Source organism: Aythya ferina (assembly GCF_964211825.1).
Source record: "Aythya ferina genome assembly, chromosome: Z".
In the NCBI taxonomy this organism is placed as follows: Eukaryota; Metazoa; Chordata; class Aves; order Anseriformes; family Anatidae; genus Aythya; species Aythya ferina.
In genome coordinates this window covers 56,835,896-57,124,253 of record NC_140299.1, presented here as the reverse complement: position 1 = coordinate 57,124,253, position 288,358 = coordinate 56,835,896, and the positions used below count along the sequence as shown (strand labels likewise).

General features: G+C 39.1%; 1 long non-coding RNA gene across 1 annotated transcript; it reads left to right on the top strand.

Annotated features, from left to right (window-relative positions):
• The first annotated feature begins 125,379 nt into the window (after positions 1–125,379).
• On the top strand, positions 125,380–130,914 carry LOC311427696. Its single transcript, XR_014687498.1, has 3 exons — positions 125,380–125,512; positions 129,265–129,378; positions 129,856–130,914. It is a non-coding gene; the product is annotated as an uncharacterized lncRNA (long non-coding RNA).
• Positions 130,915–288,358: the final 157,444 nt, after the last annotated feature.

Here is a 288,358-nt window from a genome sequence, read left to right as displayed (position 1 = left end):
AGTAATAGCTCACAGTCTTCTTACTACTAAGTTGTGCACCCAAGTCACCAAAATCGTAGTAATAATCAAAATCCCTTTGCATTTTCTTGCTTATTACGATGAAGCTCTGCACTCCAGGCTGATTTAAATTTCCATAAAATTGTAATGAATCTGCAGTTTATATTAAAGTGTTCACAAGATGACAAGTTATGATCAGAGTCTCTTCATATGAAATAGGCTATAGAGGTCTCAAATTTATTAATGCTAGCAGGGGGGCATGTTATCCTACTGCTTCATTAACTTTTTTGCTTCAGATATATTGCAGCTTTTAATTTAACTAGGCAAAAGTCTTTTTTACTTGCCACTCAGTATGTGGCCTACTGGCATATGATGCCATATCCAGAAATTTCAGGACTATTTTCCACATGCAAAATGAGTAGAGTCTGGTCCCCGGGAGAAGGGAGATGTGATGCCCAAAATCTGTAGAGATTTTGGTACCCACCTTGCCTGTGAATTCAGCTGTGTGGTGTTACTTTCCTTTCTCCTTTATGATACGTAACTCAATTGTAGCCTGAAAATGTTTGGTTTTCAGACTAATAAACCCAATTTTATCACTTTTGAATATATGATTATGCTGAAGGTTTCTCTATTTTATTCAAACAAAATCTGATATCTACTTTTTCTACTTTCAACAGTGATTTGTTAGAAGGAGGATTTGCAGGATTCTTTTGCAGAATTGATTACCTTCCACATTCTTCTCTCTCACACACACTATCCAGTTCCACTCCTTACTTAAGAATAAGAAAGAAAAGTACTTTTTTCTGTCTGTTACTTTGTGCATGGAGGGCAGGAAAAATACCCTACATAATAAGCATGATGCCTAGCTAGGCTGATACCACATGGTTGAGAAAATGACTTGTTTTTTACATAGCCATTTGTAATAGGAAAACTGTTTATCTATTTATTTCAGCCCCACAAAATCTTTTTCTTCAACAATGCCAAACAAAGAAGAAAAAAAGATATCAGGAGCTAGGATAAAACCAAGGAACATCAGTGTGAAAATCCAGGGAAGGGAGAAACCCTCATGAGAAAGCTAATAAGCAAAGATGTTTGAAAGCAGGAAGACATTAAGGAGAAGAAAGTAGTAACAGTGAGGAAAAGGAGAGGAAAAAAGAAGGGAAGTGCACACTCTGTAGGTGGATCATTGTGAAAAACTTCCAGAAGTGACAGAACAATGCAAAGGTTCAGTAAAATGTATTAGATTAGGAGTTTAACATTTGGTACTGCAGGATTAAGAGTGAAGATTTTCTGAAGCCACTTGCTTACAAATACATATATATATATACCTCTGTACTAATCTTGGAATCAGCTTATCTTGGAATGTATATACAAATTTTTTAAGGTTCAATAATAAAGAGAATGTTGTAATTAGAATAAAGCTGGTTACAACCTTGTTAAAGTCTTATATTAGCTATGCTTATAGAATTGCAGATATGTAATGATATAGAAATAAAAACCTGATATTAAAATCCAATTAGTTGTATTTTAAAATAAATATATGGTTTAGGCTTTTATAGCTTAACAATATCTAAAATCCCCAGTCCAGTAAGACTAGAATTGGGTGTGTTAAGTGGTCTCTTCCAGTGTTTACTGGGCCCAAACTCACAACTGTGGTTATGAGTTACATGAATAGACCTGCGTGATGGCTATCTGAATCTGTGTTTCTACTTCTTCACACATACAAGGATATAGAGGCTTCCTTCCACTGAACCTCTGTAAGGTGTAAGGTGGTGCTGTCTGTCTTCTCTCCTTTGCTGCTGGAGGCAATCAAAAGAGAAGTACTAGTCCATGCCTCTCATAATATATAACATATATACATGTATTATGTTATATAATATATAATATAATAATATTATGTTATTATATCATTATAATATTATATATCATTATCATTATATCACATATATATTTTTATATTTTTATATTTTTTATATTTATTATATTACATATATATTTATCCTCAAGAAACTGGCTGCTCTTGACTTGGACTGGCGCATGCGTCGTTGGGTTAGAAACTGGCTGGATAGCCGGGCCCAAAGAGTCATGGTAAATGGAGTCAAGTCCAGTTGGAGGCCAGTCACTAGTGGTGTTCCCCAGGACTCGGTGCTGGGGCCAGTCCTCTTTAAGATCTTAATCAATGATCTGGACGAGGGCATTGAGTGCACCCTCAGTAAGTTTGCAGATGACACCAAGCTAGGTGCATGTGTCGATCTGCTTGAGGGTAGGAAAGCTCTGCAGGAGGATCTGGATAGGCTGCAGTGATGGGCTGAGGTCAACTGCATGAAGTTCAACAAGGCCAAGTGCCGGGTCCTCCACCTGGGATGCAATAACCCCAAGCAGAGCTACAGGCTGGGAGAGGAGTGGTTGGAGAGCTGCCAGGCAGAGAAGGACCTGGGAGTGATGGTTGATAGTCGGCTGAATATGAGCCAGCAGTGTGCTCAGGTGGCCAAGAAGGCCAACAGCATCCTGGCTTGTATAAGAAACAGTGTGGCCAGCAGAGCTAGGGAGGTGATCGTCCCCCTGTTCTCGGCTCTGGTGAGGCTGCACCTCGAGTACTGTGTTCAGTTTTGGGCCCCTCGCTACAAGAAGGACATCGAGGTGCTTGAGCGGGTGCAGAGAAGGGCGACGAAGCTGGTGAGGGGCCTGGAGAACAAGTCCTATGAGGAGTGGCTGAGGGAGCTGGGCTTGTTCAGCCTGGAGAAAAGGAGGCTCAGGGGTGACCTTATTGCTCTCTACAAGTACCTTAAAGGAGGCTGTAGCGAGGTGGGGGTTGGTCTATTCTCCCACATGCCTGGTGACAGGACGAGGGGGAATGGGCTAAAGTTGTGCCAGGGGAGTTTTAGGTTGGATCTGAGGAAGAACTTCTTTACTGAGAGGGTTGTTAGACATTGGAACAGGTTGCCCAGGGAAGTGGTGGAGTCACCATCCCTGGAAGTCTTTAAAAGATGTTTAGATGTAGAGCTTAGTGTTATGGTTTAGTGGGGAGTGTTAGTATTAGGTCAGAGGTTGGACTCGATGATCCTGAGGACTCTTCCAACCTAGAAATTCTGTGATTCTGTGATACATTATATATATATATAATATATAATATATATTATATATGCATTATATATAATATATATATTATATATATTATATATAATATATATATTATATATTATATAATATAATTATACATATTATATATTATATAATATTATATATTATATAATATAATTATATAATATATATATTATATTACAATATAATATATAACATATATAATATATAACATAGTAGATATGTTATATATTATGAGAAGCATGGACTAGTACTTCTAGTATATATATAATGTATATTTATATATATACATGCATACTATTTATTTATTTATTTATTTATTTGGGGAAATTTATTGTGGTTAAGCCAGTGCAGAGAATTGCACTGTTCAAGCTAAGCCTTGGATTGGCCATAATTACCTTTGAAAATCATTCAGTATGAATTATATAATGCATCAGTATGTGTACTATTCGTGCAAGACCGTTTATATCTTGTTTAGCAGGGCCACTTGTTGCAGCTTACTTCTATAGGTTAGCTGTTCTACTCACAGAATTATAGACTGAATGAATAGCTCACATTGGAAGAGTCCTCTGGAGGTCATCTTGTCCAACACAGCTGCTCAAGGATGGCCACCTAAGTTGCCTTTCTTGCCTGTGGGTTGCCCAGGACCCTGTCCAGATGGCTTTTAAACATCTTCAGTGAGGGAGACTCTCCATCCTCTGTAGGCTACCTGTTCCAGTGCTGTGGCGCCTGCACAATAAAGTGCTTCGTGATGTTTAGACAGAACCTTGTGTTCCAGTTTCTTCCCATAGCCTCTGTTTTCAATTTACTGCTCTGTTCAAAATATATTTCAGATTTCTGATAAAGCAGAATTAATATGCAACCTTAAAAAAAATATAATAATTTTCAGTAAGCTCAGTAGAAAGCCAGATTAGAAGGACACCTGGTTTCTAACAGTGGATTTGTACTCACTAGTTCTGTAGTTTTTGTTAGACTTATATATTTTTTAAATATAATTTATTTATTTTAAATACTTTTTTTTATTTTAAATATTTAAATATAATTTTATTTCTGCCATGTTTAAAATGGGATTATTAATATTTAATGCTCTGGCAGTGTTAGTCTATCTCATAAGTTCAACTACAGTGCAACTATTGTGTCATATGTTTAATGCACATAAATTTTGTATGTTCGACTTTTGTAAATATGAACTAAACAAGGGTAACTATATATTCCTTTGGTAAATTAAAATATGTATTATTACCTATTCATAGGTCACTACTGAGCACATTGGTGAGAGATAACACTTCAACTGATGACACGAAGCAATGTTACAAATATTAATGTGAAATTGGAACTGAAAACCTTATTTGAACAATAAATCAACTAGAAAAAAGCTCTTGAGCTTTGATGTTTTGAAGTATTTGTTCATCTATTTTAAAATGTTCAGATAAAATGCAGTATTTCAAATGTTATGTGCAACAACATGGATGATAATTAAACAGCAAATGTTTTCATTCGGCAGTTCAATCACAAATGTATGTACGTGCAATTATGTCTAATTATACAGACTGGGAAGAAAATGGAGACATACAGCAATTGCAACATCATTATAACAGACACTTATTTAACATGTACAGTTTTCAGCCTCTGTTATGAATGTTTTTTCAGGAGAAGAATTAACAGATTTTTGTTGTTTTTCTTTTTCTTTTTCTTTTTCTTTTTCTTTTTTTTTTTTTTTTCTTCTACCTAATGAAATGTATTCAGTAACTTGTTTTGGAGGTAACGAAGAGCTTGAAACTGCATCAAACATGCAACTGTATATTATTTTTCATTTTTAATTGTTGAGTGACGTCTATGACACTTTATTTTCTACTTTAACCATTTACAAACACATTTATGACTCTTAGATATCTGCTGATGAGCTCAAGGTTACCTGGCATGATGTGCAATTAAACCTATCCTGAAGGTCTGAACACACAAAATACTCATTGTTGTACCATTTAACTAGAAGGTAGCATTCTGTCATGGTTTTGACTGGCACACAGTTAATTTCATTCACAGAGGCTCACACAATACTGCGTTTTGGATTTTTGATGAAAATAGTGGTGATAACACACTTATATTTCAGTAGTTGCAGAGCTGTACTTGCACAGAGCCAAGGACTTTTCAGCTTCTTGTGCTGTCCTTACAGTGAGGAATCTGGGGATACACAAGGAGCTGGGAGGGGACACAGCCAGGACAGCTGGCCCAGACTGACCAAAGGGAAGTCCCATGCCATACGGCGTCATGCCCAGTAATAAAAGCTGGGGTAAGATGCGTGTGTGTGTGGGGGGGGGGCGGGGGGAGAGGGGTAGGGTGGGGATTTCAGAGTCATGGTGTTTATCTACACAAGAAACCTTCATGTGTAATGAGCTCTGCTTTCCTGGGAGTGGCTGAACACCCACCTGCTGATGGGAAGCAGCCAATGGATTCCTTGTTTTGCTTTGCTTTCATGTGCAGCTTTTGCTTTGCCTAGTAAACTGTCTTTATCTCAAGCATCTGTGAGGTACTTGGCTGCCTGCTGGAGCTAAATCACAGCACATTCTTATGCTATTAAGATCTGATGCAGCTTTACAGACTTCCAATGCAAATCATTCAAAAGACTAGCAAGAAGCATATTCATGAGCAAGCTTAAATTGGAACAACTGGCAAGTGAAGTGCAGATAAAGTAGGCCTGTTGTTCTGAAGCAAGTTGCTGCATACAATATCCTGTTGGCATAGATCTGCACAGTCATTTGGAGTGAGGAGCTTTTTTACAATGTCACCATCAACACAAAGAAATAGAAAGCCTAAATCTATACTGGTTAGGGCATTTCTTCAGGGCATATGATGAGGTTCAGGTAAGTCCATATCTACAGCCTGTCCAAGTTCCTCTAAATGGCGATCCTACTCACTGCTCACCCCAATTCGTTGTCATCTATAAACTGTCTGGGTGTACACTCCATCCCATCTTCCAGGTCATTGACGAAGACAGTAAATCACAGTCACTAGCAAGCAAAAGACCTCCCAAGACATCAGGTGGGGTTGTCAGAGTGATGTCTCCAGCCCCTGTGGGGGGAAGTCCCTTATATTAGTCCCATGACCCTTCTCCTTCTTGCAGATATTAAGTTCAGGTTCTGATGAATTCCCCGGCAGTTGCTATCTGTCTCTGCCAGTGACTAGGGTACTAGGCCTATACTGAAGCTGTAGGTGGATCAGGACCTGTACACCTGTTGATGGAAGTCACAGGCTTCTAGCTCTCCCTGCTTTGATGGCCACCCTTTGCCACTCACACTGGCATGGCCTCCCGCTGTCCTTGCTGCATGCAGCTCCAAGCCTGGTCACTCCAAACACTGTGCTATGATGCTATCAGTCCCCTTCTTGTCCTCCCTAGTGGCAACCCCCATTAAACAACATCTTGAGGCTCCCTTCCCAGTGGCCCAGCGCCCTGTGCAGCACTGCCTGCAGTGGCAATGGCTGGGCCAATGGCTGTACCACCAATGCCTGGGCCAACAGCTGGGCCACTTTCTCTCCCCAGGCCAGAGATGGCATCTGAAGGTGTCATCAAACAGAGTGCCCAGAAGGACCGGGAGCAGAGCCCAGGGCTGCTGCATGCTGAAAATGCCACTATCCACAGGGGCCCGCTGCCTTGATACCATCAGCCAAGCCCATGAGCAACCACCACAAGGACAGGACAATGCCAGGGCCCTGCCAGGACCACCACCAGATGGACCCATGTTCTTGCTTCTTCTGCAGCACATTTCACAAGAACAAAGCATGTCTTGATTTTGCTACTTGTGAGAGTCATAAATACAGTGTCTATACAAGTACTCTCTCTGGTGTGAGTTTTTATTGCGGCTGCTGTCTCTTAGCAGCATGGTGCACACTATTTCCTCATGCTGCCCAGGCGAGAAACATTTTTTTCCAAGGAGTGTGAGGCAATGAATAGCTTGTGTTGAATTCACAGCTAGCAGCTGTAAACAAGTTCCTGTTGTTGCTCAGGCAGGGGCAATATGACAGCTGGCAGTGTCATCATGATAACCAAATCTTCTGTTCTTTTATAATCAGGGGCAATGGCAAATCTCAGATGCTGATTTGCAGAAGTCTGTAAAAACCTTGTAAATATAAATAGCCTTTTTTTTTTTTTTTTTTTTTTTTTTTTCACTTTCTTTCTGGCTGATATAAGAAATATATGACAAAATAACAATTTTGGTAAGGCCAAGGCTTTACTACTGAAGACATGAATATGGTGTTTATGGTATAATAGGGTGCAAAGAAGATGCAAGGGAAGTTGAAGTCCCCCACGAGAACAAGCGCCGATGATTTTGCAACTTCTGTCATCTGCCTGTAGAACTCTTCATCCATCTCCTCATCCTGCTTCGGCGGTCTATAACAGACCCCGACCAGGACGCTAGCCTTGTTAGCCTTCCCGCTGATCCTAACCCAAAGGGACTTGACCTTGTCATTCCCAGCCTCGAGTTCTACAACATCGAAAGATTCTCTAATATAGAGAGCCACACCACCACCCCTTCTGTGCTGCCTGTCCCTTCTGAAGAGCTTATAGCCAGGCATTGCAGCACTCCAGTCATGAGAGTGGTCCCACCACGTTCAATATCACCTTATATTGAAAATCTTTTTCTATTGTCCTGGTTTCAGTTAGCACAGAATTAATTTTCTTCCTAGTAGCTGGTGGAATGCTGTGTTTTGGCTTAGAATGAGAAGAGTGCTGATAACACCCCGATGCTTTAATTGTTGCAGAGCAGTGCTTATACTAAGCCAAGGACATCTCAGCCTTTGCTCTGTCCTGCCAACGGGCAGGCTGGGGGGGTGCAGTAAGAGCTGGGAGGGGACAGACCCAGGACAGGTGACCCAAACTAGCCAAAGGGGTATTCCATACCATCTGACGTCATGCTAAACAATATATAGGGGTGGCTAGCCGGGGGGAGGGGGCCGGACTGCTCGGGGTTAAGCTGGGCATCGGTCAGCGGGTGGTGAGCAATTGCATTGTGCATCACTTGTTTGTACATATTATTATTAGTAGTACTATTATCATCATTGTATTATTATTATTATTATTATTATTATTATTATTTTCCTGTCTTATTAAACTGTCTTCATCTCAACTCACGAGCTTCACTTTCCATTTCTCTCCCCCGTCCCAGAGAGGGAGGGGGGAGGGTGAGCGAACGGCTGCGTGGTGTTTAGCTGCCAGCCGGGTTAAACCACGACATCTATTCATATCACTTAGACTATGCAGAAAAAAAATAATAATAATAAAAGAAATGCTTGACCATAGGTTGGAGAGCTGGGCGATCACCAACCACATGAAGTTCAATAAGAGCAAGTGCCGGGTTCTGCACCTGGGACGCGGAAACCCTGGCTGCACGTACAGACTGGGCGATGAGACGCTGGAGAGAAGCCTAGAAGACAGGCATCTGGGGGTCGTAGTAGACAGCAAGTTGAATATGAGCCAGCAGTGTGCCCTGGCAGCCAGGAGGGCCAACCGTGTCCTGGGGTGCATCAAGCACGGCATCGCTAGTAGGTCAAGGGAGGCGATTGTCCCGCTCTACTCTGCATTGGTGCGGCCTCACCTCGAGTACTGTGTGCAGTTCTGGGCACCACAGTATAAAAAGGACATGAAACTGTTGGAAAGTGTCCAGAGGAGGGCTACGAAGATGGTGAAAGGCCTGGAGGGGAAGACGTACGAGGAATGGCTGAGGTCACTGGGCCTGTTCAGCCTGGAGAAGAGGAGGCTGAGGGGAGACCTCATCACAGTCTACAACTTCCTCGTAAGGGGGTGTCGAGAGGCAGGAGACCTTTTCTCCATTAACACTAGTGACAGGACCCGCGGGAACGGGGTTAAGCTGAGGCAGGGGAAATTTAGGCTGGACGTCAGGAGGGGGTTCTTCACAGAGAGGGTGGTTGCACACTGGAACAGGCTCCCCAGGGAAGTGGTCACTGCACCGAGCCTCTCTGAATTTAAGAAGAGATTGGACTGTGCACTTAGTCACATGGTCTGAACTTTTGGGTAGACCTGTGCGGTGTCAAGAGTTGGACTTGATGATCCTTAAGGGTCCCTTCCAACTCAGGATATTCTATGATTCTATGATTCTATGGTGATTTTTTTTTTTTTTTTTTTTTTTTTTTTTTTTTTTCCCAAAGAAGTATATGAGAGTAAGAAAGTCTCCACTGAGAAAATTATTGAGAGTCAGCTCAGATTTGCAATACTACTATTATTTGAATGATTTTTTTTTTTTTTCTATTTAGATTATAATGGAATGATGGGAGAATTGAACTTCTTAAATGATGATTAGAAAATAAATGTACTGCCGGGTACACCTGGATATTTCCTGCTGAGATAGCTAACATATTTCTTCAAATTCACTTAACATGGAAAAGGGGGTGATGTTTCATCTTTCACTTTGATTAATAATAAGGATGACATAGAAGGATTGGCTCAGGAAAGTATTCTAGTTGCAGTAACTGAAAACGTTCAGTATAATGAAGAATGTCTAGTACAGATGCTGCAGAATAACAAACACTCAGAAATTAGAGGTCAACTTTGTGTATCCAGGTGAATTTCATGAGTTTACATACATTGAAAAGCAGTTAGATAAAAAAATTCAAAATAGATTTTTTATCTGAAACAAAGGAGAAAACCTTAAGTACTTGCTGCAGCAAAGTTAGGTGTTAGTACAAGCAGGTTAATTTAAGATTAACAGACGTAAGAGAAGATTTTCTCAGCTTTCTCACTTTACTTACTCTTAGAGATAAGGAAAGTTAGGAGTGAATTAAGAATTGCTGAAAACAGAACCTGACTTTGGAAAACCAGTAAAACAAAATGCTCAATATTGTTCAACTTTACCAATAAAAAGAATAAGGAAAATAAGCAAGTTTGTTATACCATGAACGCAGAAGTTCAGAGTAGTCTAGACAAATCCCTAAAATCAGGTGGAACTTTTGCATCAATTTTCATCTAGGACAATAATGCTGAAAAAGAAGAGCTAATGGACACAGGTGGAAAGGGAAAAGCTAAAGTACATGTATTGCTTCTTCTAGTGTGGAAATAAAACTCAACTAAATGTTCTCAAAACAGGCCATCAAGCCTTCCCTCTTGGCTACTGAAAGAATTGTCATATATTTTTTACCTGTGAGGCAAGCTTCATTGTAAGTGTTAGTATTAGTGTTATAACATTGTAAGTGTAAGTATTTCAGGAGAAGATCACATATTTGGAAACATTTTCAGCATTTTTCTTTTCCATAGGAAAGTCAAAACTTCCAGGTAGTTTTATAGCTTTCATTAAGTAAAATTCAACAACTACTATACATTACAGGAAGAGTGATAAATGCGTTATTCTGTTCTTAGCTATAATATGAGTTTACCGGAACCTCTTAAGGGAAAAGAAAATACTGACATAAATACTGAGCAATAAATAAATTACCTCACAAACTAACCAAAGGTAACACATTTGAAAATAATCCAAAACATTTATTTGTAGAAAGATAGATTAAAAATGCAGTAAGTCTGAAGTATTTGACCTTTGAAATTTTTTCTGTAGTGCCATATTGGAGAGTATAAGTTAAAATGGTGATTTCTAAAACAAAACAAGAAACAAAAACAAACAAACATACAGACAAAAACCACCAAAATACTTTAATGTGGTTAAAGAGGAAATTACATTGGCTTGGTCCAAAAAGGAATTTATCAAGTTGGAGGAAAGTTACAGTTAGAGATGTTCAAGGATCAGTCCTGGGACCAGTATCATTTAATATTTTTATTGCAGTCCTTGGCAGAAGAGTGCTAATGAGGCTTGCTGATGAAACAAAGTTAGTCAGCATCATCAAAAAGAGTGTTGGAAATCTGGGTCACCTTGAGGAACAGCCTGCAAGGTATGAGATTAAATTTAATAGTGCAACTGCTTACTCATATCCTTAGGGAGTAGTAATAAGAAGCTTCATTATTAACTGAAAGCTGTTTAGTTGAAAATGACAAAAAAATGGGAGAAACCTAATAGAACAACTGATCACACTTATGAGCCAAAAGTCACAAAAAGAAAAAGAACAATGAGATCCCAGGATTCTTTGTGGGTATGCTCTATTCTTTTCAAGTTTAAGTTTGTTTCTTAAACATTTTTTTTTTTATTTTTAATTTTTAAATTGTTTTATATAGGTGTATGTGAAAAAGCAGCCTCTTATGAGAAAAGATCAAAGATTTTGACACTGTCCGCCATGATATCCTTGCCTAAATTGGAGAGATATTGTTTTGATGAATGTACATCTTGTTAGGTAAGTAGTTGGCTGGGTGATCACACACACAGACAGCTGCAGTCAATGGCATGATGTCCCAGTTGAGACCAGTGAAAAGTGGTGTTTATCAGGGGTCAGTATTGGGACCAGCACTGCTTATCATCTTTGATGATGACGTGGACAATGAGTTCAAGTGCACTCTCAGTAAATTTGCTGATGACACCAAGCTGTGTGCTGTGGTTGACACTAGAGGGAAGGGAGGACCTGGACAGGCTTGAGTGGTGGGCCTGTGGCAACCTTTTGAGGTTCAACAAGAACAAGTGCAAGGTGCTGCACCTGGGTCAGGACAATTCAAAACACAAATACGGGCTGTGTAGAGAATGGATTTAGAGCAGTCCTGAGGAGAAAGATCTGGGGGTGTTGGTTGACCAGAAGCTCAATATGAGCCTTTAATGTGCACTTGCAGCCCATAAAGCCAACCGTATCCTGGGCTGCATCAAAAGCTGTGTGGCCATCAGAGTGAGGGAGGTGCTTCTCCCCCTCTGCTCTGCTCTCGTAAGACACCACCTGAAGCTCTGTGTTCAGTTCTGCAGCCCCCAGCACAAGAGGAACATCAAAGTATTAGTAAGAGTCCAGAAGAGGGCTGTCAGGATCATCAAGGGGCTGGAGCACCTCTCCTGTGAAGACAGGCTGAGGGAGTTGGGGCTGTTCAGACTGGAAAAGAGAACACTCCAAAGAGAACCATGTAGTGGCCTTCCAGTGCCTAATAGGAGCCTTCAAGAAAGACGGAAAAGGATCCCTTATGAACTGTAATACTAGGACAAGGAGTAATGTCTTTAAAGTAAAAGATGTTACTTTTAGGAAGTACCTCTCGATTTTAGGAAGAAATTTTTTACTCAAGGGGTGGTGAGGCCCTGGAACAGGTTTGCCCACAGAAGCTGTGAATGCTCTATCCCTGGAAGTGCTCAAGCTCAGGTTGGATGGAGCTTTGAGCAATCTGGTCTAGTGGGAGGTGTCCATATCCATGGCAGGGAGGTTGGAATGAGATGATCTTTAAGGTCCTTTCCAGCCTAACCTATTCTGTGATTCTATGATTTTATGAAATGAACTATGGGTTGATTGGCCTAGCAAAGAGAAGGCATGACCTCTAGAAAGAAAACGAAGTAATTTAGCTATATAACATTATTGGTAAATAATCATATAAAGTGTTAGCTCTATATAACATCATTGGTAAATAATCAAATAAAGTGACCACAAATAGATTTAATAGATTTTGAAAATCTTGAAAAACTTTTTCAAGATTTTGAAAATCTTGAAAAATATCCTTACCAACTTTTTTTCTTTCTCCCCCTCCACCTCCCTCTCCCCTCAAATCTCCAGAACATCCAGGGCCTTCTGATAGCCTTGCCATCAAGCAGAAGGAGCAATAGACTTTCTAAATATTATGTAGCACTATAAGGATTTCTTTCATGTTTTACATTGACTAGCTAGTTTGAGTTTTGTTGAAGACAAATGCTTTCGTTAGAGTTTCACTATAGTTGTCAGATTATTTATAATGTTTTTCATATATTTTCAGCAATGGTCATTTGCTAGCTGCTTTTGAAATTACCCGTATATTTTTATATCTGTCCCTAGAGACTGAAGAGAAAAAGCTGACAATGCAAATCAATGGACATTGTGTTAAACTTTAGATATCAGGATAACTTCTGTTTAATTCCTTTTTATTTTTATTTTTTTATTTATTTTATTTTTTTTTTCCTCCCCCTCTATTTCCCTCCTTTTCACTAAGACTTGTCTCCATTTTTCTTCCAGACATCTAGTTGGCATATAAATAACTTTACAGTTCCTCTTTGTTCCTCTGCCTCTTTGTTCTAAAACTCTTTGCTGGTTTCTTTCGTTCTTTTCTTTCCTTTTTTTTTTTTTTTCTTCTTTCTTTCTTTGTTTCTGATTCTCAATCCAAGGATAAAATGAGATCTTTGAGATCTTTTAATATTCAGCAGCATACTATTTTATTTTATTTTATTTTATTTTATTTTAATTTTTTGAGAGAGACAGAGATAGAATTGCATTGATTTCCAATAATTATGTTTGGGCATTATTCTCTGCACCTTGAATGCTGAACTAAGAAAAAAAAATGTGGAAGTAGAGATTAAAAGGAGATAAATGGTGCATGCCAATTCAGAGAGCACTAAGGACTTATGCTGGCCACCACCAACAATTTCTTGTGGAAGATGGCATGTAATTCTTATTCATATATTCTAAAATATCTCAGAAAATCCCAGTTTTTCTCAGCATGATCATGGAAGCAATAAACATGCTGACAGAGCTGCTGAGGCTTGTTGCTGAAGGCAGTGATTTAGAGAAACAGTCAGCATTTAGAAAGACAAAATTAGAAAATAAAATAACTCTTGTTGCCCCATAATTTTATTTTATGATATGCTATTGTAGCTCTGATATGGACATGATCTCATTTAAATTTGTGTTTTTAGAATATTGTTTATGCCTTAGCAATATAATTTTTCTTTATTTTTTTTTTCTCTCTCTCCCCCCCCCTGAAAAGGACTTAAATGTTTTTTGCCTTTTCCATAAGCACTTCTCCCAGAAATTTTAGTAATAAAACACCATCTTAAAGGTTATATGAGTGACTATAAATCTTTGCTAACTCACCCTCTGAAATTCTGTAAATCCATGGCTCCTAGGCAATTAATTTGTTAGTAAGAGTAATGCTGAATGACTGCACAGGCTAGTGTCATTCAGAATTTTGAATCAGGTTATTATGTTGATACATGCTTGGTAGTGTTGAATAATTCAGTATTCTGGTTCTATATGCCATTAACTCTGGTGTTCTGAAATTATAGTTCCCAGGAATCTCACTTTCTGACCTGCAATGTCTCAGAAGAAACCAAACAAACACTTCCTTCAGACTGAAATTTGCAAGGCTTCCTTTTGCTCCACGTCAGTCTGTAAGGACTTCATCTCTGATTCTCATTGGAAATTAATGGGAACTTTATTATTGGTTTGAACTGGACAAAATCTGGAGCACAGGAAAGAAAATGCTCTAAAAATATATCGTCCTGGTGTTGTCCATCATCACACTAGTCTTTGATCAATAGGAAGCAGCTTTTCCAGAGCTCAACCACTGGAAACAGGTCTTCTGTAAATGGCAAGAACTAAACATAGTTTTCTTTTGTGCTTGTAGAATTGCACTGAGCCTTAGAGTAGTACTGACTAACTCAATAGTGTCTTCGAATAAAATTTTGCATGAAGGAAAGTTAATGGGGATCTTTCATTTTTTTTTTTTAATAATGCAGATGGTTAAAAAGCATTGTATTGCATATTTTCTAACTGTTTATGATGATGTAGTGATAACTAAGTAGTTATTTAGTAAAAACAAAAACAAAAACAAAAACAAAAACACATATTTTTCTAAAAAATATATTCCAACTATTTTTTGACACCAATAGAAGTAAGTCTTTGTGTTTCATAAAGGTAGAAATAAATTCTTTGTTTTGTTTGGAATTTGCTCTCCTCCTCAGTCACGATTCATAAAATAGTTGAAAACATTATTAAAATTATTCAAATAGCAAAAACAATCACTCTCAAGGTAAACATTCTTTACTGTGTTTCCTTCTTGTTTGCCTCTAAACTAAGTCTTGATGTGCTAGTTTCTAAAGAGAACAGACAAGACCTGTTTTTCACTTTTTTTTTTTTTTTTTTTTTTTTTTTTTTTTTTTTTTTCCCCAAGGCTATTGACAGCTATTGGAAAGGGAGGTTACACTTTTTTAGACTGATTGATAGCTTGAAATTCTATCTTCTAGAACTTCATAAAACACTTCAAATATAAGAACTGGTAGTGCTTTCTGCAGTGGTTCAAATGAAGACAAATTACTCAGGATTACTATTATTAGTACTTAGTTCTTAGAAAATGTACTCACAAAAATGGACCTAAAGCAATTAGTGAAGAAAGAAACAGACAACAAATATTTCAACCTCACGAGCTGGACTTCAAGTCTAATAGGTGCATTTGGACAAGGAAGAGGCACAGGTTTGCTGATTCTGGTTCTGTTTTTTTTAGATTGCATAGAAGTCTTAACTTCTTTGTTGTCTAGCATTCATGAATATTAATTTTAGAATTAATTAAGGGGAAGAAATAAGAATAACAGCAACAAATACTTGCATTTGTTTGGAGTCTCCTTACTCAAGTAGAAGTAATTGAATAATGATGGCAGGTAGTGTGGCTCCAGAGACTGAATGTCTGTTTTTACTGGTTTCTTATCTTTCAGTAGAGACTGAAGATATACTTAGAAATAAATACAGCTTTCAACTTATCAGTTTTATTCTCAGTGCTCCTCCCATCTTGATCCAAATGGAAAAGTATTGTTAGACACTGACTGAAATTTTGTAATATAAATGCCCACATTTGTATTGATTTTACATTGCCTTGTTTGGTGATGGTATTAGAGAAGATCCTTATAAATGGTAAGCATTATTTTTCCTTAAATACTTTGGTTCCTATGAGATAAAGAAATAAAGTGAAGTTTATGACTGACTTGAACTTTTACATTCATGTTCTGTGAGGAATTCAGTATATTTACTTCCCACTGCAGTGGTGTTTTGGTGTCCTTTACCTATCCATAGTTTTCTGAAGTAAAATACTTGTTCCTCCAGTCTTTAATCAGGCCATGCAGCCACTGATTTTTTTTTTTTTTTTTTTTTTTTTTTACTTCTCCCTGTACTCTTTAGGACGTCACAGTAAATCAAGCATAGGGACTAACTTCTATATACTTCTGGTATATAATTCAAGAACAAATGAGTAATACTTGTTTCTGTAGAGCCCTTGGGGTTTTGAACAAATAGTTAACACAGCATATAATAAGGAATTTTTAAAAACAAATGATGAAGAGTTCAACTTTTTGAACATAAGAAAGGCATTACAGTTTTAAGCTGAATGGCATCCTGTTTATAAAGTCAGTAGCCAATAAAAACACATTTTAATGGAAATATCAGAATGTCTGTATATCAGGAAATGTGCAGTGTATTAGTGTCTCTACATGTTCTAAAAGCCAATTCTTAGCGAGGTTTGTCAACATTCAGTTTGATAGCACTATTCACAGAAATAAATCTCTAAAAGACTTTTTGAAACAAAACTGATAAAACTATATGCTTCTTCCTTACTAGGTCACATAAGAGACAAATATTTTCTTCATGTCCTTTTTCCATTCTGGAAAGCTGATGTGAAAGAAGGTATTGGGATATCTCATCTGATACCCATATTTCCATGACAACTGTATTTCTGCTGCAGGAAAAGGAATAATACTCAGCATTACATACCTGCATCTACTCAGCCATAGTAATAACCTGTGGAATCAAATTCTGTCATTTTCAGTATCAGTCCATGCAGGAAGAAAATCACCAAACTGTTGGTAGCTGAGAAGAGCATGGGAAACTGGAAAAAACTAATAAACAAACAAATAGCAAGGTATTATGTACAAAAACTTTATTTAAAACTTCCTAAATAATAAAGGAGCATTTATATAAATTCACAGCTGAGTTTCTAATTTAACCTGAGAAAATTCAGCGAGGACATCTTTAATGTAGATGTTCTTTAAATAATTTTGTGGATGCAAATTGAGACATGACTGGATTTCAAGTTTTAGTGAAGAGTAAAGTCTTTCACAAGCACTTTAGTTGCACACTTTAAGTTGCACTCTAAGCATACAAAATAAATTCCATGCTGTTAATCCAGTGGAACTGCCTTTACAGGACTTAATTCTTCCGTCAGCTATCACTTATATAAGTGATTTGGTTTAATTTCCAAAATGTGATACATGCTTAGTTATTTTGAGAAAACTTATTCTCTAGATCATAAAGTTCTGATATGTCATTGTGTCCTTACTTCATTTTTCTTTTTGTAAAAATTCAAATTGGTTAGTTGTGGAAAAATTGAAGTCTACTGGAGGAGTAAGGTACTCTCTAACTGTATTATCTTGATAATCAGAGGTCCAAGAGTTACCCGTTAATGTGAAAATGCCTGGTGATAATCTTGTTCATGATATTGGGGAAAAAAAATCTTAAGTTCAGGAAAAAGAAAGAAAGGAAGGAAGGAAGGAAGCAAGGAAGGAAGGAAGGAAGGAAGGAAGGAAGAAAAAGAACAAACGAACGAACGAACGAACACATCTTGTTCAGCAGCTCTTTTACCCACATGAATAGAGGGAATTTGTATTCAACTGTAAAATTAGATTTTGATAGAAGAACATGAGAGTATAGCATTTTGAGAGTGTCAGTAGATAGCAGTTCCACATCAGGCACTATAAAGGAATATGAGGTTAACAGAACATGGAGCTATCAGGACAAATGTTCTTTCATAATTAGGATGGTTCATACTCTTCATTCAGTCAGTTCAGGTTTTTGACTGGCACTGACTGCAATGCACAGACTACACATTTACTTTCTATGTTACTGTACTGGGTGTAGCTGGGATGGAGTTAGCTTTCCTAACAGCAGCTCATATATTGCTGTGCTTTCAGCTGGAACAGCATTGGTATCACACCAATATTTTATCTAATGCTGAGCAGTGCTGGCACAACACCAAGACTCTCTCCAGCCCCCTAAAGCCTGTAGGTGGGACAGGGGCAAGAGATGAGAAGGTAACATCACCAGAACAGCTGACCTAAACTGACAAAAGGGATAGAGTCATAGAATCATTAAGGGTGGAAAAGACCTTCAAGATCATCTGGTCCAGCTGTCCCGCTATCACCAATATTACCCACTAAGCCATGTCCCTAAAAACTATGTCCAACTTTTCCTTGAAACCCCCCAGGGACACTGATGCCACCAACTCCCTGAGCAACCTGTCCCAGTGCCTGACTGCTCTTTCTGAGAAGAAATGTCTCCTCATTTCCAACCTCCCCTGGCGCAACTTGAAGCCACTCCCTCTAGTCCTATCACTAGTTATCTGTGAGAAGAGGCTGACCTCTGAGAAGAGGCTCCACACACCTTCCTTTCAGGTAGTTGTAGGGAGCAATAAGGTCTCCCCCAGGCCTCTTCTTGTCCAGACTAAATAACCCCAGTTCCCTCAGCTGCTCCTCACAGGACTTGTGTTTCAGGCCCTTCACCAGCTTTATAGCCCTTCTCTGGACATGCTCCAGGGCCTCAGTTCTATTACAAGGTCCTTCTTGTATTGAGGAGCCCAAAACTGAACACAGTACTCTAGGTGCAGCCCACCAAAGCAGAGTACAGGGGGACGATCACCTCCCTTGTTCTGGTGGATACACTATTCCTGATACGACAGGATGCTGTTGGCCTTCTTGGACACCTGGGCACACTGCCAGCTTAGGTTCAGGTGAGCATTGACCAACACCTCCAGATCATTTTCCTCTGTACAGTTTTCTAGCCTCTCTGCCCCAAACCTGTGGCATTGCATGGAGTGCAGGATCTGGCACTTAGTCCTTTTGAACCTTATCCCATTGGAATCTGCCCATTGATCTAACCTATCCAGGTCGCTTTGAAGGACCTTCCTACCCTCTGTCAGACCAACAGTTCCCCACAACTTGGTGTTGTCTGCAGACTTACTGAGGGTGCACTTAATTTCCTCATCCAAAGCACTGATAAAGATATTAAAGAGGATGGGCCCTGACACCAACCCCTAGAGAATACCACTTGTGACTGGTTGCCAAATGGATTTAACTCTGTTCACCACCATTCTCTGGGCCCAGCCATCTAGACAGTTTTCAACCCAGCAAAGAATGTACCTGTCCAAGCCATGGGCTGCCAGATTTTCAAGGAGAATACTATGAGAGACTGTGTCAAAGCAGTTGCTGAAGTCTAGGTAGACTACATCAACAGACTTACCCTCATTCACCAGGCCATGTTCCATGCCATATGAGATCACAATGAACAATAAAATGTGGGGAAGGGAGATAAGAAGGGGTGGCTCTCATTATGAAGATGTCTGTCCTCCCAGATAACTGCTATGTGTATTGAGGCCCTGCTTTCCAAGACATGGCTGAACATTGCTTGCTGATGGAAAGTAGAGAATAATTGTCTTCTCTGTCTTTGCTTCTGCATGGATTTTATTTTTCTCTCTCTTTCTTATTTTCTCTCCCTTTAATTAAATTGTCGTTATCTCAACCCATGAGCATTTTTTTTTTCTGCATTATATTTTCTCCTTCTCTTCCTTTGAGGAGGAGGACTGAGAGAGTGGTGTGGTGTGGTTTAGTTGGCCATTGATGTGAAACCACCATATCTATCTATCATGTAATATTTTCACAAAAGATAAGATGTGTCATTCATCCCAAATTCAGGGGTTATCATATTCAACACTGTAACCAAGGCATTCATTTTTCATTTCTCAATGAACAGAATTCATCAGTCTCTGATTATATTATGTAGCAGCTGGGACACAAAGTGAGCCTGACTGGTTATTCAACATTTGCCAGCAATTGTTAAGTTTCAGCATGGAACATTTTAACCACAATTGACAGTTTATGTTGTCAAAGCATTTATTTAAGTAATTTCTGTGTGATTGGAATGAATAAAAAAAGGCCATGGAGTCACACATCCTTTTGGACTGGCTTGTCATGCCAAATAGCTTATGGCTGCTAAGTATGCCTTATTCCTTCAATTAGAAAATCTACATCTACTGGGGAACCAGCCTCCTGATTCCTGACAGTTTAATAACCAGCATAATTATTAATAATTAGTCTTTGAGGTTTCCTTTGTTGATTGGCAGGAAAGATGCTCCCTATATTGTCCAGTTCTATGTTGCTTTGCTCTAGAAATAGAGATGCAGTGAAATTACAAATTGAAATGCAATCTGATAGACAGAAACTACAGAGGAAACAGCTATTCACTCCTGTTACATGGTTGCTCAATGAAAATGCTTTTGTGGTTCCATAGGAAGTTGTTAATAATTAAGGATATTTTGAAAGATTTTCATCTTGTTGTTGTTTTTTTTTTTTGTTTTTATTCTTCATAGTTTACTATGGCTACCTGAAAATGAAACTCTTTTATCTTGTTCCAGAACCCTACTATTACTGTAACTGATTCTTTTTTTTCTTTCTTCTGTTTGGCAGAGCGTCTTCATATAAAAACAAACACAAAAAAAAAACAAACAAAAATCCCCCCAAAAAGTAATTCTTATCTGATGCATGACAGTTGTACATAAGTTATGTATCATCAGATTATGCTCTATGTCCTCAAGGAATGTAATTCACATCACAGTGCAAATGTAAGACCTATGTATCACTTACCTCACACTTACACTCTATTCTTCATGGTTTATAAACATTGTGCTGACTTGCTGCACATTTCATTATATTTGAGAAAAGGAACTGTGTGCTGGAGAATTACTTTTGTGATAGATAAGCAAACCGCTTCTTTGTCAGCTCTTGGTCTCAAACCTTTGATAACAAGAAGCTTACTATGTGCCTTGTATGTCCTCCCACCATGCATTTCAAAGCCAGTTCAAGACTTCAGCTCTGTGTTTGCCCTTCTGTCTTGAGCAATGTGACTTCAGAGATCTTCTTTTAAACAAGAAGCTGTTTTCAGCCCAGAAGACTACAAGAAAAAAACTGGAAGACACAGCCAAAGGTAGGGAAAGCAGTGTCATCTATTACAGTCCCCGAAGGACATGCTGTAGTAATGCTGAGAGATGTAGCTGGCTCATTCCTCTGCCTTACAGGAGGCCTTAACACCTTCCTAATAAAGCTACATGCCTCAAGGAGAAGGAAGTAAAGAGAGAGGGAAGGAACATTTTTTTCACTATTGCAGCTGTCAATATACTGTAACAAGACCTGTACTATGGAGATGATATAACCAATGCCAATTTAACTTCTCAAAATTTTCTTATTCAAGCACTGGTAGTCCTGTCCAATGGTGGACCCAGAACCTTCTTACTTTCAACCTTTTTGTGATCCTATTATAGAAGATGCTTGGATCTATACTGTTGACAAACAGTCATGACTGAAAATGTTTCTCTGGCAGTGATATCAATGAAACTATTTCATGGCTCCTGCAGATTTGAAGTATAGTTAAGAGAAAAAAGTAGGACAACTTTTAGCTTTGTCATCTTTGAAGGATGTGACTGGACATCTAGCATTTAGGAAGAGAAGAAACTTGGCTCATTTAACAAGGCTCCTATAGCCAGACTTGAAGCATGAACTCAGATAATAAGTTACATTACTATCAGGAGGCCATACCTTTTTTTCCAAAACAGATAAATATTTAATTCACATGGAGTTGTTGTAATGAGATAGTCAGTGATTTTGAGGCAATGCTTTCATGTATTCTGATTTAAAGGCACATTATGTCTCAACAAATAGCTTCCAGCTTAAATATCTAAGAAGGTAAAGGTATCTACTGGTAAAACTTCTTAAATTTTTCGCACTGCATTGTTTAACCAGAAATTACCATGGTAACCATTTGGAAAGCTAATACTGTAAAACATGTTATTTACTATAGTAAATTGCTTTCAGAATGCTTCCTTCCTTTCTCTAGGTCAATATTTGTAAAGGTGGCTCTCAGATCTGGAGATGCCCGATGGACATCTGAGCATCACTGAAAGTCTAACTGTCTTGCGTATCCACAAAGGACAACTTTATGCTATAAAGAGTGACACACTCATCTTGAAATTACCATTATTTATTTGTTATCATTTTTTCTTATGACGAATAACAGACAGGATAAAGAATTTGGGGGGTGGGGTGGGAACATCTTATTTGGAAGTTAAAAGACATCTCAGGAATAAGATCTCAGCACTGTAAAAAGATCCCACATTGTGGTTGGTTAGAAATATTAAATCAGTTGCACACAAGGCTAAAAAAAACCCACAGTAATTGTCAGATCAGTTTCTGTTTGTATCAAGAAAACGAAAAGCTATTCCTGTTAGGGTTATTTCTAAAAATAATCTGAAATAGCTGTAAAGTGATGAAGTTAAAGCTGTGAAAAGCTTCAGCTGTGAGGAGGTTATCAATGGCTTTCTGAACACATTATTTTTATGTTCTGTTGTGAGTCTGCATTTAAGTATTATGAAAAAGATTGAGCTCCACTGCTGTTCAGGGTTTTCCAAAGAAATGTGTATTCCTCAAATCTAAATCTTCCTGTAAGAAACAGATTGGTTTCACATTTTCTTTTTATTTATTTATTTTTTTTTCAGATGGGAAATGAACACATAAACAAGTCTTAATAATGGTATTTACTTTTGACATTTTAAAAATAACATTTTATTTCCTCAAAAAAAAAAAAGTATACTCAAATTGATAAAAATTGAATATCAATGATTTCAAATAGAAATTTAAGAATTTAAAATCTCTTTTTTATTCTTATTAAAACTTTAAATCAAACCTAATCAGATCTAATGAGTTGTCTTCTATTCCCTTCTGATGTTAAAATACGGGCAGTGATACATAATTCTCAAAACATTGTGTCTTTTGAATTCCTATGAATCCTATGCATTTCTTATCATTGCAAAAGGGATGTGGAATGAAAAGCCTGAGATCTCAGTCTTAAAAAGTGAGCTTTTAAAATTAATATGATAGACTGTACTGTTTGCATGTCTTTCATATTCATATAACTTCATTATGTAGGCAGTTACTTTTAAACTATAGTTTCAACCTATTATTTTGATTAAATCTGTCTGTTTAATGTATTCACTGGTCCTTTTATATATGGATATGGCATAGCTTTGTAACTCAGGCACAAATACATCATTATAGTTCAGACTAGATAGAATTAATATTCTACATTAAGAGCTGAGTGGCTGGCAGTGTGAGGGAAATGATTCCTGCTGTGCTCTAGTGAGACCCCACCTGGAGCACCGCATTCAGCTCTGGGGCCCCCAGCATAAGAAGGATGTGGAACTGTTAGAGCCAGTCCAGGGAAGGTTACAAAGATGATCAGAGGGCTGGAGCATCTCTCCTATAAAGACAGGCTGAGGGAGCTGGGGTTGTTCAGCCTGGAAAAGAGAAGGCTCAGGGCAGACCTTACAGCGGTCTTCCAGTACCTAAAGGGGGCCTACAGGAAAGCTGGGGATGGACTCTTTGTCAGGGAATGTAGTGACAGGAAAAGGAGTAATGGTTTTGAACTAAAAGAGGGAGGGTTTAGATTAGATATCGGGAAGAAATTCTTCACTCAGAGGGTAGTGGGGCCCTGGAACAGGCTGTCCAGAGAAGCTGTGGATATTTCCGTTGTGACTTATGCCATGACTGTTGATGCTGCCAGCAGAAGTCAGTTTCCAACCCTTCAAAAGTTCCTCCTCAAACTAACAATCAAGTTTCCTTGCTTTGACTCAGTACCTTCCCTAGCAGTCCCCAGCTTAGATTTAATTCCATACACACCATCCATGTGTGAATCACTAGAAAAACTATAATTTGTGATTTTATTTTTTTGGCCAGAGCTCTTCATATAGATACACTATCACAGTTTAAGGAAAAATCCACTTCCCTCCCTGGCAAGTAACCCTGATAGAACTCTCTGTTTGTGCCATTTCTTTCTTGTGTTAGCCACTTTGATGTTCTCAAATTCTGCAGCACATCCGTTTCCAGTTATTGAACCCATCCACAGCTGACAGGCAGCAGCATCTCAAAGTGCTGAGAAGGTCTGTCCTTTTGTCTGCCGGGGAGAGCTGCATGATGCCAAATCATCACTGCCCTGATGGGTGCTATGATTTCTGTATCAGGGAGGGATTACAGAGAGGGTGCTGACTGTAAATGGAGTTCTTTCTTTTGGCAGTACAGACTTTCTCCACTTTCTGTGACAGGAGGAAGACCTGCTCTTGATGTTGCTCTGTGAGGGGATTTGCCACAGGATCCCCCTCAGCTCTGCTCTTCTGTGTAGCATCATCAAGGAGCCATTTCTGCACTGTGCATTTAGAGTATGTGTCATACTCATGGTGAATGATTTACAGAAGAAAACCTGCCCATAGCCTTTCAGGAAATTGAAAGGCTATTCAGGCTATATCCTATTCAGGATATTCAGTTCTAAAATATATATAAGGGACTGGAAATTGAGAGTGAAGAGATTTGGAATTTATTCCAGAACTATCTGTTATTGACTCAGACAATTGATAGTGGGAAGCAGACTTGGTCAAAACATTTTCTTGTTTGTATATTAAACCAGAATGAAATGTGAAATCTTGACTTCTAGTTACTAGTTATGAAATTAAATTTCTGAAATATGTCACTTCAGAAGTATCAGACTTTCAACGTATATTGTCTGGACAAGTATGGAGTTCATTTCACATTTTTGCAATACAGTCAGTGATATGTAATTCAATATGTAATGTCATATAAGTTAATATGCATAGTACATGAGATCATAAAAGGGAAAACCAGGTAAGACAGGATCTTGCCAGCCAGTGCTTGGCCATATCTGGATGGCATTAATGCATTTATTAATGGGTTTTCAGGTACATCTCATTTCCAGGTCTGCCATGTCAAGTCTAAAGAATAAGCATTTATGTTTTTTGGAAAATTGGATTACTTTCCAAGCAAAAAAAAAAAATAGCCCAAAAAATATTTTCTTGCTTCATTTGTAGGGCCTCCATATTAGAGCAGGTGTTTTGCAAAATGTTTAGAATCTCTTCAAAAAGATTTTTTTTTTTTTTCATAGAAAAGGCAGTTAATATACTTCACGTGCAATAATTTTGACAATTTTATGCAGTTTCATCAAAGCTTGGAAAGCACATGCAAGCTATTTAGGTAGTTTGAAAATGAGGATTGTTTATTAACGGTATAATTCCATGCTTCGTAAAATGTTTATGCCCAGACTTCAACTGAAATGTTACAATAACCAGCAGTGATTTCAGAATCAACCTTCATGTAGTAAAGCAGAGTAGGAATCAGTAGATAACCTTTGCATTCAAAAATCAAAGTATATATATATAAAAAAAATATATGTAATATATGTATAAATATATAGCACAAAGCAAAGAAAAAAGATGAATATATTATTAAGATATTCTTGATTTGCTGGGTGCTGCTACTGACTGTTTCCACTTAACAGTTCTTACAGGAAAGTCACACATTCTGAGATCAGTGAAAAAGAAACAATTAAGTGAATTTTGTGATACATAGTGAGACAAAGCAGTAATCAGTGTCTGCTGGACAGCAGCCTGGAATTCATTTTCATTGAAGTGACTGACAAGTAAAGCTTTATAATGTTGGAAAGTTTTATTTTATTTTATTTTATTTTATTTTATTTTATTTTATTTTATTTTATTTTATTTTATTTTATTTTATTTTATTTTATTTTATTTTATTTCTTTATTCTGTTTCCCCTTTTCAGGCAGGTAAGGAATTGACTTTTCAAATGCAATTATTTGAAAAGTCAACCCAGAAGCTCTGAGAATTTGCAAGGTACGATTTTTAACATGTGCGGGAGGTTCTGCATGTCATCATGATGTCCAGGCAGCTGTGCTCACCATGGGAGCTGAACAGGACTATAGGACTTAAGATACTTTTGTATTTCCCTACTCTCTGAAGCCATAAATTTCATAAATTATCTTCAATATATGAACAGCCGAGCAGTTGGCTGCTTTTCTGCAAGAGCTCTCTGTGTCAGTGAAACAAGCAAGGATTGCAGGGCTATCTGTATTTGCTATATCTTTGCCTCAGTACTGTCAAAATATCTCCTGCTGTCCTCCCTATCCTTTCAAACAGCAATTTGTTGATACTAGAGAAGGTCATGGATTTTAGATCAGCTTTTAGGATCTCTGAGCTGTAAATGTTCTTCTCCTCTATGAGCATGCTGCTAACATGCTGCATCTCAACTGGTTCCAGCTCAGTTATTTGTAGATCCAGAAGTACCTCAGTTGTGTTAGTGGTTTTCTGCTCTAAAGATGATTCCCTCAGTAGAGGATCCAGGTTAACTGTGAGGTGCTAGCTCTGCCACACTGCATTGCCTCATGTAGCCATGTCAAGGGATGAGTGTTATTGGTGTTAAAAAAAGGAGAAAAAAAAATATTGCATTACTGAATGAGACTAAGACGTGTTTTCTGTTCTATCATCACAGTGTTTAGGATAAAATTGCCATCACACATCACATGAATTTTATTGACACTCTTGTTGGAAGCTGCAATACCAGGGGATTTGAGTAGCTCACCAGCCTCTGGTCTGCTGCATTTTCCTCCTGTAATTGATTCTCACCTGTGTGGTTTTGTTAAGAGTGTGTAACTGCTGCTTGATGCTGCTGCAGTTCTACCCTGTGTGTCCTCCTCTCGCCTACCGGTTTTCTTCTGCAAAGACAGGGAGACATTGGTTGGGGGTTGCTAGCTGATCCATGCATGGTCACTGATATATTCCTTCCCCAGTGCTAATTTCTTGGTCAAGCCTGTAGAAGGGAAAAACTTAAATAAATATTGGTGTGCTTTATTATTTTACTAACAAAACATATTTAACTGTTAGTGAATGGTACATTCAGGATCAGTATCAGAAATACAACAGATAATTTGCAATACTTAATTATTACAAATTTTAATTGTTCTTTTACATTTTTCTAAAGTCTTTCTGAAATCCCTTAGTTGCTGTATAATCCAGTTGATGATAATCTTCCTCTTTAATGCAACCAGTTAACATACTCAGTTTTTGGCATGTGACATTTCAGGCAGTTTACATATATTTGGTCCACATGTGTTATTTATACTCACATTCCTAACTTAAGAGCTGTTTCAGTCCAGCTAAGGGTGGGCAAAGCAAATACTTCCATAAAACTTATTAATAGAAAGAACAATGGGAACTGGCTTTAAACAAGCATTTCTGATGGGATTTGGTCTAGGACTGGAAGCAACAAAAATAGCAGTAGTTACTGAAGTAGTTAAGGATGAATATTTAGTTGAGAAGTGTCTGCACACAAGAGAAGGCACAACAGAAGGACTCCAGCAAGTGGGCTCACACTAATGTTAAAAAAGCTGCGTATAACTTGTGTGTTGCATACCACCAGAGTTGTAAATGAGTCACCAGGTGCTGCTCAGGTCTGTCTTACTCTGTGCTAGGGACTTCAGGGCAAACAGAAGCAGATCAGAAGAGTGGCAGCAGCATCCCCAGCACTCACCATGTGCAGCACTGATGCAGTTCACATCTGTGGAATCACAAAGGAATTGCCTTGACAATCTGACAGCAGTTTCTTCCTACTGAGAGCCTGCACTTGGCTCCTCTCGTTTTCTACTCACCCTCAGCAGCTTTATGCTTCTCCTTCCTCTCCAGGCTCTGTGACAGCTTGTTCCAGATGACCTGACACATCAGTAAAACTCTCCCATTTTGACATTGTGAGCAGCAGTGGCCGTCTGTCTGTAGACCACCTCTAAGAACTCCCTCCTAATTTTGTAAATTAGACACACGTTTTTTGGCAACTGGCATCTGAGATCTGCAGCTAAATTGTTTTCCAGGAGGTTATCACTGCTGAGGAAGCTGTTATAATGCCTAGGGCCAGACCCAACATTCAGGTTGACCCTTGTTAAAGGTGCCTTTTTTGGAAAAATGCCTCCTTGTTTTGAGAATGGAAAATCACTCCTGCTGCTCCTGCTGACTAGTTTCATTTCTGAAGTCTGTGTCTGATGTCAGGCCACAGCAGAGCTGTCATCTTTCTAAGGCACTGTTTCCTTTCTAAAACTGCATGTAGAATAATCATAATCTTGCACTTAATGCCTGCAGTTCCAGGTATGAGGAAAGAAAGCTTTTTCCAGGTATACTAAAATAGGGGTAAAGAGTTCTGTTCATAGTCTTAACAGTTATTATCTAAAATTTTAAGCACAGCAAAAACAACATGCCCTTGGCTTAATTTTTATGAATATCAGCATATGTCAGAGAAACAATTGAAGAAATACTAAGGAAATAGCAAAATCAGATCCCAAACCTTTATCTGATTGGCTTGGCATATGCACGAAAGAAAAACATCCTCAGGAGTGGAAATCATCTCCTCTCAGAAATGTGATTTCTGCTAACTTGGTGGCAAGGGGAATACCGTGAATGAAGAAATCAAAGATACAGCATGTATATCAGATCATTTGACTTGCTCAAATGGCCAGACAACTTCAAATTTAACTTTCATTGTCTTGTAACATTTTGTTTCCCTGAACATTTAATATTTTGAATTCCAAAACTCAAGCTCTTTGCATGGAAGAATCTGTACTTAACAGTGTAAAAAAACAAAACAAAACAAAACAAAAAAAACCCAAACATTTAGATTAATTTGCAGTGATGTGTCCTGGTTTCAGTTAGGACAGAGTTAATTTTCTTCCTAGTAGCTGGTAGGGTGCTATGTTTTAGCTTAGGATGAGAAGAGTGCTGATAACATGCTGATGTTTTAATTGTTGCAGAGCAGTAATTACACCAAGCAAAGGACGTTTCAGCTTCTCACTCTGTCCTGGCAGAGGGCAGGGTGGGGGCGAAGCAAGAGCTGGGAGGGGACAGACCCACAACAGCTGACCCAACCTAGCCAAAGGGGTATTCCATACCATCTGACATCATGCTAAACAATACATAGGGGTGGCTAGCCGGGATGGGGGGGCCGGAGTGCTTGGGGTTAGGCTGGGTATTGGTCAGTGAGTGGTGAGCAATTGCATTGTGCATCACTTGTTTCATACACATTATTAGTAGTAGTACTATTACCGTCATTATTGTAATTGTTGTTATTATTATTATTGTTATTGTTATTTTCCTGTCTTAATAAACTATATCTCAGCTCACAGGCGTCACTTTCCTATTTTTCTCCCCCATCTCAGAGAGGGAGGTGGGAGGGTGAGCAAATGGCTGTGTGGTGTTTAGCTGCCAGCTGGGTTAAACCACAACATGATGTTAGAGAACTGAAATTTCATGTCTGTTGACAACTGTAAAGCAGTCTTACAGAGAAAAAACAGGGAAGTCTTTCAGTTCGAATGATGCTAAAAAATATTGTGATAAATATCACTGGAAATGGAGTATAGTGAATACTTACTGCTATATAATGGAGTAAGCATATAGATGGGTGTAAATATTGTGAGAAAGCTATGCAAAATGTCTTTATTAATATAACTTTATTATTTTTATTTATTTATTATTTGCTTTAAGTACGAGAATATTCCAAATTATGGGGAAAATAAGAGTGCAAACAGATATTATTTTTATTTATTTATTATTTTGATTTAAGTACAAGAATATTCCAAATTATGTGGAAAATAAGAGTGCAAACTGATAGAAACTAGAACTGAAGGACAAGGTTTCTGCAAACTGTTACAAATGTTTTAGTTCCCATGGAAAAAATTCAGTGACAGGGTTTGGGCATCACTTTTATCAACAGTCCCTTATCTGGTGGGTAAGTCTGTGTCCCCATGTTTACTTGCATAGATCTGTGCTCTGATCTCTTATTTCTTGTTCTTGCAACAACAAAAAAACAAAATTAGAAGGATCAAGCCTGCGAAGACAAAATTGTGATGTGTAGGTTGACTATGAAACAATATATAGGTTTCACAAGCTGAATTACGTTAGCAATGATATAAATCACTTTATAAGACATGCCTTGTTCTGCATATATACATGGAACAATAATTTCATTACAGTGATCTGTATGACATGATGGCTTATGTGATCTCTGCATGTTCTAGTTCACAGAAATCTCTGTAGGTTCCATATAACAGTAACAAGAGACCGATGTTGACCATTCCATCTAAAGCTTTTGCATTAGCTTTTCCATTCTACTTTTAAACATTCCAGAACTTCCTGGGTAGAAATTAATTTTCTGTCTTGCTTTTGATCAATATCTAAGGACAAGCTAGAAAATAAGTGCCTGTCACAGAATGCAATATTGTCAAAGCTATCATAGCTTTCATTGTAGCAAATACAGCTACTGTACTGTGTCCTTCACTTCTTTCTCATCAGTTGAACTGCAATTACCATAACCTCATGAAAATGCTAAAAGGTATGCTTGCAGTACTACCAATTATTAAAGGTTATGTCATAGATTAAATTTCATCGGTTGTTCTGACACAATTCTTCTGTTCTCTATCAAATAAAAATCAGATTAGTTATATACATCTATAAATCTCTTTTGCATTGATATCTCTGTAGTGAACTTCAAATGGAGATTTTTTCAACTGTATTTAATGTGTTTTATAATTTTAAATTATTATACTAACAGGAAGAAATACAAATTTTTATTTTTCTCTTTCTCCCTAACACAGGAAAAATATTGTTTCTATAGAGTGTGATTCTCCAAATACTCTGTGAGAAAGAAACCTAAGGCTGTGAAAGGGAAACTGCAATTGTATGTTTCAGTACATGTAGAGGTGACAAAGAAAGAAATTATCAGAATTTGATATGTGCCAAAGATGTGACTAATCACAGCCTTTTTGCACAATCATGGCAATATCCTTGGAATAATAATGAGAGCTCAAAAATCAATAGGAAGGAGGATCTTGAAAAATCTGTATGTGATCAGATGGGGGAAAATTAAATTGTTGCTAGGAGGGGTATGTGCGTGAGGAAGTTTACTATTCTACATAATAGAATGTCTTCCTAAACCAGACCAGTTCTATGTCTGTGAATACCAAAATATTGCTCAAGCTCAGGAAGTGTCAGATCAATAGAATATTTGCTCTTTGTAACATGCATTTCTCTCAGTGTTTTATTTAGAGTTCCTTTGGTAAACTAACTCCATTTACTATTGTTTTTGGAGCACTGTTTCCACCAGGCAACATTTTATTCTAACTCCTTCTTTATCATGTTTGCATCCAGATTCCAAGTAGTTATGTGAAGAGCCTTGACTGAGTTTGAAATCATGTAAGGAAATCATAATATGCTTAAAATTTCACAGCCAGAAAGGTATTGAATAGCTTGCACAGAAAAGCATCTTAATTCATGTCATAATGTTAGAAAGCTTCTATTCGCAATAAACCATCACTATAATAAAAACATTCTGTGGTGCTTATCATAAATTTCATGCTGGAAAGGTAGAAATATTTTTATATTATATTTTTGTAGTAAAACTAGGTAAAAAATACCTGCAGATGCTAATGCGGTGTTATTTTTTCAAATAGTCTGTGTTCTCAACATATTGCCAATTAATTTCATTTTAGCCTAAAGAAGATGACAGACTTGCAAGGCATTCAGATGCATATTTTGTAAGGGTTAGAGTTGCAGATAACATATCTAGTTTTAGATGAATACCCTAAGTATTCACTGCAATCCATGCTTGGCTTAGGTACCTTAGGACATAGTAACACGTAACTGACAAACCCAATGTCAGTGCTGTTCTATGGGAGCCTCCCATCTGAGGCTGAGTCTTACTGGGGAATCTATGTAGTGTGTTTTCATGACCAATACAAACATTTCCTTTGTTGTCTCAAGAACAGTGTTATGAAAGTTAGCCTCACTGAACAGCTAGACTAGCCCAGAGTATTCCTGAAGTGCATCTTGAGCTCCGTGCTCCTTACCTTTCTTTGTATAGACTTCTGGGAGCAGTTCACCTGACTAGGATTTCTGGCTTTGATCAGCCTCCTGGATCTGCCATCTGCCATGGCTCTGTGTCACACAACTGTCTGTCTGAGATTCTGGGATCCCAGACTGATTTTGGCATGACAAAAGGAAGAGCTGCAGGTGAATAGGAGAGGCTGACTGGTGAAAGACAGGTAATTAACAGCCAGAGGTGAGATCTCAGTTTTGGACTGAACTGTTATAAGATGGTACCTAGGTACCAAGTCCTGTTATGAAACCAACTCTGTTATTGAAGTAGATCATGAGACTGAACAATTTAGTGGATTGTTATATAATATGTAAGAGCTTATTTGCATGAAGTGTGGTAAGAAGTCCACTTTAAGAGGAACATGTCCTCAGTTAATTCTTGAAAATCTGTGCTCAGAGATACAGTGCAATGTGTTCCTTTCGAGGACAAAAGGTAGCGAATGGTCCAAAAAGGTATGTGGTATACTTAAATGCTTGAACTTGTGGTGGGCTGCTAAGTTCTACCACATCTACTCTCTCACTCCTCCTCCTCAAAGGGAAAAGGGGAGAAAATACAATGAAAAGGGCTCAAGAGTTGATATAAGGACAGGGATATCACTCAACAATCATCACAGGCAAATCAGAGTCAGAATGGGGAGACTAACAAAATTTACTGCTTATTACTAAGAAGCTAGAGCAGTGACAAAGAAAGGAAAGAAAGAAAAGGAAGGAAGGAAGGAAGGAAGGAAGGAAGGAAGGAAGGAAGGAAGGAAGGAAGGAAGGAAGGAAGGAAGGAAGGAAGGAAGGAAGGAAGGAAGAAAAAGAAAGAAAAGAAAAGAAAAGAAAAGAAAAGAAAAGAAAAGAAAAGAAAAGAAAAGAAAAGAAAAGAAGAGAAGAGAAGAGAAGAGAAGAGAAGAGAAGAGAAGAGAAGAGAAGAGAAGAGAAGAGAAGAGAAGAGAAGAGAAGAGAAGAGAAGAGAAGAGAAGAGAAGAGAAGAGAAGAGAAGAGAAGAGAAGAGAAGAGAAGAGAAGAGAAGAGAAGAGAAGAGAAGAGAAGAGAAGAGAAGAGAAGAGAAGAGAAGAGAAGAGAAGAGAAGAGAAGAGAAGAGAAGAGAAAAGAAAAGAAAAGAAAGAAAGAAAAAGAAAAGAAAGAAAGAAAGAAAAGAAAAAGAAAGAAAGAAGCAAACAAACAAACTAAAAACACCTTTTCCCCCAACCCGTCCTCTTTCAACTCCTACCCCCGAGCAGGTCAATGGATTGGGCAATGGGGGCTGTGGTCAGTCCCTGATACTTCGTCTCTGCTGCTCCTTCACACTCACTCCCTGTCCCTGGTCCACATGGGGTCCCTCCCCCAGGATGCCGACCTTCCCGAACTAAGCCTGCGGGGGCTGCCCACAGGCAACAGCTCTTCAAGCACTGCTCCCACACGGCTCCGTCCCACGGGGTCCATCCATCCCCCAGGAGCAAACTGCTCCAGCACGGGTCCCTATGGGTGGGTGGCAGCTCCCCCCAGACCCCCTGCTCCTGCAGGGGCTCTCCATGGGCCGCAGCCTCCTCCAGGACACATCCACCTGCTCCACCGGGGGCTTCTCCACCCATGGGGCGGCTGCAGCGTGGAGATCTGCTCCATGTGGGACCCATGGGCTGCAGGGGGACAGCCTGCTCCACCAGGGGCCTCTCCCTGCACAGGCCTCAGGGGAACTGCTGCTGCCTGCCCGCAGCACCTCCTGCCTTCCTTCTGCACTCACCTGCGGGGGCTGCAGGACTGCCTCCCACTCCTCACTTGCTCTTCCTAGCTGCTTTTGAGCAGCAGTATTTTATCCCTTCCTTAAATCTGATCTCCCAGAGGCCCATGCAGTGTCACTCCCTGGCTCAGCTTTGGCCAGCAGTGGGTCCCTTTTGGAGCTGGCTGGTGCTGACTCTGCTCTGACATGGGGCAGCTGCTGGGCTCTGCTCACAGAGACCACTTCAGCAGCCTCCCTGCTACCAAAATTTTGCCATTGCAAGATGTGTAAGCCCAATGCAGCCTTGCTTGTTTTGGCTTTCCAAACTTGGAGGTAACTTCTGTAGATCAGAGTAGCAGAGGATACCCATCTTTTTGGTAATGATGGTCACACCTTAATGTTTGGTGATTATGAATCATAATTGTTGTCTCCTTGGCTTTTCCTGTATTAAGCCTATATGCAAAGTGTTTAAAAAGGGAGAAGCAGAAGGAGAGTTTGGAAGCAATAGTGTCTGAAGAGCTCAGATCCTCTTTCCGTTCAGGTAAATGGTGGATCAGGAAGTGAGTGTGTCTCCACTGGTGACAAACCAAGGCCATGGAGCCATCAATATCTTAAAAAGCTAGTGGAAATTCATGAACTGGAGAGGTGAGACCTTAAATTATTCAAGTTTATGCTGCTTGTGTAACGTGCATGTCTAGAGCACAGTTCCTTCAAGTAAATGCCATCCAGTAGGATAATCCTGTAATTATTCCTTAATTAGGAGAGTGTTTTCCTTGGCTCCTTTTTTTTTTTTTTTTTTTTTTTTTTTGTGTGTGTGTGTGTGTGTGTGTGTGAATAGTAAACTACAGCAAGGAGTTCAGAGATCAAATCTGTGTATCGAGGAAGAGGAAATAAACCTTTACAGTGATCTCAATGCTCTTAGCATGCTTGTTCAACCAATTTTCAACATACTTCATGGTAAATTAAGATGAAAAAAAATAAAGAATAAAGACAAACCAATCAAAACACCAGTCCAACCCAACAGTCTTTGTAACATCTGGGGCAAAGTGCCACAGGTCCTGTGGGGCAGATGGTCCATGGTAATGCCACTGAGTGAAGGGCTGTGACCCCACAACCCTCGCTGCTTATCTTGGGGAACCAGCAGAGGCCACGTCAGCCTGGCTTGTTCCTGGATTCTAGACGAGCATGTGTGCGAGGCATGGAGCATCAAGCAAGGGTTTGGTGGAGCTGTGCTGTAGGGATGCTGGCAGTTGCTCTTAGTGTCCATCCCTGCAGCCATTCCCATGTTTCCCCAGCCCTGCCTGGCTCAGGCAGCTGGGGCCCCATGCGGTGTGCTTGCAGCAGCAGAGATGAGCTGTGCAGGGACACAGGCCCCGGGGTGGTGGGTGGGGGGCATGGGAGAGCCCAGTTGCAGGGCCAGGGGGTTTTCTGCTGAGAGGCTGGGGCATTGTTGCACAACGACTGACTCTGACCTCTGTCCATTGTGCAGTTTGGAACACCCTTTGGCAGCTGCAGTGCTGGGGCAGGGGAGCAGCTCCTTGACCTCAGCTCTCCCCAGCTCACGGAAGAGCCCAGTGGTCATGGACGTGCCATCGGACTGGACCTGCCCCGCCTGTGGGGACATTGGTGTTCACCACTGCTGGCCCTTCCCTGCTTGTCGACGTGCCACCACCTTCCCAGAGTTTTCTTCTAGGCAGCCTGGGCACAGTCACTGTTGCCCTGGCAATGACCACTCCCCATCAGTTTCCCTCAAGAGCTGGTGGATGTGGACTGGTTTTGCTGCTGTCCTGGGCCACCCCTGGTGAAGCAAGGGCCAGAGATCACCCTGTACTCATGGTTGGGTGCTGCAGCTGCAGTTGTGATGGCTCCAAGTTGGCTGACCTTGACTCAATCCCTTGACCTCCCTCAGTGGAGGTCCCTTCCAATCCAGACCATTCTGTGCTTCCATGATTCTTTGATTCCATGATGTGTGCTCCGTGGTCTTCATCATCATGGGCTGGAGGAGAATCTTTGCTCTGGCACCTGGAGCACTACCTCCCCCTCCTACACTCCTCTGAGCAAGCAGTTCCTCAGCCATGGGCTACGCAGCAGCAGGCTGAGGGGAGCTGAGGATGTGGAGCTGCTGCGTCAGCACCCCACCCCTCCTGGAAAAGGACTGCACGGATGTACCACCCTCCCAACAGAGGGGCCCCATTGACCCCAGGCTGTAGCACAAACCTTGGGCAGCATAGCCCAGAAGAGTCATGGAATCATGCCACCAGGCCTTCTGGCTCCTGATGGGGAGCACCTTTCTCAGAGGGAGAAGTTTTTTTTGTTGCCCAGGACTTGCGTTTTTTTTTTGTTTTGTTTTGTTTTGTTTTGTTTTGTTTTTTTTCTTATGTTTTTGACCTGGATCATGTTTATTTAAAATCTTTCTTTTTTTTTTTTTTTTTTTTTTTTCTTTCTTTTTTTTTTTCTTTTTATTCCATAATATTAATATTAGTAGCAGTATATATCTTATCATGTCTTTTTGTGTCAATGAAATTGCTAATAAGCTAGTAATAGAAATGACAGAATTCTAGTTACCATGAAAACAACAGACTTCCCCACACACCATGATTATAAGACTGATATGATGGTAGGTTCTTTCTCCATCCTGTTCTCTTTCATTTCGCTACTAATTCCTTCTGATGTAATGCAGCTGAAATATAGATTTGCTTTTTATTAATCAAAAATGTTTATTTTTTCTCCTTTATCATGGTCTTAGTATCAATTTTTAACACTAGACTTTGTGACTAACATGTGCATTAGTAGCATATATATTACCAATGGTTTTGTGTGAATTATCCTATTTGGGCATTCAAACCAGAAGAGGGCAATGTTAATCTTATTACTAAAACTTAAAGTTTTAAATTCATGTGAATCTCCATTTTCTTACCTTTCAATGTTATGTGAATTATGTGCCTTTGGGCCCAGTTCTGCTTTTTTGTAAATCTGTGACTGATCTACTGAAGTGATTGGATTTATACATCCAAGCAAGAGCTATTTTACTCATGCAATGGTAGGAATGGCTTTAACTGTGAAACACAGATTTGGATTGCAACAGAATTACAACAATTTTAATATTAAAGCATGTAACTTTCAATTCATACAGGCTCAAGATAAATGAAACACCATTCCTTACAAGGCACAAAAAGTGAAATGTGCATACATACCTAGAATATGATGCATTTGAATTTGCGGGTGAAATCGTAGCCTCATTTAATGAAAAAATAACATTAACCACTGATTTTGCTTGGATGAGGATTTTACCTAAGTTTTATTTTAGAAATGAGACTTTTAGTGGCATTAATTCTCCTTATAACTGCCTAGACTACATGCATAGAAATGTAGAAGCACACAGTAATCCATGACTTTCTGAACATTTGGAAAACCATTCAGAGCTTTTATGTAACATGGAAAGGTAGACTCCAGTTGGTACTTGTGTGAATTCTTTATTACCTTATTAGTTAAAATATCTGAAATTTGAAACAAAACAAAACAAATCAAAAAAACTCACAAAACATTATTTGGTATTAAAATAGTATTCTTGCAGGTCACTTGCATAGTCCTAGAACACATGAATAGTCCTGGAACACATAGTCCAGGAATATTTAGAGCTGTTAGGGTTTCTCTTCTCCCCGGCTGATTGCTGTAGACTTGTCTATACAGTATTATGTCTGTCTTTTTTTCTCATTCTGACACAAAGAATGTAAAATAGTGCCTGAAAAATATGGCAATTACAACAATAGGGCCTTACTCACTTTTCCAGGCTGCCGATTTCTATAGCTGAGTGAATGTAAAGTACAAGATCAAGTGCATGCCAGCACCTTCATGCTTGTGGGTTGGAAGTTGCCCAGGTCTACATGGGAGGACAGTGTCAGCAGTCAGTAGCTGTTCTTGTGACTATCTTTTCTTCAGACCTCATTATAAAGGAAGAAAAGAACCCTATCCAATCTAAGGGAATTTCTGCTCTTGTGTGGAGGCAAAAACCATAAAGGATATGAAAGGGAGAAAAAGGAAGACTCCTCTAGTAGATAAAATCTACAACTGACACTGACAAGTGCTACTGAGCTGCAGTCTTCAAGTTCACAGCTTTGTTTTTAGAAAAGTAGCTGCAAACTCAGAGTCGCTCTGCATATAAAGTACTTTTGGACTTACTCCATTGATGGACCATAAAGTTGATGCTGGAGCAGTCTTTGACCAAGAAGCTCTTTGTACAGCAGTTACATGATTAAGGGTATTCCAGATGCAGCAGACATTTTTCTTGCCTTCACTCTAATGAAGAGAAGTTGTATGTTTGGATCTGACTGATAGAGATGACCTGTATGAGAATGAATCAAGTCAGTATTTGCCATGTCTGACACAGTCTAGAATGTGCTGAAAATAAGAGTTCTTTACATTCTTCAAAACTGCAGATGGATTACTGAATGTGCAATTGATTCAGCTGTCTGTTTATAATGGCTGTTTCATCTTGCTTACTTGTATTTTAATCCTCCATTACTGTAAGCATTCTAATTGCACTAATAGATCTATCTGGAAGCAGTGAGTATATTTCTGATCCAGTGCTTACTTTTAGAATGTCAGGTTTAATGCATTTATACCAGACACACCACAAAGGATGTGCAGTTGCAACAGAAAAAAATGTTCTACACGTCTGCACAGCATGCAGACAAGGCTGTCAGAGTGATTTTAAATACCACACCCAGCAAGATCCTTACAAATGATAGAGTAATCCCTTTCAAAAGCATACAAACATATGAAGCAAAAATAGAAGCTGATGTTTTGTTGAAGAAAACAGGAAATTTTGGTAAAGAACTCAGTATGCTCAAAAATTCTTCCTGTGCCTTGTGAGCTGTCTGAAACAGTCTTTTTTATTTTATTTTATTTTTATTATTATTTTTTTTCCTACTAGATTTAGGTCCTCATTAAATAAACAAATAAATAAACCCATACAATGTGAAGGCTACCATATATTAATCTTCTATTTCACGCTGTCATACTTGGCCATTTCTGGTCATGCATTTTTGTCATTTCAGGTCACTGCTACAACATACTACCTTAATCCTTGCATGCATGTTGTCACTCTGCTGGGACAGACTTGCCACCAAGAACTTTAAACCTTGAGAACACATGATGTTAGAGACCCAAACCCCACTATGCAATCACATAATGTATTAAAATCTTGTAACTGAAATAGGAATTCAGCTAAGTGAAAATTCAGCTTCAGATAAGTGAAACCTGGTGGTATGAATCCTGTGGCTGGTGTGCTGCAATGGTTACAGATTCTTCAGAGGGGACAGGCAGGGTAGGCGAGGTGGTGATGTATGTGAAGCATGGGCTGGATGGTGTGGAACTTAAAGTTGGCAATGGCAAAGTTGAGAGCCTTTGGGTAAGGATTAAGGGACAAACAAATAAATGGGATGTTGTAGTGGGAGTCTATTACAGACTACCCAGCCAGGACAACAAAGCCAATGTATTATTCTTTGCAGAACTATGAGATGCCTCGAGACCAACTCCTCTTGTCTTTATGAGGGATTTCAACTTGCCAGACATGGGGTCACCATATGGCTCACATGAGCAAGTCCAGGAGGTTAATGAAGCACCTAAATGATAACTTCTTGGTGCAGGTGCTAAGGGAGCCAACTAGGAAAGGTGCCCTCCTAGATCTGTTGCTGGAGAAAAGAGAGGGTCTTGTCGGAGACATGGCAATTGGTGGCCATCTTGGCCATAGTGACCATGAAGTGGTTGAGTTCAGAATTTATGGTGACAGAAGGAAAACTGCCACCAGAACTTCAGCCTTGGATATGGGGAAAGCAGACTTCAGGCTGCTCAGGGAACTAGTCATCAAGGTTCCCTGGGAAACTGCTTTTGAAGGCAATGGTGTCCATCAGTGCTGGTCAATCTTTAAACACTGCCTCCTAAAGGCACAAGATCAGGCAATTCCAAAATATTGAAAGTGAGGCAGGTGGGGCAGAAGGCTGGCCTGGCTGACCAGGGATCTTATACTGGAGTTTAGGCAAAAAAAGAAAGTGTATGGCTGCTGGAATGAGGGTCAGGCAACGAGGAAGGAATACAGGGATGCTGTTCGTATTTGTAGGGAGAAACTTCGTGGGGCCAAAGCCCAACTACAGTTGAAGCTGGCCAAGTCTGTGAGAGACAATAAAAAAGGTTTTTTTTAGATATGTGAACAGAAAAAGGAGGACCAAAGAAAACATAGGTCTGCTACTTGATTGGGAAGGTTTCTGCACAGACAATGACATAGGCAAAGCAGAGACATTTAATGCCTTCTTTGCCTCTGTCTTCAACACTGATGATTCGATTTGGGACCCAGGGTGCCCTGTGCTGGAGGACCATGATGGTGGGAATGACAAACTCCCAACTGACTCTGAACGTGTGCGGGATTTGCTGCTCTGCCTGGATCCATACAAGTACATGGGTCCGGATGGGATTCATCCCAGCATGCTTAAAGAGCTGGCTCACGTCATTGCGGGACCTCTCTCAAATATTTTTCAATGCTCTTGGGAATCATTGGTTCCAGCCAACATGGGTTCATGAGGGGTAGGTCCTGCCTAACAAATTTGATTTCCTTTTATGATAAGATCACCCATCTAGTCGACCAAGGGAAACCAGCTGATGTGATCTTTTTGGACTTCAGCAAGGCTTTTGCCATGGTTTCCCATAGGATCCTACTGGACAAAATGTCCAGCATACAACTTCACAAAAACATGATACGATGGGGGAGCAGTTGGCTGATGGGCATGGCTCAAAGGGTTGTGGAAAATGAGGCCACATCTGGCTGGCAGATGGTCACTAGTGGAGTCCCTCAAGGCTCCATTTTAGGGCCTGTCCTCTTCAATGTTTTTAAAAATGGTTTGGATGTATGACTAGAAGGTGTTCTGACCAAATTTGCCAATGAAACCAATCTTGGAGGAGCTGTGGACTCGGATGAGGGTGGAAAGGTCTTGCAGAGAGACTTGGACAGATTGGAGAGCTGGGTGATCACCACCGACATGAAGTTTAACAAAAGCAAGTGCCGGGTCCTGCACCTGGGGTAGGGCAACCCTGTCTTTATGTACAGACTGGGCGACGAGACACTGGACAGCAGCCTTGCAGAGAGGAATCTGGTGGTTGTGCTTGACAGCAAGTTGAATATGAGACAGAAGTGTGCTCTGGTAGCCAAACATATCCTGGAGTGCATCAAGCATGGAATTGCTAGTTGGTTGAGGGAGCTGATTGTCCCACTCTGCTTTGTGCTGGTGCAGCCTCACTTTGAGTACTGTGTGCAGTTCTGGGCACTACAGTACCAAAAGGACATTAAACTGTTGGAGAGTGTCCAGAGGAGGGCAACGAAGAAGGTGAAGAGGGGGAGAGGCTGAGGTCACTGGGCCTGTTCAGCCTGGAGAAGAGGAGGCAGAGGGGGGACCTCATCGTGGTCCAGAACTTCCTCGCAAGGGGGAGTGGAGAGGCAGGTGACCTGTTGTCTGTAAACACCAGTGATAGGACCGGTGGGAATGGTGTCAAGCTGAGGCAGGGGAAGTTTAGGCTTGACATCAGGAAGAACTTCTTCACTGAGAGGGTGGTTGCACACTGGAACATGCTCCACAGTGAAGGAGTCACCAAGTGAAGTAGTCACCAAGTAAAGTAGTCACCAAGCCTGTCTGAATTTAAAAAGTGGTTGGACTGTGCACTTAGTCACATGGTCTAAACTTTTGGGCAGAGCTGTGTGGTGCCAGGAGTTGGACTTAATGATCCTTATGGGTCCCTTCCAACTCAGGATATTCTATGATTCTAAGTGGTATATGAAACTTTAATAAGGTGTGTTAAGCAAGCAAAAGCTATTTTCAGGTGCATATAGTGGAGTGGAAACAATCTTTGATAAAGCATGAATATGATACACAATTATTATACAAATTCTATAATTAACTGTTTCTAAAGAAGCTTGTCGCGCGTAATTTCTACAAATTTTCTCCTGCAAGACCTGTTTATGTAATTATACGGACGTATGAAAGTGTAACTGATCGATATAAAGACTCATCTTTTTTTTTTTTTTCTTTTTTTTTTTTCTTTTTTTTTTTCTTTTTTTCTTAGAATATACACTATTTGGTGTCTTAAAGAACCTGTAGAAACAGACCATTGGCTTAGAATGATTTAATCTTTCATCTTCCACTCATTTTTTGCTGATCAGTGGCTCCATAATTGATTTACAACTTAACTGGCATGAAAATGGGAATCTTACTTCAGCAAAATAGTTGGATTGTTTATTTATAGTCCTGAGCAGCTGTAATAGGTTATTAACAAGTTCTTCATTCATTTCTGAGCATCATGAAATAGGAATTCAAAGAGTCAGGGAGAATTTCCCATCAGTTCCAGTACCGGCTCCACTACTTTAGTTGCAGCTTCAATGTTTGATGCTCTTAGAGGCAACAGGACCCTGTAGTTGGGTTAGTTTGGAAATCAAAATTAAGCCTCGAAATTATGCCAGCTCTTCTTACTCTTTCCAAGCTACTGCACTTTTGTGTGTGTGTGTGTGTGTGTGTGTGTGTGTGTGAGTGGTCTTGTGAATGCTGAATATTTCCTTTCTTTTGTTCCTTTTTATTGGTAGGGGTCAGCACAAGTAACATTTATTTTATTTTATTTTATTTTATTTTTTTTGTGAGGATATTTCTAAACATATATAGACACAAATATTTTTACTAAAATAAATCTAGTATACATGCAAACAAAACTCAGAGAAAAATAATGAAATAAGCGCAGTGAAGTAGTACATCTTATTAGACATTTTTATGATCATTCTGTGGATTGATACCTTGAGAAAAGATGAAACATTGAAGCACAGCCTTCCTTGCAGGTATGTACACTTTGGAAAAACTTTCACTAGAAATACTTAGGATGAATTTTTTCATCAAACTAAAGAGAAGTGGGTGCTACAAAAGAAGTCATAGTTTAGTGGTCTGTGCAGTCAGCAGGAATAGAAGACCTGCTTTAAGTCTTTGTTCTGTCTGATTCAGAGCAAGGATTTATTCCTGCTGATATTGTTATTCCAAGTGAGAACTTTGGCCATGGGACTGTAACTTCACTTGTGGTGAATATCCCTTTGTGTTTCCACAGATTTTCAAACATGCTGCTTTTGTTTCTGTAATAAGCACAAGTATTTTTGACCTGATAAATATATTCTCCTGATGAAAAGATATATATATATATATATTACTCTGTTTTAAAGTACACATGTGTATCAAAGCCATTGCCATGGAGAGGAATGAATCAAAAAATTGGTTAAATGCAACTTCATTGATATGAACATGCATATACAGTGGTGTCAGATATGTTGTGATAATTCAGCTTTATAACATTCAATTCATTTATATTGCACTTGTTCCTATGATCATTTTCATGAAGGCTTTTTATACAGTGGATGTGTAGACAGAAACATTGAAGATATTTCAGAGGTCTCAGGAAGAGCCATGGAATGGGAAAAGGACTTTGGCATTTCCTTGAGACAATATGCCTGGGTGAACAGCCATTTTTGCAAAGATGTTCAGTACTGATATGAGACTGAATTATTGTATTCGATAAGGAAGACAGAGAAAAAAAAAAAAACATGCCTAAGTACTTTTTGAGGGATGAAGTTGTGCAGGTCTTCCCAGGAAAGATTACAGAGAGCTGAATGTTAGAAATGCAAGGGTATCCTTGTCCTTGTGAGGAAATTGTGAAGCCACTGTAATAGGTAAATTGGACCTAGATTATATTTGGATCTTTCAGTTCAATTTATTTGGCCTCCTCTCTCCCATGTGCTCATTGGTCACCTACTTGATTTACCAGTTCACCTAATTTAATCTGCTGGGATTCCTCTTCTGTCTTTTGAACCCTCCTCCATGAACTCAACATTTGAATTGGTTCCTGACCTCATAAGCTTACTCTGGTATCCTGCATTAAGATTCACAAACAGCAAATATGCCTCACATATTTCCTGTGCAGCTTGAAAGAGATGCCAGAGAGCATGCAGAGGTAGCTGTACATTATAACATAATCATATATGAAGGTGTTTTGTTGCCTCAAGACAGACCAGTAGCAAGACCTGAAAGTGCCCAAATGTATGTCTGTACATCTGTACAGTGCAATCCCATATGAAAGGAGTCAGTCTCCTTCTGCAGAAGAAGCAATGAATGTACTTCACCAAGATTCAGGTCTTATTCAAGTTAGGGCACAGATTTATATTTAGCTTTTTTTTTTTTTTTTTTTTTTTTTTTTTTTTTTTTTCTTCTTGGAAATGACCTAGATATACAGTTTGCCTTGGGATTTTCAATGGGTTCAATTAAATATGTGGGAGTTCAAAAAGCAATAATATATATTATTTTGTGCAAACAGGTTTGAAAAAATATTATGATTATTGCTTAGCAACTAATGTACTAGCAAGATTTTCCTTGTGTATGTTGTCTTCATATCAACGTCTGCTCCTGAACATTTCTTTTCCCATATTTCAGTTAGAGAGCTCATGCTAATGTCTAATATGACTAAGATAGTGTTGTTCTGGGCCTGATAGATAAAACTGCTATGCTCCCTATTTATTAGACACTTTGCAATGAACTGCTATGGCTTAATCAAAATGAAAATGTTCAGCTTACTACCAGAAATCTCATACATTAAATCTAAAGACTGTTTTCCTCTCCAAAAGAAGTTGGAAATTTCTCTTGTGCTGCATATAGAAATTAAACAATTTTGACTGTGGCACAAACAAAAAAAAAAAACGAATCAATTGTCAAGGTGTCTGGTTGTTAAATTAGGTTGCTTAATCAAAGCAGGCATGAAGCAGTGAGAAGCAAGCCTAACATAATATGTATGAATTTTTCTTATACAATGATTGCAGTTAAAATTTCTTCAATTCACACCTGTAATATGAACAAGCAACTACAGTAATAGTGGTAGGGTAATTAGGCTTTCATTCTGGAAGACACTGTCTCAAGTTTTTACCGTTCGAAGCTAGAAGCTAATGATCCATACACATATGAAATCTCCTCTCTCTCGCCACCCTTCTCTCTCTCCCCCTGCCTTCCCCCCCATGTTTTTTTCCTGAGGAGATACATGCTAACAAAGAGGCTTAAACATATTTTATCATCATAAATCATGTAAATGGCAACTGAGAAATATTAGAACTTTACCACATCAGAAAATTTGATATTGCAGAGTAGAGATCTCTTTGTCTACAACTTCCTCACGAGGGGGAGTGGAGAGGCAGGTGACCTATTGTCTGTAAACACCAGTGATAGGACCGGTGGGAATGGTGTCAAGCTGAGGCAGGAGAAGTTTAGGCTGGACATCAGGAAGAGGTTCTTCACTGAGAGGGTGGTTGCACACTGGAACAGGCTCCCCAGGGACACAGTCACTGCACCAAGCCTGTCTGAATTTAAGAAGCGATTGGACTGTGCACTTAGTCACATGGTCTAAACTTTTGGGCAGAGCTGTGTGGTGCCAGGAGTTGGACTCAATGATCCTTACGGATCCCTTCCAACTTGGGATATTCTATGATTCTATGATTCTTAGAAGGGCAGACCAATTCTGCACAGACCAGATAAAAATCTGGGATAGGAGTCAGACATTTTTTTCTAAAAGAAGAGAACAGTATGAGTACCTGTCTCTCCAGTGACCAGCAGAGGCATATTAAATAAGGCCAAGGCTATAGTGTTCTCCTTTTGTACAGAGAACTGTCAATTTCTAACCCTGACTTACATTTTAGAACTTTAATATCTGTTATATAAAATCATTTTCAGTAAGTTATGCAAAGGAGGCACTGACAGATATTCATTAGCATATGGTGTCATTGTCATAGTGAAATCAGAAAGCATATTCTTTCTTTCTGTCAGATTATTTGTAAAGTTCTTCAGAATGATTATTGTTCTTATGGAAAAATAAAATTATTTTTTTTTTTTCCTTACTGTATGCAGTAGCCAAGCCAAGACATTTCCATGCATTTTCTATTTTCTTCCATGCTCTTACATCAAACACTTTCACATTTTAGGTGTAGAATGTTTTTAGTAAGTGTTAATTTTACATGTTGGGCTGAAGTGAATGAAAAGATCTTTTTTTTTTTTTTTTTTTTTTTTTTTATGTTAGAACTATAGAACCATAGAATATCCCGAGTTGGAAGGTACCCACATGGATTATCAAGTCCAACTCCTGGCACCACAAAGGAACACCCAAAAATTCAGGCCATATGACTTAGAGCATAGTCCAAACGCTTCTTTAACTCCGCTCTGCCTGGTGCCTTGGGAGACTGTTCCAGTACAAGACCACCCTCTCAGTATAGAACCTCTTCCTGATATACAACCCGAACCTCCACTGTTGCAGCTTGACTCCATTCCCTTGGGTCCTATCAGTGGTCACTAAAGAGAATAGATCTATGCCTGCCCCTCCACTCCCCCTGGGAGGAAGCTGTAGGCCACGATGAGGTCTCCCCTCAGCGTCCTCTTCTCCAGGACAAACAGGGCAAGTGACCTCCGCCGCTTCTTGTGTGTCTACCCCTCTAGGCCCTGAATTCACCACCTTTGTTGCCCTTCTCTGGACATTCTCCAACAGCTTCACATCCTTTTTGTACTGTGGTGCCCAGAACTGCACACAGTACTAAAAGTGAGGCCACACCAGTGCAGAGTAGATTGGGACAATCACCTCCCTCGACTGACTAGCCATGCTGTGCTTGATGCACCCCAGGATATGCTTGGCCCTCCTGGCTACCAGGGCACACTGCTGGCTCATATTCAGCTTGCTGTCAACCACAACCCCCCCAGATCCCTCTCTGAGGGGCTGCTCTCCAGCATCTCGTCCCCTAGTATAGCCAAGGTTGCCCCAGCCCAGATCACAGAATCACAGAATTTTCTAGGTTGGAAGAGACCTCAAGGTCATCGAGTCCAACCTCTGACCTAACGCTAACAGCCCTCCACTAAACCATATCCCTAAGCTCTACATCTAAACATCTTTTGAAGACTTCCAGGGATGGTGACTCCACCACTTCCCTGGGCAGCCTGTTCCAGTGCCTCACAACCCTTTCAGTGAAGAAGTTCTTCCTAACACCTAACCTAAAACTCCCCTGGCTCAACTTAAGCCCATTCCCCCTCGTCCTGTCACCAGGCACGTGGGAGAACAGGCCAACCCCCACCTCGCTACAGCCTCCCTTGAGGTACCTAAAAAGAGCGATAAGGTCACCCCTGAGCCTCCTCTTCTCCAGGCTGAACAAGCCCAGCTCCCTCAGCCGCTCCTCGTAGGACTTGTTCTCCAGACCCCTCACCAGCTTCGTCGCCCTTCTCTGCACCCGCTGAGAAGGGAGATGTAGGACCCAGCACTTGCTCTTGTTAAACTTCATATGATTGGTGATTGCCCAGCTCTCCAATCTGTCCCGGTCTCTCTGCAAGGCCTTTCCACCCTCAATAGAGTCCACAACTCCTTCCAGTTTAGTATCATCAGCAAATTTACTCAAAAAACCTTCTAGTCCTACATTGTTTATGGAAATATTAAAAAGAACTGACCCTAAAATGCAGCCTTGGGGGACCCCATTGGTGACTGGCCACCAGCCTGATGTAACCCTGTTTGCCATAACCCTTTGAGTCCTACCCATCAAGCAATTGTCCACACATCATATGATGTTTTTATCTAGCTATATGCTGGACATTTTGTCCAGTAGGGTCCTATGGGAAACTGTGTCAAAAGCTTTATTGAAGTCCAAAATATCACATCAGCTGGATTCCTTTGATCAACTAGATGGGTGATCTTATCATAAAAGGAAATAAAATTTGTTAGGCAGGACCTACCCCTCATGAGCCCATGTTGGCTGTGATGTGTGACTGCATTGTGCCCCACGTGCACTTCAGTAATTCCCAGGATAATTTTCTCCATAAATTTACTAGTCACTGACATGATACTGACAGAATGCCTGCCATTACAATTGCAAATAAAATAGTTTCCCAAAAGATTCTGTCTGAAAAAAAATAATTGTGATTTTTCTCACAAGCAGGCACAAAAGGAATGAGTGTTCTACGGTGCCAGGCACCTCTCCTTCCTCAAACCATCATCCCCATTCAGAAAGGTCTCCCCTGAAGCACTGCGCTCTCACGCTGGCGCAGCAGGCACACAGACCCGGCCAGGGAGGGGCCCCACTCCACCACTGGCATGGACACCAGCACCCAGACACCACTGCCACAGGGGCACTGAGAGTACACCCATGTCCACAGGCACCAAGGCCAGTGCCAAGGGAGCTGATCTGGCTCACTGCGTGGCACACGAAGAGCACAGCATCCACAGGCTACATCACCCAAATTCCTTTCTGCAGACGGCCCTGGGAGCTCCTGCAGGCAATGCAAATGGATCCTGGGGAGCTCCGTCTGGCCATGTGCCTCTGCCCTTGGGTGATGCCAGAGCCTGGGCTGCCCAGGGCAGATGGGAGTCCCTGCACCACGGTGGAGGCTGATGGCAGGGCCAGGGGCACAGGTGACACAACAGAGGATGATTCCCAATGGGGAGGGGGAGAGGAGGGGGCTGTTTCTAGGGCTAGCAGCAGGCAACACTGCTGCAGTTTGGCCTGAGCCATCGGTAAGTGCAGCAGTGGAAGAAGACTGAGCTGGGCCAGGGCCAGGCTGCAAATGCTGGCCCCCTGAGGGGTTGCTAAGCCTGTAGCGAGGGCCCAGCCACTCAGGGCAGGTCTTGCGGCTGTCACCGCCAGCTCTGGCCACAGTGCCTGCTGCCGCCCACCTACCTCACCCCCTCTCCTACCTGACCCCAGGGGTCTGTGGCTCCTGCCCTGGCTCTCTCAGCCGCCAGCCAGCTTACACCCAACCCCACTGACACCCTTGTCTCTCAACTCTTTCAGACCATGGTTTCAGCAATTTTTTTTCGTGACAAATTTGATGCATTCAGGCATGAGCACATACAGCAACGTGCAGAGGAGCTGCAAGAGCGCTTGATGCAGCTCCTCTTGGAAATAGAGTAGAGGAACGAGGAGAACAGCTGGGAGCATGTGGGAGCCCTGCTTTTATCTGCATTGCAGCACTGGCAGTTCTGGGCCTTGATGGGAGAGCTCGTCTTGTTCTTTGTGATATGCTGCATGCTCAGGAAATTGTGCCATGAACTGGGCAGCAGGAATGAGAAGGGCATCTGCAGAAGCAAGGAGGATGACGACAATGAGGAAGAACCCAGTGGCATTTTGGATGCACGCAGATTTGTCAATGGGTACCCGCAGTGGCCTGTGAAGAATGTCGAAGAAACATGCAAGTTTGTGGAGGAACTGCTGGACAAGCTTCTCTGTGTCTATCAGACACTTCCCAGTAATAAGTTCATGCCACGGCTGCAGCCACCCATTGGGGTGGGCAGCACTTTCAGTGCCACTGAGAATGACACCGTATATCGCCTGCTTGTGCCCCTGAACTCATCCCCTGGGCACATCTTCCCCTTGGAGCTGGGTACCAAAGGGCAGACACCAGCGAGGAACTCCTGCCTCCACGTGGAGCTGCAGTGCATGTGCGCAAGGGAGCATCTGGTGGGGGACATATTGTGCTTCCTTCACCATCCTAAGGATGAGCTGAGACATCAGGACTCCAGCCTCCTAGACACCCTCTGCAGCAGCTCCTACTTGGATGTGCAGAAAACGGCAAAGTGGTTCCAGGAGCTGGTGACAGAAGCCTGGGTGGCTATGCCTCAGTCATCCAAACTCCAGATAATGGTGCTGCCCTCCACCTGCTTCTGCAAGTTCAGGCTGACCAATATCCTCAAGAAAAGCCTCTCCATCGAGTTGATGCTTGGGGTGCAGCAAGACAACTTGGACACCTTCCTGAGCTTTGAGTAGGCAGAGGCCATTGTTAGCAGCAGCATGAGGTGGCCACAGAGCTGCTCTGTGCCAAAGATGCAGTTTTTCAAAGTTCTGCCAACTTTGCCACCCATGACTTGAAGACAGCTGTCAATCACCTCCTGACCACCATCCCCTTAGCAACGTGCACAGGAGGGATTTCCAGCCCCACAGCCAGTGCTGATTACGGTGGCTACAAAGATGACTGACAGACACCCTGCTTGCCACATGCCCCAGAGCTCAGCACACTGGACATGGAGAAAATGCTGCTCTGTCGGCAGTAGGAATTGCACCTCCATGTTCTCTCCACAGCGAAACCACTCTTGGGGGAGGCACACACCATGCAGCTGAAGAGGCTGCTGCAGAGAGGCTTGAAACAAAGACTCCTCTTTCCAGCTGGGCAGTGACCACCTGGTCTCCTGGGGAGTGTCCATTCACTCTGGGAGCTTTGACCTCTGCAAAAATGTTGATATATTTCTTACTTGAACAAATGCTTTGTCTGTGAGTGTCTCTACCACACTTGGTGAGGAAATCTGGGCATGAGGTGTTGACAGCTTGGCTGCCACAGCATCAGGGAACATTTTGCTGAGGAGCTGATTCTGTGGGCTCCAACTACACTCATTCTGGAGCTAAAGCTTTGCTGCCTCTCCTTGCTCCTCCAGCGGGGCAATGAGAATAGCTCAGCACCCTCCACAATGCCACATGTTGCCGGTGTGCTTTATGGAGTGTAAAGGGGGCAGTTGTGCAACCCAAGGCAAAACATGCCCTGGGAGTCCAATTGCATTGCTCAGGATGACTGTGGGGAGGCAGATGTCACACTCTCCATGTGGGCAGCCCTCTGCACAGGGGTGAGTGCCATAAGGAAACACTGGAGCTCTGCCTGTGCTGCCTGCTGGACCAGCACAAGCCTCAGGCAGAAGCCAATGCAGGGCAGTGGCTAGAGGTGTGGCTAAGGCATGTGAGAAGCAAAGTTGTGTTCTTGCAGTGGAAGGTGTTTTTGCAGTGGAAAATTCCACTAACCCTGCATATTCAAAAATGATTGTGCAGCTATAACAGTGGCATAGCAGTGAGGAGTTTGTTAAGCAGAGAAGGGGAAGGTCACACTGTCCCAAAATAAGGAAGATAGCTAAGAAAAACAGGATGAGCAGTGCAAAATCATTAAAAACAAAAAATCTTGGGCCCTATAGTCATGAGAGAAGGAAAAAACTACTAGACTACTGCTTTTGGACAGTTTTTTGAGTTCACAAAATTAAATTTCTTTGTATGTTTTCTATGTCAGTTTTAAAACTGTAGACTTGTTCAGCATTGTGGTGTGTGATGAAATGAATATCAGTAAATATTAGTTTCCGGAAGGAGCTCTGGAGAAGATGTGAAAGATAAAATTTCAAAGTTTAACTGTTCAGGGCAATATTAACTTATATAATTGTTTCCCTGTTCTCATGAAAAATAATACCTAACATGGGAGGGATGAAAGATTACTCCAAAATCCTGATTTGTTTGCCTGTTGATTGAAAGAAAATCGGTCATTAAGCACTCAGTTGTCCATTGGAAATGTTCCTAACAATGAGGAATCTGTAGGCAAAATCATAGGGTAGAAAGAATAATTGTTTTAAATACTCACAGCTCACAGTCTCAAAGAATGTTAGGCCATTTGGGATTATTAAATCCCTTTGTGGGCTAGCAGTCCTGCTGTGCATAAGTGCTTATTTTTAAAAATAGGCACTTGTGTGAAACAGCTGGACGTTAAGAGGAAAAAGACTTTCAAGTCCTAAAGAACCTAAAATTTCTTCCCTGCAATTTTGTGAGTATTTATTTTTGTGTGTGATGGATTTTACGTGATTTCTGATGTAGCTCCATCACTTGAAAAACTGCAACACGAATGGGCTTTATATAACTTGATATTATTTTCTCCACTTACTGAAGCTAGAAGTATTTTATAGAAGGAGAACTATTGCAGCTGATTAAAATACATTAGCAATCATAATAAAGAGGATAGAAAATACATATTTTCTATTGATTTCTAGATATTTCCCTGATTTTATTCTGTGAAGGATAAATAATATTTAGCATATGGATGATGAATTCAGTGCTTTGTATGAAGCTTGTCACTGTGCCACAGGAATTGATGGACTATGCCTTTGAGACTAATGTAAGGTATTGGTGCACTACTTTTTTGTTCACCAAGTACGGATGCTATTCTGAGAAGGAGGCATTGATTTCATTATCTTTCGGTTTTCATTGTTTTAGTGAAAATACTCTTTTAGTGTGAGGGAGTTAAGTTTCTAATAACAGCAAATGCATGTGAATTGTTAGTCCCTAGAATACAGTATATAATATATTTAGATTTACATAAAAAAAAACAAGCTTATACATGTTCCAATATTGGCAGCTATTTGCTATTTTCATCACCATTCTTGCAGTGAAAAGTTTATTCTAATTTTTATCTTATTTCTGGTGAATCTCAGCACTTCATGTGCATGTGTTTGTGAACTTCACTATTCGTACATTCTCAGTGCTGTGGCTGTTAAAAGTGACTTTCTGGCATTGACCATCCTTAACAGTTCAGACATGTAATGAAACATTGTTTCTTGTTTCTTGTGTCACTGCCCAGCATATGTCATATGTCACCATGCCAAAAATGTCAGCTAAAGCAGTCCTATTAAGGCACAAGTGCATCTTGTAAGAATATGAACTGTATTATACGTGTCTATTAAAAAAAAAAAAATAAAAGCAGAATATACTCCCATATTCCTACATATTCCTACATAACCCCTCTATGCTTTGCTAGCCATTTTCTCTTCTCTATGGCAAAAATACAGAATATTGCTCAGTTTTCACCTCCTCTGGATGTCTCTGATATCAGAGATGGAGATAGTAGAACATTTTAATAATTAGAACAGGATTATGTGTCTAATTATTTCTTTGTTGTGACATTTCCATCAGTAATGAATAAATCTGAAATAATTATATTTGTTATAATGTTTGATGCCAATACTGATTATATTATATCCTTAGGCTTGCAACCCCTAACATCTGCCTCTGTTCTCTCACGCAGACCCTCCCCATTAGATGTTGTACCTGATAGGTTTCCCTATGATTTCTTGTGAAATCATTTTTCCACTTGCCACTCCTGTCCCTGATCAGTCCTGTTCAGCCTACGTACCTTGGAAGACATAATGTTCAACAGGTTTCTGTGCAGGCATCTGCAAATATGTGTTACATTTCTTCTGTCCTTTGACTTTGACCCCCTTCCATTAAACAGTCTTTCTCTCTCCTCAGTCAATAGTTGCTTTACTTTTGCTCCAAGTATGTGTGGATCTGTGGCCCAAATTCATAGGCTTATGCTGTTTCTCTGTCATCTGCTCCTTAAGATTCAACTCTCAGATATGGGCTTTCTGGCAAGTACCAATATAAAAATGACTTCTTTTGAGAATTCTTAATCAGTCATTGAACAAGTATCAGTAGAGGATTACTCACTTCAACCCTGATAAATATGACTTTGATACGGTTATATAAGCAAAAATTTGGGGTCAACAAACAAGGGATGAGAAACTGCGGACTAACCATCATAGAGTAAGAGTGATAGTTTTTGATGTAGAAAAAAAAAAAAAAAAAAGTTGTTTGGGAAAAAATCTTCCTTGCTAGAGGAACAGTTACATGAGTTGGAAGGATATTTCTAGAAGATATAAATGTTGAAATTTCTTAGAAATTTCCTAGAAATGCTGGAAGGATGTAACTGAAAAATAAAGCTAGTGTTATCTGGAGAGTTTGGGGAATAAAATACTGGTTCATCCTGTAGGGACAGCTGATCAGAGACTTGGAAGTCTTTCTAGCCTGAGTTAGGAAAGCTTCCAGCTTCATAGAGCCACAGAAATCGTAAATGGAAAATGACTCTTAAGACATTTAGTTGCCACCTGCAGATAGCTCCCGTATGTATGCCTGATCTTGACTGCTTTCTCACATCTACTTGGAAAAGATTCAAGTGACAGAACTCTCACTGCTTCCCTTGGGGTGAGGGAGTTTAATTGATCTCATGGTGAGAAAATTACTTCTTAGGGTGCAGGAAGTGGTTCTTAAGAACATGGCCTGGTTACTGCTAGAGATTTGCATAAAATCTCATTGACAAGGCAAAGCTGCTTAATGTACATGTACTTTTCGCAAATTCTGCAGTCAACGTTACCTCTTTTCTGCTTATTCACCAGGAGCTGAAAGCTTGCAGGTGAACTGAACTGGCTCTGTTACCTTTTGTGGTCTCTAATACACGCCATCTTACTTGGCAATCGTAACATTCACTTTTGCAGTAGGGCATAGGCGCCATGTTTACAAGGTGCAGAGGTGTATATCCTTCCATTTAGATTTCTGTCAGGGAGAAGACAGCCACATGCTGCTAGATTTAGAATTTAACTAGTCTCATGTAAGGTTTTATGAATAAAAAAAGTGTATCACACTGTAAAACAGATTCAATACTTCATATAAAACTCCTATAGAATTCAACAGGGATGAAGCTGTGGTGGGCAAAAACTACCTGAACTTGGAGAATTTTTACTGATTGCTAAGTATTGTTGTTTATTACCATAAACTTCAATAATTGATTCAGACATTGAGAAAAAGAACAACAAAAAAGAAACAAAATGATTAAAGAAACATTCAGGGAGACATCTTTTCTCCTTCTTTCCCAGACTCAACTTCAAAGCCTTCCCTCTACCCTCCATAGTCTCTCCTTTCCTTGTTTTCACAGAATGTTAACATCCCATCCTTGTCCCTGTTATGTTTGCAGCTCCTCACTTCCTGTTCGTTTTCCTCTGCTGCAGCGAGGGTCACCCATGGGTGCAACCCCTCTGGAGCTGTCTATTCTCTGGCAGGGGTTTTCCATGGACTGTTGTCCCTCAGGAATTTTCCTGCTTCAGCGTGGGTTTCCCACGGGCTCTGGTCCCTCAGAGTTATACCTCTGCTGCCCTGGAGTGCCTCCTTCCACGAGTGCATCTCCAGCCATGTTCCCTGCAATGTCTCCTCCTCTTGCAGCTGTGACTCTATTAAACACATGTGAGTCAAGATGTGAAGGGCTCCCCTGGCTGTCTGGCTGCAGAGGAGTTTGGACAGGCAGTGCCATCTGGAAATGTCTGTGACTGGCACTGGGCAGCTCCTGGCCTCCTCCCAGGCAAGGCATTTTGCACTCCTTGCTTGTGGTGATTTTACCTTGCTGGCAACTGAACACCACTACAACTGCTCTCTCACTCTCCCTCCTTAGAAGAAGAAGGAAAGAAGAAAGTATGCTGGAAAGAACAAAACAAAACAAAACAAAAACAACTCATGGGTTAAGATAAGTCTAACTTAATTAAAGGGGAAAGAAAGAGGAAAACAAACAAACAAAAACAACAAAAAACAAGCAAAGGCCGCACGGAAGCAGAGAGAGAAAAATAATTGCTCTCTTCTTCCCATCAATGAGTGATGTTTGGACACTTCCCAGGAAGTAGGGCCTTGATATGCTTTGTGGTTGTTTGGGATGACAGATGTTTTCATAACAAGAGCCTTCGCCCTCCCCCCTCCCCCCTTTCCTACTTTTTATTTCTGAGTGTGACACCGTATGGTATGTAATATCCCTTTGGTTGGTTTAGGTCAGCTGCACTGCCCACCCCTCGGCTGCTGGCTCTTGAAGAAGTGTTGGAGGGAGTACAGATGCTGTGCCAGCACTGCTCAGCAGTAGACACAACACTGGTGTGATACCTATGCTGTTCTATCTACAAGTACAGAGCACAGCACTGTATGGGCTGCTGCAGGGAAAGTTAAATCCATCCCTGCCAGACCCAGTGCATTGCTCCTGCACCTTGCCTGTGGTACCCATGTGGTAGACAACAGGATCCTGTAGAAATGACAACAAGGTTAGTGTTAGAGTCTTCTGTGGAGCTTGTAGTACCACAGACCAGTTGGAAAATTATGCTGAAAAAGTCTTTTCTGTTAAAAATCCCGGTCATCTATTGACTGCCCACACATGCCTTTGGGCACATGGGAAGACCCATGCCCATGTATAAAGAGGCTGAGAGAACTCAGCTAACATTGCTTCTATTTTTCCTCCACTCCCTTTGCATATTAATGCCTTGGCCTAAGGAAAAATACTTTGATTCAAGCATGGAGCAAAATATTGGCATTCCCATGGCAATTGCTTCCACTTTAGACCAGTACAGGCTCTGGGCACTCATTGCTATCTGAAGAAATACATAAAGGCACAGACACTGAGAACTTCCTAAATATAGTATACATAAATTTGGTAAGCACTCCTGTTTCACTGGAGGTGCATGATATGTATATGGAAACAATAAGTTACATATACACCCTCCTGCACCTTTATTAAGAATACCACAAGGACTTAATGAAGAACCCATTTCACTGAAGTTAAACTACTGTATATTACATACTTCTAGTGTTCAGAGACATGAAATTCTAGTTCATATTTGTAGCTGAAGTGCTTGCAGATAGCCAAAGTTTGGTACTGATAAATTCATTTAGTCTAATTAGACTATTACATGAGTCACCTTTGAAGCCTGATCACTCCCTAGGTTTCACGTATTCGTCCTGCCTCTTTTGACTGGTGCAGAAACTAACATGGTACTTCAAAGATTATGCAGTTGAAGAGGGAGTTTTTCTCTTAAACTGGCATCTGTGGCAACAGGACTCCTAAAATTGCACTTTCCCTCCATTTTTTAGAGGCTAGATCACACCTTATGATTTATCTCTCTTTAGCGGAACTCAGTCTGCTGGTTGAAGAATGGTCACTATGATTTTCCTTTTTTTTTTTTTTTTTTAATGGCATTAAGAACAATTTTGATTAAAAGAAAAATTTCCTTTCTAATAAAAGTAATGGCCGTGATTTTGCAGCTGAAATACAATAAAATTTATAACCTATCTCTCCCAAGCCTCACTGTTCCTTTTGTTAAGCACCACACTGAACGTTATAGACATCTGAAAAGGTTAGCAAGAAGCAGTTTATATGCACTTTAGATACCTACAGCACAGCAGACATTGTGGATAATTGCTACAATTCCAATGAGATGATAAAAAAGCTGTATTACCCTCCCAGCCAGCTGATAACCAGCTAATTTGCATTGTTGAGATGCTTGTAGGATTTGGTACCACATAATCTGTTTTCCTTTGGGAAATGTGTATAACACAGTGCGATACCAGATATGTATGAGTGACTGTGACTGACTCAAAATAATGGCGAAGATCAAGAGCTGCAGAATATTCATAGCAGGAAAACATGTGAACCCAGTGAATCTTTACAGATTTCAGTAGAGGATTGGTCACTTTTTTATGATTTTCAAAAGCAGACAAAGGAACCTTTTTGTTAACTACATTTCTATGCATTTTGTTTAGACGGCTTATTTTAAAATAACAGTTGTGTTGTTGTGCAATACCATGCTTTGAATATAAATACCTGCTGAGGTATATTCATTAGATGGGATCTGCCTATGCCTGTCAACAGTTCATTGTGATAAGACTCTGTACAAAGGTGGTATTGTGATCAGTAGGTTGATCTAACATCATCACAAAGCTGATCTGACATTTCAACCATAACCTTGGGCCTTCTGTAACTGATATCAGCTGCAAATACTAGTGTGCCTTACTAGGGACCATGCTTCAGTTTCAAGACACAACTGTGGCCAGTGTTATTTACTGGATGAAATCCCAACCCTACAGAATGCTAACACTTTTTGATTTCCTTTTCTAAGCAGTGACATTCCTGTTGCCTGTTTCTGTGTGGTAGAGCTTGATAGATGCTGTGCACCAAATTTGGTTAGCCCCTTGAGAAATTTACTCGTAAGCTAAGATAGTCACTGGATTTTTGTCATGGTGTCAGCTGCTAGGTCTTCTTAGTGCATCTCAACACAATGAACAGCCAGAGCAAAACATCTAACACATGAGGGAAAATACAAGCTATACATATGATCATATGAATGATGCTTATTCTAAGGATCCTACAGGCAAGTTTATAAGTTGAAGTATTTTCTTTAAACTGTTCTTGTTTTACTTAGGATGACATTGGTGCAGTTTTAAAGCTCCAATGTGTGGGATAACTGAAGAATATCAGATAAAGGTGTGTTTTTGACTTTCTGGAAAACTGTTTCATAAGCATTGTTCAGTGCCTAAAATATTGCAGTGCTAGACAGAGATTTTTACTACTCATCAGGGAATTCTCAGATGTGTAATGAAGTATGTGTTTGTAAAAACAGTATACAAGTAGCTGGACTTAGTCTTCCAATTTTCCTGTAAACCTTCCTCAGCTTTCTTGAACCCTAGCATGATTCATTTGATGCAGTAAGCCCCATCTCTTCTGCTGGGTCATTGACCTTCTGACTGTTATTTAATTGAGTGGTAATACAGATACCATTTGGGTTCACTCACTCTTTTACAATAGTAGCTACCACCACTGGCATCATATCAAAGGAAGTCTTTTTTTTGAAGCAGTCATGAATGAACTCGCTATGACAGGTGATGAAATGGCTTGCAATTTGAGGAGAACTTAGCACCTGTTACCATTTTATACTGATTCTATTAAGAATAAGTAGTCATTCCATATAATTTGTATCTGACTCTACTCCAGAATTTCTCTATGTCTGATCTAGTTTTGTGTTGCAGGTTAAGCCTGACAGGCAGCTGAGCCCCACACAGTCACTTGCTCACTGGCCCCAGTGGGATGGGGAAGAGAATCAAAAGATAAAAATAAGAAAAGACATAGGCTCAGATAAAGATAGTTCATTAGGTAAAGCCAAAGCTGTGCGTGCAAGCAAAGCAAAGGAAGGCATTCATTCACTGCTTTCTATCAGCAGGCAGGTGTTCAGCCATTTCCAGGAGAGTAGAGCCCAAGCACAATGATTTCTTGGGAAAACAAATGTCATCTCTGTGAACATCCCCCCTTCCTCTTTCTGCCCCAATCCCCCAGCTCTTATTGCTGAGCATGATTTCACATGGCACAGGACATCTGTTTGGACACATCTGTTTGGTCAGCTGTCCTGGCCATGTCCCCTCTCCCAGCTCCTGGTGCACACTGTGGTGTTTTTACCCAGCTGGGCAGCTGAGCTTCACCACAACCACTATCTCACTCCCCCTCCCCAAAGGGAAGGAGGGAGAAAATATGATGGGGTTGAGATAAGGACAGGGAGATAATAATTATGGTCACAGGCAAAACAGACACAGTATAGAGAGATTAGAGAAATTTATTACCTGTTACTCACAAGCTAGAGAAGAGAGAAACTAATAAAACAAACAAACAAACAAACAAACAAAACCTGAAAACACTTTCCCCCCATCAATCCTCTTCCACCTCCTCCTCCCAGGTGGCACAGAGAATGGGGAATGTGGGCTCAGCTCCATCCCTGATGCTTGGTCTCCACCGCTCCCTCACAGTCCCTCTCTGGCCCTGCTCCATGTGGGGTTCCTCCCACGGGATGCCGTCCTTCCCGATCTAAGCCTGCGGGGGCTGCCCACAGGCAACAGCTCTTCAAGCACTGCTCCCACACGGCTTCGTCCCACGGGGTCCATCTATCCCCCAGGAGCAAACTGCTCCAGCACAGGTCCCCCACGGGTTCGCAGCAGCTCCCCCCAGACCCCCTGCTCCTGCGGGGACTCTCCATGGGCTGCAGCTCCAGGCCACATCCACCTGCTCCACCGGGGGCTCCTCCACCCATGGGGGGACTGCAGCGTGGAGATCTGCTCCATGTGGGACCCATGGGCTGCAGGGGGACAGCCTGCTCCACCAGGGGCCTCTCCCTGCAGAGGCCACAGGGGAACTGCTGCTGCCTGCCTGCAGCACCTCCCGCCCTCCTGCTGCGCGCATCTGGGGGCCTGCAGGGCTGGTTCTCACCCCTCACTCTCCCAGCTGCTGTTGCATAGAGATTTTGTACTTTTTTTTTTTTTTTTTTTCTTTCTCTGTCCTTTCTTAAATCTTCTTTCACATAGGGACAAGCAACACTGCTTATTGTCTCGGCTTTAGCCAGTGATGGGTCCCTTTTGAAGTCATCTGAAACTGGCCCTTATCTAACATGGGGCACCTTCTGGACTCTTCTCACAGAGGTCTCTTCTCACTCCTGCTACTAAAACTTTGCTTTGTAAATCCAGTACACACCCTTAGACTCCTCAATGGCAGGGCAGCACCAGAAGCTCTGTGCAGATACCACTCAGCAACAACTAAAACATTGGTGTGTTGTCAATACTGTTTTCCTCATAGATTCACTCACAGTACCATAGCAGCTAATGTGAAGAAATTGTACTCTATCCCAGCCCAAACATTTTGTTGTGTTAAAAGCAAAATGTGTTTTTAAAGTTTTCAGTTAAGAAGACATGTTAAATCTTTTCTGGTTTTGTTCAGACCTCCAAGAAATAGATAAAGACTAACTTTCAGCGTTTTCTGAAACTTTTGTACGTTCAGACATCTGGTAAGATACTGGATGTCTCAAAAGTTCGTTGTTTTCAGTCTTAATTTTTTAATAAATCTTGTTTTGTTGTTCTAGGTTAATATTAAAAAAAGAAAAAAAAAAGAAAAAAACAAAAGGGAAAAAAGAATAATAATAAAAAACTAATCTTCAATAGTTTTTTCCACAGTTCTTCAGACTATTTCCTTTTCCCACTATTCTTGCTAAAAAAAAATTAAATTGGAGAGGAAATCTGGGCTGTAAGAAGGAATGGTAGAAATAGATCTATCCAGAAAAAAACAGGTGGAGAAGTGAAAGACCAAAAATCTGCAATACCTGAAAAATGAATAGGTACCCATAACAGAGAATTCATCTTAAGCCAGAGCATTTAATTTCTCATTTCCTTTTGATAGTTTTGTCACTGTCCGCAGTTGGGAGCCTTTGACTGTACCGTCACAGAGCAGGATGAGACTACATTGTTCCTGTCAATGCAATGAATTTATTTACCAGAATAAGCATGGGATATGGATAATAAAGACTTCAGTCTCCCAGGTGATTTATTTATAGTTCTGTCGACCTACCTGTCTGTCCTTCAGTAGTTTGTAATTAGGAAATTTTCTTGAATCCCCTTTCTTGCAACAATTTAAGAAAAGCTATTAGTTTGTGTTTACCTTGGCACCTGTATGTTTTAGCTTGATGCATGCTCTGTTATGTATTCCTTTAACTGCTGTCTTGATGATCTGTCAGACTGGTGAATTTATGAAACACATCACTTCTCAAATGCTGCAACAACCTAACCAAGGATTCTAAACTGATAAAACCTCCATTTCCTTATTTCATATGAAAAGGGGATAAAAATACCTTGTACCATGTCCTCATTATATATATATGTGTGGAGAGTTTTGTAAGATTTCCAAAAGAATAGGAATCTCCTCTGGCTGCTGCAGCAATTTTTAAAGTTTAACTTATCATTTACTGCAGAAGAAAAACAGGTCACACTGCTTGTGTTCACATTTCATTAAAAAATACAATGCAGTCAGATGAAGTAATTTCCAGTAAGTAGCTAGAACTATGTAAGGAGCTGGGTGGCAGGTCCCATGGGATCATATTCAGCTGGTGCAAGGTAGAATAACCCTCAAAGCGGTTCTGAGAGAATCTGCATTGTAACTGATCATGAGGATGAAAAGCGTGAGAAGAAACTTCTACCAAACATCATATTGGAAATGTCTGCAATGCCAGATCAGGCTTCTTATTCCCACAAAAATAAAAATATAGACTAGGTGAGACATAGAAGGAATCAGTTAAAGAATCAGGGTTTCAGAAATGATTGCTTACGATACGTTTGCTCTTTTTGAGTTTGAGTAAGGACAACATTTTTCTCCTTTCGTTTTGAATGCTTGAAATGAAAAAGAAAATCCTCACTGTCAATGAATATCAGGAAGAAGGTGTAGTTCTACTGGAAAGTCTTTTACTTAGTAATGGTTAAATGAAACATGTTTAAACCATAAGAATGTCCTTTCTTGGCGATAACGTCAGTAATTGTGCAGGTGCAACTGTTAGTGATGCTTCACTGGCATGATTTGGATAAAAAGTAATCTTTTTTTTTTTTCTTTTTTTTTTTTTTTCTCCTTTTTGTCTGTGCTTTACAGTACATATACATATACATATACATATACATATACATATACATATACATATACATATACATATACATATACACACATATATATATTTTTTTTTCACAGATAATTGCAATGACACAGTTGAATACATCATTTTACAGCCCAAGTCTGGGATTGGTGAACTGAAGCCCTGGTGAATAGGGAGGAAATTTCTTAAACTGGCTTTGCTGTTAAAACCAGCATCCCATGAAAATATGGTCTCCTTGGCTCCTTCAGCCCTTTCAAGGCATGTCCTGGGTGGCCATCTGCTACAGCCTTGACCCAGGACTCCCTCCTGCCCAGCACAGGACCCTGTCCCCAAGGGGCACATCAGCATTCCCTCCTGCCATGGGGCTGGCAGAGCCAGAAGGCCCTGGTGCAGTCCCCAGGACACTAGCAGAGTGCTGTGCCCAAGACACCAGCACGCACATATCCGCCTCCCTCAGTCCTGGCTTGGCCCCTCTGCCTGCACATCACCCCTGCCTGCACTCTGACTTCTTGCCCACCCATGAGGCCTCAGCTTGCTCGCTGCTCCCTCATGGGGCTGGCTGCATGCACCAGCACCTATGCACTCAACCCCCAGGAACCCATGACTCACCCAACAGCTGCTGTCTGACTCCAGTAGCTAGCACCCAGACCAGCCACCCCAGTCGACAGGAGCTGAGACTGAGATCACACAGAGAGGTTGCTGAGAAAGAATTTAATGGGAAGACAGGAGAGGTTGTAGCAATCAGGTGCAGGGCTCAGTCAGACAAACACGTTGACCAGCTACTGTTGACACTTGAACAGCCCCTTTCCTACCCTATCTGTCTGTTCCCTATTTTATTGCCCCTTGGGCTTTTCCCCTGCACAATGCCCCATCACCTGGCACAGCTCCTCCTCAGATATCCCAAATCCTCCTGTTCATTTTGTTATTACTTACATTAGCCATTGTGAAAAACATGAGACCCTCTCCAAAGCTGTTCCATGAAGTTTCTTATTTGCCTGTCAATTACTTACTGGAGTGTTCCCTATTCTCCCCTCCCTTTCCCTCCCCTCCCCTTCTCCTTTTTTCTTTCTCTTTTTTCTTTTCTCTTTTCTCCTTTTTTTTTTCTCGTTTCTTTTTTTCTTTTTTTTTTTTTTTTTTTTTCTCCTTTTATATTTTTCTATTTATTTTTTTCTCTTTTCTTCTTTTCTCTTTTCTTCTTTTCTTTTTTCTTTCTTCTTTTATTTTCTCTTTTCTTTTTTTTCTTCTTTTCTTCTTTTTCTCTTTTTTCTCTTTTCTCTCTCTCTCTCTCTCTCTTTTTTTTTTTTTTTTTTTTTTTTTTTTTTCCTGTGTGTGGCATCCCATGCCTACCATGTATGGTTTCTCCCTTGACTCATACCCTTTTGCACTGAAAAGGTCATTGATCAGGTAACCATAATGAAGCAGACAATTTTCACACACTCTTTGCCCTATGTAACAAAAGTCTTTTCATTTCTGCGTTTTATCTTGATGAGACAGAGTAAGATCAGCAGCAAGGCAGCTTTGTTGCTCACATTTGAATCTTTTGGAGGACAAACTCGTAGGCTTGATGCATCACTGCATCACTGCATTGAGTAACAACAGGATTAACACAGTGAAGGTACAATACCAGTCTTATTACAGTCATACTTCAAGGAGCTTGAACCCTTGTGTGACCTAGAATATAGATCCACAGGCTTATATAGGGAAAGTTTCCTTGTGTTGTGAATTTTCTAACAGAGATGGGAACCATGAGCAGTCCGCTTGACACTGATTGTAGTGTATTTTGGTCATCAAATAAACTTTCTTACACATATTCTGGCCTAAAAGATCAGCTTTTGAAAATATGCTACATATTTTGCCAACAGTGCAAGGTATCTGCAAGCTACATACAGGTAAATAGCATTGCTGTACATGCATAGTGCAAACACGGGTCTCATTCTGAAGGATGACTGGGGTCCAGTTACAAAATTATTAAGGATTCAAAATACCTACAAATCTGCCACTAGCAATTCAAAGAAAATTATAAGCTTATTTTAGACCAGTTCTTTAGACTGCTCAATCGAAAACCTAACATGCTTACATTCTTTTTGTAGTAACTTCCACAAGTTTTGAGTAAAATTCATGGTTAATATAAGTGAAGAATATCTCTAAGGTAAGATATTGGAGAATATCTTAGACCACAGTCAAAATTTTTCCTTTGACAGGAAACAAGCAGCAGTACTTCCTTATTTTATTTTATTTTATTTTATTTTATTTTATTTTATTTTATTTTATTTTATTTTATTTTATTTTATTTATTTTATTTTATTTTATTTATTTAGGAAATGCTTTAATGTATTAAGCCATCTTTCCTTGGTTTAATAAATTATTATTGTGGCTAAGAAATAGTCTAAATTTCTTTTCTTGCACTGTTACATTACATGTGTAATAGGAGTTCAGATTTAGAGGTAAGTGAAATGGGTATAGAGAAGTGAGAAACAAAGGAAAGAAACTGAAAACATCTTCTCCCCACCCATCAGTCCTCTTCCACCTCCTCTGCCAGAGAAAGCAATGCAGGGGAACAGGGAATGGGGGCTGCAGTCAGTCCTTGACGCTTAATCTCTGCTGCTCCTTCACAGTCCCTCTCTGCCCTTGCTCCACATGGGGTCCCTCCCACCGGATGCCGTCCTTCCCGAACTGAGCCTGCAGGGGCTGCCCACAGGCAGCAGCTCTTCAAGCACTGCTCCCACACGGCTCCATCCCATGGGGTCCATCCATCCATCCCGCAGGAGCAAACTGCTCCAGCACGGGTCCCCCACGGGTGGGCAGCAGCTCCCCCCAGACCCCCTGCTCCTGCGTGGGCTCCTCTCCACGGGCTGCAGCTCCGGCCCGGGGCCTGCTCCTGCGGGGGCTCTCCATGGGCCGCAGCCTCCTCCAGGCCACATCCACCTGCTCCACCGGGGGCTCCTCCACCCATGGGGGGGCTGCAGCGTGGAGATCTGCTCCATGTGGGACCCATGGGCTGCAGGGGGACAGCCTGCTCCACCAGGGGCCTCTCCCTGCAGAGGCCACAGGGGAACTGCTGCTGCCTGCCTGCAGCACCTCCTGCCCTCCTGCTGCACTCACCTGGGCTGAGGTGCAGGGCTCCTTCCCCGTCTTCATTCACTCTCCCAGCTGCTGTGCCCCAAGAGTGTTTATTATTATTTATTCATTTATAATTTATTTATTATTCCCTGATTTAAATTTGCTCTCACAGAGGCATAAACAACATAGTTTATTGGCTTTGCTCTGTCCAGCAGCAGGACCCTTATGTAACATGGGGCAGCTTCTGGATTCTTCACACAGAAGCTACCTCTATGGCCCCCCTGCTACCAAAACCTTCCTGTGTAAACCCTCTACACCTGTCTTAATCATTTCTTCAATGTTTGGGTCTGGAACTTTTTTTACTCTCTGAGTAGGATCATATAGTTTGTAGATATCTGTATATGTTTTCCACTTTTTATTTCCTCCCCTCTCATGTTTAACTTTTTTTTTTTTTTTTTTTTTTTTTTTTTTTTTTTATGGTGTCCATTTAGAGCCCATAAGTACCTGGGTATCCCATGAAATATTTTCTACTTTATGCAGCCAGCGTTTAAATCCAGGCTTCTGTGCCATTTCTTTTGGAGAGGTTGAGGGATATCAGGGAGTGTGAGCAGGAGATAGACTTGTGGAGTAACTCCCTGCAGGGCCTCAAGGAGAGGTATCGAGGTGAGACACCCCAAATGGGGGTGGATCCCCTGCCCTTTCGCCGTCGGGCAGAGGGAGGGGATCTGGGAGTTGAGGAGGAATGGAAACAGGTCCCTGCTCAACATTGCAGACGATGTCCTCCCCTTCTGGCCCCACTTTCCCAGGTGCCCTTATGCAACAGGTTTGAGGCCCTGGAGCTCGACAGACCGGTGGGTGTGGAAGAGGTATCAAGTGTTCCCAGGAGGATGCCTGGGGCGAGGAGGTCTACTTCACACCTCAGGACTGCCTCCATCAAGAAAGACAGAAGGGTTATTGTTGTGGGAGACTCTCTTCTTAGGGGAACAGAGGGCCCTATTTGTCGGCCTGACCCTACCTGTAGGGAAGTCTGCTGCCTCCCTGCAGCCAGGGTCAGGGACGTTGCCAGGAAGCTTCCCAACCTGGTACACCTCTCTGACTATTATCCTCTTTTGATAGTCCAGGCAGGTAGTGACGACATTGAAGAGAGAAGCCTGAAGGCTATCAAACGAGACTTTAGGGGGCTGGGACGGTTAGTGGATGGAGCGGGAGTGTAGGTGGTGTTTTCATCCATCCCTACAGTGGCAGGGAGGGGTACAGAGAGGACACGGAAAGCCCACCTGTTAAACACGTGGTTCAGGGGCTGGTGCCAATGCAGAAATCTTGGGTTTTTCAACCATGGGGCACTTTACTCAGCACCCGGCCTGATGGCCACAGAGGGGTCCCTATCTTTTAGGGGAAAAAGGATCCTGGGCCAGGAGCTGGCAGGGCTCATTGAGAGGGCTTTAAACTAGGTAAGAAGGGGGATGGGGCTGAAGCAAGGATCGTTGGAGCTGTGCCAGGGGGAACAATAGCAAGGCCGGGGGATAAGGTAATGGCCCAGCTGAAGTGCATCTACACCAATGCACGCAGCATGAGTAACAAACAGGAGGAGCTGGAAGCCATCGTGCAGCAGGCAGGCTACGACTTGGTTGCCATCAGGGAGACGTGGTGGGACCAGTCTCATGACTGGAGTGCTGCAATGCCTGGCTATAAGCTCTTCAGAAGGGATAGGCAGCACAGAAGGGGTGGTGGTGTGGCTCTCTATATTAGAGAGTCATTCGATGTTGTAGAACTCGAGGCTGGGAATGACAAGGTCGAGTCCCTTTGGGTTAGGATCGGCAGGGACAACAAGGCTAGTGTCCTGGTCGGGGTCTGCTATAGACCGCCGAAGCAGGATGAGGAGATGGATGAAGAGTTCTACAGGCAGCTGACAGAAGTTGCGAAATCTTCAGCGCTTGTACTCGTGGGGGACTTCAACTTCCCTGACATATCCTGGAAGCACAACACAGCCCAAAGAAAGCAGTCTAGGAGGTTTCTGGAGAGCGTGGAAGATAGCTTCCTGATGCAGCTGGTTAGTGAGCCTACCAGGGGTGGCACCCCGCTAGACTTTCTCTTCACAAACAGAGAAGGACTGGTGGGAGATGTGGTGGTCAGAAGATGTCTTGGGCAGAGTGACCACAAAATGGTGGAGTTCACTATTCTTGGCGAGGCCAGGAAGGGGACCAGTAAAACCGCTGTATTGGACTTTCGGAGGGCTAACTTTGTGCTGCTGAGAACACTGGTTGGTAGAGTCCTTTGGGAGGCGCTTCTGAAGGGCAGAGGAGTCCAGGAAGGCTGGGTGCTCTTCAGGAGGGAAATCTTAATGGCGCAGGAGTGGTCTGTCCCCACGTGCCCAAAGACGAGCTGGCGGGGAAGAAGACCAGCCTGGTTGAACAGAGAATTGTGGCTTGATCTTAGGAGAAAAAAGAGGGTTTATAATCTTTGGAAAAGTGGACAGGGCCTCTAGGGAAGACTATAAGGATGTTGCGAGGCTGTGCAGGGACAAAATTAGGAAGGCCAAAGCTCATCTGGAGCTCAATCTGGCTACTGCAGCTAAAGATAACAAAAAATGTTTTTATAAATACATCAACACAAAAAGGAGGACTAAGGAGAATCTCCATCCTTTACTGGATGCGAGGGGAAACTTAGTTACAAGAGATGAGGAAAAGGTGGAGGTGCTTAATGCCTTCTTCGCCTCAGTCTTTAGCGGCAATACCGATTGTTCTCTGGATACCCAGTACCCCAAGCTGGTGGAAGGGGATGGGGAGCAGGATGTGGCCCTTACTAACCACGAAGAACTGGTTGGTGACCTGCTACGGCACTTGGATGTGTACAAGTCGATGGGGCCGGATGGGATCAACCTGAGGGTACTGAGAGAACTGGCAGAGGAGCTGGCCAAGCCGCTTACCATCATTTATCAACAGTCCTGGCTATCGGGGGAGGTCCCAGTTGACTGGCGGCTAGCAAACGTGATGCCCATCTACAAGAAGAGCTGGAGGGCAGACCCGGGAAACTACAGTCCTGTCAGTTTGACCTCAGTACCGGGGAAGCTCATGGAGCAGATCCTTCTGAGAGTCATCATGCAGCACTTGCAGGGCAAGCAGGCGATCAGGCCCAGTCAGCATGGGTTTATGAAAGGCAGGTCCTGCTTGACGAACCTGATCTCCTTCTATGACAAAGTGACGCGCTGGGTGGATGAGGGAAAAGCTGTGGATGTGGTCTACCTTGACTTCAGCAAGGCTTTTGACACCATCTCCCACAGCATTCTCCTCAAGAAACTGGCTGCTCTTGGCTTGGACTGGCGCACGCTTCGTTGGGTTAGAAACTGGCTGGATAGCCGGGCCCAAAGAGTCGTGGTGAATGGAGTCAAGTCCAGTTGGAGGCCAGTCACTAGTGGTGTTTCCCAGGGCTCGGTGCTGGGGCCGGTCCTCTTTAATATCTTCATCGATGATCTGGACGAGGGCATTGAGTGCACCCTCAGTAAGTTTGCAGATGACACCAAGCTAGGCGCGTGTGTCGATCTGCTTGAGGGTAGGAAAGCTCTGCAGGAGGATCTGGATAGGCTGCACCGATGGGCTGAGGTCAACTGCATGAAGTTCAACATGGCCAAGTGCCGGGTCCTCCACCTGGGGCGCAATAACCCCAAGCAGAGCAACAGGCTGGGAGATGAGTGGTTGGAGAGCTGCCAGGCAGAGAAGGACGTGGGAGTGATGGTTGATAGTCGGCTGAATATGAGCCAGCAGTGTGTGCAGGTGTCCAAGAAGGCCAACAGCATCCTGGCTTGCATAAGAAACAGTGTGGCCAGCAGGGCTAGGGAGGTGATCGTCCCCCTGTTCTCGGCTCTGGTGAGGCCGCACCTCGAGTACTGTGTTCAGTTTTGGGCCCCTCGCTACAAGAAGGACATGGAGGTGCTTGAGCGGGTGCAGAGAAGGGCAACGAAGCTGGTGAGGGGCCTGGAGAACAAGTCCTATGAGGAGTGGCTGAGGGAGCTGGGCTTGTTCAGCCTGGAGAAAAGGAGGCTCAGGGGCAACCTTATTGCTCTCTACAGATACCTTAAAGGAGGCTGTAGCGAGGTGGGGGTTGGCCTGTTCTCCCACGTGCCTGGTGACAGGACGAGGGGGAATGGGCTTAAGTTGTGCCAGGGGAGTTTTAGGTTGGATCTTAGGAAGAACTTCTTTACTGAGAGGGTTGTTAGACATTGGAACGGGCTGCCCAGGGAAGTCACCATCCCTGGAAGTCTTTAAAAGACATTTAGATGTAGAGCTTAGGGATGTGGTTTAGTGGGGACTGTTAGTGTTAGGTCAGAGGTTGGAGTCGATGATCTTGAGGTCTCTTCCAACCTAGAAATTCTGTGATTCTGTGATTCTGTGATTCTTCCTAGCTGTCATGTCTCATGCAAACTGTCAAGCCCTTGTGCCCTATCTGCAGTCTGCACATACTCACCAGTGAAGTGAACCTAGCTGGCTCATAGTCAAAGACCTTAGGAAATATACTTTATGAAACTCCTGCCTTTAGGCTCATAGATAGTATACTGAGTTTTCTTTATTTTTTACTGAGTTATAATAACATATAGTTTGAATCAATACCAAGCGCTTAAGAAACAGAAATTAAAAAAAAAAAAAAAAAATTTAGAAAGTGTTTTAAATATTCCTGACTAGTGATATCAAAAACTCTATGGAGCTTGCTTCTTCTTTTTTAATGTTATTATTATTGTTAAATATAACAAATGGACACAACAATTTGGTTTATCTCCTTAAATGAAAACTGGGGTATTCTAAGGATCTTTAGAGGAAGCTAATATGTACACCCCTTTTGATAACCTATATCCCAATGTCAGAAAGGAAAGCAAGTTAATATTAAAGGTGCATATCTCCACTGGTCACAATGAAAGTAAATGGTGGCAGGAGGCTTAGTGTCTACAGAACAGCTGTCTCTGTTGATCCCATACTTTGATATGACACTATTAACCACTTTATTCTGGATACCTTGGACAGAAATGTAGGTGTAGAACTTCCTTCTAACTATGGAAGTAAAATAGGATAAAATGAACATTTTAGGTGCTAGAGACAAAATTCAACCTAGATATCCAAATCAAAACATCTCAGCAGAATAATTTCCCACAGCAAGTAATATTAGACAGCTTTGAAAAGAAGACAGATGAGCTTTCTCTTTCCTACCCAATTTTGTTCTGTGTGTAAAGCATCAGAAAGGAGGAGAGGAATTATTTCTCTACTGAACATATTCTGTATCTGACATTCACATTTATTTTTTCCAACTTTGAAGATTCAAATTATTAAATATAAGTAAAATGTGTGTTGCTAGTCCTGATAAGTAGATGCCTGCAGTCATGCAGAATATGAATAAATAAAAATTTCAGGGTTTAGATATACAATTCAAATAATTCTTATTTACTCATTTATTGGCAGAACCAAGATGAATGTATATTAATTCCTCTATAAAATACTCCCATAATGTGTGGTGTTGACTGTGTGCTGTTGCCAAAGTAAATGATGTCTGAGTTTTCAGCTGAGGAGGCTTACAGAGAATTTTGCTGTTTTTTAGAGGGCACTGATTTGCCACCTTAAAAGAAAGATGAAACCCACCTATGCATGTCTTCTACAATTGTGTAGATGCTACACAGCTCTAAAGTGTGTAGCAGAAAGTAAGTGAACAGGATGGAAAAAAAGAAGCAAATTGCTTATGTCTGCTTCTCTTACATTTTAGGCATGTTTCAAAGCTTAAGTAAATGGCAAGCATCTTGTTGATGTCAGTGAAATTTGGAGCTATATTAATATATATATCCGAATGGCCATATTCCAGATGTTACATGATGTTGTGGAAAGTCAGGGCTAGCCGTTTCACTGAAGTCTGTTTCATGGTCTATTAAGGACAAATTGAAAGTGGAATGTTAAATCCCCGTAGAACAGATTAAGCCTCGTGGTGGTGGTTATGCTAATATGTAGGAAGATTGACAAGTTAAATTTGTTAATTACTAACTCTGTTATAAATAGATTATTTATTTATGTATGTATTTATTAACTTATTATGTATTTATTTATTTATTAAGAACAGACAATATACAAAGAAATTGAAGATAATGAATACAGCAAATATGTTTTCTGGAACAGTGAACTTTAAATAAAACTTTTAAATGACACATGGTCAAATACTAAGGCAAAGTAGGTGTTTCCAACATTTTTTTACCTTCAAAAATAAAATTAAAAAGTTTGCATGCTGTGAAATGCAGCACAAGAACCGCATGTTGGAATGAAATAACAAAACTAATGACCAAAATAAATATTTCAGTGTTCAGATGTACTGAAAATGAAGTGAATGAGAGGGTATATTTAAAGTCAGTTAAAATAGCACCTCTGAGTATAGAAACTATCTTGCATGTGTGAGCCCTGAGTTCTCAGGGGAAAGAAAAAAAAAAAAAAAAAAAAAAGGCATATGAGAATGAGAATCTTGCTTTAGAAAACCTGAACTCAACCTTCAATGGCTGCTCTCCAGTTCTCTGTTTTAAGGTGCATTTATTATTTATTTTTAGCATAAGTAATTTGTGGAATCTCTGTCCTCCCTGCCTGTCCAGGACTGTCCTCCCTGATATCCAGAACAGCTCCTCTGCATCTATAATTTGGGGTCAGAACACACAACCAGTTTGTGATGTGTTAAAGACTTCTGCCAGTGGACTCCAGCATTTCCATATAAGTGAGTATTACCCAGACATTTTTTGAAGCTAAAGTAGTAGAACCAATATACAGATGTCTTCATTTTCTTTTTATTTTTTTTTTTCTTTTATTTTTTTTCCCTACATTTATTTTCAGTCCTTAGCACGTATGTTATGTAAAAGAAGTTGATATTTTCTGTCCTTATCCCTGTCTTTCAGAAGACTAATGCAAAACAGAAGTAGGATACGTAAAGAGAAAAGAGCAATAATTCATTACATTTTACCTGAAGGTAATTTCCAATATTGCTGAAGTAACTTCTGCTTTTAAGATCCTGCAGGTACATAGTCAGTGCTGGAAAGTATCTGTCTACAATCAACTATATTTATCTATGGCTAAATATAAGATTTATAACTGGGAATGTGGATTTATGTAATCATCCTAGTGGTCTTTCCATAAGCCATTGCAAGTTTTTTGCTGAACAGATGTTCATTTCCTCCATTTGTATTCCATGTTACAAATTGCCACAAAATGAGTGCCTGAAACTTCAAAGGATAAGAACTTCTTAGTAGGCATGTAGTAAAATAGGAAATTTGGTTGCCTTTGTCATCTGGACTTCAGTACTTCAGTACCTCTGGACTTCAGAATGAGAGGGATATGCTCTCTTTCTTCCCCTTCCCCTTCCCCTTCCCCTTCCCCTTCCCCTTCCCCTTCCCCTTCCCCTTCCCCTTCCCCTTCCCCTTCCCCTTCCCCTTCCCCTTCCCCTTCCCCTTCCCCTTCCCCTTCCCCTTCCCCTTCCCCTTCCCCTTCCCCTTCCCCTTCCCCTTCCCCTTCCCCTTCCCCTTCCCCTTCCCCTTCCCCTTCCCCTTCCCCTTCCCCTTCTCTTCTCCTTTCCCCTTCTTCTTCTTTCCTCTGAAATGCAATGCATGTGCTGAAAATCAGGGTTTAGGCATCTGTATAACAGATTAGCCAGAAAGTGACAATAGAGCTGGGAGGATCAGAAAGTTTTTTTTCCTCTCCTCTCCTCTCCTCTCCTCTCCTCTCCTCTCCTCTCCTCTCCTCTCCTCTCCTCTCCTCTCCTCTCCTCTCCTCTCCTCTCCTCTCCTCTCCTCTCCTCTCCTCTCCTCTCCTCTCCTCTCCTCTCCTCTCCTCTCCTCTCCTCTCCTCTCCTCTCCTCTCCTCTCCTCTCCTCTCCTCTCCTCTCCTCTCCTCTCCTCTCCTCTCCTCTCCTCTCCTCTCCTCTCCTCTCCTCTCCTCTCCTCTCCTCTCCTCTCCTCTCCTCTCCTCTCCTCTCCTCTCCTCTCCTCTCCTCTCCTCTCCTCTCCTCTCCTCTCCTCTCCTCTCCTCTCCTCTCCTGCACTGGCTGATTCACTTCTTAATTTTCTTAACTGTTGTACTCAGAAAAGAAAAAAATCTGAAGAGAAGAAACTCTGAAGAGAAGATAAATGATTATAAGGGAAAAGCAGAGTAAAGGATCCAATATCTGCATATTATCTGTTTTGCTCTCTCTTCCTTTAAATATTTAATTTTGGCAACTAATTAAAGTCTAATTTCTCAAAATGCTCTCTTTCCTCTATCCAGCTTTTTACACTGGAGAGACTGTTCTCTGTAGAGGCAGACACTCCCCAGAAATAAGGCCTGGTTTGCATGTATGGCAGGATAACTGAGGGTAACATCATGGCCATTATACAAGCAAAACTCTTTGTCACTGTATCTGTCATCTTTATTAGGAATGTCTCCAGTTGTTTGACCTGAAATCCCTATTGACAGCTAAAGAACCCTCTAGAGGTTATTAGCTTTGCAAAATCCAGAACAGTAAGTATTTCCTATGTATGTGATTTGTGGAATACTCTAAATATGCTGGAACAGTTCAGCAAAATCCTTTTGAACAAGAAAGCCATGCCTTGTCACTGATATATTTGTGTTTGAATCACAGTATCAGCACAGGGAATATCACAGGGAAGAATGACTTGACAGTACCTCAGAGAGGCCAACACTAAGACAATGCTAAGAGAAGCAAGGTCTTGGAAGTGTTCCTTGCCAAGCTGTTAAGGATCACTGAGTGAGATTCTATTAGCTGTTACTGAGTATTAGGGCAGAATTTCTACCCAACAAGAGCAAAACAGCAGCCCTCCTTTAAAGAAGCAGATGCCTGAGAGGAAAGTTACAGTGATGCTGATGTTTCACACTCACCAAAGCATCATGACTTAGTAAGGAGAAAGACTTGTGGTAACAGAGTATTGAACAAGGCAAACACACATGTAGAACAAATCAAGGTTTTCAAGTTTCACATGACTATGTTTTAAGACAGTTTAGGGACAAAGCAGCATACTGTACTCAGTATTTAAGTTAGTGTGAAACCATTCTAAATGTCAGTTTGAGAATATTAATATCTACCATGTTGAAGAAAAGAATAGGCACTAATATCACAAAATCCCGGAATCATAGAATCACTACCTGGAAGGGATCCGCAAGGATCAGAGTCCAACTCCTGGCTCCACACAGCATCACCCAAAACTCAGCCCATGAGTCTGAAAGTGTTGTCCAAATGCTTCTTGAACTCCAGCAGCTTGGTGTTGTGACCACTGTCCCTTGGGAGCCTGTCCCAGTGCCTGACCACCCTCTGGGTGCAGAACCTTTCCCTAAAACCCATCCTGACCCTTCCCCCTCCCAGCTTCACGCTGTTCCCTCGGGTCCTCTCACTGTCCCCATAGAGTAGATCTCAGTGCCTGCCCCTCTGCTCCAGTCAGGTCTCTGTAATACCAATGAGGTCATAGTCCTGCAGCTGTGCATATACCTTTAACTCCTGTTGTTGGTTCCCCATGTTATGTGCATAGAGACATTTACGTAGGGCCCATGATGAAGCTGACTCACTGGCTGGAATGGCTGGCCTTCCATTGTGCTGTTCTCCTGCTGACCCAAGACCATTTTCCAGGCTCTGGACATCTATCACTGACACTGGCATCAATCTGTGGGGAGTGGTATGGATTCCCCTCCCCTGAAAACTCCAGTTCAAAGTCCTCTTCACAGGCAAGCCTATGGCAAGCCTATTACCTGTCCTGGTTTCAGTTAGGACAGAGTTAATTTTCTTCCTAGTAGCTGGTAGAATGCTGTGTTTTGGCTTAGGATGAGAAGAGTGCTGATAACATGCTGGTGTTTAAATTGTTGCAGAGCAGTGCTTACACCAAGCCAAGGATGTTTCAGCTTCTCACTCTGTCCTGGCAGAGGGCAGGCTGAGGGTGCAGCAAGAGCTGGGAGGGGACAGACCCACAACAGCTGACCCAACCTAGCCAAAGGGGTATTCCATACCATCTGATGTCATGCTAAACAATACATAGGGGTGGCTAGCCTGGGGGAGAAGGGCCAGAGTGCTTGGGGTTAGGCTGGGCATCGGTCAGCGGGTGGTGAGCAATTGCATTGTGCATCACTTGTTTTGTACGCATTATTATTAGTAGTACTATTATCACCATTACTGTTATTATTATTTTTGTTATTATTGTTTTTCCGTCTTAATAAACTGTCTTTATCTCAACTCATAGGCTTCACTTCCCGTTTCTCTCCCCCATCCCAGAGAGGGAGGTGGGAGGGTGAGTGAACAACTGTGTGGTGTTTAGCTGCTAGCTGGGTTAAACCACAACATGACCAAAGATGATCTTCCCCTTCTCTGACACTGGACCCAATCAGCCCCCAGCACATCATGTTTCTCAAAGTGACTCCCATTGTCAAACCAGCTGAACTCCCATCTGTGGCACCAGTCCTGCAACCATCTGTTGATTTGCCAGATTCAACTGGCCATTTCACTGTCCTTTCACTGACAGGACTGATGAAAAAACTACCTGTGCTCCTTTACTGTCACTCCCAGTAATCCTCGCTACTCTCTGATGCTCCTCAAAGTGCTCCTGGCTGTATCACTGATGCTCACACGAAACAGCAGCAGCAGGTAATAGTCCTTAGACTGTGTGATGCTTGGCAGTCTCTTGGTGACATGCCTGATACAAGCTTCTGGTAAGCAGCAGACTTCTCTCAAGAGTGGTTCAGGTCAGCAAATGAGTGCCTCAGTACCTCACAGAAGAGAGTTGACTACTACTTATCACCAGTCACCTTTTCTTAGTTGCACTGGTTGTTATGAGCTCTTCCCTAGGCTGAAGACATCCAAAGACTAGAAAATATTGAAAACAATAGCTGTTTCATAGAAGAAAAATGTTATAAACAGCAAAAAGCCTCCCAAAAGGCTTTAAAGTTCAAATGAAAAATAAAACAAAACAAAACTGAGCTATACATAGATAAACCATACAACAGCCATATGCAGGCTGCATAATGTCTTCAAAATCTAAGTTGTGATACTCTACTAGGGAAATTCCCTTTTGCTGGATTTCCTTCACTTTTGCATATGATACTTTGAAATAAATTTCTATGAATAATTTTCTATCTACTCACTGCATTTACTTTACTTAGGAGTTCCCCTTGCACTTCTAGCCAAAGCCTTTAGAGATCTCTCTCCCCTGAATTGCCCTGTTGATTAGACTACTGAGCTTTTACGAAGGGGAATAAGATGAAGTGTTCCCAGTATTAGTGACTGTTAGGTGAATTCTTAATTTAAAAAACAAATGACTGATATAAAATCAAATAAGATATGTTTACATATCATGCTAACAGCTTATGTTGATTTACATTTGTAGCATGTATACTGCAGAATAACAAGGCTTTAGAATTATTACAATGGTATAAGTAATGCCCCTTGTCCATAAAGTGGAAAATAGTTGGTAATTCCTCTACATTCCTCTACAAGACTAGAAAAGTCATGCATGTTGTTACCCAGTAAATCTCTACCTCCAGATGTAATGAAAATTTAAGAAGCATTTCTGCCTTCATTGTATTAACAAAGTTAAGGAGTAACAGTGTTCTTTTAAGTAGGTAATTCACGTAAGGTACAGAAAACAGGGAAATTTCTTTGTAAATATAAATATACAATCATCAGTATAACAAATATACCATCATCATCAAAATATAGATGATGGTATATTTGAAGATAAAGACAGAAAAAAGTCTGTTTGAACACTGAGTAATTTGAACATGATTTTTTCACTTCATTTCAGTTATTCCTCCAAGTCTGATCTGCAAATAATGATTTGATTTATGAAAGTCAAAGAGTAACATTTAATAGAGTGGGAAACACATATTGAAACTTTTATCTTAAGCACTTTTTCTTTTGCAAAGGGCAGCATCTGTCTGCATATGTTCATGTCTGCATTGCAAATTGTACTTTAGGGACATCTTCATCGGAATTAATCATTCCAGGCACAGGGGTAAACATCCGTACGGGGCTTTGGGATTTTCATGCTCAAACCTCATTAACATTAAAAATGACATCTTTAGCTTCTCACAGTTTTCTTTGAAATGCATCTATGTCACCTTATGTCGTTGACTTCACACAATCTGACATATCAACAGTTTCAGACAGGAATTGTAAAGATAGAGGTAGAAGAAGGAAGTATTTTGGTACATTTGTTCATTGCCAAATTCTCGAAATATTTTCAAGACATTTAACTATCTTAAATCTAGTGAAAGATGAGCTCAATGAAGGTGAAATCATTCTAAACAGACAAGAGAACAGAACTATGGCACAGGAGAACTGGTTATATGTACTTCGCAAAATCTGTGAAAGGAAACAAACATATTTTTGAAGAGATCTTTTCCTTGTGTAATAACACATACAAAATTTATGCAGCTTCCTAATGGGTCAATTTGTAGTAGTGGTTGACTATTAGATGATGTCTAGGCATCAAAAACCCTTCTGGTTTCCTCTTGCCACTGCCTGTCTCCAGTATTCACCAAATCCAGATGTCTGTAACATTCATTAGGAAGTCTCTACAGCACAAGATAATGCTTTGTTTCTTGATGTTTTGTTTTCTGATCTTTTGTTTGATGATCTGTTTCCTGGTCTTGATATTTTGTATATCCTGGAAAGAGATCGTTTATTTTCTTATATCTGAAAAGCTACTTTTAGACATGTGGCTTGGGAGGGACAAATTCTACTAATATTGATCTTTCATTCCTTTTGATGTTATCCTCTGAAATTCCTGCTCCCCTTTGTATTTGAGAAAAGGTGTTTTGCTTTTAAGACTGAATTGAAGTGGTGATAGAGCTTCAAAGCAAACAATGCAACAGTTCCTCTCCCTCCTGGCATCTGTGTTTGTGTGCTAGTCATGAAGAAACTCCTCACTGAAGACATGTCTACAGTGAGTTAATTTCACTGAAATCACAGCCAAACCTCTGAATGAAGTATATGGTTACTAGCAAATATGTCTTTTTCAAGAACTAGATCCCCAGATGCAAATTAAAGATGTTGTGATTGAAAGATGCCTTTTAAAATAGAAGCTAAAATTTACTGGTTCATGTATACAAACCAGTTCTTTCAAAAGGCACCAGCTTGATGCTTTTTTTATGCACTTGTTGTGGCTTGTCCAGGATTCTCAGTTCCTGTTTAGCGGTACTAAGGAGAAGAGCAAACTTCTTTATCATGCTGAAGAAAAAACACCATGTTTCCTTGGTTGTGCCAGACAGTTCTAGTGCACTTATTGTTTAGTAATGACTGTTGATAACTGCTCTGTAGAGATAAATGGCAAATACTTGCAAATACACAGTAGTATTTTCCTTGTGACTGTGTAGATTATGGTGCAGAGGTGGAGAGTTATGACACAATAATCCATCCCAGACATATACAGAGTGGAAATGAAGCAACTTGGGAATTTCTGAAAAGAATACTCTAACGTGAATATTATACTACTTAATGTTGTTATGGGCAAAGTCAGTTTCATACCTGTACAAAAGTGAACTTCTGATTGCCTTTCTCTCAGCCTGGAATTTCAGTTTCAAAATTGTGCAAAACACTCCCTAGTCTCTGTCTGTGGTTATCTAGAGCAGGGCAGAAGCTATGGACAGGAATACATGGAAGCTGTGGGGAAAGATTTAAGAACCCTTAAAAAACACTCTTTTGTAGATAAGGTAAGGGCTATACTTTGAAAACTCAAAATAATTTATTGTTATTTAAGTAAAACAAAGCCTGCTGTACTGTCATAGCTTCCTGTACTGAAGTGTTCAAGGAGAAAAGAGGTTTTATGCTGGTGCTCACTCACATTTATTTTTTTTTTTTACATAAATCCAAAACAATTTAAAACAAACAAACAAACAACAACAACAACAACAACAACAACAAAACAGATTGTTTTGTTTTGTACCCTCCATGACCTGTCTTTGCAACGCTAAATTTGCAATGCTTTTGCAAAACAGTGGGACCACTGCTTCAGATTGTGGTATTGAGGGTACTACTATCATGTAAATCAACAGTAACGATGGAGCTGGAAAACGTTTGGTGGAAAGTAAAAGAAATTAGCAAATGCAGTCAATAAAACTGTCACTGTGTCAATCCATTTCATACAAGTTTATATTTTGCAAATAGTACAGTTGTAAAAAAAATAAATAAAAACAACAACAAAACAAAACACAGAGGAATGTTAATGTGCAGATAAGAGATATCTAAAATTAGTTTTTGCACAAACCTAGCAGCAATATGTTCATTGCTGTGGGGAGCAAGTGACTAACGTAATCACTTCTGGTAGTAACAGTTACACAAAATATAACTTAGGTAAAAACTCTGTAATACCTGCAGCTTCATTATATTCCTTCCTAATTAGATGACTAATGAGACTAATTTACTTTTCATTTTAGTGTCCCTGCCAGCAGCAATTTGTATTAGCTAAAGTATAAAAATATTCCCAAATACAGGATCATGCAGTTCTATAACTAATCTTTCTATTTACCCTTCTGTGTTCCACTGTGTTTCAGTCAAGTTTATCTTCCAAACAAGAGATGAAGGTGTTAATAATGTCTTTGAAAGTCAAGAAAATTAACTGAGTATATTTTGGTAAGGATCAGCACAGAATCACAGAATCACAGAATTTCTAGGTTGGAAGAGACCTCAAGATCATCGAGTCCAACCTCTGACCTAACACTAACAAGCACATGACAGATGGCTGTCTTCACAAAGAAGAATTTGGGCTTCAGGAGCACATGGCAAAGAAAAAATAATTTTATCTGCTTGTTGCTTGGGCTTGTGGTTCAGAGTTGTGAGATTAGAGAGCCTCACATCAGAGCTTGGAAGTGTGAGCTTCGCCCTGAACACCAGTAACGTTTCTGTGGTTGCTCATTGTAAAACCTACTTACAACAGGAAGTTAGCACTACAGCAGTAGATAGCATGTAGGAACTGAACCCTCCTGAGTTGCACAAAACTTTCTGTTTGTGCTATGACTGTTGAAGCAGAACTACAGAAGCAACTCTAGCAAATTTAATGAAGGCTTTATGCCATGTAGAGTGTGAGGACAGCATGCTAAGAAAAGTGATTATGCTAGAAGTAGCTTAAGAAAAACTGACCTAAGGATGCCTATGCAATTTCATAAATGCATTTTAAATGTGGCTGAAAAGAATTTTTTATTTATTTATTTTTAAATAAAAATATTTTCCAGTCTGGTATATGGACCATGCTGGAAATATGCTTTACAAAATCAGGTCCTTCTACAGGGAAAGAGGTTGCTCTGAAACAGACACAACATGAATTAATTTAGGGTTAATGAAAACTCTCTGCCTAACTTGCACAGGTATCTGTGCTGTAGATGTTTCAGGGAGATTGAAAGACATCGTATGCTGCTGAGTGATGAAAAAAAAACACAACATATCCCAACAAAACAACATCCTATACTGAATTTAAGACATAGTAATCAGCGAAAAGATAGATAATTAGTTCAGCTGTTTTTACACTCCATAAAGTGTTCCTATGCTCTGACTTCTGTGAAAAAGATAGTCTTGTAGTAGACTAAAATAAGCATTTTTATTTATGAAATCTGAACTTTATTTTGGATATAAAAGGTTAATGCAGTGATCTTTTTAAACTGATCTTTTATTCATTAAAGAATTTTCAGGAAACAGTTTAAAAATGAACAGAAGGTGGAAACAATTTCCTCTCCCAAATTCCTCAATACTTAAAAATTTACAACTCTTTCAGTTAAATCTTTTAGCATGAAACACTATAAAATAATGTAGTCAATGAGACATACTACTAATTAAAGGAATAATGAAACAGAGAAACTAATTCCTATGATATCTCAATAATCTCAAGTGATTTTTATCACACAGACTCTAAGAAACCATAACAGTTTCAATCAGCTGCATCAGTTGCTGTTCTGGAGAAAGAACAACAATAACCCTGACCTTTTTTTACTTCTTGCCCCCATCATAAATGGTTTCATCAGCATGGTGAGATAAGTTACAGCCAGCCCACAGCTAAACAGGGATGAACCACAACTCTCATAAGTCTGTGTACTCTTCCTGTACATGAGTAAATCCATCTCCTTGTTACTCTGTATATGTAACAAGATCTTCCAGGTGGAATAGCTTCTGACTATAACCCATCAGTGTCTATTGGGTCTTTTTTTTCATAATGAAAAGATGAGATGATGGTGGATGATTCTAAAATTCTTAAAAAGAATAATTTACTTTGTAGCTAACTCCTGCTGTAGTTGCCATGGCTGGCAATATTTTTACATAGGTTTTCTCAAAAAAAAAAAAAATCAAACCTGCATTTTCTTCCCAGTATAAACTATTTAGATTTCTGTGCTTTGCAGAAAAAGAAGGATTGAAGTGAGAGTACCATGACAAATGTTTTCCTGAAGCAAATTTCTTCCTCCTTGAGATTAATCACTAATTATTTTCTGTTATCTCACATGAGGACCAGTGTCAGGTATTCTATAAAGTCATGTCTTCTACTAAATGAAGTGCTTCCTCTAGGGTGGTTTGCTATCTGGTTAAATATATGGAAGAACTGTTTGGCTAGTCCTTCCATATATTTAAAACTTTCCATTATTACTACGCTTACCATCTCTGTCTCTCTCTCTGTCTCTCTCTCTCTGTTCTCCCATCCTCACCCCCCATCTCTGAGCTAATTTCAGACCTATAGAAGTATTAGGATAATTTATCTATGTGTGGGTGAAAAATATATGAGATGATGGCAACTGTCACTTTGCAGGGATGAGAAGAAGTAATGAGAATTGTTACCAATTTCTATGGAATACTTATACTGGGGTTGTGCAGAATTAAGCTAATTAGCAATAAAAGGGCTCCTTCGATATAATGTGAACATGCAAGACAAAGAGGTGATCTGAGACAGCCAGCACAGCTTCACCAAGAGTTAATCATGCCTGACCAGTCTGGTGACTTTATACGATGAAGTGCATGCATCAGTTGACAAAGGAAGACTGATTGATGTCATCTACCTGGATTTCTGCAACGCATTTGACTCAGTTCCACATGACATTCTGATTTCCAAATTGGAGAGCTATGGATTTGATGGGTGGACCATTCAGTGGATAAGGAGTTGGCTTGAAGTTTGCACCCAGAGAGTGGTGGTCAGTGGCTCTGTGTCCAGATGGAGGCAGGTGACAAGTGGTGTCTCTCAGAGGTCTGTCCTGGGACCAGTACAGTTTAACGTCTTTATCAGTGATATATACAGTGGGATTGAGTTCACCCTCAGTAAGTTTGCAGATGGCACCAAGCTGGGTGGTGCAGTTGATACAACAGAAGGAAAAGATGCCATCCAAAGGGACCTGAACAAACTTGAGAAGTGGACCAATGTGAACCTAATAATGTCCAACATGTCCAAATGTAAGGTGTTGCACCTGGACTGGGGCAATCCCAGACAAGAGGACAGACTGGGAGAAGAACTCAATGAGAACAACCCTGCAGAGAAGGACTTGGGGGTTCTGGTGGATCAAAAGCTTGACATGAGCCAGCAGTGAGCACTTGCAGCCCAGAAGAACAACTGCATCCTGGGCTGCATCAACAGAGGAGTGGCCAGCAGGTCAAGAGAAGTGATTGTTCCCTTCTGTTCTGCCCTTGAGAGGCCCCACTTGGAGAGCTTCATCCAGGTCTGGGTCCCCCAGCAGAAGGATGTGGATCTGTTAGAGCAGGTCCAGGAGGAGGGCCACAAAGATGATCAGAGGGCTGGAGCACCTCTCCTACAAAGAAAGGCTGAGAGAGCTGGGGTTGTTCAGCCTACAGAAGAGGAGGCTCTGGGGTGACCTCACTGCAACATTTCAGTAGTTGAAGAGGACTTATAAAAAAAGATGGGGAGCAATTCTTTGCACAAACAGATATTTACAGGATGAAGTGGAATGATTCTAAATTAAAAGAGGGGAGATTTAGATTAGAGGTTAGGAGGAAATTATTTACTGAGAGAGTGGTGAGGCACTGGCACAGGTTGCTCAGAGAGGCTGTGGATGCCCCATCCCTGGAGGTGTTCAAGACCAAGTTAGCTGAGGCCCTGAGGCCCTGATCTAATAAGTGGCATCCTTGCTTATTGCAGTTGGAACTAGGTGATCCAAGCCATTTTATGATTACATGATTCATTCTATGATTCATCTCATACTAGTTTTAGAGCTTCTCCAAGTCACAGTATAGGTACTAGCCTGTTGCGATATCATTATATCATTTTTCATCCCAAAGAAAAATGATTAAAGCCAAATTCAACATATAAAGTAGAATTTCTAAAAAGAGACACACACACACACACACAAAATTGTGAAAGTGAGTGGGCAGAATGACACGTTTAAACATGTTTAAATACAAAAATTTAAACAAATCTGAATGTAGTAGGAACTAAATAATTGTTTGCATGAATGCTCTTAGAAATATTTTGCTCCATCTCTTTTTCTGCCTATTTCAGGAATATGTGCTCTCCTGTATGTGTACACATGGATTTTCTTGGAGAAATTTGCACCCAGCTCTTAGAAGAAGATTTCAGTTTAGACTTTGTCAGATTTAGCGTGTGTGTGTGGAGGGTGTACCTATTTTGTGTTCCCTCAATAAGTGGAAAACATTTCAAACTGTTTTTATAGTTAACTCAGAACTTAGATCTTTAAGGAAGCAGGTGATGGAAGGGAGAAATCATATTATATAAATGCTAGATAGAAGCTATCAGGTGTAAATGTCTTTAAAAACTATAGACATTATTTTCACAGATTGTGAAACATGGGTTTATACAAATCTTCCCCTTGTTATTTCTGCTATTGTGTCTTGGGACTATACTTCCTAACCTCCTAAAATCTCATTCTTATGAACACAAACCAGGAAAAAGAATGTACTGCTGTGCACCTTTTTCAGCTCTTGAACCAGACCACTCCTCAGCTAGCCGCTGATATCTGTAGTATCTTCAGCTGCTTCAAACACTGAAGGATGGCCACTTTCTGTTCACACTTTCCGCATTTATAATTCAGAGATGGAAATCTGATTCAGAAGGCTCCAGCCCTGTTTAAAACCTATACTAATCTGGCCAGGATGCTCTATGCTATAATTGACTCATTACTTTCTTGCATTAAATACTTAATTGTTTAAAAGCAGTCAGTCAATAGGAAATACCAGGGTTAAAGCTGCTGGTTTAGTCTTATGGTATTGTCATTTTTGTGCTGCAGTCTTTTAACTACATACTGTTTTCTTTTAGATGGTAACTTTATTTGAAGCATAGAAAAGACAAAATAACAATGTGAACAAACAGATTAATACTGATTTAGTGTCACTGCTGAAATGTGTGATGCCATATTTTCTTTTATACTTTCTGTTTCTCTTTAAACTCTGAGTTTAAACAATGTGTACTGCTAACTTTTCAATGGGCTTTTCAACATAACAATGGGATTCAGAGACATTTGTTTTCTATTAGACTTATATATACATATATATATAAAGTTGTTACCCTTCCCAATTACAAGATTAGAAATGGAGGCAGAGAAATTAAGATCATCAGCATCTGCTAAATAAGGTTGTGTCAGTTTAAGCATCACCATGTCCTTCCCTTTGTATCATAGTCCATTCTGTTTTCTTAATCTCAGCACTTCAGAAATTCAGATTACAGCATCCCAGATCAGCCATTCAGAAAAAGTTACCTGAAACTACAGACAACCTGAGCAGAATTTCATAGATGTGATTTGCTTAAACTGACCATTTTTCAACCCTTGAGAACTTCTGTCTTATTCACTGCATATATTTCAATTTCCTCAACAAATGAAGTATGATTTAATATACATGTTGGATCATTTTTCAAAGCAAGATTGTCTTGTGTGGACTAAATGAGTTGGAATCTTGTTCTGGAAGATTGTCTTGTGTCCTGAAGGAGTTAGAATCCTGGAAACCTTATATACTATGATATAGCCTATAATGCAATTATAGTACCAGTGTACCTCTTGTTCAGCTGCAAACAGCAAATTGAAAAGCCAGCTGACCATTTTGCACATAAAAAATTAATGATCCTTTGCAGATGAATATTTTTATTGCTGGTCTTATGAGAATCAAATAAGCAAACCTCTACCAGGGATGTCTTATGAAGGCAGATTTCTGACTGATGAATGCAATGTTTTGATGCAATGATGCCCACCTTTATGATTCTAGTGTAGACAAATGCTGAGCATGGACTTATTTTCATTGTATTGTAGCGGTGAATTTCAAGCAAGCTTCAATATCTTTCATTATCATACTGTCATATTTGGGGATGAACTTCAGACCTAATGAAAAAAGATGGCTAATACAAATTATTCTGTATATTAAAGATTTTTATAACATTAATATCAACTGATCCCATTCCTGCAGAACCTCTGGATTGTTCCTTAAAGGAAACAGAGTATCGTTCAATTTTCTCCGTAGCTCCTAGACATACTGTTAGTATTTGCATGGGCATAGCATAACATATTCTCAGTTTTCCATTTCTGAAATTTTGTTTCAAGAGGTATATGATTTTATTTATTTGTTTATGTATTTATTTGTTTATTTGTATGCTTTCTGAATCATACCTGTAACCTGCAAAGGAGAAGGCACTTTGCTGATATATAGAAAAGAGAAAGAAGTTAGATTAAAAATACAGACTGGGTTTAAAGGCTGAGATACTGTGGGGCTTCCCAACAGATAAAAAATTACTGCCCTGAGAAGAAGGACCTAAGCAAAGGGAGAAATTGAGCAGGTAACCTTGGAGCATTTCACTTCCATCTGATGCTAGAAACGGTTAGAAAAATGCTGCTGGTGGTGATAGAGGATAGACGTAATAACAAAACAGCAACAGGGCTTAAAGCAAAGTGTGATGCCAACGTAGTTTATTACCCTCCTGCAGTCTACTCCTGTAGTTAGAGTCTAGCTCCACCTCTATGTGAGATGGTGTTTCCAAAACAGTAAACAGACCTCAAGTACTCTAGTACGAATTTGCATAAATCAGTGATTACTGAGCTGGGTTTTTTAATTTGCTCAATGACTTATTCACCTGTCTGCTTGCCTTCAGGAAGCTAACTGCTCTTTGTTGGCATGAACGTATGTATATGTGCTTGTGCACATTCTAAATGAACATTCAGGCAATCATGATTAATAGTTCAAAATATTTATTTTGTTCTGCGAGGACCTCTTTAACACCTAATGATTGCATATTCTGTCTAGTCTGTAGATACAATATATTCATCTAAAAATATTAAATGAAATTTTGTAGCTTTTAAAGTAAAATCCCAGACTTCATATTTGAATCCTGGTTTGAACCCCACTACTTTCAGATTAGTGAATACTTCCCTTATAGGAATCCACTTGAATATACAGATAATGATAATGGCATTCCAAAATCAAGTATCCTTTATGTAATGCTCTGCCTCTTACTGATGATACATTTGTAGTACATGCCACATACTGATTCACTTACAATAAGTTGGAAAAAAAGCTACAGGATTAGCCACTAAAGAAAAGAAGGCTATAGCCCAGCTAAGCAAAGCTCTTCCTCTCTCCATGCCCTACCACCAACCCCCCGTCTCCTAAAACTTTGCCCTTACCTCTCTTTTATTCTTATAATATGGACTTTACCAACTGCTGTTGACTGAATATGTATCCAAATTGCAAGTGGTATAACCAACTTGGAAGCTGATAATTGGTTTTGAATATAAGGTGTCAGTTGATGGGTCAGATATAACTGATTCTTCTGTGTGTAATTGGTAGTAGCTGTGGAGGGATCTAGATTAAACCTTTGGTATTTTACTGAGATCATTGAGGGTGAATCTTCTGTCAGAAAGAAAAGAAAAAACAAAACAAAACACATGACATAAAACATTTCTCTGAAACAGAGGAAGCAGATGGTAGATAAAATTGGAAAGGTATATTTGATAAATAGCCAGTGACAAATATTCTGTAACCTTTATCAAATGACATTATCAGGTAAGGAAGCTATTCACTAATTCCAATATATAAAAATAAATGCATTTTCCAGAAAGCATTAATTTTCCAAATGTAGATAAGTTCTCTATGAATGCAACATTTTTATGCTTTTATGAACTTTACATTAGCTACTTTATTTCTGAGAAGTGAAGACTTTAAAAGTTATATGTATTCAAATGTTTCATGTCCATTCCTCATTTACCCTCTGTAGACCCTCTAGCTAAGACCTCTCTTTTTAGTGTGTTCAAAATCTTATGAGGAACATTTACTTTTCTATCCATAAGTTAATTAGCCTCCTGGATGATTTAAATTGTGAATCTGATAGGTGACTAACAAGGAGATATACCTGAAAGTATTAGAAAAGTTGTTCTTTACATAAGGATGGGTCTTAAAATATTCAGATCACACCTGACATTACTCACCTATTTATACTCCTAATATTGAACTCATTTAGACTCACAATTGGAAAATTGGTACTGCAAAAACAACTGGATCAAACTTGGCAAGTAAGTGACAGGACTTTCTGATATATCTGGATGGATGAGTAACGAGTCGATAAGATGAAAACTCTCATACATCACAGAAACAAAGTAACTTTACCCAATCTTCCTTGTGGACTTAATGACAGGTAACAGTTGATCATAAAAGCAATATCTTTTATGAAATGAAAACCTGAGCTTTCAAAATTTTATAATGAAAATTTCTGAGAAAGTAATACTTTTTAAAAATATATACGTTATTCCATCACTTAAGATAAAACATGGAAAAAAAAACAGCGTGATGAAGCTCTCTATCAGTATATTATGTGAGCTGCCTGGTAAAGATTCTCCTCCCTAAGCAGCAGTAGCTAATCATTCAATGTGAGCCACAAGTCAATATTTTTGGGCAACAAAACTTGTACTGTTTTACAATTAACTCCTGCCACTGAAGAATTAAAATGCATCAGCATTGATCTGTTAGTCTGTCATTAGCAAAGAACACAGTACACTCAGGGAGCTTAGTTTAGAAGTGACAAATAGTGCTACTGTATCTTTGCGACAGGTTATGTGACTTGAACTCTTGTCTGCCCAATATTTTGCCTGCTACTTTTTCGTAATAGATTAAATTAACAATAATTCTATGACACCAAGACAGTATGTGTAAGTTTACTTCTCCATCCCTGAATCTGTACTGGAAACCATCTGAGCTTCATATGGATTTATATCCAGATGCTTGCATTTATTCCCCTAATCTTATTATCACTGCGTGGATTGATATCCCCAATACGCATACAATTATCTTCTTTACTGGTCGGGTTCAGCTAAAGTGATACATTGTGGTACTGCCTGATTTAGCTATTCTGTAAATTCACAGCTTAGTAAAATGTGGTAGGCAAAAGTTATTGTCTGGTGTTAAGCTCTTGACTTTTAACATTTTGATAACAAGATTGATTTTTCTTGCATCAGAAAATGCCAAAATTAATTCTCCAATCCTTCCCTCCTGAGAAGAATGCATTCTTACACAAACATTCAGATGGAGAACAGAGCCCCATAGTTCTGGTAATGAAAAATATCTCAGCAATCTTGCTGTAATGCTGGGGAATATGGAAAACTACAATACTAGATGGAGTAATGGGTAGGAGGTGCTCCAGGCATGGAGCACTCCAATTACCCTGCGACCTGTGGAGCAGGCTGTCCCCTGCAGCCCATGGATCCCACATGGAGCAGATCTCCACGCTGCAGCCCCCCCATGGGTGGAGGAGCCCCCGGTGGAGCAGGTGGATGTGGGCTGGAGGAGGCTGTGGCCCATGGAGAGCCCCCGCTGGAGCAGGCCCCGGGCCGGAGCTGCAGCCCGTAGAGCACATGCAGTAGCAAGGGGTCTGGGGGGAGCTGCTGCCCACTCGTGGGGGACCCGTGCTGGAGCAGTTTGCTCCTGGGGGATGGATGGATGGACCCCGTGGGACGGAGCCATGTGTGAGCAGTGCTTGAAGAGCTGCTGCCTGTGGGCAGCCCCCCCAGTCTCAGCTGGGGAAGGATGGCATCCTGTGGGAGGGACCCCATGTGGAGCAGGGGCAGAGAGGGACTGTGAGGGAGCAGCGGAGTTGAAGGGTCAGGGGCTGACCGCAGTCCCCATTCCCTGTTCCCCTGTGCTGTTTGAGGGGGAGGAGATGGAAGAGGGTGGATGGGGGGGAAAGTGTTTTCAGTTTGCTTTTAGTTTCTCAGTGTTCTAGCCTCCTAGTGATTGACAATAAATTTTATTAATCACTCTTATGCTGAGTCTGTTTTACCGGTGACAATAATTGTTGACTGGTCTTCCTGTCCTTATATCACTCTTGAGCCCTTTTCATGGTATTTTCTCCCCTTTTCCTGTTGAGGAGGGGAGTGAAAGAGTGGTTGTGATGGAGTTCAGCTGCCCAACTGGTAAAACCACCACAAGGCCCAGCACAAGTGACAAACCTATGAGCATTAAAGGCTCTAGTAGGCTCAAAGAAGCTGAGGTATGCCTGCTCACCAGTTTTATTAGCTCTCTGGATAACACAGAAAGGGCAGCCATAAACATAATATAAACATTGTCTTCTTTGAGCAGAGAACTGCATAACCCTGACATCATCCACTCCCCCTGTACTCAGCTCTGGTGAGGCCGCACCTCGAGTACTGTGTTCAGTTTTGGGCCCCTCGCTACAAGAAGGACATGGAGGTGCTTGAGCGGGTGCAGAGAAGGGCGACAAAGCTGGTGAGGGGCCTGGAGAACAAGTCCTACGAGGAGCGGCTGAGGGAGCTGGGCTTGTTCAGCCTGGAGAAGAGGAGGCTCAGGGGTGACCTTATCGCTCTTTTTAGGTACCTCAAGGGAGGCTGTAGCGAGGTGGGGGTTGGTCTGTTCTCCCACGTGCCTGGTGACAGGACGAGGGGGAATGGGCTTAAGTTGAGCCAGGGGAGTTTTAGGTTAGATGTTAGGAAGAACTTCTTCACTGAAAGGGTTGTTAGGCATTGGAACAGGCTGCCCAGGGAAGTGGTGGAGTCACCATCCCTGGAAGTCCTCAAAAGACGCTTAGATGTAGAGCTTAGGGATATGGTTTAGTGGAGGGCTGTTAGCGTTAGGTTGGAGGTTGGACTCGATGACCTTGAGGTCTCTTCCAACCTAGAAAATTCTGTGATTCTGTGATTCATCCCCAGTGCACCAAGCTTACTAGGATCCTCAGGAGAGAGCCTCTGTACAAAAGCTGGATTAGCTGGGTGGTCACAAAGACGAAAATCATACTGTGTGTTGAACATGATCTGTTGTGTGGAATAGTGAACACTGTTATTAAAGGCAAATTTTGCCAGGAGGGACAGGGAGACCCAGTCATCCTGACAGTAACCAGTACAACAATTCAGATCCTGCTCCATTATCTGGTTCATCCTCTCCCTTTGGCCATCTGACTGCAGGTGATATGGGATGGAAAAAAAGGGTTGCACCTGTTTTTACTGCAGGCAGTAAAATGGGTCCTTCGATCTGTCACCATGCTGCCCTGCAGGCCCTGGCAGTTAGTCACACACTGAAGCAAAAACATGCCATTTGAGAGGCTGTGGGCAGCTTCTTCAGTGGAATAAAACTAGCCACCTTTGTAAACAATTCCTCTACCACGAGCCATGCTGCAAGTGATGCAGCACCCATACCTTTCCTACAGGAAGGTTACCCCAGATTGAGCTGGGCTAACCAAGACATGCCTGTGAGGACTGTATAAATGACTGAAAAAGAAATAAACTCCCCAAATCCTTGCTTGACAGAGTGTTGTGGACGTTGAATCTGCATCATCAGAAGACCCTGGCAGGTCTTCAGTGGCAGCAGGGGCTGATGTCTGGGCAGAAATGGACAACAGCAGGGCCTGCTTTGCTAAGGAGGCATGGCTAATGGTAGCCTGCAGACCTGCGCACAGCCCAAGTTGCTTCTTAGTGGACATGGCCAGCTGGGCTTTGAATGTGGAGGAGTGACAAAGAGACATCCCACTTCAGCCCTGGCAATGCACACAGGAAACCCACAGAATGCTCTGTCACATGCAGGCCCCTCTGGAACAGTCTGAGCAGAGGGATAAAAAGTGTGGCTGATGCATGAGGTCCCCCAGGGACAGCTCCAACCTCACAAACAAGGACATGCAGTCATCCTAAAGCCTGACTTCTCTTGGACACTGGGACTGACCTTCATCAAGGCCTTCATTGCTAGCCAGGACAAAAGAAAGCTGATTTCACATGACCACTGGGAAAACTAGTACCCAAGTCCTCCAAGAAAACTTGCTTGAGTCTCCACACGATGCCAGAGCTGCTCTGCTGAGGTTCAAGTCCTCTTGTGTCTCACACCTCTCCTGCAGCTTGAATTGCAGTGCTCTAAGTCTACAGAACTGAAAGATTAACAAAGTAAACATGAACTGCAAGAAATTTTATGAAGCATGATATACCAGTAATTGCTAAATCTGAAAAGGTTTTGTGTTTGCATTTGGTCAGTTGCTCATGAGTTGTGCAGGAACAAGTATTTTGCGTCAGGTAGCTCTGGAGGCCTGGGAAAGGCTGTGAAGAAGCATGTAGCAGCAGTATTTCCCTTTCATGCTTCCTGTGTCTTCAGTCAAGAGCTTTGTAAGCAAAGTTTGTATGTATGGTAGTAACACTGCAGGTCTCCTCCCTGAAGTTGGCTTTATATTCCTTGAACTAATTTTTGTTTTGCTGTAGCAGATCCATGGCTTGCCAACACTGCCATGTCAGAAAATGGCATCTGAGGGGGCTTGGGAAACAGATACCTTCACCCAGTGTTCCTGGAAAGTCTCGTCAAGTTATGAGGGCAAGCCCAAAACAGATAAAAAGACATAGGGTTTGAAGGCCCTAACAGGCAAGATGTTGAAGGGTTTGAAGTCTGACTGTTCAGTTTTATCATTCCTGATAACACAACAAAGGGAACAAAACACTGTCTTTTCTGAGCCTGTAACCACTGACAGAAAGCATGGACAAAATAGGAAGACATCAAAGAAGTTCAAGAGTAAGAAGAAATACTTCTGAGTCTAGCAAGTACTATTCACAATGTTATTAAATACATAGATCTAACAGTTCTTTCAGTCTCTTCAAACCAATGGAAAAAAAAAAAAACAAAAACAAACAAACAAAAAACAAAAAAACAAACAAAAAAAAAAAAAACAAACAAAAAACAAAACAAACAAACAAAAAAAACCAAAACACATTGTAATAAATGTTTGGACAGCTAGCCTGAAATCTCTTCAAGATGGATTTGACATCTTATTGATACAGATTTCCTTTTGTGACCTTCAGTGAGTTGTTCAATAGTAGCTTCACTTACTTCATTTCTCACAAATTTAGATCAACTACAACTCATAGTATATATATATATGTATATATTTAACACTATTTATTTATTTATTTGTTTGTTTGTTTGTTTGTTTATTTTGGCCAGTGGCAGGACTCACTTGAAATCAGATGTAGATTTAAGTGTCTTTTCCATTTAGGGTTTTTCTTGGGCTGGAGGATTGGGAAGGACAAAGGCAATTGACAGTTTACTCTGAAGATGTCCTTAACCAGTTGGCTATTATTCACTGTACAAGTCTTACTATTTATTATTATTATTATTATTATTATTATTATTATTATTATTATTATTATTATTATTAGTTGGAGCTTCTCTGCTTTCAAAATGATTTCTTAGAGTGTTGGACATGATCTTTCCAAGCTTAAGCCTGAAACATCCCTATATGCTACGGAATCAATATATTTCTGTATCACTCTCTGTCATGACAAAAGTCTTCACCAATTTTAGATGTCTGGAAGGAAAGATGGGGAGAGAAGATGCTTTCCTCTACAGTTGTCACCAGCACTACATGCTGCCCACTGTGTGCTGATAATACCATTCTGTAAGCATAGGATAGGTATTGTGTAAAGAATCAAATGCCACTGTCATTCTCATGTATTTCTGTATGCTGAAGAATGATTGTATGTGGAACCACAGAAGAAACTTAATGTCTAAAGACAAGTCCCTTTGGGGCCTCTACTCCCCATAAATAAGGTGGCTTTTCCTTACCTTATAGTATAAGTAATGGCACATGTGATCAGTACATATCTACATGTAAATGTACATGTGTTCAGAAACTGATGGAAAATCTGTGATATGATGTTTTCAGAATAAGTTCCTAAAATAGAACTAATGTAGAGCTGTTCTAGTAGTATTGAGATATTGAATAATACTTACAGCGATTATTGTTAGACTTCTTACAATAGGACCCAGCATCTCTATTTACCTGAGGGAGAGAGCTGGAAAAAGCCTGCTGAGAGAAATGTCAGGAGTTGGAACAAATCTAGCATAATCATCCGCTTTCACAGCAGTTTGGCAGAGAGCTGACTGTCACACAAAACACCATTGTAAAGGAATCTAACCCCATGAGTTCGTTGACTGTCAGAGGAATTAAGAATGACTAACTTACATATTTGGCAGTATAAAACCGGGGGTTCAAGGTAACTCAAGAATAAGGTAATGGGGTGTTCTGACACTGTAATCATGTAGACCCACTGAATACTTTTTTTTTTTTTTTTTTTTTTTTGGAAGGCATTTCTTACATTTTCTAACTGTGAGAAAGAGAATTCAAAATAATTTTGGAACTGATATTGCTAGAGATAGAAGCAGAAAGAGAAATTGCTAATTGTGATGTGTGTGTTGTATTCACTTGCAGAATATAAATCCCTTCCAACTGAGGAATATCCTCATAAATTATTTAATGTAATACAAAACTGTATTAATCAACAGATAGATAAAAACAGATCATTTCATTAGGATTTGGTAGGAATTTGCATATCTCAGTCTAAATATTTAGATTGGGATTTATGATCTCACTTGCTTTCCATGGCTAACAGTGAATGAAGTTCATCATAAATCATATATTGCAATTAAAATGTATACTGTATCTGCTAAACCTCTGTATTAATGAAGACCTCTATGCATGAAAAGGGAATGTAGTTATGGAGCATGCATCTTAAGAATCAATATCAGTCCTCATTGTACTGCAGTGTGAATTCTAGTGACTAGTGATAACGATGGGCACCCTAAACAGCAGCAGTGCTTGAATTATTATACAGAATCACAGAATCACAGAATTTCTAGGTTGGAAGAGACCTCAAGATCATTGACTCCAACCTCTGACCTAACACTAACAGTCCCCACTAAACCATATCCCTAAGCTCTACATCTAAACATCTTTTAAAGACTTCAAGGGATGGTGACTCCACCACTTCCCTGGGCAGCCCTTTCTAATGTCTAACAACCCTCTCAGTAAAGAAGTTCTTCCTAAGATCCAACCTAAAACTCCCCTGGCTCAACTTAAGCCCATTCCCCCTCGTCCTGTCACCAGGCACGTGGGAGAATAGACCAACCCCCACCTCGCTACAGCCTCCCTTGAGGTACCTATAGAGAGCAATAAGGTTGCCCCTGAGCCTCCTTTTCTCCAGGCTGAACAAGCCCAGCTCCCTCAGCTGCTCCTTGTAGGACTTGTTCTTCAGGCCCCTCACCAGCTTCGTTGCCCTTCTCTGCACCCGCTCAAGCACCTCCATGTCCTTCTTGTAGCGAGGGGCCCAAAACTGAACACAGTACTCGAGGTGCGGCCTCACCAGAGCCGAGAACAGGGGGACGATCACCTCCCTAGCCCTGCTGGCCACACTGTTTCTTATACAAGCCAGGATGCTGTTGGCCTTCTTGGACACCTGAGCACACTGCTGGCTCATATTCAGCCGACTATCAACCATCACTCCCAGGTCCTTCTCTGCCAGGCAGCTATCCAACCACTCCTCTCCCAGTCTGTAGCTCTGCTTGGGGTTTTTGAGCCCCAGGTGCAGGCCCGGCACTTGACCTTGTTGAACTTCATGCAGTTGACCTCAGCCCATCGGTGCAGCCTATCCAGATCCTCCTGCAGAGCCTTCCTACCCTCAAGTAGATCAACACACGCACCTAGCTTGGTGTCATCTGCAAACTTACTGAGGGTGCACTCAATGCCCTCGTCCAGATCATCGATGAAGATATTAAAGAGGACTGGCCCCAGCACCGAGCCCTGGGAAACACCACTAGTGACCGGCCTCCAACTGGATTTGACTTCATTCACCACAACTCTTAGGGCCTGGCTATCCAGTTTCTAACCCAACGAAGCGTGTGCCAGTCCAAGTCAAGAGCAGCCAGTTTCTTGAGGAGAATGCTGTGGGAGATGGTGTCAAAAGCCTTGCTGAAGTCAAGGTATACCACCAAGGACATTTTGTGCTCCCCTCAAGGAACAAAAATCTGCCCTGGAAAGCAAATAGAGTTCAAGACAAGGAAACAGAGTTCAGTTATACAGATGTTCTAAGTGATGAAAGCATTACAGTATTTTTCTTGGACAAGAACACCAATTTAACAACCTATGGAATTCCAAATTAACCAAAAAATAATTCAATAACAGTGAAATCTTTAAGTACACCTTTACATTATTAATATAAACCACCAGTGTTAGCCAAAATAAGTTTCCAACTAGCTAGAAGTAACTCTTAGTAACTGAGATATGTCTGAAATGTTTTTCCTCCAACTTAGCTCTTTTGCTTCTTAAAATAAATTATTATTGTATAGGCAAAACACAAAGATATAAATGGAAATAATCATTAATATAAATTGCAAAATAAAACATGATCCAATATTACCTACCTGAGTTGTACTACAATGTGGTATCTTTTGGTGTTAAAAAATGTATTGATTATTTCAACAACAGAAAGCTTTATTGTTTTCTGATGTAACAGGAAAATATTAAAAGTTATAAATGAACTTTAGTCATCATGTATAAGAAGAAGGAGTTAAGAGTTCTTCAGTTATAGGAGAATATAGGTACCAGCAGAAGCCAAACCTCTTCTTGACCAGTGTTAATATGTACATTTGAGGAAGGAAAAAAAAAATGCTAGAACAAGAAAAAGGTAAGAAAAAAGTAGAATGTTTCAGTGTCCTTGGTGTGATTCTTAAGGGTGATTTTGGCTTTGATGGTAAAAGAAAGGCTCAGTGTGATTGAGCTCTGTGTGAACTACTGAATTCAGGAATCCTGGCTGTGAAATAATCGGTTCAGAACTGAACTTGTAGTTTTTCTTTTAACTAGTAATTTAGACTGGTAAACCTGTATGCTATACTAGTAGGAACAGTGAAACAGTGAAAGCACAAATTTTCAACTCACAACAGGAAAAATGTTTTAAAAGCATTCCCAGCTTGTCAGAAATTGTTTTTTTTTTTTTTTTTCTATGTTTTATTTTTAGGATTTTTGCTTAGAGTTCTTGTAGCTACTGCACACATTGTAATTATAACCTATTTAAACATGAAATATGGGAATAGGAGTTAGGATTTTACATAGATTATATGCTGATTTAAACAGAAAGACCATGTTATTATATAATTTGAGATCTCTCTTCCCTATAGAAAGAGAATGCCCGATGTCTTTTGCATTAGTTTGCAAAAATAATTCCTATATTATAATTCCTATAAATTTGAAAACAAAGGAATGACAAATATAATGGCTTATATTATATTATATCATATTTTAAATTAGGGGGAAAACAGGTTAAAACTCTGTATGGAGCCATTGAAAACTGAAAAGTCAAGTCCCAGTTGTAAAATACTTTTTAGTTTTCTTAGGCTCTTATGAGTCTGTAGAATATTTGGTCATATAAGGATTTCAGGACCATGCCCACAGTGTGCATCAAAGAAGAATAATGAGGCATACTAGATTAATGAATATATGTCAGTGGGAAGGTTTTCAAATGTGCAATGTTTGTCAGTATGGTACTGTCTCCATATTTTGCATTTATAAAGGATTTGGACTATTCCTGCTAACCATACTTAAATTATGGCACAAGACATTTCAAGTAAAACAGTCACGTGTGCATCTGAGCTTTTTGTGGGTTGCATTATTATTGTTGAAAGCAGAGTTTTTCCAGCAGAAGAAATATTTCTGTTTATCTTAAAATGCTTTGTGAGCTTTGAATGTTACTCAGTAGCCAGCCAAGTGTAAACCAAACAGTCAGTTTGGTACATGCACTCACTACCTTTCTCTAGAAAATTATAGCATATAGCTTATAACATGAGAAACAGAAGTCACTCGATCAAGAATGACACTGTAATTACAACCAATACCTTATCAGGAAGCCTCAATTAATTCTTATCCATAAGGTCCATTCTCTCCACAGTCTCATTTGTCAAACTGGCAACTGTGAAGTACTTTCACGGATTTTGAGATTCAGCCTGTGCTAAATGAATAGAATCCTGATTCCATTCTCACTGAAAACAGCAATGTAGTTTTGCAGTCTGAGAAGTTGAATCCACTGGGTACTGAGTTCCCTGGCTCTGAGTCAGCAAAGGACTTAGCTGTACATAGCTGTACTTGTTTAGAGGGTGCATGGCTAAGTCCTGTGCACATGGTTATTCCCTGAAATTCATGTCTGCAAACAAAGCAAGCACTTTAATATGTATGTTAACATGGTGCTGAGGACAGACTCATATGCTTGGCTGTGTGCTAGGCATACTAGTTAAAGGGGAGTTTTGGACAAACAGCAGCTCTCTGCATCATCTGTCAAGAGTAAATGAGAGAGCTGAGGAACTTGACAAAGAGATAATATTTTTATTTTAAACATTTATTACACTCCTAACTTGTATATGGAAGTACTCTTGAGAGAGAAGGCAAAGAGAAAATCAAGTTGGCATGTTGGAAATATGGTAAACAAAGTAATAATAAAACCCATGGCTATATTTACAGCTCCGATGGTATAGAGCACTTGACTGTGCTCTATGCTCCCACTCCACTGATTATCCATGCTATGTGAGTCCTAGGATAGCTCTGGCTCAATTGATTTAAGAGTCAGAGTTTGTTCCCTGAGCTGATGCACAAACCCTGTACAGTCATGGATGTTACTTGTCAAGGTTCATGTCTGGGACACAGATTTTAGCCCTTACTCTGCTGCAAATTGGTGATGCTGGATAAGCTGCTTGTTTACTCTCTTGCAGCAAGCATATGTCTTTGTGTGTGTAAGTCCTTATATTACCTATGCTTGGTTAGAAGATCTAGGCAGTGTTGTGGTTTATGGTTTATCATTACTAAGTAAGTCGATCTTTATTTAAAGTGCTGATATATGTTGGCCTGCTATTCATAGTTGGAAAGGCTAATGCACATATTTGGCACACCTGACAAAAACAACGAATGTTTATCACGTTCCTCAACACTAATAGAAGAATGAAATATTTTATTCTTTAAACAATGAGTCTTTACTCAAAGGATATATTGTAAAATTAGAATAAATAAATGTACTATATGTTTTAATGAAACAGCTACCTCTGCAAGGTGACTAAGTGCAAAATGTCTTTAATACATACAAGATTTACAGGCTTGTATGGTAGATCTCACATACAACATAAATGCTTAAGCACTTCCTTTTGCCTATTGGTCTGAAGTCTCAATGGAGCGGCCATACAGATGAAACAATCATTATGACTTGAGAAACCCATTCTGCTAACATACATTAATCGAATCACACAATCTAATATACTCTGGCGTATGAGGAATCTTGTCTCCTGTGTGTTTTCAGAAGCAAACAGTCCCATTTTGATTTATTTTGTGAAGGAATGGTGATGGAAGTGGGCCTGTAGCCACCACACCTCTACATTGTCCTGGAACAGGTGCTTGAAGGAAGAATAAGCACTAGAGAGCAAGACCGCAGGTTTCAAAAGGGAAGAAGTAAAACTTCTTTCCTGCTCTGCAGATAGAAAATACTGTTACAGATGTTTATATATGCATCCAGCTACCTCAAGAGGGATAAGAATAAAGATCAAAAATAGAAATGAGTAGTTGCATCCTAAAGTTTCCTGCAATTTTCGTAGAGCTGTGAGCCCAATAAATGGTTTGCCCTGTGTTCTTGAGTTTTATAACATATATGCTACAGAGATCAACACTGCAAGGAAACCTGCACAGATATGTTTTATTTTAAAGTATGCTGATGACCTTCCAACTGAGGCCACTTTCTTTGACCAAAGAGTGCATTTATGTTTAACAGCCCCAGGACATTTCACACAAGTGTTAGAGCCAGTGTTATTCCACCTTGTATTAAGTGTTAACCTTGGCTAAACTCATGGTTGAGCCATAATTTTCAATCTATTAAATTTTCCGAAGTTTAATTGTATATTATATGCTGAGTCATTGGGGTACAGTATCATGATATTGTCACTCCTGAGGTGAAAAACTTTAGAACCCCCAAGAGTCAATGAAAACTATGGTAGTTACTCCAAGGTAGTTACTAAGGTAGTTAGACAGAAATTACCCTGAGTAGGACTGTGATGTTTGAAATTGCAGAAATAATTCTGTATATTAAATAATTGCTTTGTTTCAGTTGATGGAATATTGTATTTTAATTGTGAATGATCAAAGTGTCCCGTGTATTTGAAAGAAGTGTGTAAATGGAATAATAACCTTTGAGACTGAAGGCATGATATAAGAAAATATTTAATTAGTTCTCCAAATGTAGGATGAAGTTACCCTTTGACTTTATTAGTCAGCAAATTGTGCATGAATTACTTGGCCTGTTGTAATAAAAATCCTGAGCATATTGATTGTTCAGAAACAGTACTGTCAGCCTAACAGGAAAACTGACATTCAGACATTCTGTCAACTGAAAGCATTGCTAATTTGCAAGCAGTAGGGCTTCTGTAGTTGAGCTTCAGCCTGACTTCTGTTTTTCAATTGCTTGAGAAAATACTGCACCTGAATGAAAAAAATAGGTTTTTCAGAGTTTTGTCTCTTTTTATTTTATTTTATTTTATTTTATTTTATTTTATTTTATTTTATTTTATTTTATTTTATTTTATTTTATTTTATTTTATTTTATTTTATTTTATTTTATTTTATTATTATTATTATTATTTTTTATGGGTTGATTCAGTAAGTGTGGTAAAATTAAAAAGAATGAAGTCAGTAGTAGTATCATCCACTAGACAGTAGTAACCCCCACCTCCGCTCATCATTGTCAAAGAGACTTCTCTTCATAGAATATGACATCATTCCAAGAGGATAAAATCTGGTTATAAAAATGTTTATGCACTTAGCTACAGACTGTGAGTTGCTATCAGTCACGGAGGTAGACTTAACTCTTTGGATTCCATGATGTATATGTTTACTCGAAGCTGAATCACAAATCTTTTAAATAAATACTTTTTTTCTCACTGAATTCTGACAATATTCCACGGATTCAAGCTCATATGTCACTATTGGGCTCATTCAACTGTTTTGTGCTGTTAAATCATCCTACTTTTATTTGGAAATTAAAAAGAGAAAAGTGCTAGTAAGAGAATCTAATTTTTGTGTGTGTAACTTCAGCATCTGAGACATCTGTCAGATGAGGTGCGGGGTGCAGCTTCCTGAAATCTGCAAGATTTTGCTAGGTTTATCTTTTTCATAAGAAAAGTGTCTGCTTATCCTTGCTTCTAAAACCTCACTTCTAAAACCTGGCACACTGTTTTGAAGCATAGCGAGATACCAAATGCATTTAACTCTTGAAGTCTTTTGGAGTATATCCTGAGAGATTATACTAGCTCTGATATTTTTAGCTGACAAATTGGCTGAAATGATAACTGTAATTTGGTCTTTGCAGAAATTCTCATTTTAGTTATATCCTGTTACACAATGATCTTAATGGAGTTTTATTTTTATCTGCTAGAGAATCTGCTGTGTATCTGTTGCAGAATACCTTTATTGTGGCATAAAGGGTGAAGAAGGCAGCAAATATTCATATGAACATACAATTCTTTTTGCTAAGGTAGCTAACGATATATGCCATCATATAGATATATGCATATATATAACCAGTGAACTTGGAGCAATAAGTTAGTCACTAATTGCTAGAATTATTTTATTTTTAACAAGAAAAACAAACAAAAAAAAAAAGGTTTCTTTTTTGTGTGGTTTGCTTGACACAAAAATTTATTTCAGTATGCATACTCTGTGCTTAATGGTTGGAGAATTTTTGAATACAACTCATTCTGATGTTATTTGTAAGTTAACCACTCAGGTCAGTTAGTTTGGCAGAAAACACCAGATCTACCAGAATGGAACAACAAAGGCTTGAAAAGAAATTCATTACCACGTAATGCATTTTCATTAAATTATTTTATTTAATAACTTGGACAATATTTGCTGTTTTGTAGTCTATTGATATTCTATCTTTTTGCCACTGCAAAAACATTATCTGCTTTGCTGGCTGATACTGCCTGAGACAGTACACAGTGCCTTTACTGCTTCTCCAGGACTTACTGCCTCCTGTGTCCAATATATCCTAAAGTGTTTTGTTGTCATATAGTAGTTCCTTTCTCAGAGGTATTATCCTAATATCTACATCCAGTTCATTATGCTGAGACCTTTGGATAAGTGCATTTTAAAATATTAAAATACTTATCTGGATGCTTTTTTATTAATGCTTTTTTATTAATTTTTATTAACTCGTTGAAGTTCTTTGATCATTCTTTGAAAATTTGATTTATTATTATCATTATTTCTACTGAATTTGTTAAAGGAGGATTTCTATTATGTGTATTTTACTTCAGCACAAAATTTTTCTTAAGAGTGTTGTGAGGCAGTTTAACCCTTCACATTATATCAAGGATAAGCTTGCTCACACAGTTGCATCAGATTCTGCCCTAATAGCTCTGATATATAACCAATGATAACCAATGGACATTTGTATGACTGAGAGTCCAGTCATTTTCAGGGATGCAATAGAATCATATAATATCCCAAGTTGGAAGGAACCCACAAGGATCATCAAATCCAACTCCTGGCACCACATAGGACTACCCAAAAATCAGACCATACATCTGAGAACATTGTCCAAACACTTCTTGATCTCCAGCAGGCTCAGTGCCAAGACCACTTCCTTGGGGAGCCTCTTCCAGTGACCAACCACCCTCTCAGTGAAGAACTTTTTTTCTAATATCCAGCCTGAACCTCCCCTGTCACACCTTCATGCTTGGGTGCTATTGCTGATCACTAGAGAGAAGAAGGAGATCAGTGCCTGTCCCTTCACTGCCCCTCATGAAGAATCTGTAGGCTGCAATGAACTGTAGACCTCAGACTTCTCTAGGCTGAACAAACCAGGTGACCTCAGCCACTCCTACTATGTCTTCCACCCTAGACCCTTCACCATGTTTGTAGCCATCTTTCATAAAAGGAAATCAAGGTAGTTAAACAGGACTAACAGCCACTATCCATCATTTATCAGCAGTCCTGGCTATAGGGGGAGGTCCCAGTTGACTGGCAGCTAGCAAATGTGACGCCCATCTACAAGAAGGGCCGGAGGGCAGACCCAGGAAACTACAGTCCTGTCAGTTTGACCTCAGTACCGGGGAAGCTCATGGAGCAGATCCTCTTGAGAGTCATCACGCAGTACTTGCAGGGCAAGCAGGCGATCAGGCCCAGTCAGCATGGGTTTATGAAAGGAAGGTCCTGCTTGACGAACCTGATCTCCTTCTATGACAAAGTGACGTGCTGGGTGGATGAGGAAAAGGCTGTGGATGTGGTCTACCTTGACTTCAGCAAGGCTTTTGACACCATCTCCCACAGCATTCTCCTCAAGAAACTGGCTGCTCTTGGCTTGGACTGGCGCACGCTTCGTTGGGTTAGAAACTGGCTGGATAGCCGGGCCCAAAGAGTCGTGGTGAATGGAGTCAAGTCCAGTTGGAGGCCAGTCACTAGTGGTGTTCCCCAGGGCTCGGTGCTGCGGCCAGTCCTCTTTAATATCTTCATCGATGATCTGGACGAGGGCATTGAGTGCACCCTCAGTAAGTTTGCAGATGACACCAAGCTAGGTGCATGTGTCGATCTACTTGAGGGTAGGAAGGCTCTGCAGGAGGATCTGGATAGGCTGCACTGATGGGCTGAGGTCAACCGCATGAATTTTAACAAGACTAAGTGCCAGGTCCTCCACCTGGGGTGCAATAACCCCAAGCAGAGCTACAGGCTGGGAGAGGAGTGGTTGGATAGCTGCCTGGCAGAGAAGGACCTGGGAGTGATGGTTGATAGTCGGCTGAATATGAGCCAGCAGTGTGCTCAGGTGTCCAAGAAGGCCAACAGCATCCTGGCTTGTATAAGAAACAGTGTGGCCAGCAGGGCTAGGGAGGTGATCGTCCCCCTGTTCTCGGCTCTGGTGAGGCCGCACCTCGAGTACTGTGTTCAGTTTTGGGCCCCTCGCTACAAGAAGGACATGGAGGTGCTTGAGCGGGTGCAGAGAAGGGCAACGAAGCTGGTGAGGGGCCTGGAGAACAAGTCCTATGAGGAGTGGCTGAGGGAGCTGGGCTTGTTCAGCCTGGAGAAAAGGAGGCTCAGGGGTGACCTTATTGCTCTCTACAAGTACCTTAAAGGAGGCTGTAGCGAGGTGGGGGTTGGTCTATTCTCCCACGTGCCTGGTGACAGGACGAGGGGGAATGGGCTTAAGTTGCACCAGGGGAGTTTTAGGTTGGATCTTAGGAAGAACTTCTTTACTGAGAGGGTTGTTAGACATTAGAAAGGGCTGCCCAGGGAAGTGGTGGAGTCACCATCCCTTGAAGTCTTTAAAAGACGTTTAGATGTAGAGCTTAGGGATATGGTTTAGTGGGGACTGTTAGTGTTAGGTCAGAGGTTGGAGTTGATGATCTTGAGGTCTCTTCCAACCTAGAAATTCTGTGATTCTGTGACTTTCTTCTTGTGATCCTGTGTTAGCTATGAACAGTGACTGTGTTGTCTTTCAAGTGCTTTTCCACAACTCTCAGAGTAATATTCTCCATAATTCTACCAGACACTGAAGTGAGACTGACAAGCCTGCAATTACCAGGGTCTTCTTTCTTGTCCTTCTTGAAAATTGGAACAACATAGTCTTGCTTCCATTTGACTGGGACCTCCCCAGATTTCCATGAGCACAGAAAAACAATTGAGAGAGGTCTCACAGTTACATCAACCATCTCTTTCATCTCTAGTACTGTGGATCCCATAGACCACAGTTCATCCAACTGGAACAGCAAATCCCACACAAATTCAGAGTTGGCTGGGAGCTTATTGTTCCTGCAGTCACAGTCCTCCAGATGAGGGCTCTGGGGGTCTCAAGACCCACCATCAATGTTAAAGACAGAGGCGAAGAATGCATTCTCTCAAACGTCTCTGCTTTGCCTATTTGTGAGGTGACCTCATGAAGTAACAGACCAGTGTTATCTCTGGCCCTCCTTTTGCTGTCAACATACTTAAAGAAGCCCTTCTGTTGTCCCCCACAGTACTAGCCAACTTTAACTCTAATTTATTTTGACAGCATGAATTTTCTCCCTGCAATGGCAAACAGCATCTCTGTAGTTCTCTTGTGTTACCTGACCTGACTTACAGTAGCCATACACTTTCCTTTTCTGCCTAAGTACTAGAAGAATATCCATGCTTAGCCAGTTGGCTTTCTGCCATGCCTCCTTGACTCATGACACTGTGGTATTGCCTGCTCCTGTGCTTTTCAGTGATTTCAGAAGTGACGAGCGATGTTTAAGATTAGGGAAGGTTAGCTTCTGTTTAAAGTGATATATTCTCTGTAGTAAAGCTGTGAAATCCAGGGCAGTAATGCCACTTCATTTTCTGTGGAATGCAGTGACACAATGCTATCTAAATGTAATAAAACACTGGAAAATGAACAGAACAGCTCATAGGTTTTGTTACTTTTATCAGTTCAACACACAACTGGAGGTACCAATTTCATGTTTTTACTGAACACATTTTACTGAATGGTGGCTAAGTGAGCTACTTTTATCAGTCTGTCCCACCCTATCAAAATACTGCTTACTGCAGTATTTATAATTTTTATAGGACATTTTTATCAGGAAACTTCCTATTTCAATATTTTGTTTGGGGTATATATGCTTTTTCAAGCACTGTGTTTATAAAATGTCTTCCAGGATGCCAATAATTAATATATTTAACTACACTTAGAAGGAAGGATTCTTCTTTGAAAACTACATATTTTAATGCTACTCATATTTTATGTCATTAGCTATATAAAAAATATATTTCTATTATTTTTAGATATTGGGCTTTTTTACAATTTCAGATTTTTCTGTTTTCCACAATAAATTTACCCAGGTCTGAAAGAATCCATATACGAATAGCACAGATATTATATGTGTGAGTAGAATGCTCTAAATGTTTACACTATTACCATATGGTTGATATTTCTGCATCCAATATTTCTTTTCTGCAATGGGAAAAATCTAAACCTTTAGACTGTGGTATTTAGCTTTTCTCCCAGTGGATCTCCTGGTTAGGTTTTGAACTTTACTTTTAAAGGTTTGTCCTTTGCTTTCACATGTTCATGTGAAATTCTGATGGCAATAAGTGTTACAAGTGATTATGCCTTCTACTGTAGTAAAAACCTTCACTGAGGATTTCAAGAAAGTTTGTGATGTTAGACTGAAAGAAAACAGAAAGAAATTAAGCATAACATTATGGAATTAAGTTTAATGTTAGCTCAACAAATAGAAACTTCTGATGACTTTGCGGAAATATATTTTATTTCATATGAAATATGAAATAAACAGGAAGCAATATAGGATTATGTTACAATAAGTGATAACACATACTCATAAAGTTAAATTAAACTTAAGGATATGGATAGTACCAGGTAACTGGGAAGTATTTTTATGCCCTACCTAAAGTCTTTTTTACTGTCTATAACCTGCATGTTCAGAGAAAGGGCGAAAGTCAATCATAAAAAAAAATGTGGGTAAAGTACCTGATGCAAAACCAAAGAGTAGTTGTGTTGTTTTATCTGACAAATACCAAGTTTAAGTATAACTCCCATATTATTACTTTCCATTTAGTTGACCTTGAGAAAAAAAAAAAAAAAAAGTGTTGAATCACTAATGCTAGGACAAAGTTGCTTTTTTATTGTTGTTTTATTTAGATTTTTACCTAGATACATTGGTGCTTAGCATTTAAAGAAAACAAAACAATAAAACAACAACACAAAACAAAACAAAAGAAAACAAAACAAAAAAAAAAAAAAAAGAAGAAAAATGTTTACCCCAAATGATTTAGAACTTGGGGAAATCTTGTAACAGTTGTAATGGGTTCCTTGGGCATGTGTCTGGCAGGTATAAGAAACTAGCAGCCACCGAACATTCTCTACACTTGACATCATCTGTTAATGGTAACCTTCTGAAGCTTAGCAGCCAAAATACCATCCACTTCAAGAAACATGAAATGCAGTAATTCCTGATGGAATCTTAAATGAAGCCTTTAATAATGAAGCTTGACTTAGTTCAGTTATTATTGAATATTGTATTGACTGTGATAAAACTTAATTTTCTGATTTAGTCCTGTTACTATGGGTAGCTGGTTTCTCAAAAGGGATTTAGTGCTTGTGGAGAATTCTGACTGGACAACCTGGAATCCAAAAGGGTAAAGCCTGTGTGGCATCAGCAGTGCCATTACTAGACTGGTTTTAGCCTTTGTGTTTTGTTTAACCACACTCTTTCCCTTGCACACCTCATTGTGTGTGTTTGGCACTTAAGACACCTGAACATGTTATTAAATCTTTATGAATGTTTTATTGCAAAGGTTTTCAAATAAAGATCTGTCCTAACAATATATCTTACTCTTCACATATCCGGCACTAACAGTGTGACTGCACAGCCTACTGTACTCCTGATGTATTAATTTGACTTTGGTACACAGTGAATGGGATTAAGTTACATTTTCTGATGATTGTATGGGTGAAAAGCCAAGATGGAGAATGGAGACAAGTTGTAACCTCATGGTCTTCTGTTGGTGAAGTCTGGTTTCTTCAAGACAACTGGGAATGTATGGTAGTGTTCTGGGGACAGTTTTGGAATGAAATTTGAATTTATGTTTCCCATTATCTTCTAAAATCAAAGCAGAAGGAAAGCCTGAGCTTGTTTCACACCTATTTGTGTAGAGTGAGGGAATTTATTAGGACCTAAATCTCATATCAGTAGTATTTATTTATTTATTTATTTATTTATTTTTGTAGAGGGAAGGGGGAGTTCTTGGACTTGATGATGGTCTGTGTGTTATGCATGATCTTATAGGAACCAAAGGGTTTGATTAATGGCCTCATAAGGTCTGAAGATCTCCCTATGTATGTAATCCAGGGTGGAATACACTCCACACTGGACCTGCAAAGATTCTCTGTGACAGTTCATCTTTTGTGTTTGGTAGAGCAGAGAAATCCTAAAGTAAATATTTAAATAAATAAAAGAATAAAAAATTGTCAGTTTAACTACTGAAATTAAAAACTGTGAAGCTAGATAAATGATATTTTTAACAGGTAGACATATTTTAATTGTTGTTTTGTCTATTTATTTAAGATGTTTTCTATTCTTTAACAGTCCTCAAATCTTACCAAACATTAGTATCTCTAACTGATTTTTATTCTTATGCAGAATATCACAGGGTTTCAGCTGCTTAGCAGGAGGGAACTGAATACTCACTAAGTATGGGATGAATTTTGAAATTATTTAATGAAATGGAAAGATAGTGACATTACCTTAATTATATTAACCATTAGTTGAAACACTTTTCAAACTACAACTACTTCAAAAGCAGTTACAAAAATTAGAGACAAATACTTGTGGGTAGTAGAAAGTATCAAAGAAAAATGGCCACAATTTATGGCTTAAACTTTAGGAAAAAAAGTAACTGAGAGGACAGGCAGTGCTTACTATTCAGGATTCATGAACCTTTTGCTTGATCTCTGTTAAAATCTGCATGGTTGAAATCTGTGGTTAAAATATTTAAATTACCCACACTGTGTCAGATAGGTATTTCTGAAATGACAAAGGAGATCCAATAATTCACAGATTATCCTCTCTGTAAACCATTCCTTCTCTTCTGAACTTTCCACATTACTAGTAAACAACAGATTTGTCCATAGTAGAGAGACATGGAAGTACCGGAGCAAGTCCTGAGGAGGACTACTAAGATGATTAGAGGACTGGAGCACCTGCTGTGTGAGGACAGGCTGGGAGAACTGGGCATGTTTAGCCTGGAAAAGGCTGAGAGGAAACCTCATCAATGTGTATAAATATCTGAGGGGAGGGTGTCAAGAGGATGGAGCCGGTCTCTATTTGGATGTGCCCAGCGAAAAGCAATGGGCACAAAATGAAGCACAGGATGTTCTGACTGATTACGAGAGGACACTTTTTACTGTGAGGGTGACAGAGCACTGGAACAGGTTGCCCAGAGAGGCTGTGGGGGTCTCCTTCTCTGGAGATATTCAAAACCCACCTGGATGCCATCCCACTCAATGTGCTCTAGGCGATCCTGCTCAGCAAGGGGGTTGGACTAGATGATCTTCAGAGGTCCCTTCTGACCTTGGCCATTCTGTGATTCTGTGATTCTGTGATTCTGTGATTCTGTGAATAGTGTTGATCTCATCCTGTACAAAATACAGATAGATTGTGTTGCTTATTCTTAGTTGCAATGTAGCGGACTCCTGGTTTAGATACATTCCAAGGTCAGTAATTAGATTATGGCAGCACTTAATGTAAGTCTCCCTTTTTTAATAGTGAATGATAGAATAAATATTTCTATCCAAGGTTTGATAATAAGGATTTCAGTAGCCATTTTGTCATAACAGCAGAAAATCTTACTCATTTTATTTTTTTCCATTCAACACTGCTGTTATTAAATGCTTTGAATACTTTTATGTGTATGAAGTATTTCACGAATATGATGAATGGATAGATGTGGTTGCATTGTTCAAAACCAGTTACATTTTTAATTTCATTTTGCTTCATCCAAGAGAGGCTGTGAAGAAACAAAGCCTTTCAGTCACCAACCAAAATAGTATAACGACAAGCTAATAAATGGAAAACAAATAGTGTTTTTAATATTCACACTTAGAATATGTAAGTTAAATTCCTGTTTTCTATAGACGGAAGGTGTTACAAACCAAAATGTCACAAGTTCATTAAAACACAATTTTTTAAAAATTTAAGAAGCACTGAATTGCCTTGAAATGTGTGCCATTAATTGTTTATTCTAAAGGATATGCATATTAATGCCTTACCTTTGAGTGTAAATTTCCTTGACAGACAGATCTTAGTCATTTCTATGCTTATATTACACTCTATATTGTCTGTAAGATATGGTTACAAAAAACAACTTCTACCAATTTTATGCATTGCTTTCATTTCAACAGCTCTTGTGTCATAGCTGAGTTAACTTCATTGCTGTAAGAAGTAGTTAAACAGGTAGTAAAGGCTTTATGCTCATTTGTCCAAAGCTTTCTTATTTTCTCTGATGGTATTTCAGAAGAAATAGCTGTTGACAACATATTTTTTATTGCTTAATGCCTTTCTGTGTCAAAAAAGCCAAACTTAAAATATGTCATTCAGTATTCTGGCAGGCAGTGCAGTCCCAGAGAATCTCCTATTTTTTAACAATAATATCAGTACCATCTGTTTATTTTTCCATCTGATACTTAAAAGAAAATCAAATGTATTTCAAGGAAATATGAGAAGTGAATATGTTGAAAAAATGAATGTCTTGACTTACATTACATTTAAGGAATATGGCAAATGCAAAAGTATTATCCAAAAGCTCAGATTCCCTAGAAGGTGAAGATTTAAACTGACAGAAACTCAGTTGATGGCTGCATGATATAAAGTTACAAGAAGATTGATTGTTCTCTACAGAACGGTGTGCTGTCTGGAGAACTGTCTGTTTACTTCATGCTTGTATTCATTTTCCTGTAAGAGAAATATATAAGATTGCTTTCTCATACCAAATCTATCATATAACTTCTAAGTATTTTAATCAAGCTTTCATACAAGAAAACAAACAAACAAACAAACAAACAAAAATTATTTCAAAATAAAACAACAACAAAAAAACTATTTTTTTCATGTATTTTTAGTAGGAGAACATAACAACAGATCAGAAGAGTTCAAATGTAGAAGAAAAATGAATATGCAAATGTAGAAATTATTTCTCTGACTGTTGATCGTGTATGCTCACTAAATATGTGTAAACACATCACATTTCTACTGTGATGTGAATGTTATCTGTAATATTCATGCCTGTGTGGAATGAAGAAGTGCATAACCTCTGTGCTCAGATATATAAAGAAGAAAACTGTAATTGGTCCTGCTGTTTTCTGTTAATATCTGCTGCTTCTGAACACTCAATTTTGCATCTATGTATTTGTTAGCTTCTTGTCAATCCACACAGAGACAATATTTTTAAGCAGAAATACATAATTAGTTTGGATTTTAAAAAGGTAGAAATATTTTATAGGACATAAATCCCCATTGTACTTCTTGAACTACTGTTTCTTGATCAATAGAGAAGAGAATATTCTGTAAACAAATCAAACCATAGGCATTTAATTTTGTAAAGTATTTTTAAAGAGCTTTTACGTTAAAAAATACTTTTAGGAAAACATACAGTTGTCTGCCCTTTCTGTATACTAAAATCATTTCAGGCTACAATATTTCATAGTTTTTGATCTCAAATGATAGCTGTTACTTAAATTATATTGGAGGAAAGAAGAATGTGGATAACTTTGTGTGCACCATTATTATATCATTTCAAATTTTTGCATGAGATCTTGTAGTTCCTTGAAAGAAATACCATATGGCTGTGAAAATGCTTCTGAAGGAGCAATAAATCATTAAGTAAGAAAGCACTTGAACATTTTTAATCTTGATGGCTACATGAATCTTGTCAAATTTTTAACTATTAACTCCATTTACATAGTAGGCCACTGATATAATACTGACTGCAAAAGAAACCTCAAAAAGCCACAACAATTTAATAACAATTTATAAACATCTGTCACTTGGTATTTAGAAAACAAGCATATTTATGGATGGCATATAATAGCTCTGGTGTTTTGTTGATTGTGGGATGGAGAGGAAAAAGCATCTTAAAAACTGAAACAGTTTAAACACTTGTGCCTGGTGTTTTCCTTGGTGACTTTGACACAAAAGATTACACGAGGTTTATTTTGATGACTGCTGATTTAAAGAAAAACAAAAAACAACAAAATGAAACAACAACAAAAAACCCTCCCATGGAACAGACATTAAAATGCATCCAGCTACACTGAATTAAGTAACAACAGCAACTGGATTCCTGCAGGAAAAAACAAACAAACAATGCTCTTCTCCCCTCTCTCTTCCACCCCCCCCCCCATTCCCCATGCACGTTTTGCCCCCAAGCCTCCACCCCTGAAAAAACACTACAGAATTAAAATTGACATCCAAAATGTGTTTATTTAAAGCAAGTAAAAACCTCCTGTTGAAGGATGGGAGAGAACTTCCCATTGCAGCTCTATGTTTTTGTGGGGAGATCTGTGCACTGTTCTCCTTAGAGAAATACCTCAGCATTTATTTTAATATAGTTGAAAGGAATTGTAATTAAACAGCAAAAATTTTCATTGTTTCATCTGCTGAGCAGAACTATGCCTATGTAAGCCTGTTTGAACCAGTCTTCTTTACCTAATTAGATCTGAGTAAAGCAGCACAGAACAAACATACACAACATGAGTCAACAGAGGAAGAGCTGCACAAAGGGACATCTTTGTTTTATAGAATCGACATGGCTGTTGACAGAGTTTGTATAAAAGATTCTAATAACTAAGGACAAAAACTTTCCTCATAAGAAAAGAAGAAACAATAGGAATATCAACCTTAAGTAAGAAGGCAGATGTGAAACAACAGTGTGACTTATGTATTCATTTCTGTAGTGCATGACATAGCATTCTATCTTGACTATGACTCCATTCTGTACTGGGCAAAGGCTTGGTAGCAGTGGTGCTGCAGGAGTGGTCTCTGTGAGCAGAGCCAAGCGAATACCCCATGTCAGACCAGAGACAGCTCCAGCTGCTCTAAAAGGGACCTGCTACTGGCCAGAGCTGAACCAGGGAGTGATGCTGGGTGGGCCACTGGGAGAGCAGATTGAAGGGTGGGAAAAAAAATGCTGTGAAAAAGCAGCTGGGAGAGCAAGGAGTGCGAAGCAGCCCTGCAGCTCCCAAGATAAGTGCAGAAGGAGGGCAGGAGGTGCTCCAGGCAGGCAGCAGCAGTTTCCCTGTGGCCTGTGCAGGGAGAGGCCCCAGGTGGCGCAGGCTGTCCCCCTGCAGCCCATGGGTCCCACATGGAGCAGATCTCCACGCTGCAGGCCCCCATGGGTGGAGGAGCCCCCGGTGGAGCAGGTGGATGTGGCCTGGAGGAGGCTGCGGCCCATGGAGAGCCCCCGCAGGAGCAGGCCCCGGGCCGGAGCTGCAGCCCATGGAGAGGAGCCCTCGCAGGAGCAGGGGGTCTGGGGGGAGCTGCCGGCCACACATGGGGGACCCGTGCTGGAGCAGTTTGCTCCTGGGGGATGGATGGATGGACCCCGTGGGACGGAGCTGTGTGGGAGCAGTGCTTGAAGAGCTGCTGCCTGTGGGCAGCCACCACAGGCTCAGTTTGGGAAGGATGGCATCCCATGGGAGGGACCCCATGTGGAGCAGGGACAGACAGTGACTGTGTGGGAGTGGTGGAGATGAAGGGTCAGGGGCTGACCTCAGCCCCCATTGCCCAATTTGTTGAGCTGCTTGGGGGGAGGAGGTCAAAGAGGATGAGTGGGGGAAAAGGTGTTTTTAGTTTACTTTTATTTTTTTGCTATTGTAGCCTGCTAGTGATAGACAATAAATTATGTTAATCTCCTGTATGCTGTCTGTTTTGCCTGTGAGAGTAATTATTGAGTGATATACAGTGATATCCCTGCCCTTATATAAATTCTTGAGCCCTTTCCATCATATTTTCTCCTGCTTTTTCTTTGAGGAAGGAAATGAGAGAACAGATGTGTTGGAGCTTGGCTGCCCAGCAGTTTAAAAACATCACACCTTCTCAGGACATTTTGTGCTCCTGAGAGGTTGTTGAGAGCAGTTCTTTCTGAGTAGTATACAGCCAACACTGACAGTGACTGTAACGTCTCCAGATCAATAGTGTGTATGAAGTTATTTATCGTTGACTAGTCCTGCAAAATTAAGATGAACATTGCAAACCCTGATTACCAAAATGTAAAAAGGTTAATAAATTCAGAGTATTTGTCACTCTAAGGTAATCTTCAAGGAAAGGTATCTTTCTACAATTAAAGTATTTACATTTGTTAAGAGGACTCATTTCTATTTCAGGAACTCAAGAACTAGCCTTGTTTCCCTCTTGCGTAACAAAGTAGTTGAGATTGCTGATCAGAAACTGATAATTATATAATAGTTACCCTATCACTTGGCAATAGATTTTTTTTTTTTTGCATTTTGTTAATGCATATTTCAAAAAATTATTTTACATTCTGATGGATTCGTATTTGTCTTTATGTTTTGATTAAATTAATTTCATTGCTGCCAGGGAAAAGTATTGCTTAACTTTTACATGTCAGGGACAAAAGCATATGGTTCTAGAATAGAAACTTGCAGAGAATTATGAGGTCACCTCTTGGCCTTCAGTTCTCAAGATTAGACAACCCAAGTGTCCTCAGCCTCTTCTCATGGAGCCTCAGCCTCTTCTTCTGGCCCTTTTTCCGGCTTTGTTGCCCTCCTCTGGATGTTTTCATGTACCTTAACATCCTTTTTATATTGCGGGACCCAGAACTGCACACAATATTTGAAATGAAGCCTCACCAATACTAAATCTAGTGGGAGATTCACCTCTTTTGACTGGCTGTCTATTCTGTGCTTAATGTACCACAAAATCTGCTTCAACCTCTTGGCTGCCAGGACATGCTGCTGGCTCATGCTGAGGCTGCTGTCAGCTGATACCCCAAGGTCCCTTTCTGCTAATCAGCTCTCCAGTCACTCATGTCCCAGTTCTCATGGAAGAGAGACGAACTTTGTAAAATAGGGACAACTGGTATTTATGTTATTGCTTGGAGTCAAGTCAAACTCAAATGGAGAAAATACTGAAATCTTTGTGTCTTGAGTTTCAGTTGTACCGGGTCTGGCTCTTTCCCTGAAGCAGCCCATGAAGGGCTGCACTCTGCACTTGTAACTGGAACAGCAGTGGTATCACACCAGTGTTTTGTCTGTTGCTGAGCAGTGCTGGCACAGCATCAGGACTCTCTCTAACCCACCCTAGGGGTGGGCAAAAAAGTGAGAAAAGAAATATCACCAGGGCAGCTGACCTAAACCAATCAAAGGGATATTCCATACCATATGATGTCACACTCAGCAATAAAAGGTGGAAAAAGGAAAAGGAAGACAAGGGGAGGAGTGGGCTCTCATTGTGAAAATGTTGGTCCTCCTCCTGAACAGTGGCTACATGCGTTGAGGCTCTGCCTCGAGGATGTTGTCAAGCATCTCTCATTTGTGGGAAGCAGAGAGTAATTTATTTTTTCTGCACTTCCACATAGCCTTTATTTTTATTTTTTTTTCCCTTTTACTTTTTTTTTTCTTTTCCTTTTAGTTAAATTGTTTAGTTAAATTGTTTAAGAATAATCTTTCCTTAATAACTATTATTTTTTTTTTTCATTTAACTAAATTATCCTTATCTCAACCTGTGAGTTGTTCTTTACTTTACTTCTTCTCCTCCTCATCTAAGGAGGGGGAGTGAGAGAGTGGTTGTGGTATTTAGCTTCCTAGCATGGTAAAATCACCACAGCCTGGAGATGCTTGTTAATGTTTAAAGGGTACTGTGAATTCCAAATAAGCAGTAAGGGTTGTTGAGTGCTGCATTTCATGACCAGGATTATTTGACTGCTAAACCAAACTGGTGATGTTTAAGAGTCTTTTACACACTACAAATGTCTGCCTTTTATTGTGTCTAGAGTTTAAGCTACTGTTATGAAGGGATTAAGGAAATGTATAGAAAACAATATCAACAACAACAACAAAAATACAAACAAAACCAAACAACAACAAACATATATTTGTAGAGTGAAGAAGTTGTGTCTTTACTGCATTTACAATGAGCAGTTTTTGCTTCCTTTATGGAAAAGGCAGAGAAATATCAGAGCAGAAGTATCAGTACTTTATCCTGTTAAGTGAGATGTGATTTGTATACCAGATGCCATGACTTGATGACATTGTAGCCAATTTATGGATGCATAAACAGCTCACAGGAATTAAAGTCCTGTACTTATATTTCTCTAGAGACCATTCAGCCTCTATTTGCTAACTTTTAAGACTGTCTACATACAGATAGTATTTACCATACCTTTTTCCCTTATTTAGTGAAAATCTGCAGAAACTGAAGCCTTTGCCCCCAAGAACTGGGCTCAGAAGTCTGTGTATTACCTAGGCAAATTAGATATAAAATGTTGTAATAATCATGATACATGTACTTTACAGCATTATGGAACGGCAAACATCTAGTTTGTTTTTTAAGCAAGTAGTATGCTAGCTATTGAAAATTGTTGATTTTTTTATTTTTTTTAATTTAAATATAACATTAAAACATTAAAAACTTTTATCTGAATATTTAGCTCAAAATGCTGTTCTTCTTCTGAAAAACTTAGGGTTTGTAGATACATATATAGAGTGAGCATCAAATTTTACTCCATTGTTATGCAATTCTACTCAAGCAATTGTTCTGAGGCAAACGAAGGCAAGTAATGATACTGACTTTTGATTAATAGAAGAATGGATCATGAACTAAAAAAGAAAGAAAGAAAGAAAGAAAGAAAGAAAGAAAGAAAGAAAGGAAGGAAGGAAGGAAGGAAGGAAGGAAGGAAGGAAGGAAGGAAGGAAGGAAGGAAGGAAGGAAGGAAGGAAGGAAGGAAGGAAGGAAGGAAGGAAGGAAGGAAGGAAGGAAGGAAGGAAGGAAGGAAGGAAGGAAGGAAGGAAGGAAGGAAGAAAGAAAGAAAAAAGATGGTATAACTTCAGCTTCTGATACTAGAGATTTGTGGGTAGTGAGAATGGAGGACAGCACCTGGCACCTTTCATAGGCACAGAAAGGAACAAACCAAACCAAACCACCTCCCTCTTCTACCCCCCCCACTCACACCCTGAAGAAAAAAAAAAAAAGAAAAAAAAAAAAAAAAAGGAAAGAAAAAAGTGCTCGACTTGTTTTACTATTTAACTCTTTTAATTAGTTCAAGACTAAAACTGTGGTTTGTGTCTTTAGCCTATATACAAATAGATAAGCAATTAGAAATTACCAGATATTGAAATGTACAATACCTAGTTTTCTTTGCTGTACTTGAGTTTCTCACATTATAGTCAGTAAAAATGTATATGTTTAAACTATCTACATTTTCCATTTTCTTCTTTGCTGGAAAATTCCCTTTATTTTTCATCCCTGGTAAACCTATTGGTTTGTTAGTTGCTAATATTAGCATGTTGTAGCATACATTGATTCTAGCTACCAGCTCAAATTACTTTCTGAGAACATAGGATGAAGGTCTTCTGTCATCTATACGCAAGTTGTGTGTATGGAATCAAAATATGGTGTGTGTGAAAGGGCAAATGTAAACGATGAACCAGGCCTTCAATACAGGAGACATGTTTCAGTTTTGTTGCCCTACCTTGACAGTTCATTTGCTGGAACGAGTGATGTAGCCAAACTAGGTCCCTCTGTCAAGTATCCTCAGGGGTCCTTCTTGTCTTTCACAATGTGGAACATCAAGGCAGAAGGGAATTTTAGTGCAAATCAGTTTTTATGACTGCAGGTATTTCCTGTGATGTGAGTTTCAGAGGAATAAGCTGGGGAGATTCAAGCATAGTGAATTTTCTAAGCTATCTATTAGCCTAGATGGAAACAGACAGATAAAGGAGAAGGTTTTGAAGGTGGACTTTTATCTTTAGTTTGTGTTTCCCCAGGGACACATTCTTCCTTGGAATACAAGCTAACTTTACACCTTTACAGTCTCTTGATGGGCAACAAAATGTCCACAATGAATCACTGTTACTCTTTTTTTTTTTTTCTAAATAACTGCATTTTTTGTGTTAGTCCAGTGAGATATGCTTTACATGACATGATAATGGAGATGTCTGGCTTGCAACACCAGAAAAAACATGAAACGTCTTTTCAAGGTTATCGTAAGTTCACACAAAGAAGCTGATCTAAGACTTAAATATATAAATTAGGTTTATCAATTAATAATTATTTTATTTTATTTATTAATATGTATTACTTAAATTATATAATAATATTATATAAATGATATTTAAATAAATAATAAACATTTAATATTTAAATTAAATGAATAATATTTAAATAAATATTATTTAAAACGGGGCCCCTCTCAATTATTTTTCAGAATCTGGAGAGGAGCCAGTAGACTGGAAGCTGGTGAATGTACCAATTTTAAAGAAGGGCAGGAAAGAGGACCCTGGCAACTACAGGCCTGTCAGTCTCACATTAATGCTTGGCAAAATTATGGAGATTACCCTTGAAGTTACTGAAGCACACCTGGGGGACAGCACCTGGCACCAGTCATACATCATAGCCAACGTGAACCAATGTGTTCATGAGGGGTAGGTCCTGTTTGACTAACTTGGTTTCCTTCTATTATAAGATCACCCATATAGTTGATCAAAGGAATCCAGCTGATGTGATCTTTTTGGATTTCAATAAAGCTTTTGTTGTTTTCCATAGGACAGTTTTCCATAGGACCCTACTGGACAAAATGTCCAGCATAGAGCTAGATAAAAACATCATATGATGACTGAACAACTGGCTTACGGGCAGGGCTCAAAGGGCTATGGTAAATGGATCCACATCAGGATGGTGGCTGATCACCAGTGGGGTACCCTAAGGCTGCATTTTAAGGCCAGTCCTCTTCAGTGTTTTTATAAACAGTTTGGATGTAGGACTAGAAGGTGTTTTGAGTAAATTTGCTGATGATACTAAACTGGGAGGAGTTGTTGACTCTTTTGAGGATGGAAAGGCCTTGCAGAGAGATCTGGACAGATTGCAGAGCTGGGCAACCACCATTACGTGAAGTTTAACAAGAGCAAGTGCTGGGTCCTACATCTGGGCTGGGGCAACCTTGGCTATACATGCTGATGGGGCAACGACACACAGGACAGCAGCCACTCAGAGAGGGATCTGGTGGTTGTGGTTGATAACAAGTTGAGTATGAGCCAGCAGTGTGCCCTAGCAGCCAGGAGGGCCAACCGCATCCCGAGGTGCATCAAGCACAGCATTGGTAGTTGGTCAAGGCAAGGGATTGTCCTGCTCTATTCTGCACTTGTGCAGCCTCACCTTGAGTACTGTGTGCAGTTCTGGGCACCACAGTACAAAAAGGATATGGAACTGTTGGAGAGTGTCCAGAGAAGGGCAACAAAGGTGGTAAATGGCCTGGAGGGGTAAACATATGAGGAGTGGCTAAGGTCACTTGGCCTGTTCAGCCCGGAAAAGAGGAGGCTGAGGGGAGACCTCACTGTGGTCTACAGCTTCTTCACAAGGGGGAGTGGAGGGGTACGCATCGATCTGTCCTCTTTAGTGACCACTGATAAGACCCAAGCAAATGGAGTTAAACTGTGACAGGAGGTTCAGGAAGAGGTTCTTCACCGAGAGGGTGGTGGTCTTACATTGGAACAGGCTCCTGTAGTGGGTTTACGTGGCAAGGTTTTAGTAGCAGGGAGCCATAGGGAGCCATAGGGGTGGTTTCTGTAAGAAGGATCTAGAAGCTGCCCCATGTTTGGGAAGGGCCCCATTGTTTTCCAGCACTGAGCCAATAAGTGATGTTGTTTTGCACCTCTGTGAGAGCATATTTAAGACAGGGAAAAAAAACGCTGTGCCACACAGCAGCTGGGAGAGTGAAGGGAGTGAGAAACAGCCTTGCAGGTGCCAAGGTCAGTGTAGAAGGAGGGGGAGAGGTGCTCCAGGCACCGGGGCAGAAGTCCCCTGTGGCCTGTGGTAAGGACCATGGTGAAGCAGGATGTCCCCCTGCAGCCCATGGAGTAACACGGTGGAGCAGGGTTCCACGCTACAGCCCGTGGAGGAGACCACGGTGGAGCAGGTGGCCCTGCACCAATGGAGGCTGCCGCCTGTGGAAGACCCCTGCCGGAGCAGATTCCGGGCTGGACCTGTAGCCCGTGGAGAGGAGACCACGCAGGAGCAGGTGACCTGGCAGGAGCTGCTGCCCGTAGGGGAGCCAGGTTGGAGCAGTTTTCTCCTGAGGATGGACCCCGTGGTACGGACCCATATTTGGAGCAGTTCTGGAAGAGCTGCTGCCTGTGGGAAGCCCACGCTGGATCAGTTCATCAAGGACTGCATCCCGTGGGTGGGACCCCACAGCACAGGGGATGAGAGTGACCGAGAAGGAGCGGCAGAGAAGTGCTGTAGACTGACTATAACCCCCATTCCCCCGTTCCCCTGCGCCGCTTGGGGGGAGGAGGTGGAAGAGGGTGGATGGGGGGGAAGGTGCTTTTGGTATCTTTCCTTTGTTTCTCACTTCTCTAGCTTGTTAGTAATGAGCAATAAATCTTACTATCTTCTTATGCTGAGTCTGTTTTGCCCGTTACAATAATTATTGTGTGATTTTCTCATCCTTATCTCAATCCTTGAGCCCTTTTCATATATTTTCTCCCCATTCCTCTTTGAGGAGGGGGAATGAAAGAGCAGCTGTGGTGGAGCTCGGCTGCCCACTCGAGCAGAACCACGACAGCTCCCCAAGGATGTAGTCACTGCTGAGTCACAAGCTGAGTGGAATTAAAGTGTTTGGACTATGGTCTAAGATATATGGTCTGAATTTTTGGGTGTTCCTGTGTGGTGCCAAGAGTTGGACTTGATGATCCTTGTGGGCCCCTTCCAACTCGGGATATTCTATGGTTCTATGTTTTATGTGACATAAGTGCAAATAAACAAGAAAGTAGTTTACGATTTCTTCTTTATTTTCCTGCCCCTTGAGCTTTTTTGTTCTGTATACAAAACTAGTTTAGCTGTAATACCAAACCATACCTTTTGAAGCATAAATATATTCCAAGTTACATAAAATGAAGAACTTTGGACTTTTATTGAATTAAACTGAAGAATACAGCAGTTCAGAAAACAAAAGATTGCACCAGATAATCTTAAATAGATCAACCTTAACCTTTAAAAAAACAGCAACAACAACAAGAAACAGCAAAAACATTTCCCAAGCAACCCTGATGTTTTTGTTAGTATTTCTGTACTAACAGCGTCAGTGATGATTCAGGCAGGTATTCATATAAGACCTTGATATTTATTTCCTGTTAATTTAAAACAAATAACCAACCAACCACAAACAAACAAACAAACAAAACAAAGAAACAACAACAACAACAACAAAAACACACAAAAAACCACCATCATCAAAACCTCCAAACCTGCAGTGGTGTCCTCAGAGCCAAAAATAGAATATTTCTTCTCTTTCATTACATGTCTTTCAAAAACCTAGTTTTAAGTTTAAGTGTGGGAGAAGCAGCAAGTGAATTTGGGCAATGCCCCCGGCCTAAATGATATATTCAATAATTCATTAGTGATGTCAGGCAAGCAAAATGCATGATAGATTTTTCAAACTGACAGCTGTTTGGATATAAAATATGCTGTCCAGATGCAGGCTGGGGAACTTACATTTGGAATACAAAATGAATTAAATCTTTTCTGTTGCCAAAACATAGAATACATATTCCCGTTAGCTAGTCTGATAGAGCTTTGCATCAATGTAGTAACTACAGGCAACTGGATTCTCTCCTATCACTTCAGTGTGTATTTAGGATAAGGCAATATTGGGTAGATGCCCATCTATGGAAGGGCTTCAAAATTGTTTGATTTAAACAAATTACCTGTAGCACTAATAGTTAAATATGTGTGGGTTATAAAACAGCAAAAATGTGCCTTCATCTTAATATAAAATGTATTGCTACTTGTAAATGAAAATGTATGCTGACAAGTTTGGATCTGGGTGTGAATTCACAAAATATCAGAGTTTGTGATTCACAAAATATCAGAGTTTGAGTCTTGACTTATGGCATGGAGTAATATGAAAACTGTTTTGGCAAAATATGGATTCTGATTAATAAGTCAAATTCCAAATCACCTCTGATGATGGCTACCAAGGGTGATTGCCATAGTGCTCCCTGTGTAGTTCCAACTGATAAAGAAAGGAGCACTATTATTTCCATTCACCAAATAGAGAAGTTTAGGTACTGACAGGCTAGTATTTCCCCAAGTCACATGACACAATAGATAACAGGACAAAGAATAACAACTCCTTCCTTGATTTGCTGATTCCATCTCAAACTTTTTCTGGTCAACCACTTGTTATTCATTCATTACACTAAAAACTAGCACCTTTCTTAAACAGCTCTGTGAAAAACTGGAGTTCCTAGCAATATGGTGTCTAATCCCTCTATAAGGTGTTTGGCATTCTCATCTCTTCAGAGCTGCCTGTCTGCTTGCATGGTTGAACCTCAAATGGCCGCAGTTCTGCAAAACTGACTTTGTGTGAATAATGACCATCATATAACCAGTCTCCCTTGCTTCAGTGCTTCACTCTAATTTTGGTTGCTAGATTTCAGACTTTCAAGACTGAAAAATTCCTTCCACCAGTGGGAACAGACTGAAATAATCTTCCATTTTTAACGTGGAGTTACAGGGCTTCACCATGTTTGTTTTTTTTTTTTTTTTTTTTTTTTAATTAAATTTGCAATAGATACCTTGTTATGGGGATGGGCACTGTGAAATCTGTGAAGATTTTTGTATTTGTGCAAGGGAAGGAAGTGGGGGCTGATTGTCAGAGAACTTGTAAATGAAGGGAAACACTACTAGGCACTATGGTAGACAACATGGATTTTGTCTGAAGAGTAGTGTCCGGATACAATGTAATTTTTGTCTCTTTGTTGTCGAAGTCTGAAATAGTTGAGATTTTTTTTTCTTCCCTCAAAAATGCTCTACTTCAAAGTGAAACTAATGCAGAGATGTGATAGAGTCTGGAAATTAAAGGCTGAAAGATCCTCATGATTACTTCTATCTGTTCTCAGTTTTGTCACTGTCTTGCTGTGTGATTTGAGACAAAAATTGCTTCCCCTCTGAGTGTCTTGCCTTTTCCATCTTTAATACAGGATTAATAGTTTAATCATTGGCCAACTGCAGGGCTGTAGATGGTTGTTTATTCCTTTTCTTGAGAGCATATTTGAAGAATATGCAAGTGTGTTGATATGGAAAGCTTACAGTGAATATATATGCCCTATTGATGTATTTAAATCCCAGTAAGATACGAGCAAATATTCTGGTCCACAGATATGAAGCTGTTAAATATTGTAACTTTGCAAAGCAACTTCATAGGTCAAACCACTCAATAGTAGGAGCTGAAAATAACACTGACTGCACATGAACTTTGTCTACTTACCTGAGGCAAGAACTGATATTAGGACTATAGTAATTATAATTTTACACACTGCACATAATTTTGGACCTCTAGAAGTAGATGATTATAAACAATTACTCAGAGTTACATGAGGGTTTGGAAGACTTTAAAGAACAACTGGATCTTGGTTAAGGTAATAATGGGTAAGATAATGTTTCTTTGTAGACTATCTTATTTATTTGAGTGAAGTTTCAGTGATAATTTGACAATTTTTTATAATAAATATTTAATAAAGTAACTTAGGATATTCTAAGAAATCATTCACCAAGTGGAGTTCATTATATGCATGGTTGCCTTTTTCTTTTCTTTTTTTTTTTTTTTTTTTTTTTAAGAAAAATGAAATTTTAAAATTCACTTGACATGGAATTTTTGAATAAAAAGAATTTCAAGCCAATCCTGAGCTCTAATGTCTTGGAAAAAAATCTCTTTTTTGGAAGTTGAAACAGATTTCCTACAGAAGGGGTTGATGATAGTTCTGATGATATTATAGCACTGAGCTTTTTTCTTCCTTCCTTGCAGAAATTTTATTTTAAACATTCCCAATACAAAATCCTAGGATACTATTCATTAGCAACTGAGAATGTGATTTCTCAAATTTTTATTTGTGATTACCATTCTTATTCCTGTAAGGCAAGATTTTTGAGTCCTTATTTCCTCCCATAATGATTTTTTTTTTCCTTTGTGCGTTTCAGAATTCTTGGTAATTTGAAAGTGTGTCTGTACAACACAGGATGCTGTCGTGGTTCCGCTCGAGTGGGCAGCCGAGCTCCACCACAGCCGCTCTCTCACTCCCCCTCCTCAAAGAGGAATGGGGAGAAAATATGTGAAAAGGGCTCAAGGATTGAGATAAGGACAAGAAAATCACACAATAATTATTGTAACGGGCAAAACAGATTCGGCATAAGGAGATAGTAAGATTTATTGCTCATTACTAACAAGCTAGAGAAGTGAGAAACAAAGGAAAGAAACCAAACGCACCTTCCCCCCCATCCACCCTCTTCCACCTCCTCCCCCCGAGTGGCGCAGGGGAACGGGGGAATGGGGGTTATGGTCAGTCTACAGCACTTCTCTGCCGCTCCTTCTCGGTCACTCTCATCCCCTGTGCTGTGGGGTCCCACCCACGGGATGCAGTCCTTGATGAACTGATCCAGCGTGGGCTTCCCACAGGCAGCAGCTCTTCCAGAACTGCTCCAGATATGGGTCCGTACCACGGGGTCCATCCTCAGGAGAAAACTGCTCCAACCTGGCTCCCCTACGGGCAGCAGCTCCTGCCAGGTCACCTGCTCCTGCGTGGTCTCCTCTCCACGGGCTACAGGTCCAGCCCGGAATCTGCTCCGGCAGGGGTCTTCCACAGGTGGCAGCCTCCGTCGGTGCAGGGCCACCTGCTCCACCGTGGTCTCCTCCACGGGCTGCAGCGTGGAACCCTGCTCCACCGTGTTACTCCATGGGCTGCAGGGGGACATCCTGCTTCACCATGGTCCTCACCACAGGCCGCAGGGGACTTCTGCTCTGGTGCCTGGAGCACCTCTCCCCCTCCTTCTACACTGACCTTGGCACCTGCAGGCTGTTTCTCACTCCCGGCTGCTGTGTGGTGCAGCGTTTTTTTTTTCCCTGTCTTAAATATGCTCTCACAGAGGCGCAAACAACATCGCTTATTGGCTCAGATCTGGAAAACAATGGGGCCCTTCCCAAACATGGGGCAGCTTCTAGATCCTTCTCACAGAAGCCACCCCTATGGCTCCCTGCTACCAAAACCTTGCCATGTAAACCCACCACAGATGCCAGCTCCAGCTGGCATCTCCATCTTTTTTTCATGACGCTTCTTAATATACAAATAAAGTATATAAACTTTATAAACTTTCATGCTCACAGTGAAATATACTGTTCTACAGTGATACTTTTTAATAATGCTTTAAATTTTGAGTGAATATTTTCTTGGAAGCACTTCCTAGTATTTGAAAAATTGAAATTAACTTGAGGTGATATTTCTGAACTTGATCAAATGAGATGCAAAAACAATCATCTTCACACTCACCTGAGTATGAAGAATATAACTACAATGTTCTATAGATATACATTTTTTTTAGTGACATAGAGCTCCTGTCATTTATAAATACAGTTTGATCCACATTCCTTTGGAAAAAGCATCAATAAGTAAAAAATATACCAATAAAAATGAATCAGCAATTCCAGTGCTTGGGTTACCTTCAGACCTGACTACTCCTCTCTTTGTTAGCAGAATGGTTTTTGCCTTTATTTGAACATAATTGCTAGGAAATGCTATTCACCTTGTGACAGTGCTATTCAAAATAAAAAATAACTGAAGCAAGAGAACCTTTCTTGTTGCTAAAATTCTACAGACAGGTTATAAGCATTGTTCTGTCTTCTAATTTTTAGTTAACACATTCTTAAATTATTATGGACAACAACTTTGCCTTTTAAGGAATGCTAAACCCTAAGTTCTATAAAAAAATTGGTCAAAATTATATAATACACTGTATAATTGCCTCAGTTAGTAGAAATGCTCATTAAATGAGGGGGAAATCATTAATTAACTTGTATAATGAGCAACATCAGCACATCTTGTAATAATGGTAACTATTACAATTCAGATCAATTTAGTGATATCTGAGGGAGATGTCATCAAGCCCCACTGCCCTACCCCCTCTTCATTTCTATGAGCAACAGTACTGCAATTAGTATTATAAGGACCAGACTATATTTATTCTGTATGCCTTCTGTGGTAAGCAGTGTTAAAAGCACATTGCCAGATTTGCAGTAGATGTAGCTGCTTCTGTGAGCTTTGCATATATAAGAAGCATGGCACTAATAAGTGTGACAAAAGGTCTGCCTAGTAAAGTGTGAACACTGAAATGGATGCCTCACAAGGACTAGGATAAGCATTTCTCACAAGTCCCATGCCCCGCATTTTATCTCAATCTGTCATCCCTTGCAGCTCAGAGACCTGCTCAGATAGAGGATTTTAATCTCTCTCTCTCTGTCTCTTTTATTTATTTATTTATTTATTTATTAGTTGGGAGTGGGGGTGGGGGGGTGGGGGGGAAGAGGGGAGGGAAGGGAGTGGGTGCTGGGGAGCTGGGGTGAATTTTTAACAGGTTCCAATGGATCTCTATATCCCCATGGTGTTGAACAGCTAACTTTAAACTCAGACATATTCCTGATATCCTTGGTAAATGATGGCAAAGAGCTCCTTAGCCTAAATACACACTGAATAAATGGAGAACTCCTTTTATTTACTTTTGAACTCACAATGTTTAGTTGATGCCCTTATGCTCATATGCTGGATGAGATGGTGAGAGACAAGATTATGTTCTCTTCATGCCAATAATAGTTTTGTAGACCTGTATCCTGTCTTCTCTTAGATGTCTTGGCTAAAGAAGCTAAGCCTGACTGGTTCTCTATACATATGACCCAACCAGGAACCATGCCATGAAAGCTTTTGAGATTCTGGACATCTATGCCCGCGCTCAGCATGAAAGGAAGGAAATGTTCAACAGTTTGCAACACTTTCCAGGTATATTGGATTTACACGGCAAGGTTTTGGTAGCAGGGGGCTGCAGGGGTGGCCTCTGTGAGCAGAGCCCAGCATATGCCCCATGTCAGACCAGGTACAGCTCCAGCTGCTCCAAAAGGGACCCACTGCTGGTCGGAGCTGAGCCAGGGAGCAATGCTGGGTGGGCCTCTGGGAGAGCAGATTGAAGAAAGGGAAAAAAAAATGCTGTGCCAAAGCATCTGGGAGAGCGAGGAGTGAGAAGCAGCCCTACAGGTGCCAAGGTAAGTGCACGAGGTGCTCCAGACAGGCAGCAGCAGTTCCCCTGCAGCCTGTGCAGGGAGAGGCCCCAGGTGGAGCAGGCTGTCCCCCTGCAGCCCGTGGGTCCCACATGGAGCAGATCTCCACGCTGCAGCCCCCCCATGGGTGGAGGAGCCCCCGGTGGAGCAGGTGGATGTGGCCTGGAGGAGGCTGCGGCCCATGGAGAGCCCCCGCAGGAGCAGGCCCCGGGCCGGAGCTGCAGCCCGTGGACAGGAGCCCACGCAGGAGCAGGGGCTCTGGGGGGAGCTGCCGCCCACCTGTGGGGGACCCGTGCTAGAGCAGTTTGCTCCTGGGAGATGGATGGACCCTGTGGGATGGAGCTGTGTGGGAGCAGTTCTTAAAGCTTCAGAGACGAAATGTCAGGAACTGACCGCAGCCCTTATTCCCCATTTCCCTGCACTGCTTTCTTGGGTAGAGGAGGTGGAAGACGGTAGGTGGAGGGAAAGTGTTTTTAGTTTCTCATTGCTCTAGTCTACTAGTGATACACAATAAATCGTGTACGTCTCCCTCTGCTGACTCTGGCCTACGATGATAATTGTTATCTCCCTGTCCTCATCTCAATCCTTGAGCATGTTTTATAGTATTTTCTCCTTTTTTTTTTTTTTTTTTTCTCTGAGGAGGGGAGTGGGAGAGTGGATGTGGTGGAGTTCACCTGCCGAGGGGTAAAAATACTACATGATATCAGGACACTTATATTGTTACATCTCCTGGGCAGAAGCAGAATAACTTTTCTGTTTTTTAATAAGTAGATGTTAGAATGTGCTTTCTCTTATTTCAAAATTATGCTGTCTGTCTTGCTTGGAACAAATAGTGACAAGGAAGTTTTACTGATAGTTTTTTAGTGTCATATGTTTGGAAAATATTATTTCTTGGGGGTGAAGGGGTGAAGTGCATCCACAGTTCTCATCTAAAATCAAAGGTGTTGTAATGTGCCTTTTTTAATGCATATATTAGCTTTTTAATAACATTTCTAGGTGTAAAGCTCAGATGAAAATAATTTGTATAGATTGTGTGAAATTAGCAATGCTATGGCAAAAGTAAAGCATGCTCAGTTGAGAAGTTTGTGCAGGATTAGTACTTACCAAATAATTCATCTATATGTCCTCCCCTTCTGATTTCAATATTTGCTGACATAATTTTATAGATAAATTATAAATATATTCAAATATAAATAAATAAATAACTGTTTTAAAACTCTAAGAGCTACAGCTTCTATTTCCAGTATTCTTTTCAGACTCCTCTGTGGTCTTCCTGTGGTTGGTATTGCTCGCTGGTGTTCTGTGGTGATCTGTGTACATGAAGTGGAGGTCAGAGGTAGACTTTGCATATAGTGAAAGGATTTAAATGTTTACTAGTCTACTGCAGTGTCTTATTTCTGTCCTGTAACAACTTAAATGCCTAATTACAGAAAATGCAGTGCTTAAAATATACGTATAATTTCATACTAAGAAGCGGGATTTCTGAATGTTGGCATCTTTTGGGGCAGTATCATGACATGTAATCAAAAAATGAACTAGTTGTAGTAACCTTTTTTTTTTCAATACAGTGCAATGCGGGAGAAGGTATCTGACTGTAGTCTTGGAGTTAACCAAGAATAAGATAGTGTCCTCAAATATACAGATTTCTGACAGCAGACCACCACACTGAGACTAAGAAATGCATAAGGCCAGGTTATGTCAAGGACATATTTCTTTCTAAAGTAGTCTTTTGGATTTGGATATGCCTTTCATGGTAAAAAAGAGCAAAACATTATTGTGAGTAACAGTCATATTGCCTAATAATAATGTTTCAGTGTTGCCTAATGTAATTTGTTATGTGCAATTTTGTTATGTACAGAGCAACTCAGAAGAATCAAAATATAAAGACCTAATTCAAAAAATGCAGACTACAATACTTACATACATACATGTATAATATACATATCTGCATGTTATATGTATTTGTTATATATATTTGTTCTTTTGTAGAACAAATTGACAATATTAAATATCATGTATTTTCATTTCAGCTAAAACAAAACTGCATAATCTGTTTATATGGAGCTGCATGATAAGATTGTGTAATTTAATCTCATGTTGCTGAGAGCTGATTTCTTTTTCCCATGGATAAAAGTGAAATCTGTGGAAACTGCAGCTCATTTTCACTTAAGTTGTTCAGTGAGTGATGGTAAAACTTTGGTTAAAAGTTACAAACTGAACCACCTTTTGTTTGTTTGTTTGTTTTGAATGAATCAGGTGTTGTGACTTTTAAAAGAGCACATAATTGATTACTCGTCTACCCTAGGGGTAGCTGAAATGTATTTCTAGCCCTTTAGCTGCTTACTCTATTTATGGAAAATAAACAGTCATGTAAGAAAACTGTATGTTGATATTAAACCAATTTGTTCTCATCTGGTATGTTATAAGAAAATGAAGAATCGTGACCAATATTTCTCTTTATCCTGAACAGATTGATATGTAACAACCTGCAACATTTAACTTCCTGAACACTTTTTTGGAATCAAAATACTTTCTTAGAAAATAAAAAAAATAAAAAGGTGAAAAGCACTGAAAGAATATGCAAATACTGAAGACATTTTACTAGTATGATAGTTATAAAATTGTTACATTATTGGTGCTAGTAAATATCCATAGTATATTTAAAAATAAATATACATAAATAAATATAAACATAAATATAAATAAATAAACATAAAGCACAGAACACAGAATAGAAGACAGAAAAATCTACTTAGTGTTTTTTTTAGCTTAATTTCTTCAATTAAACTATGGTTGTCTTAATTTATTCCACCTGTTATTTAACTTTATCTTCCTGCTTCTTCCAAGTCAAAGATAATTAATGGCTTGCTAGAATAAACAGAACTGAACCCTTGTTTTTAAGGAGAGAAGTATTATTAAAACAATTCAGTACCTTTCAAAAGTGTTCAGAATAGAGGGAGCAACTTCTATGGAAGCTGGAATATTTAAAATGTCAGTTCCATGCTGTAGTGGAAGCTGTTTTTTTATGATATGTCAGTAGGACATATCACTGGAAGAAAACACTGATGTCTGATCGAACACAATTGTGTGATCTTTTGTGATCTTTTTAGCTATCTAAATATTAATATATAAATATTATTAGTATATCCAAAGCTCTAGAATGCCACAGTTCACATCACTTACAGATTATATATTTGATTATGTTATATGCATATCTCACAGTGCAGTTCCATTTCTTAATGAATGTAAGCAGTAGAAATGTAGCATTCTTAAGAGAAAAGATGAATATTCATCTTAATACATTCATTTTATGAATTTCTGCATGAAAAACCTCCAAAGTTTAGATAACACTTTACCTTTAATCAAGAAAGATCTTATAATTTCAGTATTTCACTGTGTGAATTTTGAATTACCTAGGTTCTGTGATACTCTGAAGTCCTTACATTTCATTCTTCTGCTCAACTGTAAAGTTATCTTTAATTTTCCAGACCAGATGGGCTAACAGTAGATTAATAGCAGAAGCAGGTTATTGATAAATACTGTGTTCTCAGATGCTTATGAGATAACTGTGAACAAATGGATTTTATTCCCCAGTATCTTGAAAATTATCTTTTCCTTCTAGATATTTGATAGAAATGTTTTCTTCAGTACCTATACAAAGATTCACAAAGGAGAAGACAAAAATCCCTGCCTAGCAAAATTAAACTTTTTTTTTTTTTTTTTTTTTTTTTTTTCAGAAAGAAATGTATTTATTTTGAGGTTTTAAATAATGCAGAAGTTGATATTTTCCAACCCTGGAATCTTCAGTCTACTGCTCAAGCATGCAATATCTTTCTCTGATTTAGTTAAAGGTAACTCTGTCTATGTGCATTAAAATCAGAACCATGAATTAAAATTAATGGACCACACTGGGATGTCATGCATTTTCTGAACTTTTAGAGGCTAACAAAATTCACAATGGGGCACAGTGAATCATGCAAGCTATGGTTGAGGCATGAATGGGGCACAGCTTCATCCAGTGAATGAGTGAATTAGAACCTAGATTGTCTTTATACTTGCTATAGGAAGGAAAGTACCTGTTACTGAAAATTCAGGTAAATAAGAGGTATTACAGCCTGACAGGTATGTAGATATTTTTGTTGTTGTTGTTGTTTGTTGTTTGTTTTGTTTTATTTTGTTTTTAAATACATTTGATATTAAATGTTTTGGAATTTCCAAATACATTTTTGAGTGAGAAGTTGAAATTCATGTTTGGTGCAATCGTGTCTGTTGACAAGCAGCAAAAGACTAACTGCTCTGAAATACATACATTTTTTTCTGAGCCACAGGATAAGTCATCTCTGGAAAGGATGATGTGACAACACGAGAGAGGATAAATGTTAGTCCAATGGAAAAAAGAACAATCAAAACTATTTGTTTGGCTAGACTTTTAATAGAAACTCCTGTGAGAACGTCAAGCTCATAGCCTTCATAAAGGCTGCAAGTTGAAGGAACTTCCAGTATAAAGATATTCAGCAAATTCTGGCCCATTCAGGATTTTAGTGCAAAAGACCATTGGCAAACTCCAGCTGAAAATGCAAATGATTTACAACCAGCTGAATATGATTGAAACTGCTGAAAAAAAGATGTTTCTTATTTTTTCCAGCTAAAGGCATCCACATCAGTAACTGTGTGAAATGAAAAACCTGTAATGCAGTCCTGCATTTCATTTTCTCACTTGCCTATATTAAAGATGAATTCACTATAAAATGTCAGGGATGATAGCCTTGTCTTATGGTGATCTAGCTTTTCTTTTTCTCATAGACTAAAACCATTACTGATGATGTTAAGCATGAAAATGAAGCATGAAAAGAATTTCTGAGATTTAAAAAACCCCAATAAATTCTAAATAGTAGGAGGAATCTTGGAATGGATTGTTTCTGCATGTGTGCCTGCTGATGTCATTTGCAGTAAATTTCAACCGCATTTTCATATTTAGTTGAGTCAAGGGGAAAATGATAATCCCAAAGATGACAACATTAGGTCACTCAGAAAGGGTGAGAATAGGTCAGAGCTGGGGATAGAGCAAAGAACAACACTGATGTCAGAGAGGAATAATTTATGAGAAAGGATAAGAATGATTCCACGGAGATAATAGGCAGTTAAAAGCATAAGGCCAATTTACCAATGTAATGTATTGTTTAGAACTGCTATTTTTATTATTATTATTATTATTTTTATGGGAAACAAAAATAAGCTGAAGTGGCTAACTGACGTCAGTTTTTCATAAGTATTAACTTCTTTGTCACTATTGCTCAGAATAAGCTTCCTTTGTTGGACATAGCCGTTAATGACTGTTATGAGAAAGGTGTTTAATACTGTTATGAAATGAGATGCACACAAGCTTCCTGTTCAGAAAGTCACCTCCATAAATGGAGCTCTGCTTGGAGGGTCTTAATGGAGAAAAACGTCCATTTGTGGTCTTTAAAAGAGAACTGCTACCGTGCTTCTCTATGAGAGGAAGTAATTTCCTTTTATTAGCTTGCAAAGTAAATTTCACAACCTCTTGGCCTGATATGCCCGATACCATTCCTCTTATTCAGTGACATTGTAATGCTATTGAAATAAAAATAAAAATAAAAAAACAACAACAATAAAAGAAACAAAACCTGACTGTACTGTTTTGTACTTTAAAATTCTTACGTCTATGTTGTGAAATAAGATTTTGCATTGAAATACCAACATTTCTGAAATAAAATAAATAAAATCTTAAAATTTGAAAAAGAGGTTATTATACACAATATGTTTTCTTTTGTTTTCCTATGTCTACAAAAGTATGTCTGAACTATGGCCTTGAGTCTTTTTTATGTTTTCTGGCAAGTCCATGAAGATGCCTTATCATAGAAAATACCTCAAGAAATTGTACAGCAGTCTATTGTACAGCAGTCTTCTTTTGTATTAGCATTCTTGGTGTATCATCCTTTCTTTTCCTACATATTCAGCAGATGATCTATTATTCTCTGTTTTTGCTGCACAGCAAAAAGGCAACTGAATATTTTGTTAAAGTTTGTTGAATAAAGACTGCAGTGCTATCACAGTGAATGCCAGATGTGGAGCACAATAATTAAACTCATTAATAAACTCCTAACACCCAAACACTACATCTGGGGATTTGTGATATTCAACAGTTAATGTTTTCCCACAGTTACTGTGGTGTATTACAAAATCTTTTACAGCATTCTTCTCTTTGCTTAAAAATGAAGGTGCCTCCCTCTGTTGGTGTAACCAGGGAGTTATACTGTGCTCAGGTAAAAGCAGTACAATAAAATCTCTATGGACCAGAAGGAAGTTTTTGGTTATCCTCCTTTTTTTTTTTTTTTTTTTAATTGAAGTCCTGTAATATTATTTCTGGAGAATTCATTACAAATGCTTCCCCACCAGAGAAGTTAGACCATAGGTTTAGTCATAAATTGCATTATCAGCATGCTTTGTTGGGAATATCTATTTTTTTTCCTGTGTGCTATTAGTAGTTAAAGATTGCTTTTTTCATTATTATTTATTTATTTATTTATTTTATTTATTTATTTATTCGTAGCTAGTGTTATAATCTTCATTCTTCTCCTGACATGCTTATGAAAATGTTATTGACCTTCTTATAGTTTTTGTTAGGAGACTTCAGGGTAGATGTATGCATTTTTTTCAATATTTTACCAGCAAACTGTTAAAAGGAAGAAAGGTATTGGCCATAAAACTAGCCTGATAGAAAGGGTTTTCTTGCACTGTAATGCCTGGTGTGACATTTTTGTGCAGCAGAAACAGTATGACGAAATTCTGTTGTATTGCCTGTCATAGCCTCAGAGTGTCTTATCAACAATTTAGGAAATCATTGGCCTCAATATCACCCTGAATGACTGTCATCTTTCCTCCCTGGGAGTGCATTGACAGGAATAATGATGCACAGTAAGTGAGAAATTCTTTAATGAAATATTTTTTTTGGCTGAGGGTTATAGCTAGAAAACTCTGCTTCAATGAAGCAATCATATCTGCCCTTGGATGTCCTCAACATGCAGTACACAGTTTCTGTAGAGAGAGCGTAAGAATTGCATTTAGTGAATTTCCATTTTTATCTCCTCCCTGGTAGGCAATGAAATGAAATGCTATTAACCCTTTCATCATTTTTGCTTTGCAACAGAATATACTCACTGGAAGGGCACTTCTGTGAGCCCTCTGATATTTGACAAAATTTACAGACAGAACAAAGACAATTTCAGTAACTGTCAAAGTTATTTCAATGATGACATTGCTACATCCTTTTTAATTTGTAATTAGTAAAAAAAAAAAAAACCAAAAACAAAAAACTATAATACTCTAATGTTTATGTTTCATTTCCAATATCACTTTCAGATTGCATCTTTACTGCAGCCATCTGCAAAAAATAATTCTTAAAAACACATATGACTTAAGGATCTTTTTTCTCTGTTGAATGTGAGTTTCGTTTAACTTTTTCAAAACTGACTTCTCTCTGATCAGTATTCTATCTCCTTGTTTTACTAGCTCTGCTACTGTGGGGTCTGTCTTCTGATTTGGAGGTTTGCTGTACAATCCACTGTACACTTTAAAGCTATTTCTTCATCTGTTAAACACATCAGTGCTGTAGTACATGTATTTTGTAGACCTGTCTTGATAATGGCATGAGCCGTAGCATGAATGAAGACCTGTGATTTCAAAAGTCAATATTTCTAAGTATTTGTACACCTATTAACATACTCTGTATAAGACAACATACTTGTTATTTGCTCAAATATAATCAATGCTGCTCTTAAGCCTTAAAAATCATAGTTCTGCTTCTAATCTTCTGTTCATAACACTGCAACACAAGTTTTGTATCTTTTCTGAATGATGTCTTTGTAAGATTTTTATTTATTTATTTATTTGTTTGTTTGTTTATTTATTTATTTTCTGACACTGGCAACAATTTGAATCTTAATATTAAGGAGAAAAAATGCTTTGCTTTGTGCACAGGAAAATACAGTCTTTCCAACATAGCTAACTGCTGTTTGGTGTGAGCTACTCTTTGTTTGGCTTCTTATTAAGTCACATACAATTTTTGGATAAAAAATTAATAGATGCAATCAGTGATAAAAAAATAGTGTTCTCCCAGCAGTGTTCCAAGTACTAATGGCAATGAAGTAAAAGAGTAATAATGGGAATTTTCTTTGTTTTTTGAATAATATGTGTAAAAACTTATTTGCAAATTAGAACAATAAAACGAACAAATGAACAAACCAAAACTAAAAATAAATAAAGATAAATAAAAATTAAAAAAAAAATCCCACTCATAGTATCCTTTAAAATGTACTTGGACAAAATTCAACTTCTTTCTATGTTCCTTTAATAAGTCAGGTATTCCAGGCAAGAGACAGATTCTTCTAAATATTGGGTTCAGAAATTGCAATGAATTTCTCTATCAAATGTCTTTTGATTGTGAACTGAAATGAAGAGACGGTACATGTGACTTACCGGTTTTAAAACAAGCCATTTTCTCTAACTGACAAAGCATTTAAACACAAGCAGAATGAAAATATGTGGCATGGCTTTTAAGTGAAGGTTACAGAAATATTTTTTTATTTTTTTTCCCCAAAGTTAATGCTTTAATTAATTTTGTCCCAAAATTTCATGTTAGTTGCTTAACTGTATTTATTGGGATGTCAAACCTTTTAAGATCTGGCAGATGTAGCAGTGCATATTTCTTTTTGGTTTGCTTCCCTATTACAGCCTTAGGAGAGACTTTATTCATGCTGTTTTGTTCTACATGTTATCTGTTAATATTACAGATTAATAAGGTAAATTAACATTGGAGAGAATTTTCTCTGTGTAGTCTTATCTGAAGAAAACAGATTTTTTGGTTACCAAACAACACAATGGTAGGAATGAGGCTATTGGTGGTAAAACTTCATTTCTTTCAAGACTGAAGAGTGTGTCAAACATTGCTTAATTTTCATGGTTTGTATTGTTTGTATCCACGCTCATATGGGGGAATGGGTATCATTTCCTTTATTGAGAGTGGATCAGCACGGGGAAATGCAAGGTCTGTACCTGGGAGGAAGAGCTGCAGACATCAAGACATGTTGGAGGCCATGCAGCTGGAAAGCAGTTATGCAGAAAAGGCCCTGGGTCTCTTGAAGGACACCAAGTTGAACAAAGACCAGCAATGTGCCCTTGCAGCAAAGAAGGCTAATGGTATCCTGGGCTGCATTAGGCAAAGTGTTGCCATCAGGTGGAGGGATGTCATCCTTCCCTTTTCCTCAGCACTGGCTAGGCTGTGCCTGCAGAACTGTGTCTAGTTTGGGGTCCCCCGTAGAAGAGAGACATAAGCACCGCAGAGAGAGGCCATTGTAGGGCCATAAGGATCATCAAGGGCAGGAACATCAACAAAGAGAGCTGGGACTGTTCAGCCTGCAGAAAGGAAGGTTTGGGGGGATCTCATCAATGTGTACAAATACTGAAGGAAAGGTGCAAAATGGCTAGGCTCTGTGCCCAGTGACAGGATAAGAGGTAATGGGCATGAACAGAAACACCAAAGAGTTCCTCCAAACATCAGGAAACACTTTATTGTGAAGTTTACAGAGCACTGTCACAGGTTGCCCAGAGAGGTTATAGAGTCTCCCTCCTTGTAGATAACCAAAAAAGCAAGGTCCTGAGCAACCTGCTGTGGGTGGCCATGCTTGAGCAGGACAGTCAGACCAGATGACCTCCAGAGATCCCTGTCAACAGCATTCTGTGATTTTTGCCCTTCTTGAAAATGGAGTGACACTTGTTTTCTTCCAGCCCTCAGGAACCTTCCTAAACCGTCATGACCTTTCAAAGACAGTTGAGTGGACTGAAAATGACGTCAGCCAGTTCCTCAGCACTCATCAATGCATACTATTATGTCCCATGACATGTATGTTCAATTTATTTCACTATCAACTCACTGAACAGAAAAAGCTTTTTCTTTTAGACTCCATTATTGGAGTCTAAGATTCCTGCATGGCCTTATTTTGCTTATTCTTTAAAATAACAGATCAAAGGAGAAAATAAAACACATCCCTTCTAACCTCAACCATTCTCTGATTCTGTGTAATACTTATGGAATTATTTCTCTAAACAAGTTCATTATTCAGAATTTATGTAAAAGGCAGGGGAAGTTTGACATGGTATGTCTTTGTGGCTCTGGACCGAAGAACTGAATTGGACCTGCAGCCAAGCTGTGCAGATGAACACTGTCAAGCCTCGTATCAATATGCAATTGAAACTGATTTTCTCACTTGTATTATAAATACAGAGACTGATCACTCTTTTCATTTCCAAACTACTTGATATGATCATTTTTTTCTGTAACACTTGTGAGACAATTTTCTTTTGGCTTGGATTCCTGTCAGTGACTAAGTACTTTGCTTGATCATGGAAGACAAAAACATGTGGGGGTTCAATTTTTTGTTTTCTTATGTTTTGCTCTATTCTTTGTTTTTCCCCAGAACATGGAATCTTTACTGCCTATTTGCACTGCCAACATAATCGTACATTGAATCACATGAACAAGGACAATGGAAAGCTTGGCTGTATAAAACTGCAATAAAAAATATAAGATCTGATGGTGTCTTATTAAAACCGAAAAAAAAAAAAAAAAGGCAACTTTCTCCATATGTATTAAAAAATATAGATTCTTTTTTGTATGAAGAGTGCTTCAACTTCACAGTACAAATAAATGCAAGTATATGCATTTTTAGGACACAACAGAAAATATGAATACTATTAGCGTGCAAGATTTCAGACATAACCTGGTTTTCTCAATTATATCTGTCAATGCTGGGAGTAGCCAGAGGTGTGTTTGTTGCTTCATTTTTGTTTGTCTTTAATCCCACATGAAAACTGAGCATTGAAACAGCAAAACGTGTGTCAAAAGTGTAGGCAAGGTTTGATGTTGACATTTATGAAAAGAAATGGTTTAGAAAGTACAAGGATTTAACTGAAAGCCTGTATCATATTTAATTCTTGTACCATATTTAATATAGCAGTTGAATCAGTTCACTTATCTGAACAAATCATATTGTTCAGATAAGTGAACTACTTTAATCACTGTACGTCATTGTACATGTAAAATAGTTTCCTGTGTGCATAGGCTGGAGCATAACTGTACGTAAAGTGAAGCAGCTGGGTAAAACAAAAAAAATGGGCAAAAATCTATCTTCTTTTCCTGCACATGTAACTCTTCAAGGTCTATGTTCTTGCACAGAATGTTTCTTATTGGTAACATTTCTTTCCCATTTCACTGTAATTGGGTGCATTATCAGTTAAACACTTGCATCATCTGTTTGTTTTCCCTACCAAACAGATGCAGCACCAAGCTGCTTTAACTAATATTCATCTGGAGAGAACCAGATGACATTTTACATAAGGCCACAGGAATAGGTTGGCTAAGACGGTGAACCAGTTAATTTTGGAGAGAAAATTGTGCTGCTCAGGCACAGTTGTTGTGTATGAAGGGGAATAATAAAAATGTCTTCCTTATAAGGAGGGTTAGTGAATGCCCGAGTAGTGAGGACTACTGTTTTGGTTCTCATCTTGTTGTTTTTTTTTGTTTGTTTTGTTTTTTTAAGAATGTAGTGGGAATTTTCTGCAACATAGATCTGTGGCTTATATTTGCACTTCTGTGAATTAATGAACAGTTGCTAAAATATAAAATCCTTACCAAAAGGATACATTAGTTGATATTCTGTACTATACATTCTGTACATATGATGTACATACATCTGATATTCTGTACTATACATTGGTTTACAAGTGTAAAGCATTAAGTTTATAGAGAAAGAGGAGAGAAGAAAGAATGTAACTCAGTAAATATTCTCTGTTCCATTTAATGTTTTTTTTTTTTATTTTATTTTTTTTTATTTTTATTTTTATTTTTATTCCTGTTTCTCCTACAGTCTCCACTGCAGACAAAGTGCCAGACTTCAGAAAAGAGAAAGAGAAATCATGCTGATGTACAGAAAGGGAATCTGATGTTGTGCCATCTGCATTCTATAATATTTCTATAAGTAATGCATTTCCCCATTACATTCAGCTGTTGGAAATGCTTGCATTTATTGAAATTGTTTTGTGGAGGGGCTTAACTGAGTTGAGTACAGCAATGTATTTTTCCAAATCAAATAATATTTTTACTTCTTGTGTATGGATAATAATTTTCACCCTGTGTCTGATCTACAGAAGCAAGTTTTGCTGTCATTTTGGGGCAGGTGAAGTTATCAATTTCTTGCCATCACCTGTTGAGCATTTCAGGTGTAGGTTCATCAGGGCATTTCTGCAGTACAGTTGCTAGCCATCCAGGCTAGCTTTTATTAGTCTTAGAAATGATACATTTGGCTTATACCCTGGCCTCAAGTCTTCCAGATGTTTGGGGTTTAATGACTCCATAGAGCTCTATTTCTACCTGTTTTTGGCAGAGGTAGAAATATATTGGCTTTCTGACTGACTCTACTTGAGCTTATAATGGGGGAGAAATTTGGTCTTTTGATCACTTTTGATTTTAGCACAGGAGATGGCCTGTGTTCTGCTTTTAGCTGTGATTTGACAGTGGTCTTGGGAAACTAACTACAATTTTGAGCCCCAGGGAGGCTGAAGCTCTCAGAAGAGCCCATGTAATTTTTTAATTTATTTTTTGCCTGTGTGTAGACTTAAGTAACTAGAGACTGTTACATAGAAAAGCTCTGGAAGTCTATGAAGGGCTATGGTAATTTAAAGGTTTGCCTTAAGTACAAATAAATGAAAAGTTACATAGGAAACTAATGCCAACAATACAACTTTATTTCCCTCAGACATTTAGGAGGATGAATTAAGTGGCCATCATTTGAGGGGCAGATTTATTGAAGAGAAAAAAATAATCATTACTGACATTCAAAGATCCTAAAATCAAGATATTTGCAACAAGTTGTTTCTGAATAAATCAAAAAGGGAACATTTACAAGCACTGTTATTATGACAGAGTTGTAGGTGAATAATCTGTACCAATTGCGTAGTGATTAATGTTATGACAGTGGCAGTGGGGGAAAGAGAAATTAAGGTTAGTTATTAAACACTAGAGAAAAGATAGTATGAAATTTTTGTCCCTTGTAGCAGCATTTTCCCAGTGTGCTTCTTTAAGAAGACGTTTGAGTGCTCTTTATTCTCATTCTGTAAACTAAGGAAGCTTTCTACAAAATGTATTTACAAAAAGCTTCCATAAGACAGATTTTATTAGTTGAAATTGTGCGACATATATGTTAAAATCAAGACTGAAGCCACATCAGTTTATATGGTAGGTAAACCATAGAGAGAGAACTGGCGGAAGAGCTGGCCAAGCCTCTTTCCATCACTTATCAGCAGTCCTGACTATCAGGGGAGGTTCCAGTCAACTCGTGGCTAGCAAACATGACGCCCATCTACAAGAAGGGTCAGAAGGTACACCCAGGGAATTACAGACCTGTCAGGTCGACCTCAGTGCCAGGGAAGCTCATGGAGCAGATTATCTTGAGTGTTATCACGTGGCACTTACAGAGCAGCCAGGTGATCAGGCCCAGTCAGCATGGGTTTATGAAAGGCAGGTCCTGCTTGACTAATCTGATCTCCTGTGACAAAGTGACGCGCTTAGTGTATGGGGGAAAGGCTATGGATGTGGTCTACCTTGACTTCAGTAAGACATTTGACCCTGTTTCCCACAACATTCTCCTCAAGAAACTGGCTGCTCATGGCTTCAACTGGCGTATACTTCATTGGGTTAAAAAATGGGTGGATAGCCAGGCCCAAAGAGTTGTGGTGAATGGAGTCAAATCTAGTTGGAGGCTGGTCACTAATGGCGTTCCCCAGGGCTCGGTACTGGGGCCAGTCCTCTTTAATATCTTTATTGATGGTCTGGATGAGGGGATCGAGTGCACCCTCAGTAAGTTTGCAGATGACACCAAGTTGTGTCGATCTGCTCGAGGTTAGGAAGGCTCTGCAGGAGGATCTGGATAGGCTGCACTGATGGGCTGAGGTCAACTGCATGAAGTTCAACAAGGCCTAGTGCCGGTTCCTGCACCTGGGGCATAATAACCCCAAGCAGAGCTATAGGCTGGGAGATGAGTGGTTAGAAAGCTGCCAGGCAGAGAAGGACCTGGGAGTGATGGTTGATAGTCGGCTGAATATGAGCCAGCAGTGTGCTCAGGTGGCCAAGAAGGCCAACAGCATCCTGGCTTGTACAAGAAGCCAGAAGGGCTAGGAAAGTGATTGTCCCCCTGTACTGGGTTCTGGTGAGGCCGCACCTCGAGTACTGTGTTCAGTTTTGGGCCCCTCACTACAAGAAGGACATCGAGGTGCTTGAGCAAGTCCAGAGAAGGGCGACAAAGCTGGTGAGGGGTCTGCAGAACAAGTCATATGAGGAGCGGCTGAGGGAGCTGGGCTTGTTCAGCCTGGAGAAAAGGAGGCTCAGGGGCGACCTTATCGCTCTCTACAGATACCTTAAAGGAGGCTGTAGTGAGGTGGGGGTTGGCCTGTTCTCCCACGTGCCTGGTGACAGGACGAGGGATAATGGGCTGAAGTTGTGCCAGGGGTGTTTTAGGTTGCATATTAGGAAGAACTTCTTTACTGAAAGGGTTGTGAGGCATTGGAATGGGCTGCCCAGGGAAGTGGTGGAGTCACCATCCCTGGAGGTCTTTAAAAGAGGTTTAGATGTTGAACTTAGGGATATGGTTCAGTGGAGGACTTGTTAGTGTTAGGTCAGATGTTGGACTCAATGATCTAGAGGTCTCTTCCAACCTAGACAATTCTGTGATTCTGTAAAGAATTTTAATTCTTTTCTCACAAGCTTTGTTGTATGCAGAAGCTATGATTCGAACATCCCACCCATAACCCAAGCACAGAACATTCAAACTGCTAAGGAGTGAAATGCCTAATGAACATTGGACACTTGGTTCACTCCTGGTAACCTAGTCCAGTGTTCAGAAAAATTACTTAGTTACTTTTTGCTCTTCACTGTCTCTCCCCATTATAGAAAAGGTTCTGCTAAGAAGTCAAGAACAGAAACAATATGAAAACATCAATGATTGCTTTGTTGTTTAGAAATGCACAGGATTATGCTTATTCCAGGCATATTCTATAAATAAATTAGATGTTCTGTAATCAGAAGTTCTTAGTCTGACCTTTGTTACTAAATTGCTCAAAAACAAACAAACAAACAAACAAAAAAAACCTGTAGAGGACTAAGAGCTCTTCAAGGTTTGTTTATTTATTTATTTATTTATTTATTTATTTATTTATTTATTTTATTGTGCTCTTCCTCTTTGTCTTCCAAGATTGCAACATGTGCTTTGCTTTCCTAAGTGTCCTTTGAAAAAACACTGTTAAATGGATTCTTCCAATCCAGTTTGATTTTATACTGTAATTGGCCTTGTACCCTGAAAATGTCTGGGCAAGTGTATTTTCTTATGGAACCTATTTCAGTTTAACCTGTTAGGCATCATTCTGATTGATTAGCTTAAGGCACAAAAGAATATGTTACAACTTTTTCATCAAGAATATTTCAGGTAAGTGTGAAGACCAAAATGTTGTGCATATTTTTGTTTACAAAAAGTTTGGTAAGAACCCCTGTCTGCAATACTTTTGAGAATGCTGTTGCTCTGTTCTCATAAGTAGTGCAGTATTCCTGTGTGAACCTCAGGAGGTTCAACAAGGCCAAGTGCAAGGTCCTGAATCTGGGCTGGGACAATCCCAAGAACAAATACAGGCTGGGCAGAGAATGGATTGAGAGCAGCCCTGAGGAGAAGAACCTGGGGGTTCTGGTTGATAAGAAGCTCAACATGAGCCATCAATATGTGGTTGCTGCCCAGAGAGCCAACAGTATCCTATTCTGCCTCAAAAGGAGAATGACCAGAAGGTCAAGGGAAGTGATTCTTCTCCTCTGGGAAGTGATTCTTCTTCAGCTCTGGGGCCCTTAGCACAAGAAGGACTTGGACCTATTGGAGTGAGTCCGGAGTAAGGCCACAAAGATGGTCAAGGGGCTGGAGCATCACTTCTATGAAGACAGGCTGAGGGATTTGGAGTTGTTCAGCCTGGAGAAGAGAAGGCTCTGAGGAGACCATGAAAGCGGCCTTCCAGTGCCTAGAGGGGGCCTATAGAAAAGCTGTGGAGGGACTCTTTGTCAGGGGGTGTAGTGACAGGACAAAGTGTAATGGTTTTAAACTAAAAAGGAGTAGGTTTAGATTAGATGTTATGAAGAAATTCTTCATTCAGATGGTGGTGAGGCACTGGAACAGTTTGCCCAGAGAAACTGTGGATGCCCCATCCCTGGAAGTGTTCAAGGCCAGTCTGGATGGGGCTTTGTGGAACCTGGTGTAGTGGGAGATGTCCCTGATAAAAGCAGGGGGAAGCAGGGGGGTTGGAAGTAGGTGATCTTTTGGTCCCTTCCAACCCAAACCATTCTGTGATTCTGTGATTCCATGATTCTATGATAGTACTATCTCATCTGATATATGCAAGTATTCAGTTACGCCAAGTGTAAAATTTGATTTCATCATAAATTTGACCAAGTGCATTTTGAAAGCTGAAGAATTCACTGAAAAGGTTCACAAACCTTAGCAAGACTAATTTTTCAGTAAATAGAAACAATAAAAATTTCATAAAGCTGTTTATTTATTTATTAATTTTTTTCACCCAAGCTTACTAGAACTGCTTTTAAACATTAACTATGAAAATTGGGGTGACTGAATGATAGTTTCTTTGTGAAGGTGAGGTTATATCTAGTTTAGGAGTGGGAATGGTATTGCTGTCACATATCCTCATTATCAGGTATTAAAAATGAGGGGACTAGAAATTTCAGCATATGAGTTGTATCTTTCTATGTTGATAGTTGTACTTTAATCTTAATGGGGGGGGGAGGGGGTTAGAGTTCTTCTTTCAATTTCCTACCAAATCAGGAGAGTTACTAGTGTCTATCAGCTGTTACCTTTACATTTAGCCTTTCCCATCTGATAATGAAGCTAATGAGCTAGCATATGTGCCAGAACTCTCCGGTCTTCCTACTCTCCATTGTGGCCATTCTGTTTTATTTATCATTTTCCTTCCAGATTCATTGTGATATTTGTATCTGATATTCATATCTTTTAGGTGAATTATTTATGCCTCATTTTCAGTCCTTTTTCTAAATTAAGCCTGAAATTTTGGTCAGATGTCACAGTTTGTGTGAATACCCAACTTACATAGTTCTGCAGGTTTGTTTTTATCTCCCCTACAAAATAGTCAGAAATAGTGACCCTGGTTTCTTGCTTCATGTCTTATTTTCCTATAAATCTTGTCCTGTTTTCCTCTGACCCAGAAATACTAAATGGTACATTGGGAGTCAATTCTACCTTTACAGTTTACATTTGAATTATCTTATAAATGAATGCTTCATAACATTGATGAAAAAAATCTCGGATGCTCTAATGAGTATAGAGCTCATATGCCTTTGTTGCATGACAAAACTATTTTGGTTGGACGATAAGTCCTGATATTCAGTTGAAATCTTTTCCTTATTTTGAGAGAATTTATTTTATAGGAATAATAGTCTGCTTCTTTCTATAGAACACTCTGTGTAAAGAGATGAGTTTTATCTTGCACACCAGCCTATGTCTGCATAGAATAACTCAAGACACATTGAAGTATTTAAACTAACTACCTCTGTACAGGGAAGACCACATGAACTGCAGGACCCTGAGACAGATGGAAGAAACTTTTAGTTAATATGTGATGCAATTACACAATCAAAAGCATAAACTAAGTTTTGAAAACAAGTATTCAGTTGTGTCTTGCGTTATACTTCACACTTAACACATGTACCTTTTTTATGGCTACTCAAATTATTTAATGGGGGACTAAATAAAATTTAATAATAAATCTACAGCAAAATTGTAAAAGACAAGAAAGGCACATAGAGAGAGCAGCAAATTCATAGTTTCAAGCACATAATATACATAATGTATCTCTATTCATTTAAATGTCACTTAGATTAAGAACTGAATTGTTTCCACCATTTCTATTTTAGGTAAGTTAAGGGAGATAAGACAAAAAGGAAAAAGCTAGGGAGTAAAATACATACTGCATGAATAAATGTATTAAGCATCAAAAATAGTCTGTGTATTAGTAAACTTTCTCTACATGAAAGATTCTTTTATCTTTCATTTGGAAGAAGACTCAGAGAAATAAAATAAAGTTGTGATTAAATTATTTCCAATGCATTTTCGTATGGACAGTTCTGATTTTAAAATACTCTTATTCCTCCCAGTATGTTTCTAGGTCCACAGTAGTTATATATTTTTAATTGTTTATTTTATTTTTATTTTTTTTAAAGCACATGACATTATTCTTTAAACATTTGCAGAGGTAAATGTATTACAAAGGAATCTTGTTGGAAAATTATGATATCTGGCCAATTGTTGTAAAAATGCATACAGCTAAATTAAAATGTTTCTTTTTTTTCTGAGATTTATTTCTTCTCCATTTTGCCCCATTCATAACTCATAAATGAGTTTTACATTCTTTTATTTGCCTGTAGGTGTCCTTGTCTTCCATGCACACTAAAATCAAATTTGAAAGAGTTTGCAAAAAAGGATTTATTTATTTGAACAAATAGCTTTTCCACACATCAGACTTCAGTAGCCTCCATGACACCAAGAGAATTCTTATCTCTATAGTGAATCTTCCACTGGGCTCTGAAAGGAAAAGGGGAAGTAGGACTGCAGTTGTGTATATAACACAGGGTATGTATGTATTGGAGGGTAGGGGATAAGAGGGGGGAGTAGGGATTAGGGAGTGGTGTTTATTTTTTTTTAATGCAGATACATGTATCATATTCCTTCACAGCTGGTAGCAAACTTTCCCCTCCAAGAGTATAAAAGCTTCATATAATATTCCAAAATGCTAACATAATGACAAGTTGACATTATGATTTAACTTTCCATTAACAAGAATGGGAAGTTTAGATGTTGGGCTCTGAAAGAAAAATAAACAGTGAAGCATGATGTGTCTGGCAAAATAGTAATTGCTGTAGCTTTGGAAAGAAATAATGATATAATTAATCAGTTGTGATTTTACATCAAGAGAATGAAGCTTGTATGTGTTTTTTTTTGTTGTTTGTTTGTTTGTTTGTTTTTTAACTATACTTATGAAAATTTCTGCCGAGAATTTGATTGTGGCTAATGAGGAAATTTCTCATTATTTTGTATGACTTTCAGTTTACCTACTTCATATTTTGGTTGATTTCACAAAGTTAACCAAATGAATTTCTACAAGAAAACAAGCAGAAAAAGGTAAGTAAATGCAAAGACAGCAATCAGTTATTTTCAAGGTTGTGAACTGTGGAGTGAACAACATGTGTCCTGAAGAAATATCTACTTGCCTTTTGCCACTCGGCTTAATAGGATTATTTTTTGGTTACATCCTAACTGCAAAAGAAAGTAATGCCTTAAAACTCCATTTCTAAGAGAGATGGGAACTGGAGCAATAAATACAGGAGTAGAAAGAAACTGAGGGTAAAGAGAATGTCTTTTCATCCACTACAGAAAAGCCAGGAACCTTGAAGTTATCTAAGACAATAAACATTTCAGACAGTAATTTCTTAGACAGAAATTGCCAGAACTAGAGTTCAGGTGGTTTTATTGCCATATGCATTAAGACCATTGGGTGACTGTCCAGTACAATTTTTTGGAAAGAACTGTTACTAGTTGTTTGTGACTACTACTGAATTTTATCACCTGTGCTGAGATGTCACCAAGGAATGCAGCCTTTAATGGGGAGACCAGGAGAAGTACTGCCAGGCTGCTCCTCCAGTGCCAGAAGCTTGGAGCCATAGGAAGAACTCCACAACTACCTGAAAGGAAGTTGTGGAGAGCTTGGGGTCAGCCTCTTCTCACAGGTAAATAGTGATAGGACTAGAGGGAATGGCCTCAAGTTGTGCCATGGGAGTTTTAAGTTGGAAATTAGGAGATATTTCTTCTCAGAAAGAAAAGAGTAGTTAGGCATTGGAACAGGTTGCCCAGGGAGGTGGTGACATCACCGTCCCTGGGGGTGTTCAAGGAAAGGTTGGACGTGGTGCTTAGGGACATGGTTTAGTGGGTGATAGTGGTAGTTCAGTGATGGTTCTACCAGATGATCTGTAAGGTCTTTTCCAGCCCTAATGATTCTGTGATTCGATGAAGTGTGTCAGGGGTCCGGGTGCAGCCCCATGGATGAAAGAGGAACTGGGTGCTGGGACAGGAGCCAGGGAAGCCCACAGGGCATCACTGTCAGACCGGCACGTGGTGGGTTTTCACTCTGCTAGCTGTGCAGAAAACTTAGGTGTGGAGTGAGACACAGATCATGGCTGTTCTTGGTCTCTGAAACATTGAAGCCCAACTGCCAGCCTGAATAGAACATTTCTGCAGAACCACGGTGTCTAGCATTTCTGTTTGAAAGTCTCTGTGGAAAGGTTTGCCATTGCCCCTGGCCTTTTTTTTTTTTTTTTTTTTTTTTTCCAATTGTGGTGGTTCCGCTCAAGTGGGCAGCCGAGCTCCACCACAGCTGCTCTCTCACTCCCCCGCCTCAAAGACAGATGGAATGGGGAGAAAATAGGATGAAAAGGGCTCAAAGGTTGAGATAAGGACAAGAAGATCACACAGTAATTATTGTAATGGGCAAAACAGACTCTGTATAGGGAGATAGTAAGATTTATTGCTTATTACTAACAAGCTAGAGAAGTGAGAAACAAAGGAAAGAAACCAAAAGCACCTTCCCCCCCAGTCCACCCTCTTCCACCTCCTCCCGCTCTGAGCGGTGCAGGGGAACGGGGGAATGGGGGTTATGGTCAGTCTACAGCGCTTCTTCTCTGCCGCTCCTCGGTCACTCTCATCCCCTGTGCAGTGGGGTCCCTCCCACGGGATACAGCCCTTGATGAACTGATCTGGCATGGGCTTCCCACAGGCAGCAGCCCTTCCAGAACTGCTCCAGATATGGGTCCGTACCACGGGGTCCATTCCTCAGGAGCAAACTGCTCCAACCTGTGTCCCCCACAGGCAGCAGCTCCTTCTAGGTCACCTGCTCCTGTGTGGTCTCCTCTCCATGGGCTACAGGTCCAGCCCAGAACCTGCTCCGGCAGCGGTCTTCCACAGGCGGCAGCCTCTGTCAGTGGAGGTCCACCTGCTCCACCGTGGTACTCCATGGGCTGCAGGGGGACATCCTGCTACAACATGGTCCTCACCACAGGCCACAGGGGACTTCTGCTCTGGTGCCTGGAGCACCTCTCCCATTCCTTCTTCACTGACCTTGGCACCTGCAAGGCTGTTCCTCACTCCTCTCTCTCTCCCAGCTGCTGTGTGGTGCAGCGTTTTTTTCCCTGTCTTAAATATGCTCTCACAGAGGCGCAAAACAACATCGCTTATTGGCTCGGCTCTGGTCAGCAGTGGGGTCTTTACCAAACATGGGGCAGCTTCTAGATCCTTCTTACAGAAGCCACCCCTATGGCCCCCTCCTACCAAAACCTTGCCTTGTAAACCCACCACACCAATTAGGCAACCTCATTGCTCTTTATGAAAAGAAATAAAAAAAACTGCTGAAGGAGTTACCCCCTTAAACTTCACCTTTGGTATGGCAATCTACACTCTGATAAAGCTAAAGGGATTATAATTACACTAATAAAGAGGGAACTTGTCCTTTTATATATACCACTCCAAATAAAAGCAAACTTTCATAAATCTACGTATGCCATGAAAAATTTGATCTCAATGTAATTGTGCATTGCAGAGCTAAAGCTCCCTAAAATAATGATTTTTTTGTTCTTTCTCTTACATTTTATTCTGAAAGAATTGACACTTCTATTGGTCAATTGCTGGCTGAGGAGGGTTAGGTATTGGAGGATGAAGTGCTGGGGTTTATGGAGCTTTATGCTTTGATATTTCTATCCATTTTATTATGTTGTAATTGATTTCCATGCCTTTCTTTTTGACTTTTATAATAATTGTGTCTTTTAATAACAGAACAATATCCAGCTGCCCCATTGAGTTATTAAATAATATCAGTTCTAAACAAAGGAGGTAAAATACTAAAAAGACATTTTCAGATTTCTTAAGCCATTAGTAGTTTTACTGAAATTGAAATTTAAGGATGAACACAAGAATGAAAACCAGTTCCCTTCTCAAAGTCCAAATGAAGAAATATATACTAGGATTCTTTTCCTTAGTCTAAAAAACTGCAGCAGAGTTCCTCCATGGCGCTGTTATGCTCCCCCAAGAGTAATTCCACAAACATATCAATGTCTGCTCATGTCTGTGAGTCAATACCTCATACTTTTTATGTATACAGACTCTTCTCTCTAAGGCTGCTGAGTCACTGCTTTGGCAGACTGTTCCATGGCATGCATCTCTGTCCTTCAGTCGTGTTCTGGTCATCAAAGTGCATTTGTGACATTTTGTTGATTATTCAGCTATAGTGCTGGGGAAAAGGATTTAGCCTAGAAAGGGCTTCCATTTTCAAAAAGAAAAAGGACATTAACAAAAATAATAAAATAAATAAACAAACAAAATAAATAAACAAGCAAAAACCTTGCTCTGGTACGTGACATATTGAGCAAAAACATTAACAGAGAAGTAATGGAAAATAATTTAAGATGAAATTAACAATAGCAGTAACTACTTAGGAAAAGGAGAATCATCTAATGTAATAAGCATCAGTGTAAGAGGGCAAGATGACACTGCACAATATTCTTACTCCATTAAGACATCTGAGCAAGGAAGATGCTAATCACAACTGGACAACTGTTCTAAATCAGGAAGTGTTCTAAACACTTGCAGGCTAAAAATGACATTATCTGGACTCTTATATGCCAAGTAGAGTGTGTAGCTCAAATCTAATGTCAAAGCACCCAGCCCTTCAGACTTTACTCAGCCAAAACCCCTAAATCTGTCTGTCAAAATATCTATCTATGAAAACACATGAAATTTGAAATAAGACATAAAATGAAATAAAAACTGCTTTGTGTAATAATAAGTTTTAAGAAATAATAATTTATTAATTATATTAATTAACAATATATTATATTTTAATTTGCATGGTTAACTGAAATAACAGGAATATTAATTCCTGCTCTATAGAAAGTAAATCAGAAGTACTTTGATGAACATACTAAAATGGCTGCCTAAAACTTACTTCATCTGTGTCTAACTGAAATGTAATTAAAGATGTGGAAATACACTAGATATGCACTAGTTAATTGATGAGTTGTTTGTGAGAAATAAGATGTCTTACATAATAACAAGGCTTCTGTGCTAGGGATAAAAATTGTCAGGAAGCCACCTATACTCTGAATCTGTACCTTTAGGTATAAAGGATCTGCTAATGTGAAATGGGCAAAGTAAGGCTTTATCCTTCTGCATAATAATAATAACAATAATTAATTATTTATAATAATAATAATAAATTATAATAATTATTATAAAAACAAAAATTATCATTATTATTATTGTTATTGTTATTGTTATTATTATTGTTATTGTTATTTTTATTGTTATTATTATTATTATTTTCCACAACTGAGATAATAACAAATTATGGTCTGTATTTTTTTCATGAAATATTCCATTTCACAGTGTTATATTCCCTTCACTCTCACTCAGGAACAGAACTTCTCTCCTTTTTAAAAATGTCCTTTAAAAGTCTTAAGGTTAGGAATATGCAATATAAACCAGTGTACCAAGCTTCTTTTACTTGTGCGCCCTTGTAACACTTACATTTTCAAATATAAATATAAATGAAAGATGTTACTCTTCCATGACTTTGTCTGTGCCAGAGTAGGTGCATCAGAATATACTCAGCTTGAAAACAATCTCAGTTATTTTTTTTCCTTTTTTTTTTTTTTTCTTTTTCTCTCTCTCTCCTTTTTTTTTTTTTTTTTTTTTTCTTTGAGTTTGTGGTACTCATACCCCTAAATTGTTCCACTTCCCCTTACCTGCTTTCTCCTAGGTCTGAGGTCTGATGTAATTATTACCTGAAGACCTTGGCAGATATGAGGTCCTGTGCTCTCTGTGTTTTGATTAGCTTTCTGTAAGAGGTTGTAAAGCATCGGAGGAGAGGCTAGAACATTTTAAGAGAACTGTTGGTTGTGCAAAACCACTGGCCTTAGCTATTGTAAGTGCAAGACCCTCAATCATTTCTGTAAAAAAACAGCAAAGTGCCTTTATGTTTTTCCCCTGGTTTGTAAAAGTCTCTGTTTCTACCTAAAAGACAGTTTAATTCAACTTTGCTGAAGGAATAGGACAGTGTTTGACCTGCGAGTCTTAAGGAAAATATTTTTAAAGTAGGGGTAGTTTCCATGAAACAGTTTAAATTTGTATTGATATAGTATTGTATTTGTATATTGTATTGTATTTGTATATTGTATTGATATTGATATAGTGTATCCTAAAACTTCAATTTACAGATGCCTATGATTTCATTTATATTATATGAATTTTTAAATGTATGCCCCCCAAGTTAGTATGGTAAACTACTCTAGTTTCAAGTATGGAAATATTTTCCTGCCTCTTACAGAGTTGAATTTTATAACTTTGCTAAAATATCACATATTATAATGTTCAGTATATTTATCAATTGAAATTTAATGTCCTTTAGCTGCAAAATGAATGTTGTTGATCATGCGTGATGAAAAATGGGTTTAAATATTGAATATTTTTTTAAAACAATTTCTGATTTTACAGTTGGATGGATGCTAATGGAATATGAAATATTCCTGTGTTCCCGTTAACTTATTTTCAGCTCAACCTGATCAAATTGCAAATGTTATTTAATAGAAAAAAACATCATGGAACAGTTGCTGTTGTCTGAGTAAATAATGCTGGCAGTTACTGAAGTCAACTTCAATTACTTCTAATAATAAGTAATAATCCTTCCTCTAAGTGAGACTTACCTAGACATCACTAAGCAAAGCCTGTATCTGCCATTCATAGGGACTTCTAATAGATGAAACAGCAAAGACTAGTGTAATCTGTCTCATATTAATGAAGCTGTATGTCTCTACAGAGTATATTTTACTATTCTAAGTTAGCCAAAATGTAATCCTGAAAAAAATAAAATTAAATTTTTAGATTAATTTGCGAGTTCTCAATTTCAGCAACAGGATAGTGTTTGTGTATTATTATTACTTTTTATTTTTTTATTATTATTTTTTTATATATATTCAGCTCCTGTGTCTCAGTGGCAAGCTTCTAATTTGTGGATTTCATTTCATGTAAGGAATTTATACAATTGATCTGTGTGTAATTTCTCACTGCATTTCGTATGACAGAAATAAGAAATTGCATCTTAGGTTGAGGTCTTCCTGACTTCTTTTTGGCATATCACAGAATCACAGAATCACAGAATTTCTAGGTTGGAAGAGACCTCATATAACACAATAATCAAACTCTCTCAAAGATTATTTGATTATTGCAATATATAGAATCATAGAATCATAGAATATCCTGAGTTGGAAGGGACCCTTAAGGATCATCAAGTCCAACTCTTGACACCGCACAGGTCTACCCAAAAGTTCAGACCATGTGACTAAGTGCACAGTCCAATCTCTTCTTAAATTCAGACAGGCTCGGTGCAGTGACCACTTCCCTGGGGAGCCTGTTCCAGTGTGCAACCACCCTCTCTGTGAAGAACCCCCTCCTGATGTCAAGCCTAAATTTCCCCTGCCTCAGCTTAAACCCGTTCCCGCGGGTCCTGTCACTGGTGTTAATGGAGAAAAGGTCTCCTGCCTCTCGATACCCCCTTACGAGGAAGTTGTAGACTGTGATGAGGTCTCCCCTCAGCCTCCTCTTCTCCAGACTGAACAGGCCCAGTGACCTCAGCCGTTCTTTGTACGTCTTCCCCTCCAGGCCTTTCACCATCTTCATAGCCCTCCTCTGGACACTCTCCAACAGTTTAATGTCCTTTTTATACTGTGGTGCCCAGAACTGCACACAGTACTCGAGGTGAGGCCGCACCAGTGCAGAGTAGAGCGGGACAATCGCCTCCCTTGACCTACTAGCGATGCCGTGCTTGATGCACCCCAGGACACGGTTGGCCCTCCTGGCTGCCAGGGCACACTGCTGGCTCATATTCAACTTGCTGTCTACTACGACCCCCAGATGCCTGTCTTCTAGGCTTCTCTCCAGCGTCTCATCGCCCAGTCTGTACGTGCAGCCAGGGTTTCCGCGTCCCAGGTGCAGAACCCGGCACTTGCTCTTATTGAACTTCATGTGGTTGGTGATCGCCCAGCTCTCCAACCTATGGTCAAGCATTTCTTTTATTATTATTATTTTTTTTCTGCATAGTCTAAGTGATATGAATAGAAAAAGATTTTCAATATAAGGTGATATTGAACGTGGTGGGACCACTCTCATGACTGGAGTGCTGCAATGCCTGGCTATAAGCTCTTCAGAAGGGACAGGCAGCACAGAAGGGGTGGTGGTGTGGCTCTCTATATTAGAGAATCTTTCGATGTTGTAGAACTCGAGGCTGGGAATGACAAGGTCAAGTCCCTTTGGGTTAGGATCAGCGGGAAGGCTAACAAGGCTAGCGTCCTGGTCGGGGTCTGTTATAGACCGCCGAAGCAGGATGAGGAGATGGATGAAGAGTTCTACAGGCAGATGACAGAAGTTGCAAAATCATCGGCGCTTGTTCTCGTGGGGGACTTCAACTTCCCTGACATATCCTGGAAGCACAACACAGCCCTGAGAAAGCAGTCTAGGAGGGTTCTAGAGAGCATGGAAGATAGCTTCCTGATGCAGCTGGTTAGCGAACCTACCAGGGGTGGCACCCCGCTAGACCTTCTCTTCACAAACAGAGAAGGACTGGTGGGAGATGTGGTGGTCAGAAGATGTCTTGGGCAGAGTGACCACAAGATGGTGGAGTTCTCTATTCTGGGAGAGGCCAGGAAGGGGACCAGTAAAACCGCTGTATTGGACTTCCGGAGGGCTGACTTTGTGCTGCTGAAGACACTGGTTGGTAGAGTCCCTTGGGAGGCGGTTCTGAAGGACAGGGGCCCAGGAAGGCTGGGCGCTCTTCAAGAGGGAAATCTTAATGGTGCAGGAACGGTCTGTCCCCACGTGCCCAGAGACGAGCTGGCGGGGAAGAAGACCAGCCTGGCTCAACAGAGAGTTGTGGCTAGAGCTTAGGAGAAAAAACAGGGTTTATAATCTTTGGAAAAGTGGGCAGGCCACTAGGGAGGACTATAAGGATGTTGCAAGGTTGTGCAGGGACAAAATTAAAAAGGCCAAAGCTCATCTGGAGCTCAATCTGGCTACTGCCGCTAAAGATAACAAAAAATGTTTTTATAAATACATCAACACAAAAAGGAGGACTAAGGAGAATCTCCATCCTTTACTGGATGCAGGGGGAAACTTATTTATAAGAGATGAGGAAAAGGTGGAGGTGCTTAATGCCTTCTTCGCCTCAGTCTTTAGCGGCAATACCAGTTGTTCTTTGGATACTCAATACCCTGAGCTCGTGGAAGGGGATGGGGAGCAGGATGTGACCTTCACTATCCACGAAGAACTGGTTGGTGACCTGCTACGGCACTTGGATGTGCACAAGTCGATGGGGCCGGATGGGATCCACCCAAGGGTACTGAGAGAACTGGCAGAGGAGCTGGCCAAGCCACTGTCCATCATTTATCAGCAGTCCTGGCGATCGGGGGAGGTCCCAGTTGACTGGCAGCTAGCAAATGTGACACCCATCTACAAGAAGGGTTGGAGGACTGACCCGGGAAACTACAGGCCTGTCAGTTTGACCTTAGTGCCAGGGAAGCTCATGGAGCAGATCCTCCTGAGAGTCATCATGCAGCACTTGCAGGGGAAGCAGGCGATCAGGCCCAGTCAGCATGGGTTTATGAAAGGCAGATCCTGCTTGACGAACCTGATCTCCTTCTATGACAGAGTGACGCGCTGGGTGGATGAGGAAAAGGCTGTGGATGTGGTCTACCTTGACTTCAGCAAGGATTTTGACACCATCTCCCACAGCATTCTCCTCAAGAAACTGGCTGCTCTTGGCTTGGACTGGCGCACGTTTTTTTGGGTTAGGAACTGTCTGGATAGCCAGGCCCAAAGAGTCATGGTAAATGGAGTCAAATCCAGTTGGAGGCAAGTTACTCGTGGCATTCCCCAGGGCTCGGTGCTGGGGCCGGTCCTCTTTAATATCTTCATCGATGATCTGGACGAGGGCATCGAGTGCACCCTCAGTAAGTTCGCAGATGACACCAAGTTAGGTGCGTGTGTTGATCTGCTTGAGGGTAGGAAAGCTCTGCAGGAGGATCTGGATAGGCTGCAGTGATGGGCTGAGGCCAACTGCATGAAGTTCAATAAGGCCAAGTGCCAGGTCCTGCACCTGGGGCGCAATAACCCCAAGCAGAGCTACAGGCTGGGAGATGAGTGGTTGGAGAGCTGCCAGGCAGAGAAGGACGTGGGAGTGATGGTTGATAGTCGGCTGAATATGAGCCAGCAGTGTGCTCAGGTGGCCAAGAAGGCCAACGGCATCCTGGCTTGTATCAGAAACAGTGTGACCAGCAGGGCTAGGGAGGTGATCGTCCCCCTGTACTCAGCTCTGGTGAGGCCGCACCTCGAGTACTGTGTTCAGTTTTGGGCCCCTCGCTACAAGAAGGGCATGGAGGTGCTTGAGCGGGTGCAGAGAAGGGCGACAAGGCTGGTGAGGGGCCTGGAGAACAAGTCCTACGAGGGGCAGCTGAGGGAGCTGGGCTTGTTCAGCCTGGAGAAAAGGAGGCTCAGGGGCGACCTTATTGCTCTCTACAGATACCTTAAAGGAGGCTGTAGTGAGGTGGGGGTTGGCCTGTTCTCCCACGTGCCTGGTGACAGGACGAGGGGGAATGGGCTTAAGTTGCGCCAGGGGAGTTTTAGGTTGGATCTTAGGAAGAACTTCTTTACCGAGGGGGTTGTTAGACATTGGAACAGGTTGCCCAGGGAAGCGGTGGAGTCACCATCCCTGGAAGTCTTTAAAAGATGTTTAGATGTAGAGCTTAGGGATATGGTTTAGTGGGGACTGTTAGTGTTAGGTCAGAGGTTGGACTCGATAATCTTGAGGTCTCTTCCAACCTAGAAATTCTGTGATTCTGTGATTTTGGACATACAGGAATGGGGATAGGAGAGCTTAGCAGAAGATAACACAAAGGCAACAAGAAAAGCTTCTAATGCAATGTTACTAGTAAGGCAAAAAGAGGAAAAAGAGGCCTGTTGCTGAACACAGGCATGTGAACACAGAAACAAGTTTAGTGTAAGGTACTAGATAAGTTCCTTGTCTTGGTCTTCAGATGCAACATCTTACATCTTGGACTCTATAAAAAGTCCAAGAGCTTCCCCATGTAAGATAAAAGTCTGCTCCAGCTGGCTTCAAAAGGGACCCACCACTGGCCAGAGCTGTTTGCTTCTCTGGGAGAGCAAATTTAAGAAAGGGACAGCAACAACAGCTGGGAAATAAATGAGAAAATTTAGAGAAAAACAGTCCTGCAGGTGCCAAGTTCAGTGCAACAGAAGGGCAGGAGGTGCTCCAGGCAGGCAGGAGCAGTTCCCCTGCAGCCTGTGGAGAGGCTCCCCAGTGGAAGTTTCTGGGAGAAAACAAACAAATATAAAAACAATACAAAACAAAACAAACAAACAAACAAAAACCACACGCCCTTCTGTGTATAGGATGACAATCTATACAAACTTAATTACTTGTATTTCACTGGAGTAGTGCTTTGCTGTGTCATGAAAGAGTGATCTGATGTGTGTGAAGTCTTGTACGCTTCACTTAGATATGACACTCTACTACTAGTAATATTTAGCAGTTTATGTAAAGCAACTGCTCCAAAACTAGCAATAGACTGCTTCTAGAGTTTCAGGTAAAAAAGATACTCATAGCATCCTTATTAGTGACAGCTTGTGACTTCCAGTCAGTTGCATCTCATTTCATGTTATGTTGCCTGTTTATGTTCACAGTTGACTTTAGCACACTGAAGTGGTCTTAAGATATAAACCCAATGCCTACATATGTGATTTTGGTTTTCTCTGTTGGTTCTGAAAACACATCTTTTGATTTCTAAATAGGATCATTCAAAGGAGACTACGAGCTTCTTTTTTCCACATCTCCTTAAAGTAACAGCTATAGTCCCTTATGTGTTTGAAAAGGTGTCAATCATCTAGATCATCTAAACACAGATTGTGAACAAGAACTACTGGAGCACCCTGTTAGAGTAGGCTAAGCTGAAGCTGATTGTGGATGTGTACACTTCGGAATACCAGCTGGGTATGGGTTTTAGGTGAGCATGGAAGTGACTGGAAAAAAGTGAAAGCAAAGGGTTTAATGGATCAGACATTATGTATTTATTTATTTATTTATTTATTTATTTATTTATTTATTTATTTATTTAAGACTGTGAAATAATTTCCTTCCAGTTACAATAGAAAAGGATCAAAGTAAGCCCTTGTATTCAAGGTGACATTTCCACACTGCCTCACGTATCAATTTTTTTTGAATGATACTGCTGATCCTGTGGCATTGCAGATGCTTTACTTTGGTCTAATGCCTAATGAACCACAACTTCTCAATTAAAAAAAAAAAAAAAAAAAAAAAAAAGTGATTTTTTTCATGGTAAAACAGCTGATTGAAATAAAATATTTCGAAGTTTGGTGACAAATAACATGGCTTCACTAAGGGCAAAATCTTCCTAACAAATCCAGTGGCCTTGTACAATGGGGTTTGGCATTCATTGATAAGGGAGGAGCAACTGATATCATCTATGTGAACTTGTGCAAAGCATTTGTCCCTTTGTCCCTCATGATATCCTTGTATCTAAAAGACATGGATCTAATGGATGAACCACTCAGTGGGTAAGCAATTGGCTAGATCGTTGCACTCAAGGAATTGCAGTCAACTGCTCAATGTCCAAGTGGAGAACAAGTGACGTTTCTCAGGGGTCAGCACCGGGACCGGAACTTTTTAACATTGTTAGTGACACGGACAGTGAAATTGAGTGCACTCTCAGCAAGTTTGCTGATGTCATCAAGCTGTGTGTTGTGGTCAAAATGCTGGAGGGAAGTGATGTCATCCAGCGGGACCTGGAAAGGCTCGAGAGGCGGGCCTGTGCAAAACCCATGAGGTTCAAAAAGGCCAAATACAAGCTCCTGGATCTGGACCAGGGCAATCCTAACCACAAATACAGGCTGTGTGGAGAATGGATTGAGAGCAGCCCCAAGGAGGAGGACTCAGGGGTGTTGGTTGACGAGAAGCTCAACATAAGTTGGCAATGTGTGCTTGCAGACCAGAAAGCTAGACATGTCCTGGAATGCATCAGAAGAAAAGTGACCAGCAGGGTGAGGAAGGTGATTGTCCCCCTCTGTTCTGCTCTTGTGAGACCCCATCTGGAGCCCTGCATTCAGTTCTGAGGCCCTTAGCACAAGAAGGACATGGGCTTATTGGAGCGAGTCCAGAGGAGGGTCACAAAGATGATCAAAGATATTTGAGCAACCTGGTCTAGTGGGAGGTGTCCCTGCCCATGGAGGGAGGTTGGAATTAAGTGTTCTTTAAGGTCCCTTCCAACCCAAACTATTATATGATTCTATAATTCTATAAAAGAAAACAAACTTCTTCACACCCTTTTAGTTCTGACGGTGATAAGAATGCCTAGTATGACATATTGCTTCAAAGCATTAGCATTACTGAAAATGCATAGATTCTTCTGCAAAAAAATCAGAACAAAAGAAAAAAAGAATGAAAAAAAAAAAAAAAAAGGAAGTTGCTAGTGAAACTGATGTGTGGTTTCTCAGATGGGAACCAAACTTCAGGTACTGAGATTGGTGCATACCCATAAAAATTTCCTCCATCTCATGTCTTCTTGTTTTGGTATTCAGTATAGAAATTGTACTCTAAGATTTCCATGAATTAGGTGTGAGCTTGAATTAAGCAACTAAATATAAGACAGGGTGCATAAACACTAATAATTAGAGGTAGTATCTCAAGAGCAGCTGAGATCTCTTCCCATTTTCCTAAATACATCAGGGCCTGAAGGGCCCTGATAGCCCTGCCTGGCTGTGCCCGGTCACCTTGGGGCTCCCCCACCTGACCCAGGACCAGGACCCTATGTCAGCCCTTGGGACATCAGTTCCAGTGCCATCAAACCCTGCCAAGTTAGACCCTTCCACGGGCCCATGTTTCAGAGCGGCATGGCATTGTCCCAAGGGATGTTCACAATGCCTGGGACTGGGGCTTCCCTAGTGGCCCCTAGAGGCCTGCTCCCGAAGCCCCATGTATGTCTATACATACTTAGTGTTAAATTTCTAGGTAGTAGATCACTGGCTCCCCAGGTTTGCTTTGGAATATCTGCACAAAGTATAGTTGTGAGGTAAGATGAGTAATTTTCAATAGTGATAATTTACAGAAATTACTTTTTCTTGATATCTGGTGTACCATCTGTCACAGGCATCTGTGTGTTTTACTTACTGGCTTTTCAATTAAGTGTATAATCAAAATTGGATGTGTGTATGGAGTAGAGTGGGGTGGGAGGTGCAGCAGCTCTCCTGCAAGAGAAGTTTTGTCAAAAAGTAAAGCTTTCACTACTCTGGGAGGAAGATTTAATGCTGCCTTAAAGGGAATAAGAGAAGTGATTAAAGTCAAAGCTCTTCCTTTTTTTTACATTTTTACTTTTCAATCTGATTACCTGAACAGAAATATTTGTCTAATGTTGATGAACTTTCCAACAAATCTGTAAAAACAACCCATTTACATATGGAAAGTATAATTGCATGTAAGGAGCAGACAGTTTAATGCGTAATTACCTGTTTTATGCATGTAAATGTACCACTAAGGCCAACTGAAATTTGATTCTATTGATGAAGCAGAATACAGATGAATTTCTAGTAATCATGGCCTTTAAAAGATGTCTACAGCTGAATGAGATTGCTGTTATGCAGGTGCCTTTAAATATACTCTGCCTTTCTCAATTATATTACCTCAATCCCCTAAGACTGTGTTTCAGAAGGTAATGGTTTCTCCACTCCACTGAACTGCATGTTCAGCTGTTTTGTAGAACTATAAAGGAAGAGATAAATTCTAATTATTAATTGACATATCTTGTCCATGTGCCTTTTTCTAATGCTATTTTTGTGGTGCAATTAGTGGTAGTGGTGAAGGGTTTTTCTGATTTACTTTTTTTAAACAACAAATTTTGGTATAGTACACATTTTCTTCTTCCTTCCCTTTTTTTTTTTTTTTTTTTTTTTTTTGGTATGTGTGGCTGCATAACATTAATCTTAAAAGTACTCATTGGATATATTGCCATTATTAATCAAGACATTACACAATTATTCACAGTGCTGTGGAGACGATCAGGTGATAACAAAGTTACAAGAAACCAAATAATATATGTTTTCTATTGCTTTTCTATTGCTGATCCGCTTGTGTGAAGAGCTTGGGAATATTGTTTTCCATTACTTTCTTAGCCATTTTGCTCTCTGTGCCTCTGATTTCACCTCTGGGAATCACAGAATGACTCAGACACCTGCCATAGGTATAGGAGTAGTGAAATGAAACAAAAGAAAATTCTCCATTTTATGATATATCCCCAGACTACCAGAAAGGTAAAATTAGTAGATGATTATTGTCTGCTGAAAATGCAGTTTCTGAGAAGGAGAATTCATAGTAAAAACCCAAATCATTCTATGCCTTGTAAGTGGTGTCTTTACCTAATTACCTGTAACAGCACAACCTTTTTAACCTTTCAAAATATATCTTCAGAAAGTCACTTTTGGAAATTATACTATCTATAATAGCTGTACTGACTCAGTGGTGGCATAAAAAGTGTGTTAAACATTGCACAAATGTACCATTAGCATCCAGTTCTAATTGCTGAGATGATTCTGTTAACTTTTTCATTATTATTTTTATACCTACCAGGGTAAAAGAGCTGCCTTTATCCATTCTGTGAGGCCTCTGAACAACAAGTACACCAAATGCAATTGTTGCCTGCATTCTGTTGGCCTCTCACTTCAAATCCATGTTCAGCCTTTTTAGAAGGTAACCCAGGTTCTTATTTTAATAATTTCATTTATTTCGTTTACCAATAACCTATACCTGAATATAACTTGTATTACCTCTGATGTTCACAGAATCACAGAATCACAGAATTTCTAGGTTGGAAGAGACCTCAAGGTCATCGAGTCCAACCTCCAACCTAACGCTAACAGCCCTCCACTAAACCATATCCCTAAGCTCTACATCTAAGCATCTTTTGAAGACTTCCAGGGATGGTGACTCCACCACTTCCCTGGGCAGCCTCTTCCAATGCCTCACAACCCTTTCAGTGAAGAAGTTCTTCCTAACATCTAACCTAAAACTCCCCTGGCTCAACTTAAGCCCATTCCCCCTCGTCCTGTCACCAGGCACGTGGGAGAACAGGCCAACCCCCACCTCGCTACAGCCTCCCTTGAGGTACCTAAAAAGAGCGATAAGGTCACCCCTGAACCTCCTTTTCTCCAGGCTGAACAAGCCCAGCTCCCTCAGCCGCTCCTCGTAGGACTTGTTCTCCAGGCCCCTCACCAGCTTTGTTGCCCTTCTCTGCACCCGCTCAAGCACCTCCATGTCCTTCTTGTAGCGAGGGGCCCAAAACTGAACACAGTACTCAAGGTGCGGCCTCACCAGAGCTGAGTACAGGGGGACGATCACCTCCCTAGCCCTGCTGGTCACGCTGTTCCTGATACAAGCCAGGATGCCGTTGGCCTTCTTGGCCACCTGAGCACACTGCTGGCTCATATTCAGCTGACTATCACTCCCAGGTCCTTCTCTGCCTGGCAGCTTTCCAACCATTCCTCTCCCAGCCTGTAGCTCTGCTTGGGGTTATTGCGTCCCAGGTGCAGGAACCGGCACTCGGCCTTATTGAACTTCATGCAGTTGACCTCAGCCCATCACTGCAGCCTATCCAGATCCTCCTGCAGAGCTTTCCTACCCTCAAGCAGATCAACACACGCACCTAACTTGGTGTCATCTGCGAACTTACTGAGGGTGCACTCGATGCCCTCGTCCAGATCATCGATGAAGATATTAAAGAGGACCGGCCCCAGCACCGAGCCCTGGGGGACGCCACTAGTGACTGGCCTCCAACTGGACTTGGCTCCATTCACCACGACTCTTTGGGCCCGGCTATCCAGCCAGTTTCTAACCCAACAAAGCGTGCACCAGTCTGAGCCAAGAGCAGCCAGTTTCTTGAGGAGAATGCTGTGGGATACGGTGTCAAAAGCCTTGCTGAAGTCAAGGTAGACCACATCCACAGCCTTTCCCTCATCCACCCAGCACTTCACTCTGTCATAGAAGGAGATCAGGTTCGTCAGGCATGACCTGCCTTTCATAAAGCCATGCTGACTGGGCCTGATCGCCTGCTTCCCCTGCAAGTGCTGCATGATGACTCTCAGGAGGATCTGCTCCATGAGCTTTCCTGGCACTGAGGTCAAACTGACAGGCCTGTAGTTTCACGGGTCTGCCCTCCGGCCCTTCTTGTAGATGGGCGTCACGTTTGCTAGCAGCCAGTCGATTGGGACCTCCCCCGATAGCCAGGACTGTTGATAAATGATGGACAGTGGCTTGGCCAGCTCCTCTGCCAGTTCTCTCATTACTCTTGGGTGGATCCCATCCGGCCCCATCGACTTGTGCACATCCAAGTGCCGTAGCAGGTCACCAACCAGTTCTTCATGGATAATGAGTGCCACATCCTGCTCCCCATCCCCTTCCACCAGCTCAGGGTACTGAGTATCCAGAGAACATCCGGTATTGCCGCTAAAGACTGATGCAAAGAAGGCATTGAGCACCTCCGCCTTTTCCTCATCTCTTGTAACTAAGTTTCCCCCCGCATCCAGTAAAGGATGGAGATTCTCCTTAGTCCTCCTTTTTGTGTTGATGTATTTATAGAAACGTTTTTTGTTATCTTTAACGGCAGTAGCCAGATTGAGCTCCAGATGAGCTTTGGCCTTCCTAATTTTGTCTCTGCACAGCCTTGCTACTTCTTTAAAGTCCTCCTTAGTGGCCTGCCCACTTTTCCAAAGCTTATAAACCCTCTTTTTCCTCCTAAGATCAAGCCACAATTCTCTGTTGAGCCAGGCCGGTCTTCTTCCCCGCCAGCTCGTCTCTGGGCACGTGGGGACAGACCGTTCCTGCGCCATTAAGACTTCCCTCTTGAAAAGCGCCCAGCCTTCCTGGACCCCTCTGCCCTTCAGAACCACCTCCCAAGGGACTCCACCAACTAGTGTCCTGAGCAGCTCAAAGTCAGCCCTCCGAAAGTCCAATACAGTGGTTTTACTGGTCCCCTTCCTGGCCTCGCCAAGAATAGTGAACTCCACCATCTTGTGGTCACTCTGCCCAAGACAGCTCCCGACGATCACGTCCTCCACCAGTCCTTCTCTGTTTGTGAAGAGAAGGTCTAGCGGGGCACCACCCCTGGTAGGTTCGCTAACCAGCTGCGTCAGGAAGCTATCTTCCACGCTCTCCAGAAACCTCCTAGACTGCTTTCTCAGGGCTGTGTTGTGCTTCCAGGATATGTCAGGGAAGTTGAAGTCCCCCACGAGTACAAGAGCTGATGATTTTGCAACCTCTGTCAGCTGCCTGTAGAATTCCTCATCCGTCTCCTCATCCTGGTTCGGCGGTCTATAGCAGACCCCGACCAGGACACTAGCCTTGTTGTCCCTGCCGATCCTAACCCAAAGGGACTCGACCTTGTCATTCCCAGCCTCAAGTTCTACAACCTCGAAAGACTCTCTAATATAGAGAGCCACACCACCACCCCTTCTATGCTGCCTGTCCCTTCTATAGAGCTTATAGCCAGGCATTGCAGCACTCCAGTCATGAGACTGGTCCCACCACGTCTCCCTGATGGCAACCAAGTCGTAGCCTGCCTGCCGCATGATGGCTTCCAGCTCCTCCTCTTTGTTACCCATGCTGTGTGCATTGGTGTAGATGCACTTCAGCTGGGCCATTGTTTTATCCCCCGGCCTTGCCATTGTTCCCCCTGGCACAGCCCCAACAATCCTAGCCTCAGCCCCATCCCCCTTCCTACCTAGTTTAAAGCCCTCTCAATGAGCCCTGCCAGTTCCTGTCCCAGGATCCTTTTTCCCCTAAAAGATAGGGACCCGTCTGCGGCCATCAGGCCAGGTGCTGAGTAAAGTGCCCCATGATCGAAAAACCCAAGATTTCTGCGTTGGCACCAGCCCCGGAGCCACGTGTTTAACAGGTGGGCTTTCCGTGTCCTCTCTGAACCCGTCCCTGCCACCATAGGGATGGACGAAAACACCACCTGCACTCCCGCTCCATCCACTAACCGTCCCAGTCCCCTAAAGTCCCTTTTGATAGCCTTGAGGCTTCTCTCTTTGATGTTATCACTGCCCGCCTGGACTATCAAAAGGGGGTAATAGTCAGAGGGGCGTACCAGGTTAGGAAGCTTCCTGGCAACGTCTCTGACCCTGGCCCCAGGGAGACAGCAGACTTCCCTACGGGTAGGGTCAGGCCGACAAATAGGGCCCTCTGTTCCCCTAAGAATCGAGTCACCAACAACAATAACCCTCCTGTCTTTCTTGGTGGAGGCAGTCCTGAGGCGCGGAGTCGACCTCCTCGCCCCAGGCATCCTCCTGGGAACATTTGCTACCTCTTCCTCACACGCCGGCCTCTCAATCTCTAGGGCCTCAAACCTGTTGTGTAAGGGCACTTGGGAAGGTGGGGCCAGAAGGGGAGGGCATCGCCTGCGATGTCGAGCAGGGACCTGTTTCCATTCCTCCTCAGCTCCCAGATCCCCTCCCTCATTATTGTTGTTGTAAGCTACTGTGTAGCTCAGCCATCTTCTCATGTTTCCAAATCCACCCTATTTTTTTCTATATTAGTTTTTCTTTGACCCAGGCCATCTTATCCAAAAAGAAAATGCCCAAACCAACATCATTCCCTATTTGATGCTCTAAGACATTGTTTTTCCTTTACATCTGGAGAGCTGGGCAATCACCAGCCACATGAAGTTTAACGAAAGCAATTGCTGGGTCCTGCACCTGGGAAGGGGAACCCTGGCTATATGTACAGACTGGGCGATGAGACGCTGGAGAGCAGCCCAGATAGGGATCTGGGGGTTGTGGTTGACAGCAAGTTGAATATGAGCCAGCAGTGTGCCCTGGTAGCCAGGAGGGCCAAGCATATCCTGGGGTGCATCAAGCACAGCATTGCTAGTCAGTCGAGGGAGGTGATTGTCCCGATCTACTCTGCACTGGTGTGGCCTCACCTTTAGTACTGTGTGCAGTTCTGGGCACCACAGTACCAAAAGGACATTAAACTGTTGGAGAGCCTCCAGAGGAGGGTGACAAAGATGGTGAAGGGCCTAGAGGGGAAGACATATGAGAAGCAGCTGAGGTCACTGGACCTGTTCAGCCTGGAGAAGAGGAGGCTGAGGGGAGACCTCATCGTGGTCTACAACTTCCTTGTGAGGGGGAGTGGAGAGGCAGGTGACCTATTATCTGTAAATACCAGTGATAGGACCCATGGTAATGGTGTCACGCTGAGGCAGGGGAGATTTGGGCTTGATGTCAGGAAGAGGTTCTTCACTGAGAGAGTGGTTGCACACTGGAACAGGCTCCCCAGGGACGCAGTCACTGCACCAAGCCTGTCTGAATTTAAAAAGCAATTGGACTGTGCACTTAGTCACATGGTCTAAAGTTTTGGGTAGACCTGTGTGGTGCCAGGAGTTGGACTTGATGATCCTTATGGGTCCCTTCCAACTTGGGATATTCTATGATTCTATGATCTGACATGATATTCATTCATGCCTAAAGTCCATTTAATAAGTTAACTAGCAAATGTGCCAATCAATGTGATGTCCAGGTGGTGTTTTCATCCATCAGGTGGTGTTTACATCCATCCCTACGGTAGCAGGGCGGGGCACAGAGAGGACACGGAAAGCCCACCTGTTAAACACGTTGCTCCGGGGCTGGTGCCAACGCAGAAATCTTGGGTTTTTCGATCATGGGGCACTTTACTCAGCACCTGGCCTGATGGCCACAGAGGGGTCCCTATCTTTTAGGGGAAAAAGGACCCTGGGACAGGAACTGGCAGGGCTCATTGAGAGGGCTTTAAACTAGGTAGGAAGGGGGATGGGGCTGAAGCAAGGATTGTTGGGGCTGTGCCAGGGGGAACAATGGCAAGGCCAGGGGATAAAACAATGGCCCAGCTGAAGTGCATCTACACCAATGCATGCAGCATGGGTAACAAAGAGGAGGAGCTGGAAGCCATCGTGCGGCAGGCAGGCTACGACTTGGTTGCCATCAGGGAGACGTGGTGGGACCAGTCTCATGACTGGAGTGCTGCAATGCCTGGCTATAAGCTCTTCAGGAGGGACAGGCAGCACAGAAGGGGTGGTGGTGTGGCTCTCTATATTAGAGAGTCATTCGATGTTGTAGAACTTGAGGCTGGGAATGACAAGGTCGAGTCCCTTTGGGTTAGGATCGGCAGGGACAACAAGGCTAGTGTCCTGGTCGGGGTCTGCTATAGACTGCCGAAGCAGGATGAGGAGATGGATGAAGAGTTCTACAGGCAGCTGACAGAAGTTGCGAAATCGTCGGCGCTTGTACTCGTGGGGGACTTCAACTTCCCTGACATATCCTGGAAGCACAACACAGCCCTGAGAAAGCAGTCTAGGAGGGTTCTGGAGAGCATGGAAGATAGCTTCCTGACGCAGCTGGTTAGCGAACCTACCAGGGGTGGCACCCCGCTAGACCTTCTCTTCACAGAGAAGGACTGGTGGGAGATGTGGTGGTCAGAAGATGTCTTGGGCAGAGTGACCACAAGATGGTGGAGTTCACTATTCTTGGCGAGGCCAGGAAGGGGACCAGTAAAACCACTGTATTGGACTTTCGGAGGGCTGACTTTGAGCTGCTCAGGACATTGGTTGGTGGAGTCCCTTGGGAGGCGGTTCTGAAGGGCAGAGGAGTCCAGGAAGGCTGGGCGCATTTCAAGAGGGAAATCTTAATGGCGCAGGAACGGTCTGTCCCCATGTGACCAAAGAAGAGCTGGCGGGGAAGAAGACCAGCCTGGCTCAACAGAGAATTGTGGCTTGATCTTAGGAGAAAAAAGACAAATCTTTGGAAAAGTGGGCAGGCCACTAGGGAGGACTATAAGGATGTAGCGAGGCTGTGCAGAGACAAAATTAGGGAAGGCCAAAGCTCATCTGGAGCTCAATCTGGCTACTGCCGTTAAAGATAACAAAAAACGTTTCTATAAATACATCAACACAAAAAGGAGGACTAAGGAGAATCTCCATCCTTTACTGGATGCGGAGGTAAACTTAGTTACAAGAGATGAGGAAAAGGCGGAGGTGCTCAATGCCTTCTTTGCCTCAGTCTTTAGCGGCAATACCGGATGTTCTCTGGATACTCAGTACCCTGAGCTGGTGGAAGGGGATGGGGAGCAGGGTGTGGCACTCACTATCCATGAAGAACTGGTTGGTGACCTGCTACGGCACTTGGATGTGCACAAGTCGATGGGGCCGGATGGGATCCACCCAAGGGTACTGAGAGAACTGGCAGAGGAGCTGGCCAAGCCACTGTCCATCATTTATCAGCATCCTGGCGATCGGGGGAGGTCCCAGTTGACTGGTGGCTAGCAAATGTGACGCCCATCTACAAGAAGGGCCGGAGGGCAGACCCGTGAAACTACAGTCCTGTCAGTTTGACCTTAGTGCCAGGGAAGCTCATGGAGCAGATCCTCCTGAGAGTCATCATGCAGCACTTGCAGGGGAAGCAGGCGATCAGGCCCACTCAGCATGGGTTTATGAAAGGCAGGTCCTACTTGACGAACCTGATCTCCTTCTATGACAAAGTGACGTGCTGGGTGGATGAGGAAAAGGCTGTGGATGTGGTCTACCTTGACTTCAGCAAGGCTTTTGACACCGTATCCCACAGCATTCTCCTCAAGAAACTGGCTGCTCTTGGCTCGGACTGGCGCACGTTTTGTTGGGTTAGGAACTGTCTGGATAGCCAGGCCCAAAGAGTCATGGTAAATGGAGTCAAATCCAGTTGGAGGCAAGTTACTTGTGGCATTCCCCAGGGCTCGGTGCTGGGGCCGGTCCTCTTTAATATCTTCATCGATGATCTGGACGAGGGCATCGAGTGCACCCTCAGTAAGTTCGCAGATGACACCAAGTTAGGTGCGTGTGTTGATCTGCTTGAGGGTAGGAAAGCTCTGCAGGAGGATCTGGATAGGCTGCAGTGATGGGCTGAGGTCAACTGCATGAAGTTCAATAAGGCCGAGTGCCGGTTCCTGCACCTGGGACGCAATAACCCCAAGCAGAGCTACAGGCTGGGAGACGAATGGTTGGAGAGCTGCCAGGCAGAGAAGGACCTGGGAGTGATAGTCGGCTGAATATGAGCCAGCAGTGTGCTCAGGTGGCCAAGAAGGCCAACGGCATCCTGGCTTGTATCAGAAACAGTGTGACCAGCAGGGCTAGGGAGGTGATCGTCCCCCTGTACTCAGCTCTGGTGAGGCCGCACCTCGAGTACTGTGTTCAGTTTTGGGCCCCTCGCTACAAGAAGGGCATGGAGGTGCTTGAGCGGGTGCAGAGAAGGGCGACAAAGCTGGTGAGGGGCCTGGAGAACAAGTCATATGAGGGGCAGCTGAGGGAGCTGGGCTTGTTCAGCCTGGAGAAAAGGAGGCTCAGGGGCGACCTTATTGCTCTCTACAGATACCTTAAAGGAGGCTGTAGTGAGGTGGGGGTTGGCCTGTTCTCCCATGTGCCTGGTGACAGGACGAGGGGGAATGGGCTTAAGTTGCACCAGGGGAGTTTTAGGTTAAATGTTAGGAAGAACTTCTTTACCAAAAGGGTTGTTAGACATTGGAACAGGCTTTCCAGGGAAGTGGTGGTGTCGCCATCCCTGGAAGTCTTTAAAAGATGTTTAGATGTAGAGCTTAGGGATATGGTTTAGTGGGGACTGTTAGCGTTAGGTCAGAGGTTGGACTCGATGATCTTGAGGTCTCTTCCAACCTAGAAATTCTGTGTGATTCTGTGTACTGTAGCAAATTCTTCTTTATTTTTAACCTATTATTGCAGAATGGGACTGGATTCAAAATCATTCCATATGGGCTATGACCACAGTTAATAATTTGGGAATATTGAGAAATAATCTTTGTGATTTCCAGACTTGGTGTGGAAGGCTCAATGTGGAGAAATAGGAGCATCTGTACTCTGAGGATATGCAGATACACTATAGTATCTGCTCCATTTTCAACTACTGTTTTGCTTGTGTGATTTCAGGCTGCGAAAGAATGCAGGGGTGTTCCAGGATGTGCCTGGGATTTGTTGGGAAAGGGTAAGGAGTATTGTGTTAAGACAGAAAAGGAACATTTATTGCTGCCTTTATCAGAGGAGTTGTGCTATTGTGGGCTGAATTCCAGCCTGCAGAGATAGGTTTAAAAAAAAAAAAGAAAAAGAGAGAAAGAAAGAAAACTGTGTTGCTTTGAGTCAACTTTTTTTTTTTTTTTTTTTTTTTTTTTTGTGCACAGCTGAAACAATTTTACACCTCCCCACAGTTTGACTGACTGCACTTTAGAAACGTGTCTGATTTCCCGTCACCGTTAAAAACAAAACACAAAAGGTGCAGAATTAGACTTCATAATCTAAAATATCTGTCGTTTCCTTGCTGAGTTTTCTTGCTTAGTCTTTGTGCTGGTGTGAACACAAAAACACAGAGTTGCACAATTTCAGCTGCCTGTTGTGTTTTATTTCCTTAAGTTTATCAGAGCTAGGGCAACTGTTAGCTATTTGTCAATAGCATGGTAGATGTGAAAAAAAAAATGCAGTTATGTTATTTTCTTATAATAATGTAATTGCCACCACTGTACTGGGGAAAACGTATGATACACTTTCATGGTGTTACATGACTGCAAAATCGAATATAATGAGAATAGTTATTGCAAAATTTTCATTTCAACTTTGGAGTTGACCGTAAGTGTATGCTCTCAGGAACATCTTTTCCATCATTTTAATTCTCTGTGAAAATTAAATAATAATAAATTATTTGAGATTTTTTTTTTTATAAAAAGGTAATATTTTGAAACAACTTTTATGACTAAAGAGTACTTCCATTATTCACAGTCTTCATTCAGTATAGTTCTTGTTTTTGAACCCCTTTCTCCAGTCCTAAAGCAATTTTAATTATCTTAATTGTATTAGGCAAATGATAATCATATAAATGAGTGATGAACTTCTAATGATATTGATGGCTAATTTTCATGGGCTTCTCTGAGCCTGCATTGAGGACTGCCACATACAGTCACATTCTAGAAGGTTGGTAATGATACGTAAATTGTATAGGTATTGATGCCTTTCCTTGATTCTGCCTTGCACTAATTTCTGCTGTTTTCTAGGTTCTGTCTGATAAAATTGTCTACTGAGGTGGCTATAATTCATAGGTAATTTTTTATTGTATTTAACTATCTTAGTTACAGTCTTTAAGAGCTTTTTCTTCAGGAAGGGGGAGAAATGAAGGAGATGATAAATGAAAGAGACCAGAAGAGACTGTTCTAAGTTGCCAAGGAGAAAATTAATTGCATGAAATAAATCAAATTAAAAACAAAGCAAAAAGAGAGAAAAAAATAAACCACAATAATGCTTTGCTCTTAACTCATTGAAGGGTTATCTCCCATGTGGGGAATGTGTTTGTTGTGGTTATTGTGGACCCAACTTCTTTGAAGGGATACAGCTGAAACAATTTTAGAATCCCTTCTTTGAAGGAATACTTTTCCTTCATGCCTGACAGGAGTTGCCTCCAGAGGCTGAGGTCTTGTGCCCCTTTTCCAATTGCTCTGTCAATGGCCCATTCCCTAGAGAGGGATCCCATCTGCTCGGCTTCCTGGCCCCATTACCCCAGGATCAGAGCAGCTAGGTGACAATGTGCTCACCTCAACAACAGCTGAAATCTTTCCATATATCTCACAGCTCACCTATGGATAGGGGTTGGGTGGTTACTGCTGTATTTATGAGATCTGCCTCTTCCTCCTCCTTTTCCCATGATGGCCATGCTTCAGAGTACCCTGCCTCATCCTTTTCTTTCTCCTTCCCCTTCTTAGCAGCAGTATATTTCCTTACTAAGAGAGCTGACTTTCGCACCAATTGCGCTGTCTTGCATTTGGTGGCCACCAATACAACACAGGTCAGTTCTCTGGTTTGGCTGCAGGGCCTGCTGCAGGAGCTAGAGCAGCTGCAAGGCCTGTTACAGGAGTTGGAGCATCCACGTTATTTTCTGCAGAACTTGGAGTGTCCACAGAGCCTGTTGCAGGTGTTGGAGTAGTTTTAGGTGCAGCTCAGTAGGCATGGGCCAGGCCCCAGCACGTTGCAGTCATTTGCGAATCTTTGGAATTGCCAGGCTGACCACATACTTTTTTCCAAATATTTTACTAGTTTTTCAGGATTTTGCACTTGCTTGGGGTGAAGTTCCAAAATACTGGAGGTACCCACTGTCCTAGGTATTTGCCCATGTCTTCGCACACTCCCTGATGCTCATAATTATCCTGCCTTGGGCAGACCTCTGGGTGGTATTCTTAAATAGCTTTTTAACTGTAAACAAAAACAGAAACACATTTTGGAGGCACAGAAATACGAACACTAGTTTGAACATACCAAAGATATTCAAAGTTCTGGCTAGCTATAGCCTGGAGGAGAAGTGGGAGGTGATATAAAGAAAGGGAAGGTGAAGGATAAGGGGGAAGTATCTCCCTCTTGTCTCTGCTATAGATTTGCTCCTCAAGGATAACAGGTAGAGGCTGTAATTATTAATAGTCTCTGAAAGATGGTTCCTGATGATGATGGCAATGCTGAATACAAATGACAGATTAGTCTCACAACCAGTAATTTTATCATATCATAAGCGAGTGTTACACAGTACAGCAAAATGATAACCTTAAACAATATCCAAGAGATGATCAGCAGCAAGACAGTGAGCATAGACAGCAAGTAAGATGTTATACAGCACAACTCTGAGAACAAGCACAAGAAGTCTGAGAGCTAAAACATCAATGTTGTGACCAGTAACTATCAAACTGGTATAATATTTATAAAAATTTTGCTTTAACACAACTCTGGTCAGATGTCATTATTCCAACCCTTCGTGCCCCATGTTGGGTGCCAAAAGAACTCTTGTGGTTTAACCCATGTATCAGCTAAGCACCACACAGCTGTTCACTCACTCTTGTCCCCTCACAGTGGGGGTGAGAAGTGAGAATCAAGGAAAAAAAATAAAGAAAATAAAACTCATGGGATGAGATAAAGACGGTTTAATAGGACAGAAAAGGAAGGGAAAATAACAATTGTGACAATGGTATATACAAAGCAAGTGATGCATAATGCAGTTGCTTACCACACGTTTACTGAAGCCCAGCCAAACACCAATCAGCAGCACACCCAAACCCTGGCCAACTCCTCCACTTCTACCATTCAGCATGTCACAACATGGCATGGGACATCCCTCTGGCCAGCCTGGGCCAGACTTGTCAGCATCCCCTCACAGCTCCTGGTGCACCCCCAGCTTCCTCACTGGCAGGGCAGCTCCAGAAGCTGAAAAGTATTTGTCTTTGTGTAAGCACTGCTCTGCAGCAATTCAAACATCAGTGTATTATCAGCATTATTCTCATCCTAAATCCAAAACACAGCACCTTACTAACTACTAGGAAGAAAATTAACTCTGTCACAGCCAAAACCAGGATATCTCTGTCTCTTTTTCAGCTTTGAATTCATAATAAACTTACATCCAAAAACATGGCATTTAGAATCCTTCATTTTGTTGTATAAAACTAAACTCTTCATGTAATAAGGATATATTCTAAAGCATTTTTACTCTATTTTGAGATTCTGAAATTCTCAATGAAATAGTCAAAATGTCAAAAAAAATGGCAAATGTCAAAAGACAGGAATGAAGTTTTATGTAGGTCTGTATTGTCTTTTAATGTAAATTGAGAGCAACTTCAAAGCTTATGATGTGCTTGTACAAAATACTTGAAATATAGAAAGAGAAGGGTTCTGGATGTATTTTTTAAATTAAAAATTTTAAATTTAAAAATTATTTGTTAAGAATTTCAATATAAGCCATAATATAACAACACAGAGAAGGTCTCTTAACATATTGTATGTAAATATGTAACCCAGGATCAGCAAAATAGTGTAGTACTGGTGTTACTCACCTTGCATCTGAAAAAACTCATGTTGCTTTTTTAATAATTGTGAAAATAAATGTAGTCTTCACCTTTAAATTTTAATTTAGAGCTAAAGGAATAATTAGATTGCCATTATAACCTTAATCAAAGTAATGAGTGGCAGAGTTAACACTATAAACAACAACAAAAACAACAAAAGGTGGAGATACTTCTGACCTTATCCATTTTATGCATCAGTTTATTTATCATCTTTCTGATGTGACAAAAAGTTGCTGTCTGTGGCAGTGGAAAAAATATTTCTCTGGATTAGCAATGTTACCGAGCACTTTTCTACGGTGAATGCTTTCCTGCTTCCTGGTAAACATCAAGCTGAACAAAGAAAAAAAATCAGACATCTCTTAATAATGTAGAATCTTTATAAGACTGAAAATCTGAAATTACACTTGAAAAATTAAAATGGTTTTGCAGTTACATGTAAGTCTTCCTGGGTCTCATTTTGTTCCCTGACACTGAGTAGTGTTGCAGTGTGGTTACTTCTATGATAAACTATTACTAAGCGTGAATAAGGATGAAAGAAATTGATCCTACGTTAATGTAACATGAAGAAAATCTGAGAGGTAAGGATGCTTCCAAAATATAAGACCTAATTTTTCCTAAGCATCTGTTTAGTATGTTTGGAGGATGTGTTTATGGATTTGCTGTAGGATCCACAATCACAATATTCAATTTTGATTTAACTTTGTCTTGAGATAAACAGGGATAGAAGACTGTTCAGTCAGAAATCACACAAGTTGCTTTAATGGGTTTAACTCCATGCTAAGACCAGGCAACCTCTTCATATATGCTTTACTGCAGTAAAAATATATTGCTTCAGTTGGGTGAAACACTTTTGGGCTGCATAGGTAAATAATCACTCTTTGACAGATGAAGATTAACACAGTGTATTAGTCTGTTCAGGGTCTTCTATCACACTAATCACTGTGAGCATTTTGCAAGGAAATAGCAACACATATCGTTTTCAGAAGGGATGTGAAGAGTAAGAACTAGCTGAGGATATATTATGTTATACATCAACAAAATATAGATTTGCCTGAGCACCCAGCAGAGCTGAAAATCAAGCCTTTTCATTGTATTTGGTTGAAGAGAAAAACATGGAAGCAAAGAGCTGAAATTATTAAAGAATATAATATATTTGGGAGGAGATAGTTTTGTTTTGTTTTGTTTTGTTTTGTTTTTTTGTTTTGTTTTGTTTTGTTTTGTTTTGTTTTAATTAATTATTTATTTTATTTTATTTTATTTTATTTTATTTTATTTTATTTTATTTATTTATTTATTTTTTTTTTTAAGGATGAATAGAAGGGTTTAAAAGGTATAATCCAATAATGTGGAATTTAAAATAAAATGTGTATTTTGGAAAGGGCAGAAGATAAGGCATGCTGCTTAGTGGCTTTCTGGAATATGTTAGAAACAAATGTATCAGAATGTGAAGAAAGTCATTAGAGAAATTCAGTTCACTTAGGCTTTTGAATGGAATAGCACAGGCATTGGAAGGTGCACATAGAGGAGATGTATCTTCAAATAATTATTGAGAGAGTTTTTGAGAGACTGTAGAAATAAATAAATAAATAAATAAATAAATAAATATCTCCAAGCTGGCCATAATCTGACACAAGCATTGAGATCCTGGAAGAAATTCTGATGGGATGAGAAGCCTATAGAAAAGCTGTCTGACTCTAAGGACTCAGAAGTAAAATGCAAAGGTTTGGCATTCTCACACACGAAGTCTTGATTTTCCACTACAGTCCTCAAACAACAGCTGATAAACTTGGGGCACATCTAGGTGACAAACAGTTTTACTAGTTTGAAAGGAGACAATAAATGTCATCTGTTGAAATGCAAACCATTTTATTTCATCCTCACACAGATGACAGGGTCTTTGAAAGTTGGTAATGCTTTAAGCTTGCATAACTAAACCTGCTGCAATATACCTGTCAGGCCCCTATATGAGGGTATGATAAAGGCTCATAAGCAAATTACCCTATTTCATCAAATCATAGAATCATTTGGAAAAGACCATTAAGATCACCAAGTCCAACCATCAGCTTAACACTACCAAGCCCACCAATAAACTATGTCCCTAAGTGCCATGTCCACATGTCTCTTAAATACCTCCAGGGATGGTGACTCCATCAGTTCTTTGGGAAGCCTGTTCCAATGCCTTATCACCTTTTCCAAGAGAATTCTTTCTGATATCTAATGTGGACCTCCCCTGGCACAACCTGAGACCATTTTCTCACCTCCTATCACTTACCACCTGAGAAAAGAGACCCATACATGTCTAGCTACAACTTCCTTTCAGGGAGTTGTAGAGAGCAATAAGGTCTCCCCTGAGCCTTCTCTTCTCCGGACTGAACAACCCCTGTTCCCTCAGCTGCTGCTTATATGTCTTGTTTTCTAATCTCTTTGCCAGCTTTGTTGCTCTTTTCTGATTGTGTTCCAGCACCTCTATGTCCTTCTTCTAGTGAGAGGCCCCAAACTGAAAAAGGTATTTAAGGTGCAGCCTCACCAGTGCCAAGTGCAGAGGGACAATCACTTCCCTAGTCCTGGTGGACTGTTACTGATACAAGCCAGGATGTCCTTGGCCTTCTTGGCAACCTGGACACACTGCTGGCTCTTGTTCAGCCAGCTGTTGACCAGCAACTCCAGGTCCTTTTCTGCCAGGCAACTTTCCAGCCATGGTTCATGAGGCATATATATATTTAAGTTTGTTACATACATATATTTTTTGACTGGGATGGATGAAAATTAATGTTAAGTACTTAAAGAAATTTCTGGAGCCATAAGTTGTAGTTTCTGAGAAATCACAGAAAGTGAATGATGCCCAGAAACTGAGAGAAGAGAAAGCACATAACATATGTTTAAAAGGGAGAAGAGAAATGTGTGTATTAATAAGCAAGTGAGCCTCCTGTCACTTCCAGAAAGGTATTTTCCAGCTATTAAACTGTATGCTTGTAAATTCCTGGAGAATGAGAAGATGTGAAGTGTATGCTGGTTCTTTTAATCTGTAGGTTGAACACAGCTTCTGCTTTGACAGGTTGTGGGGACTCATGAACAAGGAGAAACAATGATAACCTTCAGTAAGCTTTATCTACTCTTCCACATTCTACCATGCAAGCTAAAAAACAAAGGGTCAAAATTATTGCTGAGTACACAGCTAGTTCAAATACTGTACATGGAGTTTAATCATTGTTGGTTTCCTGTCTAGGTAGGTATTTGTCATGCTTATGTGAAAGGAAACACCAAAAACAGTTCCAATGTGCTGTGCCATACTAATATATTCATTAATGATTTGATTTACTAGATAGGGAGTACACTTATAATTTCTTGGCAGGTAACAGCAAGATAGCAGAATTTGCAAGTGGTTGGAGAAATAGTACTAGAACTCAAACTGATTTTGATGCACTGGAGAACACTCCAAAATCACTGAAAATAAATTTAATAATGATATATACAAAATATCTGACTTTAAAGGGGGAAAAAAAAGTAGTGGTATAGGTTTATTTTCTTTAAATCAGGACAAATTTATTGGAGGTTCATTTTTAACTAATTTATCTCTATTATGTGATTAGTACGTGATTAGTACGATTAGTATGTCAAATTCAATATTGAATTTGAACACTTTTTTTTTTTTCTCTTGTTCTTCTTGTTACCTAGACTGACATGCTCACCATCAAACACCATAAAATCATCCTGACTCTATTTATTTAACACCGTGTATTTAGTTCAAAAGAAAGACTGTGGTAACAACTGTGTATTTTCCTCTCTCTCTCTCTCTTTTTTTTTTTCCTACTTTTTAGAAATATTTTTACTTTTGAACCTGTTAAAAAAAAAAAAAAAACCTTCTGAACAATTAGTTGCATTCACAAGAAATCTTGTGTTCTCTTTTACTCTTCCAGAAAAGAGACTAAATGAACTGTTTTGATCTTAAATTCCAAATGAAAATTACTGTGAAAAATTCTATAATAGAAAATTGTATGACTCCGACTCCAGTGGTTGTTATTTTGAGGCAAGCTTTACATTTCTGAAAAACTGCTATTTTTCCATCTGCTTTTATTACCACTTTTTTTTTCAGTGGTTTTTATTTATATTTCACTGATTTTTGTCTTGTTTATGACACAGAAACACTTTTAAGTTATTATGAAAAAGTGGATGAATACACAAAATTATGTATAAAGACGAGATTAGTTTAGACCATTGGTACAACTAATTTGGTTATTATTATTATTTTTTATTTTTTTTTAGTGTGCTATGTTGGATGAGGAGCAACTGATGCTTACTAGCAGAAATTTAACAGTAGAAATTTAACAGCAGAAATTTCTGTTACGCTAAAAAAAAAAAAAAAAAAAAAAAAAAAAAAAGACAACACTTTGAAACACTAGGCCCAGACGATTGCTATCTCTCAATATTTGTGAAGAACATTTTCTCTTTTACAGACTACTTACTATTATGAACATGTAGATCAGTTTCCCTAGCACTGTTATTTCTTCTGGTAGGTAATAAAACCAAGTATGGTTGCAAATAGAGTTCCTTGGGAAAAGGCCTATTAGTTTATTTCTTTGAGTATTTATTTCATAAAATTCCCAGAAAACCTAAATAACTTTCCAGGGAAATCCCGCAAGTAAGTTATTCCATTTGGATACTAGGGTTTCTTAGAATTTAAAAACTATTTTGATTGACCAGGATTATTCCATTTCTCTATAAAGATGGAGAGAAACATAAGGTCAGATTTTTCTACATAAAGAGATTCTGTGTAGCATCCTTCACACCCTCCAAAAAACTAGAGGTTTTGTGTCATGGTTTGGTTAGAACTATATGTAGGCAAATCTTCCTCCATTCTAAATAGGAAATGCCTGGATAAATCATGAAACTGGAGCCAAGACATGAGACTACTGTGATAGACCATTTGCGTTGGTAAAATTTAGTTTGGGCAAAATTTACTATTTAGATAAAATTTAATTTGCAAAAGTAGCTAACATTTTTTTTTTTTTTTAAATTGAATTATTTACAATGAACCATGACAGCGAGCATATATTTTTTTCAGTATTTCAACGTTCAAATTCTCCCACAGTATTCTATGGGAGAAGATAGAAGTCCATGGCTTGGACAGGTACACTCTTAGCTGGCTTAAAAGCTGGCTGGATGACTTGGCCCAGAGAGTGGTGGTGACTGGAGTGAAATCCAGCTGGTAACCAGTCACTGGTTGTGTTCCCCAGGGGTCAGTGTTGGGGCTCATCTGCTTTAATATCTTTATTGATGATTTGGATGTGAGAATTGGGAGCACCCTCAGTAACTTTGCATACAACACCAAGTAGGGGGGGAAGTGTCAATCTGTTGGAGGGTGAGAAGGCCCTGCAGAGGGACCTGGACAGGATGGGTTGATGGGCACAGACCAATGGCGTGAAGTTCAATGAGGCTAAGTGCCAGGTCCTGCACTTTGGCCACACCAACCCCATGCAGCACTACAGGCTTGGGGTAGAGTGCCTGGAAAGCTGTGCAGAGGAAAAGGACCTGGGGGTGCTAGTTGATGCTCACCTCAACATGAGCCAGCAGTGTGCCCAGGTGGCCAAGAAGCCCAATGGCATCCTGACTTGTATCAGGAATAGTGTAGCCAGCAGGACCAGGGAGGAGATTGTTCCTCTATACTCTGATCTGCTGAGGCCGCACCTCGAGCACTGTGTTCAGTTTTGGGCCCCTCACTACAAGAAGGACATTGAAGCCCTGGAGTGTGTCCAGAGAAGGTCTGTGAAGCTGGTGAAAGGCCCGGAACACAAGTCCTGTGAGGAGTGGCTGAGGGAGCTGGGGTTGTTTAGTCTGAAGAAGAGAAGGCTCAGGGGAGACCTTATTTCTCCCTACAACTACCTGAAAGGAATGTGTGGAGTGCTGGGAGTCAGCCTCTTCTCACAGATAACTAGTGATGGGACAAGAGGGAATACCATCAAGTTGTGCCAGGGGAGGTTTAGTTTAGTAATTAGGAGACATTTCTTCTCAGAAAGAGTGGTCAGGCATTGGAACGGGTTGCACAGGGAGGTGGTGGCATCAGTGTCCCTGGGGGTGTTTAAGGATATGGGTGTTGGATATGGCATTTAGGGACATGGTTTAGTGGGTGACATTGGTAGTAGGGGAATGGTTGTACCAGATGATCTGTAAGGTCTTTTCCAGCCTTAATGCTTCTATGATTCTTATATGAAGTAGCAAATATCATTTAAAACTATTATTTCCCCAAGTGTCAAAGGTTAATGATTCATTCTGGCTGTCATGATTTATGGGTTGATGTTATCTTTTGGATGGTAATACATAATGGGACTGAAACCAGGTACAGACTGTAAAACAAGGTTCAAGTTCAGAAGATTCTAATAGCACACTAGCTGTTTTTTTTGGCTTCTTCCTATTCCCACATGAACAGCAGATGAATACCTCTGCTTTCTGCTTCCCTACTATGGCGTCAGTCAAAGAATAACTGTGACAAAAGTCATTTCATGGCTGGATAATGTGTGTACAACCTATGTGGCAGAAGTCCGGTATAGCACAACATAATAATTTCACTGTCAGATTTATATTTTTTTTTTCTATTTATTATGCAGTGTTTTTGCATCACTTTAAGATACCCTCTTTTATTCCTCTTTCTGATACTTGGAAGAATTTACTTCTTAACATAAATTTAAAAAAGATAAATATCTTGTTTGTGAATGTAAGAATAAAATTTTTATTAATTAATTTGGCCAACATGTACAACAGTTACTCAATGTTTTCTGGCATATGATAATAAAGGAAGTCAGAAAGAATGTACCTGCAGAATGAATACCTAAAGTTGTGGGAATTACTCTTAATCTCTGGTATCAAATCAGTATCAAAGTTATTCAGTCCATTAAATTATCATTTGAAGCTAAATCAGCAATATAAGCATAAGGTACATAAAACTGCAATCTCAGAAGGATAATTACCTGGATGGAATCGGATCATAACTTTTAATATGACATGTGGATCCATAGATTTCCCATTATGTGATTCTTATGCTGGTTTTACAGATCCGATCTTTTCCATTCTGCAGTGGCATTGCCATTCTATATGGCAAAAAATAGTGAAAACAGTGACTTCACACTCAAAATGTAATAATTTCTTTATTATAAAATGTAACAGGGTTTATTCAGTAGAAAATAAAACTGGTGATTAATTTGAGTATAGAAAAACAACATTCAGCATTATTTTTGCCCAGTAAGTAGGTTCTCAGGAACATCTTTGGTGCAGGAGATCGTGCACATAAAGATGAATTCAAAACCCTGGAAAGCCCTGGGAAGGTTACCACTTTCTCAGAGCTGACAGGCATGGTTAATATGCATATTAGGAGGTGCTGCACTTAAATTGGAAACTTTTGGATATCCATAGATGTTCCTGCTTTATTACTGTTAAGTAATGTCCTGATGCTGATAAAACATGCTAGGAGGTACTGTATAGATTTATTTTGCTACCTAGCTTCATAAATATTTAGAAACAAACAAACAAAAATAATTAATAGAGGGATTCACTTTTGCTGGAGAACTTCAAAACAAGATCCCAGTGCCTGTACTGATGACATTAATAGTCACTTATATTGACCTTTCCTACAGTGTCTGCTGTCCTACCTGTTACTTGAAGAAAGTGCATCATGGTAGAACAGGCAGCTGTATCTATGTTGAAGCCTATTGGCTGTGTACAAATTCCAGAAATGGCAAGAGAGGTTTTTGGGCAATCTGATGACCTCTTATTTCAGATGAGAAATTTTCTGTCTGCAGAGAGTGTACAAAAAGGATTTCTTGAGATCTCTGCACCAAGAAGAGTAGCTGTCAAAATCTTTGAAAGCAATTAAGTGAAATGCTCCTGATGAAATCAGATTTAGATTCTGTACCATTTGTTCCATGTTAAATACATGGTCAGAAGGACTACGACAGCTGGCTTTTACTGGAGATTAAACTTTCATACTTTGCAGTGTCCTTCAGTCCTCAAGAACAATTTTCTTCTCTGTAATCATTCTCCATTTACAGACTTTTTTTTTTTTTTTTTTTTTTTTTTTTTTTTTTGGGGTGGGGGAATTATTTTAAAGAAAATCCATATCCATCTTGTAAGAATGGGATAGGAATTACCACAATAACATATGTGAAAAAATGTGGTATTTTCTTGTTCTCCATTCTGATTGAAAGTTCTCTTAAAATATTTTTTAAAAGTGGAATTTTGTCAACATTTTTTTTTTTTTTTCAGATTGCAAAAACTGTTTGTGGCACAGAAGGTAGTAATTTGTGGTACTAATGTGATTTAAACTAACCGGGCAGTCAACTAAACTACCCCTTTGCTTTGTAAATTACATATGATTAAGAGGAAAAAAATGCCTGTGAACAGTACAGCATCTTGTCTTTCTAGCTGCTTGGCCATCCAGTGAATTGGTGGGCAGTAAGGAATGCAGTAGATTATTCTGCATGGGAGCATTGAGACACCCAAAGAAGCATGTTAATTTTGACCTTTATGATCTTCAGCTTTGTACTGTTTCATTCAAACTGCTTTTAGCCAAGAGAAATAAAGTAGTACAATATATTTTAATTCAATCTGACTGTTCATTTCTGGTCATTGGCAGTATTTTGAGGGAGAGATTTGGCTAGACATCAGCTTTATTGGAGTTTTTTTAATACCTTGGATTTCACTCACTCTCTACAACATACTGTTGTGGTTTAATCCAGCAAGCAGCTGAATACTACAAAGCCATTTGCTCATCCCTCCCATCCCCCATCCCCAATGGGATGCAGGAAAAAAAAAAAGAAAAAAAAAAAAAGTAAAAGCTTGTTTGTTGAGGTAAAGACAGTTTAGTAGGACAGAAAAGAAAGATAAATAATAATAGTAATTATTATTATTACAGTGATAATAATAATTATTATAATACAGCAAGGAAACAACTCCCGGCCTCCTCGCTGGTAGGGCAACACCAGAAGCTAAAAAGTCTCTGCGCAAGCACTGCTCTGCAACAACTAAACATCGGTGTGTTATCAGCATTATTCTCATCAGAAATGCAAAATACCAGCACATACCAGCTACTAGGTGGAAAACTAGCTGTATTCTATCTGAAACCACGGCACGTACTCCAGGCTTTCTAATTCTTTCTTAGGCCAGAACAAGAACTGCTTTACAACAGTGATGCAATGATTTCTACATGCAATAATTATCTTCAGAAAATCCTTTACAATAAAAGTCATTATTGATGTAGTATTGGGCCAGACTTAACTTGTTGTCTTACTCTGCCACATCTTTTATGAGAACCAGTTGCAGAGAAAATAAAACAGGTGAACAACTTGCTTTTCTTCTGTGTCTACTACTTTTGCTAAGGCATTACACTTCAGTATGTTACTTTCTAACCCACAAACCAACCAGTCCCATTTTTTTTTAGCACTTCAATCTAGATGCTACAGTTTGGGAATAATGGGAAGGTACCTGACACTAATGACTTATGTGTAAAACATAAATATTCATATTATCTTTTGTTTGGTTCTGGGTAGAAAATTGCCAGTGAACTGGAATGTGAAAATCTGAAGTCATGCATTTTACATTACGCACAGCAGCATGGAATTATATTAAGAAGTGACTGCCATAACAACAAAGGTAAATAAGAGTATTTTTGGGGAAAAACAGCTTCATAGAAAAAATCATTGCACCAAGAATCTGTGTGTTACCTTCTTAATTTTGGTTGTTTGTTTCAAAGTGACAATAGTTTGTTTAAAGAGTGTATACGAATGTAAGATTTGGCCCATGATATTCAGATATCAGACTACTTTAGCTGGCAAGAGACAGAAAACCCTAAAATATGTTGAATATCTGTCCAGTGGACGTAGTGTTGATTGCTTTTGATTTCTCTTGATAGACTTGCAATATTTGTTCTTCTCAGGCTTTATACCATTGCGGCTGTGTTAGAGAAGGTACTGTTAATCTGCAGAGTTTGTGCAAAGAGACCTGAAGTGGCTGCATGAGAACCCCTCTTGGAAGGATGTGTATTGAGGAGTGGATCACAGAAACACACAGTCTGGCTTTGGAATAATATGTATTCAAGGTCAAATAGATTACATCCACCTGTTATGTCTAACCTAACAAATTATACCTCTGAAAAAGTATTAGTCCAAGAAATTAGTCCTATTAGTCCAAGAATAAATATTTCTACAGGCCTGAGCTCTGTCAATTAAGTGTTGGGCTAGCATGATGGATCTCTGTACCATGTTCTTGTAATGTTCCAGGGGTAAGTGTTTGTTATGATCATAGTAAGAAAAGTACCCAGACCGTAAGACATTGTTTAAAGTACCACATAATGATGCTAACACTAGAAGGAGAAAGAGAACAGGTATCTCATGTTCTTTCAGATGCTATAAACACTGAAGTTTGCAGCACTGGACAGTCCTCCAGTTATGGCATGGTACACTGTACAGGTCCCATCTGTGGAGGCACTTGTTGGCAGTGTGGTCTTAACAGATTTTCTTAGAAGAAAAAAAAATCCAATTCACTTTTCCTATTATTCATGGAAAAAAAAAATAAAAAGGGGGGAAGGGTTAAGGATGTTCACCTGAGCATACTGCTTCACTCTAAAACAGAGATAAGGACTTGCAAGTGGAGTAATCACAGGAGTCAAGTGCCTACAAGCTCTTCCATTATGATCAGCTGGTTATCTTTATCTTACGGACAAGGCATATCCACAGCACAATACAAGCCTGAAGGACAAGCTATACATGCAACAATGCACAGCATAATGTAATATGGTGCTGGCCCGTGCTCTTCAGGTTGACTGCAATGTGGTCACTAACTGCTCCATGCATGATAAGTTTCCCAGTTAGGATCACTGTGGGACTGTTGCTCAATGCAGACACGCCTTTCTAAAGTCTTGGTAATGTCAGTCTGATTCCCAAGACTTCAGTCTTTTATTGGTGAGGGAGGAGAAGCTGTGCTTCCAAAATATGAGAGATGATTGTGAACCTTAGTTATGTTCTTTACTACAGGTATTAAGCAGTAAAGCAGTTGGAGTGGTAGCATTTACCTCTGTTTCACAGCATTTCTGAGATTCATTTTTGTAGATCCAGAAATTCAGACAGATTTCAGTGCTTCAGCTACTTCTTGCTTATACTTTCAAAACCTCATTCAGCAGCTAGTATTTGCATTTGAATAATGGTACATTTTAGTCCCTCAGAGGACAGAGGCAACACTGAAGGCACAATTTTAAGATGATCTATCAATAGTAAAGCAACCAAAGTATCACCACATCTAAACTTTCATGGGATGCAGTGACAATATACAAGGTAAATATGCCATGGGTTTTGCATATGTTTGCACATTTTAACCACTCAGTATATCTGTTCAGGCATAACAAGCAGTGAATCAAGTTGTGATAGTCTTTTCAAGCTTGGAACTGTGGAAAAGGGGAAGGAATCGCTACACATTTTTTTTTTTTTTTATGTGAATATATACATTAAAATGTCAAAAACATACCTTTGCTTCTATGTGTGTTTTGTATCTAAAATACATATGTTCAATTATTCTTAATAACCTTACTGTAAAATCATAGAGCTTGATGGCATGTGGATATCATGGAGGTTGATGATATGTGGGAATGAGTAGGTGGAAATGTACATTCACAGTCTCAAGGACTGTAGCATCTGAAAGTCATGATTTATGCGATTCAGAACAGACCAGTCAGTTTTTCTTCTTTGTATGTACTAGGATGGGACCTAAACGTTACTCTTCTGCACTTCCATGCAGAAGGTTTCAAGCTTTTTGAAGACTTTTATCCTCTTCTAAAAATGTATGTTACAATCAACTCATTTGTAAGAGGCAGAAGCTAGTTCTCTGATTATTAACAAAAAGCTTAATTTGATAATTGTGACATATAGCAACAAATTCTGAAGCCATAACAGTTCAGATACTTTGTTTCTTCTGGGTACAGAAACTGTCAGGGCAATGAGAGCATCCCCTCTCCTGCAGGTTGTCAGTGAGGCTACTGCACCTCTGCCTCTGGTGTTACTATGGCTGGCTCCTGGCTCACCATCCTCAGCCTCACTGCTCTACTATATTGGAGCTCAACACACTAAAATTTAGCATTAATTTTCCTCAATAGAATAGAAGAAATTTAATTTTCCATTCATTTCCCTAATGGCTAGCCATGTATGATTTGCTAACTACTACCTTTTCTCTGCTCCTTGTAAGATTGCTCCTCCAATATAGAAGTAGTGATGTCCCTCAGTGCCGCTGTTCGACCTATTACATTTAGTAATTAATCATCTGCAACAGATATTCCTAAATCACACAGGTTTTGGTCTTCTTCAATCTGTGTGTAGCTATGTACTTGCAGTGCTTGGCATGGAAACCTGTACCCTAAATGTATACTCTGATTCTTTTGGGACCTAAGACAATTCCTCGTGGATATCTGTTCGAAGGTACAGACTATGAACATATGTGATTAAATCTGGAGAAGATTAGATTAGTTCAGTGAACCCTGCTACAAATTCCTCTTCATTCTCAATAGTCACAAGAAGTGAGAAACTGGAAAAAGGGTACTATTAGGGGTAGGTTACAATGTGATTTGAACTATAATTTCGGCGCTCCTCAGAAAGGATTTCTGTAGTTCTGTGCTGGGAGATACCTGCTTTCTTTAATAAGGTATGTGTCCATGAATGAGTGTGTGTTGGACATACATATGCTTTGGTGTGTTTGTACAAGATTGGGTTGCTTCAAAGACACATAGTCTGATTTTCTTCATCCTAGCATTTATTGCCAAAAAGTATGCTGGAATACTTATACCAATTCCTCTTGATTAAACTAAATATGGAGAACATGGGGGGTGTACACAATGGAAAATGAGAAAAGCACTTAGCTCATTCTAGGAGTACCATGTAGCACTGTCTCAGCATGATTCATTTTATTGCAGGAATCATCTGTTGACAAAAGGAATGGTTTCATTAGTGACTGGTTTCTGAAAATATTAATAAAGGATGTGGATATTAATAATTTACCATACTTGAAAATAACAGGCAAATTGTATCCCAGTGCGGTTGTATTAATGACAATGTTATGTTCTTTTTCCTGAAAAATCATGCAGAATTTGTGTAACTAAATCAGTGAAAAATAAGTTGCATTAAATGTAAGGCAATGAATTTGTTCCAATGCAATACTGTATCTCTGATTAATTAGATTAATTAAGAAAATCTTGAACCAGGCTACTAATATGATGTTCTTCTTAGATAACAAATGCTAATTTCACCTCAAAAGCCTTTTCATAATAGTGTAAATTATTAAATTATTATTACTGTATGAGATCTGAAAGTAATAAGTAATAACAGAGATATGTACCCAGGAAGATTTTTACAAATGATACTTATCTCCCTTTCTGAGTTGGAATCCATATGGTTTTCATGAACTCTGAGAGAAGCTGTCACTTGAACTGAATGCCAGGATATTGCTTGTCTTTTATAAAAGATAACATGCAAATCACTGTGCTACACAGCATCAACAGAGCAATTAATAATCCCAGTTTAATGGACTGTCTGGCTATAGTGAAATGAAAAAGGCAACAATGTTCATATGCAACTGTAGACTGAAAGTGATGTGGCTTTACAATTATAACAAGAAAAGAAAGGAAACACTACAGTAAGTTTTTTCAATGATAAAAATACATGTAGTTAAAGAATTCTAATACAGCTTCCTAAAAGTTAATTTTTTAAGAAAAAAATATGACCTAAGAATTATTTTTAAATTGCACATATAAATCTGGTGTAACTCCCTTTAATTTGGTGTGTGACTTCAGATACACCAAATTGTGACTAGAAGCACAGTTTTTCCTACTGAACATAATGAAATATTTTCTGTTGACAGTAACTGTTATTTGTTTTATTGAAATTCAGAGTGGTTTGCAGTCATCAAAAGCATCTGCAGTTAGTGATTAGAACCACTCTGTGTCAGGGCTAAATAGGGGAATGGATTTTAAGAAAAAAATCCTTAATAATTCTGTAAAATAAAATTTATGTCCAATTTTTAATTAGTTTTAACTAGCTTAGGGACAGGATTAAAGGTTTTAAGTAAATGTGTTTACTTTATCCCATTAAAGAATAAATGAAACAGCTTAAATATAGAAAACTTGAGTGACCAAACCTAATTGTTTAGTTTAATGCCATGTATAGTACATGTGGTACTTAGCAGATAACATTTTCTCCTTATACACCACAGCACTTCGAATAAATGTAGTGAAATTCTAGGAAAAGTTGCAATGCTTTGATCTGTTTGGACAAATTTATAAGTCACATGAAAAAAAAAAAAAAAAAAAAAAAAAAGCTACATTGTTAAGTAGCTCTTGCTGTGATTACCTGTGTGTATCTGTGTATTAGAAATTTAGAAGCAGCTGTATAAAATGTAAAGCCTTGTATACGTATATACATATATATATATACATATATATATTAAAAAATAAAATAAAAAAAATATATATATATTTTAACCTGAAATTGGTCGAAAACTATCGGTAACATACTGTGGAGTTTGAAGGATTCAGAATATGTAATAGTCTTGCTGAGGTTTAGAAGTATCACACCTAGATTTTAAAAATGACTATACATAAAAATGTGTCTGAGTACATGTTGTATATATTCTGGAAGATCAGCAGTCCACTGTACCTATACAGGTACTTTAAAAAATAAAAAGAAAGGACGTGTAGTTGCACTTTGGGAGCTTTGCTAACAATGAAGCACATTTAATTTCTGTTATGTTACATTTTACTTTTCTTCTAAATTTAGCAGTTAAGGGTCTCTCTCTTGTGTTCAGGACATATGAAGTAAAGGAATTAGAACACTTAGTATTCCTAAAGCTTACATTCTTTCTCGATTTTACATGACATTTTTAATGTTCCTAAATATCTTCCTAGAGCAAAATGTCATGTGATTTGAAAAATATATATATGTATAATATCAAATTATGCTTAACACATAACCCTGGAAAATCTCAGATTTGTTATTATTTTTGTTGTTGTTGCTTACTTATCTCCACAGTATCTTAGTGCAAATATACATATATGCTCATGGCATTGTTGAGAAGTTTTAGAAACAGTATTCCTTTATTATTATTGTTATTGTTATTATCATTATTAATAATAATAATAATATTTTTTTCCCTGAGAATAAATTAAATCACAGACAGGCAAGAAACTTCTAAAGGTTTCATGGGAAGTATGCAATTGAACAAGGCCCAAATGCATGTTCTATATGTCTTCTTGAGTAAGTCCAGGCTATGAGTGGTGTGGTTGGTGTTACCAACTATAAGGATATACAGCTCACATTATGGATGGAGAAATATTTGGACTGCATCTGTTTCTTTGCTAATGACATGAATACTCAGTCTCAGAGATCTCATTCTATCCAGTTGATTTTCTGTGAGATTGTTGTACATGCCAAAGGAAGTCACATCTGAGATTTAATTAGGCGTCACATACATTTACTCATCTGCTAGTCTGTTATCTTACTTGGGAAACTCATTTAGTTTCTTAGGCCTAGCACCTTTCCCTCACAGAATTTTTCTTCTTCTTCTTCTTCTTCTTCTTCTTCTTCTTCTTCTTCTTCTTCTTCTTCTTCTTCTTCTTCTTCTTCTTCTTCTTCTTCTTCTTCTTCTTCCCATTGTTATTATTGCTATTAATATTATTATTATTAACATTATTATTATTTATTATTTTAGTGTAATTATCCACTCACCTCTCTTATTCTCATCCACTACATGGATAGAAAACAGAAAGAGATGGTTGTTCCTTTTAGTCCTCTGTATTAACCAAGGTACAGTTTTGTTATGAGTATTTGTAGTTTACAGAGCAAGGTTTTGGTACCAAAAGGCCATAGGGGTGGCTTCTGTGAGAAGAATCCAGAAGCTGCCCCATGTGTGTTGGGTCTGTCTGAGCTGGAGTCACCTTTTCCCTGCAGCAGCCCACACAGTGCTGTACTCTGCACTCGTAGCTGGAACAGCACTGATATCACTCCAGTGTTGTGTCTATTGCTGTGTAGTGCTGGCACAGCATCAGGACTCCTTCCAAGCCCCCAAGAGCCAGCAGGCTGGGGGTGGGCAAGTGATGGGGAGGGGACATTGCTGGGGCAGCTAACCTAAACCAACCTAAGGGATATTCCATAAAACCTGATGTCACACTCAGTAATAAAAGGGGGGGCTCTCGTGGGGGAGGGGCATGTTCCTCCTGAATAACCACTATGCATTTTGAGGCCCTGCTTCCCAAGACGTGGCTGAACACCGCTCGTTGATGGGTAGTAGAGAATAATTTTTTTTCCCTCTCTCTGTGCTTCCGCGCGGACTGATTGTTTCTTTTGTTTCTTTTTTTCCTCCCCATTCCCTTTCCCTTTAATTAAACCTTTCTCATCTCAAACCTCGGGTTCTCTGTGTTGTATTTTCTCCCCCTTCCTCTTTGAGGAGAGGGGGAGTGAGAGAGCGGCTGTGGTGGAGCTCGGCTGCCCACCTGAGTAAAACCACCACACCATGTTAGATAAGGGCCCCACTGCTGGCCAGAGCCATGCCAATAAGCGATGTTGTTTGCGCCTCTGTGAGATCATATTTAAGAAAGTGAAACAAACAAACAAACAAAAAACAAAACCACCAAAAACAACAACAAAAAAACACCTGCAGTGGAAGAACAGCTGGGAGAGAAAGGAGTGAGAACCAGCCCTGCAGCCCCTCAGGTGCATGCAGCAGGAGGGCAGGAGGTGGCGCAGGGGAACAGCTGCTGTCTGCCTGCAGCCTGTGCAGGGAGAGGCCCCTGGTGGAGCAGGCTGTCCCCCTGCAGCCCATGGGTCCCACATGGAGCAGATCTCCACGCTGCAGCCCCCCCATGGGTGGAGGAGCCCCCGCTGGAGCAGGTGGATGTGGCCTGGAGGAGGCTGTGGCCCATGGAGAGCCCCCACAGGAGCAGGCCCCGGGCCGGAGCTGCAGCCCCTGGAGAGGAGCCCACGCAGGACACAAAGCGTCAGGGACTGACCACAGCCCCCATTTCTTGTTCCCCTGCACTGCTCAGGGGGATGAGGTAGAAGAGGGCGGATGAGGGGAGGGTGTTTTTGGTTTCTTTCCTTTGTTTCTCACTTCTCTAGCTTGTTAGCAATAGGCAATAAATTTTACTGTCTCCTTACTTTGAGTCTGTTTTGGACATCATGTTAGTATTGAGTGATCTCCCTGTCCTTATCTCAAACCTTGAGCCCTTTGCATCATATTTTCTCCCCTTTTCCCTTTGTGAAAGGGAAGTGAGAGAGACACTGTGGTTGAGCTCGGCTGCCCATCTCAGTAGAACCACCACATCTTATTTTGTAGCTATCCCTTCACTACAGTTTGGATAGAAGGAAGTGTGACTGAGCCTTGTGGGAAAAAGGTCTACTGCAGGAGAGTTTAAGAAGTTCAGTATGTGACTACTCATGTCCCCATTTTCTGAAATTCTGAATCTTGCACAAATGGTTCATCATTCTGTCAGTGGCAGCACTTGTCAGAGAGGTAAGCACACTTTTCTTATTGTTAAACCTCAAATTTCTAATTTGTTTTCAGAGAGCTGGGGGAATAATTTTAGTTCTGCTGTGTAACAATGCATAAGAGCATATGTTTTTGTTTCTGAGCATCAGTTTTTCTACTGGGACCAGGTCTGCAGTTTCGCTAGTGTTCCTCCATTGAAGCATCCTAACACTGAAAAATAAGTTCTCTTTATTTGCACCCTGAAGTATTGTTGTGCTGCAGTGAATATCAAAGACCTCTTCGTAAGTGCTGAATTGGCATTGTATTATCATTCTTCTCCCTGAACAGGGCCATCTGTTGGTAAATCTTCTGGAAATCTTTGACTTTCTGTGAAATCAAGTCTGATTATAAAAGCTAGTTGTTTCTGTGAATAACAAAATACTTGGAGTGTAAGCCTAGCTCCATGAAAATTAATAGAACTTTTATTAAGAACCTCAGTGGAGTCAGGATATTGTATTCCAAAAGAACCATTAAAATATGCTTTCAGACACACATTTAATAGAGAGTAATCAAATGCAAAATGCACATAGTTTGATATTGAAATGCCTTTCATAGTTGTTGCTCCCTATCAAAACCTTGCTGTGGAAACACAACTAACAGTGTGATAATTCTAATAATATACTTGGATGCTATAGAGTTGGAGAGTTCATATATAATAGAGGTATTTAACATTATTGTATCATTTTACCTGTGCATATGCAGGCAGGTATTTTAACTCTTTCTTATGTAACCCATAGGGCTTAAGGATAAGTAACAGACAGCATGGCACAAATTTGCTAAATACTATATGAAATATTGTACTCAGGTGCCTTCTTTATTTTTCCATGCCTTCGTCTCCATTTTTATCAATTGTAACTAACTGGTATATGAAAATAACAATGATCTCCCTTTCCTCTCACTAGTTGTTTCTGTACTGTTGCTGTACATTATTATTTTACTATTTATGGGTCAGACTCTGCTTTCTTGTACAGTCTCCAAGGTGGAATTCAGTGCTGTGTAAAGTGCTGCTGTTTCATTGGGCTTTTGTTGGGCCCATTATTATTTTTTTTTTCAAACGTGATTTTTTTTTTTTTCAAAACCTTGAGTTTCACATTCTTCTTTGATAATTGCTATAAGTATTTGTCAAATGAATTAAAAAAAATTGGTGTGTGAGTTTTGTTTGACTAATAACTTAAGTACATCATTGAATAATGTGGAAACATTTTATGTGGGAAAACTAAAGAATAGAGAATTTAAATGGAAAAAGCATTCATTAAAGTGATGGCAGTGCAAACTCATATATATTATAAGTGTAGCTCTGGAAACAAGACTAATGGTTTGTTACAGGGATAATAGGGGTTTGCTTGTGGGAGAAGACCAAAGAAGAAGGGCTAAAAAGGGTAATATCACAATGGAGATTAGGTGTGGTTAGGTCAGTTTTATTAACTCCACAACAAGAATCTAAAATGGACTCAAATGAACTATTTCAAATCATTTAGAGTTATCCTCAGACGTAGTCTGTTCTGGTTTTTTAATTTACTTTTATGTATTTCTGAAGGTGTATAAAATAAGTGCTTGTGCTTCCTAGGTTGAAAAGGCAACATTTATTTTATGACTATCTGCTTATTTGTTTTTAACAAATTAATACCTAAACTACCCCCTTCTCAGAGAAGGAAAAGCAGATTTCAGTCCTGTTCTCAGAGGACAGATATCTTCATTATAAAAGCACAGGCACAATTGGTGTCAATATTTGAAAAATATTTCAAAGTTTACACTGCTCAATTTTTTTTTCAAGAGTAAATGGAAATTTGACTGAGTGACTCAGAAAATACGCTGGAAACTGAAGCTTCTCTATATGGTCAGCACTACTATTGTGGGAGAATCAGGATTTATTAAATGAACCTGCTGACCGGTCCACATGTTACATCACAGTAGTTATCCATTTCTGTAGGTGTTCAAAACCCAGCTGCAGGTCCTGGGCTGGCCCTGCTTGAGCAGAAGAGTTAGAGTAGATAATCTCCAGAAGTTTCTTCCAACTGGAACTATACTATGGTTTTGTGATCACTATTTACAGCTGTTCCTTGGTAAGAAAAACCCTTGAATAACATACTGTAATGAAATACTACCTGTCAGCTTGTATGTGGTGCATGACTTTAATTTCCAATTCAAGTACTAGATTAAGCACTATTGTGATTTCCATGCTAAAATCTGTGATGTGTTTTCCTTACTTAGTGGGATAATTTTGGCTGCTTGTTTTGTCCATTTTTTTGTTGAGGTATACTCCTAGCTTACTGTGTAGAATGTGGTAGAGATGTTAGTCACTTTTAATGCATATACCTCTAGTGCAAGAGGTTGCTAGGTTTCCTAAAATTGGCTCATTGAATGTGGAAGGCGTATGGTCTACTACTACAAGCCATCACTTTAAGTGATCTTTAAGAGTGAATTTTCTTTCAAACCAAGATGAGTGCTCTTTGTGAAAAGCATTTCTAGCTCAGCAGGAAATGATAGTCTTGGTACCAAAGCAAACTGTGATACTTTAAGGTCTGGGTTGTACTGAGGCTCAAGTTATACCTTCCTGAGTATCCAGTCTTTCTTTTTTAAAAAAAAATAAATATATATATATATGTGGTTGTTTTTTTTCTCAAGCTACAAAATATGGAATTAATATATAGAAAGGGAAAGCATCATAGTAGAGAATACATTTGCATTAAATCCATATATTTTAAAAAATGAAAATATCCAATGCAGATAATTTGCATGCTTTGAAACAGTATGTAAGGCTAAAATTTTCACAGATCTCTCGTACTGAGATACAGAACCTTAGTCACAATTAGCATAAACTAAAAGTACAGGATATTAAAGTACAGGATATTGTTGATATAAGTCTGTATCTTAATCTTCAGTTATGTAGAAGGGAAATAGCTCCTGAACTGTATCAGAGTTGTTGAGAATCTCAGTATATTGTATACATGGTATCTTTCTTTGTAAAACTTACCTTGGAAAGAAAACTTTGCCTGTGTTTTTGTGAGAAGAGATGATGGGATTTACCTATTTGCTATGGAAACAAACAATGGAGATATTTTGTGTACAAACTTACTTAGAGACATGGGAAAATAAATGACTATTCAGCTTTAGCCAATGGGTGCAAGGTGTGGGAAGGGGAAAATATTTACAGTCTGGTTAAAACTGGAGTTTTGTGTTACTTTTTATTTGATAACACAGCTGCAAGATTTTCCTGTCTCTGCCAAAACCTCCAGCTGCTTTTTATTACCCCCTCAGCTGTCCTGGTGCACCGTTTGCAAATCACAGTGAGTTTAATAATTTAAATTACAGTGGTTTTAAAGAATGAAAGCAGTCCTTCCTTCCCTTCCCTATTCTCTTAGTGAAGTGATCGCTATGCTTCTTTTCATGTTTTTAGAGATTTGAATAGTGTCTTTAAAAAAAAAAAAAAAAAAAAAAAAAAAAGATTTATAAAATGGAGAGACTAGAGATTCTGACTTGGTTAAAAAAGAATAAAATGTATAAAATTCTCACATGCCTATTTGCTGAACATAAAATTGGACTAAAACAGAATGAATCCCCGTTGAAAAGAAATTCCATTCCATGCAAGTACAGTGAACAATTTGAATGTCCTGTAGTTAACCTGTCTTATTGGGAAGAACAATTTGGCCCTTAATTGGGCCAGCTTTGATTAGAAGCAATAATGGCCAGAAGTATGTTTTTTTAATTAATCTGGTAATTCATATATCACTGGAAAAGCTGAAAGCCAAAAGTTTGAGCAGAGGATAAGTAATCACATACAAGTGAACTTCAAAGGATGCTGTCCTCCTGTATTTCAAACACTAGTTGTTTTAGTAAGATGCTGTTTGAAAGAAGGACTAGTCTTGTAATTGCATTAAACAATTCCAGGGAAGTCCTCTTACACTGTTATCAGCCCACATATGTAATGCATATATCGATGCACACTGCCTCACAGAATTTTCCTCAATTACCATTAATTTTCTGTATCTTTTTTGAACTACAGCTGTTCTTATGTTATAATTTATCATATCATTTCATATCATATAATTTTTCAATAAAATTTGCATTTTAAAGTTTAGAATTTCTTTTGTTTACATACACTTAAGCAAGTGGATATTCTTGCTACTGAAAAAGAAAAAAAAAAAAAAAACTTAAAACTTTTAGGTTACTAATTTATCATGATATTGACCTAGAAAAAAAATCTTCTTCCATTTTCTGATAAAATTGTAAAAAAAAAAAAAATTAAAATTAAAATTACTAGAAAAAAATGGTTTCCAATTAGAATTTATGGATGTCCAGTAGTTCTTTTTATAGACTGCTGACTGCATGCTAAATGCAGTTTCATAAAAGACAGTACTGAGGACTGACAGTGACCATCCTTTTGGCAACGTAATGACCTACTTATTGATGACCTGAGTGTGGGGAGGGAAGATGTTAAGCTTTGTTAAGTGTGATCTATAAGAATATAATTAGAAACTTAAAAAAAAATGTTAAAAAATAAATATAATTTTGTGTAAGATTTCTTTGAGAACTGTTGCTCTACACAGGTATCCACATTTTATTCACATTTCACATTTAAAATCAGTTGTTGCTATCATGTGTGCATTCAGTGTCTGGTTACCTATTCTATATACCAATGTAATCAACAAAATATCTGGCAACCCGACTTGCATTTGGAAGTTTGACTGGAAAAGCAGAGTCTGGAGACAGATTTATAAATAGTCCAGTGAAGTTGATGAGATTTCTTAATTAAACTTTAGTTCCTGTGTTGACAGATAATTTGACAGTATTCCTAGAAATTGAACAATTTGCGTTTAAAAATTAGAGGGTCTAAATATACTATTAAACATTTTCATCAGTGACATTGTTGGAGCAGCCTCCAGTATCAGTACAGATTGGTTAACGAACTAATTGGGGGCAGCCCTGCAGAGAAGTACCTGGGGATAATGGTGGGTGAAAACTTGGGTATGAGCCAGAAGCATGCTGGCAGCCCAGTAATCCAACTGTAACCTGGGCTGCATCAAAAGCAGCATGTCTGGCAAGGTGATTATTCTCCCCCTCTGCTCTGCTCTCGTGACCCCACCTGGAGCACTGCGTTAAGCTTTGTGGCCCCAGGGCAGGAGGGACACGGACCTGTTAGAATGAGACCAGAGGAGGCCACAGAGATGTTGAAGGGTCTGGAGCACCTCCCTTATGAAGACCCTTCGTAATGGTGTTGGGGTTTTCAGTCTGGAGAAGAGAAGGCTCTGCGGAGACCATATTGTGGTCTTTATGTAAAAAAGGCTTAATGAAACTGAGTCATTGACAGGACTGAGTTTTTTGCTGCCCTTTCTTTCTTTGAAAATTTTTGTGCTAAGCCTTTGCATAAAGTGCTGGTTCAACAAGGATGAAAGTGGAAAGAAAAGTTTGACACCTTACACTGTGTTATTCTGTTGCTAAAGGGAATTTTGTATCAGGCCCACAATGATTCATTTAAGTAGTCCTTTAATGGGGAGTTACACTGCAGGCAAGGCTCTGCCATGCTCCTGCCCTGTATCTGCTGAGATTCTTCTTCCCTTACTCTTGATGCACAGAGACAAAGCAGCTCTTGTTGTGTCAGCATGGTTTGATATGAGCAAAGGTTTTCTACATAAATTCCAGGAATTTGGAAGTGCAGATTTGGAACAAAATCTTCCCATAGTAAAAGAAGGGAACAAAATTAAATCACTGAAACAGAGCTTTGAGCTTATCTTTCTAGCTTTTTGTTCTCCTTTGAAAAAGGGGTCTCACCTCAGGAGTTTTGTCTTGTATTGTAACAGCTATAATGCGAAGAAACAATCAATGTTCATATGACAACTTGGCAGAACCATGTTAGAGTGTTTTAGGTGTTGCAGTGGTAATCACATTAGAGACATTTAACTCTGCCTGTGCAGTATGGTCCTCTACAGGCAAACTGTATCCTGCAACTTCTGGTTGCAAGGAAGGTATCTAAATGTGGAACAGCTAACTAATGTGGAACCAAACTGTAAATGTTTTATAAACATTTTTATTACAAAAGTAAAATCACTACAAGAATAAAAGAAACCCACAGGAGAATTTTCTGACTTCCTGTAAATACAGTGCAACTATTTTAACTCTCTCTGTGTCCACCTTTCTGCCGTAAGCCTGCCATGAGGCTAAAGGGCATTGTTTAAAACAGAGAGGAGACTCCGGTACATGAAGCCAAGATGATCATTGGCAGCATTTTGTACAGCATCCTTGACTTGGAATAAATTGGATGTATTGGATGTATTGCTTGGATGTATTCTTTCTCCTGCAACCTGCATTCTTTTGTCTAAGATTCATGGCTTTTTTGTTTTATTTATTTTTGCTGTTTGTCATGTAATGGGAAGTGGTTGGCCAACTTCAAAATTTTATTTTTTTATATATTTTATTTTTTATTAAGTATTTTATTTTTTATTAAGTATTTTATTTTTTATTAAGTATTTTATTTTTTATTAAGTATTTTATTTTTTATTAAGTATTTTATTTTTTATTAAGTATTTTATTTTATTTTATTTTATTTTATTTTATTTTATTTTATTTTATTTTATTTTATTTTATTTTATTTTATTTTATTTTATTTTATTTTATTATTTTTTAACACTACTGTATGTAAACTTCTAAACAGAAAGCTGTTGAGTCCTGGAGGGCTAGAGATCTGTGAAATTTTACCTCATGACTTAGATTAGGTCTAAATCTAGGGTTCAATCTAAGTAAGTTTAGATAAATATTAATCTAATTAATTCTGTGATTTGTCTGTGCTGTGTACAGCACATCTGTCTTAAGCATCTCTCATAATATTTCTAAATTTAGGACAGGAGGATTTAGCCATATTCAACTCATTACCAAGTCAATTAAAATACGTGTTAAAATTAAGAAAAAAAAAATCTATATATAGATAGTTATATTTCTGTTTGGTAGAAAAAGTATTGTAATAGTAGATGGTAATGTAATGCTATTACATTTACTATTAAAAGTAATGTAATACTATTGATATACTAGATGTAATACTAGAACCTGCCTGCCTTGTCTTCTTGATCTGGTCTTTCTAAGGAACTTGTATCCCTCCACGGCAGTACTCCAGTCATCAATACATCTTACCTTAAAAAAGGCCGGCTAGTCTTTCTACACTAGGCTGGTTTGAGGGCCAATGGACTTATATTTCCTCAAGAAACTTTTAACAGTAGAAAAACACAGTACCTAGGCTTGGCAGTCATGCCAAACAGCACCAGGGTTTAATTATGTATGCAGAAAAAACACTAACTGTGAATAGTATTCTGAGCTTATTCTTAATCATGTAGTATTAAGTGTTCCCTGCTCATATTCAGCAATTCTCAATTTTCTTTTCCAATCAACATGTTGATTCCCTAATCAGCCTCAGTGCATTTGTTATACTAGATAATAGAAGAATGAGACTGTGTTCTCATACGTTGTTTTAAAATTTTTTGCTACTTTTGCTCAGTAATTAACATTCATGAAGAAAGAAGATAGAAAAATAATGATGACTCATCTTGAAAACATCAGTATTCACTAAAAAACTTATTTCAAGTTTAAGAAACATAGACACTTTGCAATGCATCGTGATTTGGGGAATGAGCAGGTAGAGAGAGTTTTTCCTTTAATGATTACTATCAAAATAGCTTTAGTAGTTAATCATACACTCAGAAAATTCCAAGAACTGAAAACATTTAACCATGGCCGGTCCCTAATTCCTATGGAATTTGAAGTTCAGATCATAAATAATATTCCTTATTTGTGAAATTTTACTTTTGTAAAGAGCGAAAGTGACTGGAGGAACCTTTTTTATAATGCAAACAATCAAAATATGTCAAGGTGCTGAGTTCTGTCAAATTGTTGTGAGGGATAAGGACTGATGATAGTCCTGAGGAAGTTTCATCTCACTTTTTATTTTTGTATGTGTATGTAAAGTGTATGATGGATAATTTTGAAAATGAAAATTTCAGACAAGTTTTATGTCTGCAAAAGATAATTTCCCCCATGTAAATTTAGATATACAATATTGAAATAATTTTTCCTTCTAAAACAATGTTCATATAACTGTGTGAGATATTAGGATATTGTAAATATCCTGATTGTAAATTAGGATATTGTAATATTGTAAATTAGGATATTGTAAATGGTAAGCAAATTATTCTGTCCAAATCTTGCTATTGAACAGTAAAGAATACTTCCATATTACAATCAGGTTCAAACTGAGAAAAAGTTTGAACTCCTGCATGCTATACATGAATTACTTAGGAACTGTTGTGTTATTTTCATTTCTATTAAGCAAACAAACAAACAAAAACAAGTACAGTAAAGATTCATAATGACTGAATCTGAAACCCACAAATGATAGTGAGTTGTAATATGTATATTCTGTGATATTGCTATCTGGAGATCTTTCATTGTAGTTAGGATAAAATCATTTGCATGTGCCTGTGTCATAGGTAGAAACCAAACAGCATAGTGAACACTGTTGCCACATTTTCTTTCTTACATATGTTCTCCCTATAAAAAACTGTGATCCCCAGTTATATTCACTTGCGTTCAAACACCAGCTGCATGTTTACAAAAGAATATTTAATTCTTTCTATTTCCATGGTATTTTTTCCTGCCTTTCTTTTAAATTATCAAAATTGTCTATTAATAGTAAACTATGCTTTGTTTTATGCATATCAATATTCTCCAGTATTGCTTTCACAGTACTGAGAAACATTGAAGTGGAGGCACATTTTGCAGTTTTGTGGTAGAACATTTGAGAATTAAGGGTGTTGCCATGATAAATTTGGAAAAAAAGAAGAAAAAAAAATAGTTCAAGAATATTTCAAAACTGAAAAAGTGAAGTGGATTGATAATTGTCTGGATGGCAGAGCTCAGAGAATCGTGATAAGTGGTGCAGTCTTGTTGGAGGCCTGTAGATAGCGGTGTTCCTCAGGGGCCAGTTCTGGGTCCAGTCTTGTTTAACTTATTCATCAGAGACCTGGATGATGGAACAGAGTGCACTATCAGCAGGTTTGCTGATGACACAGAGCTGGGGGGGAGTGGCTGATACGCCAGAATGCTGTGCTGCCATTCAAGGAGACCTTAACATGCTGGAGAGATGGGCTGAGAAGAATGCTATGAAATTCAACAAAGGCAAGGGCAGGGTCCTGCACTAGGGGAAGAATAACCCCAAGCACCAGTACAGGCTGGGGACTGACCTGCTGAAGTGCAGCTCTGCAGAGAGGGACCTGGGAGTCCTAGCAGACAGCTGTCTGACCAGGAGCCAGCAATGTGCCCTTGCTGCCAAAAAGGGCAATGGTATCGTGGGCTGCATTTGGAAGAGTGTCAAGGGAGGTGATCCTCCTCCTTCACTCAGCCCTGGGGAGGCCACACCAGGAGTATTGTGTCCAGTTCTGGGCTCCTGAGTACAAGAGGGACATGGAAATACTGGAGCAAATCCTGAGAAGGGCTACTAATATGATTAGAGGACAGAAGGACCTGCTGTACAAGGACACACTGAGAGTGCTGAGCCTGTTCTTCCTGGAAAAGAGAAGACTGAGAGGAGGTCTTATAATTGTGTATAAATATCTGAGAGGAGTGTGTTGAGAGGATGGAGCCAGTCTCTTTTCAGTTGTGCCTGGTGACAGGATAAGAGGCAGGCACAAACTGAAGCACAGGAGGTTCCAGCTGAATATAAGGGGGTACTTCTCTACTGTGTAGTTATTGAGCACTGGTACAGGCTGCCCAGAGAGGTTGTGGAGTCTGCTTCTCTGGAGATACTCAAAACTTAGATGACATCCCGCGCATTATGCTCTAGGTGATTCTGCTTGGCAGGGAGGTTGGACTAAATGATCTTCAGAGGTCCCTTCAGACCCCACCCATTCTGTCATTCTGTGAAGGTAGTTTTTGCCACTGAATCACAGATGTTGAAAAACAGGACAGTCCGCATTTCAAGCTATTGAACAGAAGTGAGAAAAGAAGAAAGATCCTCATAATATAGTATAGATTATGTTATATCATACATATTAAGAAGGTTCTGACTGTCTTTTCTCCAGTAATCAAGTAAATCAAGTAAAGCTTCTTTCTCCATGTGATGTAAACTCTACTTTTTTTTTTTTTTTTTTTTTTTTTTAATTCAGTTAATGAAGCACAGTAGTAGTTCTGGAGGTCTCAAGAGGAGATACATGTATCTGAATTTATGATCTGATGAATGTTAGAGCTTTCTGAAAGCAAATTACCACTCTAAATACAATAATATAGACTAGGTGTTCAGGACTTTGACAAAGTACCATATGTGCCTCAATATTTATGGGTACATGTGAGGGAGCAGAATTTAGGCTGCAGTGGCAGGTGCTGAGGTGTTTCAAGAGTCTCAAAACAGTTGGAAGATGTTCTGAACCATATGTGCAGAAAAAGCACTTGCAGTGGTATTATGAAAAAAGAAGAGCAATACAACTGGAGGGAAAGGGAAAAATAGACTCTATTTAGACTTGCCCTTAAACATTTATTTTATTATTATTATTTTATTAAAAAACAAAAACAAACAACCTTCCTGAAGGAGCTAAGACCATGGCTAACTTTTGTTGAGGGGAAGATGGGGAGAGGGGAATTTGCTAAATAGCTACATAAATTATAAGTTGATGTCATTTAGATACAAGAAGTAGGTAACACTGAAATTTTCTTTATCAAAAGATTTTGCCTCTGTCTGTATTTATTTATAAATAATATTCATTGATCAATGAGGCAAATGTTGGTACAGTAGGACTGCTGTAACCATAAAGACCTGATATGGACAACTATGTCTCAGAACAGTCATGAGAGTGTTGAATGACTCATTAGGACTTAAAGTGACTATATTTGGAATAAAGAAATAAGAAAACAAACAAAAACAAAAACAAACAAACAAAAACCACTAATACAATCTAATACAGGGAGAACTTAGTAGGATAGTAAGATTAGTGTAGCAAACACCTACTCACATCAGTTGCTGCTAGATGTTTAACAGACAATGGAACCACATTTTCCTTGCTCCAGTGATGCTGAACTCTCTACCTTGACTGTTTTAAGAAGACAAAATTCACAAGCCACTTATGGTATTAGAAAACACATTCTAGATGAAACTTTGGCAGTAATGGGTATGTATTGAGTTAACAAAGATAATGAAGGCATTTGTAAGCCCTAATTAATATTTGGCAATTGAAGCATAGATTCTCCATTATTTGAAGATCACATTTATAGAAGTTAGCATTTTTACCACTTGTCTCCCAGGTTTACCTCTCACATTATGACTTGTATGAGTCAGATTTATGCTTTCTTATATCCTGGTTTTTAGGATTTTTGTTGTTGTTGCTCTTTTTAAGGTCTGAGGTGAGTGGGGAGTCATTTTCTTAGACAGAGAAAGTGTACTTTTCATGGTGTTTTGCTGTAGAATCTCTTAGGAGCTGACACTCATAATCATCACTTACTGAAGAGGGTATTTTACTAGGACCACTGATGTACTTCTGTGGTATTTACAGTGACTCTTTTGTGGTCTCCAGATGGAATTTAAGATGTTGGTTATGACCCATAAAGTCCTAAATAGCCTATTAGGAATTAAATCTATCCTCATGCTGTTTTGCCACAGCTGTTACCAAGTGATATATAAGAGACGTAGTGGTTGGCAGGACATTCCCCATGAAAGCTTTTTCTCTCCTCCTCAGCTTAAAATAGTGTGAAACTGGCAGATTTCTGGGAAGCCTGCAACAGTTGTATAGTGTACCTTTTTGGAAAGCAGTAGAGGCAGAGGTAAACTTTTGTCTTAAATTTGCTGAAGACACTGGAATTCACTTAAGATCCTCAGTCTCATCATTATCTGATTAGGTATTTTAGACCAGCAAGTAGCAATAAATAACATAATCATATCTCATCAATAAAACCTTGTTATTTGGAAAACAAACAAACAACAGAAAAAAAATCAAATACTTAACTGTTCTTCCAGTGCATTTTGGCCTTAACTTAAAATAATGGTTAGCATAACACAGTAACAAACAATGTACAAAGTCTACGTGGCATTATTAAAATGTACTTTAAATGCACTGTAAAAAAAACAATTTGGTCTAAACAGCAGTTGTCAAAAAAAAAAAAAAAAAGTATTTTCATGCAGTGCTCTTAATCTTATTTGCTTATATAATGGTTTTTAGAGGTAGGACAACTTACAAAATGAATACTAGTCAATATTATGGAACAACGATTATTCCACTGCAGTTTAGAGCTCTCAAAACTGCAAGTCATCAGAGGTTAGATTTCCTCACCTATAAGGATACAGGTACCTAGATTGTAATTAATTAAATCATGTCTTCTTTAAACCACTAACTGTGTATTTGTTACACAAATGGGGATCATATAGGGATCTAATTCTATAATGTATGTATTTCTTTTCTAGTGGGATAGTTGGGGAAAACCTAAAGTTTCCCCATCCACGCCTAAACAAATCCAAAATAGAATCCACCCATGCAATGCAAGCTGAGAAGGAAGTGATTTGGGTTGTCTGGCAGTGTTAGGGAAGTAGAAGCTGACATATTTCTATATTATACAGAACATATGACAAAGCAAGATTTGCATTTTTGCTTCAGCAGACAACAGAAAATATCTTATTTCACAGTCAAATTGATTTTAAAAGAATATGGATCACCAAAGAGTAGAATGCTGACAGACCATGGAAGGACTCAGTAAACCTAAGACATTCAGTAAGCCTGAGGTATTATACAGATGCATATTTTTTTTAATTTTATATATAAAAACAAACAAACAAACAAAAACAGAAAGAAAGACTGTGTAGCAATTTTTACTCTCTATTAGGATGATATATGGAACAAAAATGAGCTGTATATGGATATTTCCGATATCCAGATTATCTGGCTAAATGGCGTTTCTTTTGGACAAGACAAAGCATAGATGACCTAGAACCAGTAGTTGATGCTGTTTCATAGTACTGCATTGGATCAGTCTAAACAGACTTAATATTTGGAGTTTCATGTAGGCCACAATCTGGTTCTAGCTAAGTACAGTTAGTTAGTGTACAGTTAGTCTCTGGGTAGGTTTAGTGAAAGGAGATGTCCTGAAGAAGTCTGTGGATTTCAGCCTAACAACCCCTTTCAAGTGTGCAGGAGTTCAGATAGTCTTCAAGAAAAATGCAGAGTGAGACAGAGGATAACAAAGTATTGTTAGCTATTGCCAACAAAAACAAAAAAAAAATATTGCCAACAATGCCAACATGCATTGCAGTGTATGACCTCATAAAAATAAATATAGCCCTTTGTTTCTTGTTCGCATTACAACATATACACATTTTATTTGCAGACTGATTATGTTGAATACACTGTTATTATTCCTGACACAGAGTAGAAAGAAGAAGCTCCTGATTTTGTGTAACACAGGGTTTTAAAGTGTTTCCACTTAGGTTACTGTTTCATCGCTAGGTGGGAGTATTGCTTGCCCAGCTCTGCCTTTTTGGATTACTAGAGGCATTTTTCAGTGAGATAATAGGAATTCCATACCACAATGTGCTAATTACCAGATGGCAGGGGGGCGGGTCCCAAACTAATATAACATCTAATGTAATTAAACATATATAAGTAGTTTAGGACTGAACTTTTTGTGTGGTCATGTTTTGAATGGAAACAACAACAACACAATATATTAGATAAAGCACTGAAAGTGCCTAAAATAAGCACTTTATCTAATAATGGTCCAGCTCCTCTTATATTCTGTTTATGTGTTTGCTTTGACCTGATTTTTCCTTCCTTTCCCTATTTTTATTTTTATTTTTTCCTTCCCCAAAGTGCTATAATCAGCTGCCTATGGTGGGTAGCATCTTACAGGACTGCAAATTAATTTGTCCTGACAACTTAAAGTCTTCCTTCACAACAAAGAGCTTTATTTGCAAAGAGATTTCCATGTTATTTTTCCTGAAATACTTTTCACTCACCACTTCATCCACAAAATATTTAGCAAGTTAAGCAAAATAGGATAGTGCTCAAGTCATACCAGAATTTTTCAGAAAATCACCTATTTCCTCTTGGGAACATTTAGTATTTTTCTCCCAAGCTCATTTTCTGACATTCAGAGAGTAGTATATATGTAGCTGTAACAGATTCATAAATGTTCAAGTCCTTCATCTGTGCACAGCTCACCATGGATGCAATTGCTTTTCAGCTACAGAATCTGTAATTCAGAATCTCCACGGCTCACGCTGTGCTAATATAGTCCCTTATACAGGCAGATCTTCAGCTCTGGTTTTCGTCTGTTGACTGAGGAGTAGCTAAATTAGATCTTTATGCCCTTAGATTTGACTCAAGGTTATAAAACGGACTCATCATCTCTTGTTGAAGATGAGAATGATAAACAATTTTTGTCTTGTAAGATGAAACGTGGCATTTGTAAGTACAATACTTCATGAATATCTATAATATACTACACTTCTTCTACTGCATGGTCAAAGAAACTGGGGAGGAGTTATGACTGGAAGAAAAAGGACTTATTCTAATTTATTATTATTATTATTATTATTATTATTATTTATTAATAATTTATTATTAATTATTAATATTATTATAAATATTATTATATATTATTATATTATTATTATATTATATTATTGTTATTATTATATTAAATATATTATAAATATTATTAATTATTAATAATATTATATATTATTATTATTATTAATAATAATAATAATTGGATTACAGGTTGAGAGTTTCAAAAGTCATTTGTAGAAGTGACTTTATATAAACTAGTCAAAAAGTGGAAACTAGCGAATAGATTTGTTTTTATTACCATATGTCAGAAAAAAATACGTCCAAAAAACTAGGAAGGACTTTCAAAAAGCAACAACTGTAGATCCCTTTAAATGTGGTGACTGTTACACAACCTATACTTGTGTCTGCTTTCTCAGGTGTTTTGATACATTCTGTTTGCAAATTTTGGATTTCATTTTAGGTTCATTTCACTTTTCATTTTAGGAGAAAATAATATTAGATTTCACCAGGGATTTTCACAATCATACTTAAGGCTGGGTCCCAAGCAACTGGAGTAGAATATTGCTGTGTTACAAACCAGATGCCACTTCCATATCTCATGTACCAAATTCTCTTTAAAGTGGCAAGCATAAATTCCTTAATTAACAATAATCACTGCTGTTCTACAGTTCTCCTGTTTCCTCCTACTAAAGTTAATTTCAAAATATTCAGAATGTAGTTTCTGAATTACCTCTAGGAAATGTATGGTAAGCTGTAACCCTGAAGATGCTTTTAATTAAATGATTATGGTGTGAAGAAAGTGCTTGCTCCTCCAAGTCAGCTTTTCATTCAGTGTTTCATAAAGACACCAGCTAAAACATAGCAGAAATTCACTGTCAGTTTGGCATATATTAAATAGCTTTTTTTTTTTTAGCTTTTTTTTTTCTTCCCATGTAGACAAAAAAAAATATTCTCATGTTTCACGTGAGTTATCTTTATAATACGTCACAAAACAGAGAACTTTTATTTTTCACATTACTCTATTTATAAATATATCTGTAAAAACATAATCTTTGTTTATGGTTGTAGCAGGGCAGCTAGCCATCTGTCTAAGAATAGTAATGTTCTTTTTCCTTATCATAGAAGAGAGTGTTATGGTAACCAAGGTAGCTCAGGAGCTGCAGTACCAAGCACCTTATTTTTGTTGTAGAACTTACACTCTCTGGCAAAGTTATTGACATGTTACCATTTGAAGATAGTAGTCTGCTACCTATAAAGTGACAATTTCTAATACCTCTCAGGAAGAAATATCCTTGGATTAAGTCATATAGGAAACAGTGGTGACATTTCTACAGCACGCCGTGCCATAATTTGAAGTTGCATTTGTGAAAACTTGTTAAAAATCACTGCATCTGTGAAAGGGGAATAGTGCATGTTTTCCTTGCAGATAATGGAACTTCTCTGTACCTCCAGTGAAGGGGAAGGCTGTAAGTTTTCTTCCTCTTCAGAAATTACTTTGAGGCAGCTGCAATTACAGTGCCTCTTGCTTCCCTGCAGCAGAAATGGAGTAGTGAAAACTGTCTGTATGAAATTGATGATGAAGTGGACTTTGAATATACATTAAAAGGTTCAGTAAGGAATTGATGTTAGTGGCACAGATCTAAATTTATAACATTTCATTGCCCCTGACATAATGCTAGGTATTAAAAGCATAAACTAACACTTCTATAATTTCAGGATTAAAATTGATTTTCATGTGACAATGGTAAAATACTATTAAATAAGAGAAAATATTATTTCCTAATCTACTTTTCTAATCCTGAGACATACATAAGTAGATATCCTAATTCCTCCTCTTTTTTTTTTTTTTCTTTTTTTTTTTTTTTTTTCTTTGCCATTACTGTTTTGGGATTCTACTGCTTATTTCTCCTTAACTGATTACAGATACAACATAACATGTACATAAGATGATATATACAGGAGGTACATAGATTTAACCTCTTAAAGTAATCCAGAGTTTGACAGACACTAAACCAGTTGGTGACTAATTTTTTTTTTTTTTTTTTCAAATTACGGCTGATATAACATTACAGTTTTACCTGTGTGTCGATTCCTGTTAACAAATGTTGACGTGAAAAAGAACAGGTGGAATTCTGAACAACATTGTACAGCTAAAATAGCTGTAGAAACTACGAATAAAAATTCGTAGTCCATTCAAGGTATAGGTAGGTTGTATCTCTGCATACATTCAGACTTTCTTCCATGTGTAATCCTTGTTCTAAGGCTTTATATATTCATCTCTTGAAATTATCATAGAATCATAGAATCATAGAATATCCTGAGTTGGAAGGGACCCTTAAGGATCATCAAGTCCAACTCTTGACACCGCACAGGTCTACCCAAAAGTTCAGACCATGTGACTAAGTGCACAGTCCAATCTCTTCTTAAATTCAGACAGGCTCGGTGCAGTGACCACTTCCCTGGGGAGCCAGTTCCAGTGTGCAACCACCCTCTCTGTGAAGAACCCCCTCCTGATGTCAAGCCTAAATTTCCCCTGCCTCAGCTTAACCCTGTTCCCGCGGGTCCTGTCACTGGTGTTAATGGAGAAAAGGTCTCCTGCTTCTCGACACCCCCTTACAAGGAAGTTGTAGACTGTGATGAGGTCTCCCCTCAGCCTCCTCTTCTCCAGGCTGAACAGGCCCAGTGACCTCAGCCGTTCTTTGTACGTCTTCCCCTCCAGGCCTTTCACCATCTTCGTAGCCCTCCTCTGGACACTCTCCAACAGTTTAATGTCCTTTTTATACTGTGGTGCCCAGAACTAATATGATTTAGGAACAACACAGCACACATTCACAGGTAGCAAGGAACAGAACATGCCACGAAATTAGACAGTATGTTGTGGAAACCTTCACAGTACACATGAGATAGAAGTATTTTTGCCATATAGCAACATAGAGATTTCTCAGAAGACCAATTTTTCACTGCTTCCTTCTTACGAAAATGTGCAAAGATGGACTGCAGCAGGAATACTTACTATCTCCTTGTTAGAAGTGAAGGTTTTTTATTTGATGTGGACTTTTCTTGCACTCAGTATACAGTTCATCTACTCATAGTGGAAGTTGATTTGAAGTTGATTTTTACTGTCTCTAGACACTACATGCTGCATGTAATGGTATTTTAATGAACTTTATTCTTTTCTGAATGCATTTTTGTGTTTTCTAAAGCACAAAACACCATGATCTGAGACAGCCAGCATGGCTTCACCAAGGGCAAATCACATCTGACCAATTTGTTAGCCTTCTATGATGGAGTGACTGCAACAGTTGACAAGGAAGACTGACATGTCATATGCCTGGACTTCTGTAAAGCCTTTGAAACAGTCCCACATGACATCCTGATCTCCAAATTAGAGAGGGATAGATTTTATATTTGGACCGTTCAGTGGATGAAGAATTGGCTTGTTGATCTATTGGAGTGTGTCCAGAGGAAAGCTATGAAGTTGTTCTTTGTAGCACCTCTCCTACAAAGAAAGGCTGAGGGAGCTGGGGCTGTTCAGCCTGAAGAAGACAAGGCTCCATATTGCATCTTTCCAATACTTAAAGGAGGCTTATAAAAAAGATAGAGAGCAATCTTTTTGTTGGTCAGGACAAGGGGGAATGGTTTTAAACCAAAAGAAGGGAGATTTAGATTAGATGTTAGGAGGAGATTCTTCACTTAGAGGGTGGGAAGATACTGGAACAGATTGTCCAGAGAAGTTATGGATGCCCCATCCCTGGGGGTGTTCAAGACCAGGTTGGATGAAGCCCTGGGCAACCTGATCTAGTGGGTGACAACCCTGCTCATGGTGGTGGAACTAGATGATATTTAATGTCCCTTTGAAGCCAAACTATTCTGTGATTCTATGATTTCCCAGAATACTGTAACTAATACTAGTTATCATTTGCTTTCACCTTCCATGTTTCTGATGGATTCACGTCATGGGCAGCTCTGTTCTTTATCACAAGAATGTCAGGCAAGTTACACCTTGACCAAAGTGGGACACATAAAAAATAGTATTGACAATAAGTTTGGCTTAAGAACTTAAGGATAGAATTTACCTAAAGGAATATCTCTAGTAATTTATCTAAAATACTGTATCAGATATTGTTTGATACCTTGTTGTGGTTTAACACTTGTAGGCAGTTACGTACCACACAGCCATTCTCTTACTCCCCAGCCTCATTTGCAGGATGTAGCTGGGATGAGATGGAGGGAAAAAATCTTGTGGGTTTTTGATATAGCAGCAGTTTCATGAATGGAAAGAAAAGACTTTGTGCAGAAACAGAGGCAGGAAAAAATATTCTTCACTTCCCATCAGCAAATGATGCCCAGCCACCTCCTGGGAGGCAGGCCCCCAGTATTGGCAGTGGTGCTCAGGAAGATGAATGTCTTCATAATAACAGTCTTCCTTCTTCTCCTTCCCCAGATTTTATTGCTGAGCCTGACATCATACATTATGGGGGGATGCCCTCTGGTCAGGCTGGATCAGCTGTCCTGTCTGTGTCCCCCCCAGACCTCCTGCCCACCACAGACTGCTGTCTTTGGGGGGAAGCTGGAAAGCCATCTCTGATGTTCTGATGTTGTGTCACGCTGCTCTGCAACAGCCAAAATATTGGTGAAGTTATCAGGGCTGTTCTAGCCTCAAGTGCAGGGCACAGCACTATATGGGCTGCTGTAGGAAAAGGCAACTCCATCCCACCCAGACTCAGTACAGCAGTTCCCAATATAATTCTTTTCAATCCATTACTTGAACGTAATTCAAGTAAAACTGCATGATTCCTGTAAACAGGAAGCAGAATTATGTGCAAAAGACAGAATAGTAGTACCTAATATTTAACATTACTTAGAATTTTTAAGTTACTTGTAGTATTAAGGTATTATGAAGTAAATTTTAGAACATTTAAAGTGACTGTTGGGATTTTAGTTTTCATATAATACATCTATTTTTACTTGCAGAATGTCTGAAACATTTTTGATGATATCATACACTCAGAGAAAAATATAGCTTGATCTATATCCAGATATTTTCTGGGATCCATGCATTTTTAACCAAACTCAACAGTAATTAATTTGGTATCTGTGCTTTGTTGAGATATTATCAGTCTATTTAAATTGAAATAATAATAATAATCATCATCATTCTGGATTAGTGTTTTTTGTGTATTTGTAGTTTTGATTCCACAGAAAGCAAATTACTGCTATAGTTTGGAAGAAAAAATTGAATTTCATGATTTAAAGAAACAGAGAAGGAATGATGAAGGAGTTAACTCTCTGAGAATCAGGAATTTTGCTTTTATCTGCAAATGCAGTCAGAGAGACTAAAAATAGGAAGCCAAACTGAAGCAGAAGTGTAAGCCTTTCAGTGGGTTTTGGAGAGTTCCAGTATTACACTTTTGTAATTGATATTTCCAAAGAATAAATGTAAAATTAAGAGGGATTGACTACATTATGATCTTGTTGTTAGATGCTGTATTTTGCTAAGCTAAGAACTATTATAAATGTAAAGACATGCAGCTGTATCAGGATACACATTTTTTTTGTTCAAGTACAAGAAGAAATTCCATGATGAACTTTGACTGTATGTACAGGTGTGCTGAGGGGACTGTAGCAATAATAGCATTTTCAATCTTTATCCTAAGTTCAGAGCAGTAATTTAGGTGTTCTGCATTATTCTGGTGTTCTACAGTATTTTAGCTTTCAGTATTCAGGTATTTTTTCTAACAAGTTATTAGGGAGGTAGCACAATATGCACAATATTTGATGTCTGAACTTATAAAAGAAACTAGATTAATCTTACTGAGTCAATGCTAAAATTTTAACATTTGTAGAGAAAAATAAAGCTGGAGTCTAGGTGAAAAGATTATTTATTTATTTATTTATTTATTTATTTATTAACAGGCTAGACAAATCTATGCAATACTAGAAATGCCTTCTATAAATGTTTAACTTATTTATGTTTATACCTCTTATTTTTATAAGTCATCATCTTTAAAAAGACTTATCATTTACCATGCCTTACTTGCCTTTTATGCCTGAGCTGGTGCGATTGTGTTTCCCATATTTAACCCTATGCTGAAATCTATTAAATACTGACTCTTTCACTGATATGCTAGCACAAGGTGAGGGAAAGAAACATCAAGTATCTAGAATTAAGTTATAGTTCTGTATTTTTTGACATGTGCTGTTGAGCCAAATTCAGAAATAAGCTAAATTTTCAGGGTTATCAGGAATGTGTATTTATTCCAAAGACATCATATTGTTACCTTACCTGAAAACGTATTAAAAAGTCAATCATTTTCAAACAGAGAGCAGTGCTGTAATTGTATTATATCTGTAGTATACTTTACAGTTTTTCTTTGCTTTCAAGCTAATTCTGTTGATAAGTGAGAGGAGATAGACTGAAAAGTTTTTATATTTTAATGTGAAGAATGATCGGATTATTGATAGACCAAACTATCGACTGGGAATACTGGGAATTCATATTAGTAATTCAGTAAATTAACATGAGAAGTGCATAAAACCATGCAGTATACAGCAGAGTTGCTTTGCTTTATTTATATAAACTTCCTTTTTGTGTGTACAGAGGAAGCAAAATTCATTGTAACAATGCAATTTTCTAATAAAATGAAACCAGATAAACTTGGAAGTAATTATGCATTAATGAGCTAGCCTAAAATTCCTTTGAGTGTAATTAGAGTTAATCCATCCACAAATGAAAGTGTACTTATAAACATCTTGTATTTCTGTATTTCTTGATTTTAGCTATTTTGTACTGTGTGAAGAGGACTTAGTTTTTTGATTTAGCATCAGAGGTCATTCAGAGGAAATGATATCTGAAGTATAATTTGGACCCCAGCATTACTGCAAAGCAATAGGAAGCATTGCTAAGTTCTATAAAGTGTTCATTACAAAAGGAAAGATAAATTTGGTGAATGAACATCTCATATATACTTGCAAATAAAGTAATAGTGACATTTATTATGTCAGAAAAGCAACATGCGTTGTGTAAGATGGGCAATTTGAGTGAATAATTAATGTAAATCTGGAATACCTATAACTGGCGGATCAGGAGAGTGCAAGAAATAGAACTTGCTTTGACCAATGTACCAACAAAACTAGGTTTCAAACAAATGTTTCCTTTTATTTATTAATAGTCCAAGTACAGAAATAAAGATAATAAACACTGATGTAAAATACTAAATTAGATAAGGAATCAAAATTATTTGGTCAAATTGTAGTAAGTAGGAAAAGCTTGGTCTGTTCCATGGTTTGTCATGCTACTTCTATGCTTCCACATTCAGTTTCATTATTTCAGAAGCATCTTTTCTGTCTAGAAAAAAATGGACTGTGTTGCAAGCAACTTCATAGGTGACCAGTTTTAAAAGCTTTGCTTTCTGTCAGCATTGGGTTAAGTAAATTTGAAATATTTATATGTTGGCATGTCAGATTAGTCAGTCTGTCAACTTTATCTACAGGTAAATAGACAAAAAATAAAGCACTTTTAAAAATAAATGCAGATGAAATAAACCCAGTTCATTCTTTCATAACTAAGTAAGCATTTATGTAGTGTTTACAGTTACTCACATCTGCCTGGAGAGCTAGATTGTTTTTCAGTACCAAGTAACAAAACCACCAAGTACCCTGATGAACACATGCAAGCAGGAGGCACGATTGTCTGCTGCTGATTTTCTGCAGCATGTCTCACTGACACAACAAGGAATCTTTAGTGGATTAGTTTAATTTCCAGATTAGGTGGAGATTTACTAGGTACCAATTAATTAACTTCGTTAGGTAAATCTCCAGTCAATAATACTATAAATAAATAATACTATAAATAAAGGAGTAAATCAACAATTTATTTATACAGGAATCAAAAAGTGTAATTAACATTTTCATGTTAAAATCAAAACTCTTTATCTGTACCATGAATTGGAACAACGTGAGCACTAACACTTTTGCAGGGTGAACATCAAATTATAAGGTGAAGACAGAACAAAATCTTCTTGGGATGAGGGAAAGAGGAGTTATACTTTTATTTTATTTATTTTAAGAAAATATTTCTTGGTGGTCTTGTAGTTCAGAAGTCTCTTTATCACTATATGTAAAAACAGAAGCATGAAGAAAAGGGCTTAGTGATGTAAAAAAAAAATATAACAGCTGTTTCCCCTGCAGTATTTAGTACTTGGAATAAAGGGCCTAATAAAGAATAAAAACAATTTCTTATGAAAATGATTACAAAAAATTATTGTCTTAGAGAAAACACCTCCAAATAAACTGTAAACACGCAAATGACCTTGATAGCATGGGTGTCATCTGCTACCATAGGAACTGCTTTCTGCAGGTGTCCTGGAAGACTGAAGAATTACTTGCCTTCAAATGAGACAGAATGGAAGAAGGGAGAAAGGGAGATTAGCTTCATCTCCTTCACAGCAGATGAGAAAAGGCATTTAAGCAAATGAAAGATGAAGGCTATCGTGAATGAAAGCACCCATGAATAGTTTCATAAATATGAGATGATTGCTTCTACCAGCAGCTAGCAATGAAGTCCAGAGAAAGAGTTTTTGGCTCTGTTATTCAGAGAATCTTATTTTATTTCAAAAAAATTGCATCTTTTCTGGGTGACTATAGACAAATTACTTTTCATGAATTCCACAAGGGAGATTTGTTCATTTCATTTTTCACAATGTTTCTCACTGTTCAGAGCCCAAAAACTAGTCTTTATTCTTGCATGGGGATTAGCCAAAAAAGAAGAGATTTGAGAAAGACCCACTCAAAAATACCTGATAACTCAGTAATTAGAGCATTGTCTTGGGAATTCAGACATGTTCATTCAGGTTCCTTTATGGATAGCTGGAATTTATACCACAATCTATTTCAGTCCTGAATGAATAACACTAAGAATATGACATCACTATCACACTGTCTGGCTGTGGGTCATGGAAACCTGAGCTCTCCAGATCTTACAGACATACATGTATTTTAGGGGATCTGAGTTTATTAGATTGGTGTTGCAAGTAAAGAAATCTGGGAAAATGACATATTTTGGTTTCTAATAGGATTTAGAAGTGTATCTTTGCTGCAATGTTAGGAGTAAACTGGTGTGGTGGCCAAATGTTAGCATTCAGATGAATGTGAATGAGCAGAAATACTAGTGTGGGAAAAGTTCTGACCTTCAAAGAGACAGAGTAGCAGTACCTCAGTTTTGAGGACATAGATATGAAGAATGGTACTTGTCTCTATTTGTGGATCTAGCCTTATTTTATTTTATATCTTTATCCTGTATCTGTAAATATCATTGTGTCATATCATATGATACAATATCTGTATGAAGAGGATGAATGAATTAGTTACTTGGGACAATTCAGAGTCATATGCATATGAACACTTGTAGACAGGTTTATGAGTAGACTAAACATCAGCACATTAGTAGTAAAAGTATTTGTTGTGTTGATGTTTGCATTTGTGTCATGCTTCAGAGCAGTCCAACTGCTTCCTTGGGGCTGTAGCACCAGGACCAGTGAGGGTTCCCCCTGGGGCAGCCAGGACAGAGACTCACCAGTCAGGGAGCAGGGCAGACCATGGCGTCAGCTGGAGGCAGCTCCAGTCCCATGCATCAGGCACCTCCCTGGGGATGGAAGGGGGCTGAGGTCAAGCCAGGAGTTCAAGCCAGCAAGCCAGGGACAATATCTTGATCATCTCTGAATTGCCTTGGTAGCTTCATAACTGTGTATGCAGTGACTGTGAGCTTCTGTACTTCCTGGGAGATTTGGTTCATCAGTTATACCTTATCACAGCCTGTCCAACCTCCCTACACCATGCAGCTGTAAACCAGAGCTTGATCTGAAGCTGAAGTACAAATTTTGTAGTCCTGAAGGTAAAATCAGAATCTGTACTTTATGCTGAATTTTCTTATAGCTGTAGAAGAAAGTTTATCACTTTTAGGGTGTCTATTATAATGTTTAATTTCATGAAAAAAAAAAAATAATGAGATAAAAATATATTTTACTGAACATACTGAACATACATTAGTATAAAGTATCCTTCTTAATGTACGCATGTTGGCATAAAATAAATGGCTCAGTAGCTAGAGACACCTTACACAGAAAGATGCAAGTTTTCTGAGAAGGAAAAAAGGAGTTTCACCTCTTATTAGATTAGTAATCATCTATCCATTAAGCAGGCAGACATACTGGAAAGGTTCACTTGAATGCTGAAATGCATTCCCATTAATAATAAACTGAAGAACCAGATCTGAATTTCAAAATCATGCAATGTTATCATAAGCGGAATCTTCCTAACATGATTCTTTTTCCTATTTGTCCAGTGAGATGAATAGGTATCTTCTTATTCTCTACATTTCTGCAGTTTTTCAACTGTAAAGCTGAAAACAGCATTTGAATAAACGCATCTTGCTTAATCATCTAATGCATTAATTCATTGATTTATAAGCTTTGTTTACTCATAAAACTTGCTGAGGAAATTTTAACAGATTAATCAAGGACTGAGTTAGGCTAATGGCTTTACCTCCTGTGGCCAACATATGAGGTTATTTATGAGATGAGAGAGAAAAGAAAAGGCAATCAGTTTGCACTTAATAAATAAATAAATAAATAAATAAATAAATAAATAAATAAATAAATAAAAGATGAGACTAGATAAATACATGACAGAAGTGTATTTAAAATCTCATAAAAGCAGAGAAGCAAACCAGAATACTTAGTGAAGAAATGGTAGGCGTTCTTAAAAGTGCAGCACTTTTTTTTTTTTTTTTTGAGATTTTTGCCAAAGTGTTTACCAACTATATCATATGCCCGAGGGGGAAACATAATGCAGGAAGAAAATCTACAGAATCTCATATTTGTTTCAGAAAGAGAAAATATATATGCACATGCATGGACACAAGCTACTACTGAATCCCTGAATGGCAATTTTCTTGGAAGAACATAAATGTGACTCAACAGTCTATACTGGCACCACTGGAAGGATATGTGGGTATGTGGGGATGACTTACTGAAACCATGAGAAGAATATATGCGCTACACAATATATGAATTGGTTAAATTAAATTATGTAAAAGTTAACCATTTGAAATGTCATGGAAAAAAATGAATCAAGAATATTTATGCATTTCATGCATATTTCTTGCTTCCTTGTAAATAGAGCTGTGTGCTGCTTGTTCCTTGATTCTATTTTGGGTTTAGATTTATTTATTTATTTATTTTAAGAAAAAAAGACTCAGTTTGTGTTCTCACACTTTAGATAGGATTTGTTATCATTGCTCATGACAATAATGGCACAGTTGGCTTCATTTTGAACTGGAGGAAATATTTTCTGGTACCAGAATATTTACACTCCAAAATTTATACAGCATCTTCAATAGAGTTGATTTGAGCCAAGTTCCCAAAGGAAATACCTGGAATTCAGAGGCCTGAGTAAATTAATGGAAATTACTTTGCTCACCTGTGGTAAAATTCAGAATTTTACCTAGAATTTAGAAATTAGATCGCTGTTGACATTAAGAACAGTGAGGATCTTTGCCTTATGCAGAACTTGGAAGCCAACAATAAAAGATCAGTGGAATGCACAATGCTGCCATGTTGGGGAGGTAAAGAATGTATCACTTTACATCTTTGTGACTAGACATAGCCATACTAAGTGATGACTTCTGAAAACTGTTAATTCACATAATTTCCATCACTAATAATGGAAAACCCCCCAGTAAGAGAACATAACACATACAACATAAAATTGGGTGTGTTTACACTGTACACACGTGTACATATATATTTAACATAGTGCATTTACAGTAATCCTCATATGAATTGCATTAGGCATAATCTGTTGCTTTTTTTAAAAAAATATAGTTGATCTATTCTATTCTTTAGAATTCATTCATCTTTACTTTTGTTTTTCTGCTGTGCATTTTCTTGCTTTTTTTTTTTTTTTTTTTTTTCCCTGAGTCAATGAGAGAGAAATTGAATAAAATCCAGCCTTAACTTTGTGACTTTGTGGCTGCCCACTTGTAGCCCTCATCCATCTATTCTAAAGCATTGTCAGTCTTCATGACCATTTTGTTTCAACCCTCAATCTGTTTTGCACTCAGCTTGCTTCTTCCCATCAGATCTGCTAACCTTACAGTTGAGTCTTTGTGTGTTGTGCTGCATTGAAAGCTTTCTTGAAGTGATGGTAAATTATGTCTTCAGCTTTTCCCCTGTGTTTGTATTAGATCTTCAAAAAATAGTGAAATTTATTACATGAGCTTTTGCTTTTCTGAGTCCATGCTGTGACTATGTTCAATCTAACTATGCCTCACTAAATGCCCTTCAGTCATATTCCTGATTGGTCCTTCTTGGTTTTTCTCTGATAATGAAGCCAGTCTTACGTTTCTCTGTCCTAAGATCTCACCAGTCAGTGTAGCCTTTACAAAACTGCTGTATTTTCTACGTATCTTAAAATGTTTTTATGAAGAAAACTGAAATATTGCAATTACTATATTCCTCTGCATTCATACCTGGGAACTATAAAAAGGCATAAAAGATACTTTTTACCTAGAATAACCCAAATTTATGAAAACATTCACAGAATCATGCAGAATCACAGAATGGTTAACGTTGGCAGAGACCTTTTGTCCAACACCCTTCTTAAGAACCTATGGCAAGTTGCCCAGGACCATGTCCAGTCTGCTTTTGAATATCTCCAACAATCTGCAACTTCTCTGGCAACCTGTGAGAGTGCTTCCTAGTGTACAGTACAAAAGTGCATCCTGGTGTTCAGAAGGAGCTTTTTGTGTTCGCAATTTTGACCACTGCCTCTTGTCCTGTCCTTGGGCACCAATGAACAGGGCAGAGCCTGGTTTTGTCCTCTTTGCATCCTCCCTTCCATTCTCTATAGATATTGATGCATCTCTCCAAGTCTCCTCTTCTCCAGGCTGAACATTCTGAGCCCTCCCAGCCCCTCCTCTTCAGCCTTTTGCTGTAAAAAAGCAAAAGGCTGAAGACTGCTACTTTGCCTGCTACTACTTCTACAGTTTTCTGAAAAATTATGAAACAGTAAAGTTATACAAACCAGGTATGACTTCATTTTTGTTACAGTCAGGAGAAGTAAATGCTTTCAGAGAAGTAAAATTTTACATAATAAACTTTCCATATATTCTATAAGAAACAAATTATTTTTTTCTTTATATATATATAAAAAAAAAAAAAAAACATTTTGGGGTTCACTTAATTTTATGTGTACTTAGAATTTATTGTGAACACAGAATATGAATTAATTAGCTTGCTGTCTTAAGTTCAGAAATCTATCAATAAATGTTCTGGGAATGTTTAATATCAGAGACTCTGCATTTTTCTGCAGCAAAATGAAAACTTTACTTTAACTATAGTCAGACCAATAATAGAATGAAAATCCAGTAATGATGGAAGATTTTAATTTAGAGCTCCAGAAATCAATTTTTCTGGGATGGTAAGAGGCATTTACAGAAATCTGAGCTCATGCTGAGACTAACAATAGGCCATTCACACCGTATAGTCATGTATAAGTTTCAAAACAATACAGCGCTATGTGACTACGACAGCAGTGAAGGAAAGTAACCTAACTTGCAACAACAGCAAAAAAAAGCAATGCATAAGAATAGTCTTTGAAATAGGTATTCTACAGAAAACCATAACCCAAAATAATATACGTGTATGAAATATTATAGCATCCCACTGTGCTATAAAGTTTAGCTGTAGTCTTATAATACTTGTGAAATAACATTAAATTATAGAGATCTATGTATAAAGAGAAAGACTGTTTCTAACTGGCCTAGTTGTTGCCTTCTCTGTCCCAGAACATCTATTTCACTATGTCATAAAAGTCTATGTAAGTTTCAGTGGTAATTGGCCCATTATTTAGTTTCCTGCCCACTGCAGTCATATTTTTCCTTTAAAAAATGTATGTATAGTGCTTGCACTTTCTGTTCACTTGAAAATGTTTGTTTTGTGGTTGAAAATTTCTCCTTTTCTGTTTCCAAAGCTGGAAAGTTTTATGAAACTACTTTGCATAGTTTAATATTAATCTCGTTTTGCTTACTCATTTTGCAAACTGCATATTCTTCTCTAATAATGTGACCACCATGACATACATTATTTACAGTTAACTTCACTAATCCCTTATGTGGAATTAAATATAAATGGGATTAAATTATTCTCATATTTCTACGCAGTCTACTGTTCTTATTGTCAATTACTCTGCATTATAATCCAGCATTTGTTAAATTTCCAGATTCTTCTTTGTATCCTCTGTATTTGTACAGAAAGTCATTTTAGTTTGATATACTGCCTTCTGCACTGACTCCTCCCTTCCATATCACATCTAGTGATTGTTGTTGCTCCCTGTCATATCATTGTTCTTATTATTACTATTAATAATTATACTTTGCAAGATCCAAAAGGCTTTGATCAAGATGTGGATGTTGTAAAAAAATAACACCTGTACAAAAAATCTTGTAACTGAAAAGCTTACTTTCCTAAAATAATCACACTTGCATAGAATCTATATAAAATGGTTTGTTTGTTCGATAGTGACCTATTTCCAGACAAAAGCAGACATTATTTAGACTGAGGTGCAGAACTGGGGGATTTCATGATTAGGAAATTTTGCACAAGTTTGACATACCGCACAGTTTAAGTGGTGCTAACATCAGTGGTACATCGTATTGTCCTCATTTTTAAGAAAGTAGTGTTTGCACACATGCAGAAAAAATATAATAACAATCACCACTTCAAGATTCTAATGCAGGTGAGAAATGAGCAAGACTCCAAATAAAATTTACCTCAATTTCCTATTAAAAGTGATTTAATTATATGAAAGCAGCAGCTGATTCTTGCAGAGATTCTTCCGAAATTAAGCTCTAAAGTGTGTCACATACTCTTCTGCCTATATTTCATGGATTAAATGAGCCATGACAAGATAGAAACTAAATACAGCCTTCAGAAAGTAATACCTTGCAAAAGAATACAGGAATGCATTATTCTGTGTTAAGTAATTAGCTGTGCTTTTCAAGATAACACAAAGTATTAATTGAAAGAATGCAGTCAGTTTCTTATCAGCTGTTGATTGTATTATGAGCCATCAGTTAGTAACAGAGAAGAACTAAGAAACCACTTCAAGGTGCATTTCAGGTTAAATGTTTCTCCCATTCTTTTCTTAGAAATTAGGCATTGTTAAATTGTCTGATTTCTTCTAAGATCTGATTTCCAGCCTCAGAAATAAAAGCAGTTGTACTTTCAACTGGATCATGGTGCACTGAGCACAGATGACCTGACATCTTACTTTCTAGTTGTCTAAATGCTTCCTTGCAGGTTGATAACACTGCTTAGAACTTGAGTGTGATGAGTCACATGCAGAATATGGAAAGAAAATCTAGCTGCCAGACCTAACTATTGCCTTCTCTGTCAATAAAACCCACAATAAAATATGTATAAGCATTCTGAGCAGAGTAGCATTATACTACTAGTGTTGTCCCACTTCATCAAAGAATAATTATTTTATTAAGGAAATAAAAGTGATGTTACACACCTAAGACTGCTTTATAGTTTTTGATAGTGGAATTGACAGTGGAAGAGATTTTTATACCAAGTATACTTCACTGATATTTACTTATGTACATTTTTGTTTATAAATGTTTATAAATTGTTTATAAATTTATAAAATATTTATAAATTCTGTTTATAAATGAACTGAGATTATAACATTTTACTGTCAGTATTTATTAAAACAGTTATGATTATTTATTAAAATATACTTACATAAAATCATTGTTGTTCAGGAGAGTAATGGAAAATATTCACCTGTAAATAAAATAGGCTTAAAAATATAATGTATTGGTACATCTTCAAGGACTGAACCTCCATTTATCTTTCCTCAAGGCTTTGGTGAGTGTTGATAGTGCTTGTCACCCTTCTGGGCAATGACAATTTTGAAATTTTTCCGTATCAAATAAATAGCAACTTACTTTAGATCTCACTCTTGTAGTTCATATCAGGTGTTAAACGTAGCATTATCATTTTCAGGCAGTCTAAAAGACTATTTCTTCATTACTAAAATATGTCAACTCCAATAGTGCCTGCAGTTGTCCTTCAGGCAGACTCTTGCTCTAATGAGTAGTAGGTGTATATATACGCTATTCAAAATGAAATGGCATTTTCAGTGATATGCTCAGGGGCAAAGCACAGGATTTTATTGCAGACTTGATAAGAATTTCAGAAATTCTCAGCCTACTGCATTAACAGAGAAAACAGAGTGTGGCATTTGAAAGGAAAGAGTATTCAAGCACAATAATTACAGTATCAGTCTACAGCTGATCTATAAAATTATACTTTCTTTTCCCTTATTCAGAAATATGTACTTATGTTATAAAATTTATACATATATATATTATAAATATATATATATATTTTTCCCTGTTTTGATATAGCCATTTAAATTACATGAAAACTACTATTTATGTCATGCTTCTTTCATTTAAAGACAATTCAACATGGTATGGCCCTCTGCAGCAAAATAACAAGCACTATTTATTAAAATTCTATTAATCTGTTCGGATTGTAGAAAACTGCTTTTAATTTGATGTGTGTTTTTATCCTTTTACAAAAGATGCTGATTTGCATCTTTTAGGTTTTGGCTTTCATAAAAGTTCATTTCATTTCTTATTCATTGTTCTCATAATGAACTGTTACATCTACTTCATCAGTTGCTGAAATTTCTACAGTTCTTCAAACAAACTGGTAGCACAAGTATGGACTACATTGTCAGTATGGACCACACCTGTCTTGATATTATATGCAATTGCGTCTTTCTTTTTGTTTGTTTATTTGCTTTCTTAAAGTAACATTCTAAATGCCCACACAGAGAGGCAAATATGCTGTCAAATGTATTCTTTGAATAAAATCTGTTCCTAAAGGAATAATTTTACAGAAAATTATTAATTTTACATGGTAAGGGCTTGGTAGCAAGGATCTGCAGGGATGGCCTGTGTGAGCAAAGCACAACAGCTGCCCCATGTCAGACATGAACTAGCTCCAACAAGGACCTGCTACTGCAGAGCTGAATAAGGGAGTGATGCTGGGTGGGCCCCTGAGATAGCAGGTCAAAGAAAGAGGGAAATAAATAAATAAACAAATAAACAAACAAACAAATAAATAAATACATCTATATGTAAGCACTCCTCAACAGCAGTTGGGAGAGAGAAGTGAGAACTCACCCCAGGTGAGTGCAGCAGGAGGGCAGGAGGTGCTGCAGGCAGGCAGCAGCAGTTCCCCTGCGGGCTGTGCAGGGAGAGGCCCCTGGTGGAGCAGGCTGTCCCCCTGCAGCCCATGGGTCCCACATGGAGCAGATCTCCACGCTGCAGCCCCCCCATGGGTGGAGGAGCCCCCGCTGGAGCAGGTGGATGTGGCCTGGAGGAGGCTGCGGCCCATGGAGAGCCCCCGCAGGAGCAGGCCCCGGGCCGGAGCTGCAGCCCGTAGAGAGGAGCCCACACAGGGTCTGGGGGGAGCTGCCGCCCACCTGTGGGGGACCCGTGCTGGAGCAGTTTACTCCTGGGAGATGGATGGACCCTGTGGTATGGAGCCATGTGGGAGCAGTTCTTGAAGAGCTGCTGCCTGTGTGCAACCTCCACAGGTTCAGTTCAGTGAGGGAATCCACTTGGAGCAGGGACAGAGAATGATCTTGAAGGAGCAGTGGAGACAAAGTGTTCAGGGACTGACAGCAGACCCCATTCCCTGTTCCCCTGTGCTGCTCAGAGGAAGGAAGTAGAAAAGGGTGGATGGTTCAGGAAGGTGTTTTTAGTTTGCTTATAGTTTCTCACTAAAAGAGAGAAAACTAGAGAAAATTTTTAGTTTCTCTAGTCTGTTAGTAATAGGTAATAAATTATATTAATCTCCCTGTGAATCTTTTTTGCTTGTGGTGGTAATTGGTGAGAATATTCTCTGTATGTATCTTAACTCATGAGTGTTTTTTATTGTATTTTCTCCCCTTGTTCTTCTGAGTACAGGGAGTCAGAGAGCATTGTGGTGGAACTGAGCTACCTATGGGTGTGAAACCACCACAAAAACTTTCTCAGTATTTAGGTCGTGTATACAATAATGAGTTTCAAAGGCATGTTTTTGTTTCAATGACAATCATTATCTCAAAATTATTGGAATTTTGTCAGTGAGGGACACTGGAGATATTAAGGTGAATTATGACCTTCAGTCCACTTGTGCTAAAGTTGAAGTAAAAGAGGAAGAATAACATTGAGAAAGAGGGTGTCATTTCACACTTGCAAAAGTAAGTGGATATGCCTGGTGACAGGACGAGGGGGAATGGGCTTAAGTTGAGCCAGGGGAGTTTTAGGTTAGATGTTAGGAAGAACTTCTTCACTGAAAGGGTTGTGAGGCACTGGAACAGGCTGCCCAGGGAAGTGGTGGAGTCACCATCCCTGGAAGTCTTCAAAAGACGTTTAGATGTAGAGCTTAGGGAAATGGTTTAGTGGGGACTGCTAGCGTTAGGTCAGAGGTTGGACTCGATGACCTTGAGGTCTCTTCCAACCTAGAAAATTCTGTGATTCTGTGATTCTGTAGGCTGTGTTGTATGAATGTACTTCAAATACATACAGATGAATAGATACACCTACAGAAACCCTTGGGGCAGACGGAGCGGAAGGAGAAGAGAGGAATCTCTTTGCGTACTTCTAAATCATGATTACAGATCTTTGGATCTTATCTCCAAAGTTAGGATGTTAGCTTGCAAACAGTTTTGCGTGTCCACACTCAAATACTAACTCAATGTAACTAAGTACTTTAAAAAACTGTGAAAGTCAAAAACAATCAATTTATGGGCAAATACAGTCTTCATATAAGTTTGAAGAATGAAGTTAGGTAATAATATTAGAGTAATCACTGAAAAATCTGAAAGAGTTTTGGAAAAGATTGTGTTTTGGAAATGCAAAGATAAAAGAAAAAGAAAGAAGACTCCATTTGAGATGCTCTGAAGGTACTATCAGAAAGAAGATGTATCTTCAGACAGAAATGTATCTTCAAGAACAAAAGTATCTATGAGATTAAATATTTCATCAGTTGAATGATTCCCACTCAGCACTATCCCCAAAACAGTAAACCCATGATGAAACTTCAACCATGGCTTTCTAGCTCCTCTTTTGCCTACTTCAGAGAAACCAGATGAGTGTTCTTGATCCCTCTCCATTTTTGCCTTTCTCTTCTGACATGTTGAAGTTAAGGGGGGGAAAATCTATGTATCTCCAGAATCTGATTCTTCCCTAGAATAATCAACAAAAGCTAACACCCAAGACATAATTGCAACTTCCCTTGGTTTCAATCCACAGGTTCTGTGGAAATTGCTTGAGGCACTGTGTTGTAACTATTGCAGTCTATTTTTATGATGGTTTTCCTCATCTCTGTTGGTAACTGTTTTCATTTTCCACAGCATAGTTTGCTACTGTGTCTTATCTAATTCTGTTGTACTTTCTGCTATCTCCTTTTCTTAAAAATTTTCTGTCACTTTGCTCTGAATATCACACCCATACTCAGTTAACACGTTTTGAAATCAATTTAAATAATACATCAAAAAAGACTTTGTAAATCTAAAGTAATGTGAGCAATCTTCAGGACAATGTACATATTGTGAAATTTGTGGACTGGAAGGATATGAAATACATAGTCCAATTTTCTCAAAGCTCCAACAGAGACATTGCTGGCAAAAACTGTAGCAATGGTATCTTTATAAATTTTGTATATAAATCTGGATTAATGTCCTATTATGCTGTAGTTTGAGGATTCCTTTTTTTTGTGTATTTGTGAGAACTAATTTACAGAGAAGTCACAGTGTATTATCTCTCCTCCCATTTTTTCTTTAAAGCCATGCAGATTAGCTGCAAGGAAAAATTTCCTTTCCTGACTCCACTTTGATATGAAAAACACGTTCTCAGTTTTGTTTTAGTATGACAAGAGTATCTTAAATATTTATTTTTTTATTTTTTATTATTTTATTTTTCTGCATGTGACATGGAAAAGCAAATGAGAACTGACAAATTCAGAGAGAGGATTTTTCCTTTATATTTCCTGTAACTCTATTTATTTATTTATTTATTTATTTATGGACAGGCTCCTATTTATTTATTTATTTATTTATTTATTTATTTATTATAATTATGTGAAAATGGAAAATTGCTAGGAACAGCCATTTGTTATCAAGAGTGTTAGAAAGCTTTTACTAAAACCTTTGACAGGCCAATATAAAAATAATTATTAGCTGTACACCAGTTATCTGAAGAACTTAGAAACTGACAAAAAATCACTTGACATTCAAAACAATGTCTAAAACTTTAAAGAAGATGTTTGTGCTATCTGCAGACAAAGGAACTTAGGTCTAAATCTCAACTCAGCTTTAAATTGGGAAATATTTTGTGATCTCCCAAACTGTTCCTTTGAAGAACAGGCAAAAATCTTCTTTGCAGGTGGATCCAAGAGTGGAATTTAAAATAAGATAATTTTTCTGTTCAGTGAGTTTACATTGAAATAAATTTGACATATGTAATGCCATGAGACCTGCTGGGTTGCAGCAGTGAGTGCTGAGGAAGTGGCTGATGTCATTGTCGGGCCTCTCTCAAATTTCTTTGAAAGGTTAGGAAGTTTATGAAGGTTCCTGAGGACTGGAAGAAAACAAATGTCACACTATTTTTCGAGAAGGGCAAGAATCACAGACTGGCTAAGACTGGCAGGGATCTCTAGAAGTCATCTGGTCCAGCTCCCCTGTTCAAGCAGGGCCACCTGCAGGTTGCCCAGGAGTCCAGTGAGCTTTTGAATATCAAAAGAGGGAAACTCTACAACCTCTCTGGGCAGCCTGTGCCAATACTTAGTCCTCTGCATAATAAAGAAGTGTTTCATGATGTTCAGAGGAACCTTGTATTTCAGTTTATTCCCATTGCCTTTTGTCTTATCACTGGGTGCCACTGAGAGGAGCCTTCCTCTGTCCTGTTTGACTGTCTCCTCATAGAATCATTGAATCATCTAGGTTAGAAAAGACCATCAAGGTCATCAAGTCCAATGATCAACCATACCTACCAAGTCCCATCACTAGACCATGTGTGCCATATTCACACATCTAAATACCTGCACAGTTGTCAACTCCACCACTACCCTGGGGAGCCCATTCCAGTGCTTGACCTCTCTGTGAAATAAATTCTTCCTAGTATCCAATCTAAACCTCCCCTCATGTGGCCTGGGACTGTTCCCTCATGTCTTATCACTGGCTATCTAACAAAGGAGTCTGACACTGGCCTCGCTGCAATCTCCTTTCACCCCAAAGAGTGATGGGGTTTCTCCTCAGCTTCCTGTTCTCCATACTAAATAACCCCAATTCCCTCTGTCGCTAACCCAAACCTTATAGCACTGCATGGGATTGCTATGACCCAAGTGCAGGATTCAGAACTTAGCCCTGTTGAATATCATGTGACTGGACTCAACCATTGATGTAGCCTATCCAGATTCTTCTGAAAATCTGTCCTGTCATCAAGCAGATTGACAGTCCCACCTATCCTGGGATCGTCTGCAAACTTACTGAGGGTGCACTTGATTTCCTCATTCAGATCATTGATATCAATGTAAAATTAAACTTGCCCCAGTAGTGAGCCCTGGGGAACATCACTGACCAGCTACCAGATGGATTGAACTCCATTCACTATGACTCTTTGTCTGACTAGCCAGCTAGTTCTTCACCCAGGAAACTGTACACCTGTTCGAGACAGGAGCAGGCAGTTTCTCCAGGAGAATACTCTGGGAGATGGTATGAAATTGAGGTAAACAACATCTACAGCCTTTCTCTCATCTGCTAAACAGGTCATCTTGTCATAGAAGGAGATCAGGTTAGTCAGGCTGGACCTGCTTTTCATAAATTCATGCTGGCTGTACCCTATCACTCAGTTGTCCCATATGTGCTGTTAGATGACATTCAAGATTATCTGCTTCATAATCTTCTCTAGTACTGAGCTTATAATGACAAGCATGTAATTCTCTGGATCTTCCTTCCCATCCTTTTTGCAGATTGAAGTCACATTTGCTAACCTCCAGTCAGCTGGGATCTCTTCAGTTAACCAGGACTGATGGTAAATTACTGAAAATGGCTTGGCAAGCTTTTCTGCCATCTCTTTTAGTACCCTTGGATGAATCCCATCTGGCCACATAGACTTGTGAACATTCAAATGATGTAATGGATCACTTACAGTTTCCCATTGGATTATAGGTGCTTTATCTCTCTCCCTGTCAAAGCCGTCCAACTCAGGGGAGCTTGGTACCCAGGGACCAATTAGACTCACTAATATAAACTGAGGCAAAAAAGGCAGTCTTATCCTTGTCTTTCATCACTGTTTCCTCTCACATCCAACAAAGGATGAATCCTCCTTTCACTGTTGATTTATTTATAAAAACATTTTTAATTGTCTTATGACACAAGTGATATTGAGATGTAGCTGGGATTTGGCCATTTTTTTTTCTTCAGTTTTACAATAGTTCTATAGTCTCCCTGCACTGCCTGCCCCATCTTCCAGAATTCAAAAACTCTCTTTTTTCTTCCTGAGTTCCTGAGGAATCTGTTTGTTCAGTGAGACAATTTTCTTCCCTGCCAACTTGACTTTATGAGCATTGGGATAGCCTGCTTCTGCACTTTAAGATTTCATTGTTGAAGGTCTGTCCTTCCTTGACTTTTCAGAATTGCCTCCCAAAGGACTCTGTGTTGTGGTTCTGCTTGAATGGGCAGCCGAGCTCCACCACAGCCACTCTCTCACTCCCCCTCCTTAAAAAGGAACGGGGAGAAAATAGGATGAAAAGGGCTCAAAGGTTGAGATAAGGACAAGATCACGCAGTAATTATTGTAATGGGCAAAACAGACTCAGCATAGGGAGACAGTAAGATTTATTGCTTATTACTAACAAGCTAGAGAAGTGAGAAACAAAGGAAAGAAACCAAAAGCACCTTCCTCCCCCATCCACCCTCTTCCATCTCCTCCCACCCTGAGTGGCGCAGGGGAACGGGGCAATGGGGGTTATGGTCAGTCTACAGCATTTCTTCTCTCAGTCTCCTTCTCAGTCACTCTCATCCCCTGTGCAGTGGGGTCCCTCCCACGGGATGCAACTGATCTGGCGTGGGCTTTCCACAGGCAGCAGCTCTTTCAGAACTGCTCCAGATATGGGTCCGTACCACGGGGTACATCCTCAGGAGAAAACTGCTCCAACCTGGGTCCCCCCACGGGCACCAGCTCCTTCTAGGTCACCTGCTCCTGCATGGTCTCCTCTCCATGGGCTACAGGTCCGGCCCGGAATCTGCTCCTGCAGGGGTCTTCCACAGGCAGCAGCCTCTGTCAGTGCAGGGCCACCTGCTCCTCCGTGGTCTCCTCTACGGGCTGCAGTGTGGAACCCTGCTCCACCGTGGTACTCCATGGGCTGCAGGGGGACATCCTGCTTCACCATGGTCCTCACCACAGGCCGCAGGGGACTTCTGCTCTGGTGCCTGGAGCACCTCTCCCCCTCCTTTACTGACCTTGGTGCCTGCAAGGCCATTCCTCACTCCTCTCACTCTCCCAGCTGCTGTGTGGCACAGCGTTTTTTTTCCCTGTCTTAAATATGCTCTCACAGAGGTGCAAAACAACATCGCTTATTGGCTCAGCTCTGGTCAGCAGTGGGGTCCTTACCAAACATGTGGCAGCTTCTAGATCCTTCTTACAGAAGCCACCCCTATGGCCCCCTGCTACTAAAACCTTGCCATGTAAACCCACTACACTCTGTCAACCAGGTCTCTAAATAGACCAAATTCTGCCCTCTGGAAATCCACAGTAGCTGTAAACAGAGCACCTTTCCTGTTTAGTTCACTCACCATCAGTGTCATGAAGTTATCCTCCACACACTTCAGGAACCTCCTAGACCCTTTCCTCTCTGCTATATTGTATTTCCAGCTGGAAATACAATCTGGGAACTTGAAGTTCCCCATGAGAACAAGGGCTTGTTTATTTCCCACGCTGCATCCATTTTGAACAGAGGCACTTGACCTGGGCCCCTAATGAGACTGTATTATTGGATGAAGTGTCTGGAATACATTTGTGATGCTCTTCAGCAATTCACCTGCTGATCTCTTATCCCTTTCTTGACTCTGGAAATCTATTGCTGGTGCTGATACAGAACCAGTAAAAATCATAGAATCATAGAATCATAGAATATCCTGAGTTGGAAGGGACCCTTAAGGATCATCAAGTCCAACTCTTGACACCGCACAGGTCTACCCAAAAGTTCAGACCATGTGACTAAGTGCACAGTCCAATCTCTTCTTAAATTCAGACAGGCTCGGTGCAGTGACCACTTCCCTGGGGAGCCAGTTCCAGTGTGCAACCACCCTCTCTGTGAAGAACCCCCTCCTGATGTCAAGCCTAAATTTCCCCTGCCTCAGCTTAACCCCGTTCCCGCGGGTCCTGTCACTGGTGTTAATGGAGAAAAGGTCTCCTGCCTCTCGATACCCCCTTACGAGGAAGTTGTAGACTGTGATGAGGTCTCCCCTCAGCCTCCTCTTCTCCAGGCTGAACAGGCCCAGTGACCTCAGCCGTTCTTTGTACGTCTTCCCCTCCAGGCCTTTCACCATCTTCATAGCCCTCCTCTGGACACTCTCCAACAGTTTAATGTCCTTTTTATACTGTGGTGCCCAGAACTGCACACAGTACTCGAGGTGAGGCCGCACCAGTGCAGAGTAGAGCGGGACAATCGCCTCCCTTGACCTACTAGCGATGCCGTGCTTGATGCACCCCAGGACACGGTTGGCCCTCCTGGCTGCCAGGGCACACTGCTGGCTCATATTCAACTTGCTGTCTACTACGACCCCCAGATGCCTGTCTTCTAGGCTTCTCTCCAGCGTCTCATCGCCCAGTCTGTACGTGCAGCCAGGGTTTCCGCGTCCCAGGTGCAGAACCCGGCACTTGCTCTTATTGAACTTCATGTGGTTGGTGATCGCTCAGCTCTCCAACCTATCCAGATCCCTCTGCAAGGCCTTTCCACCCTCATTCGAGTCCACAACTCCTCCAAGTTTGGTGTCATCAGCAAACTTGCTCAAAATACCTTCTATTCCTACATCCAGATCGTTTATAAAAATATTGAAAAGTACCGGCCCTAAAATGGAGCCTTGAGGGACCCCACTGGTGACCGCCCACCAGCCTGACGCAGCCCCATTTACCATAACCCTTTGGGCCCTGCCCGTTAGTCAATTGCTCACCCATCGTATGATGTTTTTATTTAGCTCTATGGTGGACATTTTGTCCAGTAGGATCCTATGGGAAACCGTGTCAAAAGCCTTGCTGAAGTCCAAAAAAATCACATCAGCTGGTTTCCCTTGGTCCACCATACGGGTGATCTTATCATAAAAGGAAATCAGGTTAGTTAGGAAGGACCTACCCTTCACAAACCCATGCTGGCTGGGACCAATGACTGCTTTGTCCCCCAGGTGTACCTCAATAAGTTCGAGAACCATCTTCTCCATGATTTTACCAGGCACTGACGTGAGACTGACAGGCCTGTAATTGCTAGGGTCTTCTTTCTGACCCTTCTTGAAAATCGGCACAACATTTGCCAGCTTCCAGTCTACCGGGACCTCTCCAAATTCCCAGGATCGTTGAAAAATAATTGAGAGAGGATCCGCGATGACGTCCGCCAGCTCTTTCAGCACCCGGGGATGAATCCCATCCAGACCCATGGACTTGCAGGGATCCAGGTGGAGTAGCAAATCCCGCACACGTTCAGGGTCGGTTGGGAGTTTTTCATCCCCACCGTCCCGGTCCTCCAGCTCAGGGCACCCTGGGTCCCGAAGCCCATCATCGGCATTGAAGACAGAGGCAAAGAAGGCGTTAAGCGTCTCTGCTTTGCCTATGTCATTGTCTGTGAGGAGACCTTCCCTATCAAGGAGCGGCCCTATGTATTCTTTAGTTCTCCTTTTTCCATTCACATATCTAAAAAAAACCTTTTTATTTTCTCTCACAGACACAGCCAGCTTCAACTCTAGGTGTGCTTTGGCCACACGAATTTTCTCCCTACAAACACGAACAGCATCCCTGTATTCTTTCCATGACACCTGGCCCTCCTTCCAGTAGCGAAACACTCTCTGTTTCCGCCTAATCTCCATTAGAATGTTCCTGGTCAGCCACGCCGGCCTCCTGCCCCGCCTGCCTGACTTGCGATACTTAGGAATTTCCTGATCTTGTGCTTCTAGGAGGCATCGCTTAAAGAATGACCAGCACTGGTGGACATCGAGGCCTTCAAGAGCAGTTTTCCAGGGGACCTTGCTGACTAGTTCCCTGAGCAGCCTGAAGTCCGCTTTCCCCATATCTAGGGATGAGGTTTTGGTGGCACTTTTCCTTCTGTCACCGTAAATTTTGAACTCAACCACTTCATGGTCGCCATGACCAAGGCGGCCACCAATCACCACATCTCCCACCAGACCCTCTCTGTTTTCTAGCAACAGGTCTAGGAGGGCTCCTTTCCTAGTTGGCTCCGTTAGCACCTGCACCAAGAAGTTATCATCTAGGTGCTTCATGAACCTCCTGGACTTGCTTGTGTCAGCCGTATGGCACTCCCAGTTAACGTCCGGCAAGTTGAAGTCCCCCATAAGGACAAGGGGAGTTAATCTCGAGGCCTCTCTTAGTTCTGTAAAGAATAATTTATCGGCGCTATCGTCCTGGCCAGGCGGTCTGTAATAGACTCCCACAACGACATCCCCTTTATTCGTTCGTCCCTTGATCCTTACCCAGAGGCTCTCAACTTTGCCATATCAGTTAGATTAAAATTCCCCTCCCCTGTAAACTTTAGCTTAAAGGTCTCTTCACCAGCTTGGCAAGCCTGTAGCCAAAGTCAAAGATGTTCTTCCCCCAGATGGACCTCATCCATTCACAGTAGACCAGGTTTTTCAAAGAGAGTCCCACGGTCCTGTATGTTGATGAGATTCCCCCTGATACTTCTCTTCTTCCAGCTGAAATTTCCCAGTTCTCTCAGCCTTTCCTCATAGGAGAGATGTTTCACTCCCTTTCATAGCCCTTCATTGGACTTTCTTCAGCAGTTCCATGTCTCTCTTGTACTGAGGATCCTGGAACTGGTCATGGGACTCGATGTGGCCACACCATTGCTAATTAGAGAGGAAAGATCACCTCCTTTGACCTGCTAACAGACCTTGCCTAACACAGCTCAGGATGCAATTAGCCTTCTTTGCTGCAAGGGCACTTGCAGCACTGGCTGTGGTGGTTTTACCTTGCTAGGCAGCTGAACTCCACCACAACCACTCTCTCACTCCCCCTCCTCAGAAGACCAGAGGAAAAAGTAAAGGAAAGAACAACTCACTGGTTGAGAAAAGGATAATTTAATTAAAAGAAAAAAGTAATTATTAAGGAAAAAGTAATTATTAAAGAAAAAATATTATTAATTAAGCAATTTAATTAATTTAACTAAAGGAAACAAAGGGAAAGGAGAAAAGGGAGGGGAAAAACAAACAAACAAAAACTAGTAAAGACTGTGTGGAAGTGCAGAGAAAAGAAATTACTCTCTACTTCCCACAAATGAGCAGTGCTTGACCACGTTCTTGAAGCTGGACCTCACCTTTTCCTCATCTCTTGTAACTAAGTTTCCCCCCGCATCCAGTAAAGGATGGAGATTCTCATTAGTCCTCCTTTTTGTGTTGATGTATTTATAGAAACGTTTTTTGTTATCTTTAACAGCAGTAGCCAGATTGAGCTCCAGATGAGCTTTGGCCTTCCTAATTTTGTCCCTGCACAGCTTCGCTACATCCTTAAAGTCCTCCTTAGTGGCCTGCCCACTTTTCCAAAGATTTGTCTTTTTTCTCCTAAGATCAAGCCACAATTCTCTGTTGAGCCAGGCTGGTCCTCTTCCCCACCAGCTCGTCTTTGGGCACGTGGGGACAGACCGTTCCTGCGCCATTAAGATTTCCCTCTTGAAGAGCGCCCAGCCTTCCTGGACCCCTCTGCCCTTCAGAACCGCCTCCCAAGGGACTCCACCAACTAGTGTCCTGAGCAGCTCAAAGTCAGCCCTCCGGAAGTCCAATACAGCGGTTTTACTGGTCCCCTTCCTGGCCTCTCGAAGAATAGAGAACTCCACCATTTCTTGGTCACTCTGCCCAAGACAGCTCCCGATAATCACATCCTCCACCAGTCCTTCTCTGTTTGTGAAGAGAAGGTCTAGCGGGGCACCACCCCTGGTAGGCTCGCTAACCAGCTGCGTCAGGAAGCTATCTTCCACGCTCTCCAGAAGCAGTCTCTAGACTGCTTTCTCTGGGCTGTGTTGTGCTTATGCATACAACTAGTTAGATGTTTTGGGGTATTATAAAAATATGACCTGTAGATAATATTTTTTTACCTTACCAGACATACAAGTAATAATATCTCTAATTTATGAAAAAAATTGGATCTAATTAGTTATTATGAAGAGCACATCCAATACTAATCAAAACCTTGATCTTTTGTAACAAGACCAGATTAAAAAGCTAACGCTGGTAATATTATACTTTAATCAAACAAAAGATGTTTATTTCATTTCTTCCTGAAAATTTACTTTCTGAAACAAATTAAATTGAATTAATTTCTGCTAACTTTATTTTAAATTCATTTAAGGTTTCAGTGGAAGTGTTTGTTTTGTTTTGTTTTGTTTTTCCCCTTAAATCTATCTAATGTTTTTATTTCCTTCATAATTCATGCTTTCATTTCAAACTTGATTAATTTCTTGATTTAAACAACAATCCTTTCAGTTGAAATAATGCAGGAACCATAATCTTTGACACTCGATTTAATCTTAATTAAGAATTTTAAATTATTTTTGTTACATTTTCTCAAAGTCTTTAATTGTTCAAGCAAGCATCTTCTCCTTGTCTTACAAATGCAAAATTACTTGCCCTACTGCCAGGATTATATAAATACAGCATTGTTCTAAGAGTGTATTTTTATATTATTATTTACATAGTTAATAATAATATTTATTTATTTATTTATTTATTTTTAAAAGGGGTATTCGTGAAATGCTTCCTTTGTCAAATTCCATTGTTGGTACTTTAAAAAGGATAAGAGTAATTACCATTATTACCATAATTACCATTTTATTGACAAACTGCAGATAATTTTTGATGGTTTTTACTGACCCCAAATACATTTGTTTCCTTTTTCTTAATAAACCATAAAACACAAAATATGTATTTCAAATCAAGAGAAATGAAAGGGGGAAGTAAGGGATGAAATTTACATTGCTACTACTACCTCAGTAGTAACAACAAGAATTGCCTTACACATCAAAAAAAAAAAAAAAAAAAAAAAAAAAATCAAGGCAGACAAAAATACTTTACTACAATTTAAGGGATAATTTAGGCTATATTTCTGTAGCCGTATCTTACTAATACTGTACTATTTCTGATAACTAAATGATAAGGGGAACTGATAATAGAATTGAGGCATATCGATTTCTGCATGTATCTCTTACTAGTAGAGTAGAGAATTAATCCTCTAGGTTAATTTACACTTAAATACCTTATGTATGAATGGTGGTGGTGGTGGTGGTGTCAATGATTAGATCATGTTTTTGAAAGTAGCCTGTAAGTCAGCTCTGGCAGCACTCATCAACATACTGTGAGAAGTTCAAATTTTTCTTCATCATGTAAGTGAATTCAATCATCTTCTGAAAAGAAGTTGAATTGTCATGATCATCATAATACTGGTCTCAGAAAAAATTAAAATAAAATAAATTAAAATAAAATAAAATAAAATAAAATAAAATAAAATAAATAAAATAAAATAAAATAAAATAAAATAAAATAAAATAAAATAAAATAATAAAATAAAATAAAATAAAATAAAATAAAATAAAATAAAATAAAATAATAAAGCTTTCATTATAAAAACTTGTAATCATACCAAAAGAGAAAAAAAGTTTGATCTTGAATTTACTTTGAACCTTGAGGCTCTTCCTCTGTCCATTCCTACGTAATAATGATGATGATGATGATGATAAAATAACAACTTAAAAATAAGCAGCAGCAAATTCAGGCCCTTATTTTTAAAAATAAAGGTGACAGCCATGGACACTTTTAAGAGCACAATACAGTTGACGTGAAGTAAAGAACTCTGCTCCACACCTGTGTATCAAGGGTTATTTGCCCACTTATTGCTTTGTCTTTCACACAATGGGATGAAAATTAGAACCAGAGCTTCAATTTTCACTATCAAAGATAAAATTACAGAAGAATGCAATTGTTGCTAATATCTTTATAATTTGTTATAAATAATGTTGCTAATATCTATATAATATCTTTCAAAAGAATTTTTCTCCTGATATTTCTTTCTAATATTACAAATTAACCAGATACAGATTATTACTGAAAATAAATAAATAAATAATAATAAAAAAATCCTGCCTTGCAAATATTCACACCTGGCACACCAGAAAGCTATATTTGATAAGAGCATATGCATATAATATATATATTATAAATCACTGCAGAATCATCCCTTTTCCATAGTACTTAGGATATACAGCAGATATGCACAGATACACAATATATGTATAGGATATCTTAAGCACTGGGAAACAAGTTGACACTTATTTCTCCTATCACAACACAAGAACTCCTAAGCATGGAGTCCATTATAATATCCACTATATCCATTAATTATCCATTAATTAATTAATTAATCCATTAATTAATATCCATTATATTCGTTCAATATAATACCCATTATATTCAGTAAAACTTTCTGTTTTAAAATTTACAGCAAAGGCTCTACAAACCAGATAAATCTAGACATTCAGTAATGCAAAATCCATAGAAAGTCTGTGGATTCAGGCATAAAAATTTCCTGAAGTGTTTGAATTTCCTGATTGAATGGTTGTGTTGCATAGATATACCCAACACTCTGATGTATTATTTCAATTCAAATCTGTCTGAAGCATAGTACAAATGGTTTATGAGCCAATGCCACATTTTTCCTTCCAGTTTCCAGCCTTTCAGGTCCCATTCTATTTGTCACTTGTCATTTGTCATTAAAGGTCAGTTTTGCTAATAGTTTGGTGTGGCCTTTTTATTTTATTTTATTTTATTTTATTTTATTTTATTTTATTTTATTTTATTTTATTTTAATTTCCTACCTATTCCTAAGAGATATTGGGGATACTAGGTAGTGGTGACTTCAGTCAGGAGTTTGACACCATTTCCCACAGCTTTCTGAAGAAACTGACTGCCTGTGGCTTGGATGGGTGTACACTTCTGCTGTGGTTTAACCCGGCTGGCAGCTAAGCACCACACAGCCATTCACTCACCTTTCTGGGATGGGGGAGAGAATCAGAAAAAAAATGAATGCTTGTGGTTTGAGATAGAGACAGTTTATTAGGACAGAAAGGAACAGAAAATAATAATAGCAATGATAATAGCATTACTACTACTAACGTGTACGAAATGAGTGACGCACAGTGCAATTGCTCACCACCTGCTGACTGATGCCCAGCTTATCTGCGAGCAGCTGGTCCCCCCACCCTGGCCAGCCCCCCCATGTTAGTTGTTCAGCATGACACCACCTGGCATGGGACATCCCTTTGGCCAGTTGGGGTCAGCTGTCCTGGGTCTGTCCCTTCCCAGCCCGCTCACTGGCAGGAAAGCTGAAAAGTCCTTGGCTTAGTGTAAGCACTGCTCTGCAACAATTAAAGCATCAGCATGGTATCAACATTTTTGTCATCCTAAATCCCAAACACAACACCCTAGCATCTACTAGGAGGGAAATTAACTCTATCCTAACCAAAACCAGGACAGCTTTTTTTGGGTTAAGAACTGACTGGGTGTCCAGACCCAAAGAGTTGTAGTGAATGTAGTTAAATCCAGCTGGAGGACGGTCACTGGTGGTGTCCCCCCCCAGGTATCAGTATTGGGGCCACTTCTCTTAAATATCTTTATCAGTGACCTGGATGAAGGGATCAAGTGCACCCTCAGTAAGCTTGCAGTTGACACCAGGTTAGGCATGAGTGTTGATCTGCTTGAGGGTAGGAGAGCTCTGCAGAAGGATCTGGAAAGGCTGGGCTGATGGGCTGAGGCCAAATATATGAAGTTAAATAGGCTAAGTGCCGGGTCCTGCACTTGGGGCACAACAACTCTATGCTGGGAGAAGAGTGGCTGGAAAACTGCCTGGCAGAAAGGGACTGGGGGGTATTCAGCCAGCAGACTATGAGCCAGCAGTGTGCTCAGGTGGCCAGGAAGGCCAACAGCATCTTGGCTTGTATTGAAAATGGTGTGGTCAGCAGGACTAGGGAAGTGATCATCCCTCTGTACTTGGTTCTGCTAAGGACTCATTACAAGAAAGACATTGCTGGAATGTGTCCAAAGAAGGGCAATAAAGCCTGTGAGGAGTCTAGTGAACAAATCTATGAGGAGTGCCTGAGGGAGCTGGGATTGTTTAGCTTGGAGAAAAGGCTCATGGGAGACCTTATTGAGCTCTAGAGTTACCTTAAAGGAGGCTATAGTGAGGTGGGAATCAGTCTCTTCTCCCAGGCACCAAGTGATAAGAGGAAGTGGCCTCAAGTTGTGCCAGGAGAGGTTTGGATTGGAAATTAGGAAAAAATTCTTCACCATAAGGGTTGTGAAGTGTTGGAACAGGATGCCCAGGGAAGTAGTTGAGTAACCATCCCTGTAGGTCTTCCAAAAATGTGTAGATGTAGAGCTTAGTGGCATGGTTAATGGTGGACTTGGCAGTACTAGGTTAAAGATTAGACTAGGTGATCTTAGAGACCTTTTCCAACATAAATGTTTCTATGATTCTATATATCGCTGAAATAAAGAGATGATCTTGAGACACAGAGATGTCTCAGATAAGCAGCTTGGTATTGTTAAAGTTGGCCCTTCACAGCTTCCTGCTGCTAATTTGAAATACATCTCAGCGTGCCTGAACCTGATTGAAATATATGGTAGAACAAAAGCAGCAGAATACCTTAAGAAAAGAATATTGTTTGATCAAGGTTCTCAGTAAGAAATAGAATCACACTCTTAAAGAAGGGGAAAAAAGCCCCTGAAGGCAAAACTAAATTTTAAGTCTACTTCATCTGCTTAAATTATTTTATTTATTTTGAATCCCTCAAAGAATTTACAGCTGTCAAAACTGTATATGAAGTGCCAACAATATCTGATTTTCCAGTAGCTGTCCTCAAACATCTGCGTAAAATTGGCCTCAGGAGGTAGGCAACAGCATAGGGCCATCCCTTCCACCACTGCTTTCCTCTACCCACCAAACACTCTACCCACCCCGGTTAGCCCGGATCCTTCTTATGGTGCTTTACAAACACCTATGTAGCTTGCAGCTACATTCTTGCTGCTTATTCTGGTTAGTGTCTTTCTATTTGAACTTTTTATATGTTGTGTGTACTGTATTTTCCAATTTGTGCCTTTATTATAGTTATCTGGATTGGAAGAAGACTTTCTTTTTATTACAATATCATTCTTGGGTTAAGTGGTTAATATAAACAGGTAACACTAGGAGTAGGGTATTTTATGTTTCCTAAATTTGGGTGTGTATATATACATACATGTTCTCTAGCTTGTGAAATACTTTTTTTCAGATTTTACGACAGGTTTTTAAACCTATCATCCATGAGACCCCTAAGAACAAGGACTTTGTGGTAAATCTTTAAGGGTGTGTTACACACCCACCTTCACAATAACACATAGTTTTTTGTCACAAACGTATTGCTCATGATTTATGTAACAGTTTGCTTATCTGTCTTTCTGGGATGAACAACAGTTTGTTAACATTTAAAAGTTTTCTTTCTTTTTTATTTTCTTTCTTTTTTCCTTTTATCTGTTTTGCAATGATGGTTTGAGAAATGGGATGAAGTAATGAAGCTATAGTTTTGTTATTTAAGAGTTTCCATACATATATTTTCTACACATTTTGTAAATAAAGCTGTACAACATAATTGTTGTCTTACAGAAATTTATGTGTTAAAAGGTAATTATACGATACCAGTCAAAAAGGAGGAGTCTTGACCATTAAGACACTTTTTGGTTTGTTTGTTTTTAATTTAGTTTCTCAAAGCAAAAGATAACTACACTGAAATAGTCTAGCTTTAATGCTTTTGAATCTTATAATATGTTCTTCTGGAATAATTACATTGCTTTAAGTGTTTCTAACAATAAACCGTATTGTTTAACACATCTTATATATTTTGTATTAATGCCCTAACTCCAGAGATTCAATTAGATGAATATTGAAGAATTATTTAAATTAAGAGACCAGGTATTTATTCTTTTTTGAGTAGTTCTAAAGCTTATGGACTATTGAGGACAGAGCATCAACTCACAGACTTCACTGGTAGGTTAGTAGCAATATTACCCAACATTTTCTGTAAATTTGCATTAGTTTAGAAAAGCCTAATTTGGACTGAAATGGATGAAAATCTTTACATGTCTTTCTATTAAAAAATTCTTTAACATCCTGAAAACCTGGTTGCTATACATAATTCTCACTCTTCAGATGCATTTCTTTCTTTAGACTTATATGTAAGAGTGGCATTCTTGGCAATAATTCAAGAATCTAGGTAATCTTAGCAAACAAAATGAGAACTTTAAATTTCTTGACTATGAGCACCCTCATAAAACCATCAGCAGAGGTAGTAATTAAAACATCTTTTTATACATCTGACTAGATTTTCTGTATGCTGGTACTTGATATTAAGTATTCTTCAGCTTATGTAGAGATCCTTGCCTGTAAGTTAATACTTGTGATATTTTTTAGTACCATGACATTGTAAGTAATACTAAAGTGTTACTTTATTAAAACAAAACAAAACAAAACAAAACATCTAAAATATATTAAAGTATTTTTGTTTACTTAAGGCACCTGAAAAAAATTTAAGGTTACAACTAGAAATCGATTAAATTGATGAAACCCCTTAAATTTGCAGGAGACTTGACTAAGTCAAGATTTTAGTACTGATTTATAATCTTAATTAGGTAGTGTGTTTAGTAATTATTTATTAAAGTATTATAAATTTCCACAGAAGTTTTACATTTATGCACTCTGGTGTTTTGCTTTTTAAAGTCATGTGTGTGTTGGACTTAATATCTTCAAGAGCTCTTTAATGTGATTCTTGTAGCCGACTATCCTTGTCAATATTATATAGAACCCATCAATGTCTATTAATAGCTTAAACTTTTCCTCCTCTGTGCAGTACTTTGCATTAATTTATTTTTAATATGATGCTTTACAACCTGCTTTTAAATCCTTATAGAGCTCATTATAAAACTTCCCTAGATGAATCAATCAAAACTATTTGATATGATTATCAGACTTTTCTGTCTTGTGCCTTCTCCCTGATAAATGCTGTCTTTTTTGGCTTCTGTCCTAAGGAGAGTGAAAACTGATATTCTGCAGAATTTACCAGGCAGTATTTACTGCCTGGTAAAGAAACCAAAAAGGTTAAGAAACCAAAAAGGTGCAGAATTTACCAGGCAGTATTTACTGCCTGGTAAAGAAACCAAAAAGGTTAAGAAACCAAAAAGGTGCATGAATATACTATAAAGACAGTGACAAAGGTGATAATCAAACATGGATAAATTAATAAAATGAGAAGGGTGTTGAGTGGAGATGTGAATTACAGGTCCCAAATGTAAATAATAATAAATAATAAATAAATACAAATATATTTGTAACAAAAAGATGTATTTTGATTTTCAACTACAACAGATTTTTATCATTTCAGCTATATCTTATCTTGCTTGGATTTTCTAGTTTATTCACAGATGTAGGTTACATCTGTAAGTCCTATAAACCTGTGGCTTCAACAACATTGCTGATAAGGGTGTTCTCTTTCTGATCAATTGCAGGTGTCACTTGAAACACTGGTACCTGTCTAGACGATGTTTAATAACACCAAGATGACTGTGGACTCAGAAGGAGCATACAGCATTTATCATATGAAAAAGTCACTGGAGATAAAACATCATATTGGCTGAAGCAGACTTTAATCATTTGTGGCTGTTGTCATTTATCTCTGAGAAACTGAAACTGAAACCACTATATTTTGGTTCTTTCTCAAAGTGGGGAATCTTGTAGGGCCGAGAACATAATACACTTTAGAGGATTTAAGGATTTTCTTTTAACAAGTTTAGTCATCTGGGAAGTAAGTAAGCACCAGAAAAGAGGCCAGGATATTTTCCAAAAGAGACAAACATTTTCAAACCTCAGTATTTCCTGAAAACATGATCACAGAGAGGAAGTTTAGAAGGCCTCCAGTGAAACAGATTCAGCAAAAGGGTATGTGAAACTGTGCAGACTTGTTCTGTCTTGAAAAAGGTATTGCTCAACTTAGAGTTATTCTGAACTCTATTCTAGAAAGTCATGGTTGTATGGAAGGTGAAAGCAACATATTTTTTCACCAGAATTTTGCAGGCAGCCAAACAGTTTGAGCTTCTGTTCACATAGGATAGAACTATGAGACAGTCCATCTCTGGAAGTGTTATCAACCTTATCAGTTAAAATCTATCTCAGAAAAGGCATTTCTATACCCTGATATGAGACTGCTTAGACCATTAGTGGGCTGTTTGACGCAACACAGTGAGATGGGGAACCATGGTTAGTCTAGTATCATTGGATTTGGAGGGTCTAGCCTGAAGTCTCAAAGATACCTAGATTCTTATCAGTATAATGGATGTTTTGGCATTTAGTCAGTGCTTAGAAACCCTGGAAACACTCTTCCTTGGATGTTAAACAAACAAACTCTGAAGTGCCCCAAGTAGTCTGGGAGTTTAGGATGCTGAATTGTTGTATTCTGACAGTTTACCAGGCTGGGGGCCTCAACAGTTTGACAAGCAGGCTGCCAAAAATCTTGTCATGTTTCAAAATCAAATTCCCTTTGCAGAAGATTTATACATTGACAAATCATCAGTCCTCTGCAGAACAGTGTTTGTACCTGAAGCTGTAAGCATTAGTCTCCTGCAGGTACTGGTTGACAGGACGAAGTTATATAGCGTGAGATGACTGCTAGGTTGGACGTGCCTTTTCCTGGAGTAATTGGACTTGTTTTACATATGGTATATTGCCTGTCATTGTGACAACTAGGTCTCTACAGAGTTTTATTCACAGCATAGCAAATTTAGAGATTCTTAACCAGCTCATTGACATGAGACTGATAAACAGCCAAAACAGAATTAAGAGCTGTGTGTTTTTATGTAACAGAATCTGGCTGAAATGCCACCTTTTGGCAGTTTGGTTATACATTGTTATTATTTAGTACTGAGAAGTCACTCCTTTCCTTTCCTTTCCTTTCCTTTCCTTTCCTTTCCTTTCCTTTCCTTTCCTTTCCTTTCCTTTCCTTTCCTTTCCTTTCCTTTCCTTTCCTTTCCTTTCCTTTCCTTTCCTTTCCTTTCCTTTCCTTTCCTTTCCTTTCCTTTCCTTTCCTTTCCTTTCCTTTCCTTTCCTTTCCTTTCCTTTCCTTTCCTTTCCTTTCCCTGCCCTTCCCTGCCCTTTCCCTTCCCTTCCCTTCCCTTCCCTTCCCTTCCCTTCCCTTCCCTTCCCTTCCCTTCCCTTCCCTTCCCTTCCCTTCCCTTCCCTTCCCTTCCCTTCCCTTCCCTTCCCTTCCCTTCCCTTCCCTTCCCTTCCCTTCCCTTCCCTTCCCTTCCCTTCCCTTCCCTTCCCTTCCCTTCCCTTCCCTTCCCTTCCCTTCCCTTCCTTTCCTTTCCTTTCCTTTCCCTGCCCTTCCCTGCCCTTTCCCTTCCCTTCCCTTCCCTTCCCTTCCCTTCCCTTCCCTTCCCTTCCCTTCCCTTCCCTTCCCTTCCCTTCCCTTCCCTTCCCTTCCCTTCCCTTCCCTTCCCTTCCCTTCCCTTCCCTTCCCTTCCCTTCCCTTCCCTTCCCTTCCCTTCCCTTCCCTTCCCTTCCCTTCCCTTCCCTTCCCTTCCCTTCCCTTCCCTTCCCTTCCCTTCCCTTCCCTTCCCTTCCCTTCCCTTCCCTTCCCTTCCCTTCCCTTCCCTTCCCTTCCCTTCCCTTCCCTTCCCTTCCCTTCCCTTCCTTTCGCTTCCCTTTCCTTTTCTTCTCTTTTAACAGAAAACACAGCAAAGGTAGATTTATTATACTTGAGCTAAAATTTGAATCTTGTAATACCTATGTGGAAAATGGGATTCTAATTCTACTCTTCTAGAAGCAAAGGTTTTCTTCTATTATCTTCTCTCCCAGACTTTCAAGACTTTTCATCTATAGCTGTTTACCATCAGACCTTCATAGTTATTAATGACATGAATATTATTTATTATAATATAAAGAAGAAAAGCAATTAACAATAGTACTATTAAACCTGGGAAAACATGTCTTATAGCTGCCCTTTTTCTGTTCTGATTTATGAAGAACATCTCTTTCAATGAATGTCAGTATAGAAGTTAGGGACAACTGAAAATTATTTACCTTTCAAGTAGCTGTGTACTTCTTTCCAAAACTTGTATGTAGTTATTTGATGTCATAAGGTCAAATGGAATTATAACTTCCTTATGTGGAGCTTATTAATATAATTTTTTATTTTGCACAAAATTTTGATATTATAATAAATGATTTTAGTTTGCTAAATAAAGTTAATGTTTGTTTGTCTGTTTTTGTTTGTTTGTTTTATAGAACAAGCAAGGTTATTCCACCAGTTCATACAGATGTGTTAAAAACACTTGAACATTGATGTGAATGTCTTTTTTTTTTTTTCTTTTTAAAATAAAGTTACAAAGAAATTGTTTAGCTCACTCCTGACTGTACAGACTCTTTCAGATTATTTCAGTAGGCATTGACATATTATTTAGTAGAAGGAACTCATGCTCCCTAAAAACAGAACTTCCCATCTCTGTTCATCGGTTGAAAGCTATCTGGAGATGGTGGTTAGGTAGATATTAGTCAGATATTCAAATTACAACTGAAATTTTCATCAGATGCTTTCCTGTATAGCAAATCTACCTCTCTTTATGCAACTGATCTGTTACCAGATGTCTGTGGAGCATTGCATGAGTCTAGTTAAAAAAAAGTGTGTCTTAGGACAAAACGGCAGATTCTTAGAGGAGGTTTCTTCTCCCTTGGCATATTGTGAAGCTATTCTTGCTGCAGTGCTTGGATGAACTTTTTCTTTTCTTTTCTTTTCTTTTCTTTTCTTTTCTTTTCTTTTCTTTTCTTTTCTTTTCTTTTCTTTTCTTTTCTTTTCTTTTCTTTTCTTTTCTTTTCTTTTCTTTTCTTTTCTTTTCTTTTCTTTTCTTTTCTTTTCTTTTCTTTTCTTTTCTTTAATTCTAATTTTTTTTTTGTATTTGCAATATGTTCTAGTTTTGCCTTGGATGGCAGAAAAGAGGTAGAGTTGCAATATGTTTGCCAGAAATGGAAGTGCTTACTTGGCAACATTCTTCATTCAAAGAGTGTTTGGACAATCCTCTCAGACACATGGTGTGATTTTTGGAGTGTTCCCTAGGGGACCAAGGAGCTGGACTCAATGATTCTTGTGGGTCCCTTCCAACTCAAGATATTCTGTGATTCTAGGATTTCAGCTAGTTCAACGAATAAGAGAAAAAGGGAAAATCCATGTTCACAAGTGTAGGGCATTTGGGTGTGTCTTTCTAACCTGGTGATCTCAGATATTTCTGAAGAAACTACATTGCTACCTTTTTAATTTTATTCTTTACCATTATCTGTCAAGAATTTTCATCTTCATAGTGGAGTTCTTTCTAACTGCTTATTGAAATTATTTTTATTTCACTCTTTAAGCTAAAACCTATGAGAACTCCATTTCATCACTTTTATTCATAGTCCTGGATCTGAATGACACTAATCTTTCCTAACGTTAGCTCTTAATATGGGGTCAATAGCCTTTATTTTTTGTTTGAGTTTTTCTGCTATACCTAAAGAAAGCAAATCTTACAGATGTGTTGATATTTTCAACAGCTAGTGTGACTGCCTTAAGATCTAAGGCCATTCAATTTTAAACTTTAATCTCTATGATCCCCCTACAGCAGCTATTCTCAGATTGATCTGTCTTGACTTTTGTATGCTTAGGAGATCTGTAAAGTCTTTGCTCTGTCTCTATTTAATTCTTTCTCAGTATGACTGGAGCTACCTCTTCAAGAGAGCTGCTTATTCTGATAGTCAACCCTGACTTTTTCCTATGAATTTAAAAAGTCTCCATACACTGTTTTTGTCTGTCAGTGCAGCTTATTACTTTGGACCAGTACTTTTGCTCTTCCATTGTTGGATTAGCCAATGCAGTAAGTTTAATCCAAGCCTTTTATGTGTTCCTAAATGATGATATATTTAAATGGAGACCTTCACACTGGAGTTAATTTTGACACACAGTGAATCAAACGAATTAATCAATTTGCACTTGAGGTTAGCTTTATATCACAAAATTAGTTTCCAACTAATGTTGTATCTAAACAATTTTATTCATATCGTACTCAACTTTAAAATGCTTTTGAAGTTTTCTACTTTACTTTTCTCAAATTGCCATGGATTCGTGTCTTATCATTAAGGACTATATCTTCTCCCTCCCTGAAGCATAAAATGGTAGAGGTAGGCTGGTAGTGTAAGTTATTACTGAATTGAGAGCAGCTGTACTGTGGGACTACAAAGAGAAAGTTCATTACTGTTTATTTTATTTATTACTCATTATATGCTAGTCATATGCAGACACAATAACAGCTGGTATATTGACAATGCATACCACAATGGGAGAAAAAAGTGGTTGGGCATTCATCTATAACCTGAGTCTATAAAGCTGTTTTGGGAGGATTTATTGTGTTACTGACCATCACTGTTTTTTTTGTGTGCTGTTTTGAATGCAAATTCTGCCTATTTTTCTTATGTCTGGGTCCTCACATACTTATCTTCAAAGAAATACACTTGAGCTCTATAGAGAGCAGCTCAGCCCTTTCCTGCATTTCTTTCCTAAATTTATTCTCAGATCTGTTATTCAAAGAGCCTTTTCCTGAGCACAATGTTGGAACACAGGAGTAACTAGTACTGCCTTTAGCCATGGCCAATACAGGGAACTACCTAAATGGAAGTCTTGGGATCAGCCTCTTCACAAGTATCCTCCTTTACTTGATCCTGAGTATACAAATAACTACTATTTTGTATTAAAACAAACAAACAAAACCTCTTGGATCAGAAGTCATTATTGGCATTTCCACTTGTAAAGAGGTGTAAATCCATTATTAGAGATCAGGTTTACATTTTACTGAATGTTTGAGCTATTTTTTTAGGCAACATCCTCTGAATATGAGATATGTTATACATTACTTATAATACTGACATGAGTGAACATGTATATGCTTGTGTTTGGTCAAGAGCCATGTGTAAATATCTGTACGTATTAGTGAATGTACATGAATACATTATACCTACCATGATTCAATTTAGAATTAAAAAAAACTGTCAGTTATTAAGTATTTCATTTCTCATCATAATACTACCTGCTGGGTTTTACTGCAGTGCTACTCCAGAGAAGAAACACATTTTATTAAAAATAAAAACAACAACAACAACTCATAATAATTCTCTTTTGAGTCTTTGTAAGACTCCAGTGTTTTCAAACTCAAAAAGCTTAGATCAAGTTTAAGTGGAAAAAAAGTTAGGCAACTGAAATGTTGAAAAAGTCAAGTCTCATGAGTTAATCTCAGAGCTCTGCAACTTATGTGGAAGATAAAACAGTGTAATACAAAAATCGTATGTTTGCTGTGTTTGTGGAATCAAGCACGTTTAAAAAATATATAATGGACAATCTCAGATGTAAGCAGTAGATTATTGTATGGCTACATATATGTGTATTGTCTTTACTGTATGACTATGTTGCCATAGAAGGACTAAATTAGACCTTTTATTATTCATAAGCACGTTTGTTGAAGATGTAGGGATTACTGATAAAATATAAGCATTTTTTTGCTAACTACCTAAACACATTTGACTGCCTGTGCAGCAAATTTGAATCAATACTATTTATACAACTTTATTTCTCTCTGGCTATGGCATATACTAAAAGAAGGACATTGAGTCCCTGCAACATGTCCAGAGAAGGGCAGCAAAACTGGTGAAGGGCCTTGAATACAAGACCCATGAGGAGTGACTAAGGAACTGGGTTATTTAGTCTGTGGAAGAGAAGGCTCAGAGGAGACCTTATTGCTCTCTACAAATGTCTGAAAGGAAGGTGTGGGGAGCTGGGGATCAGCCACTTCTTGTAGGTAACTAGTGGTGGGATTAGGGGGAATGGCCTCAAATTGCACAAGGGGAGGTTCAAGTTGAAAATTAAGAGACATTTCTTCTCACAAAGAGCAGTCAGGCATTGGAATGGGTTGCCCAGGGAGGTGTTGGAGTCACCGTCCCTAGGGGTGTTTAAGGAAATCTGGACGCGGTGCTTAGGAACATTGTTCGGTGGGTGACTTTGGTAGTACGGTGATGGTTGTGCCAGATGATCTTGAAGGTCTCTTTCAACCTTAATGACTTTATGATTCTATATCCATAATTATTACCAATTTTTATTATCTTATTTTTCTATGTTTAGGCTAGTTTTGTCCAGCTCTAATCCATGTGATGGTGTAGAAGAAGATTCACATCTGACATTTGAAAAGTTGCGAGGAATTCTGTATTAGCAGATAAGATGTTGCTAAGCCTTGACTTGTTGAAAGGTTGTGTAGACAAATAAAATTTAATAAAAATATTATTTTCATTAACGGACTTTATGATAAGGGACATGCAATTATTCAGTGAAGCATTGAATTGTCTGTTTTTTCATTCCCATGCATTCTGAGTAAAGCAACTAACAATGGATGGGAACCTAGGGGTACTTCAGAATGTAAGAACATCTGAGTCCTTTCACATGTCATTGTGCAGTAGAAATAAGAAAAAGTTTAGAACAGTTCTGTGCTTTTGTGAAGTCTCACAGAAGTGCTAGAGAGTGTATTTATCTACTTACTCATAAATAGTGGTAACATCAGTATCCTTTCTGTAAGTAAGCATGGATATACTGGGCTTAAACCCTCCCTTCTTCCTGCATATGGCTTATCACAGTGTTTTACTTTATTTTTCCCAGGAATGCTAGCCATGAATTTCACTGGTAAAGTTGCCATAGCTCAGATTTCGTTTCCTTTTGCTTTGGTTACTGTTTTGTCTGAGTATCCTGTTCTCCCAGCAGTCTATCACACTGCCATGAGTATCAGTGATATTTCCCTTATCCAGGTTTCTATTACTCTTTCAAGATGCATTTCATTTTCAGAACATTTCTAACAGTAAGAAACTTGTTTAGTTCTTTTTCTTGCTTCTGCTCAAAACATTCCCTTCCTATTGTAGGAAATACCAAACCTATTTCCTAGCATACTCTATTTCCATGGTTATCTCACATTTTTAAACCCTCTAAATTCATCAGCTTTCTTGCTGATGAATTTTACCCACTAGAGAAAAACTTACTTCTGTTCTCATCAAAAAAAGTTAGTAATCAGACTAAATTTGGACTAAGAATTTTACTGCCGTTTTTGAAGCCCAGCTAATACTATTAATTTGCATTATTTTAAATAGAAGAGTCAATTTGGTTCAAACAAACAAAAAAGCACTAGTGCATCAGTCTTAACAGATTCATATATAATGAGGGTGCTTGCTGAAGAAAATGTTTTTGGAAGAAACTCTTCAAATAAATCTTTAAAAGGTTGAAGAAAGCTAGCAACTCTATACTGATTTGTTTGAGACCAGTCTTAATTCTGTCCACAACATATCTCTCCTGTCTTACATTTTACAGTCTGGAGTGTCTCTTGAGGTCAGTTTGTTCCCTCTTGGTCCTTGATGCAGCCTCTCCTTTCCAGATAGCATCTGTAGAAACAATTCATTCCCCAGTCTTAAAAAGGGTCTCTACAAATGCATCCACAGATGTATTTCAGGATATATATCAGGAAAAAGTTCTTCACAATGAGGGTGGTTGGGCACTGGAACAGGCTCCCCAGGTCAGTAGTCATGGCACTGAGCCTGCTGGAGTTCAAGAAGTGTTAGGACAGTGCTCTCAGACACATGATTTGATTTTTAGGGTGTTTCTTTGGGGACCCAGGAGTTGGACTTGATGATCCTTGTGGGTCCCTTCCAACTCAGGATATTCTATGATTCTATGCAGTATGTCTCACAAACAATGTGTTGGTAATGCTTGAAATAATAAGGAAAACATAAGAAAAGCGCAGTTCACATAGAAAAAGTACATACTTTTATTCCTTATTTGTTATTGTTTGTACCTTTTGTCTATATGACAGAATGGAATAAAGGTCATCTCACTGGGAGTTTTTCATTTAACCCCTCCAGCTGAAGATGTGCTATGTATTAAAATGACAAATATAACAGAAGTATTGTTCTAACCTGTTAGTTTTAGAAGAACAATATAGACCATAAGAGCACCATCTGTACTGTCTAAACACAGAGGTTCTCAGTTTTTAATTTGAACTTATGCATTATGATCACAGTGAAGCAGACTTTTACTGGCTGTTACATATTAACTGCCATTTTATTTTATAGCATAACACACATGGCAGAGAACTATAATTACATACTCACTGGAGAGGCCCATAGGTATCTTCTGTGTTAGTTAAATATCAGTTAAGTCATTTTAAACCTTCATGGGAGTCCTCAGTTGGCACAAGATATGTTTAACATGTTTAACATCTCTGCCTTGTTTTTGGGGGAGCCGTATGCCCATGGAGTTTGTATCTCTGAACTTGAAATGTTAACTATGATTTTTGATTCACTGTCTTATAGCTCACTAATGTAATCAATGCTGTATGGACTACCACTCTTGTCAGTTTTCGAGTAAACTTGGAGAAACAGAATTATTACTTTTTCCTCTTATCAAAGCAGTAGTTTGAATCACTTTGAATTGAAAGGAAAGGAATCAGTAAGTGATTTGTGTCTGTCTTAATAGGACAAAATTGCTGGGTGGCTCGTTATTGACTGAGTACTTCCTCTGCTATAACAAGACTTCTGTGGGGTAAGGAGGCACTGTGATAACATTTTATCTTATTATCCAGCTTTTCAGTATAAATTATTTTACTGTATGCACAATCCATTAGTGACTTTGTCATTTAATCCCTGCTGACAGAAGTCGATTGGCATTTACAGAGTAGAAGACTGTGGACTTCCATTTATTGTCTGTCACTGTTCAGTCTAAGCAGTATGAAACATGAAAAACACCAGCTAAAACCTCCAGACACACAATCTTTATGTATGAAACTTATTAATACTGAATATAAAAAGAGGAAGCCTTAAGGATTTAATTATATTATTTCTGATGAGGTAGTCCTCATTTTCACTCTTTCTGCAGCAATATCAGTATAGCTTTATGGCTATAAAAGGAAGCTGTTCATTCAGAATATATATATGTGTGTATATATATAGTTAAATGTATATGTTCTAATTATTACAGAGCTCATTTGGTAGTTTCTTCCTGATTATGGAGAAAGGCTAGTGTGAAGTGGCAGATTCTGCTTGCAAAGCTTTATATATTGTAAAAACAAAAAAAACAAGAAACGGCTTCATTCTTGCCTGCTCTCCTCATGATGGAAATATGGAAGACTTTCAAAGCAGGATATACTACAGAACATGAGCATCAGCTGGGAAGACCTAGGTTTCAGAAGTAAGGCATATGACTTTCTTTGGAATGGTCTTTTTACTGATTATAAGCTTTCTAATGAATTAAATACATTGAAGCAGTAACATTAAATACAAGAGTAGGCACTGGTAGAAGAAACCATGCCACCATCAGTATGCAAGAGGATTTTTAACTTGTGCTTGGCAGTTAGGCACTTCCAGGTGAATCAGTGAAACAGTGTGATGACAATTCTGTATCATTAGAGAAGAAAGCATGTGGTGTTAACAACTTGGTATAAATATACTTTTTAAACACAATCTGATTTAATAAATCTGGTAATGTTTTTCATATGCTGATAGACATGTGCATAGGCTCATTACTGAGAAATCTTATGTTACATCTTCCAAGCACTGCAGCAGAGGGTTCCTGTGATACAGCTTTTCCCCTCTGCAGAAGTGTTTGTAGTTATTCATTGGGTAAACTCCTTTATACATGTGTAGGAACAGAGATTCTTGTGAAAGCAGCAGAAAATATTTAACTTTATTTATTTATTTATTTATAAAATTTGATCTTAGTTTTAACCTAAGTTGCAGAGTTATGAAACTAGGAAATTGTTCAGTTGCATGGCTAGTAACCTCTCTTTATATTCAATCTTATCTATAGATACCTTTTCTAGTTTTCTATAGAGTGAAATACTTTCATATTTTATTTTTTCTCCTCTTAGGTGTAAGAGAGATGAAAGACTCAAATTTATAAGAAAAATAAGTTGACACTAGTATTTTTTTCAGATGCTTTGTCATTTGGAAAATGATGTTCTTCTGTGATGCTTTAGAACCCTTTATCCACTCTAGAATCACCACTGAATGTTTTGGGACAAATTTTAAATTTGATTTTTATTAACATTTAATTCTTTTACACAGCTTACATTTTTTGATCAATAGATGTGTTTCTTTTTTGTTTGTTTGTTTGTTTTTTGCTTGTTTCTTCCCAGCTATGATTGCTCAGTGGAGTATTACTTTATTTATTGTATGTATTTGCAATGCAGTAGAGGCTGTGAAAAATAAATATCTTCCAATTTTACATATGAGACATGCTTATGATGTATGTTTCTATGTTTACAGACTGCTATATTTATGTCTTATTATGTTCTTTTTTGGGAGTATTAAAAAGTTTATTGTAATAGTCTTTCATATCAGTTGACTGAAAATCATTGGAGGGAGAAAGAAAACAGTATCCTTACTCAGCATGACTTAGGTATGACATTTCACTAGGAGCAGAGGAAGAGAGTTATGGTACAAGATTCATTCACAGAAGTGGAAAAAATACAGCTTAGATTTTGAAATTAAGACAGTTGGAGTTCTGTATGTTCCTACATACGTGAAAAATGTTCAAACAAAAAGTAAGGAGTTCATTGAGTTATGTTGTACAATTTATGATTATATAATGCATCATTTGAATGTGCATCATAGTTTACACACAGTTTAGATGTGCCTTTGCCCATGCCTCATGTCTTTGTTCCCCTCAGATAAAAAATAAGGTTGGCACTTAATAGCCAATAATTTTCTCTTGCCTGTGTCATGTATAAGTTGAGAACAGCAAAACAAAACTCTATACTTTAAATTCTAATGAGTGAAAGAAAACACATATTATATGCCACTAGAACTCGGGAAGAGAGGAGTTTAAACAACTGAATTTTGGAAGTGCATTTTTGTGAAATTCTAAGCTGACTTCCCACTGAATTTCTCTCATGTATATAGATGTTTATCTTATCACAGAATCATTAAGGTTGGAAAAGATCTTCAAGATCATCTGGCACAACCACCACCCTACTACCAAGACACACACCAAACCGTATCCCTGAGAACCACGTCCAACCTGTCCTTAAACAACCCAGGGATGGTGACTCCAAAGCCTCCCTGGGCAACCCATTCCAGTGCCTGACTGCTCTTTCTGAGAAGTGTCTCCTAATTTCCAAGGTGAACATCCCCTTGCACAACTTGAGGGCATTCCTTCTAGTCCAATTTCTGATTATCTGTGAGAAGAGGCTGACTCCCAGCTCCCCGCACCTTTCTTTTAGGGGGTTGTAGAGGGCAAAGAGGCATCCTCTGAGCCTCCTCTTCTCCAGACAAAACAACTCCAGTTCTCTCAGCCACTTCTCACAGAACTTGTGTTCCAGGCCTTTCACCAGCTTTGTAGCCCTGCTCGGTCCAGGACCTTAATGTCTTTCTTTGACTGAGAGGCCCAAAACTGAACACAGAACTCAAGATCAAACCTCACCAGAGCAGAGTACAAGGGGACGATCCTCCCTCATCCTGCTGGTATGCTATGCCTGATACAAGCCAGGATGCCGTTGGCCTTCTTGGCCACCTGGGCACACTGCTGGCTTGTGTTCAGGTGAGCATTAATCAGCACCCCCAGGTCCTTTTCCTCTGCACAGCTTTCCAGGCACTCTACCCCAAGCCTGTAGTGCTGCATGGGGTTGGTGTGGCCAAAGTGCAGGACCCAGCACTTAGCCTTGTTGAACCTCATGCCATTAGACTCTGCCCATCAACCCATCCTGTCTAGGTTCCTCTGCAGGGCCTTCCTACCCTCCAGCAGATTGACATTTCCCCCTTGCTTGATGTCATCTGCAAACTTACTGAGGGTGCACTCAATTCCCTCATCCAAATAAACAATAAAGATATTAAAGAGGATTGACCTTAAAGGATGGACTCCTGGGGAACCAGGTGACCAGTCACCAGCTGGATTTCATTCCATTCACCACCACTCTCTGGGCCTGGCCATCCAGCCAATTTTTATCTCTGCAAAAGTGTACCTGTCCAAGCCATGGGCTGCCAGTTTCTCCAGGAGAATACTGTGGGAGACTATGTCAAAGGCCTTGCTGAAGTCTGTGTAGACTACATCAACTGCCTTTCCCTCATCCACCAGTCAGGTTACTTGGTCACAGAAGGAGATGGTTAGTCAGGCAGGAATTGCCTTTCATGAACCCATGCTGACTGGGCCTGATCCACCAGTTGTCCTGCATATGCTGCATGATTGTACTCAAGATGACCTGTTCCATCAGCTTTCCTGGCACTGAGGTGAGGCTGACAGGCTTGTTCCCTGTGTCCTCCTTACAATCCTTCTTATAGATGGGTGTCACATTTCACATTAGCAAGTCTCCAGTCATCTGCAAACTATCCAGGTGATCATGACTACTGACAGATGATGGAAGGTGTCCCAGCAATCACATCCACCAACTCCCGCAGCACCCTTGGGTGGATCCCATCTGGCCCCATGTACTTGTGACAGTCCAGGTGAAGCAGCAGTTCTTTAACTGTTTCCACCTGAACTTGGGGGGGGGGGGAGGGTTCTTCTGCTCCCCATCCTAGACTTCCAGGTTGGGAGGCTTAGTACTCTGAGGATAAGTGGTTTGTCTAGTTAAGACAGATGTAAAGAAGGCATTAAGAACCTCAGCCTTTTTCTTATCCTCTGTAGTCATGTTCCTCCCTGCATCCAGTAAAGGTTGGAGATTCTCCTTGGCCCTCCTCTTGCCATTAATATATTTATAAAAATATTTTTTGTTATCTTTAATGATACTGGACAGGTTGAGCTCATACTGGACCTTGGCCTTTGTCATTTTTTCTCTATGTATGCTGGCAATTTCCTTGTACTTTTTCTGAGTTTCCTATCCCTTCTTGCACCACATATAAATGCTCCTGAATACACAGGAAAAGTTTCCAGTTCAGCCATTCCAGTCTTCTTCCCCACCAGCTCATCTTGTGACAGACAGGGACAGCCTGCTCCTGTGCGTTTAAGAGTACCTTCTTCAGGAGTGTTCAGCCTTTCTGGATCCCTCTGCCCTTGATGACTGACTCCCAAGGGACCCTCCCTACCAGTGTCCTGAACAGTTCAAAGTCTGCCTTCCAGAAGACCAATGTAGTAGTTTTATTGTCCTCCCTCCTGACTTCACCTGTAAGAGAGAACTCTACTTTGTCATGGCAACTCTGTACAAGACAAATAAAGTTTATGCTGCTTTAGCTGGGAATCAAACCCAGGTCAAATGTTTGGAAGGCAGCTATGCTAGCCTCTATACCACTAATGCTTTACAATCTTATACTATTATTATTTCATATTATTATTGTCTTACGATGTTGTGGTCAACAGCTCAATGTCCAAGTGGAGATCAGTAGTGAGTGGTGTTCCTCAGGGGTCAGTATTGGGACAAGCACTGTTTAACATTTTTGTCAGTGACATGGATAGTGGAATCAAATGCATCCTCAGCAAGTTTTCCAATGTCACTAGGCTGTGTGGTGCAGTAAACACTCTGGACAGAAGGGAAGCCATCCAGAGGGACCTGGACAAGCTTGAGAGGTGGGCCTGTGTGAACCTCAATAAGTTCAAAAAAGCCAAGTGCAATGTCCTGCATCTGGGTCAGGGCAATATTTTTAAACTAAAAGAGTGTAGATTTAGATCAGATATAAGGGAGAAATTCTTTTCTCTGAGGGTAATATGTCACAGAAGCAGGTTGCCCAGAGAGGCTGTGGACACCACCTCCCTGGATTTGTTCAAGGCCAGGTAGGATGGGGCTCTGAGCAACCTGGTCTAGTAGAAGGTGTCCGTGCCCATAGTGGGGGATTAGAATTAGATGATCTTAAAGGTCCCTTCCAACCCCAAACATTCAACAATTCTGTGATTTTATTATTGTGTATTATTGTGTATTATTGTGTATTTTACTGGTCCCCTTCCTGGCGAGGCCAGGAAGGGGACCAGTAAAACCGCTGTATTGGACTTTCGGAGGGCTGACTTCGAGCTGCTCAGGACACTAGTTGGTGGCGTCCCTTGGGAGGTGGTTCTGAAGGGCAGAGGGGTCCAGGAAGGCTGGGCGCTCTTCAAGAGGGAAGTCTTAATGGCGCAGGAACGGTCTGTCCCCACGTGCCCAAAGACGAGCTGGCGGGGAAGAAGACCGGCCTGGCTCAACAGAGGATTGTGGCTTGATCTTAGGAGGAAAAAGAGGGTTTATAAGCTTTGGAAAAGTGGGCAGGCCACTAAGGAGGACTTTAAAGAAGTAGCGAAGCTGTGCAGGGACAAAATTAGGAAGGCCAAAGCTCATCTGGAGCTCAATCTGGCTACTGCCGTTAAAGATAACAAAAAACGTTTCTATAAATACATCAACACAAAAAGGAGGACTAAGGAGAATCTCCAGCCTTTACTGGATGCAGGGGGAAACTTAGTTACAAGAGATGAGGAAAAGGCGGAGGTGCTCAATGCCTTCTTTGCCTCAGTCTTTAGCGGCAATACCGGATGTTCTCTGGATACTCAGTACCCTGAGCTGGTGGAAGGGGATGGGGAGCAGGATGTGGCACTCATTATCCATGAAGAACTGGTTGGTGACCTGCTACGGCACTTGGATGTGCACAAGTCGATGGGGCCGGATGGGATCCACCCAAGGGTACTGAGAGAACTGGCAGAGGAGCTGGCCAAGCCACTGTCCATCATTTATCAACAGTCCTGGCTATCGGGGGAGGTCCCAATCGACTGGCGGCTAGCAAACATGACGCCCATCTACAAGAAGGGCCGGAGGGCAGACCCGGGAAACTACAGGCCTGTCAGTTTGACCTCAGTGCCAGGAAAGCTCATGGAGCAGATCCTCCTGAGAGTCATCACGCAGCACTTGCAGGGCAAGCAGGCGATCAGGCCCAGTCAGCATGGCTTTATGAAAGGCAGGTCATGCCTGACGAACCTGATCTCCTTCTATGACAGAGTGACGTGCTGGGTGGATGAGGGAAAGGCTGTGGATGTGGTCTACCTTGACTTCAGCAAGGCTTTTGACACCGTCTCCCACAGCATTCTCCTCAAGAAACTGGCTGCTCTTGGCTTGGGGAGAGGAGGCTCAGGGGTGACCTTATCGCTCTCTATAGGTACCTCAAGGGAGGCTGTAGCAAGGTGGGGGTTGGCCTGTTCTCCCATGTGCCTGGTGACAGGACGAGGGGGAATGGGTTTAAGTTGAGCCAGGGGAGTTTTAGGTTAGATGTTAGGAAGAACTTCTTCACTGAAAGGGTTGTGAGGCACTGGAACAGGCTGCCCAGGGAAGTGGTGGAGTCACCATCCCTGGAAGTCTTCAAAAGACGCTTAGATATAGAGCTTAGGGATATGGTTTAGTGGAGGGCTGTTAGCGTTAGGTCAGAGGTTGGACTCGATGACCTTGAGGTCTCTTCCAACCTAGAAAATTCTGTGATTCTGTATATTTATTAGTTATATATATATATACAGTTTATGTGTTTACTTACCAATTCTTTATTTCCATATTAAGCTCATTCATAATCTACTTCTAATAAAGCTTTTATTATTAAGGGCCTGCCAACTCCCAGTCTTGTCATATGAATGAAAAGAATGCTACTGACGTTCAAGCAGATCAATTTGTTACTCTCTTTCTCCTCTCCCTAAAAGAAAAGTTCAGTTCAGCCTGAGTGGCAGCAGTGAGTGAATTAGGATAATCTTCAGAGTTCCTCTTTATTTTTTGTTTTCTTGTCAACCACATCTGAGTTACAATATGGAACAACCAGACAGAATAGGAAACAACAAAATATTTTCATGAATAGCTTTTTATCTGAGAGTTTATATCACTTTGCAACCTCTTAATTCATCATTTCACAGATGAGTAAGTCTGTTTATTGGCAGGTTAAATAACTTGTCTGAGCTGAGTCTATGAGTTATGGAGTTGGGGATCCCATAAAAGTTAAGAACTTTTGTTTTTAGTGGCCAAAACTTCTAGGGCCATCTTATCAGATGATGTAAAATAGATTTGGCAATGCAAAGGAAACTTCAGAAAATCTAAAATCTGCAGCATAAATTTAACTAAAACTCTGCTTGTATTTCATTTATGAAATCTCTGTTTACAGTCAATTTAAGGTGTTGCCATTATTGCCAGGTAAGGGGGGTGGGGTGGGAAAGGGTAAAGAGTCAAATTTGGACCCTTAAAGAATAATAATAATAATAAAAGATTATTTAACATCTTGATAACTATGATTCTTAGAACTTATGAACCTTAGAACCTCTTTTTACAGTGTTATTCTGCTTGTACAACAGGAGATGAAACAACTTTACTTACTTCTTTGACATCTTTAGCCAGCATATTTACTAAGGTGGCTGGGTATCTGGATATATGGTGTTATAGTCTAGCAATATAATGCTTATTTTCTATGGGAGGAAAACAGAACAATTTATTGCAAATGAAATGTGCAATTAACACGGAAAAGCTGAGGGCATTCTTATGGTGTCCTATATGTTTTTGTTAACAAATGGCACTGTATTTTGCTCAAATTTATAAACATATTTTTTTTAGATTAGTTCTCATTACAGGAGTAATTTTGTCAAGAAAGATTTTTATTTTAAAACTTACATGTAAAATTCTTTAACGTAGTATGTAACTGAGCAGAGACATTAATATTTTTTTTCTGTTAGTAAATTCTAGTTGTCTGATGAGAATATAACTTTTTTTTTTTTTTCTCTCATAACAAATCAGTTTATAAGTTTTACTGAAGAAGAAATAAGAAACATGAATTTGATAAGATTTAATAATTAACTTTTCTAGGTTCTGAAATTTCAGAATATGAAATAGGGTGGCTATATGTATATTCTAAATAAGGCAAAACTTGTAATAGCCTTAAAGTGGTACTCTCTTCAATTGGATGGAAAATATTTATTTATTTATTTATTTATTTATTTATTTATTCATTCCAACCAACTATTGAAAAGGCTAGAAAATAATGTTTACATGAGAAATCGATTACATTAAAGTACATCACATTCCTGAGGATGGGTGCTTATACACATTCTACTGTCATCACAGTTTCTTTGCTGCTTAGGCTTATAATATCAAATAAGAACAGTGCATTCTTTTGTGATGTTTCAAAGATTCAAAGTTGCTATTAAAATTGGAATCTACATTGAGTTTTACCTAATACAATGAATTTTGAGAAAATACCACATCAATTTATGGAATTAATTTGTATTATTAGAGAGTTTTCAGAACACTGCTGATTTGGAGTCAAGCAGATCATTAATATTTTACGTCCCAGGTTAATACAAAACTTAAGCTAAAGGGCAAATTACTATGCAGCAGTGGAAATTTAGGCTCCTTCTGCAGTAAGCTCTGCATGGTTTTTGTTACTGATTTCTATAAATCAAGAAAATGCATGTAATTATTAGAATCCTTGCCTAATTAACATTGTAAATTAGTTTGGACTAGTGCTAGTTTTTCCTGTTTGAAAGCATAGTTCTAAATTATGAAAATGTTTTATTGTTTACTCCACTGTTAAATGAGAGCTGCTGGGCAAGTGAAATAGATTAGAAAGACTTTCTGTGTTTGGTCTTCTGCTTCGTTATGTGAATTGGACAGAGTGTGAACTTGAACTTGACTGTTTAAAAAGTTCATGTCAACAATTGGATCTGCCCCCAGCTTTGTATAAATGATATAGTCTGCTGGTAGAACCATTATCTGAGGATTTATTAGCATATTTCCAGAACCACCTTTCAGTAAAGACTACTTTTCTAAATTTAGTAATGTCACTTTGTCTAATTTCTGTGATGCAATTCCAAGCAGCTTTACACAGACAACATTCCATCTGACTGAATAAGCTCATTGCTAGCATACATTTCTAATTATTGACTAAGAAGAAAAGAGGCCAGTCCATTTATTTAGGATGTTGCTTCTTCTCACATTTAAGAATCAGAACAGTAGTCATTGTATTATCATGAACTCCAGCCACTGGATTTGAGTTCAAAAATATCTAAATTTAATTATAATATGCCAAGCCCTTATCATTTTTGTTCTAATATTTTAGCCAGTTCAAGGTATATTTCACAAATGTAAGAATAGTATTCCTATACAATCAGAAACAATATATGACAGACTGCACTTGCTTTTCTTAGAGGATATTTATTTGCCCTTTGAAGAAAGATGGATAGAAGGAGACAAATGTAAGCAGAATATTCCAAATCATAACTGAACTCAGCTGTGTGCCTGATGGACATTTCTACTGTTGAGACATCTAAGGTTGTTTCCTGCTGTATTTGCCCCTAATTATAAGCATTCATTTCTTTTGAATTCAGCTCTTTGAGGAGAAGTTTAAGTCCCCAGTTTTCATCTCACCTACAGTCATTTCAAATAAGTATCTAAATTAGGTTATCAGAACAGTCCATTTGATTTTATTCTCCTAAGAACACTCCCAAATCTTACCTTTTGATTTAGAGGTGGCTTCTTATTTGCATTATATTACCCAGGCAGAGACATTTCAATTAATAAACAATTAGTTTCACTCTCAGGGCAACTGTGGTCTTTAGGACAAATATATATAATGTTTAATTACTTCAACTTTTTCGTCCCTTCTATATATGCTTATATTCTATTAAATGGGCACACTTAAGTATCTTTGAAAAACTATATTTAGGTAGGTCAGCGCTTTCATGCGTGTGGGCTTTTTGTAATGCCCTCGCTACCTGCTCCTGTGGGATGCCAGTGTGCCTCCAATGAAGAGGTCTGCTTTTCACTGGCTCATGAATTTGCTTTCTCCAGTTGTCAGAATGGCACTTAGAACCTGCATATTCTTGATTCATCACTCATAAGAAACAGGAGTCCATGCTGTTAGCCAGAACTGTTGGCCTGAGTCTATGCAGATGTTCTTCTAATATTGAGCAACATAATAAACATATCCTTAGCACTTAGCTCATGGTCTCCTGTCGACCCAGTGTAGTGTCAGTGGTCTAAAGAAATAAATATATACATGATTTTAAGTTTCAGAACATCTGAACTGTGTTCTGTTTCATCCCATTGCAATAGAGTTTGCATATTTTGAATCCAGAGGTATATTAGTTTCTTGGCGTGTTCTAGACTGCATGTCACAGGAAGGTACATTAGAGAGTCTGAAGACTCAAAAGGTCCATACTCTTGTTATAGACGGTCCATGGAAAATGTTGTTCCCTGAGCTATGTCTGGATGCTGCATGAATGAATACTAACAGCCAGAGATAAAAACAATCTGAGGGAACATGGAATGCAATATGGTGCAGATAGAGGTGTCTCCCTGACATTATTCTGTTTAGCAAGATGGGCATCAGTAGAGGTATACTTGAAAGAACACTGTCTGACTGGAGCAGATTAGGACATAAGCTTTAAAAAATGTAGGAAGTGTTTGGTAATAAAATTGGTTAAAATGGAACAGAATGGAAATATAACAAAAAGTGCAATTAAGATATAGAATTCTTAAAACCTACCAGAATTTTGTCTCTGCAATACATAGGAGCATTCCTAAAGTTGACATCTACCAATCATTGGTGCTAAGAGCAACTTTCCAGTCACTGCCTGATTTACTTTGTAAAATTGGCTGCTTGGTTTCTACTTATAATCTGGGTTATTGGGTAACAACAAAGTAGAAATCACCAAGATGAACCTGGAATCTTATTTTCTGTCCCTTCTGTTGTTCCCTGTGTTGCTATGATTTTGTATCTGTTCCATATACAGAAAAGATGACAGCGAAGCAGTTAGGTTTGTACAGACAAAGAAAAAAAGAAGAAAAAAAAAAAGGCAGAAAATCTAAAATCTAGAAAATCTTTTTGAAATGCAGGCTTGATATCTCTGCATTACTGTTCTGCTTACACTTCCACTATGTTCCTTAGCTAACTTGATCTTTCTTGTATGAATAACATACTCTTCTTTCTGCACAGTTTATTTAGTTTGTTGCATTATTCCACATAACACCAGAAACAGCTAATGTACAAATATCTTTTTAGTTTTACAGTTTTCTCTTCTGCTGTCATTTTATAGATACCAAACCAGACACAGCAGCATAAAAGAGAAGTGTCAGGACTACCCAATACTATTCAATAACCTTCCACCTCTTCTTTCTCAGGTTTATTGTACAAATTTACACATCTTTGAGTGCAGACCTTAGTGCAGTTACAAGGCTATATAAGTTTGATAGCTTAGGGAGTCTGAATTTGTTTGGGCAGAGTTTTTTCCAGTTTAATCACAGCAGAAAGCTGAAATATGTATGTTCCGTAGTTTTGTTAGTTAAAATCAGTAATATTCATCTCTAATCTTCTTACAAGGAACCTGAAGTAATCATATGTGGACAATAAATATAATGTAGCTATTTTAAGTACTAAGATCAGGTAATACTACCCTAACATATTAATATGGAAGGATGAAGAAGAAACAGAAAACAAACAAACAAACAAACAAAGCTCCTTAATGGAAACAAATTCAGCAACTTTTCTATGTTTTTAATCTCTCTTTTCCACTCCAAACTCCACTCCAAACTGATTAAGCTAGTGTAATCTGTCTGCTCCAAGACCGTATTTATGGTTCATGGCCAAAATTTTTATCTAGATAGTGAAACTGACTGCATTTTTATCTAAAGTAGATGAATAAAACAGTTGTAATAAAATGTTGTGTCAGGGCCATATTTATCTTTTAATTCATTTATTTATCTGGGCCATATATATCCGTATATCTGTAAACTACATGCTCAGTAGTTTAAATAGTATCAGTTGGGTGTTTATCTAACTGAAGAAGTAAGTGTTTAGTTATTTTGTGTCTTCAAATTTCTTCAGTTGAAAAGGATGTCCAGTATAACCTGTGCAGAAAATTGCCTTTGCCAGACACAGGGACATCTGCTTGATGCTCAATCACTTTTGGTTTATAGATGTATCTTGAATGTTAATGCTCTTTTGACAAAAGACTAGCTGCTTGTATGGTGTTCCCTCTTTATCTCTTCCTTTCTCTCTCCCTGTATATTTGAGTATATAATGGAGAAGACAGGTACTGGACTGAAGTTTATTTTTGTGTGTGTTTTGTTGTTTTTTTTTTTTTTTTTTTTTTTAGTTACTCTTGCACTCCTGCAACAATTGATACAGTAAAAGTTCAGTTCTGTGTTCTATTTGTTTGTAAATATGATCTGGTATTCTGAACCAAAAAGGATACTATTCGAACAGCCCTACTGGAAATAGCAGAAAATAACGGAGTTAATTCTTTGATCAGTGTACAATCATCTTCAGCATTTAGTGGATAGGAGCAGCTGGTTTTTCTCACTGCTCTGGAATAAAATACGTGTATCTCTAAGCAAAGTATTTATTTCTATTTATTAATGTGCTTCACACTTATATAACCATGGTCAATTTAAGTTCCACCTATACTGTAACACTGGTACATGAGACCTGTGAAGACACAGACACCATGGTGAATTTCCTGTGCATGCTGCCTTCACAATATTACACAACAACTTTGTGTTTAATCTCCCACACTGTGCCTGATTTTTCCAGAATATTAACTTAAAAACAGATGCTTCATTTTTGTATTCAGTATCTAGTGCACTATGACATCACAGAAAATACCTAGGAAAATATTCTCATTGCTACAAAAAGGTTACAATTTCATGGAAGAAACAGCTGAATAAGACAAGACTATAAATAATAGGATAACTAGGTGGAGAAATATGTTTTGTTTTACTTTCAGTCCCATAGTTATGTAACTAGATATCTTATTCTAAAGCTTGTATTTATTGAATGACCCAACCAGTTTTTGAGCGTTTTAAGAAATGGGATTTTTTGAATCAACTTCATTAGTTTGTGCATTTTTATGAGACTTTACAAAAGTGAAAACTGATAGATGCTCTAGTAATAGATATTATGGTAGGAATTAAGGTCACATAAATCTTTACCTTGTTTCTAAGGAAGTCTTGGATAGAAGATACTTGATGTTATTTTACTTTCATGACACGGGAGTTCTCAGGCATGAGAATAATCCATCAACCTGAAGAAAAAGACAAGTGAGTAAACTACTCTTCCTGCATCCTGGAGAGTCTGTTATACATGAGGATTGTACTGTATGTGCCTTTCTGCTTACCTGTGGTTATACAATGCCATGAGTTCTTGACCTATTTCTGTCTAACCCATAACATCCTTTTATGCTCTAGAGAAAACAAATGAATAATATTCAAAAGTTACATGGTTACCTTACAAACAAACAAACAAAACAGAACAACAACAACAAAACACAAATATTCACTTACCCAAGATAAAATATAAAAGGTCCATGTGGCAACATCTGAATACTTCCCTATTCTGTCTCAAAGAAATAAGAACCATATAAACATCTTCCAGTGCATTTAGGGAAAAAAAATGCAGGAAGGATTTTGTTGCTTCATAGAAATCCAAAAAGGTATTTTTTTTTTCTTTGTTGTTTATTTGGTTGTTTTGTTTGTTTTAAAATCATCCTCTGTGATACTGGTACTGAAAATGTCTTGATGCTCTTGCAGGCTGTCTTTGATACTGGAAAAATTGTCTGGAAAGGTACTCAGCATTTCTATAAGGGGAACATCAAATATCATAAACAACTGTTCATTCTGTCAAAGTTCAGAGAATCACTCCAAAATGAGAAAACCATTTTGTTCTTCCAAGTGTTGTGGTTATTCTAATGTTCATTCCCCAACAATCCAGAACAATTTCTAAGGATTTGGTACTGGGCTAACCTGAGAAGCTTCAAAGGGAAGGAAATTATGTATAAAATAGCAATAGACAGTAAGCGTAAACAGACTAATGCTATTATTATACTATTATAACTTGTCTTTTAAAGAGAAAAGAAAGAGCTCTCTACCATTGGCCAACCTTATCCATTATGTTTGCATGTTAGTTGCTTTTGCTAGCGAGCATGTTCATTGAAAGAAGTCCAAATGAACTGCTTGCTTATTCTGTTCTGAGAATGTCTCCTTTAGAAGCAACTTTGCACAAAAACAGTACCTTTGATGTACCTAAATACATCAATAGAGACAAAACATGGAAGTTATAACAAGAAGTTAACCAAAAATATAGATCAAGAAAAAGAAATTAATCTACACCTTTATCTATTATTTGCTTGTCCATGTATAATCTACTCGTAACTGAATAGATGAATGATCTTAACTTTCCTTTTAATTTTCTGGTTGTTGTTTGTTTGTTGCTTGATTCTTGGTAATCATTTACTGCTTGAGTTTTCTATGCTATTAAATAATATCAAGATAATTTTAAATACATACACGACAGTATGACATAATACAAATAATGTTATATTTCATTTTATATTAGGAATAGATTAGGCTTAAATTAAAGAAAAAAAAAAAAGTCTGAGACTCTTGATTAGACATAATTCCGTCATGGAATTCAATATGCTATGTGTAAAAAAACAAACCTATGAACACATCTATTTTATTTTCTGGTATCCAGTGAGCAAATGTTAAACTCACTGCATATTATACATGTACACGTTTCCCAGTAAATATATTTTATCTCTGTGCTAAATTTTCAAAGTATACTTTGGATAAACACATCACTTTTACTGATAGAAACATTTTATGTCTCCGTTTGGATGTGATAGAACCTTCTTTTCTTAGAGGAACCATGATTTATAGCATTTTATTTCACTTATTTTAATGACTATTTTTAAAATTCTGCAACATGTTCTGTATTCATGAGAATTTTGCATGGATTTATGTAGATTAACACTGGTAGAGGAGAAGTAAATATCTTTTATTTATTTTTTGCATATCATAGTGTAAAATTGTTGAAGGCAAGATAGTTCTGTGTTTTGTTGAATGAGAGAAGCTTATACATCTCCATCTGTAGACTGACTTATCTGGCATTTGTAACAAATATAGTCATATAACAGTAAAACTCAATATGAAATGATATAGTGTGTAGAGTAGAAATGCACAGTACCTGGATAAAAAATCAACAGCTGATACTTGTCTTCAAGCTGATTTCATTGGTTTTAAAATGTTGTAATACTTTTATCTGAGTTTTTAGTGACATCACTACACAGTGCTGAAACACAACCAAATGTAACTAAGGTTAATAATTTCAGTAATGGTTCCTTTGCCTACCCTTTCTATCTGTTCCCCATTTTGATGTGTCATGACATTTTCCCCTGCCCATTACCTGGGCAGATAGGACCTGGCACAGTCCCACCAACCGTCCCCAACATCCTGGACCTGGACAGGTCTGCATTCTTGTCAGTTGTCGTGGTTCCGCTCGAGTGGGCAGCCGAGCTCCACCACAGCCGCTCTCTCACTCCCCCTTCCTCAAAGAGGAATGGGGAGAAAATATGTGAAAAGGGCTCAAGGATTGAGATAAGAACGAGAAAATCATGCAATAATTATTGTAATGGGCAAAACAGACTCGGCATAAGGAGATAGTAAGATTTATTGCTCATTACTAACAAGCAAGAGAAGTGAGAAAACAAAGGAAAAAGCAAACCAAAAGCACCTTCCCCCCCATCCACCCTCTTCCACCTCCTCCCCCCGAGCGGCGCAGGGGAACAGAGGAATGGGGGTTATGGTCAGTCTACAGCACTTCTTCTCTGCCGCTCCTTCTCGGTCACTCTCGTCCCCTGTGCTGTGGGGTCCCACCCACGGGATGCAGTCCTTGATGAACTGATCCAGCGTGGGCTTCCCACAGGCAGCAGCTCTTTCAGAACTGCTCCAGATATGGGTCTGTACCACGGGGTCCATCCCTCAGGAGAAAACTGCTCCAACCTGGCTCCCCTACGGGCAGCAGCTCCTGCCGGGTCACCTGCTCCTGCGTGGTCTCCTCTCCACGGGCTACAGGTCCGGCCCAGAATCTGCTCCGGCAGGGGTCTTCCACAGGCGGCAGCCTCCGTCGGTGCAGGGCCATCTGCTCCACCGTGGTCTCCTCCACGGGCTGCAGCGTGGGACCCTGCTCCACCGTGGTACTCCATGGGCTGCAGGGGGACATCCTGCTTCACCATGGTCCTCATCACAGGCCGCAGGGGACTTCTGCTCTGGCACCTGGAGCACCTCTTCCCCTCCCTCTACACTGACCTTGGCACGTGCAAGGCTGTTCTCTCACTCCCGGCTGCTGTCTGGCGCAGCGTTTTTTCCCTGTCTTAAATATGCTCTCACAGAGGCGCAAAACAACATCGCTTATTGGCTCAGCTCTGAAAACAATGGGGCCCTTCCCAAACATGGGGCAGCTTCTAGATCTTTCTCACAGAAACCACCCCTATGGCTCCCTGCTTCCAAAACCTTGCCACGTAAACCCACTACACAGTACCAAAATCGCAGTTCATGTGCAGTTTCTTGGCAGTCCATCAGTTAGTGTGAGTGACCATCTTGTCTTTGTTTCCATTATGTTTGTCTACCAGGTTTGTGTCTCTGTGTACTTTATTGCTTCCCCCTTTTCCTCAGTGCCCACTCGAGAAAGTCTTCAATCAGATAAACATAATGGAAAAAATGTTCTCACACTCCATGTATCCTTACCAGCAGCATGACTGACTGGGCTTGGTCGTGGTTAATACCGCTGTTAATTGTCAGTCAGGTTTGTGTCTGTCTGTGTTCTTGTCTTCCTCCTTTTCTTAATAACCCCGTTTGTGTTGAGAAAGTCATTGAGCAAACAACCCTTAAAGGAGCAGGCACTCTCCTTCTACATATTGTACAGGAACTATGGCAACTGTTATGGCTCTGCATCATAAACTAGATACTGACAAAAGCATTCCTTGAAGTTGAAATATAGATTTGATTAAGAGAAATAATTTTAAGGATATCAATTCACTTAGTATCACAAAGTGTCATTTTGTTCCAATGTGCTGAAATTCTTCCATAATTAGGTTCATAAATCCCATGCTTTCAGACCAGTCAAGCAGAAATTTTTGAATATGTGATCACAGGAACATTTTCAAAGTCAAGCAAGCAGTAAAATTTGAAATTGAACTCTTTATTTACACATGCATTTTTATTACAGACATATTTACCCAAACTCAAGAATAAATATTGGAAAGTGTAAATTGAATCCACTGCATTATCTTCACTCAGCATTGAAATACTCCATCTGAACTTTTACTGCTTAGCTTTGTCTTTCAGGGCTCCAAATGATCTCCACTTTAAATTTCTGCTCTTTATAGTAGTACTTGCTAACAACATTCTGTTGCAAAGGGATGAACTTGCAGTGTTTTGTACATTGGTTTAAGATAATAGGCTTCTTGTGTTAGAAAAACAGTTCTAACAGATTGGAGATGCTAGGAATAAGTTGCTGCTGCTGTTGTTAATAAATAAGCAGCCACTCAACTTTTGTAGTTACCACATAAAGTAGTTCATAATAGTAGATTTAGTTCTGTTATGATCTTTCAATAGGTTCACTCCATTTTTATATATTATAGGTGTGAATATCTTTGCTGACTTCAATTTATTTATGAAAATAGCTGTGAGCTTAAAGCTGGTTCTTGTCTCATAACCCTTGGTTTCCCCATATCAGGTGTGTGTTAGTGTGTCCCTTATTACTACAATGAGCTACTTTGTAACAGATTGGTGATGTCAGTTAATCAGGTGTTAAAGCTAATGTAGCCAACCTTGCTCTGAACCACAGAATGGCAATTTCACAGTGCTTCTTGCTCTCTTTGCAGCTGAATCTTGCTTGCAGCTGTTTCTGCAGTGAATGTTTGACAATAGTCCAAGGCTTTGGCTAACTCTGCTAGCTGTGGTTTTAGTTGTATTTATAGCTATATTCCTAGCACTTCCTTACATATACATGTAGGAAATCACAGAATCACAGAATTTCTAGGTTGGCAGAGACCTCAAGATCATTGAGTCCAACCTCTGACCTAACACTAACAGTTCCCACTAAACCATATCCCTAAGCTCTACATCTAGACGTCTTTTAAAGACTTCCAGGGATGGTGACTCCACCACTTCCCTGGGCAGCCTGTTCCAATGTCTAACAACCCTTTCGGTAAAGAAGTTCTTCCTAACATCCAACCTAAAATGTTCAAGTAGACAGAGTTGTGACAAAGAAAGCAATCTAAATTCTTATTAAATTAATATAAAGACAAAAAAAATCAAAACATTTAAATGATTGGTCTGGTTTGTTGCTTGAAAGGTTTCACCTAGTAATCTTGCTAAGTAGGAAGATGGACAAAGATGAAGATACAACTAGTGGAACAAACTTCTAGCATGGTTATATGCACAAAAAGACACGAGGTTTGTGCGTGACTAATTCTGATGAAAATACTATGAAAAAGATGAAGAGGTTGCAGTGAGGTAGAAATTAATTCAGTTTTAGAACTATAATCAGGGAAAAAAAAAAAAAAGCAAAACAAACAAACAAAAAATGCAGACCCTTTCTGTGAAGAATGCTGTATGCCATGAAAAGTGACTGCAAGTTGGAACACCAGGAAAAATAAAACATCTGTGAAGATTATATAGAAGAGATAATTGCTAAAAATTCTCAGAGACCTCATTTATATAGTAGTTGTTGATGATGTTATTGTTGTTGTTTTGACAGAGCCTTTAAAGTTTTTCTATTGTATATATCAAATCTACATAGCTCCTCTACCCCAATGCTTGATGGATGCCTTTAAGAAGACTGAAATGAAATAGAAATTAATTATCTCATTAGAAATGAAATAATCAAGCATATTTTCACATGTGAATTGAACTGGATGCACTGTCTGGAGCTTCATGTTCACTCAGAGGTTGAATTAAGGAGACCTCCTTGCACTGAAAACAAGCCCTGAATTAATTCTGAGAAGCATGGGAGACCTGGAATAAAACACTGTGTACCAGTCTCATGCAAATCAAAATTCCCCTGGAGTTAAAAGAATGTGCAGGGAAATACTAAGTCTGATTTAGAGTACACCACATGCTCTGTAAAAAAAATAATATTATATATATATAAAGAAAATACTAACAATGAGGAAAATGTTCAGCTAGTCTATATGAAAACAGCTTTTATTTTATTTTATTTTATTTTATTTTATTTTATTTTATTTTATTTTATTTTATTTTATTTTATTTTATTTTATTTTATTTTATTTTATTTTATTTTATTTTATTTTATTTTATTTTATTCCTAAGAGATTACAGTAAATTCAGATTAAAAGAGATGACTATAATTAATAATGGTTACCTTTCAGGAATATTACTCTTCAGGTAACCCAGAAAAATCTTGATATGTAAAAGTAGGCAAGTAGGGTATTTCTATTCTATGTCTAAAGAGTCAGCTTTGTAATTTGAAGAGTCAACTCTTAGACTCTTATGCTAATAGTAAAAAGAGTTGCTGAGTCTACTTAACCAGTAAGAACTCATTGAGAAGAAGCAATCATCAATTCAAACTGAGCCATCTTGGAATATAGTTCTTCAGAAAAAGAAAATTAGTATTTTGAGTGGATAAAGTCTATATAATATTGAACAAAGTATATAGAGAAAGAGTTTGCTGTACATTGGACTTCTATTCAAGAACAAGGGTCACACTACTTTAGCATGAGGAATTAATCAGCTTCTGATTAAACTTCCTGACATGTCAGTAATTATACTCACCAATACATGCAGTAGTTTTAAAGTGCTAAAATATATTCTGAAAATTACACCTGTTTTATTCAGTTTTAATTCCAAGTACATTTATATATTCCTTCTTAGGTGTACTCAAAGCCCCAGTTTTGGTGTTACCTTCCAGGTGGATACACGAGAAATCCATCCAAATACTCTTGCTGTTGTCAACATGAGTCTTCTCTTGACTACAGTGTTCAAACTTGCCTCATCTTTGCTCCTGCTGAGGCCCTGAGCTAAAAGTGGAAAAAGATGAATTCAGATATTTTTTTGAAAGAAAAGTTGATGCTTTAACTTCAACCTTTTAAGAGAGATAAAGGTGATATAGCACCACTAAAAGGGGAGGAAAGTATTGCAAATATAAATGTCTTTACATGAATGTTTGATACATCCTAATACCAACATATTACTAGTAATATTTCACTATATTCTCCTCACAGGTTAGAGAGGAGTGATATCTTATTTTAGCCATGTAATAGCTAAATGTCTTGTCTATGTTCAAGTTCTTTCAAGTTCTTTCCAAAGTTGGAGAAAAAAAAGAAAAGGAAAAGAAAATCTTCAGAAATTAGTTTATTCCATTTATTTTAATAGAACATGAATCAGTTTTTAATATTTAAAGAATTGATTTTAAGATTTGATAGGCAATTTAAGGACAGTTAAAATTAAGTCACTTGAAGTTCTGTGATCTAAAACCAAATTCTAACAGATAATAATCCAAAGGCCTATTAAAAGGGTAAAAATATGTAATAAAAATAATGGTACACGTGTATGAGAGAATGTCTAACAATACTGAGTGAGTCCCATAGAGTAGACTTAAGAGTATAGAAAAAAGTAAATATCTGTATTATGACAGGTGTTTTAGAAAACCATTTCTCCTGTATTGGTCTACCTAGAAGAGGACACCATGAAATTAAGAGGTAATATATTTATAATAATGGAGAAAAAGTATTTCCTTTTTAAGTTGAAATGGATCTGTTGCACTCTCCATTGTGGAATACTACATTGATGAATTGCTTTGTAAATGTAGGCTACTAAGAAGAGTAACAGCTCTATGCAGTAAGAAAAAAAAGAGTTTTATATCCTATTCTTCAAAATATGCGTGTCATTAGATTTTTTTTTTTTTTTTTTTTTTTTTTGTCCATATGATACCGTTGTAGTTATGAATGCTAATGAGACTTTATGCCTTACTATGGAGGCATATATAATTGCTCAAGAGAGGGTAATTATTCTTCACGGTATTATGGTAGTTTTTATGATCTGGCTACATTAAAAATTGTTTAAAAGATTTACAGGAAATGTTTTGTGAAGAACATAAAATATTTATTCAACACATGAATTTATAGAACTTTTCCCAACACTTATGCACACACACACACTAATATATACGTGTGTCTGTTTGTCTGTTCATAAAATCACATACATTTACACCATAATTAATTAATGTGCCTATTCATCAGAGCCTGGTGCTTCAGAGATTGGTCAAATTTACAAAAATATTTTCAGTCTTTGTGATATGAATGTCAGAGGCAAGTGAAAGAGAAAAAATATTCCTACACTCATGAAGATATCCACATATAAATTTAGGTTCATTAGAGTAGTCTTTTAGAATTAGTAATTAGGTACTATTTAGAATATAACATTATTGAGCAACCTATTCTTGTACAACTGCTTCTCTTGGGACATGTGATACTTCTTCAGAGAATAATCTGTTTCTTCTTCTGGTTGTTGGGTTAAAAAATATTGAGTTTATGATAACAAATATCACCAGGGTTCATAATGTCATTCTTATCAAAGAAAATAGTGCAGTATTATTGCATTTCCTTTCCTAAGGTATTTGTGAGTGTTAGCACGGCTTGACATTAGCCCAACAAGAGACACAGGTGCTCTATATCTCTGACAAGCCAGGTCAAACAAGCTTTTATTTTATAGTCCTGTGGCTCCCATTGCAACTATGTTTTATAGGATGTGTTTGGCTGCAAATTATGTAATTGAAGTCTGGGTAAACAAGAAGAATGGGCCTCTACAACCACTTTCTCCAAAACTATTGTTCAACAGAAAAGGAAAAAGAAGAAACTACAGGATCTGCCCGCTGTTTGTAAATACAGGACAGATTAAATCAAACCAGATTAGATCCTCCCAGATATTTCATGAAGTCTGTGAGGTCTTTATCAAGTAACTAATCCTGCCATTTGGTGAGATGAATGAGATGTAGAAGAGTTTGTTTAGGTTCTACTGTGAAAGGGAGTGGAAGAATACACTATGGATGCATACAACCTAGAAGAAGGTTTTAGCAAGAAGTATCATTCAAATAAGCATCTAACATGTATCCAAAATTTAATATTTCTTTACTGCTAGACAAATATACACAGTAAATTGTGATATTGAAGATAGGCTGAAATAATTCTCATTTATTTTAGTTTAGTTTTACCAAGTATTCTCACAGGAATAGTTTTCTAATTATTATTAATATTGTTAATTATTTATTATTTATTAATTATTTATTAATAGTTTAACTATTATTAAACTGCTGTGTGATCGGACTAATAATGGATTTTGTTGTGGTGAGGTGTTCTGTTGTTTTCATACTTTTTTGTTCTTCTTCTATACAAGAATGACATAATACTTTCTTATATGAGAACACAGGATTTAATTATTATTCCAGTTTCAAATTCTGTTTAGAAGCATAAAGAATGGCCAGACATAAATTTGTGGTGGTTCTGATGTGTGTACAAAATAACTTTATGTCAGACATCCTGCCTCTTATATGAACTGTAGCATTTATGTGGTCATTTCACCATTGTTACTGCCACAGCTTGACAGAAGATGTTAACTAACATGGTCTCTTTGTTATGTTTGTTTGTTTGTTTGTTTGTTTATCTTCATTCTTCTTTTTCAAGGAAATGGCAGGTTGTCCAATTATGGTATTACCAGATACTGAAGAGCAGGCAAGTTAACATTAACCATTCCTATCCTGTGAAAAGAGGAGAAGAGGCATTTGTCCTGCCACTGCACTGATTTTCTAGAAATTAGAGTCATCTTTTAGTATTGGGGTCTGGCAAATACCAGAATAATTAATGCCATTTGAAATTTATAAACTTAAAGCAAGCCCCTTAAACTGTGCATTATTTTTCAGTGAGATGATTACTTTCCTGGTAAAAGACTAACAAAATATTTTATATTGTACATTTAAACTTTACTACATAGTCATTATGATGTTATTACTACAAAACACTTTATAGATAAATATTCTCTCTATAAAGATAAAACGTGTAGGGCCTAAGGCAAACTGTGAGAAGAATATGTTAATCTCCAGGAGAGAATAAAAAGTGAGCTGTTAAAAAAATTATGTGACCTTTCTTTTACTTACATCTTTTTAAATCCAGTATTGAAGGATTTTTTTTCCCACTTTTTGAAGTTGTCTATCCCTGTTTTTAAAGTGGTGTTAACCAGAAAAGTTTGTATTATGTATTGTGCATTTCTCTTCATGCACAAAGACAATCAAAGACATTTTTGAAAATGTTGCTTTTAAATAATGCTGACTTGCAGCAAGCAAATCAATATCTTTTCCTTGGGAAGCTGAAGTGCCAGCTGACAAAAACAACACAAAAACAAAACAAAACAAAACAAACAAACAAAAAGGCCACATCTTTTCACTTCGCATGCTTGCTGTCTGTAAGACAGCATTGTTAGAAATAAAATAAAGAATTCCACTGGTTTCTTTCACCTTGATAAAATGTTAGGAAGCCTTTAATCCACATTCATGAGTGAAAATGAGAACTTTAAAATAGGCTTTCAAATATACTGTTCATCACACTAAACAATAGATTGCGTGTTGTCAGAATGAACTGCAGCATGGCATAGGATGAATGGTATGAGGCTCATTAAATTTAAGCCAGTCACACTGATCTTTCTTATAAACAATTTTATATTTCAGAAATACATCTTTCAGGGAATTAAAACCCTAACATCAAGAAATATTCTTACCAGTCCTGATCTCATAGAGTTGTTCCCTAACCTAAACTCCTCTCCATAGGTATTTCTTTGCAAAACTGGTGAAGTTACCATCTTTTCTTAACATGTTACAGAAGTTGATGAATGGTGCTGGAAGGGTGCCTGTAGGGCCTATGGGAAAACTCTAAGGAGTTTGTAGGTCACTCAGTAAGAGCAAGTGTACTAGGTTTGGCTGGGATGGAGTTAAGTTTCTCTCTAGCAGCCCATATGGTGCTATTTTTTATTGGTGACCAAATGAGCATTGACAACACTTTAGTGTTGACAACACATCAATGTTTGTAGCTAAACAATATTTTCACATCATCAAGGCCTTCTCTGTTTCCCACAAGCAAGTGATGGAAGGGAGACAGGCAGGATAGTTGACCCAAACTGACCAAAAATATATCTTGTGTCATTTAGGAAGATGTCATATTCTCAGCTCATCTCATGAGCTCATGTCATATTCAGCAAGAACACTGGGGGTTGTTTTTGCAAAGTAGTTGTTGCTGAGGGACAGGATAGATATGATTGCTTTTGCATACTGTAGTGTTTGGGGGTGAGGGGAGGGTTGTTTGTTTCCCTTTCATTTATTAAACTGTTTGTGTCTTCACCCATGAATATTCCTTTTTTTTTTTTTTTTTTTTTTTTCCCAAAAAGCCTTTTCCTTGAGCTTGAATATTGCTTGTGTCCTCCAGGTACATCACAGAATGCATTCTGATATTATCATTTTTTAATCTGTTAATAAATGAATCTAACTATCTAACATTCTTTTTCAATTAATACTTTTTCTTGTATTTTCTGCATTTATGTAGTTTGATTCTTTATTATGTTTTTTAATTGACTTAGAAGTCATAATGGAAATTCCTCGAAATTTAATTCTGACTTCAATTTAAACTGCATAACCCGCATATTGGGCCTTGTAATAGCTCTCCCCAGAACAAAATTTAGGAAGTTTATCCAAAAAATATTTTAATGTTCAAGCATAGAATGCATATATATTGTTTATCTTTATTTATTCTTGATTGCATAATAAAATAGTAAATATCTATATTTATATTTATCATTGTATATTTATTTATTTTCTTAAGAAATCAGAATTCATACAGAAAATGCATGAACCACAGTGTTAAAACAAACAAAGAAAAAACAGTCTAAATTTGCATTGTAGACATAATAAACCTAATAAACCTGGTACATTTTGGTTATGTTTACAAGTTCTCTGTTTCTGGATAAATTCCATAAGATTATGAAATATGATGAGCTGAGAGCTATGATTAATCAAGTTAGATTTTATGGGAGTATTAAAGAGTAGAATAATATGGGTGAGACTGTGGTGGATGTTGGCTATAGGCCACCTGACCAGGAAAGAAAAGTGGACGAGGCCTTTTCCAGTTCTACAGACAGTAGTCTCATGTTCACAGGCCATAACCCTCATAGGGTTCTTCAATCTCCCATGTGTCTGTTGGAGAGACAACACACCACAGTTTAAGCAATCCAGGAGACTTTTGGAGTGCATTAATGACATCTTCCTGACCCAAGGGATACAGCACCCAATCAGGAGAGGTGCTCTGCTGGACCTTATACTCACCACCAGCAAGAGCCTCACTGCAGCTATGAAAGTCAGAAGCATCACCAGCTGCACTGACTGTGAGATGGTAGAGTTCAGGATGCTGGAAGAAGGAAGCAAACAAGTTCACGATGCTGATGTTCAGAAGAGTACTGTCTGGCCTCTTCAAAGATATGCTTGGAAAAGTGCCATGTGATAAGGCCCTGGAGGGAAGAGGAGCTGCCCAAAAATGTGCTTATTATTCAAGGATCACCTCGTCCAAGCCCAATCCTAGCAAACAGGAAGTCACGCAAAAATGTCAGGAGGCCCACATGGATGAACAAGATGCTGCTGGGAAAACTCAAGCACAAAAACAAAACATGCAGAAGGTAAGCATGCTTAGGTAAGAGAAAGGTCACCTGAGAGAAATACAGCGATGTTGTCCAATCATGCAATGATGTATTTAGGAAAGCCAAAGCCCCACTAGAACAGAATCTGGCTAGCGAAGTCAAAGATCACAGAATCACAGAATCACAGAATTTCTAGGTTGGAAGAGACCTCAAGATCATCGAGTCCAACCTCTGACCTAACACTAGCAGTCCCCACTAAACCATATCCCTAAGCTCTACATCTAAACGTCTTTTGAAGACTTCCAGGGATGGTGACTCCACCACTTCCCTGGGCAGCCTGTTCCAATGCCTCACAACCCTTTCAGTAAAGAAGTTCTTCCTAACATCTAACCTAAAACTCCCCTGGCGCAACTTAAGCCCTTTCCCCCTCATCCTGTCACCAGGCACGTGGGAGAACAGACCAACCCCCACCTCACTACAGCCTCCCTTGAGGTACCTATAGAGAGCGATAAGGTCTCCCCTGAGTCTCCTCTTCTCCAGGCTTAACAAGCCCAGCTCCCTCAGCCGCTCCTCATATGACTTGTTCTCCAGGCCCCTCACCAGCTTCGTCACCCTTCTCTGCACCCGCTCAAGGACCTCCATGTCCTTCTTGTAGCGAGGGGCCCAAAACTGAACACAGTACTCGAGGTGCGGCCTCACCAGAGCTGAGTACAGGGGGACGATCACCTCCCTAGCCCTGCTGGTCACACTGTTTCTGATACAAGCCAGGATGCCGTTGGCCTTCTTGGTAACCTGAGCACACTGCTGGCTCATATTCAGCCGACTATCCACCATCACTCCCAGGTCCTTCTCTGCCTGGCAGCTCTCCAACCACTCCTCTCCCAGCCTGTAGCTCTGCTTGGGGTTATTGCACCCCAGGTGCAGGACCTGACACTTGGCCTTGTTAAACTTCATGCACTTGACCTCAGCCCATCAGTGCAGCCTATCCAGATCCTCCTGCAGAGCTTTGCTACCCTCAAGTAGGTTGACACATGCACCTAACTTGGTGTCATCTGCAAACTTACTGAGGGTGCACTCAATGCTCTCATCCAGATCATCGATGAAGATATTAAAGAGGACCGGCCCCAGCACTGAGCCCTGGGGAATGCCACTAGCAACTTGCCTCCAACTGGACTTGACTCCATTTACCATGACTCTTTGGGCCCAGCTATCCAGCCAGTTTCTAACCCAATGAAGCGTGCGCCAGTCCAAGCCAAGAGCAGCCAGTTTCTTGAGGAGAATGCTGTGGGAGACGGTGTCAAAAGCCTTGCTGAAGTCAAGATAGACCACATCCACAGAACATCTTCCATCTAGGTCTTTCACCATCTTTGTAGCCCTGCTCTGACACTCTCCAATAGCCTCACATCCTTTCTGTACAGTGTTGCCCAAAACTGCACACAGAGCTCAAGGCGAGGCTGCACCAGTACACAGTAGAGTGGGAAGGAAGAGCTAGGGAACTACAAGCTGGTCAGCCTGACCTTGGTCACTGGGAATGTGATGGTGTTGAATTAAAGGGAACTTATCAGAGTCCAACATTTGTCTGTTTCAGAGCCCTGTTAAGGGCTTTCAATGGGAAAATCTCACAGAGCTGGAAGTATTTACAACCCAAATTTTGCCTATTTCAAAACCCTGCCAAACACTTGCATTGAGACACGTTCACATATTTAATAAGGCAACAGATACTACAGATTCAGAATGGCCATTGATAAATACACTTACTACAATAGTTCAAATATATGAACGTTGCTAGCAAATTGCTGTCTTGGGTATTCTTCAACAAAAAGAGTGAAGGTGAAGAGCTTACCAAGAAGTCATCCCTGTTTTGATGGAGGAGAAGGAACATAGCCCATCAGCTTCAGAGTAGGATGAACTACTCGGGCTTTGGAGGGCCAGATTCTTGTGCCATATTAATCACCTTGAAAGACTTTTCCAATGTAAATGATTCTATGACTCTATGTAAGTTAATAAAAAACTTTTTATCAACTGAGCGCTCAGTCCTGGCAATATTTTAATACAAAACTTAGAATTGCAAGTAAATTAGATGACAAAAAGAAAAGAATATTCTTTGAGGAAAGTTGTTCATAGAACTTTCCACCAGGAGAAAAAATTTGTTCCGTGTTTTTTGTTTGTTTGTTTGTTTTGTTTTGTTTTGTTTTGTTTTTGAGTGAAATTTGTGATTAGCCATGCACTTCTTCTTCTAACTTGAATCTCCTCTCTTATCTCTTTGATCATTACTACTTCTTCTGTAAGTAGCTGATTAAAACCTGGTTACTCTTTAAAAACATGACGGAAAAAACTTATTTTAACAATCAAGGAAGACTCAATCTTTACCGATATACAAGAGCAGGGAAAGGAGAGGGGACACCTGCATTTAAATTCCTCAAAATAATTTAGTAGAACCATATAGTTGTTTTAATCTGTTAATCACAGAAAAGACTCTGATAGAAAACACTAATGAAATACTAAAGGAGGCCAACATCCCAGTTCTTAACCTAAGAAACTTTGTAATGTTGGCTTCCCAGTTAGATATTGCATTCCTTATAACAAACAGTAAAACATCACTTCCAAAACTGTCATAATGCCTCAATTACATTGCATACAGACAATAAAATATTATTAAAACTATATTAACATACAGTATTTCCTTTTTATGAACAACAGAGACATTTCAGTGTTCCATTTTCCCTTGACACAGTAGCAGAAATTCAGACTATTCAGACTATTACTAGCTTCTTGTTAATGTAATCTCTTTAGTTTTTGTCTCTTTCCCTCACCTTTCTCAGGAGTTATTGCTATACTCCACTATGCAAGATTTTATTTTAAATATGGTGTCTTATCTAATCATAGAATGGCTTGGGTTGAAAGAAATCTAAAAGATTATCTAGTTCCAACCCCCCTGCCATGGACAAGGATGCCACCCACTCAATCAGGTTGCTCAGGGTCTGGTGTCCAACAAGTGGTGACCACACCTGGTGACCATATATAGAAGTTTTGTACAAGGAAAATTTTTACAGAAAAGATCCAAATACATCCAATCCAGAGAAATTTCAAACCTTTAATTTTTATTTTTTTTTTAATTACTCTTGATTTCAATTTTCAGTCTTCACTACTAGAAGTAATAATTGAATTACTAGGAAGTAATAATTGAATTACTAGAAGTAATAACTGAAATAATAGCTAATTCTTCATAGGTATTAAACACCACTCAATGCGTCATCTAAGGCATATCAGGCAGTATATATCATTAAGCTTGACATTTTTAGTAATATCCACCAAGGGATTTCAAAAATAACTCAATTATACATGTGCATGGGATTATAAGTCTTTGTTTTTGTAAAATTATAATAATAATAATGACTCTTTAAATGCTACTTAGATGTTTTGTAAGGGCAAATCAAAACCAATATGAGAATAGTGGACATAAGGGATATAATAAAGCTAAAAATTATCATAGCTCAAAAAGATGCCAAACATTTTATTCAAATGTTTGTTGGCTCCTTGTACAATTAGTTTCAAGTTCTGATTGCTAGTAAACACATGTTTTCCAGAGATGTTTATGTTAGTTTTACTTAATATGGAGAAATAACAGAAGGACCCAGAGCTCGTACTTTTACAGCAGACATGTCAGTGTAACCATGTTACTATTGATACTAATTAAAATATCTGGAAAGTGCACTATTGTACTAATTAAAGTATTTGGAAAGTATTAAGAGAAATAGTTTTCTTCAATACACTGTTTTGTTATATTGCCCAGAAAGAACAAACTTTACTTTTCCTAGTCTTCTCTACACTTCACTTAATACTACCTAGGCAAACCAGCATTTCTTTATTTTTCCCTAAATTTTTTCTGGCAATTTCTGTAAACATAGATCTGGCCCTCTGGTTCACCATTCAGCAATGGCCCCTCACAGGGAAGCAGGAAAGCAAACACAACTTTTATCTCTCTTTCATGGAATTTGCTGGGCTGTGAAAGTAACTGTGGTTTAAAATGAAGAGTCTGTAGAGTATACTTCATTTAGTTTTCCATTATATGTATTTTGATGGATTACAAACATTAGGTGTGTTGACTATTGTATTATTTTACAGTGTTCCAGGGAAAGATTAGAACAGAAGTTAACTGAAGCCCTGTACACACACTCTCATAATTAAATTCAGTGGCACTATTTGATAATAGATAAAGATGCTTCCTATTATATTGGAAGCTGGAGAAATTCCATATGGCAATTTGTTTCCTAGCTACAGTGGGGAATAAAGGAGTAAGAAACTTTTGGCCATCCTCAATGCCTTCAGACTGGAGTACAAGAAAATAGGAGACCTCTTTGGAAACTGGGGAATGAAAACATCCAGGAAAGTGAGGGGGGAACAAAGCAAACAAACAAACAAACAAACAAACAAAAACTCTTGTGTGGCCAGGCCTTACCAGGGCAAATGTACACAGAGCTTGTGAGAAATGCTTCCTGTTCTGGGGATAAATAGAATGCCAGGCATTATCTCAGAAGGAGGGAACAGGAGGTGTTTAGTGGAGGGAGAAGATTTTCTGATGATGAGCATCTGTTATTTACTGGCATTGGTCTTGACTTAATATGACATATATATGACATATATGACTTAATGTTAACATGAGATAAAATACAATGTTTCATAAGATTCTCCTGAACATTTTCTACTGCCAGCTGAGGACATTATGAGGTTATTAAATTAGACTTCACTGCTGATCATGTGAAAATGTGAATATATACCAACATGTGGAAATAGGGTGAAACTTCTCAGGTTTCCAAGGAATCTTAGAAGAAACCTGTGAAAGAAGGAACCCTGAATACTCTTCCTTGATCTGGAAGTCAGGGAAAGGAACTATTTGTCACTGTGAATAATGGAACAAAATATGCATATATGGTTGAGACTTTCAATGTTGCAATCAAAAAGAGAATTAGCTTGATCAAACATATTCTGAAGTGAACAATTAAAAATAATAAAATTAAAAAAAAAAAAAAAAGGTGGAAGAAGAATAAATGAATGAATGGTAATGAGAAGGAGGGGCCTAGGCATTCATACGAAACAGAAATCTGAAAAAAAAATCATCTGGAAAGAAAAAAATAAAGGTAAAACTGATTAAGACCAATGAGAAAGATTTTCTATATTAAATGCATGAGGCAACTGAAAATGTTTTTAGAATAGGTCCACTGTAGCTGGAGAAATGGAAGTCTAGAACAAACAAGTGCTTCTTTTGCTAGCATCTTCCAGAGTGTAATTATTCTAGCTTCTGAAAAGGATCTATGTTTTGTTCTTATGTGAATGCCTGATATCTAATCATTAGTTCTTCTTGAGAATATCTGAGATTTTCTGTCTTTGAAGATGTTACAATTTATTTTCAAGTCATCTTTCAATCTAGTTTCATAAGTTTTATATATTAAACTTGTAAATTTTTCACTATTGCATTTTCCCAGTCTTCAAATCATTTCTGTAACTCTTTTCTACACCCTTTAAAATTTTTCAACATTTATTTTTTAAGCATAAACTCCAGAACTGACAGTTTTCTAGTATATGTCTCATCATGGTGATATACAGAGATAAAGCCTGCTGTTTATCTAGCTGGAGAATACTTTAGCCAGTCCCACTGCAGCATTGTACTGAGAGCTGAAGTTGTTTGTCCACTGTGGACTATAAATCTTTTCGGAATTGCTACTTCCTTGGATTTAGTCCTTCAGCATTTTTTATAGTCTATCTCCCTTGTCCACAGGGGTGGAATTCACTTGACTTATCACTGCCAAGCTAATTATCCCAACCTAGTGGGGTAATATGGCCCAAAGTAGACTGTAATCAAAACCACTGTTGAAGGCACTCTGTACAGCTGTGTGAGAGACAGAGACAGAGAATAAGAACCCCTGGAAAGGGATTCATTTTACTCACTTGAATCAGCTAATTTAGGAATAAGATGAATTACTGAAAAAAGTCTTGATGTCAACTGCACATATAAAACTCTTTTATATATGGGATACCAACTAATTAAATAGAATTCAACATAATAATCAGCAGAACTGCTAAAATATGCAGTTTTCTCATTATTCAGTTATTGGAAGTTATTCCACACAATAACTCATATTTTGAAAATTCTCAGAATAACCTCAGAGGAGAATACAGTCATTAAGACTATAGAGTAAGATATTTTTTTTTAATTTTTTTTTTTTTTCAAGTCTCACTTTCAAGCCAATCTGTTATGACCAGTGTTGACATATGCATCTACAAGACAATGTGTTTTAGTATCAACTGGACTAGTTATCATGGATTGTGATGGTGACTGTAAAAATTTTAAAGGAAAGATTTTGTTGGTATTTAATCTAAAATTATAAAATTATAAAACTATTATAGGTATTGTGGATGGATCCATACAATATCAGTCATATCACATCAACCCAGTAGCAGTACCTGCAATCAAGAATAGTCCCTGAGGTTCAAAACACTTGAAGAAAAATGTGTAGTTTAAAATAAGGAGTATACTAGTGTGTGTATAAAATTGACTGAATTTGCGATAGTCTTATGAAGCTGAAAGCAGTGTTTTTCAATCCTTTGTTTCCAATTTTTAATTACTCTTTTTGAATTTCTTTCAGATATTCTTATTTCCTCAGTGGCTGTGTAAGAAGGAATGAATTGCCAGAAGAGCAAGAACTTAATTTGAACAGTGGCAGAGCATATATATTTTGGTAAATTTCATGCTGTCTTTTCATGTCTGTTTTTTAAGATAGTTACAAGCAATATATAGACTTTTTTTATCTAATTACATAAGTCTTGTTAGAGACTTCTATTGTATTGTTTTGGAGTTTAGTGGTCATATTTAAATAGATGTATTCTCATACTGATCTTATGTATGAATATTCTTTCATAAGGCCTTTAAACAGCTTTCTTTTAAAGCACTCTGTTTCTACAAACTAGCTTGTGTAAATACTAATATTTTGTAATCCTTATTTTTATGCATTACAGTTTATATTTATGATGATATTTTTTAGTAAAATATAGACCTTTCCATGTAATCAAGGTTTGTATTAGATAGAGCAAACATCCTATTTGTTCATGTTTACTAAAACATACTACATTTTAATTATCAGGAAAGAAATATTCACCACTTATTCTGCAAGACTGCATATTAATTCCTGAAAACATGTCTTAGCAGTTTTATTATAGTTCATTTCACATTACACATTGTATAGCATTTCAATTTACCCAATTTAATTAGGGATGGTAATAAGTTTCTAATGCCCACTTAATTACTTGACCAGTTAACAATATGATTAATCAACAGTTTGTAATGCTCCACTACTCTACATAGACCCTTTTATAAAAGTCTCACTTAGCAAAGCAACTTGTAGAATGGAATATCCCTGTCATCAGTTCTGTACATAAACTGCAGGAAAAAGAAAGCAAAGCTTTTGCTGATCTCCTTGAAGAAGGGCAGTCTTGGGGTAAAAAGTTATTAGACCTAGCAATAGATACTGAACCTTGGATGAGTGTATGCAGTTTATTCTTGACAGTTACTACCTTTTAGAAATCTTGTAGTAGTAATGGTGCAACTGTATTACTATGATGTTTTAAATTGCACAAACTGCACAAGAGTTGTGTTCTATAAGTTGTCAGCAAGGGTCCATTTGAAATAGAAACCAAAATGATTTCATTTAATCTCTTCATAATTTTTGACAGAGCAATTAAAATAGAACACCACCATAGTGGCAGGATGCTTTTTACCTTCACAATCTCTATCCAACCTTCCTGACTGATCCTGTTGCAGATGATATACATGCATTGCTGAGATACCCAGTGTAAAAACTTTCTGAATCCTTTACCTCCTGGGAAGACACCAACAGGCATCCTTGAATCAAAGTATTTCCGGCTACCTGTGGTTTCTGTTGCAGTTGCTTCTGGAGCATTTCAAAGACAATGTGAAATGTGACTGGCTTCCAATGGTCCAGACTTTCTGAGATCAGCCCTGCTGTTCACTTGACACCTTATAAAGCCATGGGATTCCTCCTGGAAACAAATGTTGTTTTGTTGATGTAAACTGGAGGTGATGGCAAGCATGAGAAGCATGTCTTTTGAATAACTGCTATTAGTTAAAAATCATATTTAAATTAGTGGTTTGCTAAAATTTAAAATCATTGAAGTACCGATAGCAGTTCCCACAAAATAAGGGTTAGCCTGTTGCCCTCATAACTTTTTCACAGGCATGCCCTGCATCTCAGTTGTGTTTTGCTTGACTGCTTTTTTTCCTTCTTCTGACTCCTGGTAGCCATAAATAACTCCTTTTAAAAATCCTGAGTAGACTCCTTTCGTAAAACACTGATTTGGAACTTTTGCTCCTCTACCATCTACTCCCACCTTTTAATGCTCTGAGGAACATATAGAGAATTTGTTTTAAACTATCAGCAAAAATAATATTTCTTCTTGATTAATCACCACAGAAAACACTAAAAAAAAAAATCCATAAATAAATAAAACTCTATTATGGTATCTTTGTTTCATCTTGTTCTTAGATTTTCTCTACAGCTGTGGCACAGGAGAAAGTTCATGTATATAAGCTGCACTAAATGCAACCAGTGGTTAAGCAATAGGAAACACACTGTGGGTTGTAGTGGTATATTGGCAGATCAAAGAAGCATTTTATTACACAGTTCTTTCCATCTGCAATTTTCAAAAGTGTATCAGAAGCTACTGAAAGCCAGCCCAGTAGGACCACTATGCAGAACTATTAATGGATTGCAGTGCTAATTGATAATTATATTACAATATAATAGAATATTATCACAATAACAGAATCCAGTCCTCTTGAGTGTTTGAATTTAGAATTTTGGTACAAGCTACTAAAGAGAGAGAGAGAGAGAAAAATATTTCAGTGTCTCAGAGGAATTATGTATATGGTGCTACATAAAAATCCAATCAACATTTTGAATGTACTTTCAAGCTTGTATTCTTTACTCTGAAAACACTATCTGACTATTTCAAAGGATTTTCCTTTTGAGTACTTTCTTCCTTTATTCTTCTCATAGGCTGCATTTAAAACTACTTTTCTAGTAACAAAAATATCTCATTAAAATAAAAGGGGTTTTTACTGAGGGTCCTTATTGCTTTTCTGAATTTGGGAGGGTAAACAAGCATTACAACAAGATTGCACAAAGGAAGAAAGTAAAGATTTCTGATTCCACACTGCTTTATCCTGACTCTGTCCAGAAAATGGAATACTTGACACAGAAAATTAAGATATTTAAAGAGCTGGTTTTACACATATGGTTTCAGTAACTGACAGCTTTTTCTACTACTTGTTCTTTCCCTCTCCTTTATGTTTATTATTTTTTTTATTTTTATTATTTATTTATTTATTTATTTATTTATTTTTGCGACACACCTTAACCAGTGTAGTACCAGGTCTGCACTTTCTTTCTGTTTCAGTAGGCTTTCCCAGTCTTAACGGTAACATTTTATGTTATCAGGTATTCATGGGGAATTACTGAGAGGAATCACCTCTTTAAAAGCATCAGCCTTTTCTTAGCACATTTATATCTGTGTATGCATGTGGGAAAGAAATAGAGCAACTCTTTTTTTTTTTTTTTTTTTTTTTTTTTTTAATCATAGCATCATAAAAGATTTTGGATGTGCTGCAACAAACTAACACATGTCATGGAACTGTAGAATCATTTAGGTTGGAAAAGACCTTTAAGATCATCAATTACATCTACCTAACACTACATGTTCACTGCTAGACAATGTTCCTAAGCAACACATCCATGCACCTCCTAAATATCTTCAGGGCTGACAACTCCACCGCCTGTTCCAATGCCTAACAACCCTTTCCATGAAGAAATTTTTCATGGCATCCAATCTGAAGATTCTCTGGTGCAGCTTGGGGCCATTGCCTCAAGCTATGTCACATGCTAACAATATCAAAAAGAAATAAAAAATTACTCTATGTTCATGTGATTTGAATCACATTTAGGCACTGACACAGAGGGATTATCTTCAACATTTGGAAGCTTATGCAAATCAAAGAAAGGTAAGATGGCAAATCTATCCACAAGTTTTCTCACTTTGATACCTGTTAAAATGTTTCATTTTATTTGCTGTAAGTAACCGTGCTGTGAGTTAGTAGCAACAAGAAATAGCATTGTCTGCAGATAATTCTTTCCCATTACTGGGAAAAAATATTATTTAGTATTTTTCCCTTCATGAAATATTCAGTCTTCTGGTAATTGGAAGAATTTAACTACAGTTTTCATAGATATGGGATCATAAAAGCAGTGAGAAAAACCTCCATAATTTTGATATGTTATTATATTGTATTAGAATTTGCCTACTGACAATATTTCATTCATGGTTTAAGTACCACCACTACAAGACAGCATTTCTGATTTGTGTCAGGACTGTACCCTCTGTACCCCAGCCACAGCTACTGAGTAATGTATTAGGCACAGCAGGAGGGTCTTATGTTTGTGACTTGCTAGCCTGAAATTCAGTTTAGAGCACTAAGCCTAAGTCCTTTTAATTATAATTTAGTTATAGCCCACTGTTTCTTGTAGTTTTCAGGTGTTGAACTCCCATTGAATTAAGTCACCCTGATACTTCGAATTCATTCAGCTAGTGTAATTTTGCTGATTTGGACTTTTATGAAAAATCCATGTTGGCTCCTAATGCGTACAGATGCATTGGATGCATATGGATGCATTATAGCCTGCTGCTACCTTTCGTTGGAAGCTGCAAAATGCAGGACCAGTTCTGCCGGTAGTGTTAAGCAGAAGTGGGAGCAAGAAGGAAGAATGATAGGTTGTTGTTTCTTGGGTCATGAGTCCAGAATCTGATATTTCTCCCAGAAGGAATTGCATACACAAAAGAGAAAATGTTACAGATGGTGTATTCACATGTATCTCCTTGAACAGAATATAAGACAGTTTTTTTTTTTTCTCTCTCTTTTGTCCTGAATTATTGCTGTGTAAATTCTGCAAGTCCCCCAAAAAAGTAAGATCAGACTTTAAAGAAAATGGTACTTGTATAAGTATTATGGCATAATAACATAAAATGTTTTAATGGAAAATAAAAACTTTTGCAGGAAGGGTAGAGTAGATTTTGTAAGGAGAACAGTGGTGTATTGTATTATAGTAAGGTTAAAGTCAAATAGTCAACAAAGAATTCAATACCAGAACCCCTGTAAACTTAGAATCTAAACCAGCAACATATATAGACTAGGGCTATCCCAGCAGTCATCTTGTTTGAATGATACTAGTGATCATGAAACATTTAGGAAAAGCAGTTCAAGAAAAAAAAAAAAAAAATCAGTTATAACGGTCATTCACAAAGATTTCCGTATTACCATTGTGAAAGCAGTGAAGCAACAAAGCAAGGATAAAGAATACAGTTTGCAGGTAAGTAAAATCACATTAGCAAGGTTTTATTATCTAAATATATTAGAGATGTAAACAATTTTCACATTAAACATTAAACATAGATCTGTGACTGAAAAATATGTCTAGAAAGGCTGGACAGAAACAGGGTTGAGTTTTAAATATAGAGACCTAGTTCTGTACTAGTTATGAATTATTTCATTTTTCAGAAGAACCAACCCTTTATGGACATTTTAAAAAAGCTTGATAAAAATTCACATTCCTACAAAAGATATACAGTTTATCTTCATCCCTGTTTGAAGGAGTTTAAAGTAGTTTGTCCCTCTTGAGGAGGAGACTTGCTGGAAATCTCATCTCAGCAATTTCAATAGCATTCTCTGACAGGGAAGAATAATTCTCTAAGGGAAGAAACAACAAGTTTAGCATTGAGAAGGCAAGCAGCCAACCTGTTGATGAGTTTGTGTGAGGACTGTGTATACTTGCATCTAACACAAAGGGACTAATTATCTTGAACAACCATATTTATCTTGGTCCATAATAGTTAGATATTTGTGTCAGGGGAATTTTTTTTTTTTTTTTTTTTTTTTTTTGACTGCAGGAGACAAGAAATAATATTAATTAAACTGCTCTTGCTGCAGTCTGATCTAATAACTGCTACCAACCATTAAGTCCTTAGTCTGTGATCCTTAAATTATTTCCCTTGCTGGATCTATGTAAATTAACACACTATTTAAAGTTATGCAGGGTACATGGTAGAGAGAATAGCTGCCCAACAAAAGGAATGATGTATACTAAATATAGGATTTCTGCCGGTTCATTTGGTCATCTGTTAACATCAGTGTTTCTGAGAATAGACAGAATAAAACATAAACATTGTTTAACAATGCACTAAAATAATGTTAATATTTTGGGTAGTACCTAAAAATATAACTAAACACTTAAATCTTTTATCGTTTACTGAATTATTTAATGTCTAATCTTGGAAAATGAAGCTGAATTGATTATCATATTCATTGTTTGGTGATTTCTAAGGGTAGCTTTTTGTTTGTTTTTCAGAATTCATTGCAATTCATAGAAACCTTTTGAATTACATCTGTCTCCTGTAAAATTTACTTCAAGAGTTACTGTGTCTTGGTGAAGCAATACATCATCAATACCATCTAATGTTATTTTTTCATTGTACTGGGTCTGGCTGGAATGTTAACTTTCCCGGCAGCAGCCCATACAGTGCCGAACTCTGTATTTGTAGCTGGAACAGCAGTGTTATCACACCAGTGTTGTGTCTACTGCTGAGCAGCAGTGGCACAGCATTGGGCCTTTCTCTAACCCTACTTGGGGGTGGGCAAAAAGTGAGGAGAGAAACATCACTAGGGCAGCTGACCAAAGGGATCAAAGGGATATTCCATACCATGTGATGTCACACTCAGCAATAAAAGGTGGAAACAGGAAGAAGAGGGGAGGGGTGGGCTCTCGTTGGGAAAACATCGGTCCTCCTGTTGAACACCGGCTGCGTGCGTTGAGGCCTTGCTTCAAGGACGTGGTCAATCATCTCTCATTTGTGGGAAGTAGAGAGTAGTTTCTTTCCTCTGCACTTCCATATAGCCTTCATTTATTTTGTTTGTTTGTTTTCCTCCCTTCTTTTTATTTTTCCCTTTTCCCCTCCCTTTTCCCCTTTTCCTTTTTATTTCCCCTTAGTTAAATTGTTTAGTTCATGGTAGTCTTTATTTAATTGTTATTATTATTTCCCTTTAATTAAATTATCCTTATCTCAACCCGAGAGTTGTTCTTTGCTTTACTTCTCCTCCTCCTCATCTAAAGGAGGGGGAGTGAGAGAGCGGTTGTGGGGTTTAGCTGCCCAGCACGGTAAAACCACCACATTCATTTATTTAGTTTTAGGCAGTATTTGATCATTAATGCTGTCTTGTGACGATTTCTAAATGGTTAAAAGGCATATTCATCTCAAGCAGAGTTTATCTGAACTTTACGTCTGAAGTATCTGTCATAGCTCAAACCTTGGGTTTGCACTTTTAGGCTGAACAGTTATACGCTGTATACAGAAGCACTTGACAACATCACCTATGTCTTCACTTTTGTCTGATCATTGTATTCCTTTATACATTTTCCATTTTATGTATCACTGACATATGAATGTTAAAATGATTGTGGCCTATTTTTTTCTGGATTACTGAAAGGATCATTATGCATTCAGTGTGA